Source organism: Daphnia pulex, chromosome 4 (genome assembly GCF_021134715.1).
Source record: "Daphnia pulex isolate KAP4 chromosome 4, ASM2113471v1".
Taxonomy (NCBI): Eukaryota; Metazoa; Arthropoda; class Branchiopoda; order Diplostraca; family Daphniidae; genus Daphnia; species Daphnia pulex.
Window position 1 is genome coordinate 3517819 of NC_060020.1, and position 243538 is coordinate 3761356.

Here is a 243538-nt window from a genome sequence, read left to right on the forward strand (position 1 = left end):
CTGTATATATAAGAAAAGAACCCTAATGGGCACTTGTTAAGGAAGGCTGATATGGACCGCCCGGGTATTATACGACGACTTATTGTCATTTGTCTAAGGGGCCCCGAATGGCATAGAGACGATCTGGCGTCTGGTAGTATAGCTCTGGGATATATATGTGCTTCAATCACGCGGGAAAGCGGCTGCAGGCGAACTATAGTAGTGTAGACTGCCGCCGTCATCAACAAGGAAATGATGGGCTCTCGACGTACAAACCAGCTGACCAGCAGCGCAAAAAAATATATAAGAAAAAAAAAAAGAATAATAATATATCTCTGGCGCTCGATAGTAAAAGGCTACGGGTTGCTGGCAGTAGAACATCCACCGAACTCCACCGACAATAGAACCCCAATATCTTAAATAATTTTTAAATCACCAAGAATTGTATGCGACAGTAGAACTCCAAAGACGTAAGAACTCCCTTTTTAAATATTATTAGAAATACCCGACAATAGAACTCCTGTGCCCGACAATAGAACTCGACTACGCGACAATAGAACCCCCCAAAAAATTGTAAATTCAGTGGTATTTTTAATAATATTTAAAAAAGGAGTTCTTCTGTCTTTGGAGTTCTACTGTCGCCATACCAAAGTTACGAGCAACTCTTGGAGAAAAAGGAAAAAATCATAAAAAGATTTTTTTTTATTTTTCTTTTCCCCTGCCGGAGGCACTTACACCAAATAACGGAAACCAGCACTCACGATAAATATTATTTCCGGTTTTATCGTCGACCGTCAAAAAAAATTGTCGACTAATTAATTTAGAAGAAAAGATATTTTTAAAAGTAATATTTTTTTTTTCAAAATTGGTTATTAATACTTTAAAGTGATGGTTATTGGTCGTCAAGTGAAATTTGTGGTCCACTTATGTATTTCTGCACTGCGCTGCGTGTTCTTTTCGAAATATTCGCCTTTCGGGATAGAATTATAGGCCATCTAGGTGCAATTCTGTTATTCTAACGAGGCGGCAGCCAGACATAAATAATAGCGGTGGGGGAAAAAAAATTTCATTAAGCTTTTCCATATAGAATACATATTTAATATCGATGCGGTCTCTCTTATTTTCGCCGGGAAAAAAAGGTCCGCTGTAGAGAAGAGACGGCCCTTTTTTTGTATTCCGTGCTGGCCGCGCGTTCTTTCTCTCCCATTCGGTTTTGTTTCCTTATTCAGTCACGCACGATCACGTTTCCCTTAAAGGAGAAATGAATATCATAGGATAGAGAGAGAGTCTATCCTATATAGTATGCTGTTGTACGGTCTATATAGCGCTGCTCCTCTCTATACAGAGTCTTAAAAAAAAAACTCCCAGCGTAAATATAGCAAAGTCTTTCTCTTTCTCTCTATGGATGAGAATTGAATCGATCTATTCCGTTCACGTCCTCCACATTATTGTCAACGCCCTGCTGGGGGGAAGGGGGAACCCTACACACACGCCGAGCACGTCTTGATATATTTCTTACCTTTCTTTGTTAAAAGGCTATTGTGTATCCTCTTATTTATTTTAGCCGCGCTGCCACCCTGTTGTTTTTTTTCAAAAAGAAAAATATGGATAAAAAACATAATATGTCGAGCTCGGGGACTTTTACGACTTTTTCTCTTGTTCGACTGGCCATTGGGTGCGGCTCTGCATTTCAATTGCTTTTTTTATTTACTGTTCTATCATCACTACTGTCCAGCTAATATTAATCCATCGTTAAATCACCGTGTAGCGTGATGCCCAGTCGGGCTAGGGTCGGATCATCAAAGTCCCATCATTTTCCCTTTTTCTCTTCAGGTTTTATTTGTTGTATGATGCAGACGGAAATAAAAACAACAACGACTAAAAGAAAGAAAGGAAAAGTAAGTTTAGACACAGCTGAGAGAGAGACCTGCTCACACAATAAGCCAATAGCTGGGGCCAACCCAACACAAAAGACACATCAGGAGTCACTTTGATTTACATGCTGCTGGTGGGCCGGCACACATGCACAAACTCTTTTGTCTACTCTCTACTCTGTAGATATATGTACAGGCCCCTCTTTTTCCATATTGATACCTCAGGTCGTCCCGTTTTTCCTTTTTTTTCCGTCTCGGCGGCCCAATCGATAACAAGAGGAGGAAACTCGTGAACAAAAGCCAGCAGAGAAGAGCTCTATATATAAATGTAGGCCTAGCTCCTTCTATATTTTTTAAAAAAGTGTTAAAATCCACAATAATAACGTGCCGCCGACGCTGGGTAGCTGCTCTTCTGTTGGTGAGATGTTCATCTCCAAAAGATCCTCCCAAGGAATTTTTTTATTTCATGATATTTCCGTACAAAAGGATGAGGATCTGGAGAAGAGAACGAGCTGTTGGACCACCCACCGACAGCTGCAAGAAATAAGAAAACTCTCCCGCGCTCCTTATTTCTCTCTTGTATCAATTTCAAAATGTTTTTTAAAAGGAAGGACCGACGAGAGATCTCGTTTAAAAAGGTTTTTCTTTTTTGAATGGAAAGTGCTGCTGGTGGTGCTACATGGCCAACCCGGAGTGTTGCAGGGCATACACATGCAGTACTTTTATTTATATTTTACTTGTCGTGTATAAATAGGAACAGTGTACATATACACACACACGGGCATCACAACATGGGAGGGCAACAGGACAGGAGCCATCAGCACCAGAAGAAGAAAAAGAAGAGAAATATGTGTGCAGCGTCATATCGAACCCATCAACAGTCGAGGGATGAACAACACCTACATGGGGTCGTCATCATATTCCGTTCCATCAAAAAATTTTCTTTTCCCATTTTTATTTTATTTTTATTTTAGGACTTTTCCTTATTATTATCTGGCCCTAGCTCTTTCTCTCTCTGTCAGTGCGCACTAAACATTTATGCGTGTATTTTACGATAGACTAGTAGAGAGCGATAGCCATCAAAGACATCTATACACACACATAACACATAGTCTAAGTTGTATATATATAAATAAAGCATAAGGGTTTGTGTCTGCCGATAAGCAAAAGTCAAGAAGAAGCCGGGCGTTAGAGAGAGAGAGAGAGATGTATAATAATAATATATGGCATAGAGACCATCGATCCTTTTCACGATTATTCCCGGCGCACGACCGTAAAAGCCTCCATCATCTTTCTTAGATATTTCTACCCCGACAGTCCGCCCACCGACAGCAGCCCAGGAGCAGCCCCCAGCACCGCCAAAACTCGCCCCGCTTTTCTCTTTCTCTTCATTTTCTCCTTTTTTCTTTTATTTCTAAATAGCTTAGACACACACACAACATTCTCCCAACTCGGACGGGGGTTTTTATTTTTTTTTCTAGACTGTCAAAACTTGTCCCCCCCAAACGTTCAAAATTCGCGGGCCACCGCGTTGCCCACGACGTCGAATAAGCCCCGCCGGAATAAAAGAAAAAACTTGGATGTCATCACGGACGAAACGCGCAATCGTCTGGCGGATTATCTTCCACCGAAAAGGGAACGCACACACAAGAGAGCCGACGGAATTATTCCTCCAGAGTTTGAGTGGTAGATGTATAGAACGGTCTTTTTTTTATATTTTCCTATTTCATTTCAGACTGGAAAAGCGGAGACGAAGAGGAAATCGAGCGTGCAGCCAAGCGTGTATAGGCCCCCTTTAAATTATTATTCCCTTTCAGCGACCAACACAGCGAGAAGAGCAGAGGTCCCGGCGACACGAAAAGTTACTTTCACGCGTCTTCCAAACTCGACACTCTGCTGAACTGGTGCTGAACTGGTGCTGGTTGTTATATCCTGCCGGCCGCCCGACGAGAGTTCCGCCACGTCCATCGTCATCTCCTATCGCTCGCGCACCACTTTCAATTCATCAATAACAAATAAAGAGCAAAGGGGCGGCAAAAGAAGTGCCAGGCGGTGGCAGCAGCCCCCAAACTCCACGACGTAATCATTTGCCATTCCGGTTTGAAAATGCAATGGGGAGGCGGGATAAAATGTATACGTAAATACCTTTTCAAAAGAAAACGAGAAAAGACGATCCGCTGAAAGCTGGAGGGGGGAACTTGTTATTGCAAACTTGTGCGATGTGTTCAACATGACGAAAACATTTTCTTTTCTTTTTCCAGACTCGCAACTTTCCGTAGAGGAACTCAGAGGACCCCCCTCTCTTTTGGGGTACTAAATAAGTAATGGAATTTCATTCGATGCCTTATTGAAAAGCTATTCAATTTTCTCATGCGGAATAAGAAAAAAAAATGGTTTGCGAGAGGCTCGAGGCAGCTTGCATGCAAGTTGTATTGATACCATATACACAATATATCGGGGAAGACGATAGAAATCGTAAAAAAAAAGGAAGAGGCCGTCATAACTTCGTCGTCCCATTTTGCATACACTTAAAAAAATTGGAGAAAAAAAATCGTAATAAAAGGGGGAGGAGTCAAATATTTTTTTTGGGGGGGTGGATGAAAATACACACAGACACACAAAGGAAAAAAACAAAAGCCAAAAGAAATCGTTCGGAGTTAAAAAGAAAAGAGTAAGAAAGAAAAAAAACAGGGTTTGTTTTTTTGTATTTCGAATATATAAAGAATTATCAGGAACATCGTTCGAGCGATGCATCAGGGGCCAAATTGGAAGACATGCCAGGCTGGTTAAGTGAGAGGACGATCATTATCTAGACAAAAAAGCAATTTTCTAAAATAATTATCCACCGATCAATCAACGACCGAGTATCAAATATCTTGGATAGGAATAATAATAATGAAAAAAAAAAAAACGAGTCAAAAAGTAGTTGAGCATGTGAAGCGGAAATTGTTTGAAGGACTGTCGTTGGCAAAAATAGAGCTGGAAAGACCTGGACAGAATGAAAAAAAGAAAAAAAAAATGTTAAGGGCCCAGGCATGTGAAGGAATGTTAAGCCATAGATTAACAAGTAAAAAAAATAGATGGTCTGCATGGAAAAGCAGATAAAAGAGGAAGGATGGCGTGTCACGCAAAGAGTCTTTTGTTTTCTCTGATGGCGTTACGATCAAACAATTTAACGTTAAACGGGGGGGGGGGAGGAGGGAGGATGGCTGTGCGATGGGGAGGATTTTGGTTATTCAACGCGTCCGAACGGCAGGAGAATTTGTATGAAAAAAATGTAAGAGAATTCGAAATGTTTTGTGCTCTTTTTGTTTTAATATGGCAATCAAAGAGTGGTTGAGCTTCGTTTTTTGTTTTCTTTCTTTTTCTTCAAAAGGGATATTAGTGTCAATATCATTGCTCGAGCAAAACAAAAGAAATATCAACAGATTAAATTTCGAGTCGATCGAATAAAGGGAGGAAGCAATTATGTGCGTGATGGCCAGCGCAACGAGAGGGATGCTTACAGCGAATTTGTGTTGCGTTTCTTTCTTTCTTTTTCTTTCTTTTACGGGCCGACGATGAACGTACAGTTTACAAAATGATATTTTCAGACTAAGTTTGTGGTATCCAAGACAAAATCAATAATAAAGAGAGAGAAAAATAAGAGGGGAGAGTTTAAGATTAAGAGAGAGAGCTGGGATGGGATGGTGTGCACTGGCATCCCAGAATCGAATTAGAAAAGACCGCAGTCTTTCAAATTGTTCTTAATCACAACATCCGTGACCGCATCAAAGACAAATTGGATGTTGCTGGTGTCGGTGGCGCACGTAAAGTGCGTGTAAATCTCTTTCTGGTCACGACGCTTGTTTAGACTCTCAAACTTCATTTGAATGTAGGCCGCTCCCTCCTCGTAAGTGTTGGATCCTTGAACGCAAACGTCACACAAATTAGTTTCTGAAGAAAATTAAAAAGGACTTAAGTCAATTAAACTTACCTGGGTATTCGGGAAAGCAGATGGTGAGAGATGATTTGGTAATTTTCTCCTCAAAGAGATCCTTCTTGTTGAGGAACAGGATGATTGAGGTCTCCACAAACCACTTGTTGTTGCATATCGAGTCAAACAGCTTCATTGACTCGATCATGCGATTCATCTCTTCATCTTCGGCTAACACCAGATCGTAACCTGGAGCAAAGTATCAACAATAAAGCTCACAGAAAAGGGGAAATTAAGCCTGAATCTTTTCGTACCTGATAACGCCACGCAAAAGATGATGGCTGTCACTCCTTCAAAACAGTGAATCCACTTTTTACGTTCTGATCGCTGTCCGCCGACGTCAAACATCCTGTAGATTCAAATGAATTCGATGAGTTTCTATGATTTTCGAATGATGGAAAACAAGTGAATGATTGTACTTGAAACGAAGTCCTTTGAATGAAAAATGCGTTTCGATGATTCCTGTGGTTTTCACTCTTGTTCTCAGGACATCTTGCTGCGTAGGTACGTAGTTGGGTGCTGAGATACGGTCTAAGGCGTTGAGATAATAGGCAGCTGAATCGTTCAACTGGTATTCCCGGGAGCGAGAGAAACAATGCTGCACCCCTCCGTCCATCCACAATCGTTTCATTACCTAACGAACAGAATATTAAAGTTAGGATTTTTCAATTTACAAGGAAAGATGGATCGTCTTACCTGAGCCAAGTCATATGTAAGCATTCCTTCATCAGCAGCGCTTGCTAGTGTGAAAAATAGCCTGGCATCATCCTATTAGAAAAGCACCAGTTAACGCCTGAGGGCTGTATTCAAATTGAAGGTGATAACTCACCACGGCTCTACTGGAGTCTGCAAAGTTGATTCTGAGTTGGCCCATGGCACGAATGATGGCCATCAGACTTTGTATTGTGTTGCTGTATACTACAGGTCGATACTGTTCACATTCTTCTTTGGAATATCCAGTTTCATGGATGATTTTCATCTGTTTGACAATTGTACTTTTGCCTGATTCACCAGCACCTGTGAACAGAATCAGCATTATTAATGAATGCCACAAAAACTATGAGCGAGAAATCAATCAAGTACTCACCAAGCAACAGGAGTTTGACTTCTCGTGCAGCACGTTCCCCATCAGCCCTTAAATCTTTGTCAATCTTCTTGGATCGCTCAACCGCTTCTTTGTCGGTTGTTGAGCTAACCGCACAGCCCATGGTGAAAACTGTTTTGAGCGAACCTGCAAATACAAAATGTGGAAATTGTTAATCAAACCCAAGCCTAGCAAAATGATTTTTAAAATGCTGTATAAACCACAAAAAGGAATAACTGTCACTAACACTAATTGTTTGTAAAGGTGAACTAAAATGGAAACAAATCCAAAAGAAAACCAAAAATTGTCGGTTAAACTTTGAGAGGTGTCTGATTGTAACGGAGCTTGGTTAAAACTTTCAAACGGCCACCGAGTCGTGTCAACAGTTCAATCCAAGTCACGAACTCGAGTGAATCTAAAATCGATGGTAATTCGAAAAGTGAGACAAGAGCGATCGGAACAACGATTTGATATTCGATGTCTCTTTTGTCAAAAGGAAAAGATTTCAAGTTTCAAAACGCAAGTTTTGACATTTTTGATTCTTTTCCAACAGTAAAAAAACTCAACTTACGCTGCACTGCAGTCAAAGGCGGGGCAAAACTCGAACGTTGCCGTCCGTTGCCATATTTATTTGCCGCTTTTGGCAACGCAGCTTCAACACTCAAAACCCGCCTCTCCTCTTCTTATTTTATTTTTTTTGCTCGACCCCAAATCACAGCAGAGAGAGAGAGCATTACAGCATAGTAGACTGAATAGAGTCTCTTATTCACTATTATGACGCCACGGTCGTGTGAATAGACGGTTGCCCGATAACCGTTACGAATTCGCCACACTCTTGGGGTTCAGCGCGTCGTTTCCATTTTTGATTTTCCCCCACTGCTCCCACTGCTGATTGATTATTCCCTGATCTTGGCCGCTTCCCTGCTGCGTTGCTTTGACAAATGGTATTCGTCCAGAAAATAAATTTAGAAAAAAAAAAATGAAATCAACGTCTTGAGACTGTAAATTCGCTCCTGTTTATTTGGCATATAATTACAGGACATTAAAAACCGGTTTCCTACAACGGTTGGCCTGACACGGCCAGCCTCCATTGTGTCGGTGATGAGCTGTACTCACAACTGGGGGGGTATATATGAAAAAGGGACGAAAGGAGCTTCTACAGCACACAAATCGACCGGAAATACTTCATCACAGGCACACGGTCTTTTATGGGTATGCGCTTTTTTTTACCCGGTTCAGTGTTCTGCCTGTTTTTCGTTGGGTTTTGGTGTGTTCAATGAGGAAACCGGAACCCTCGTTTCGTTTGTATATCTCTTGGAACTTTACACGACGAGGCCGCGCCCTGATTTCTTTTTCTCCATTTCCTCAGCAGCATGAATATATTCATGTTTCTGGGTCTTTTTTCTTTTTTTTTTTAAAACAGATGCGCGCTCTTCGAGCTGTCTCTCTTGTAAACAAACAGACGCGCCGACAACTTGTGTGAGACGTGATTCATATCGAAGTGAGGCTGCTAGACCACCCGCTACGATTTAACATTTTGTTGCAAATGGTTAAAAGGAAAAAAGAAGAAAACGATTAAAGCCATCCCACCAGCATGTAGCATGCGATGATCCCGTCGCAGTTGCTTCTTTTGGTACTTGTTTAACACTATGATGACGTCAAAGGAATATAAGGAGAGAGAGGGCGCTTTTATATACTATAGCGGCTAGTGATAATCGGAAAAATATCCTTTTTTCGAAATCTGAGATCCGCGTCGTCGCGTTTCCCCCCTTGGGATATGTCAGTCGTTCGTATGTACATTCGAAATTGAGGAAATTCTCATCCAGCGGCAGCAGTATAGCGCCCGTTGCCATCAGCTGGTTGGTTTTTCCCATCCATTATTTCTTTTATGTGACTGGTGTGTGGGTGCAAAGTCTTTTAGGTTAGTCACCACCACACTTCCGCATATTGGTTTTTAACTTTTTAATGAAGCCCTTCGTCCTCTATTCCTTTTTAATCGTCATCAATTTTTAAGAAATTCTCCCAATATTAAAACAAAAACCTAATAATATTTAAAAAAAAGTAATGTTTAAAAAAAACTTGAAAATATTAATAAAAAGTCTAGATTAAAAAAGGAATGACACATTGAAATGTTCAAGACGGCTTGACAACCATCCGATAACGAATGCCACACATTTTTGTGGCAGTATATGTGAAGTGTATGCGAATCATTTCCAGCATAAACTGCCAATCTCGTCCAATATCGAATTTGGAACGCCAAACAATAAATTAGGTTACTATACTACTGCATAGCTATATGTTTTTTTTGTTATATTGTCTAGCTGGGCATATTTCTGGTTTCTTTCAATGCTGTCTTATATAGCATCGTAATAACACGTTCCGGTTATTTTGCAAAGGATCCTCTCTTTTTTTTATATTATATTTGTTTTCAAGAAAACGGGTGAAAATGTAGGACGCCAGAGAAAGAGATAGAAAAAGACTGCGACGAAAGGATAAAATTTGAAACGACCATTCGCGGATAAAAGTTATGGGAGCTTAAATTTTTTTTTTTCAAGTCCACTTAAATAAGAATTTATAGCTTCTATATATATATGCTGTGAATACATTTCTTTTCTTTCTTATTTTTTGAAATAGAAAACATTCCAGCTGTGGGTAACAATCCATTTGCTGATGCCGTTTGACCAAGCAAGAAAAAAGGGGAATTTGTATACAGGCAGTTGCGGAATGCATTGTGTACTATATTTGTATGCATCGCTATATCCAGCAGTTTTGTTCACGGAGCGTAAATATCGCGCCCATAAAAACTGATGGAAACACATAAAGGACGTAAGACTGTGCGTTCCAGCTAAATGTAATGTACGTTAACCAAACGGTCGAGAAAAAAAAATTCACGGAAGCCCGGCGTTTGAGAAGAATTATCAATTCCTACTCAAATTTCCAGGAAGTCTACAACAGGACGAATTTTTCATTCTTCAACATCAACCAATTATCAAATAGGGTCCGAGGGTCTTCCGTCAAAACAGAGCTGGATCCGATTTCAAATATAGTTTACTGACCTTGCTCAGAACTATTACATAACAGAGACTAATATTATGAGTAGGTTGAATAAAAATAGACCATGTTTTTATATAGTGTCGTGATTCACCTTTATGTTTGAGTAAAATTTTGCTGAATAAGAATATCAGGTCCCTTTATGAAACTGTATTGCCCAAACAGCGCAAGTATATAATAATGGCTACAACACACGACTCGTCCTCTCTATAATAAGCTTTTATTCAATGTTGGATTATGAAATCATTGAAGAAAAGCATTTCGTAATAGGCCTGCCTATAATAACAGTCGATACTACCTCCACCAAAAGATGTGACACAAAATTATTCCCAATTCGTACAGGTTAATTTTTAAAAAATTGCAGCAATATAAATGCTAGAATCGATCATGGCACGATTTCAATGTAACGATCTTCAAAGGCTTGCGATTCTTTTATTCAGTGGGGTCGTCTTATATTTATATAGCACTGCCATTTCCCGCTATTTAGTTCAAAATCTGGATGGGGAACTGGAAGCACATGTTGAAGGGGGCGGCGGTCAATTTCCATCTCACATCGTAGCGGCGCTATAAAATTCATAAAATCACATGCAGGTCATTTATCAAGTAGCCCATAAATATCTTGGCGTGTTTTTAATATGTATATACATACCGTAGGGAATCCTCGGCTGACGGGAAGATTGTAGGTGTAGGTTTGGGCAACATTGGGTTGCAGGGGGCAATTCATGGTTGCGCAAGCGTTGGTATTCATGTTGGGCAGAGGAAGCTCCAGCATTCTGTTAGCCCAGAAAGCTCTTCCAGTGACTGCGGTCGCTGCGACAGCTATAAACGGGATGTGAACAAGAATTGAATTAGATAAATGTATCAGCGCAGAATGGAACTTCTCAAACCGGATAGTGAATTCGAGATAGCGATATACTATAAGGAAGCATTCACTCGTTTGAGATAAATAGTTGAACCTTGGAGTATCTATACTACACAAGCAGGAAACGGCAACATTGATTCGGCACAAATGCGAACCCGGTTGTTAGCTATACTTACTCGGTTCGAAATCAACTTCAATGGTGACATTGGTTCCCTTTTTCAAAATGCATGGGCGGCGTTGGGCAGCCTCGGGGCACGGAGTGATACGGACTTCCTTGATAGTTGCAGTTCCATAGTCTATATTTTGAAATCGCATCGGATTAGTTGCTTATGTATACTGCTGATATCATCGTCTGTCCGTTTCCATGTTACAAATAAGATAAGAATTTTACGCGAAATTTGGTGAACATGTTCAGTACTAGTACATTTTCCCATGAGTCTTATTCATTCCAAAAATTTGAAACAACCCATCGAAATTCGCCAAAAATCCATCTGGGTGTATGGAGCGTTATTTTGTTAAGATTTGAACATTTTAAATTGGTTAATTTGATGAAATTATTAATTGAAATGTGCTAATAATGCAAAAGAACACGATAAAGTAAAGGATGACAAATATTTAGGTAGACTTACTTCCTCCTCTCTGGCACGCAGCAACCGAAAGAAGTTTATCGGCGTAAATGACGCTGGGAAGGGCAATGAGAACGAAGAGCAGTAAATGGTTGGCCATTCTGAACGAGTTAAGGTCTTGGGAGCTACTGTTTACGAGCTACAGAAGTCAACTGCGATACAAACGCGAGCACGAGAAGAGATTGTGAACCGCAAGGCTCATCCAAGTTTAAATAGGCGGCTGGTGGGCTCTTCCCCCCTCCAATAGCAACCACTTGTCAATTATAGACACATGTGTATCCTACGTCAATGCTCGTTCGACTTTATGGGCGGGGTTTCTTGTGCCCACTATATTCTGACCAACGGCTACTGTCAATTTCAAATATCCCACATGACCCCAGCACCAATATACACAGTCGTGATCTACTTAAATTATTTTTTCCCGTACTCTTTGTAAAATATTTTTAATCGTGTTGTTTCGTAGTGAGTCACTTTTATCAACCCGTTCGTTTCCGATCCAATGACCCTGAAATATCAGTTCAAATCGGCCATAGCGTTACGCCAACATCGTAAACAGGAACTGTAGTCGGGTCTCATGGAAACTGATATAAATTTATAATAAGCTGCCAAGTGGCAACACGCTCGTCTACTACGAATGACAATACACGTCTGCCATGCACAATTAAAGACAGATAAACGTTGATATATTTCGCTTATTATCACTAACCAGACAGAGCGACACATTCTAGGTCAATGCTGAAGAGAACAATTTTCTTTTACAGCTTGGACTGCTTGGTTGACAATAAAACATATGTGTGAACAATTGTAGCATGAAAATGTTAATCTATAGCGGACCGGATAATACTACCCAACTGAGACTATAACAATAACGAAAGGACATTTTATTTTTCAAATTTAATGTGACTGTCTTTGGACTATCTTTTTTGGACGTGTGAGAAAAACAAGCGATGAAATTTGGGCATCTGTTCGTCTTGAGAAGAATCACGTGACTCCGAGTCACTGTCAGACATCAGCAAGCTGGTTGGAGAGGTCAGATTTCCGCAAAAATATGATGCTTTCAAGAAAATGAACTACGTACCGAGGGGTCCGCGAGTATTTAGGCTACACGCTACACATTGTGTGGGGAAAGTACACGGAGGATTTGTTTATTGATCTTAGTCATTTCCGCATCTATAGCGACATAAGCTTACACGGGAGGATGACAGTAGGAGTCTTAGCATGGTTTAGTTTTCTTGGTCCGAAGGTTAAACAAATTTTGCAAATCAAGCCTTTCTTTGATTTTGTTTTGTCCTAGTTAATAATGCGCTGAATTCAATCAGCTCATTCTGATTTTGAAATCCGGAATGCAGTAAGTGTGGATATGAATTTGTTTTAATTAGCTTGAATAGCGTGGTGGTTCTGTTATTATGATGACAACCGTACTTTACGGAAATCCAAATGACCAATGATTTTTTTGAAAAAACCATTCGGCTAATGATATGTATGTGTATGGTTAATCTATTGCGGTCACGTGAAAAATATGTCGTTGCCATAGTTAGGGTATATTCTTCGAACTTGTTGCCACGACAAGAGAGGACCTATCGGCTATTACAGAAATTGACAAATATTCTACCAACGTCCCGACAAATATTCCGACCGTCATCCGAAACCATTAAAGAGTGGAGACTTTGAATTGGTCGCATCAAAGTATAATTCATAAGGATTTAGTTAGAAGAGCTCATTAGATATTTCTCTATCTCATATAGAACATTTTCTTCGGGGCGGGTTTAGGGACGGGTCGAGGGGTTCGCGGGCCAACCCGAGATGTGACACCATCTAGTAGTCAGACAAGGTGTCTCGTAACTCACGCGCTGGGATATGGCTATATGAAAAAAACTAAGCGGCTCAAAAAGTCGAGTTAAATTGGAAAAAATCATCGTTAAAATGTTTTTAAATGCCCTTAACCAAATATTTGACTTAGGAAATAACCCGACCTGGGTAACGCATGGGTCAAGTGGGACGAATCCTTTTTTTAAAAGGTAAGTCGACTTTTAAAATATGGGGAAAATCATCGACAAATTTCAAGTGCCTTCAACCCGTTTTTTTTTACCCGTTACATAACGCTATAGCTAATGCTACATTCTCTCTAAAGATGGCTCTAAAGATGCTTCATTTAGAATTTAAAAAACATAATGCAAGTCGTTCCTTTTATATTTAGTAAAATTATTCTACATCTTGTATTTTAAATGAATATTTTTTTTAAACTGTACATTGAATTCAACAGTGGATACATGTACAGTATACAGTATATCATACGCTTAGTAATATTCCATATGGATTGATTTTTACTCAAAACAAAGGTTTGCATAGGAATTATTACGTTGACCCGATTATTGATGGGATTTTAGATTTTATTTGGCTTTGTTAACCAGCCACACCCACACTAACACCATTGACTCCATATCCAATACCGTATGTGCCGCTTCCTACGAGTCCTAAGCAAGAAATTTAGTCTTTTAATTTATGATACAGTTAATGTTATCCATATGAAATTAAAATCTAATGAACATTGGGCTCCTTACCGTATCCGTTATAGCCCGTACCATACCCAGGGTAACTACCATAGCCACCTAAAAAATGTAAAATGAAGTCGTGTTAAACTATTTAAGTAATGAAATCATGTATGATATTAAATACCGTAGCCGTTGTTGTATCCGTATCCATTTCCATACCCTAATAGAATTATACATAAATTAAGCAAATGAATATAACTTAGACGCAAAAGTTTGTGAAAGATTATTTTACGGACCATTGTTGACGGAAGGATAAGGCGCAAATCCGGAATATCCATATCCCGGATAACTTCCGCCGCCGCCGTAGCTTCCTCCGGGATATGTCGGGTACACTGGAGGAACATAGCTTCCTCCACCACCATAGCCTCCCCCATAGCCTCCCCCATAGCCTCCCCCATAGCCTCCCCCGTAGCCTCCACCATAACCATGTCCATTTCCGTAAAATGGGCTCGCTAAAGCCTATAAAATTACCGTTAAAATAAATCCAAGTCAATTTGAATTATTCGAATTTACGGTTTTCTTCGAGAATCTCGGGTCGACTGATAGAGATTGACTTTTCGCTTCTGGGTCATTTTCTGCGGTCGAAGTTGAAGCCGGCGCCGAAAAAGCCACAGCTGTTAAAGAAAGTAAGCCCAAAAGGACGGATGTGTTCTAAAATGAAAAACACAAAAGAGAAAAATTAAACTTTCAATCCCTAAACAGGATTTCTTTTCAAGTCGTGAAACGTTATCAGAACAAAAAAACATTCAGGTGAAACAACATACAATTACACGTATGCGATGTAATAACAGGCGTTTCCTGTGTCATAAAGCGGAACAGGAAAGTGTCTCTATCGATAGCGATCCATAGGATTATGTCAATATATTTTAAAAAACGTCATCCTCGAACAATTGAAATTTTTTAATTTGAACGAAACAGAATTAATGTAATGTAATTTATCGTCGGTAGGCATTAAACGGCGCCTTACTGACGGGTATTCAATTAGTTTTGTATTTAATAAAATGGTTTACTTTACAATTAGAAAATAAATTTGCGTAATGCTGGATGAATTTGTCGTTTGAAATCAAATTTCCAGCTGATTGTGACAGCGCAGTGTTAATTTCAATAAATGAACTGAATTGAACGCGGATAAGTGTTTTCTTTAAAATGAAAATGAGCTGCCAGCAACAGAACTATACCGACGTTACATGTCACGAAACAATCTAAAGTTAATTGAAAAAAAGATTTGTTGGGACTTACCAGCGGCCTCATGTTGATATCTCGAGATACTGATGGTCTGACAAGTACCGAACGTTATTGCGTACTACAACCTCATTAGTGGAGTACTGCCTATTTTATACTCCATCAAAGTGGGACGGCAAAGTTGACTTCCGGTCTCACCTCTGTCAGTAGGCTAAGTAAAAAACAAAACGGTTATTCGCTTTCCCTTTTGAGTGAACAAATAGCACACACATGGTTGGAAATCCACGCCTTATGTTAAAGACTTTTTTACGTCCTGTACGGTTTGTTCCTGATCAACTAATACGAGTACTCCTCCGTGTCAAAATACACAACAAATAAAAAGAAAGCAAGATAATGTATGGCTAAAGAGCCAATCGCATTCCGGCAACGAAACTCCAAGGTTATGTAATCAGACACTCCACCCGAAACTTAGTGCTGGTGTGTGATGACATTACCCTAGAATACAGCTAAGATAATAACTTTCGCTTTAGTCGGCTCTATAGTGCTGTTACTATAGTACTGCAAACTATTTTTCCGTTTCGCTTTCATCTTAGTAATTTAACCTTATCCCCGCCCGTTAAACAAAAACTGCACACGCATATAGTTTGAACACAGACATCACGAGCTCATTCCGGAGACCTGCTAGACTTGGACAATAGTTTTAGCTTTTGCCCCATTCCTGTAAATAAAGCAAAAGACTTGAGTGTGAAAATCAAAAAAATATTCTTGAAATTGCACCACATTTGATTAATCTTAGGTTAATTGCAAGCACAGTTATTCACAAATAATAATTAAATGAATATAGCTTTAAGCTTAATAAAATTCTCGGTGATGTCATTAGCAAATTTACCGGAGCGGTTCCTTTTGGAATTACGTATAGCTTTGGTTTCATCCCCTTTAGCATGTTAAACAAAACTACAGGTAAGTTTGAATATGGATGGGCATGGACATTGGACCGTTTTCGCGGTAGGAGGGAAAGTACCTGTGGAAATGACAATAGCTTGGCTAGCGGCCAGGTAATAGACACTTTTTGTCCTTGCGTTATTAATACAGGTTCGGCACGTAAAAACCTGCGTTTGCTGGAATGGTGCCATATCGTTGCACTTTTTTCAATGTCAATGCTACGCTGTTGTACGCGATGCGGGCATGAGATCACGCAGGACGAGATTCTGTGTTGTAGCCTTAAAAGAGGCGGGTGGTAGGTGTGTACGTGAAAAATCCTGGTGCGATTCTTTTATGGTCAGTCAGATTTCAATGTCGCCAAGGTCTCAATCGAAGAAACATCTTTGTAACCGGAATAAAACCAGTTATATCGTTGGTCATAAAAGAGCAGAGGGGAAAAATATCGCCAAAACAGTCTAATCGATTTCTAATCATAGTTTTCTCTTAGATGTAAGACTTAACTCAAATGTTATGTCAATTTTCTTTGAACAAGATTTCAGATTGTTTGCCAAGAGTATGGCCGGTATACATTCAAAGGGACGAGGGTTCAATCGAAACTGAACTAAGAGCAACAAAATAAAGTATTGCGTGGTATTTTACAGTTAGACATATGTGGTAACTCTACTGACAGTAGACCATGAAGCAAATAGTGATAGTATTTCTCGGACGATTTGAAAATTTCTTCAATAACCTACAGATGGGAAAAACCAAGGGAAAAAGGGGCCTCGTTTTGTAACTACAAATTTGTTGCCTTAGAGAGCTGCAAGCATGGGCCCCTTATCATCTTGTACATATACAATGAAATGCATTAAATCAGCCAGTGTCCGTATGGCGTGTTGACAAAAACAAACAAAAAAAAATCCTTCATAAAATCTACTATTCTACTACTCCAATCTGAACTATAAGTTCTTTCTACTCAACTGCTGTTGTTCTGCTCCGTGCCGTCGCCCGTCTAATGTGCCGACAATTCTTACGAAAAACCTTCACTCCGTTGGTGCACCGCGATAAGCTCGGCCATTGTCAAGGCTACGCGAACATCAGCACCACCAAGACGTACCTGAGAGGAATTGACAATTGCGTGAAAGAAAGGATGAACCGGACACACCTCCTATAGCTTCTTCTTCCCTCCTCTCGTCTCCAAAATGATTCTGGGAATCATTTGGTTTGGTAGGAGATGGGTTAGTTTGAGCGATAATAAATTGCATTTCGCAACTCTTGAACTTCGAATTCCCGCCAAAAAGAGACGCGTACTGGAACATCACAGCAGAGGTTTCAAAGAAATTCGGCGCTAATATAAAGAGGAGCCAAGCGACAACTCGGCATCAATACTCTCTCCGAGTCTCCGGATCGAATTTCACTTCAACCCAGAGATCCAGCACCAGTCGACGCGCCACATTCAAAATGAACCAACTTCTGGTAATGTTACTTTTTTTTTTTTTTAAATCTGTTTAGTTATACAATATGGCTTATAAGTTTTTGTGTTTTCGCTATTGAAACACGTACCTCGTACGTGTTGGTGGGCTGTCAACAGTTTTTCTTCGTGCTGATGATCGTTGCCTTGGCAGTCCTCGGTGATCCAGCAGTGTACAGCAATCCGTGGATGCTTCGTAGACCTTTCTACGGTGCGGAGTTCAGGAGACAGGAGATTCCTCGTGCTAGCGTCAGCCAAGGCCATCTAGGATTTGGTGGCATCATTTTTGGTTGATGGAGATATTGCTATTCAAAACCATAAATACAGTAATTTGATTAATTTGCTGTTGCAAAAAATGTTTTAGTTCCATCTATATGAAATGCAGCGCATTATTTAATATTTACACCAATATATTGAAACTGTTAACCATATCGCTTACAATAGTTGCACAATTCTTATTACTTCGATTTGTCTTATATTTACACTTTTCCCTTGTTGACAGTGAAATGTTATTTGAGAGATTTTTGTTTGATTGTCGCTGTGATTTAAAAGTAGCGATATCTCACTGAATGATGGAAAAATACATCTGGGAATGAATTAACGTAATGAAATTTTCGTTTCTATTTAATAATTTAATTTCATATTTTAAAAAAGTGAAATAATCAAAGATGTATAAAAGTTTACCATTCAGGTGAACAGATGGCGGAACGAAATAACAAAAAATTACATTTACGTTTAGTCAAATAAAATGGAAGTGAGAAACCCTTTCAATAAAAGTCTTTATATGGTCAAGGGGTCATCAGTCTATTGGTTATAATGATGCCGACCGTTGTTTGTTTTTCCTCAACGAAATTCACGGCGCCAATGTCAAGGCTGGTATTTAATCGATAAAATTAGGTATGCACTATGCAGGTAACACCAAGTGCGGCAAAAGAAACAGAGAGAAGAAACAATCGCGTATACATCACTGATTGTAGCAAGAAGACAACGATTATTTTTCTAGACTTCTAACACCTCTAGCGTCTTCCATAAACTATTTACCTGTATCAGCGAGTATATAAAGCCGAGCAGTAAACACCAAGAAATCAAACGAGTCTCAGCTTCGGTGAACAAAATGTCGCACTCCTGGGTAAATAATATTTACATATAGTTAATTAATTTGTTGTCAAAAGAATTGAACTTGATTTTAAATTTATTGCTCTTATAACCACTCAAATTGAATGTACGCAGTTGTATTTCTGCCTCGCCACTGTGATGGTCGTCTCTGTCGTCGACGGCACATTTTTCTATTTTATTCCCAACAGGAATCTTCCGCAACAATTTTATAACAAGGACATGGGGTTCATCAGAACGACATCGTATCAACCTGGAAGAACGGATGGGAGAAAAGACGAGGTTTCTTGGGTTTCATCCCACCGCAGTTACTACTACCCAGTTGGGCCGAGTGGTCCGATCCCGCCCTTTGAATCTTTGGAAAATTTCGAACGGCCCCCAGTGGACATCTACGATCAACAGTACGGCAATGCAGCAGCTCCCGGATTTGGTGGCATATTGTTCGGTTGATTTCTTTTGATTCCAACATATGTTTGTCAACAATTAATTAATTATTTTATTGTTGATTATGGCCTCAACAATATTCTATACTTACATGATTTTCCCCCCTATCTACATCAATATGTGATAGACTCACATGACATGTTTTAATAATACAAATAGTGGGCTTATCGATTTTATTATTCGCCTACCTACATCTAGCCAGACGTGAAATTCACGAAAGTGATAATATTTCATGCGCCTTATAATTTATTGCTTGCCGTTAACTACCCCAGTATTATTCCGTTAGACAATAAATTAATTGCGCTTCAAGACAACCTCTATCATTGATTCCCTTTTAAAAACTAGCTGAACTTTTTCCCACACATCATGGTGAGGGGAACAGGGTATTCACCGAGATTTCGCTTATGTCATCGTCATCTTGGAGCGAGTGTACCGCGGTATACCGGTAACAACACCCTGAAAGGCGTCGATCAAACACTTCAACCATTCGGAATTCGGAATTAAATTACGTATGGCAATAATAATAATTCAATCCCTTTTAAGTTAATATGTCTTTAGTCACGCAGTCGTGTTGATATAAAATTATAATGCCGATATGACGGTCAATAATTCAATTTAGCAATAACAGCAAACAAAGCCACAAGATTCCGATTTAGTTGTTTCCTCAAGTGGCTCCCTTTAACAAATTTATCAGAATAGTATAAAAGATATGGACTTACAATATCCTATATCAGAATCCTTACGGGAGCAGCTGTTGGAGTGGAAGTGGCAAATAATCGGCGACCCTATTATGCATCACTATTATCCGACTTCCGGTTACAGCAATGGTTGCACCTGCAACGGCTAATGGAAAAAAAAACATTTGAAACTGTTAAATACTGGACCGTCGTTATCGGGTCGTGGTTTTCTTAATCTTCTAAGGATTCAATTAGTTGAAGTGTTAACAGTTAACACAATTCTGAATCTCTTTTCCTTCTTTAATTCTTTTATTATTTCTGGAATATGTTTGCCCTCTATCAAATTTACCACCATAGTTTTCTTGTCAAATATACACATCGATGCAAGTCTTAAGCAATTTACCCTTGAATTCTTTGTCATTCATAAGTAAACATATTTGCCCATGTCAACACACCGTTCCTTGAGCAAAATCCGTAGTCCGCTCAGCCATCAGGAAGCAGACGCAACTCATAAAAAGACTAAAGTCATGCTGATCAACAATTCAATAAAGCTCGATGAAGCAATTGAATGAATCCTCAGAATCTTTTGTTTACTATAAGCGGCTAACAGGTTCGAGACCGGTGCTATATAATGCGGTATAAAAAGCAGGACAATGCACGAGTCTTGTCACCTGTGGCGCGCCAGTTGTCACGACGTTGAGCAGCAGCACCTTATAGTACTACTCTCCGAGCTCAATTATGAAGGCTTTCCGGGTAAATATTTTAATTGACTATTGTTAGATTTCTTAAATTCTTATTCGTATGATTGAAACGTTTTGTTTCCCCCCTTGAAACAGTTTGTTGTGATTCTTTTGGTTTGCTTCTCGGCACTTTTAAACGCGCCGGTAAATGCTAAACCAACGCCTGATGACGGAAGTTATACAGGATCAGCAAGCCTTGATGTTGAACCTTCACCTTTCATCGACGAAGAGAACGATTATTATTCTTCATTGCCCGAATTGACCCGTTCACGAAGAAACCGCGGACACGGCCATCACGGCCATCATCACGCCGGATTCGTCGCCGGAGCGGCCACCGGAGCTGTGATAGCGAATCATAACGAACCGAACTATTATGCACCAACCTATTACTATCCGACAACTTATTATCCATCGAATAGTTATTATGACGGGTACTATTACTACTAATTAGCCACTACTAAATATGCTGACAATCACTTTGTTATTTACAATTCTTATTTAATCTAGCTGATGATGTTTGAGTTGTCAAATGTCTTATGTAGAACGATATCTTTTCCAACTCATTAATACACATCAATACAGCCAAAAAAGTTTTACTTCTACCTCGTTAAACTCGGTTATGCTCACTCGGTACTGTCCGGTATTTTTTGTTTTCTAGATCTGTCTGAATTCGAGTATGTTCTAGCTGAGAAATAGGAGTTCATTTTGATCTGTTACGTCAGAATTAAACCGGCCCCTCTTGCATAAAAATTCACTCTGCATGAAGTGTTTCAAGATAAAACATTTTCGAATGATTGATTGTTTACCCACAGAAAAAGTTGTGGGGTACAAAACAAGCCTGATCTGCAGTCGTTCTACGAAATGATTAAAAAACCCTGACTGAGTAAACAAAAACGGCAAGTGAAAACAGTCCCAGTCAACCGCATAGCACAGGAAAATTCATACCCCATATCTAACGATTGATAACCAAAGCCACCAAATAGTAAAAAAAATAAGAAGAATAGAGAGAAATTTGCCCTACCTTTCTGCTTGCGAATACGGCCAGGCATTTGCAAGTGCTTCATTCGTAGAATAGTTGAATCCACCTAGCCTCACATGGGGTACACGAGGACAAGAAAGGGGACAAAGAGATCCGTAACTCGACCGAATCTGTAGTTTCTGTTTCTCCAATCTAATGGGGTGCTGTTTATCTAAATAAAAAATACAAAATGGGTTACAAACAATATTGACAACAACAACAAGTATAAGGAAAAGTTGAAAAATGAGACAGAGGGTAAACCCTATAATTGTTAATAAACAGGAGAATTTAAGGATTCCATGTATGCAAGTCATGCACCATCAAAATATATAGCAGCACAGGTTAATAAAAGTAGCAAAAATCATTAGCAAAGTGATGATACTGAGATTGTTGCTGATATAGGTTAATACCAGCACGATGAAAACTGGCATGACGGATGGCTCAGGCCTTAAATCTGCACAAAGGTAAAGGTTATACATAGAGCAAACAAACTGCCATGCATCGACAGAGTGCATGCATGATAAATGCTGGTCAAGAAAACAAGAACTAACACATTTCACTTTTGGAACAGATTTATCTTTTTTAAGGCTCCCATAATCATTCTACTATTTGAATTCTTAGTTTTATAGTTTTATTTACCTGCTAAACAGCATGCCATAGTATGTGTCTTAGCCATTCTTAAAGATACGGACCACAGTTTTTGTAACTTAATTTGTTGTGCTTTTGTTCATGCAGCACGTACGTTTCCAAAAAAGTGAATGTTTGTTTTTGTTTTTCTTTGTTTGATACAAGCAGTAGGTGCCGCCTTTTTTCTTTGTTATCTTTGACTCCCGTTTCTTTTCTGTTTTTTGAAACTTGTAAAAACATTTGAGCAGACGACATCAATCTTCTTCTTATTAAGATATCGATAGAATTTTAATCGACCCATTCCAATCCAACGATCAATAAAGCGGTTTTCTCACTCCTGCACTCCTTGACAGCTGAAATGGCCAGGATCGTGATTATTTTAGTTTTGGAAGTCAATAGAGAATAATAACATTGAAATAAAGAAAAGAAAAATAATTGTGCTTGCCAAAATCAGAAAGTTTATTGCTGGTGGTTTCTGTTGGTTTCAAATTTTGTTCCTTAAGAATAGATAACAAATGCAAAACAAGTAACAAAAACAGATTAACAGGGTAACAAATATTCGTGGCGAATACTCAATTCGGAGAAACCTGGAACAAGGTTGAAAGAGACGTCAACCTATTTGCGGCCGTAACCTGCGACAACAAATCAAATGTGTAATTACATGCAGAACGATAATTATAAGTTTATTGAATTAATTAATTTACCGTGATGATGGTGATGATGTCCGTGCCCGTGCCCACCGTAACCACCGTATCCCCCGTATCCCCCACCGTAGTTTCCGTAGCCTCCGTAGTTTCCGTAGCCACCGTATCCGCCATATCCGCCATATCCGCCATAACCTCCATATCCTAAATAAATAAGAATTAATATTTATAATAATTTAATAACTGAAATGAGGATGATTGAGAATCTACGTCTACATGACTAAGCATTAAATGTAGTCAGTAAATATTTACCCTGGCTATGATGTTCCGCAGTCGCCAAGTCGTCGACGCCTTGATCCTCGGCACTACTTTCAACTGCAACTATTTCATCTCCTGGAAAGGGCATGCTAAGAACGCAGTGAACCACCATAAGGCAGACTAAGAGTAACTAGAAAAAGACATAAGAGTGTTAATAAGTTATACATGATATAAGAAATAAAATATAACTTGAGCTGCAACTGAAAAAGTTTAGTGCAAATTTGTAATACCTTGTAGCTGAACATTTTCGCTGCTGTAGAAGAGTTGGATCGTTGTTTGCTTCTCGATTGAGAGTGTTTTAGTCAATGCTAGCACCTGGCTTATATACCATACCAGTCTGAAAGAACTGAAGGTATGCTCATTCTTTGTCTGTCACGCGTGCATTTGTTATTGTTACGGATTATTATTTTTTGCCATGGAGGAATGAACTTAGCTCTACTGGAAGCTTCGTTCCCTGTGTGAGTACGAGTACTTGCTCATGGTTTTCCCCCATAGAACCGGCCCAAACTAGTTTTATAATACCGGTTTAATGGCTGTTTGTGTGTGAAGGGACTTCCCTCACACCCGGCCTCGAGCAAGAACTGACATCAATTTAGATCGTCGTCCCGGAACCGCCCGCAACTTTTATTATAAATTCAGTTTTCTTTTTAATCTAACATTAAGTAGTTCACGCCATCAAAGCGCTTGAAATACGAGTGTCACGAAATTTTGTAGATATAACTCCCCCTCCCCCATTGACTTATATGAAATTGCAAAATATTTGTTTTGCTTTGTCACTATGTCAAGCTTGAGTGAGACGGAAAATCCGATTTTTATTTCGGAACAAAATTATTATATGGCAATGAACCAGCCATGGGCGCAATAGTTTCGTTCGTGCATCCAAGCTTCATGCTGTTTCGAGCGTTATTCAGTTAAAAATTGCCCTTGTTCGATAGCCAAGCCGAAATTGGACATCACAATTATTTACAGCGCCCTTCGTTTCATTCCGATGATCAGCGACGTTTTTTTGCTTTGCCGCCCCAAATGAAGTCACTGTTCTCGACACCGCAGAGTCATTTTCAAAGCAGTAAAAACCGAATCTGGCGAATTTTTGTGAATCGAAGTATTACGCAATGACCACAATGACAACTATAGCGAACTTAGATTCAAATAGCGAATGCTAGAAAATTTTATAGACGTTTTTGCATGACACAAGCAGATGCAATAAAGAAATTGTGAATTTTAAATTGACAATTGCTAATCTACCGCAGATATTTCTTTGTAATAATCGAGTTTTATTCATCTTAGTTTTATTATATTGGATTGCGGTATTATCAATTGAAACCTTTCTTGAATTTTTATTTGATTGAATTCTGACACAAGAGCTACGCTATAACTTCGATTTATTGTCAATAGATAAAGAGGAGATAACAAAATAACAATATAATGGTTGGAATAATTCATGGCGAGCTGTCGGTCAATTGTTGATCAAATAATAAAGAGTGGGAATGCTGCTTAGTAATCATAATAATCTGTACAAAAATAAATAAATTAGAAAAAATAATTAGAAATCAATAAATTATTATTTTATCGATCGACAATTTTTATTACCGATATGACCATTGTGATGATGATGGTGACCGTGATGATGGTGACCGTGCCCGTACCCACCATATCCCCCATATCCACCATATCCACCATATCCACCATATCCCCCATATCCTCCATATCCTCCATATCCTAAAAAACGTTGAATTAATTGATAATTTTAATTAGTGCTCATATGAGTTAAGATTTAAATCTTTTAGAATAAATTAACTCTGCCCTATCATGACGTTAATTTAAATTTTCACCATGGCTGTGATGTTCCGCAGCCACCAGATCATCGGTGCCTTGAGCATCAGAATAAACTTCCACCGGAATCAATTGTTCTCCGACGACGGTGGGCATGCTGAGAGCGCAGTGAACCAGCACCATAATGCAAACTAACAGCAACTGGAAGCATAATAATAAGACATTTAAATATGAGATGAGAAAATCGAGAAACAGTAGTGGCAATTGTATTACCTTGAAGCTGAACATTTTCTCGCCTTCTCTAGACAGAGCGTCTTGTTTTGTTAGCTTTCGAATTGAAACTGTATTTCCTACCACAAGGGGACTCGGTTCTATAGTAGATGCTTTAAGGGCATGGAATCCTCCTTTTTATAATACAGAATTTTTTAAAATGGTTTTCGGGCCATCGTTTAGCCACAGGGAAAACTAACTCGTCTCTAGTATCCAAGTGTTTTCGTTCCTTCAACATTTCTATTCAAGGTTTTATTCTCTGAAGGTTCGACACAACCATGCTGGGTATATATGCTGCTGGGTTTTTCCAAGTTCCATATATAGAAATGTAAGCGAGTGAAAGTTTTCTTCTACCGTTCCAAACAATTTAACCTCATAACCTCCTCACAACCGTTTCTGTTTGTACATAGCAGTAAATGGCACAGACGCTGTACGAATTTTGCGTATCTCTCTTATTTAGCAAAGAAGATAACAAAAAGAATAATGTTGAGCATTAAACACTCACACATTCCGAGGACTTAAAAGAAATTAACATCACTGAAAATAAAGGTCTTCTTTCGTTCAATGACTTCTCCGAAAGTCGGCCTTAGGCGATTTTATGTATTCTGGCCCATCATCCCGGAAAACTCTTAAAAATCCCGTTGAAAGAAAAATAATATAACGTACAATAGTTCACGCCGTCAGAATACTTGACTGCAAGTCGTGTGTCACGATTTTGCACGATAAGCAGTGGCATTATCACGCGCGAATAAATAATCGCTTGCGCAATAAAGTAACAGGAATTCACATGATCACGGTGTTAAACTTGAACTCGACAGTCGACGCAGACCATTCACCTTAGCTTAAATCGGATGCATTTATGAATACGGAGATGAATACCGACATGAGTCGACAAACGCTATCGGTGTAGAATGCAGATTGTCTAGTCACGTATCATTTTGTGCAAAGTTGGAAACTCAATCAATCATCTTGTTTCACAATTTTGTATATGCTGCATCATTATTGTAATGAATTATTTCCCCCCTGCAAGACCGACAACACAAAAAGGAAACTTATTTAAAGATTGGTTTCCTGGATGACCTGTTCAGCCGCCAGTCTTCCCGGAGTTCCCATCACGCCGCCACCGGGATGAGCTCCGCTTCCACAAATGTAAAGTCCTTTGATTGGTGTCCGAGGTAACGACGGGTAGTGATCCCGTTGGTTATGCGCTTTCCAAGAGGAGAAAGGTCGAGACAAGTAAAGCTGATCCAAACTAATGGCTCCGTGAAAGATATTCTAGAAATTTGACGGCACAAAGTAAAAATAAAACTTATCAAACAATATAGGAGAGATTTTATTTGTATACTCCTCCTGTTAGCCCAAAGATACGCTCAAGATCCGGGGGCGTAAGGACTTCGTAACCGACGATACTCTGCTGAAATCCAGGGGCATATTCGTCGATTTGTTGGAATATCTGATTAATCAATAATTTGTGAGATTAAAGATTGAGTTCACGTTACAGTACAAGCCAGCGTACCCTCTTCGCGTAAATTTCTTTCCAATGGTCGTCCCACTGAACTCCATTCTGCAATTCATAGGGCCTTTTTGGAAAAATAAATCCTCCCTTTTACTATATGTTTGTGGACGTAATAGAATTTCCCTACTTACGTATATCTAAAAAAGGAGATCAAAATTATAATAGCGTTCATAATCACATTAGAAATAATTAGGAGTTTTCATACTGTGTGAAGAGAAGAGCTACGTGACAGCCTTTGGGTGAGATTGTGGGGTCTAGCGAAGACGGAATCGTCATTTCAATCATCGGCCTGTAATGTCAAAAACATAATTATTATAATGCCAATATATGCTGCGTTTACGTAAGTGTGAAACCTGTCTGGGATTAACCCTTGCTGCCCTTGTTGGAATGCTTTATCGAGCATATGACTCTCTTCGCAATTCAAATGAATGGTGCAACGGTGGTGCGGAGCAGCTTTTCCGCTCCCTGGTGCATAAGGATCGGCAAGGAAATTAGGCAGTGCGTTCAGCGCAACTAAAATAATAATAATTAAAAACAAACGCATGTAAAAGGTCTAGGAAACAAAAGCGGAACGCATAAATTATCTCAGACCATTAATCTTTGTCACTGGCGATGTGTAATCAACCGATTTGACTTTATTGAGGTACGATTCCGGAAGCGTTCCGGAGGCAAGTAGATTAATGAACGTGACTTGAGGTGTACCATTGGAAAGGACAACCTTGGAAAGTATTTCCGTGCCGTCGGTCAAGCGAACACCTGCAACGCTTCCGCCATCGTCCACCATAATTTCTTTTACTGTCTAGAATAAAAATAAAGAATAAATAAATTTCGAGACAATTATTAAACTGAAATTTTACATGTCCGAATGAAATGAATCGTAAACAGGTGCTTCAACTTACTTGATCCGTGAAAATAGTGGCTCCTTTCTCAACCGCGGATTTCGCCATGGCACTAGACACGGCTCCCATACCTATAGATGGAGACATCATTTTAAAGAACATTTCAGGATATTTCTAATAAATAACTTAAGTGAAACTAAGTAAAAAAAAATAAAAAAAAGGGTTATACCTCCTTCTGGGTAAGCCCATGCTCCTTGCTTTCCCTCAACTCCTCCCATGACGTGATGCAAGAGGACGTAACCACTGCCGATTGAATGACTGTGCAAAAATATCAAACAAAATAATTATTGTACAATAAGATAGTGTTGAGTCAACTCGGAGAGGTAAATTACGGTCCCATCATTGCTCCGATCACTGCGTCGGTTGCAAGTGTTGCCTTGAGAGGCTCCGATTCGAAAAACTGATCAAGAAGTTTGCTGGCCGGAGCAGTCATCAAATCGTAAAAAGATCCGATGTCTTTCCTCAGCTTGTATGCACTTTTGGCCACGGTCATCAGACTCTTGATATTCGAATAAAAAGAACCAGGGAAGTTCAAATCGACGGCCTTTGAATCGATGAGCGGATCGATGGCAGCAACTAATCGCGATAGCCATTTCTCGTAGCTTTCGTACACCTGAATAAAGTAGAGAGGAAAAATGTAAAATTGCGTTCGAAAATTCTGCCATATGACTGCAAATTACTTCGGCGTCACGTTTTGAAAATTTGGAAATTTGTTTTCGATTGAAATCAAGGTCGCTAGAAAGTGTTAGCGAGCGTGGTCCATCTCCTTTCCAATAATCGCTGGATAGTGGAGTGTAAGAGCTCGGATCCCGCAAGTGCAGCTTCAATCCATGTTTCTGAATTCAAGTAAAAAAAAAAAAATGTAACAATTTCACTTCGATTATTGTAGGTTATAAAATTTTTTACCTTGAGTTCCAAGTCGTTGATGATGGACGGTCGCAATAAACTCAGCAAATATGACGCACGTGAGAAGTGGAATCCGGGGACGATTTCCTCAGTCACTTGTTAAAGAAAAGGGACCATTTATTTCCTCGATATTAAAATTCATTACATTAAATTCCAAATCCAATTTACCGGCAGCACCACCTTCAAGACAAAATCATTAAATTTGGAAATTTGGTCCATTTAAAAATAAATATTGTTACTGACCCACGACATGTCTTCGTTCAAGGACGCAAACTTTTTTAAAACCTGCTAGTTGTAGATAAGCAGCAGCCACCAAACCATTATGTCCTTAAAAAAATTAATTTTTTAAATCAATACGACGAAAAAAGATCAAATATGAAATACTGTCAACTAAATAAAAATCGTTTTACGACAGCACTTGAGATAACCAGAAATCACCTCCCCCGATTATTATTGCTTGGTATGAACTTGAGTGCTTCGGTTTTCCGGGGTAACTTAAACCTTTGGACGGTGAAGAATTCTTAGTTCCAGAAGTCACGAAACGAACAGAAACAGAAAGCATCGGCTTTTCCCATGCCAATAAACGACGAAAACGAAGCAAAGAAAGAAATGACATGTCAGGGAGAAACAAGATTACTAGGCAAGAGCTCTGAACACTCAAAACAAACTGAGTGTAACTTGTTGTTTTATAACACGGTTTAACAGTTTAGGCTAAATTGGGGCCATACAACTATTCATCTACTGATAATATTAATCACTTCTCACTTGTTATCCTCTTCAAAATAGTCAACAGACATAATTTAACATATGACCGTAATGATACAAAAACACACAGTACGAGATTAGATTGTTGGACTGTCTATGATTAACAGTAACGTGCCAAGCTCTAACTGAACAGTTAGTAGGGTGGTATCAAAGGTTCTGAATTCTGATATAAAAGTGGTAAAACGTCATTTGAACGGATACTGGAGCTGGCATACCTTAAAACTTTAGTAACGAGGGTGGTCAATATATTTCCCAATCAACGGCGCTCCTGAATTGATTTCAAAGGGAGAAAAAAGGGGAAAAAAATAAAGGCTTTACTTACGAAAAAAGGAACGTCTGCTATCTGCTAGCCCGCCCTTTTTATTATCAGCTGTCATGTGTGTGTTCGATACGATTCGAATCAACGAGCGAACATACAAAGCCGCTGCCCCTAGAAATGAAATTCCCCATGCAATAACGATGTGATTATTATTTTCATATTTTGAAGTACTAAAACACAAAATGGCCGAAATCATTGAAGACCTTCTAAAATCTAAATTATTTGGCTGATTATAGCTCCCTTCCCCTAACATTAAGGCGCGAACAGAATAATTGCATTGAACGCGAGATGCACTTTTGCCAGATTTATTTTATAACTCGCAGCGTGAGTCGACTTAAAAAGGAGCTAGCTAAATTTCCTCACAAAAAAGAAAAAAGTAAATTGCAAATACACAGCAAATAATAAAAAATAATAAACATCCCTTTCTTCTCGTGTCCTGTCTCACAGTTAAAGCGATTAAATTAAAGTAGTAGGATCACCCGTTGTTAAAACGATGCAAATATTTTTAACATCAACACTTAGAAAAAAGAGAAGTTTAGTTTAATGTCCAGTCCAAATTAGAAATTACTTCAACGAACATTAAAGCGAACTTACAAGTAATTGAAAATCATGTCCTATTTGAATAAATGTAGTGTAAGGCTTATTTAAATTTACACCCATTAAGAAGTTGTGTGGAATGAAGTTCAATTGTAAAATGAAACAGACACATATTGAATTCCGTGACTATTTAACCTTGACTCGTGTACACCAGATAAAGAATCTTATGAGAGTTCCAGGTGAGGATTTTGTGAAAGCATACAGTATAAACATAAGGAAATAAGTGTCTGGCAGGAAAAACGAAAAAGTTAAAAAAAAAAAACATTGGATCGCATTTTCTTACTGCAATCACCTCTTAATCTTCAACATTCCACTTGACATTCCAATGCTTCTCTTGAGCCATGGTTTTCATATGCTCAAGGTTCACATTTCCACAGTTTTTTAAAGAAATTTCGGACAATGGATTCGATTCGTTCAGGAAGAAATCGATGCCTTTCTGGCTCACATTAGAACAACCGTGAAACTTTAACTTGGTCAAATACTTGAAACTGTTTTTAGCGCAAGCTTCCTCAATGATCTGGTCATCAAGCGTAAAACAATTCCGTATCGAAACCATTGTAAGAGTAGGGGAAGACAAAAGCAATAGCAACAATTTGCGTGAAATAGCAAACGGAGGAAAATAGGAAGAAAAAATGATGCCTTCCAACATCCTTAACGGAATTACTCCCTTTGGGGAACAAAGAGAAGAGTGGACGCGGTCATCTACCACCGGTTCGGGAGTTTCCAGATCGGTACTTTTTATTAAAAGTAGCAAACGGCGAATGTTCGGGCAGCTCTCGATGATGAGATAGACTTCTTCACTCGTTACTTCCTCCGATAAAATTAAATGTTCAAGTGTAAGGCCAAGAGATTGTAGAAGAGGAATTACTCCGCCGCGAATAGAGATGATTGACGGTAGGAAGGATATCAAAATTTCGAAATGTTTTAGTTGTTTAAGTTTTCGAAAACCTGAAATAAAATTGCGTTTAGTTTTCCTACACATACGAATACCATCATTTCAGATTTTTCTCATCACCTAATAACTCCTCATCCGTAAATCCTTCGTCGTCTTCACGTATGCAAACACGAACAATCGACGGACACATGTCAACCATCAATGAAACGCTGCCTTTTTCATAGGAGACTTCGTCTTGCGGATTCCATATCCACTTGGTCAAAGAATATTTGTTTGATTCTCTGGCTTTACGAATTCTACGAAAAGCTTTGAGGATATCAGACTCATTGTCGCAATTTAATTCTTTCAGTTCTGGTAAATGTTCGATAGCAAATCGAATTCCGGAATCAGTCACTTCCGTTCCATAAACTGATAATTTCTGAAGGGAACTTTGACTGTTGCAAAACACTTTAACTACGGTATCGGTCACACCAGGGCAGTAATCAACTATCAACTCCCTAGGGGGGAAAATACGAAGTTATACAGTCAATTTACTTCATTAAAGTAGAGTACATCATACCTTATTTTTGGTTTACAAGTTGATCCAAGTTTGAGCATGCTTCTTGCACCATAAAATGTGAGAGATAAATCAAGAATTTGCAAGTGTTGAAAACGCTGCAAAATAGAAGCAAAAGTCTCTTCTAATTTGGAATTTCTTTTTTTTTTTAGATAAGCAACACTGCGGCCATCACGAATCTTCAGTGTAGTAAGTTGCTGTTATTGCAAAGAGATACACATAAATTTACTACAATAATAATGCTGAATTAATTATTACCAAACAATTGACCGCTGCCAAACGAAAGATGCGAAAATTTCTGTTGGCATCATATCCAGTGCCCAGATAATCTTTTGATAAATCCAGAACTTTCATGTGTGGGCTTTTAAAAAGTAACTCAAACGTTTCCTCTGTTATCGAGTAGTCTTTCAAGAGACATTCAGTCATGTACTCCAGACAATGTGAAGCTGTATGTAGTCAAAATGCCGTAATAAAATAATTGTAACAGTAACCAACAAATAAACAAGTATTCCATAGACACTCACGCAATAGACGAAAATGATAGAAAACATGCTCCAAACTACGTAATGCCGTCCATTTCTCCATGTTATCGACGATGTTGTCCATGCAAAGTGCCGAAAGAGATTTTCCGTACCATTTCGGTTGAGGCATATTAAGGAAAACAGTTAGTTATCTTAATCGACTAATCTGAAAGACCTCAAAAGTACAAAATGGCACCCAAAACAGTCAACGAAAACAATTTCTAAATATTATTTTTCTCTGTCGTGTCGCTCTTTGCCCTAAAATTGCTGGGCGCGAAAAATCGGTTGCATTATATTTACGAGATGCACTATTGCCAGATTAAAAAAATTGTCGAGCGCAAAAAAAAATGCGTTGGCAAAAAAAAGGCTGTTGGTGAGATTAACAAGTTGTCAATGCTGTTGAGTGTTGACTAGGCCAGAAGCAGACGAACCGTGATTGCAGTTTATGAGTTTTAGCTGGTTTGTTTTTCTTCTTGTTTTTTCAGTTTCTAAGATAATTTCAAATGGTGGCTTCTAGATCTTCTAGGATATTGTCCCCTATATGGAAACGAATCCTAAGTAACCAAGTTGTAAATAGTTTTAACAGGAGCTTTAAATAATATTGTGTTTGTAACAGGAAATGTTGTTGAGTCAACCATCGTTTCTTCTAGGAATATTTCAAGCTCACTTGTGCCACTTAAACAGCACCTAGACAAAAATTTTCTGGATTCAGCAACAACTAAATTTAGTAAGAGTTATCCACAGCCAGTTTTTGAGTCTCATCCTAACTTGCTGAAAAAAGGAGAGGTACAGAAACCTGATTGTATGAAATAATAACAATATTTATCTCAACAGACATATACATTTTTTTACAGATTACTCCGTTGATTCACAAAGATGAGTATAAAGAGAGGCGTTCAAAGCTAATGCAAAAAGTCTTCCAACAGAGTGATGGTTCAAAAGCCAATATTGTTGTAGTTCAATCATCTTCAAAACTTTACATGTCAGGCAAAATTCCCTATGTTTTTAGGCAGGATTCAGATTTCTTTTATCTCACTGGTTGTTTAGAACCTGATGTTGTTCTAGTTATGGTCTCATCACCATGTTCCGACAAATATGAGTCTATTCTATTTATACCCAAAACAGACCTAAATGTAAGTTGTTGAATCAATTTTAACTTATCTTTTACAAAACACTTCATAAGTTACTTTGTTTTTCTTTTAGACAGAAGTATGGGAAGGTCCTAAGCTTGATCTGGATTTTTGTGTCAACATTCTCGGAATTGAGCAAGCAAACTATGATTCACAGATTGCTCCATTTGTGTGCTCTTACATAAAACAGAATCATTTAAACGGTGTACAAATATGGCGAGATCATGGACGATCATTCCGCATCATCGACGACGTCATCACTCAGAAAGGTGGCTCAATAGCCACACTGGATTATGTTCCGTTAATTCACAACTTGCGAGTCATCAAATCAAAATCCGAACAGGAATTGATGAGAAGATCTTGTTCCATAATAGCTGAAGCCACCATCGAAACCATGAAGGTACGCACAAGAAAATCCCTACCGACGTCATTTTTTAAATAATTATTCTGTTTAGAAATCGAAGCCTTCGATTTGCGAGTCTCAGTTGTGGGCGTGTGTTGAATACCACAGCCGAATGAGTGGGGCCCAATATTTGGCGTATCCTCCCGTTGTTGCTGGCGGTCCTCGAGCCAATACCATCCACTACATCAATAATAATCAGTTAATCAATAACGGTGAAATGGTGCTCATGGATGCTGGTATATAATCACATTTATATAAAGTACTCTTCTTCTCTCCGTCTCTGCAAAGTGTTCTTAATTTAATTAGGGTGTCAATATCATGGGTATACGAGTGACATGACAAGATGTTGGCCTATAAATGGGAAATTCACCAGCCATCAAACCGAAGCATACGAAGCGTTGCTTGATGTGCAATTAGATTTGATTCAATTCTGCAATGAGCGCCCTCCTTTAGATATTCTTTTTCAAAGAATGTGTCGTCAGTTGGGGAAAAATTTGCAGCAAATTGGATTTGGAAAGGATGCTAGAAGTTGTGTTGAACGTGCTCAGGTACTTAAGTTTTTATTGCGTTATTACATAGAAATTTGTATTTTGTTCAATTTATTTTTTGAATTCTATTTCCTAACCGATTTATAATTGTTGCTTGTAGATGGCGTATTCAGTCTGCCCCCATCACGTTTCCCATTATTTAGGAATCGATGTTCATGATACCGGCAAAATTAATAGAAATATTCCCTTAGAGACCGGCATGGTAATCACGATCGAACCTGGTATGTATTTTAGTTTATTCAAACACTAAGTGATTTTTGTTGTAATTGAATTGCGTTTCTCTCTGCAGGACTGTACGTCGACCTGAATCGCTCAATAGCACCCAAAGAATTTCATGGGTTGGGATTGCGTATTGAAGATGACATTTTAATCACCGAAACTGGTGTCGAAGTTCTAACCCAATCCTGTCCGAAAACAGTAGCCGAAATTGAAAGTATAATGAGATAACAAATTTCAATTGCGATTACTTTGTAAAAAAAAAAATAATAAATTAGTTGGTTTGCTTTAAAGTAAACATAATTCTAAAGTCACTTTCTGGTAATTTTCGACATACATTTTTAAAGATAATTCGAAGATTAGATCTTTCTGAAGAAGACCTTGCGATGCTAACACGATTTAAGTAGCTTTATAATCTAATAACAACGTTAAAAAAAGATTTATCCTATACTGTAGATTACCTTGAGCAAAAAAGAGTATGAGACATTCGCACTAGCGAGTAGATTGAAGGATAGTGGTCTCGTGAGATGCGACGCAGTGGAGTGCAGGCGCTTGTTTATGTCCGAGTAAAAATACAGCTGTCCTTTACGTGATATCTTACGGATGTGGCCTACGTACATGCAGTGCGGGATTTCGGTTTTATGCGTCATAGAAAAGGTTCGTATATATACTCCACTGTCTCGTATATGTATGCTACGACATTGTACGGAAGAGAAAGCCATTTAGGACAACCGAAATGCACGAATGTTGTCGGCGCCGACCTTATTTCAGATGTTTCCGGAATCGGATCCCGAATCTCGACAGGGCCAATGTCCTGTGTGCCATAGACTATCGATTTACTGATGTCTATCCGAGCATACACATGAAATGCTAGGCGATATTTGTGTCAACAATTGGCAGTCTTCCCCTCATAATGATGTTGACGAACGCGGAATACATACAAGAAATCATCTCGCGACCCTAAAACCGTGGGGTCTAGTATAGTATCAAAATAGTCTTCTTGAATGTTCCCAACTTCTTTGATGTTCTGGAAATGATTTGCTCCAGTTATATCTTAGTGTATAAGATTGTTCGTGAAGTGTGCTGTTTCGAATTTTTGTATCCGACTGAAACTTGGTTCCCAGTGTTTTAATTAGCTTTTAAATGACACCCGGGGGAAACTGCTGGGAAGGCAAACAACTGAGACTGTCGACTACTGCTGCCGTGATTGCGCGGCAGTGCATAAAAATGATCGCCCCATATCCAGCAGCGACCAGCGCAAGGCCGTCCATAGAAAGATAACGAGAAAATGATGACAGTCTTTTTGTTTGTCGAGATACAGAACTACTCTGCTCTTATTTTTGAAAGCGATAAAGCACAGTTAAAGTGTTTAAAAAAGAGATGGCTGGAAAAAAAGAGCGAAATCGGCCCTCTCCGATCTTTTTTGATTTTTGAGCGCACGCGCGCAACTGTTGCGTCTAAGAAAAGAGGAGGGACCCAACTGCTGCTGGGCCGAGAGGAGATTGAGTCAAGCAACCACTTCCCGGAGGGTTGAAAAAGAGGAGGAATGGTAGCCGGAAAATCCTTGGCCACAAAACCGGAATCTGTCAGTCGGCGCCGTTGCGACAATAGAGTTACATCAACCACCAGCAGCAGCAGCTCAAATCATTTAGAATAGAATCACCGCCGGTGTCGAACAGTCGGTTCTTTATTTCCAAACAGCAAAAGACGATACCATCATTTTTTATTTGCCACCCGTATAGATTATTCTAATTTGTCTAAACTGAAAAAATGATGTCTCAGGTTCAAGCTATGAAGAAACAAGTGACTCAATTGCGCCAGGAGGCCAGTGTTCAAAGGATTCAAGTCTCTCAAGCCTGTGAAGAGTAAGTAGTGCACTCGCCACTTTTATTAATGGAATTCATTATAACAATAGAAGCTCTTTAATTAAACTAAACAATACGGTTGGCCATTTACGGTCGACCGGGTTCAACCAGACTAAAAAGGCTAAGAAATTTGATGGCGGATGTGCTCAATGAATGAACGGACGGATCCCTGACAGACGGATACACGATATTGTATGTTTAGTGGAGAGTCTAAAAAGTTCCTTCAAGTTTCCACTAGTTTTGATTGGACCCTTAGGGGTGAACCCGCACGCGTTATATAGCCGTCGAATAAACAAAGGCCTGGTTGTTACTGGGTCTCGTTACCATTGATCAGCAGAACAACAGCCCGGGCTCCACGTAATCCGATGCGACGACCGGAAAGGCGCTCACGTCAAAGCTGAGCTTTTAAAAACAAAAAAAAAGAAAGAAAGAAGAAAAAATTATACGACAGCAAAGTTCAGCCATATAGGATAACAGTTGCTATTACAGTTTACTGGCTGTGGGTTTTTGGTGGCGGTATTGTTCATCGAATGTGATTAGTTGGAAAGACTGGCACTTTATGATTATGGCGGGATTATTGAACGTGAGGAAGGAGAAGACAACTCCCCTTTACGGATGATGATCCGATTAGGTACTTTAAGCTGGACGCGATGTGATGGACGAATGGCGCTCAATCCATGGTCGATATTTCTCTCTTATGAATAACAAAAGCTGCTGCTGTCTAGTCTATATGGGATCGTGCGTTTGTTTACTTGGGTCGACTCTTTTTGAGATATGTTTTTACGTATAGGAGGATGATGACCAGCTGTAGCGCGTTGCGCAACAGTTAGAGCTGCTGAGTGAGCACCGGAGAGAGCTATACACGGTGGCAGCCGGACAAACATGTCAGGTCTAAATTTAATACGCAACACAACGCCTTATTTGTTTGGAAGAGAGGCTTTATTTTTACATTCGTGATTTCAGCCAGCACAGACAGACAACAGCAGCGCAATCTCATGCACGCGTATATGTTTGTTTCAAACTCATCTGCAGATTGATATACGTCAGGTCTTATTCTTCATCAGTTAAGTTATACTATACAATGGGGATTTGGCAAATTTCAGAGGGATTATTATTGCACGTTGACCGTTGGCCATGCATTGAAGAGATTATTGTTCATCGTTACATAGCAACTGAAATGACGATATAGTCGTCGCCGTGGTTTCAATTAGAGGATAATAATGAAGAAACAAGAGGATATGATAGACCGAACGTAGATATAGAATAAGGAAACTGATAGGAAGAATCGACAGGTAGACAGCATGAGAGGAATAATAATCAATTGCTCCAAGAATAACAGTGCTGGATACATATAGATATCTCTTTCCCCCCTTTTCTTTTAACATATTGCTTTGCTTAGCAACGGTTGTCATCATATTCGAGGATTTCACATTGAGTGCGCCATGAGATGTAATGGCTAGATGTAAAAGTATCCGGGCTCTGAAATAAAAGCTTAAAGCTTAATGCGGTCCGGGACCACTTTCATCGCTATCATTTTTAAATGCTACAGTTCATATTATCTGCATTTGAAAAAAAGAAAATTAATTTAATTGAACTTTACCTTTTATCTCTCATATCTTTTAATGAACAAAATAATTACGTGACAAATCAGATCAACCGTACAAACTTGAATGATTTTTCTCGGAAACCTTTCCACTGGTTGAGTGCAAAGTGATTGTTAGAGGTATATCTTAATACAGGATCGCAGCGGGAGTTTATATGAAATCAAGGCTTGAAGCGGGTCGCCATTGCGCCTTGTTTTGTATTGAGTGACAGTTTAATTAGCGTCTAGTTGAACGACGCTGTGCCTTTTGACAAAAATAAAAAACAACTTTTCTGTTCCTTCCCACTCATCATCGTGCCTGGGATATACATGGTAATGGCACTGATGGATTCGCAAACGAGTCAGGCCAGGCTCTCTTTTCCGTCATCAAGCATCGATTGCTTCATGGAATATATTAACAACAGGGTGGCGTATACACATATAAGAAAAAAAAAGGGTAGGCGCGTCATCTCAATGCGCTGGAACTTCCTTTCTAAATGGCGTGATTTATAGGGCCACCACCCGCGTCATCAACAGAAGACCTTCATATGTCACGCTCCCCTTGATTTTTTTTCTCCCTCTTTCCGCCAGCAGCACCTTTGCTTTGAGTCGGCATCAATACCACCCCAAAGTTATAGTCAACAAAGCGATTGGGAACTAACGATCCAGCAGCAAACCAAAGAACAGCAGCCCAGCAGCAGCGCTTCCGATCAGACAAAAGGGAAACAGACGTAATAAGAAGGCCGTCCCAATTACACGTCAATCACGTTGTTGTTTCGGTATAATATATACGCCGAAGAGGAAACCAATCAAGGCTATATAGATGATGAGAGACTTCCACGGGTGTCTATATATCGTCGCTGTTTGATGATGGTCGGTGCAACGGACACTAAGTAGCTACACATGGCTGCTGGAATCACATTATCCACATATTATATCTTTGTTATTTCATATGGGGGGAAATTATTGTTTGTTGTACCCCGAGCGACTGCTGCTGCTGGTGATGAAGCGCAGCTGTTATTGGTTGTTGTCCCTATATCTCACCTCCAGGAGAGTTTTTCGTTTGATGTTGCGTGACTTTATTGAAATGAAAATCGGCTTCAAAGGTGCTCTACCATCAAATCTCGCTCGCACCCCTTTTTTTTCTTTCTCCGTCTATTGCAGATATGTGCAGTATATGCCATACGGGAGGGATAGATGTTAAAGCAATAAGGGGATGCTAGAGCGCGTATATCCTAGACAGACGGGGAAAAAATACACAAGGGCTTTTAGGAGCAATCGACGAATCGATCGCTGACATTTGATATCATGGCTGAAAGTTATTTACCATCGTGAGCTTCCAATGGGCCTTGGTTGCTTCTGACGATGGATGAATGAACATAGCTTATGAATTCGAATTGCTTAGATGTTATTTTAATATGCATATGGGGATGGCTCATCTTACACCCAGATGCGAGTTATATACATATGCAATAAAACGATCGACTCAATCGAAATCGGCGCATTTTTTCTTTACTAACTTTTATGTCTTTTCTATGATTCTCTTTTTTCTGTTTGCAGGTTAATCAAATATTGTCAAGAACATCAGAAAACAGATGTACTCGTCACGGGCATTTCCCCTTCCGAAAATCCCTTCAAGGAGAACAAGACGTGCAACTTGCTTTAACGTTAGCTATATTATTCAGTTATGTTATGTTACATGTTTATGTCCTCAAATGAAATTGTGTTGTCGGTGAATTATCAAACCAAACTAAAAACATCTTTCGTTTCTTTTCTTCCATTTTCCACTTTTTGAGTTCACATTGATGTAAATGGTTGAATGTTGTTTGACCGCTCTGTATCCATTGTCGTTCGAATCGCTGCATCATCTGCCTCTAATCCTTTGAAAATCTTTTACAAAATCCTTTCGTTGTCAAAGTAGCGCAAGCTGAACACACATTTCACGATGAAGAAAAATTGCCATAAAAGCGACTGCCTTTTCTTCGCTGATGCTCCGCCTAGATTACACGTCACGGTGAACAATGCAGAAAAGCCAAGCGAAGACAGAATAAATGCTTCAATGAGCTTCCCAGTTCGGCTGAACTGAACGTCTGAATTGTCAGCCATCAACATCATTTATTGTTCAAACTCGACATGCCGATTTCCTCAAGTCGCAACTAGCGTGATCCCGTTTTTCTGTGTAATCCCTATCCGGAAGCCTTTGCACTCAGATGCTATTCTAGTTTCGACATCCAAACGGAGAACGCACACACTCACATCCCAATCGTCAATTTTGATTAAGTCACTCGAAATGACAGCCAAAATAAAATAAGCTCTGCTTAAGTCTTGCCACAATGTTTCCATTATTGTCATTGAGTTATCAAGATTTGGTGATTGACTAAATGTAGGGATTCGGTAATGATCTGCAGTCAACAAAACCTGTGATAACGCATCGTTTTCTTCTACAAATTGGAACAGTGACATCATTAGCAATGGCGAAGCAGCACAACGGATCCTAATTACAGTATGAGTAATGATGAGTAAACATGACAAGACAGGGAAGGGCTACAGAAAAAGAACCAAGCTTGAAAGCTTGAAGTGACATCGTTTATTTCGTGTTTACCAAAGGATGTCAAGTCGAGATAGGGGGGCCAAGATTCCCAGAGTACAAATTCAAACGAAAAACAGTAATCTTGATTGTTCTTTCACTATATGCCATGAAAGGCAACGATTCACCTAACCAGCGTGACGGTGAACAGTCGACCCCCCACTTCTTAATTTTGCTACACTGGACGAACAAATGTTTTCAGAACGACAAGCAATTTTTTTTTTTTTTTAAAGTCGAGGAAAATGTTTTTCAACTTAAGATAATTCAAGATTTGAAATTTGGTTATAAAGGAAAGGGAATCGCCGAATACGAAAAACAAGATCGACTTGTTTTCGCTTGTGAATCTACTGATGGGCGCACTGTACACCTGGTCCTGATGGACCTCCCTCTTCATCGTCAGAATCATATGCGTTGCTGGGTCCGCCAGCTCCGTCACGGCGTTCATTGGCGTCGTAATCGTGAAGGTCAACCTCCTCGACGTGCTCTCCTGAGGGTGGAATGACTGAGGGTCGTCCGGGTAAAAGTTTCTCGATCGCCTATCGAATTTCACAAATAACAAAATTGAACATTTTGTTATTTCATTAACTAATCCACTCCCAACTGGTTTTCAAGAATTAATGTACCATAATTGTTGATTCATCAGCAAAATGGCTAGAGGGGAACTCTACGTCAAATTTAATAAACAGCTCTCCTTTTTCGAAAGGACTACGGTAACGAGGCATTCCTTCGCCGGGCACCATCTTAGTGCTGCCGGGTTCGACTACGTTTCCTGGTGCTTGTCGGATCACCAAATCACGGCCGTCGAGATGCTATTGGCACCAAAATATAAAACGGTAGAATAAAAAAATCTGTCGAAAAGAAATCTTACAACAACTAACCTTCAACACATAGCAGAACCCACACAATGCTTCAGTCAGAGTTATAGTGTGCATCACGCAAAGATCGTCTCCTTGTCGCTTGAACTTTTCATGGGGTTTCTGTTGCAAAATTATCACTACGTCGCCAGCTTCAACTCCGGGCTATTGGAATATCACAGTTATAAGACACTGCAGATCAATGAATGTTTGTAGTGCAAAATACCTGTTGATCACCTTCACCGCGAAACAGAATTTTCTGTGAATCTTTCATGCCTTTGTCGACGTGAACTTCCAAAATTTTGGTTTCGTTCTGTACTTTCTTGCCTTTACAAGCCTTGCAGCGATCTCTCTCGTTGATCATCTCACCTGTAAGATTAATTCAACATTAGACAAGGAAAATTAAAATTTCCAATGGTTGTTTACCTTCTCCATTACAGGTTGAACATACTGACTGAATCTGTTGCATCATACCAGGTCCAAGTGGTCTCAGGGAAATTTTTATTCCACGACCTTGGCAGGTTGCACAAGTAACATTGGCTCCAGGTTTGCCACCTTGCCTGTAACAGAAAAAAAAATTTGTAAAATACTGGCCAAATCAAATGACATAAAAATACACATACCCACTGCAAAGAGCACAAATGACATTCTTGCTCAACTGGAGCTTGGATGTCTTTCCATTGTAGAGGTCTTCCAATGTCACTCTAAACATACAAAGACATGTTAAAACCTAGAAACTAAAGCTGCACACAGCACAAAGAGCCTTACTTGAGAGGGTGCACAGTATCTTCTCCTCTTTGACGAGTCTTTCGACGACCACCACCTCCCATACCTCCAAACAACCCACCACCAAAGAAATGGGACAGGATATCATCGGCGCCAAAACCACCATGTTCATGTACACCTTCTTGCAATCCTTTCAGTCCATGTCTGTCATAAACTTCTCTCTTCTTTGGATCAGACAAGACTTCATAGGCAAATGATATCTCCTTAAACTTCTCACCAGCCTCAGGGTTCTTGTCAGGGTGGAACTCTTTGGCTAGTTTTCTGTAGGCCTAAAACAGATAGAGAACATGTTAGCAGAAATCAGTTGTCATTACAAAACTGCTAGATAAGTAGCCATTGTTCCTAGACATGCCACGACATGACCCTGAAAAATCGATAGTTTGTTCTTGGAATTTAGAGTCGTATTTCGGATTTTAGAATATTTTTGCTTCACAAAATTAACACCGAACACATAACTACCTTTTTGAGTTCAGCATCGGTGGCTTTGGTTGGGACACCAAGGATTTCGTAAAGAGCATTGTCAGCCATCGCAGATTTTTTGACCAGCAAGATTGCAGAACTTCTAGTAAAATGGTAGGTCTAATTTGTCCCAAAGGCCGCACCACTCTCCTTCTGAGGGCAGTGAGGACAGCAAGTTGGTTCTTTTTGAGGCAACCATCATTAAGGAAACCAGCTAGAGTCACCCAGCGGCGACTTGTCCAATTTTAAGACGGAGGGAATTATTTGTTGGGAGATGAATTTTGTTCCTTTTATTATAATTGAAAACTAAAATTTTAGTGTCAAATTTTGTTGTACTATTTCATGAAAAAAGAATTAACGATGGGAAAACATCACCATCTTCGTTAATTGAGTTCTATTTGATTGATGAGTTCTTTTCCCTACCGCTATGTGGGCATAGATGGTTACTGAAAGATGATTGGCTCTTGTCCAAAGAAAGAATCGGCCTTGTACATCAAGTTATCGGTGAAAGCATCATTGCCATGTTTTTCTTTCTCATCCCGAGCTGCGCAATGGCCTCATTCTTTCGGATGGGAGAATGAATTTTCTGTTTTCGGTGGCAGAATACGAGAGAACACTCAACTCGGTACTCATTGAGGCTAGGTGGTTCTGCAACTTATTAATTACTAGCTCATATAAACATGGTTAAAATATCGACCACATGCCTAGAATGCCTGCCGAACCCACAAATTCCTGCTTTGCGCTCATAAAAAATTTTAATTCGGAGCCATTATTAGACTTCGAGGAAAGCCACGGCCCATGGCTTATCTCTTTTTTATTCAAGGTTATATCATATTTTGTTGCAGTTTGTATTCATCTGAGAAAAAATTTATGTCTCTGATCACTAACAATGGGGCGAAAGTCGAAGTTAATAGGTATAAAGTAAATTTTATATGCTGCACTGATTATAAGAGTGAGCTGTAATTTTAGAATTTACTAATTTGCTCGTGATAAGGGATGAGCATGTCAATGTCATACATAGAGGTTTTTCCTGTTATCTTCCAGACTCGAAAAACAAACAAAATTCGAAAATACGTTGTGCCAAGTTGGTGTTACGAATGTGCTTGATATTTAAATAAAGTTGATCCAATCGTAACAACCTCTAGTTATCGCATTGTTGTATTGGATTTCATAATCAGTTTTATACAGGTAACTGAAAAAATATTTGAAAAATGTTCATAGCCAATGCAATGCTCCTCGAATAATTTATCAAAGCAAATTAAACTTAGACTAGCCGAACCAAATTCCGTATGAACGGAGAAAAATAATTTGTTTTTGGCTCGGCGGTAGCGGCAGGGGAATAGTTGATAGTGCACATTCCTAGACGTTTTTGTCTAGGTCTCTGCCGAACAGCGTTCTTCCCATTTCCATTTGGCTTTAATAGTGCAGAGTATCTTCGTAAAATTGCTGTCAACCTACACTTAAGAACATGCCAATGAAAATTATTCGTTATGAATTCCGTCTTACTTCTTTATTTTTTTAAAATTCTATTTTGTCGTGTGAAGAAGAAATGCATCCATCTCCGCTGAATTAAGGAAATAATTACGGTGTAAAGCGCCAAAGATTAGAACTGATAGAGAGAACAAAGAGCTTTAATTTTCAAAGCACGAGCCATTTGGTACGAGGATTTCAGTTCATGTTTGGCGACTGGTACATTATTATTAGGAAAATATTCTGCGTTTTTCCCAGTTTATTACTGAGAACAACGACATCTGCTGTTCCGTAGGAGGAGGGCACTATTGGCTTCGAAATTGTCGAGTCTAACATTGAAGGAGGAATTCCTAGCTGGAATGCACCTTTAGCTTCGCTCGAATTGGTGTTTCGGCATAACTTGGAATTTTTGGACATTTAGAAGTGATTTTCACTCCTAAAAAGTGTTGGAAATAGTTCAACGATATCATCTTGTTGAGACACCGTGGTCAATTTCTGGGTTTTCCTGCAAATTCATGGTAATGCGAACTTAAAAACCGTTGGGGAAAATGTTGTGTTATGATAATGGGTCGCATTCCAATGACGTCACAAATAAAATGGCGCTGCTATCTACAAAATGAAACTCTCGACGTCCTGACTCAAGCTCAGAATTCTGCATCTAACATTCGACATTTCAGTGCAAAAACAGCGTCGAATATACCGTGAATGTGTTAGTGAATGATTTTTCTTCTGTTCTTTGTTGTACTTTTGTTGGAAATATTGCCATCGACATGTCCAAGCGTAATGGTGAGATCCCTTTGCCTCAAGGATGGGAGCTTGGTCGAGATTACGATGGCAAAGTGTACTTTATTGATCACAACAGCAAGAAAACAACTTGGGTTGATCCTCGAGACAGGTTTGTTAACATTTCAGATACTATTAATTTGAATTATTCTCTTTGGGCCCATCCTTCAAATGATGCTGAGACCTGTTGTCGATTGTGGAATGCTAACATGGCTGTCAAGTCCACACACAATAATTCCAATGAACTTTTGGATTATTTTTCTTCTATTTTGAAGTTGAGCCATAGCTTTTGGGAAATGCATGAAAAAAAATGAGAAATGTCCCCAAAACAAATGTTGAACTGAACTGCTATATCCTTGTTTTGGCTGCGCATACTTCCTATACGTCCATATTGTAAATTAAACATTCCAAGTATCTGTTGATTTAAAATTCAACTGAATCCTAATAGAAAAAATAGTGTTTTAAAATTAGTGTTAGATTCCAAAGAAATATGCAATTAAAATAATAGTTAATTATTTATAAAGTCTAGTGTTAATCAAGTATTGGATTTTTTTTGGTATTTATTTAGGTTAATAAAGCCGCAAACATTTGCAGACTGTGTTGGAAATGAATTACCTTTAGGTTGGGAAGAATCATATGACTCTCAGGTTGGACCTTTTTACACAAACCACATAACCCGTAAGTAAAAAAAAAAAGAAAAAAGAGTCAAGAGTTACATGACCTAGCAAACAAACAATTGTTTAAATTGCCTATTCAGAGACCAATCAGTTAGAAGACCCTCGGCTAGAATGGAGGTCTATACAAGAAGCCATGCTGAAAGAATATCTTCAAACTGCCAAAGAAGACCTTGAAGCCAAGAAAGAGATCTTGGATATTAAACAACAAAGATTAACTATTGCACAAGATGAGTTTCATCTACTTCGCCATGCCTACACAGGGCTTGATGCTTCGCGAACATCATGTAAGTGAAATTCTTCTTCGATAATGTAACGTCACAGGCGCTGGGATATTTCTTAGTTAGAACATCTCATTGCCACCCCACCCCCATCCTCTTTGTCTAACAAATATAATAAATATCCGGAATAATTTTTTTTTACAGTGAATTCCACAAGCAGTGGGTCAAGCACTAAATTTGATCCGGATTTGTTAAAAGCCGATGTGGCTTTAGCTAAAAATAGAGTTGCCCGGTTACGCCGGGATTTAGATGTTGCCAGAGCTGAATTCGCCTATCAGCAACGGGGTATCGACATGCTTTCACAGTAAGTTAGCTCTTTAAAGGAAGAATATCTTAATTGTCATAGAACCTATCTTAATCTTTTCATTTTCTTTACTTGACAGAGCTGAGACTAAATTGTCTTCTTTGCCTTGTGGTTACACATTGCAAGAAGCACAAGCCATGATGGCTGAATTGCGCAACATTCAACACTCGCTATCAAGCGGCGAGAAAGAAAAAGCAGAATTAATGGCTTCGTTGTCACGGTTGCGCGACGATTTAACCCGACTGAAGCCGCTGAACAACGACATGTCTCCAGATTTATCAACGTTATCCCTTCCACAAGAGAAATTTAGCACAGCCTCCCAAACAGATTTATCAGGTAGGATTAATTTAGGGGAGAAAAAAAAACAATAATGGAAATCATCAGTTTTACGCTAAATTTGTCATTTTTTCAGGCGAATCAGCTCCAATCGGAACACGCTTGGCTGAAATGGCCCGAACTCGTCTTCAGTACGACGAAGCAAGAAAACATTTGCAATACTTGCAACAGAAAATGGCAGAACTCGAGGATAGAATCGCTCCTGGTCAGAGTGAATCTGATAAAGACCGACTTCTGCTCATTCAGGAGAAAGAACAACTGCTGCGGGAACTGCGCAGCATCGCACCAAGGTCGCGCTCCAAAACCGAGATGGAAACGGTTCGAACCAAGATTCAACGGCTTGAGAAAGATCTTAGCCAAGCGTTAGAAGCTTCTAATCGAACTATAGCCGATCGACTTAAACTCCACGAAGAAAAACAAATTTTGTTGCAATCAATGAGATTAGCTTTGCGCAACGTAGCACTTTTAGAAGGGCAGCTCCGTTCACTATCTGCCAGCACATTAAGCATGTCAAGTAGTTCGAGTTTAGGATCTCTTTCGACTTCATCTAGGAGCCATGCATCGTCCAAGGTACTTATCTCATGAATTGATTTTGAATCTCATATAATTTATGGGTTTCTTTTTTGTTTCAAGGGCTCTTTATCATCTGTGTTATCGTTTACTGATATCTATGGACCACCACAATACTCTGCCATGGCTAATGCGGCCTTGCCTGGTCATGCCAATACACCTGGAGAAAGCGGATTATCTGGCTCACCAGTTGTAAACATGGCCGACTTACACCGTCGCGTAGAACGACTCCTTGCCAATCGAGAAAATAATAATATTAATTCCAACTCAGTTTCCATGCAAACGTCCGAACAAGAAGCTATCTATGCTAACTTGGTTGCACCACCTAATTTGCTTAGTTGCATCAATTTTGATCAAGCAGGCAAGTTTCCGAGATTCAACGTTGTTGGTTTTTACTTCTAATCGGTTTTTTTTTAACATTAAAGGAAGCACAGTCAGTTACGAACCCAATTCGTCTGATTTGCTGTTCAACGGTCCAGCTTTTAAACACCGATTACCTTCGGAACGGTCGAACGAATCAGGTGTTTTGAGTGGACTGTCGCCAATTCCGGAAGCTCAAGGACTTGTGAATATGACGTCTGGCAGTGAAGGTACTGACTGTGGTACAGTTTCAGCTTCGGCTAGTTGCGAGTCGGTGACGGGAGATAGTGGAGTTTTTGATGCATCGTCCAGACGAACTTCATCTTCGAATCTCTCTCATTTAGAAACCGCTCAAGTGAAAGTTGGCCTAAGGTAAGCTTAATCCAATAAATCTGTTAAATTTATTATTAATTTTTTTTCCCTTTTTAAATGTAGATATGCATTTGCTGATGAATTTCTCCATGTAACAATTGAAAGAGCTCGAAATTTAGTGGCTCTCCTGATTGAGAACGGCCACAAAGTGTAAGTTATTGTTCATTTATTAACGTAAATTGTCTTGCAATAACGATTTTATTTTCTTCGTTTAGTTGTATCAAAGTTACACTGCTCCCTAGCCCAGTAGAAGCAGCATCATCTTGTTGCACTAGGTCAATTACAGATCTGTCACAAGCTGTGTTTGACGAGAGCTTTCGTTTAGCTGTTGCTTCAACGAAACTCGACACCAAAACGCTACAGATTTCCGTATACTCACGACCAGCGACTTCGGATTCTCATGAAGATTGCTTGGTTAGTAAATAGTTATTTTAGCTGTAATTTAGATCAGAAACTTATATCTTGTTTTGTAGGGATGGGCCCAAGTATCACTGGCGGATTTTCGGCCCGACGCTAACTCTGTCAAGTGGTATAACATACTCGCGCTCAGGTGTCTTTCTTCGAGCAGCCATCCTCTGTCTGGTTCAGCTAGTGAAAATGGAACAGGGCTTAAAGAAGAAAGCAGTGACGAGTCAACAATCGTCTCGTCGCAACCGTCTACCTTAACTCGCAATCAACGTAATAAGATTTATATTATAAACAAATTTTGCAGCAATTTAATTGTTATCGTGCTTTGCAGGTGGTCCCATGTCAGAACTAGAAATAGTTGAGCAAGGGACTGACAGTGAAGACGAAAGTGAAAGTGAGGATGAAGAAAGTGAAACGGACGAAGAACCAACCGAAGGTGAGAAAAGCGTTAGCCAGGAAAACCTTGTTGACCAAGCGTTGGAGCAAGTTGTGCAAGACATTCAAGAAGAAGATGAAGAGGAGGAAGAAGAAGAACGAGTATACGCTGTAGAGCCTGTCCAGGTAATTTAAAAAAATTCACTCCTATGGATTGAAAGCTAAAATGTCATTCTTCTACTGTTGCAGGTGGCCAACAAAGGTACCAACACGGAGTGTGTATTTCAACCAGACCGAGGCGCTTTACGAAGACCGTTTGGGGTAGATGGATTTCATCATCGAGCCATTTTAGTCAAGCGCTCACAAACGTTTTCACCGAGCGCTGCTGCCAGCCGCGCCGAATACATTTGTCGATTGAATCGCAGCGACAGTGATAGCTCCATGCCACTGTATCGTCGTGGACCTTTTCAGCGAAACTCAGTCGAAAGGAGGTCTCTTCGTTGGCGAGCTAGCTCGTTGGCAGCCAGTGCAGCAGCGTTGAGTTCATTTGGGGAGGCCGGTCCCATGAGAGAAGTACCAGTAACACCCGATGCACCTGCCAAGACCTCTAGACATCGAAAATCCCGCGGACATCCTGCTACACTACCACCGAGGACATCTGTAGATCTGGAGTTGGATTTGCTAGCTCAGAACAAGCGTCTACAGGAGTTGCACGAAGAATTATCTAAATTGCGTGAATTAAAGCGTCGCATGGAAGATGCTCGGTATCTTGGCAATCAAGATCTCCCTGCATGGTTGTCGGAAGACGACCGCCTTCAAGCTTTATTGGAGCATGTAAGTTATTTTGCTCTTATAGCACTCTTGTGGTTCTGTTTCTTACTTACTTTTTTTTGTATTAGGCTGAAAAAAGAAAAGAAGAAAAGACTGTTGAAGAACGTAAACTAGAGAAGCTCGTTCGAAGAACCTCCAGAGAAATCTATAGACTTCGAAAGAGCAAGGCTGGCAAAGGTCAAATGGATGTTATATCTTTCAAGTATGTATTCAAAAGACGAGTAAATTGATTTACTTTTCAATCATTTTCTAACATTACGTTTTTGTCGCTCAGGGAAAAAATGGCTTTTTTCACCAAACCGAATTCGTCGTTTTCTTTCCTTACGCAACCGTTTGATGACGACGAAGAATCTTACGTGATTGCAGCTAAAAACCAAGAGGACCTGAAAGCTACCGGTGATTCGTTTTGCCATAAAAACGAATCTGTAGATGATGCGCAAAAACCTCGTCTAACTAGTGCTCAAATCGCCGAACAGAGATTGGCTCAACTAAGAAGCCACGAAGTCAGGAACTTGACACTCGCTGAACTTCAGCGATTGCAGCATTTAACGGGCGACGTTCATTCACGAAGACTCACTTTGGCTGAATTGCAAAAGCTTCAGCAACAGGCCCCCATTGTCGACAGTAGACATGCGGAACTACTGAAGCCCCGACTTGTGTCTTTTAAAGTCCAAACAGCTCAAGAATCCCGACCGATGCCCGAACCAGCAGCCGAGAACGTAACACGTAAAATCGAGTTTGATTACGACTTGGAGTTAGGGGTTGAGGTTTAAGTTGCTTAAATTAAATGTCTCGATTGAGCGGATTTAAATTCCGCCACATTTTTGGCCTGCACGTGAAAGGGGTTGTGACACTTTTTTCCATAGAGAATCTCTGCTGCTACAGAGTTAACAAAATTTTTAATCTCTGGACCATTTAAAAATTAATGGCAATCGAAACGGACTGCCGGACTTTATGATGTCCTTTTTGGAATCCGTTAAAGATATTTTTCCGATCGTGTTTATTTTTCCTTTTTTTTTTGTGAACAACGCGCCAAACATTGTTATGTGTTTCTGTCTTGCCCCTTTCCCTGAATCCTCATAGTAGTTTCAGTGTAATACTTCGTGCTCACCAAAATTTGTACATAAATTCGGAATTTTAGATTGTGGCCTGATGGTAATCAAACGCGATAAACGTGCCGTTATTTCAAGTGTCTTTCCTTTTTAAAAAATTACCAACCGACTCGTTTACACGCGGCTTTTATTATTCTCTCAGAGGAACTGCTTTGAATCCTAATGTTGATTTGTGTGTGTAACGCACGTGCCTTACAAACCCCCCCACCAAACCACGCCTCTTCCTCTACCGAAGCGGGGTTTCCTTTTGAAAAACGAAATGAGTTACAAAATATGACGTTGTTGCATTCTCCCATTCGTTTACATTTGTAACTTATGTTAATATTTAAATCTTTCTTTCGATGCAAAGAGTCTGTGCTGCTCATGTGTTGTCATCTTTGTACAGTATCGAAAAATAAAATACTACCGACCATGAACTTGGGTTACTGCTGATAGCCACCGTAAAATGAAATAACAAAAAATCAAATCACTAAATCAATAAATGTTTTGTATCTTCAATCTTCATATAAGGATTTTTATTTTATTTTACTTATTGCTTTTTTTTTTTAGTTTTGGTATTTTATTTTATTTTCGAAATCCATACGATCATTTATCGTATGGCACGCCGAAAGGCGAAAGGGTCACAAAAAAGAATGTTTTAATTTAAAAAAAGTTTCGCCGCAACGCTACCTAGCGGTCAAATATAGAACTGCATGCAAAACCTTTCTTGCCCCTAAACGCGAAATTGTCTTCGTCAGAACGTGAGAAGTTGTAACATAAATCATTTCATCTGATGAGTCAACAATCAACGTTAAGCTAGCTTCGAAAATTACCAATGATTCATAGGTAAACTCGAGTGATTTCGTCTGTAATAACTTGTCGGTGATGTGTTCTATTCCGTGTATATGTTGGATAACCTTAATGTTTTTCATCAACTCACAGTCAGAGTAAACGTGAAAGTCATGCAATCTATCGTCAACTATTTTGTTCAAACTCATTGTACTCTACTGAATGTGTCATCAAAATTATACAGGTAAAAACCAACACTAGATTTATTTCATGCTAAAACATATATTCTTCTCATGTTTTTATTAGGATTATTCTTAATTATCGGCTGTTTCTATTGAACTTGCTAGATCACCGACCCCAGCATGGAACAGTCTCTCATTCCATCTTATAGAGAATCTTGGATAACTGATTTGTGGTTTCATGTGTATAAAAGTTCACTTGTCATGTTACTGAACTTTATTAATTGCAGTCTAATATGTATTTTTGTTGTATTTTCAGGTTTCTAAATTGGCATGACTGACTATATGAGAAGTTATGTACCAAGAAAAGGTAGAAAACAAGATTCCTTGTTTGCTAACCGTTGGCTGCTACGTGCTACCCATGAATCTCCCTATTTTTCAACAACAAAAAAAGAGGTTAAATATTGTGATCATGCTATCATCATTGTAAGTTGTGTTTACATTGAATTTAGAGAAGTTTTAATACTAATAGCAATTTTAACGATTGTTTGGTTTCTTATTTAGATGTTGCCTATAAGACCATTAATGTGGGGCATCTGGTTATCCCTACAAAATAAGGCAATGACCAGCACACGTTCAACGCGGATCATTCGCTTTGTCATCGAACTTGACTCATTCCATCTTCTGGATTGCTTAGGAAAGCTGATTGGTGTTACCTGTGTAACTTCATTGTCATGTCACTGAATTTAAATTTTGTTTACATTTTGTTTCTTGATTTAGCCATTTAGGTAATGACCGAGAAGATGCGGCCTACATGAACATCATTTAGGCGGCCAGCATCATTCGACTACCCAACCGGCTTCTACTACCCTGCTCTCAACACAGCACGGAGTTTTACCCTTAGCTTTTTGGCTGTTCGCGATGTGTGATGGCGTTTCCTTGGACGAGATGATGATTTTGGCGAGAAAAATATTGCGTGAGTAATATACTTAAAACTGTTTAATTATTCTTTTACTTATTTAAAATATTTTTTTTTTTCATTTACAGGTTCTACCTTCAGGTTCCTAAATATGAAAAGTAATGTTCTTTCAAGAAAGTCAACGAGGTCCCTTACTCCCTTGTTTGCTAACCCAATGGCTGCTACCCTTGAATCTCCCTATTGAGCTCCTTACACAGTCCCCTCTTGATTTGAGGTATTGCTTTTTGTCGCTACAATCTTATTTAAAATTATTGTCATCCAATTATAATGTTCATTCTGCTTACAGGGTAATCCTTCGCTACTGATCATGGACTCCATTGGTGAAACTGAAAACCGACGAGAGAATGCTGTAGTCCAAGACTTATAAATTGTGTAGTTAGATTAAATTACAAGTGCATTTCTGGGCTCCCTTCTTTTCTGTGGCCCCGTTTCCCTAACTAACCACTAACCAACGCCCGCCGGTGGTCACTCACCCGCTGTGAAACCAGGAGGAGGGGAGGGCTCTGGTTGAACGGGGACTTGGAAGGCGCATGATCCGACGAAAACTTTTAGAGGGTCATGAGTCTAACCCGGAAGCCTATTATGACTAATCGCTCCCCAGTAAAACTTGCCTCGCACTCTTCTCTCTTCTTCCATTTCCAGGTAATCTCCCTGGATCTACGCCGACATTGCATGTGCGAGTTTTAGCAAGCAATCCGCCACCCAATTTGACAAAAAGTGACAGTTTGTTTTCACGGAAATTTCGTCAGACGGTTACAAAATTTCTAATTCAACAATCTCATGTAGAAATTTGCATCTAGTCTACTGGCGCAAATTGTGATTCTTTAAGCTTGATTAATTTAGGTGATGTGTTAAAAGCAATTGTGGGTAGCTAAACAATTGAACTAATCCACTTTTTCTGAATATTTTGTTTTAGACCACTTTGTTGTTTTTAGATTTTCTTGTGATCTATCTTCAAAATATTCTGAAAAAGCGAATTAGTTCAATTTGTTGGTTAATGACAAATCTTCTAGTTAATGAAAATCAATTACCCCTCCCCCCCCCCCCCCAATCTCCTCCTCGCTGTTTTCCCAATCGCGAAGGCATGTTTTTGACCATGCCAATGGTTATGGCTCGGACACTGAGGCCATCTGTGGCGGCCATATTTGTTTTCAATTTTGGGGCATAGGCAAGCCCTTTAGCCCCTACCTTCTTCTTGCTTCCCTGTCAGTTGAAGCGTGGGTTTTGAGAGTAAGGACGCCATTTAAATTCGTTGGTTTTTAAAGAGTCAACTAGTTTCATGTAAATTTGTGTTTGAACAATAGCTATCAGATAATGTTGCTCAATAATATTTGGGGTAACTATTTGTTCGTCTGCAGGGAGTGCAGGCCGTGTGCAATTGGACATTGGACTGATTGTCGGAGTGCAAAGTGCCAACCGCCTAGGTGTGATAATTAAAATGTTTTTTTTTTTTTTTTTCTAGTGAGATTATACTGAACTGAGCCTTTATTAAACAAGACTGCCGAATTGTTATTTTCCCAATCGAAATATCCAGTGTTATTCACGGGCATACCGTCCCCGTTGCACTTGCACGAGGTTGAAAGTCAAGCAGGATAGGCTACATTTGAAACAGCCCACATCACATCGGTGTGAATAGCAAATAGGAATTTAACTATTTATTTTTTCGCCCACATTTGACTCTCTACACCTCCATGTGGAAAGAAAGTTTCTTGTTACACATATCAGTAAGCCTAACACGATAACTTTATTGGCATTTCAAACAAATTTTTGACAACGAGATGTAGTACAGGTTCCCTCTTGAATTTACAGTTTACTTAGAGGTCATCTTCAACTTATCTTACTCAGAATTTAGAGAATTTTTAAAGTGAGTGTGTTTCAATTATTTCTGAAAATTTCTAATTCCAGATTTTGTCAGACTGAATGAAAATCTCCTTACAATTAAAATAACAACACGGTTAATGAGGATTTGTTGTTTGTAAATTGTTAGCTGCTGTCACCTCTGGTTTTAGTTCATTTGTGTTTCTTGATTTGAGGTATCAAATTAGTGTCACTGCAATGCTTGAAAATTGTTGGCATCTTACCAAATGTCCATTCTCCATTCAGGTTAATCCCTCAAAGCTGTGTTGTGGACTGGTTTCTTACAGCACTATTTGTTGCGTGCCTGAGATCGCAAGTAGGCCGCCTACGTCAATAATCTAAAACACAGTGTGTTTATTAAGTGGTCCTGGCACGGAGATCCTTGAGTCAATGCTGGCCTTTGTCCATGAGAGAAGAGTGACTTTACGCCCTGTAACTACCCAACAAGAAGTCGCTGGGCACTCGCAGTCAAGAGGAACTACGCAACCTTCCACGGCAGTTGCAGACCCCCCAAGATCAATCCTGGTCGTTCCTTGAGCCCGATGAAAAGCAAGTCCCTGACTATTATCAGATCTTCAAGGATTGCATGGTCTTTGGTTGAGACCCGGATTGCAGAGAGACGTTATCAATGACTTGTGAAGTTTATTATCCACATCGCCAAGATTACCCCTTTATTTAATATTGGGTAAGTGCAAACTTTAATTGTTATACAGCAATCGAAGAGTGGTAGCGCGTAAAGTGACACCTTAAAACTAAAATAGATATTGGTACTACTGCAGGACAAATATCATCCGCCGTCTGCTTTATTCTCTTTACTTTGTGGATGATGGAGAAAGAGTCGTACACTCGTACGTTAAACTGTTTAAAATTAAATTTAGGTATATTTTCAACATGTTCCAACTGATGCAGTGTTTGTTAATTATTTTTCAATTACCATTGTAGATTTCAACCTGCAGACGGACCGGCCAGTTAGCATGTCCTTCACGCTTGAAGGTCGAGGGAAACATTGTGTAAAACTGTCAACGCGGTGGTGTAGAGGTTGGGTGAGCTGGACGTGTTGCATCATTTTCAGCAGGTACAATAGCCGCAAGGCTCAGCCATTTGGTATTCATTTTGATTTTTGTAGACCCAACCCCAGCAACGTCAACCTAAAGAAGGAAAGGCCAGTTTGCATTTCCTTCACTTTAGAAGGCCACGGTGATCATTACGTAAAACTGTCAATGCGGTGGTGTAGAGGTTGGGTGAGGAGTGAGGACGACACGTGTAACATCATTATCAAGTAGGTAAAATAGCCGCAAGGTATAAGATGTGGGTCAGGGTGAGAAAAAGTCGTATAAAAGGAGAGAGAAAAGTCGACAAGGATCAGTCGAACGAGTATCTCCGACACGGTAACAACTTCAGCGCACTATTGGTCACCAGCTGCATTCTTCATCGTGTCATCAGTTCGCAATCATAAGTAAATATTCTGTTACTTGTTATTTAGTATCAATTTCTATTGTTTTTTAGTCAGTAATTTTTGAATATTAATGTTCAAATTAATTATTGTCTAGTAAACTATGGCGTTGTGCTACTGTTGGGCGTTGAATCGCTGACGGTTGTGTCGACCACTGGTGTACCGATGTCTCCTGGTCATATCGAAGCACAACATTGCTGTCTTAATACTCATCATCAACCAATGCTGCTCCAGCTTACACCACCAAGGCTTCAGAGTATTACAAGTTGCATTAAAGGAGAGAAAAGGTTTTTCCGACACGACAACAACTTCCGCGCACAATTTGTCACCAACTGCCTTCTTCATCGTATAAAGCGGTAAATTGCAATTTTCTACATGGAATTGTGTATCAACTCTCCTTTTTTTAAATAATGTCTGTTATTTTTGCATAATTATGTTTTTAATTTATTGTATAGTAAACTGTGGTGTCGTGCTGCTGTTGGTTGCTGTCCTGAAATACTACACCACCGAGGCTTCGGAGTATTATACTACAATTTATGCTGCCGCGAGATGCATCACTGAAGAGACCGAGTACTACATGGTGATTCCATTCGTATTAAGCCATAACCATTTGGTATTGATTTGATATTGTTTGTTGTAGACCCACCCCCAGCAACGTCCAATTTGCATGTCCTTCACGCTTGAAGGTCGCGGAGATCATTACGAAAATTTGTCAATGCGGTGGTGTAAGGTTGGGTGAGAACAGAAAGTGTTTGCTTTATTATCGAGCAGGTATAATAGTCGTAGGGCTTAAGAGAGGGGTCAGGGTGAGAAAAATTCGTATAAATGGCAAGAGAAAAGTCGATAGGGATCAGTCGAGTGAATACCTCCATCACGGCAACAACTGCAGCCCACTACTATTTGTCACCAACTGCCTTCTTCATTGTACAACCAGTTCGCAATCATAGGTAAAAATTCATCTTTATTTCGAGTCGTGAATCAATTTTGTCTTGTTTTCAGTTTATATTAGTAGTTATGGTTTATATTCGATAATGTTCAAATCGTTTATATTGTTTAGTTAACTCTGGCGCCGTGCTGCTGTTTGGTGTTGTATCGTTGAAGGTTGGGTCGACCACGGGTTTACTGATGTCTTCTGGTCATGGTGGAGACCAAGCAACAGCAGTGACAGAATACTACACCACGCCGTCGCCTTACTACGAAACGAAGTCAACATACGCAACATCTACTAACAACACCGAGGCCCCCCCCCCCCAAGTGCACACCACCAATGCTCAAGAGTTACGCTACAAATTACGCTGCCCCGAGTTACATCACCAAAGCGCCTGAGTACTACATCACCGAGGCACTGCAACTGAGGCGGCGAAGTACTACGTAGCCCAAGCTTACAACACTGCAGCTGCTCCTTCATACTACGTTGAACTGAAACTTCACCAAGGCTGCAGTTAACTACACCACAACCTACGCTACACCTAGCTACTATGACGAAGCCCCAAACTACTACACCGAAGAGGCCACATGTTACACATCAACGTACAGTGCCCCAGTTTACTACACCGAGGAACCCAAGTATTACTCTGCTCCAAGCTACTACCAAACTGAGGCTCCTGTTTGCTATACCAAGGCCACCGAGTATTACACTACAACCAAACGGTAAATATTGTTTCTACATGGAGTTTTGTCTCACTTTATTTTTTTTCTCTTTGGTTATATGACATTTCATATTGAAAATTGATGTTCAAATGTTTTACCGTCTAGTTAACTATGGGGTCGTACTGCTGTTGGTTGTATTATCCTTGATGGCTGGGTTGACCACTGGTGAACCGATGTCTCCTGGGTATGGCGGATACCAAACCGCAACGCCGGCGTCATACCACAAAACAACATACGCAGCAATCGGATACTACACCCCCAAAGCCCTAGAGTATTACACCATAAATTATTATGTCCCGAACTTCTACACCGAAGCTTCAAAGTTAAACTCAGCCCCGAGTTAAACCACCAAGGCAGCGGAGTACTACACCACCAAGGCAGCGGAGTACTACACCACCAAGGCAGCGGAGTACTACACCACCAAGGCAGCGGAGTACTACACCACCAAGGCAGCGGAGTACTACACCACCAAGGCAGCGGAGTACTACACCACCAAGGCAGCGGAGTACTACACCACCAAGGCAGCGGAGTACTACACCACCAAGGCAGCGGAGTACTACACCACCAAGGCAGCGGAGTACTACACCACCAAGGCAGCGGAGTACTACACCACCAAGGCAGCGGAGTACTACACCACCAAGGCAGCGGAGTACTACACCACCAAGGCAGCGGAGTACTACACCACCAAGGCAGCGGAGTACTACACCACTTCGTATGCTGCCCAGCCTCTTACACCGAGACTCTTAAGTACTACTCCGTTCCCAGCTACTATTCCGATGCTCCAGCTTATTACGCCACTAAAGCGGTCAAATGCTACACCGGAAATACTTCTCTGCCCAGAATTACTACACAGCGGCTGTTCCTTCGTACTACGTTGAGCAGAAACACTGCACTGAGGCTCAAGTTTACTACACTACAACTTACGCTACACCTAGGTACTACACCGAAGTCCCTAAGTACTACACCAAAGAGGCTGCATATTACACAACTCACGCTGCTCTCAGCTGCTACACTGAAGCTCTCAAGTACCACTCTACCAAGGGACCTGAGTATTATACCATTACTTACGCTGATCTGACCTGCTACACCGAAGATCCGAAGTATTCTACTGCCCGACTTACTACACCACTAAGGCACCTGGATATTACGTCACAACCTATGCTTCTCCAGTTTACTACAGGGAGGTTCTTAAATTCTAGAGCCGAAATTTATGTTTTGTTTAAATTTGTTCAGATTTCTCGGCTATGTCAAAATAGTAACTAGTCACTTGGAATGATGTTGATCACTTAAATGAGCGAATACATTTTTTAATGGTAAACATCTTGTACGAATTTTAAACACCTTCAAATCTTTGACATTTCGACGTGTTCTAATTTTTGTTGGATCTTTCTTACTTCTTATGTCGGAGGTGTTTGCATTCGGACACTCTATTGCTTGGACGAATTTCGTTTTCAGGGTAAGTTATGCAAGTTAATAACTCTGTATCTGCAACTTAATTGGCGTAACAAAGATGCTCATGGCAGATCGTTCGGTTCGTCATAAAAGTTTATTTGCAGAGTCTGAAGTTGATCAGGCACTTGCATAAATTTATGTAAAACTTCAAAGTTATATGAAATGTACGAGTGTTAAACATTATAAAAGACATAGCAAACAAAAACTTTAAAGGAATTGTTTTATTGTCCCACCTCCACCCACAATTCCACCACATTTTACAATCACACATACATAAATACATACATACATACACTTAAGTTAACCCGTTGGCTGCCACGCCATACAACCCGTAGGTTGTTCTTCTACTACTCTACGCGCCACGTCAGAAGGATCTATGACCAAGGAGGGACTTGCCATTGCTGACAAGTCCGGGCTGACACGGTGACAGGAGAAGATGGAATGCACGCCTCTAGAATCCATCACCGTATCGACAAGGGGGAAGTCCCTATGGTGCACTGCCTAACAGGCGCCTTGCGGCGAATCTTGGGCTGGTGCGACTGTCCGACCCCGCGGCATGTAAACCACGAGACCGAACAGCGCGGCCCGTGCTAAGGAGCTAGGGGAGAACAAAGGCGTGGCAGCCAACGGGTTAACAAACACAAACGAAAACATATTACCAACAACAAATGATGATCCGCGCTGACATTTTGGAGATACTGGCGACGTTTTGGTGTCCATCTTCTCCACGTCTCCTCTGCATTACCTGAATAAAGAGAAAACAATTCTTAATTAGTGACATGCCAATAAAAGTTACATAATACAGATAGAAACAATAGTCAGGTTTTTAAGCTCAAAGATTTAAAGATGCAATTTCTTGAACGTAAAATCAAGCTTGCAATAGTGAGAACTGCAAACAGAATAAAGCTCACTTGCTAGTTTTTTGAAAATTTTCCGGAAGTAGACCGGAAGTAACAACAGCGCCTCAACCATTGAGCTGTCATCAAATTAAACCACATTTTCGTGATCCCCATGAAATTTGGGGTCGATTAGGTGTGATTTAGATGAAATCCAAAATTTGGCCAAAATCGAGAATTTTCCTGAACTATAGTTCAGGTGTCGTGAACTATAGTTCAGGAAAATTTTCGAAACCGGAAGTACGCGTACGTAAAAAAGATAACATGAACTTTACCACAAATTTGACGAGGATCACGAATATGTGGTTCTTTTTTACGTCGAATGAATATTTACTGAACTACTGACTGAAATGTGAAAACCGGAAGTAGAAAAAAAAGCAATTATCGAAAATTTAACAAGTGAGCTTTGTTGCTGGAATAGTAATCGTCAGTTATCACTAAATATTTCAACAAAATAACTGCCAATAAATATAAAAAGAGATGTTCAAAGTAACTGAAACTGACTGTTTTGACAGCTGCAAATTATCAAAAAGCCATCTAGCGTTAGAAAAAAGAAACGTCCAAGTAAAACTTCGTTTGCGCGTAAAAGGGCCTGATTTTGGAAACTATTACACAGACAGAGACTAAAGCAACTAGATTTTTGGTAGATAACCTACGAAAATAAGTCAATTGTTGGGTACCTGGGCATAATCCCGTGGTGAGTGACTGCACAGCGGACGGAAGCGATCATGAAGTGGTCCAGAAACTCGCCAAGTCGCCAGTGAAGTAAAACAAATTGTGTTTAGAAGCAGTGAAGCTAGATGAGCGTGCGTCGCGAAGATAAGGATGGACGTTGCTGGAAGTCCCTCTTCCGTCATGGACAAAGGTCAGCATTGGCACAAGACTCTCCGTGCCAGGACCACACGATTCCATAAAGAAACTGCGTGCTCTGTAAAAAAAAGTGTTTTTCATGAATGAAAATATAAAAATGAATAAAGCATATCAATCATTTCTTTACCTTTTCTAAGAAGCACACTGAAATGCTCATGATAAAAAAACCGTAAAAATGGAATCCACAGCAGGTTATTCACATCACACTCTTCATGTCTCTGAAACTCTATGTGGAAAAGGGACAAGGAAATTCTCTACGTTATACACCATCAAAATTGTGAGATTCATAAAAGATCTATGTTTCATGAGCAAGAATACCTATGTTACATGAAAATCTGAATGGTATAATGGTCTGGTTGCAGTAATGGAGAAATACCTTATCTCAGCACATTTGTATTCCACTTAATGTTGACTTCAACCATGAGTTTTAGGCTTTTGACATCATGATAGGCCTAATGGATGGAAAGTGACTGAGCGCCAAGTCAACTTGTTGGAATTACTGACAGTCAGTATGCATCTAAATTGGAAGGATAAGTTGGTACAGTATAAAAATAAGGAAACCATGTTAATATTAACCTACATAAGTTATGAAGTTCAATTTGGTAAATGAAATCACAGGAATATAGGTATTAATTAGCTACAATTTGTTTCGCCCAATTAGCCTCGTTTATCGATGTAACAACAACATGGGCGACACTAGCGACATCTAGTAATGAGTTCCTAAAGTTGGTTGCACAGCCACAGCTCAAATTAAATTGGAGTTCTATTGTCGCGTAGTGGAGTTCTATTTTCGGATAATAAAAATATTGGGGTTCTATTGTCGGTGTCGGTGACAAACGACAATAGAACTCCAATAATTGGATCACATTTAGCTGTGATTGTGCAATCATCTAAGGATTAAAAACTCATTACTAGATGTCGCCAGTGTCGCCTTGTTGTTGTTACATCGTAAAACGAGGCAAAATGGGCGAAAGAATTGGTTGCTAATTTATACTTATATTCCTGTGATTTCAATTATCAAATTGAACTTCGTATCTTGTGTAGGTTTATCTTTACCTAGTTTCCTTACTTTTATATTGTATCATTTTATTTCTTCAAATTTTAGATGCAACTGTCAGTCATTTCAACAAGTTGACTTAGCGCTTAGTCACTTTCCATCCAATAGACTCATCATGCTGTCAAAAGCCTAAAATTAAAGTTTGAAGCCCACATATAGTGCAATACAAATCTGCTGAGATAAGGTAATTCCCCATTACTGCTACCAGACCATTACAATTCAGATTTTTCATGTAACATAGGTATTCTTTTTCATGAACCATAGGATCTTTTCTGAATTTCACAATTTTGGTGGTGTACCCTGCAACAGCATGTTTTTTGTTATGGCTGTTTCTACTTCTGTTTAGAAGGCAACCCAGATGAGGGATAGGTATAGTTTTATTTCTCGTAAATTTGTGTAAATTTGTAAATAACGTAGAGAATTTCCTTGTCCTATTTCCACATAGAGTTTCAGAGACATGAAGAGTGTGATGTGAATAACCTGCTGTGGATTCCATTTTTACGGTTTTTTTATCATGAGCATTTCAGTGTGCTTCTTAGAAAAGGTAAAGAAATGATTGATATGCTTTATTCATTTTTATATTTTCATTCATGAAAAACACTTTTTTTTACAGAGCACGCAGTTTCTTTATGGAATCGTGTGGTCCTGGCACGGAGAGTCTTGTGCCAATGCTGACCTTTGTCCATGACGGAAGAGGGACTTCCAGCAACGTCCATCCTTATCTTCGCGACGCACGCTCATCTAGCTTCACTGCTTCTAAACACAATTTGTTTTACTTCACTGGCGACTTGGCGAGTTTCTGGACCACTTCATGATCGCTTCCGTCCGCTGTGCAGTCACTCACCACGGGATTATGCCCAGGTACCCAACAATTGACTTATTTTCGTAGGTTATCTACCAAAAATCTAGTTGCTTTAGTCTCTGTCTGTGTAATAGTTTCCAAAATCAGGCCCTTTTACGCGCAAACGAAGTTTTACTTGGACGTTTCTTTTTTCTAACGCTAGATGGCTTTTTGATAATTTGCAGCTGTCAAAACAGTCAGTTTCAGTTACTTTGAACATCTCTTTTTATATTTATTGGCAGTTATTTTGTTGAAATATTTAGTGATAACTGACGATTACTATTCCAGCAACAAAGCTCACTTGTTAAATTTTCGATAATTGCTTTTTTTTTCTACTTCCGGTTTTCACATTTCAGTCAGTAGTTCAGTAAATATTCATTCGACGTAAAAAAGAACCACATATTCGTGATCCTCGTCAAATTTGTGGTAAAGTTCATGTTATCTTTTTTACGTACGCGTACTTCCGGTTTCGAAAATTTTCCTGAACTATAGTTCACGACACCTGAACTATAGTTCAGGAAAATTCTCGATTTTGGCCAAATTTTGGATTTCATCTAAATCACACCTAATCGACCCCAAATTTCATGGGGATCACGAAAATGTGGTTTAATTTGATGACAGCTCAATGGTTGAGGCGCTGTTGTTACTTCCGGTCTACTTCCGGAAAATTTTCAAAAAACTAGCAAGTGAGCTTTATTCTGTTTGCAGTTCTCACTATTGCAAGCTTGATTTTACGTTCAAGAAATTGCATCTTTAAATCTTTGAGCTTAAAAACCTGACTATTGTTTCTATCTGTATTATGTAACTTTTATTGGCATGTCACTAATTAAGAATTGTTTTCTCTTTATTCAGGTAATGCAGAGGAGACGTGGAGAAGATGGACACCAAAACGTCGCCAGTATCTCCAAAATGTCAGCGCGGATCATCATTTGTTGTTGGTAATATGTTTTCGTTTGTGTTTGTTAACCCGTTGGCTGCCACGCCTTTGTTCTCCCCTAGCTCCTTAGCACGGGCCGCGCTGTTCGGTCTCGTGGTTTACATGCCGCGGGGTCGGACAGTCGCACCAGCCCAAGATTCGCCGCAAGGCGCCTGTTAGGCAGTGCACCATAGGGACTTCCCCCTTGTCGATACGGTGATGGATTCTAGAGGCGTGCATTCCATCTTCTCCTGTCACCGTGTCAGCCCGGACTTGTCAGCAATGGCAAGTCCCTCCTTGGTCATAGATCCTTCTGACGTGGCGCGTAGAGTAGTAGAAGAACAACCTACGGGTTGTATGGCGTGGCAGCCAACGGGTTAACTTAAGTGTATGTATGTATGTATTTATGTATGTGTGATTGTAAAATGTGGTGGAATTGTGGGTGGAGGTGGGACAATAAAACAATTCCTTTAAAGTTTTTGTTTGCTATGTCTTTTATAATGTTTAACACTCGTACATTTCATATAACTTTGAAGTTTTACATAAATTTATGCAAGTGCCTGATCAACTTCAGACTCTGCAAATAAACTTTTATGACGAACCGAACGATCTGCCATGAGCATCTTTGTTACGCCAATTAAGTTGCAGATACAGAGTTATTAACTTGCATAACTTACCCTGAAAACGAAATTCGTCCAAGCAATAGAGTGTCCGAATGCAAACACCTCCGACATAAGAAGTAAGAAAGATCCAACAAAAATTAGAACACGTCGAAATGTCAAAGATTTGAAGGTGTTTAAAATTCGTACAAGATGTTTACCATTAAAAAATGTATTCGCTCATTTAAGTGATCAACATCATTCCAAGTGACTAGTTACTATTTTGACATAGCCGAGAAATCTGAACAAATTTAAACAAAACATAAATTTCGGCTCTAGAATTTAAGAACCTCCCTGTAGTAAACTGGAGAAGCATAGGTTGTGACGTAATATCCAGGTGCCTTAGTGGTGTAGTAAGTCGGGCAGTAGAATACTTCGGATCTTCGGTGTAGCAGGTCAGATCAGCGTAAGTAATGGTATAATACTCAGGTCCCTTGGTAGAGTGGTACTTGAGAGCTTCAGTGTAGCAGCTGAGAGCAGCGTGAGTTGTGTAATATGCAGCCTCTTTGGTGTAGTACTTAGGGACTTCGGTGTAGTACCTAGGTGTAGCGTAAGTTGTAGTGTAGTAAACTTGAGCCTCAGTGCAGTGTTTCTGCTCAACGTAGTACGAAGGAACAGCCGCTGTGTAGTAATTCTGGGCAGAGAAGTATTTCCGGTGTAGCATTTGACCGCTTTAGTGGCGTAATAAGCTGGAGCATCGGAATAGTAGCTGGGAACGGAGTAGTACTTAAGAGTCTCGGTGTAAGAGGCTGGGCAGCATACGAAGTGGTGTAGTACTCCGCTGCCTTGGTGGTGTAGTACTCCGCTGCCTTGGTGGTGTAGTACTCCGCTGCCTTGGTGGTGTAGTACTCCGCTGCCTTGGTGGTGTAGTACTCCGCTGCCTTGGTGGTGTAGTACTCCGCTGCCTTGGTGGTGTAGTACTCCGCTGCCTTGGTGGTGTAGTACTCCGCTGCCTTGGTGGTGTAGTACTCCGCTGCCTTGGTGGTGTAGTACTCCGCTGCCTTGGTGGTGTAGTACTCCGCTGCCTTGGTGGTGTAGTACTCCGCTGCCTTGGTGGTGTAGTACTCCGCTGCCTTGGTGGTTTAACTCGGGGCTGAGTTTAACTTTGAAGCTTCGGTGTAGAAGTTCGGGACATAATAATTTATGGTGTAATACTCTAGGGCTTTGGGGGTGTAGTATCCGATTGCTGCGTATGTTGTTTTGTGGTATGACGCCGGCGTTGCGGTTTGGTATCCGCCATACCCAGGAGACATCGGTTCACCAGTGGTCAACCCAGCCATCAAGGATAATACAACCAACAGCAGTACGACCCCATAGTTAACTAGACGGTAAAACATTTGAACATCAATTTTCAATATGAAATGTCATATAACCAAAGAGAAAAAAAATAAAGTGAGACAAAACTCCATGTAGAAACAATATTTACCGTTTGGTTGTAGTGTAATACTCGGTGGCCTTGGTATAGCAAACAGGAGCCTCAGTTTGGTAGTAGCTTGGAGCAGAGTAATACTTGGGTTCCTCGGTGTAGTAAACTGGGGCACTGTACGTTGATGTGTAACATGTGGCCTCTTCGGTGTAGTAGTTTGGGGCTTCGTCATAGTAGCTAGGTGTAGCGTAGGTTGTGGTGTAGTTAACTGCAGCCTTGGTGAAGTTTCAGTTCAACGTAGTATGAAGGAGCAGCTGCAGTGTTGTAAGCTTGGGCTACGTAGTACTTCGCCGCCTCAGTTGCAGTGCCTCGGTGATGTAGTACTCAGGCGCTTTGGTGATGTAACTCGGGGCAGCGTAATTTGTAGCGTAACTCTTGAGCATTGGTGGTGTGCACTTGGGGGGGGGGGGGCCTCGGTGTTGTTAGTAGATGTTGCGTATGTTGACTTCGTTTCGTAGTAAGGCGACGGCGTGGTGTAGTATTCTGTCACTGCTGTTGCTTGGTCTCCACCATGACCAGAAGACATCAGTAAACCCGTGGTCGACCCAACCTTCAACGATACAACACCAAACAGCAGCACGGCGCCAGAGTTAACTAAACAATATAAACGATTTGAACATTATCGAATATAAACCATAACTACTAATATAAACTGAAAACAAGACAAAATTGATTCACGACTCGAAATAAAGATGAATTTTTACCTATGATTGCGAACTGGTTGTACAATGAAGAAGGCAGTTGGTGACAAATAGTAGTGGGCTGCAGTTGTTGCCGTGATGGAGGTATTCACTCGACTGATCCCTATCGACTTTTCTCTTGCCATTTATACGAATTTTTCTCACCCTGACCCCTCTCTTAAGCCCTACGACTATTATACCTGCTCGATAATAAAGCAAACACTTTCTGTTCTCACCCAACCTTACACCACCGCATTGACAAATTTTCGTAATGATCTCCGCGACCTTCAAGCGTGAAGGACATGCAAATTGGACGTTGCTGGGGGTGGGTCTACAACAAACAATATCAAATCAATACCAAATGGTTATGGCTTAATACGAATGGAATCACCATGTAGTACTCGGTCTCTTCAGTGATGCATCTCGCGGCAGCATAAATTGTAGTATAATACTCCGAAGCCTCGGTGGTGTAGTATTTCAGGACAGCAACCAACAGCAGCACGACACCACAGTTTACTATACAATAAATTAAAAACATAATTATGCAAAAATAACAGACATTATTTAAAAAAAGGAGAGTTGATACACAATTCCATGTAGAAAATTGCAATTTACCGCTTTATACGATGAAGAAGGCAGTTGGTGACAAATTGTGCGCGGAAGTTGTTGTCGTGTCGGAAAAACCTTTTCTCTCCTTTAATGCAACTTGTAATACTCTGAAGCCTTGGTGGTGTAAGCTGGAGCAGCATTGGTTGATGATGAGTATTAAGACAGCAATGTTGTGCTTCGATATGACCAGGAGACATCGGTACACCAGTGGTCGACACAACCGTCAGCGATTCAACGCCCAACAGTAGCACAACGCCATAGTTTACTAGACAATAATTAATTTGAACATTAATATTCAAAAATTACTGACTAAAAAACAATAGAAATTGATACTAAATAACAAGTAACAGAATATTTACTTATGATTGCGAACTGATGACACGATGAAGAATGCAGCTGGTGACCAATAGTGCGCTGAAGTTGTTACCGTGTCGGAGATACTCGTTCGACTGATCCTTGTCGACTTTTCTCTCTCCTTTTATACGACTTTTTCTCACCCTGACCCACATCTTATACCTTGCGGCTATTTTACCTACTTGATAATGATGTTACACGTGTCGTCCTCACTCCTCACCCAACCTCTACACCACCGCATTGACAGTTTTACGTAATGATCACCGTGGCCTTCTAAAGTGAAGGAAATGCAAACTGGCCTTTCCTTCTTTAGGTTGACGTTGCTGGGGTTGGGTCTACAAAAATCAAAATGAATACCAAATGGCTGAGCCTTGCGGCTATTGTACCTGCTGAAAATGATGCAACACGTCCAGCTCACCCAACCTCTACACCACCGCGTTGACAGTTTTACACAATGTTTCCCTCGACCTTCAAGCGTGAAGGACATGCTAACTGGCCGGTCCGTCTGCAGGTTGAAATCTACAATGGTAATTGAAAAATAATTAACAAACACTGCATCAGTTGGAACATGTTGAAAATATACCTAAATTTAATTTTAAACAGTTTAACGTACGAGTGTACGACTCTTTCTCCATCATCCACAAAGTAAAGAGAATAAAGCAGACGGCGGATGATATTTGTCCTGCAGTAGTACCAATATCTATTTTAGTTTTAAGGTGTCACTTTACGCGCTACCACTCTTCGATTGCTGTATAACAATTAAAGTTTGCACTTACCCAATATTAAATAAAGGGGTAATCTTGGCGATGTGGATAATAAACTTCACAAGTCATTGATAACGTCTCTCTGCAATCCGGGTCTCAACCAAAGACCATGCAATCCTTGAAGATCTGATAATAGTCAGGGACTTGCTTTTCATCGGGCTCAAGGAACGACCAGGATTGATCTTGGGGGGTCTGCAACTGCCGTGGAAGGTTGCGTAGTTCCTCTTGACTGCGAGTGCCCAGCGACTTCTTGTTGGGTAGTTACAGGGCGTAAAGTCACTCTTCTCTCATGGACAAAGGCCAGCATTGACTCAAGGATCTCCGTGCCAGGACCACTTAATAAACACACTGTGTTTTAGATTATTGACGTAGGCGGCCTACTTGCGATCTCAGGCACGCAACAAATAGTGCTGTAAGAAACCAGTCCACAACACAGCTTTGAGGGATTAACCTGAATGGAGAATGGACATTTGGTAAGATGCCAACAATTTTCAAGCATTGCAGTGACACTAATTTGATACCTCAAATCAAGAAACACAAATGAACTAAAACCAGAGGTGACAGCAGCTAACAATTTACAAACAACAAATCCTCATTAACCGTGTTGTTATTTTAATTGTAAGGAGATTTTCATTCAGTCTGACAAAATCTGGAATTAGAAATTTTCAGAAATAATTGAAACACACTCACTTTAAAAATTCTCTAAATTCTGAGTAAGATAAGTTGAAGATGACCTCTAAGTAAACTGTAAATTCAAGAGGGAACCTGTACTACATCTCGTTGTCAAAAATTTGTTTGAAATGCCAATAAAGTTATCGTGTTAGGCTTACTGATATGTGTAACAAGAAACTTTCTTTCCACATGGAGGTGTAGAGAGTCAAATGTGGGCGAAAAAATAAATAGTTAAATTCCTATTTGCTATTCACACCGATGTGATGTGGGCTGTTTCAAATGTAGCCTATCCTGCTTGACTTTCAACCTCGTGCAAGTGCAACGGGGACGGTATGCCCGTGAATAACACTGGATATTTCGATTGGGAAAATAACAATTCGGCAGTCTTGTTTAATAAAGGCTCAGTTCAGTATAATCTCACTAGAAAAAAAAAAAAAAAAACATTTTAATTATCACACCTAGGCGGTTGGCACTTTGCACTCCGACAATCAGTCCAATGTCCAATTGCACACGGCCTGCACTCCCTGCAGACGAACAAATAGTTACCCCAAATATTATTGAGCAACATTATCTGATAGCTATTGTTCAAACACAAATTTACATGAAACTAGTTGACTCTTTAAAAACCAACGAATTTAAATGGCGTCCTTACTCTCAAAACCCACGCTTCAACTGACAGGGAAGCAAGAAGAAGGTAGGGGCTAAAGGGCTTGCCTATGCCCCAAAATTGAAAACAAATATGGCCGCCACAGATGGCCTCAGTGTCCGAGCCATAACCATTGGCATGGTCAAAAACATGCCTTCGCGATTGGGAAAACAGCGAGGAGGAGATTGGGGGGGGGGGGGGGAGGGGTAATTGATTTTCATTAACTAGAAGATTTGTCATTAACCAACAAATTGAACTAATTCGCTTTTTCAGAATATTTTGAAGATAGATCACAAGAAAATCTAAAAACAACAAAGTGGTCTAAAACAAAATATTCAGAAAAAGTGGATTAGTTCAATTGTTTAGCTACCCACAATTGCTTTTAACACATCACCTAAATTAATCAAGCTTAAAGAATCACAATTTGCGCCAGTAGACTAGATGCAAATTTCTACATGAGATTGTTGAATTAGAAATTTTGTAACCGTCTGACGAAATTTCCGTGAAAACAAACTGTCACTTTTTGTCAAATTGGGTGGCGGATTGCTTGCTAAAACTCGCACATGCAATGTCGGCGTAGATCCAGGGAGATTACCTGGAAATGGAAGAAGAGAGAAGAGTGCGAGGCAAGTTTTACTGGGGAGCGATTAGTCATAATAGGCTTCCGGGTTAGACTCATGACCCTCTAAAAGTTTTCGTCGGATCATGCGCCTTCCAAGTCCCCGTTCAACCAGAGCCCTCCCCTCCTCCTGGTTTCACAGCGGGTGAGTGACCACCGGCGGGCGTTGGTTAGTGGTTAGTTAGGGAAACGGGGCCACAGAAAAGAAGGGAGCCCAGAAATGCACTTGTAATTTAATCTAACTACACAATTTATAAGTCTTGGACTACAGCATTCTCTCGTCGGTTTTCAGTTTCACCAATGGAGTCCATGATCAGTAGCGAAGGATTACCCTGTAAGCAGAATGAACATTATAATTGGATGACAATAATTTTAAATAAGATTGTAGCGACAAAAAGCAATACCTCAAATCAAGAGGGGACTGTGTAAGGAGCTCAATAGGGAGATTCAAGGGTAGCAGCCATTGGGTTAGCAAACAAGGGAGTAAGGGACCTCGTTGACTTTCTTGAAAGAACATTACTTTTCATATTTAGGAACCTGAAGGTAGAACCTGTAAATGAAAAAAAAAAATATTTTAAATAAGTAAAAGAATAATTAAACAGTTTTAAGTATATTACTCACGCAATATTTTTCTCGCCAAAATCATCATCTCGTCCAAGGAAACGCCATCACACATCGCGAACAGCCAAAAAGCTAAGGGTAAAACTCCGTGCTGTGTTGAGAGCAGGGTAGTAGAAGCCGGTTGGGTAGTCGAATGATGCTGGCCGCCTAAATGATGTTCATGTAGGCCGCATCTTCTCGGTCATTACCTAAATGGCTAAATCAAGAAACAAAATGTAAACAAAATTTAAATTCAGTGACATGACAATGAAGTTACACAGGTAACACCAATCAGCTTTCCTAAGCAATCCAGAAGATGGAATGAGTCAAGTTCGATGACAAAGCGAATGATCCGCGTTGAACGTGTGCTGGTCATTGCCTTATTTTGTAGGGATAACCAGATGCCCCACATGAATGGTCTTATAGGCAACATCTAAATAAGAAACCAAACAATCGTTAAAATTGCTATTAGTATTAAAACTTCTCTAAATTCAATGTAAACACAACTTACAATGATGATAGCATGATCACAATATTTAACCTCTTTTTTTGTTGTTGAAAAATAGGGAGATTCATGGGTAGCAGCCAACGGTTAGCAAACAAGGAATCTTGTTTTCTACCTTTTCTTGGTACATAACTTCTCATATAGTCAGTCATGCCAATTTAGAAACCTGAAAATACAATAAAAATACATATTAGACTGCAATTAATAAAGTTCAGTAACATGACAAGTGAACTTTTATACACATGAAACCACAAATCAGTTATCCAAGATTCTCTATAAGATGGAATGAGAGACTGTTCCATGCTGGGGTCGGTGATCTAGCAAGTTCAATAGAAACAGCCGATAATTAAGAATAATCCTAATAAAAACATGAGAAGAATATATGTTTTAGCATGAAATAAATCTAGTGTTGGTTTTTACCTGTATAATTTTGATGACACATTCAGTAGAGTACAATGAGTTTGAACAAAATAGTTGACGATAGATTGCATGACTTTCACGTTTACTCTGACTGTGAGTTGATGAAAAACATTAAGGTTATCCAACATATACACGGAATAGAACACATCACCGACAAGTTATTACAGACGAAATCACTCGAGTTTACCTATGAATCATTGGTAATTTTCGAAGCTAGCTTAACGTTGATTGTTGACTCATCAGATGAAATGTGATTTACCTATGTTACAACTTACAACTTCTCACGTTCTGACGAAGAAAATTTCGCGTTTAGGGGAAAAAAAAAGGGAATTTTGCATGCAGTTCTATATTTGACCGCTAGGTAGCGTTGCGGCGAAACTTTTTTTAAATTAAAACATTATTTTTGTGGTTTCGGCGTGCCATACCATAATAATGCACTGTACTTACAACCTAAAGAATAGTGTTAAGTTTCTCGCTTAAACACAAGGATGAAAAATGGATGGAAATATTTACCCGATAGACGGGTATCTGCTAAACGCAGACGGGAAGGGTATAAGACAATAATAGGTTACATGCTAGAAAATTCATTGTGCGAAAAGGTTTAGTGTTTATTATTGAATAGACGTCTGCAATCACTAACGCAACGCAACATGGCTTTTATCAACATTATATTGTATCATAGCTGTAATTCGCTGGTGGGTTAAACACGCTCTCACCGGAGCAAACGGTTAAGTAAATACGGGAATGTGTCTGCGTTTATTGATTACAAGATGAGCTGCAATGACGTTGGCTGTAGACATTTTGAGCATATTGACTGCGCTGAACTGTTCAGACCAAACAACTGAACAAATTTAGTCTTAATCGACTAGTAGTGCTTTTGAGTTTCTCTTGATCAGACATTTGCGGCTGAAAAATGTTGCGATTCAGTCGCTGAAATATATTTTTTGGCGCAATGCATATACTAGTTTGTGTTGTTTCCAGTTCATAGACCTTATTTCCCATCCCATCAACTCACTAATCTAACGTCACGTTTTTCATTTTAGAAATGGTTATAGCGTCGGAAATGTCGTTTGCTTCCATTGCTTGAATAATAAGTTACCTAAGACGGGAGTGATTACATCACCCATACGTTGATATCAGGACAACGCGGATTCGAGATTGCTTCCGATCCAAGAGACTCTTACCGAATGCGCTGCTGGACCGCGTTTCTACTTTTGCAATCTCGTGCGGATATCGCAGAGGGAATGCATTATGACATATTTCATTATAAGTGAGATTTTCGCCTTTCTTCTCCTCGTTCGTCACCAGGATTCGTTTACGTCATTTTGCTTCCCCTGTGACGCAAACTTATAAGGAATACATAGAACGCTTTCTAGCATCAAAAGTTTGAGCTTTCGTGAAGTTCCTTGCGCTCTCTTACCACATCTTCGTTATGAGGTAATAGACGGCACCGTGAGTCTATTCTTAATTATAATCACAGTTTCAATTTGAATCAAAGTCAAAAGTGCTGTTCAACTATCGATTTTCATTATATATCCTCCCACGAGCTGACATAATAATATAATAAGGACACCGCCCTCCAAAATATCGACCGCGTTGTAGGAGGATTGTGCGCCGCCGCAGAATATTCTATACGGTACACATTGGGGGGTGCAATAGTTAGCGCTGCAAAGGGGGTAAGAAACGGTAGAATGTCTTCCAAATATTACGTTTCTCTCTGCTGACCGTCCCGTTCAAACAAACTTTGTTTGGTGATCTTCAACGAAAAATTTCAAATAACCCCGCGGATTTGTGATACTTGAGAAAGAAAGAAAGAATGGAGCACCGGTGGAACCAACTGACGGAGAAATTGATAGCATCGGTCAGTGTCAGAGAAAAATGGTGGAATCGGATTTGTCTCGCACTAACCGGAAAAGAAGGGCGGAGGCACTACTACAACCTGGAAAATTTGGAAAAACGATTCACGCTGTTTGAAACGATCTCTCATCGGCTTTGTAATCCGCAAGCTGTGGCTTTAGCGATGTTTCTTCAACAGTAAGTTTGTTTTCTTTAAATCTTTTTTAAAAAAGAAAAATAGTAGTGCCCTTTCCCCCTTCTTCGTACCCGCCAATAGGATTTGTTTGAATAACATATTACCAGTTTTTCATATTTTACCTCTGGGTTGAATGTTTCCCTACTTTTATTATATCAAAAAGGCAGTTGGATTTACATGTTTGTATGTTTTATTCTGTTTTTCATACAGTTTACACTACGATCCCCGTCTACCCGGCATTTCGGAGGAACTAACTTGGGCAACCCTCGAAGAATTCATTGCGGATGCAGAGCAAGCGGTAAGTTTTAACTTATCAAATTTGTAATAGAGCGAACAAAAGGCTAGTATTCACTAATTCACTGCATGTGCATTTATTTTTGTCATTAATTTTTTCTCTTACAGATTCCTGAATTAATCAGTGACTTGAGAGAATTAATCGAGGCAGCCCTTATCAATTCCACTCCTGTCCATTTAACACCCGACGCAGTTGGGTCTGGTGATGTGCACTACTTTCTTGACATAGACATGGCCGTGTTGGGCAGTTCATCCAGCGAATACGCCGAAACTTTAACTATGATGCGAGAAGAATACGGATTCACCTCTGACGTTGACTACTTCGAGTTGCGGCTCAAAGTCTGGAAATTAACGTTCTGATAAGAGAAATTTATCTGTACTAATGTGCTGTCATTTTTCACTACTAGGTGCTGAGATATTTTCTGCAGATACCCAACATTTACGCCACCGAAGACTTCCGGAATCGGTATAACGAAAAAGCTCGTGACAACATAATCAACGAGATATCAAACATTGAAGACCGTCTGAAAACGATTCGAGCTTCGCCGTGAAATCTAACTTATTAATAGCAGCAGGTGCTGGAGACTGAATTTTAAATGTCCTAACATGTGGAATATCGTCCAAGGAAATCATTGTTGGTTGGCTGAATTGTCCTGCGAAGAGCTCTGTGTGTCGAATAAGACGGAATCGAAATAAAAACAATAGTCAAGTTGCTTTTTTTGTGTGTTTGATAGATTGCCAGTCGCTTATATAATGATGTCAGTTGATACATTCATGGTTTCTTGTGCTCAATAGAATATGTAAGAAACTTTCTTACATAATCACAACTGGTGGACACCAGCTTATAACAACACAGTGTGAAAGGTATATTGGAGATGATAAAAAATATCTTATTATTATTGTAAAACGACACATGAGATAAGCGCTTTTCAAGACTGACTTTTCTTTTTTTTTAATTTATAGCCTTTTAATCGCGGTTATTGAATTATAATCGGCAAATGTTAGCCTATTTCATAGCCCAGAACAAGCGCTGTAAAAAAAAAATCCAACTCAATTCATAACACAACACTGTTATATAATTACATTTCCCAAAATAATTTGCGGGAATAAGATTGCGTAAAGCTTTGAAACGCAGCATACGGAATGAAGTATATAGAAAACGATTTGTGAATTGCTTGTGTAGCTTAGAGTACGTAAGCAAATATACTGAGTACGACACGGCAGCCCACTTTTAGTAAAAACCCGTTTCAGATGCGTTGCAGCAGGAAAACATTATTTGAAAATGTTTGGAAAATTCAAGTCCTTACATAATAATAAGGGGAGGCTCGAGAGACGAAAACGGGTGGTTAAATACTAGAATGGATGCAAAAAGGATCAGAAGAACGGCAAATCTAAATGGAATGAACAGAAGTCTCATGTCATAACGAGGAATTGGAAAGGGAAATCTTCGCACGGGGTGATGTAAAAATGAAGGAATTAATGCCTTAAACGATCATAGTTATATGCAGAGGCCAGAAATCCAACGGAAATTGCGGAAACTTTGGATTCGGTTATAGTGGAAATAGCACAGTAGGACTCGCAGCATGTAATAGAGAGACAAACCGAATATTATAGTGATGAACAGCTTTTCAGGATCAAGATTTTCACTTTTGTTAAAAGCATATTAAAAATTTTTACACGGGAAGAGTGACTTCTTCCTCGGAAGGTGAGGCGCTGCTGTGAACTTGTTGATGCGAAATGTTGGCGCGGATTCCAACTGATGATGTGTGCCATTCCTTGGTACGCTCTGCTGTGAAGACAGTGCACGTTTTCGGACAAGTGGCGTCATTGGGGCTCAACAACGAAGACGAAGCTATTCTCCTCGAGTCGCTAAATTATCAGACAAAAATCACGTGATCAGCATTCACCTCTGATAGGGCGACGGGGGAAGATGCAGAAACACACGATTTTTTGACACTAAACATGTATAGCCAGAATATAATATAGAGAGATCACATCCATAGGAATTAATATACACACACTTCAGCACAATCAATCCGTGCGCTATATTCCAATTAACTACGTAATAATATAATCACCGTTGATTGCATGCCATGAACACAATAACGTGCATTTGAGCAGGCGGATAGAGAATCCAAGCCAAACATTCCAATTACTGTCTATAGTAATTTAATCAAAAATCAAGAGGAGAAAGGTGGAAAATATAAGCCAACCGATGTTTGGATAATAAGCAAGACAAACTTAGTAATTTAACATCAAGTGTGTTTTTTAAATCAGCAGGATATGGTCTTCCTAGAAACCGGAGGGGCTAAAAAAAAAAGAAACCATGGACACCACAACCATGGCTACACTATATTTGATTACAAACAATCCCTTTTGATCATTCCGTTCTCTCATATATACGGGTTAATCGTAGAGATGTCTATCGACCCAATCATAATAATACAATCGCATCCACCAATGTAATACTGGAACGACATATTGCTTTAGTCAGCTTTAGTGTTTTTTTTTGAGGACACAGACTGTATAGAGAGACCAGGCACTTCTTTATCTATAATACTCAAGTTATATTAGTCAATCATGCCAACTATCACGAAAAACTCGATCCTGTATATCTAATGTAACTATAGAGTTTCAGACTACTACTGTATACGGGTAATATTTAATATCACGATGATGATGATGGCCTTTAATTACTTGGAAAAAATTGACGAACGAACGGAACGGTTGGAGACCCTTTTTTTTCTCCTAATCAATAGTCAGTTATTCGAGTCAGAATGATCACTTGAAGGAAGGTGCTTCACTGCCCGATAAAAATAGAGAGATATCACCGTGTGTGTGTTCAAGATTGCACCTTGAGAGATATGTGTTTGTTCGTCAGTGGTTATTAGAGATGAGTGGGATGCACTCGCGGAGCCTACGGCGTTGACGTCCCGAATTGGTTGATTGGTTCGGAGCGTAGGCGGACTGCTGCTGGCCTCGTCTGGGACTCGGTTTCGGAGAGAAATATTCAAGATCGTTGTCGTCGTTTGAAAATACCTCGACCGGGATTGAAGTCACGCTGAGGTTTGCGTTGCAACCGGATGAATCGCTGCTCAAAGAGGCCGGCAGATGAGACATTGAGGAGGAATCGGATTGAGAGGACAAGGAAGAAGTTGACGACGAAGATGAGGAGGAAGGTGCCGAAGAAATTGTTGAGGAAACGTGCGTCAAACTACCAGGATTTTCCTGGGCGGCAGCAGCCAAAGAACATTCGCCAAGTCGCGGTCTGCGCCATCAGATTATTTGTCGTCAATAAATCATTCAAGTATTTCAATCAAGCTCAATAATAACTGTCCAGCAAAACTTATTGATCATATGGGTGTTTAACCACTATTATAAGAGTCATGTAGAGGTTATTACACATATGAATACATAGGAAATGAGCCTATCAAGAATTCAAACTAATAAGTCTGCCAACGGCAGTTTGGGAATAGAAAATAAGTGGTGTTGTATAATAACCGAATTAATACCTCCCGAAATTAAAAAAAGGTATAAATGGGTTAAATAACGCAGGACACTCAAAAAAGGTGATTCTTGCATGAGTGGCAAAGGTTTGAATGAAATATATCCATAGAGCAAAATAACAGAGTAATGCATAGATATGTGTCTTATTAGAATTATAAACAAAATTTGCTTCTGCGCGCGCAATAAACCCTTTTCACTTCGAATAAGCTCTCGCCGTCAATTATTTGTACAGAAATCTGAGAAAAGTACACCATAAGCTATTTGTGGAGCTTGTGGTTATACTTTTGGAGTTTTACTCGTCGTATAAAAGTATATAATGCTATATAGCGCATCTTTCATTCATCCTGACAGATGTTCCTGAAGGGCGGCCAAATAAGAAAGCGAGCATGTCTATAATCTTCTGTTCCGAGTATTTTTAGAAGCAAATAATATACCTAGTAATACAGGCGGATTTCTGAAGTGAGTAGGGCTTGTGTTGAACTGTTTATGTACAGCAGTAACATGACAGTTATTTAAAGTAAAGCAGCATCGATCCGATTCCACAGAAAAAGAGAATAGAAATATAGTCTTGTGTATAACACTTAAAGATGTAAGACTGAAAGTGCTTTGATTATTTGCTATAGTGTAAATATAGAATTGCTGTAGTGTGTATAACAAGAATGACTGCTCGAGTCATTCGAGTGGTGTTTCGTTACAAAAAAAAAAAAAAAGAATTAAATCATTGTGGGAATCAGGTATATCACAGCCAGATTTGCCTGCCAAGTGCCACTCCAATCATGCCACTAGAATGAAATTTGCGTTCGCAACGATTGAGTTCAAAACGATGGCTTGTATAATATAATAGATATATAATAGATATGTCTTAATTTCGATCAATATATAATCTTCCCGGAACCGGGAAAGCTTCCAACCGCATAACCACACGTTGATCAAGCCAACAAGAATAAACAAAAGTATCAAAGAAATCAAATTCAATGAAGGAAAGTAAAAATTTCCCTTGTGGTGGTAATGAATCGATGAAAATGTTACCCCATTGATTTGGATATTCTCATTCCTCTACTGATGGGCGGTTGCGAGTTGCCTGCTGCTGCTGCTGCTGCTGTTGAATTTTTGGTTCCAGCCAAAAGGATGGCCGTCTCCTTGCTGGAGGCTTTGCCTCTCGCTATGCCAGCAGCCGGAGCAGCCGATAGAGTAGTAATGGCTCCGCCACTTTTAGCCCGCCGGATGATCCGCGTGCTATCGGGTGACGGGAACTGGTAGAGGAGTCCGTACTTTCCCCCGGTGTTGATCGGAGAGCTGATGGGCTGGCTGACCACCACACCTTCCACTTGGCTACCTTCTCCGTCAAAGTCCATGGACGGGCCTTTGGGAGTGGCGGCCGGCCCGTCGGACGACGGCTCGGCGTAGAGTTTGAAATAGGCATAGAAGAGATAGACGACGGAGATGACGAACAGGATGATGGGGATCGTAAGGCAGTAAATGAGTTCGGCCCGGACTTTAGCGATATTGAGCTGGGTGATGGCCAGGGTGGGATCAATCAGTGAGTAGTAGCAGGAGAAATTGGCGCCCAGGATGCCGTAGGCCGAAGCGAACGTGTTGTTGCATTCCACGTCGGGCGGATAGCCGCAGCCTTTGACGTTGGGCTGCAGCCGGGCCTCGTGGACGTGCAGCCCTTCGCCACCTTCATCCGCCAAGGCGTACGCCCCCTCTTTCTCGTCTTCTTCCGGCAGGACGGATTGAATCCGATCGTCGTAACTGCTGGCGGATGAAGAGGCGCCCATCCCGAATAACCCGTTGCTGGGCGACATGGGAAAGCTCTGCTGCTGCTGCTGCTGCTGGCCTTTGGTGTAGACGCTGCTCTTGACGCTTCTCTGCTCACTGAGCGGCGAATAGGCCATGGATGACTTGTGCTGGACGATGCGATCACGAACGGAGCGGGCATCGGCGTCGCCGACTGGCACCGGACTGCGATATCGCACCCGAATGTGCCAGCACTCGTAGACTTCCTTGGTGCAGCCTTCCCGGCACGAGCTCCACTGGCAGTTGGACAGGCCGCGATGGAAGCTGGCCTCGGTCGTTTCACAGATGACTGGCTCCGGATCAAACTCCATGTAAATGGTGGCCAGGGCCGGCTCGATGAAGAACGGCACCAGGAATAGGAAAATGAAAAGGCTGAAGACGGCCACCAAGCAGAAGAAGGCCGTCACATAGAAAAGGACATTCTCCCTTAATGAGGCCTTGTGCTCATCCATTTCAGAGGCCATTGTGCTGCTGCTGCTGCTGCTGCTGATGAGGACGACACTGCCAGACGGGGTAAACCCATCAGGTTTGTCCTTCAAGAAGCAAATCTAATTCACAACATTTCATTAATGGCATAATAACAAATCAAACGACAATCAACTCTTAATTTATCCTTATTCTATATACAGTTGTGAATTTTTCAGAAAAGATGTTGAACCAGTGTTGAACTTACCTATGAATAACCAAACGCGTTGCTGTCCTGATCTTCTTCTTCGAGTGACCAGGGACAAATTTACATACAGGACAACTCGAGCAAACAACCACTCCTCCAGAACAACACCTGATATCTACGAGTACCGCTATGGACGTTGCGATCGACGATCGATTTTACCCCCTCTTCTCTCTCGCGATCCTAATGGAAATGAGAGTCGAGTTTTGTGGATTGCGATGCAACAAAAAGGTGAGCCGACTCGACTAAACAAAGTGTTTTCGAAACATCACCAAAAAAAAACCCAATGATGGTGTCGTGCTGAAGTAATCTGAACGGTTGGGTTAGGCGTAACGTGAAGAAAAAACGGCCGTGGATAATGTCGCACTGCAGACTGTTTTAGAACGAGAAACCAACTTCATGTCTGGACGTCTAGAATACTACTCACCAAACCGTCAAGTGAAGAGCGGAGCGGTCCTATCCCTAGATGGCAACCAAAAACTCCCCCAAACGATCCAACATATTAGAACAAACCCTCGCACAACCCTCTACATACTCTGCTCCACATAAATTTGACGGATGTGAAATTCCTTTACGGGTTCAACTTTTACGCCATCGAGGATTATGTTTTTAATAATATGCGTTTTTTTTTTCTTTTAAGGTTATAACAAAAGAAGCGAATGTAAGAGTTAAGGTCATCCCAAAACGTAACGGAGGGTATATCGAAGGGCGGAGTCGAGAAGCTGGCGTGATTCCGTCGCGCTCCGGATATTGAACTGCGCACTGCGGGCGGCGCAATGGTCAACCGCGGCGGATGGAGCTCTGCATCATCCAGGCAGAGCAGAATACAAGTCGACTTGGTTTACAAAAAGCGAGACAGTGTATACAAGAAGCAAAAGATTCTCACTTGGTTTACATTTTTAGATTAGACTAGCCCCAAAACCCTCAGATAGATTTAGAAAACCAACCCAAATAATAAGTTGAATGGGAAATCTTTTTGAAACCGTTGATTTGTCTGCCACGGCAGTTTATTATTACACAGCAATCGTCCCTGTTTGAAACCTAGACAGTTGATTGCAGACTACTTCTGTGTGTGTGTGTGCGTGTGTGTGTCGATTATTTTATAGCCAAGCAGAAATGGCTAAGCGACCGGTTAAGAAACCCGAATATCCCGAGGAAAGCCGCATTTGCGGTTTGATTTTCATCTTTCAGTTGATTGCCGTTTTGAGTGCTGTGTCGATCGTTTACCTGACTGTGGCCACCTACGTGCCGTCCATCAAGGCCATCGCTTCCACCTACGAAGAAGCACCGGTATATTATCATTTGATTTTGAAAATTTTGAAAGGTTTCGTAATCAGCTTATATTTTCGATTTGACCGATTACGTTTACGTCATACCCGAAAAAAACCATCGCACACAGGTGATTTGCACGACAACTCTAGCCGACGATTCCGTGGAAAACTGCACATGGTTATCCTGTTTCGAATGGTGCTTGACAAAATCGTCTGGTCTCTGCATGCAGATTTGGGTTTCGGTCCGACAGAATGGCTCAGAGCTGGCATTCGATCAATGTCAAGATCGCGTTGAGAAATCGTGTACCACCGATGATTTGATTCCGACCCATCGACATCTGTGCAGAAAGGACCAGTGTGAAAATCTTCTAGGTATGTAATTACGTGTTTAGTCAACTTTTTTTTAAAAGTATCAGAATATTTGTGTTTAGATTCTTTTATTTTCTGTTTGATACGTCTAGATGTATTTGCACGGTATTGTTTAGGTCATATAGTCGTAGTTTATGACATATTCTTTCACTCGAAAAATGCAGGTCTGTTTAACTGCACCAAAGGAGTTTGCGTCAACGTGACGTCTGCCATGACATGCAATAAGTTCACTAATCTTGGCCATCAAATCAGTTTGAAACAGCGCATTAACTGCCAATCTTTGGACGGATTTTATACGTAAAACTTCATATATAGTTGAATTCACTTTCAAACTTTTAGAGTTGTTTCGCAAAAGTATTTTTGATTGTTGTATTATTTTAGTTGCACAGCCAGTTACTGCATGGAAATTCTGAAGCCTTACTCGTGCGATCGCCGCTGTAGTGATATGAGCGTTCACGATCCTCAGGGATCGCAGATACGCAACGTCATCGTCGTCAACAACGATCGCCTGGTAATGGCCGGATGCCAGGGCTCCGTGTCGGAGCGGCCCAGCGGCGAAGTCATTTGGAATCCGGTTTCCGATCCTGGCGAAATTCTTTTGATCAGCTGTACTAATATTAACAGTTCCCCGACTGGACAGCTTTCGGCCATGGATTGCGTCAACGCCTCGCTAGTCCCGGCTAACTATTTAAAGGACAATTTCAGTCTGCCCACTTTGATGTCTGTTTACCAAAATCAAACGGTCACCCGGCGGCTGCCAACGTCCTCGCATAGCGGCCGCCAAATTCCACTCGAGAGCGAACTAACCATTTATAATCGAAGCAAGCTGCTAGTCAATCTAGAGGTATAGTGTGCCATCAGACAATAATATAATAACCAACCCTATGTATAATAACTCTATATTTAATATTAACCAAACCATTTTATTCACTTATTATTGTATGGCTTTATAAAGTTTTGTGTCAATACGCTTCGCGACGAGTGTCGAGAATTTTTCGCCATTCACGGACGTGACGGCCGAGACCTGCGATCCCCGGCACGTTTCCCTTGCTACTACACGCCCGATAAAAACGACTCTGTCATTACTAAATTCAATCGAAACAAAGTCATCTTCGATTTTGCACTATCGGCGGCCGTCCCGGGTGTCCTTTTCGTCTTCTCTTGCTCCTGTCTCGTCCTTTGCACCAGGGTACAAGAAATTCACATATAAATTTCTCAAAAGCAATTTTGAATTATTTTTAGTGCGACCGTTTTATCTGCAGATCGTTGGAATAGGACCTGACGCTCACATGCAAATTATGGGATTCCGGCGTACGGCCGAGCTCAAGATGGAAGGTGCTAACGTGGAGGCCGAGTTGCTACCTGCGAATGACTCCAGCAATCGCAACGGGAAGACACATTCGAGCCAACAACGACCTGACGGCTAATAAAACCATTTACAACATGTATAGAAAGTAAGAAAAAAAAGTTTGATGCAGTGCAATAAGACTGGTCGCGTTTCTCAAAATATTTTGAATTTCTTTTTTTTTTTTTTCAGAAAAGCCTGGCGACAATTTAGTTAGTATACACAGTACAATTAGTTATACTCTTGGAAATGAGTACTACTCCTCTATACATTTGCTCGAAAATAAGCAAGCTTTAAATAATGCGGCAATCTTCTGAAATCCTTTTTATTCTTTTATCTTTTTGAAATCAGCTAAATATTCAATTCAAATACTGCACATAATCAACATGTTTCCATATATATCTTAATCCGGAAAACAGTGAGACTCCATTTGTGCGGGTTTCAATTTCATCAATCTGTTGACGGATGCAAATTGTGTTAAAAGGATTTGCGTCAGCAGTTAAAACTTAAAAGGCTTTGATTATTTTTCCTCCCCATTAAATTTTTAAAATATACAGCGAACTACAATTCCATGCACACGTTCCATCTCAAGAATACGCATAAAATAAAATAAACTTGCAAATTACAATTTCATCTCCATCATTATTTAACAAGAATATTTATAAAAATAACATTTTGAACATTTTGAAAACTATAAAAATAAAATCTTTTGATTTAATGGATTAAATAAACGAGTGTCATGACGAGAAGAGGAAACGAACGAAATGCTGACGAAAATGTTTCGACTCGTTTGTGCCCAAGCCGAGTAACGATGCAAATTTTCGCTTATAGAATTGAGCATCAAAACGAGCTCGATTCGAATTTTGGTTGACATTGGCAGATTCCTCTTGTCATGCAGATTCTTTAGATGCAAGTTTTTATTCGTTTCTGCAACGTTTTCGTAGGTAAAATTGTGAAAAAGAATCGAGTGGGAGAGACAATCGGGTGGAAGAAAACAAGATGGGCTCAGCGCGCGCTCGAAGAGCCAACGTCGTTTTGTGTTTCTTGTTCAACTTTATCGATTTTTACAGATTCGCCTACTGCTCGTAAAAATCTGCAACCAACAGATTCCGATAGAGAATTCTCTGCTGAATCGAGTGTTGGTATTTTGATAATGATTTACTTGAAAAATAACAGGTGGTGATAATTAATTGAAGAGCATTGCCAAAACGTGACGGGACCGACGAGCGAATCCAGCCACTTTGGATGGGACGAAATTTTTTTAAAGAATTAGATTTCATATATTCCGATAGAATAGAACGTGATCTTTTCAATGGCGTTTTTTTAAATTTGATGCGATGATTAGAAGTTGACGAAACAATTGGTAAAAGCCGAACGCAAAGCACAGTCCTACTGGCTGTCCACGGTTTTAGAGAAAAAGGGCCTCAGTTTTGGGCGTTCATTCTGGAACGTCCGCCACCCGACTACATATAGGCGACTCCCCCCTCCGCCTCCAGTCAGTCAGTCAGTCTCAAGTCTCAACTCTCAACTAATATGGCAAGTCCATCCAAAATCCAGTCCCAAATAGAAAGAAACGTCATCAAAACAATGGGTGGCTTTGCCAGTATGTTTCACGATCAACATCGGTGTGATGTCCAGTTTCACTTCAAAGATGGAAAATCCATTGGTGCCCACATCTTAATTCTGTCAATCAGCAGCCCAGTATTTTCTGCCATGTTCCAGTCGGGTCTCTTAGAGTCTCAAACGCGTGAAGTGAACATCATTGACACTGAATTGGACATATTCTGGCAACTTCTCGACTACCTGTACACTGGCAGCGCACCCAAACTCTCTGATGAAAACATCGCCAAACTACTCTTCGAGGCTGCGGATAAATACGCCGTCGAAAACCTTAAAAGTGAATGTCTCGAGGCTCTGCAGGAACGAGTGAGACTTGACAACGTCGTCAACTTAATGGTGTGGTCAGACTTCCGATCAATCAAATCGGTTTTTGATGTGGCATTGGAATTCACCGTTAACAATTTTCGCAAGCTCATTGTCCAAGCCGACTTCGAGGACTTTCTTAAGAGTTATCCGGATTTGTGTTTGATGGTCATGAAACGTGTCGCTCTCCTTATTCCGTGTCAATGCGACCCGAATCAACCCGAAGATGAGGAAAGCGGGGACGAAGAAGAAGAAGATAAGGAGGATGAAGAAGAAGATGAGGAGGATGAAGAAGAAGATGAGGATGATGAAGGTATTTTATTTTTAAATGCTTTATCCTTTTTAATTAATTAATTTTTGTTTGTTTGTCTTTAGCTGCCGATGATGATTTTGACGTTGTTTCTCTTGCTGCCGATGATGATTCTGACGAAAGCGACTAATGTAGATTCAGACATTATTCTGACCGAGTGAATAGAAAGGTTTTTCGTTTCCTTGTCTCATAAGTTTCTGTCATAAATTTCCCAGCTCTTTTTGTTTTGTCGCGGTTTTGCATTGTCGTCGACGAATTGTAAATTTACTGCGAAGATTGCATCTATAAGTATTCTCGAATTTCTTGTTTGTGGTTCTGCTGCTTCCACGTTCTGCACGTTCCATCTCAAGAATACGCATAAAATAAAATAAACTTGCAAATTACAATTTCATCTCCATCATTATTTCACGTGAACATTTATATAAAAATAACATCATTTTGAAATCTTGTATATTTCATCTCGGCCAAAATAATGGACATGAAAACTCTCTGGTTTGACCACGGTTTCAGTTTTTCCCATATCTGATATAGTTAAAAAAAGGAACTTAAAAAACATTGTGAAAGGGGGTCGGGGGGTGGGACAATTCATTTGAACACAAATAGTATTTACCAATCGAACACGCAGTGTATTGTCCAAGTGCAGACAGCAACGAGGAATGTGTCAGATTAATCTCAACGATTAACAACTGGGCAATTTTTTTTTTTTTAGTATTCCTCGCTCTTGGGGGCTGTAAGATTGAGCAATCAAACGGTTCCACTGCAACACGGAATAGTAAATATATGGTAACGAGAGAGAGAGAGAGAGAGAGAAAAAGTGCTTGTACATCGTGCCCAGCATCGAACGGAATGCGCGTGCACAGCAATCTTTTGCATAGACAGAAACATATGAACAGACTGTGGGCCCATTTTGTGGATGAGGAGAACACCACCACGAGCTAAATGAAGATAGTTCCTGGTATCTTGAAGTTGGTGCACAACATCATTTTGGCTATAACGGGCACATTGAAAACAGGGGGGAAAAAATAAGAACGGGAGTCTCAGAATTACACAGAATTTCATTACACACAGCGAGCTGGCAGTGCCATCTGAACACACGCAGGGTCTTTTCTCCCGGTTGAGGTACAAGACACGGGCTATATAGTATCAGGGAGGAAGGGGGGGCCATCCATGTTGGGAGATCTTTATTCAATTCGTTTCGGTAGACCTTATACAGGGCATTGAAATAGATTCGACTACACTGAACGGTAGCCATTCCATTTGTGTGTGACCTTATCTAGAAACGAAACTTCAATTGAAATACAAAAAAGAAAATGACGCGGAAGATGTCCGCAAACACGCGGCTCCCACTCGAACACTATTGATTCTCAACACACAAACACGCACACACATTTTCAATGGGGGTGGGGACGACAGACACAGAGGGGCAGTCATTCCAAATATTTTTTACAACTGATCAATTTAGGCCTCGGTAGAAATATAGTGTGGTAATAAGCATACAAATCCGGTTAAAAAAAGAGAAAAAACTGGATAAAAGACGAAAACTATCACAAAATAAAAGGAGGGGCAAATCAATTTTTTTCTTTTTTTTAAATTCTTCAGGATTGCGGCAGAGCCAATGAAAGAACGTGCTACCAAAATTCATTTAAGTCAGAAGAATATTTTAAAAAATAATAATAAAAAAAAGGGTCCCTGCTGTCGAGTGGCAGTGATTTCGACGCCCAAGTTATGAAACATATTTAAAACGATTAAAAATTACACATTTTAGTCTATATCGGTGATCTTTCCATATTTCAACACGATAACAAAGAAGTCGCAGATGTCGAGGGCACTGGCGTCGGCGGTTGCTGTATTTGTGGATTGAGCTGCGAATGGGAAAACGATTGAGAATAAAGACAAGAAATGACAAGACGTACAAGTTTGAACACTTACCGGATGCAACACGAATGCATCATAGGTTTCGATCAGGTCTTCAAGGTGATACTCTTCCAAACAGACGAACCCTTCCAAGTTGGGACTGTGCCTGCGCGAGCAGTGCAAACAATGGACCACGTGCTTCTTCTCTTGCTCTTTGATGAAGAGCATGTTGAAGACTTCGTCCTCGCATTGACCGCAATAGTGAGAGGCTTCGTTCTTGCCCCGGCCATGGAAACGGACCTGAACTCCTTTGGAGCGCACAAATTGAGTTATCAACTGGGTGTGACGTAGGGTCTTCATCAGGGTGTTCCTGTAATTTGAGAATGAGTCCGGGATTAGTCAAATGCGGCTCGCGACTGGCAGCTGTTGTTTCCCAACTGAAATTACCGAAGAAGTTCGAAAAGTTTCGAATCGGACACTTTAATGTTCCTCGCCAGGTTCCAAGATAAATGGATCATAGGCACGATACTTTTGAAGCTTTGCAGCTTATTCCACTCGTAACGATCAATAGCTAGCTGATACTGCCTGCCAGTAATTGGTCCTACGTTCCACGCTATGTTGTTGCACCAACCAATCGCTTGCACCCAATGAATGCAGCCTAAAAATAGCCAATAAGAAAATCATTTTTTTAAGAAAACGCTTCAAACGTCATCACTCAATGACTTTTTTTTTTTAATTATTATCTTACCGGAATTGACCCATACAACGTCGCCTGGTCGCTGCAGAAATTTATAGACTGGAATATTGGCTTCCAGCAAGTCTTCCATCATCGGCCACCAGGATCCATGACTGAAGCTGATGTTGTTCCTGCAAATACCAATGATGATTAGAAATCACCTTATACGGTTTCTTGGCATTAAGAGAGAAAAAAACAAACAAAAAACTGTTAATTACTTTTCGCAGAGATTGTGAATGGCTCCCCAATAGGCATCGGGCACTCCGAACCATTCGCAATCGCCCGGCCCAATGTTGATATTGATGGAGCAGAAATTGTTGTTCTCCTGGTGACCCGGCGTCCGACTCCCGGGCACCTTCATGTAAAGCTGGACAGTGTTCATGCCCAAAATAACGTGACCGACGTGCGTCAACATGTTACTGGCCGAGACGACGCGTGCAAAGGCCGGTAATTTCATGAGCTCCTGAAGCTGGGCCCGCCACTTTCTCTCGTCCGACAAATCGACGTTGGTTCCAAACTTGATGGTCTTGTAGCCGTGCTTGCCGCGGCCTTTCTTGAGACCTAGTCCGACACGGTTCGACGTTCCGATCGAGTCCTTGGAATCCGAGTCGGAATCTAGGCGGTGACCTCCAACCGGATGTCCTCCGCTGGTCATCTTATCGTGTTCCTCCTACACAGCAGCAGCAACAATAACAACAACATTAGTTGGACCGCAAATTTATTCAGTGCTCGACTATTATTACCTTGAGGCTCTCCTGGAAAGTGGAGGCTTGATATTGAGCGTACTTGGCAACCGTTGTGATGGATCGATGAGAAATACACGCCCACCCGCGGCGACTTAATGTCGGGTCCCAGTTCTCATCTGGAGGTTGTTGCAACTGCGTTCTCACCTCGACTGGATGGTCGGCATTGGCTTCCACCAAAGTTTTCGTTGAGAACAATCCCAAATCTATCCATCATCAAAACAAAATAAAAAAGTTTCAAAATTAAAGATTAGAACCGATCGACGCACGGCAAGCTGCAATGATCAAAAGACTGACCCATTTTTAAGGCCGACGCCATGCCCCGCACGACGGCGATGGGATGCTTGAGGCAAAATTCTTGCAGCTGGATGCTGAAGGCATCTTTTTTACTCTCCAAGTAGACGCTCGGCGTGGGAGGCAAGAGTTGCTCGCGGGTCAACCGAATGGCGGGAGGTTCCGCCGGCTGAGGCGGAGGCATGCTGACTGATAAAATGTGGAAATGGCGCAAACCCTGGAAACCGACGGCTCCTGTTCAAAAGTCGGGAAGGAACGTTAATCAACATATTCATGCGAACGCTAATTAATGCACGTGTGTTGTTCTTCTTTTTTTAAAAAATTTTTTTACCGCGACAAGAATCCAAAACTTCACGAGCCGACATGTTAATGTTGGCTTCTTTGAGTTGGCTGCTGCTGCTATTCGAGTCACTGCTGTTGCATTGGAATTTCTCCTCTTCCGTATCTGACGCATCTTCCATGATCTTGGAATAGCCACGACCTGGGAAGCGCAAAAAGTTTTCAGTCAAGTTGGGCCCCGTGAAATTATTAACCCAACAACAACAACAACAACATACCTTTGAGGCCGCCACGATTACGCGGCGAGGAGGAACGTCCCATGGGTCCACCGATGGCCAAGACGGGCGTCGGTTCTTTTGCGATGCGTATATTGGATGGTGGGTTGTGGACGAGGTTGGTAGTGGCCGGTTGAGTCGGTGGTAAAGTCGCAGATGGCCCAACGACCGGCTGTGGCTGCTCTAAATCCAGTTCGCCCTCTTGAGCGAATTGCTTCAAAAGATCTTCGGCCAAAGAAGCAGCGATGTCCTTTTGCGACAACAAAGCCTTAAATATAAACAAAGAAACGGTCGTCATTCATTATTTTTGCAAGCGCACAACAAGGAAAAAGTTCACGGTTTACCTGCAACTCTTGGTCGCTTACTCCGGATGGAGACGAGAGGGCTGGAGGGCAAGACATATTCGTGTAAGGCTGTTGTTGCTGCTGCTGCTGTTGTTGTTGAGGAATTTGAGCTGAAGACGTTTGAGGTACGGCCGCTCGCGGGAAATTTTGTTGTTGCTGTTGGGGTAAGGCTGTTCCGCCAATAGGAAAGGGTCCTTGAGGCCTAGGAGAGAATGGCTGCCCAGCTCGTATCATTTGCTGCTGTTGTTGCTGTTGTTGCTGTTGAAGTCGCAACTGCTGCTGATGTTGCTGCATCATTCGGTAATGATTCTGCAGCTGCAAAAGTAACTGCTGCTGCTGCGGCGTGAGACTGTTTTGATTCTGCTGAAGGTACTGCAGCATTTGGAGCTGTTGCGACGTCAAGTAGAACGAAGGCAACGGCGGCCGAGGTCCGGCGACACCACCTTCGACTGGCACCTCCACTTTGAAGCGTTTGGTTTGGGATGGCCCTTCGACGAATCCCGGCCCTCGAGGAAATACACCCTGACCGGCCGCTCCCCTCTGCTGCATCTGCTGCTGCCTCGAATTCATCTCGGCGGTGATGGGCAAGTTCCAGGCGTCTTCAATGGAAGGCAATAATCGAGGCCTGTAGACACACACGGAAAGAGCATCAAACCAAAAGAGAGAGAAAAAAGGTTAGGTTAGAGAGGCGTTGCCACACAAAGAGGACCTATTTTTGTATAGTATGTATGTCAGAAATGTAGAGAGAAACTGACTTGTTGAAAGACGTAGGGGTTGGAGCGCCCTCCAGCTGCTGCTGCAGGAACTTTGTCCTCTGCAGCAAATTGGGGTGCACGGCTTTACCGTGATTCTTGCTAGCACTCCCTCGAGCAGCGTTAACGTAGCACGCTAGACCGTCTCGCGGTTGATTACTAGTCTCGTATAAAATACCTAGTACGAGCACAAAGAGAAAACAAAACAAAAAAATGGTTGATTATTCCGTGTTATCTTTTTGCTTTTTAAAAGTTGGGTTCGGTTTTACCCGAACGTCCGTCTTACCTAAGTTGGTCCAAGCGGCAGAGTGATTTTTATCTAGTTGAACAGCGCATATGTAGGCTTGCAATGCGTCCATAGGCTGGTTCTGCTGCTGATAAAGAACTCTGAAAGTAGGGGGAGACCAAAAAATAATAATAATAATAAATGAAATATAGTACACAGACACACAACACAATAAAAACTTTTGTGACTACTCCAGAGGGACATTGTAAATGAAAGTGTAAATGAATCCGCAAGGAGAGCTATCATTTTTTTTTCTCCAAGAGAGAGGGGTGGGAGGGGGAAATGAAGAGGGTTCTAAAATTAATTTTTATGGCCAGAGACTCTTTGCATTGTAAAAATATAAAGGAAAAAAAAAAAACTGTTGCCAGGCGACCGAATAAAAAGCTCCGCCATGAAATTTACGGTTTTTCCGTCTTTTGACGAAATGATTCCGAGAATTAACCAACAAAAAAGTTGCAAGTCTTACCCGATCGAGCACCAAGTGTCGGCATTGCCTTCGGTTTTATCTACCGAGTTGCGATACGCCAGAAAGGCTTCGTGAACCTTGCCGATGGAGGCGTAGCAACGACCGAGCAAGTAAAGGCTCTGCCCGGATTTGTGATCCGCCTCGATGGCCTGCTGCAAATACTGGATGGCCTGCAATTCGCGTTGATTCCTTTCTCCTAGCGACTCGACACAATGGTGCATCCAGCCTGGCAGACAAGACAAAGAGGTCATTAGCAGTCGCTCACGAATTGGTCGGAGGTCATTAAAAGTCCCAACAAGAAGGAGAGAGACAAGCAATTCTCTCGGTTCTCGTCATTTTCGTCATCATCATCGTCGTTGTCGTCGTCAAAGAAGTGAAACGGAAACGAAACAATGCGTGCGGATAACTACGGCACGGCGCGGTGTATCGCTATTACCCAATTGTCGGTAGATGTCAGCTCGGACCAGCGGGGGCAGTTGTTTTTCCAGCAGCAGCTGTTCGTATTGTTCTTTCGCTGTTTTGATCCGGTTGGAGACCTCGTACAGGTGCGCGATGTGAAATCGGACTAGAGGGGGTGTGGAGAAACCGAACAAATTTCAAGAGAAAACATTTAATAAGTTTCTTTTTCTTCTACAGTAGTTGACGAAACTTTTCTCAAGAAAATTGAGACGAGTCCGTATAGTTTCTTTCGTTGTCTCGTTTTTCTTACTTTCGTGTTGGCTGAGCGAACACGGAGCCGAATCGATCAAGGTAAGTTGGAAATGCTTCAGCGAAGACTCCAACTCTCCGGTCACCTTGAAAATCAAGCCTAGCCGCAAGTGTACTTCATTGGCTCGGCAAAAGACCGGGTCAATGTACAGGAGTTGCTGGAACGCTTTGATAGCCCTGTTGATGAAATGACGACAAAAAAACAAGAAGAACAGCATAAATAATTTGATTAAAATCCATTTTGGTGGTGCGGAACACGGAATCCTCCCAAAATAATAGCACACATTTCTGTCCTGAGGTCGAGTTACCACAAACCGGTAGCCAAAGAAGAACAAAAAATAGAAAAAGGAGGTAACTATACAATGCAATCAAGATTGGGTCTTTTATTCTTCCTGCTTCTACCCCGCATAATAGAGAAGAAGAAGAAGAAAAAGTTGGGGGCGGGCGTGAAATTCGAGCCGGTTTTCTTTAGCCGTGAAAGACGACAACGACTCGAGGAAAGAAAATAACAACAGCGACAAGAGGAATTTTGGAGGTCGCAGATAGATCTATTCCGCTTCTTTTTTTTCTCTCTTATCCCGGGCCATGTGACTCTCATCACGGCGGAAGAAGAAGAAGAAGACGACGGCGCCCGTTAAAAAGGGAACGATCTGGAACGAGAACCGACAGGAAGCGAACGGAAGGGGGTGGCTAGCGCTGACATAGCCAGGGCCGGATGTTCTCGAATTCTCTCTGTCGCCGCAAAACATAGGCGGCTCGAAAAACACATACACAACCCACACACACACACAGAGGAGGAAGACAAAACTTTCTCCCGACAAGTTGAGGAGAAAAAACGAGTCACTCGACTCTCGTGAAATCGTCAAAACGGAGGTAATCCATTTGAAAAAAGAGAAATGGTTCAAGGAGCCAAGTTTGCTCGAGGGGGGGGGGGGATAAGGGTTGATTTATATCTGGGGGTTAGACATTTTCAGTCCGGGACTGCTAGATGGTGTTGGCGTGTTGGCAAGCACGCTGTCGTGCTGCTGCCCCGTCGTTGTTGTCTAGACCCGAATCACCGGGACTTGTGTACGGTCGTCCTATCGATTTTTTCCCTTTCAATCCCCAGTCATTTTCTCCCCCTCTATCACGACGGGTTAGAAAAAGCCATCGAGGGTCGACAGCACAGCTAGCTAGCTAGTTCCATGTTGTGTTTCTGTTGGTGGTGGGGGCCCCGAAAGCGTGGGATCGTCCGGCCCATCATGAACGAACGCCAACCAACTCTGGTGATCTATTGGCGAAAGGAATGAACACTGAGACTGGGGGGAGGAAGAATAAAAAGAGCCAGAAGGGGGGAGGTTGTAGTACAAGTATGGAAATAACTACTTAAAAAATAAAAAAGGAGAGAGCCGAAAATTCAATAGAAATGCTTCCCCCAATCGAAAACCGATGGAGGGTCGCCTCCTGCCCTACATAGAAACAACATAGAGAGGGGGTTCTCTCCGGCTATAGTCTTGGGTATTGATCGAAGCAACCATAGCCCCATAGGTTCAAGTGTGTGTGTGTGTGTGTGTTTTCAACGTAGAGAGAGAGAGGGGACGGGTCGACGAAGAAATAAGAAAAATCTAGAGCGGCATACCTGCCAACACTCTGGTTCTCAAACAAACACACGTCGATGAAAACAAAAAAGGAGAGAAAAGAAAAAAAAAGAAAAATTTGAAATTCTAGATGCGTATTATAAGCCGAGGGGACCGTCAATCGGTGGCATACGGTTGGCCTGCTGGATGGGGGAGACAGTTGTTGAATAGACAACACATCCATTCCACCCCATTCGGTTGTTTTGCTTCACTCTCCCCCCCCCCATCCCTATACCCATAGACACACACAAAGTTTTTTTTTCTCTCTTCGTCATTTTTCCATAGAGTAGACCGTAACGCCATTAAAAACATTACTGTGAAGAGAAGTTGGCCAGAAACTCTTTGTTGACAGATTCGACCCAAAACACGGGAGAACTCCCCCCCAATCGTCGAAAAAATAATGTTTTACAATCCTCCGTCTATTCTCCGACTGTTGAAGAAGAAAACCAAAACCAGACAAACGTTTCAGAAAAAAAAGGAAAAAATATTCGATATAGAACGGGTTGTAATAAAACTTGTTCCGGTCAAAAAGAACGCTTGGAACAATCCATTTATGGCGCAAAGGGTTCCCGTAACAGTTGGAATCGTGTTTTTAAAAGGGGGGATTTTTTTTTTACGACCATAACCTTTTTCTCTCTCTTCCACTGATCCTATAGGAGCCTGCTGCTAGACGGCAGAGGAGAACTTGTAATCGGCACGGCGACAGAGAAACTGGTCAACGCACAGCAATCAACACTTTGTGTTTTTTCCTTCAAATCGTCTCTATCCCCTTTTGACTTGTTCCCACGCAGGAACAACGTTCACTGATTTCTCTTCGGACGTGACGATCACGACTAAAAGACGACGACGACTACGTTTATGCTTTAAATACTCCGAAAATGCTTAATCTAATCAGTTTCTTTGTTTCTCTAACTATCTCCTGGAACCAGAGATTCGGTTCCCTCGTGTCGGAAGTTGCACAACGCGCCAGAACAGAAAAAAAGAAAAGAAACCGCAAACATTCCCGAGAAAAGGTGGGTGTACTAACGCCAGGGTGTACTTGCGTTATTTTTTTTTTTTCCCGTAGAGTTATCACGTAAAATGATACAAGCCGGCTTCTTGTGTAACACGGGGTCTTCCAAATCATTTCAGCTCTCTCACGCAAGAGGCGCCCACAAGAAGAAGAAGAATTCGAAGGAAAAGAAAAGAGGCCGCTGACTTCTTCGGGTTTTGGCTTAACAGAGGAAAATTCTTTCGTTCTAACCGTTGGTTGGGAGGCTTTTTTAAACACGCCGCCCGAGGGTCGGGATGAATTCGGTGGGAAACGCTGAATGAGATAAGAGACTAACACACACACACGCACTGACTGTCAGACCGTGAGGTCCAGCCCACCACCTCACGACCACGAGGTATCGGTCAAGTTGATTGAATGACGTCACAAAGACGACAGGAGAAAATAGAGACGCAGGAATGTTTCACGAACGGACGAGGCTCAAAGAAGAGAGAGGAAAAAAACAAAACAAAAGAATTATAAAGATTAGATAGTTAATACGACGAGGGGGGAAAAATGTTTAAACGGTCCTTTTCAACCCCCCTGTTTTGTCTATTGCTCCTTCCAGAGTTAACTAATTATACTTGGAAATATCGTGAGGCAGGTGAGCGATGGCCAGAAACCCCGTGAAGTTCAGCCCTCCTTGAATCTACCAGCCGAAAGATAAAGCGGAGGAAAGTTTCTTGGCTGTTGGCGAGGGGGGCAGTTTCTCGTGATAGTTGTATTTTTATTTTGAAAATTACTTTTTGTCCAGGGAACTTGCATACAAGATTTTTTTGTTCAGGGTAAAAAAAAAGGCCCAAGCCCGTAGGCGAACTGTGTGCGTAGGAGCAAAAGAGATGCCCATTGAACGCACCAAGTGGAAGAGAGAGAGAGAGGGGAGTCGAATGCCTTCAGCTCGGCCTGGAAATTGGGAATATGGGGCCTATGGGCTCTCTTTTTATTTCTTTCCCTCTATGTGTGTGTGTGTGTGTGTTAAGACGGGTCCGTTCGGGTTCGTTGTCCTGGCTGTCTTGCCTGCTGCTCCTCTCCTACTTCTACACACACACACACACGGAGAATAAGGGAGGAGACGCCCACAGTCAAAGTGGAACAAAAGCCAGAATTTTTTGTGTTTCCTTCCAAAGAAGGATAAGAAAAACAAAATAGACCGATTCAAGTTTTGTTTTCTAGCTCAAGAAGACAAGAAAAAAAAAACGTAAGGTTAATCGTATTCCACGGGTCATAAACAAACAAGGTTTACGCTTGGAATGAGTGAGAGAAAACAACAACCTTCACTTAGAGCCTAGGGGGAGAACTAAACTATAAATCCTGAGTGATGATGATGATGATGGTAAGTTGGGAATAGCTCAACTGACCTTCTATTTTTTCCGTTTTCACGTGGATCGCCAACGTCCCTCAATTCCGTCAAATGAAGGAAAAATAAACAAATAAAACAGCCTCACTCTGCCCAGCGTAGTAAAAAAAACACGCTCACGCAAATAACACATACAGTCACACTACTACGACTGGCGCGGGGCTAGGCCAGCTCGTTCACTCACTCACACATACACACACGCACCCTCCACAAAACCAGCAGAACCGCTCTCCAGCTCCGAACACTCGCTCAGACCAAGCACGACTCAGCCCAAGCCAACGGTATCTTGTAGCCTCATGGCCGATTCCCCCCTCCCATATACAGAGAGAGAGTGGAGGGGGGGGGGAGGTGGGTTCAAAACGCGCTAGAGAGAAAAATAAAGAGGCCTCAACCGTAGAATGGATTAAAAGGAAGGTACGGTGTACCCTGCAGTACACATCCGCCGAGGGAAAAAGAAACGCAGGAGCGAGAACAGCCGCTTTTAAACGACGTCGACGGCGCCTATAGTTTTGGATTGCCTCCCCCTCCTTCTTTTTTCAACCAGCAATTCAAAGAGGTGGTGGTGGAGGGGTGAGAAAGTAGGGTATAGGGTGGTGAGGGAGGGAAGGACGCCGCGGCTGCTGCTGCTGCTTTTTTTTTTTTTATCTTCAAGGGTCGAGGACAAAGAGGTTTTCTACCGAGCAGCCTCAGGCACAATATATTCTACCCCTACAATATCGTGACGGGCTAAAAATGAGCACTGCAGAACCATCTAGCGACGGCCGGAAGTGAGTAGACAACCTTGGTGTTAGGAACTATCACGACTACTCTTGGAACACGGTGCCACTCTCTGCAGGTGAAACATTGACCCACCCGCCAGCGCTGATAGTACCTATTCAAAACAGCCTTGAGGACATACAGATGAGCAAGGGGAGGGAGGAGGAGGCAAAATAAACAACTACAACGAGAGAAGTTTAAATAACTTTCGAGGAGGAGGTGGCTCCTCAATGATAGTCTCTAGATTGTTGATTCTTGTCACGTTCACGAAACCGCCACGCTTTCTGTGAGGCAGAATCGTAACTAATATCGGCGTGACCGCGTGAAACTGTTGAGGAGGGATAGGTACACTGCACCCAAGCACCCGTACAACTGTTTGAATATTTTACTAACTATGATGCTCTATACTCACCAATTGAAAGAATTAAAGTGGAAGTAAACGAGTCCTAGGCCATAAAGATAGTTGGTATCTCTCCAGTGGTCAGCTCTTAGAGAGCGGAATTTCTGGTAGGCTGACATTGCTGCATGGAAATGAAAAGTTGGCATACAGAGAATTACAATGCAGTAATTGAACAAAATAAACCTTTTGGGTAGTCTTCAATGAGAATGTTAAAATGGCCCAATTTGCAGTAGGTTTTTGGATCAATATTGATTCCCTTCTCTGGGCTATCTGATTCATTTTTTAGCTGTTGGTGAGCTTGACTCAGCATCCGTTCCAAATACTGAATTGCCTATAATTCATCATAGTTGAGATTTTTCAATTACAAAGAATATGAACTTAATCTTACAAACCTTCACTACTAAAACTTTCTTTGCAGCATGTTCAGGATTGTTGAGTTGCAGGAAACCATACTGACGGCTGAAACAAAGTAACGGTGTGAAAAAAACAACACAGATTTTTTTAATACAATGCAATATACCTATCAAGTTCTGATAAAATTTGAAGCTCCTGTGGAGTCAAGTTGATATCTACAGTATCTTTATCTTGTTGCGTTTGTGTCATCTTCATTGACAACCTCGAAATCGGGCAAGGGTAATTCAATCCAAATTTTCAAAACGAAACGCCTATCGTTAGCGTCGATCGGTGAGCAAATGAGCTACAACTTGAAGAAAAGTTCTTCGATTTTTATCCACAAAATATTAACTCCTTTCCATCAGATAAAAACTTTTGGCATCAATCTTGATTTAAAACACAAAAATATCATCATAGTTTTTATAAAAAGTTATTATTTTTTTTTGCAATGACAGCCAAAACAGACACAAGCCTAATGCAGGGTTGCCTCTGTATAAAGTGTAAAAGTGTAATTTCTAAAATTGAACATCCTTATTCATTTAGGATTTGTTTGGTGCATTCGTTCAAACTGGATAGTTAATTTTTTAAATGGAAGTACTATTTTTTTATTGGGTATAGGTTATATTTCTTGATAATTTAAGATGCTGTGGCACTTGTGGAGTTGTGGGTGGTTGTGGCCTTGTATGTATGCTGCATGATATGGGAATTTGAGATATTCTAATTTCTAATTTCCGACGGGTTATCGTTTCAAATGCCTTTTTGCTCGTGCGGCTTGATTATAAATCTAATTAAAAGTATAATTATCTTAGATGTACATGTATAATCTTGCCTAACTATAAGGTGTTGAGAAATGAGAAGTGATGGATATGTAGTTATGTATACTTGTTTTTTGTACCCTAGTTCGGGCGAGCTCCCGGCTCCGGGAATAAGTCTCATCCGGCCGTATGATCTTTCGTTGACCTTGCGAATATTAGAAATGCGAAATGCCTATTTTTAAGCAATAGAGACTGCTTTCTTATCGTCTTTAACATCTACCAGGGTTTTAATTTCAGATGTTTTGCAAGGAAACTTAGCAACATTTTGGAAGTCCATGGCCTTATTAACCTGGCCACAGATAAAGACCACGTCGTCTTTATCTATGACCTGGCCTTATGGGAGTTATGGCCATGGATGGACATTTTGTAAAATAAAAATAACACTAGAAATGGATCGGGGATTCGGGGTTATAGATGTATTTAAAATATTTATAAACTTATTCTGGTTATATTAGCACTATGTTAGCACTCTGGCTGGCATGCAGCTGAATGGAGCTGGTTAGCAACGCAGTTTGTAATCCATGTTTAATGTGGTTAGAAGTTGCTTCTAATTCAAATGGCGCGAGAAAACCCACCCCCCGCTTTATTTTCACCCGAGGCCGAGACAACAAAGTCAACAACTACGTGAACTGAATCACTGTTTGCTCTTTTAGAGTGTAAAAAGTAAAAACATTGTATTTTGTTGGGTTTTAATACTTATTTTTCTATAAGAAATTACTGAGCTTACAATGAGTCCAAGAAAAGCTGTTAAAACAGAAAAAAATTCTGATGGTGAAGAAACTGTGTCTGAAAAGACTCATCCTAGCACTCGTATGCTACGAAAACGCGAATGGGATTCTGCCAGGTATAAATGCTTGCTCATTAAATAAATTATCAGTTCCTGAAGAAACTAACCATATTTATTTTTTGTGGCTAAAGCATTATAAGTCCAGAGAGGGGTCCAGCTCAGAGGAAAGAAATCAAACGAGAAAACATGCAATTGAAGCGCTCTCTGACAACTTCTTATGCCCAAACAGAAAAGAAAAATTTGATTAAGACAGAAAAACAGTCATCTTCTGCTTTGGCGGAGTTAAAAACTGCAGTCAAAGATGAGAAAACTGAGGTTGAGGTTGAAGACACAAGTGACAGGAGCTCAACTATTTCCTCCAATGGTGAAGTTGAAGAAGATCCCCTAGTTCTGTCTCGAAGACAGAAACAAATTGATTATGGGAAGAATACCATTGCCTATGACAATTATCTCAAAACTGTACCCAAGTCAGTATTTTAAAGTTACATGTGCAAATCCAAACATTTCATACTAAACTTACAGAAATTTTCCATAGAAATAAAAGAACCAAGGAACACCCCCAAACCCCTAACAAGTACAAAAAGTACAGCCGAAGGGGCTGGGATGGATCCATTAAAGTGTGGAGGAAAATGTTGCATGTCTTTGACACATCTGATGCCAGTAACCCAAAGGAGAAAGAAAATGCAGCTGCTGCAGATAAAGATGTCGAAGACGTCCTTGATTACCTCCCTTTCGACCTAATCGACGACGACGTTGTTTTATAAACATGTTGTCTACACTCTTCATCATCGAATTTTATGTGAAATCTTGCGCCCGTTTATATTGCACTATTAAGAGTGACAAGCAGGTCTTAGTGTTAATTACTTTTGACAACTTCTTTTTTTTTTTTCTTAAGTTCGGCTGCCTAAAGAGCCTCTAATTCTTCGATAATTTTGTTCAACGATCTTCACCGTCTGTACCGTGAAATATGCACCTAATTAAACATGTTCGTCATATGCATTAGCATGTACCATTTATTTGTTACTTGTTTTCAGGTCTAATAGCATTGAGATCATTTTTGAATTGTCTTCCTCCATTCGTTTCTCTAGGCGGCCAAGTCGTTCCTCAATTCTGGCCATCATGCGTTCTTCCATCTCCTTAATTTTCTTGTCTATTATCATCTCGATACTGTCAACATTTTTCCCATCTTGATTGAATCCTTGCATTATTGAGGACAGCAAATGATTAGCGCCAGCAGATTGCCCCGAGAGAGATCGCATTGAAGGGGTAGCTTCCACCGTCACTGCAGAGATCCCATACACCCATACAGTTGTTGCTTCCTTTAGTTTGCAAAACTAAATAAGATGGGGGATATTTAAAATGGATTCAGACAACCTGGCAACCATAGTGTGAAATAGGAACAACCTTCAGAATTATTTCTGACTGCATCTTCTTCAGATCTATTCTGCATTCATACAAAGAAGTGCCTTCTACTTCTTCCAGAAGTTCCCCTCTCACTGTCATCAGATATTCTTCATACTGCCCATGTACTTCTATCATGGGAACCTTGAATTAATTAATTAATCAAAAGAATAATTTGGCAACAGATAAAAAGGAAGATAGATCTGGGCAATACCTCAGATAAAATTTGAAGGGCAGCAAATTTTCTGTTGTTTTTAAGAATAATTTTTAGTGTACAGGGGCCAGAGTCAGGATTCGATTGACTCATATTAAAGCAATTTTCAATACTAGTTTCCTCAGACAATTCAGACAATTGTTCCTTCCACAAAATTTTTGTTCGAACAGCATCAACATTTTCGATCTTCCAAGAGCAATCTATTGTCACTGCTTCGGGATTCATTTCGGCCTGACGTAGGTGTGGTCTGTGTGGAATTCTATGAAAACGTTCTAATACAGAGAAAAAAAACCTGTTATTACATAAATTAATATTTTTGTTACGAATTCCAACAAACTTTATTGAAAATTGAAGAAACCTTCAAAATTTGACGTCCAAAACTTGACGCGCGCGGTAAAGTCAATTGTTTTGCTGATAGATACCCCATCTGGGGAACACCCGACAAACTTGTTTTGTGGCTCGTTGAAGGTGACCCTGCCCTTCGTTCGTTCCCCACACCCGTTTCCTAGTTTATAACATCGGTCAATACCGGCATTGCTACCGTGACTTTGAAACTGAACGCTTGCATTCACTCCAATTTCAAGAAAATGGTTTACAAGATTGTAATGATTCGCCACGGCGAAAGTTCCTGGAACAAGGAAAATCGTTTTTGTGGTTGGTTCGACGCTGATCTCAGTGAAAAAGGTAAATAATCACGTGATTAGTTGATTACGTAAAATTAAAGTCTTAGAGCAGCATATAAAACGTCTAGGGTGGTGAAGGACAAGGTCACATCTACTTAATCTGTACTGTAACCCTTACATCAGTAGCCCTGATGATAAGATTAAACTGTTTAAATAATTGACAAGTAAAGCAGATTCTGAGATTTTTTCTCATAATTCAGATTTCATATCTTAAGATGGGTATTTGTTCTCAGCAATTTTAATAAATGATTACAATTTTCTTTAAGGGGTTCAAGAGGCTCATGCTGCTGGAAAAGCTTTGAAGGATGCTGGTTATCAATTTGATGCTGCTCACACATCGGTGTTGAAAAGAGCCCAAATCACTCTGCAAACTGTCCTGGGAGAATTAGGTCAATCTGATATTCCTATTAATAAAACTTGGAGGCTCAATGAGCGTCATTATGGTGGACTCACTGGTCTTGACAAAGCTGAAACTGCTGCTAAGCATGGAGAAGCTCAGGTATTGTATTTAATCAAATTTCCCAATAGTTTATTCGCTCAGCTGGTAGCTGTCAGCTGTATGTTCATTGTTGGTAAAATTGGCCAGTCATTTTCCAGTGTTAAAAAAAAAGTTTGAATTAAAATAAACTGTTTTTCTAGTGGATTTTTTTAGTGCATGTGATATAGAACATAAATTAATATAACTTTATTTTTTTAATTTGTAGGTTCAAATTTGGAGGAGAAGTTTCGATGTTCCTCCTCCTCCTCTCGAGGAGTCGAGCGAATTTTACAAAATCATCATGGATGATCCCCGTTACGCAAATGGGCCAACCAAGGAAGAGTTTCCCATGTTCGAGTCCTTGAAGCTGACCATTGAACGAACTTTGCCGTACTGGAACGACGTGATTGTCCCCCAAATCAAAGAGGGCAAGCGAATTCTAATTGCAGCTCATGGAAACTCTCTCAGGGGCATCGTAAAGCACTTAGACAGTAAGACTAGCTGCAAATACGTTATCAATAATAAAATTATACGACTTTGTTGCTTTTTCCCTCTGTAGATATGTCCGAGGATGCTATCATGGGTCTCAATTTACCCACCGGAATTCCGTTTGTTTACGAGCTGGACGAAAATATGAAACCTATCACATCCATGCAGTTTTTGGGCGACGAAGAAACCGTTCGTAAAGCTATGGAGGCCGTTGCCAATCAGGGAAAGGCTAAATAAATTCAAAATTCGCCCCTTTAAGCTATCCACCCTTTTTTGGGGGTTTGTTTGTTCTTGGTTGTTTTCCCCCTTCATCCATTGTATACAGATTTTATATTGCACTTTTTAACACCTTAGGCTCTTTCCCTCATTACTGAGTTTTTGTGCAACAAAAGCAAATGAAAAGAAAATGTCTCTAGTCGTAGTGTTTCTGGAGTCGGTGTTGTTCTGTAGTTATTATGAACCAAACACAATATACAGCTTTCTAGGATGGGAATACTAGAAATTCCTATCCAAGGAGATGTGGTCTCTTAAAAAATATTATTTATAAGCCACAATTACAGAAGGGCACAGGCTTAAAAAGGTATAGAAGTCTTTGTAGAGTATATGGAGTATCGACCTGCGGCAGGACATTCGATCTGACCATGGTCCACCGCTCTCTTTCACAGTTTCACTCTTCTCCCTGGAGGGGTACTGCATTCCAGCTGTGACGGGGCCTTGCTTAGAAAACTACCTGATTCTCGGTAGATGTGGATGAATAGGAAACAATTTTATGGCTCCTCGGTGTACTGTGTATTCTGTACTACGTGAACGCGCTATATGCAGCCACGGATACAATAGAGGGTTTGTGATAGCAGGGCGTCTAACGTAGCCCTGACATCAATACCTTTCGGCCAAATTCGATCAATTTATGAGTTTTGAAAACCAAAAAATGCATTTTTTAGAAAATTTCATCGGATTAAATTTAGAAGAGCCTACGTTAAGAATAACCCTGTTTCTCATGCGATAAAGTTTTGTTAAATAACCGATTTATCGTACTATCAAGTAAAATATCATTAAATCGGTATTAACTGGTCTCAAATCTGTTGGGATTATGTGAAGGGTGTCACTCTTGGCACCTAAATCTCGAAATAATTTCTCCAGAGATGTGTGATTGTTAACCGGATTTATTGAACTTGGTGGTATCAATAATATTAAATAAGTATTAAATACTTCAAAATCCTTTCGGATTAGGTGTGTTTGGGTGTCACTGTTAGCACTTGTAAACGTATCGAAATAATATTTTCTCATGAGAGCGTGTTGTTAACCAGATTTATAAAATTTATTTGGATCATTTTAAATGAGTATTAATTCAAATGGTCTAAAAATTGTTTGGATTATATTATAAAGCTAGGGTACTGCTGTTGGCACTTGACCGCTTTCCCTTTATCGTATCGCTTATCCCTTTTCATTAGAATTCATCGTAATCACGAAATATAACGTTTATTTGGACCCGTCCCGCATTTGTTTCACATTCCTGAATAACCGTCTTTATGCACATATTAAGCAATTGTCAACCGACTGAATTTCTAATGAGATTGCGATAAGAAGTTTGAAAAATTTTAAACCGACGTCCGGTAACACAACAGCAGATGGCGTTGGCTGATGATAATCCCGCTACGTGACGCTGCGATCGCAGTCGATGTGATGGCGGCAGTGTGAAACGAACGTGAATGGTGTCTCGTAAGAGTTTGTCGCCGTTTAATACTTGATCAAAGCTAGTTTTTTATCCCGTGAACTCTTAATATCATGCAGTATTAGTTCATTTGACCTATTTCATCCATTTGTCCACAATTTGATTCAAGCAAGTAAGTGTAATCTGTTATTTTCGACCATTTCCTGTTCCCCTCCTCAAATTTCCGTTGCCACAAAAACGTTGTGTTGCATGTAGCTAGTCTCCCTGGAGAGGTTTAGGGCATCCGTTGTTTCTCGTAAACAAACCGGTCGATTCATGGAATGTTTTTTCTTTCATTTTTCTACATTTGCTTCTAGTACTTCCATTTCTTCTAACTTCTTGTGGAGTACTGCTGTTTGGTACAACATGGAGAGTGAGAACAGCATTCAGATGTCTCGTCCCAAAACTCAGCGAAGATTGAACTTGGATTCCAGTCAAAAGTTACCTCACATCAACAACATCAGATCGAGTAGTTTTGATATGGCTTCAATGTCACCCATGACCAACTTGGTGCACAATCTGAGCGGGGCCAGCTTGGACTCAACTCCCAAAAGGAGATTCCTCTCTCATGGTAACTTAAGATTCCAACAGCTAAAAGGTTATATAACCACAGACAATGCATTTCCTGCCTGTGGAGTGATGGTGGATCCTTTTATTTTTCGTTCAACCCTCATGCCTACTTCCTGTTTTGGATTGACATGTGGGCTTATAATGCTGAAAAGTGCACAAACTATTGCTGATCCTCATGTTTATGTTTAGATAACTTGGACGTGGACGTGGAAACCATCGCAGGCTCCAAAGGGTATGTTTTGGCTTCTTTGTTTCTGTTTTGTGGTGGTGGGCAGTGTCTGGCCTGTAATAGAAAGGGTTTAAATGGTGATAATCCCTTCAAATGAAGCGACAGCCAGAGAAGGGAATGCGATTTCAATCGACCTCGTTCGACCTATTTTTTCCCTCTTCTTTTTTTTCCTACATTGAACAAAAAGAAAAGCTTCAGCTATCGAGCGGCAGCATCTTTCAACTTTTTGAGGTTGAAAGAGGAGGAGAGTGGAATAGAAAATAAAAAAAAAGTGACCGTTGGTGTTTGACTTTGGCCACACAAAGTGTCAGTGGGAAGTGGACGGTACAACGCGAAAAAAAGGGCCAGACGGGCTTGTGGAAGGGATAAAAAACCAGAAAGTTGGATGGCCGTCCTTGACTTTGTAGAGAGCCCTGTTGTCTTTGTCCGCTTTCCTTCTGGTCTGTTTTCTTCTCGCTCCAAACCACTGCCCATTTCCTTTTTTTTTCTTTTCCCCAACCGACCTGATGTTTTTCAAAGACCGTTGGGTCAATCAAGATTTTTTTGAATGGGGCACAAGTCTGCCACTGGAATTGGAGATCGAGTCAAAGTGGTTGGAGACGGAGAGATAAGGCGCGATAGCAATATTCAGTTACTGCACACAATGTACGCACACGTGCTCAGAGATACGTGAACCGATTTCAAACGTAATGATTTCTTATTATTACTATAGAGAGTAATAGTAATAGTACGAGAGAGGGTGGGCTGTGCTGATGAAAAAAAAAAAGCCAACAGCTGCTGAAATCCGGAACGAGCGGGGGGGTATTGAAGGCGAGTCTTGTGAAAGCCATCTGCCTTTCAACGGGCAAGAGCAGTTGGAATGCCTGGAGACGTTTCGGGAGAGAAGAAGAGAGATAGAGAGCAAGGTTTTCAGTTCGTACCCTAGGGCAAGACCGTTAACCTGTTCGGTTGGGCTGTTTAAATATCCCCGGCTTCGGGCCTCTCGATGCTCTTTCCTGTCTTTCGACGGGCTAGCTCTCTCTCTTCTTTCTTTTTTTTAAAGCTTGTGTTATATTTTGGGGTGAGAAATCGGAAACCCAGGGTAGATCTTTGTGGCCTCGTCAACCACCCCTCGAATATAGCCAAAGTCAGGCGGGAAAATTCAAAACCTTCCGTCCGTTGTGGCGTTTTTTTTACGACTGTGTGAACGAGTAGGGGGAATGGGATAGCAAGTCGGTTGTGTACTATGTCGGTCTTCAGCGGATGCAATATGGGACCAACAGCGGGCTTTGGGGTGGCCATATGTGGAATGCGTAGTATATATAGTGCTATCGTTCGCCCTTATAGTTATTTGCTCAATGCTTCCTCTTCGCTCACAGTTCATAGATTTCCCTCTTCCGCTCTGTATGTGCGTGTGCGCGATGACCCCCCTATGTTCCTCCCCTTCACTATAACGTCACCCTCCCAATGTCTTTGTTATGACTATAGGGTCTAGCACATGTCTACGTTGACGTACTACTACTACTACTACTCAGTCAGGATTGCATCCAGCCCGACGTTTCCCACAGAGCTAGAAACTGGCGACGTACCTATGAGATTCTGGGACTTGGGATTTATCGAGTCCATTTTTTCGCTTCGTTTTATGACTTCATTTGGCACGATTATGATGGAAGAAGACTAAGTCTCCAGGTCGCAATATACGTATGTACGTGCTATATACTTTGCCGCGCCGACCCGACCCAAGTTCTGCGTACGCAGTGCGAGACTTTCCAAGTTCTGGATGGAAAGACAAAGTAGAAGGGAAAGGGGATCCTCGGGGTAGTAGAGGGTGGAGCTTGAGGAAAGAATAGCCTGAAACTCTGAGGGGAGAGGTCGGGGAGGGACCCTCCGAAAGGAAATTAAGAAAGAAATCTTTTCTCTGGACTGTCAGTCGTTGATCCGTTGTCCCCTAGTTCGCATCTCCTCTCTGGTCTTGTCTATTTTTTTCCCCTTCAGTCTTTCAACGACTTTTAACTTGTGTTTGTCTTGGTGCCCCAAATGCATACCTGTGATCGCACCATGTCATATTGGAGCTGGAAACAGTTGTCTCTCACTGAAATCAGTTTAAGGTTGGCCAGCAGTTTCTTTCTCGCTTTGCCCCCACCGTGTTCTATACCCGCCGTCGAAAGTGCGTTCATCGAATTTTAATCTTGACATTTGTTGTTATGTATTTTTTAAAGATCTCTAGCTCTCAGCAGCGGCGAATTACTGAGCTCGCTGAGTGAAAAGGAAAACGGCTACACTTCAATTCGACCCTTCGCTGCCGCCGTTGGTTCGCCAGAAAAGACGAAAAGCTCGGAAGACTTCCTGAGCAGACGCAGTCCTCGCAGATTAGCTCTGTCCCGACTGGACGTCAACAGCCCGATCAAGAGCCGTGTCGACATCAGCAGTCCCATCAAGGTAGAACGTCTTGGTCTTGACTCCGAGAGACGATACAGATCCGTTAACTATCTTGATTTTGTCTTCAGACGAGCTTCGCTAAGCCTGCTCAGCCCGTGTCGTCTGCCATACCTTCGACACGCCTTCCTAGTATAGAAGATGTTGACTCTCAAGACAGTGGTTGCTTTCCAGAAGACTCCAAATACTTCAAGTAAAAGGCCCATCAACTTGTCATTAGTTTGGATCTTGACTGTTGGAGAAGGAAGAGACTAATTTTTCTTTCCCCTCTCTCTCGTCTTCTTTTGTTTTTCTTTTTTGTGTGGCGCGTTCCAGGTATCCTGAGCCCCTCTCCCACCGTCGGATGTCGGATCGCAACTCCAGCCCAGCTTCTTCCACACGTTCCAACAGTGGTTCTTTGAGTGCTGGTAGGTTTAACCCCTCCCCCAATAGCTTTTTCCGAGTTTTCATTACCAATGCTTAATGATTTCTTGTAATAGGTGGTTCCCAAAAGTACGACGGACCCGCAAAACTCGACTTCAGCTTCACGTCAAACGGTGACGATGAGGGAATCCCCGACGAGTTGTATGAGGTGATTATAAACCCTTCCTCTAACCCTTTAGTTTTCTAATACTCAACTGAAGCTAATGGATGATTGCCGTTGGTTCAGGAGGAAGACCAGGCTTTACCCACTTCGGCATCACTGAGTCAGCTGATTGCTACGCCACTTAGCGAGCGCGCCACCCTCCAGTTCAGCCATGAAGACAGCTCATCTCCACCGGCCTACACCATCACCAAGTCTCACATTGACGACTCTGCTGTTTACAATGACTTTCTCCGTGTCCCGAAAGAAGCTGCTTTGGCTGAAAAGTTCCCCCGACCATCCTTCCGGCGGTCGCAGTCCATGTTCGACCAAGCAACCCCCAACGCAAGGGTATGTTTATTTTAATGGCTGTGCATTTGTTGGTCGTGAACGGATGTCTCATGTTTCACACGTTTACCCATTTTATAGGCGCCCAATCTTTGCTATGATTCTCCCATGAATCAGTCCCCTGTAGCCCGTGGCTTGTTCGTCCACGATGAAGATACCGGATCGAGCCCCCTCGCCCCTCTAGGCCTACATGCCTTGAGATTGCGTATGAAACCATCACGAGTAATTCAGCCGGTAAGATCTCCTTCTTCTTTTTTACCCAAAAAATCTGAGAGCAAGCTTTAGAGTGGGGTAAAGTGACACCCCTCTCCATCCCCTGTACTTTTCCATTCCGGAACATATGGTTGTGATAATTGTGGTTATCTGATCGCTTTGCTTTGGGATATAGGTTGGAGGTCCCCCATTCAAGAGAAGTGAGCCCTCGTCCTCCGTGGACTCTGCTGTCCAACAGCAGGAAAACAAAAGGCGGAAGGACGACAATGACGACCGACCCGTGTTCACAAGTTTGGATCACAATGTCGGGAACAACAGCAAAACGGCGGCTGTTTCGAGACTACCCCATCGGATCCAGAGATGCCATTCCGAGACGGAAGCGACCATTATGCGCGCCCTTCAACGATGTAAGTTCCCTTTCCTAACTTCCCCCCTTGGCTCGGCCTTGCTCTTTTCTCAATCGGATTGCATTTAAGTGTCATGTGGCTTTTTCCGTTTCTCCGATGTAACCTAAGGACATCCCCGTCTTTTTCTTTTCTTTTTTGCCTTGCAGCAACGGAAGAGCCTGATCTCATCGGAGATTTCACCCGACCCTTTGCACTGCCGCTGACAGCCGGCAAACATCAAGATTTAAAGTGCATTACGCCGCAGACGTTGGTCGATCTGATTAGTGGCAAATTCCGGGATCACGTTGAGAAATATACCATCGTCGACTGCAGGTATTTTGATTGCATTTTGTCTCGACTGTTTTTATTGTTCAGCTGCTGACGACAACATGTTTGTTTTTCCAGATATCCTTACGAATACGAAAACGGTCATATCAACGATGCCGTCAATCTGTGGACCAAAGACTTGGTGTGGAGTGTCTTCATGGAGGGTAGAAAACAACAACCCCCCTCGACCACCCACGATCAGGAGAAGAAGAGGGACATCCTCATTTTTCACTGTGAATTCTCCTCAGAGAGAGGCCCAGCGCTGTAAGTTGCCCTTCAACCTCTTAACTCGGACTTCTTGGACCAAGACTTAACCTGAATATTTTGTTTGTCTCTCTTGTGTCCAGCTCTCGATTTTTGCGTAACAAGGACCGCGATGACAACAAGGACAATTACCCGGCCCTTCACTGGCCCGAGGTCTACCTGCTTCACGGTGGCTACAAGGCCTTCTACGAGCAGTTTGACCAACTGTGTGAACCCAGAAGCTACCTGCCCATGAACCAGCAGGGTCACGAAGAGGACCTGCGCAGGTGCCGAGCTAAAACCAAGTCTTGCAACGGCGAAGGCAAGTCGGGCCGACCGTTAACAAAATCTACCTCTCGACGATTAGCATTGCTTTAAATTGTTCATTTATTAGAAAAATGAAAAAAAAAATAGAAGAAAGTAACTAAAATTAATAAGTTAATTGTTTTTGCGTCTCTCGCGGGTTCCTTCGTGTGTGTATGAATTTGTTTTTTTAAACCTGCTTTCCTATACCCCCGAAATCCTATTCTCCGTGCTGATTCCCTCTCATCTATTCTTTCCTTTCTTTTATTTCCCTGTTTTTCCCCCCAATTCCATTGGATATGACATTGGTTCTCACCCCGCACCCCCCGTCTTTTTCCCCCCAATCCTCCCATCTTACACACAACACAAATGTGCAATGCAGAAGTCCCGATGGTCTCTCCCTTCTCCCCAACTTTTTTTCCTATGTTCGCATGAGTGGTCCTTTTAACGCGGTGGGAATTTCAATTCTTTCCTATTTCTCTCCCAACATTCAATTTTTTTTTTTTTTTTAGAAATTTGTCCACAAAAATATTTTAAAAAAAGTCTTATTTTCTGTTCGATTGACGTGAAATTTTGTACATTCGTAGTGGTAGTGCATTTTTTTCGGAGCGCGAGTAATACTATCGATTGTTGAAGAATACTGGGGGATGTCCCACATCTGTAATGATCGAATCGATCATATTCATTTGCTCACAGTTGATGTTGAACTCTTTCCATTTTACTACACCCAAACTCTAGCCATACCTTCTGTATGCGTGTGTACGTGTTCTTAGTGAGTATGATTTTTTCCCCCAAAATCTCATTTGGTATAAATATAACAAACAAACAAACAAAAAACAAACTCGTTTTACTCGTTTCTGAAGTAGATCAATTTCATGACAGGAGGAAAAGAAAGAAAAGAAAAAAGAGCCCTAGTGAATTGAATGTTGTACGGTGTGAGAACCGATGGAAAAAGTGTTTGGCGACACAAAAGGTAGTGTGCGTGTGTGTAGCTCATTGAATATTTCCGTTGCCAGTCGAACATTGTGTGACGACCGGCAATGTATGGGAGAGAGTAAAAATCGATCCCCTCCTTGCATCCTTCATCGTAGGATGTGGAGGGGTGAGTAGGGCGCCGAGCGTCCACGATGGCGCCGTTACAGCCCATCCTTTGTGAGCGCGATCTTTAATAACTGTTAGCGATGAGAGAGCCGACTTGGGGTATGCGCTGTGTGGTACGTCATATTACTATGGTACCTATGAGACCCAAGACTGTGTGAGAGCCAGTCTCACACACATTCGGGGCCCTGGAAAAAAGCTGAGAGAGATTTACCTTCACTGATGTGGGGCTCAGGGGGTCCCTCAGATGGTCAGAAAGAATTTCCATTCTTCCGTCCCCTTTTGGACACACACACAAGACTGGACATTGCGGAGGAGTTTTGAGGAAGCTGCGCGGTCGCCGGGTTGTTGTTTATCGCCAGCCGAAGGCTTCGAGTTCCAGTGCATAACAACTTGCCCATCCGCCACGGACAAATGATAGTCTCTTTGAGGCCGGGTTCAGTAAACACATGACATTCGTAAGGCCGAGATTCCGTAGACTACGACTACTACTACGGCTTCGCATTACATCGGCCGAATGAATCAGAAACTCATCCCTTTTGGCTCTCTTCTGAATCGCTGCATATTCATTCTGAGACAAGAGACGACCGAAAACGGCCGTGTCTTTGAAAGCGAAAGGCGTCGATAGAAAGTGAATAACAAACAGCAGCGGTTTCAAGTTCGATTCAGATCTTTGACAAATAACGATAGCCATCGCGTTTTAGAGCCAAAAGACCCCGCGACGTGCATGTTTCTTCTTCTTCTTTTTTCCTGGGCGGCCGTGATCAACAACCAAAGAGCTTTGCTGGCCTCTGAAGACAAGATGCGGTTCTAATAAAGACAATTTGTAAGTTTAGTATCTCATCTCCCAGGACCTTGGGAGATTTTTCAATAGCAATGTGTTGGGAACCGTTCGCTTTGTCGTCCTAGCTTGAACATTTTTCTCCTCTTTCGAAATCAATATTCACTTAAGTAAGCTTCAAGTCATTAAGAGCTAAAGGGAGAAAGAGTTTTCGAAACTCATTTGGCACCCGCACCCTATATATGCTAAACACATGCGGCTAATAAAACGACACGAGAGGCGGGATCTTTTCCGCTCATTAGCCCAATGGGGATATGCAGGAAGCGGCTATGGGGCACATAGACAACAAATCTTGGCGACCATATCCTTCGTCTTTTCAGGTCATGGGCTTTTTTGTTCTTTCTATACATCGGCCCCCGAAAAGAGATGAGTATTGAATGAAAGCAAGTAGTAGAACAGCAGCAGCTGAGCAGTATATAGTTGTCATCAAGTATAACTTGACTGTTTCTTTCGACCTTGGGGTTAAAAGGGTGGAAGACGGGCAAGGGCCATCTGCCCAGTGTATAGTTCCTGCAAGATGTACATATTAATCCTCGTCAGCTGCAAATTCATCAATACACTGCCGCACTAATATGTCCGAAGGTAGGAGTGCGTGTTATTATAGAATTGGAACAAGCGAAAAAATTGAAAAGATTGTGGAAGAGATGTAGAAGAAAATAAAGAAACTATAAATAATCCTCTTAGATTTCGTGGGCTGAATCAGGGCTAGATTGTTCCAAACATGGAGAACCCGCCTCCTTCCAGTATCTTTCTTCTTCTGTCACACACAAGCCTTTTTTCTCTCTATTGACGATTTTCTTCTCTACACCTTTTCTTTTCTTTATAGCTACATCCAGTTTATATTTTTAGACCGTTCGCAGCAAGGAATAAGCGTAGGTGGACGTTCTCTGGATATATCTCTTTTGTGTTCAACGGATGACAAGGTATTTTTTTTTCTGCTATCTCTCACTCGAATTGATCGTGTCTTTGTGCGCCACGAACAGGTGCGAAAAAAACACAACGGTAAATCGGACCGGTGGGGATTGCTCCTAGTGAATGGGGCAAAATAAAAAGCGATCACAATAGAGGAGGGACACGAAGTATACTACACCCTCTATTGAACTTGCTTATTCCAAAATGAATTATGCATACATTTAACTGAAACTTTTGCCAAGAGCGAATTTAATCTTTTTGATTATTATTTTGATTATTATTATCAGTTCCATTAAGAGAGAGTGTGTGAGAGAGACGAAAGAATTTCTTCCAAAATTGATCCCTTGAAATATGTCGCAACTTTAGCGAATCCGATCAGAAGGTGCAGGCCTATCATCAGGAAACCCTGTATATTGCATCACAACAGTAGCGGTATTTTTTTTTTCCTACCTGGAACTATTTAGTTTGGGCTTCATGATACATGTTCAAGCTGCGCTCTTTCATAAACAGACTTAACGCAATCCATGGATAATGCCGCGATTCTGGGCTACTAAATAGGGTGATCCCCGAGTATATAACGTCTTATGCAGTTCCATCATCATTTCCAATGTTTAATGGTGGGAAACTTTTGGGGAAAATCTGGAATTGCTACGGCAAGACATGAGTTTCCTTATATATTTTCTTATTTGAGGTAATCTCGATTTATATTTTGGTGGGAACCATATTATTTATCCAAATTCGATTGGAAATAATTGAGTTAAACATTTATTCTTCATTCGACATCGCCCTTTTACTAATAAACACCTTAAAGAATTACTGAAATTTCATTCTTTACATTCTTGTCACGATCCCATTAGAGAGTGTTGTCAGCTTTCACGATGTTGAATCACAATTTTTTTGTCTTTCTAGAATTTGAACTTTTGAGTTGATAACGTCCACGTCCATAACAGTACGGAGCGGCACCAGAATTTTTAAGAAAATTACTCGGAAAAATGTTGAAAAACAAGACGTTGCTGTCGCTACGCGGAATTTTTCCAAAAATATGTTTGATCACATGCTATTGAACTTGATCTGCATAGGCGAATAACATTGTCATTTTACTCTCGCGGAAGCGACGACCGAGTTGCGCATGGTTTACTTTCCTGTTTTTGTGTGGTGGATTCCGCTTATTTGAGATCGAGAATGTTTCTCATTCTCTCGCTCTCTCTTTCTTTCTTTTGAATAGGTTAGGTAAAGGACCCAGGCCTATCTAATGGCGACCATGGTCACTCCCTTTTACCTGTCATAGGCCAAGGTAAGACGAGCGAGACAGATCTGAAGAATGTCAACACGAGATGTTTGCCTCGCAACAGCCCAGGGCCCAAAGGTATCCAACACATTTGAGGTCCAACGGTCTAGTCTAGTTGCACGGGCAGGCATGCAAGCCACATTGGATTTGTTTTGACTGAAAGCTCTTACATAAAAGAGACGTTGCTTTACTCTCCTTTTTCTCGGTATAGCGTGTCTGTTTTTGGAGAATGTTGTGTAGTAGTAGTTTCTCTGGTTCAAAGTGGGTCACCAATTTAATTACTGATGGCTGCTTTGATGTTATCAATAATGAAATTCATTATCATTCTGGCGTAATAAACGTCTTTGACCGGTTCCGAATACTAAGTTGCGCGGCATTTAATTTCGGTTACTGGTAAGAGTTTTCACAAGAATTGGAGACTTTTTCTAAGAAATCAGAAATTAGAAATGCAATCGTTTCAGGATTTCTTTTTTTGGAAATATTTAGAAACCAATCAATTTCAACATCCTTATACAATCATGCGAAATTCATCATAAATTAACCGGTTAATATTTTCACGCTAAATTTCGAGTTATGTCAATTGGACTTTACATAGGTATGCATTACGTTTTCCAAGTTTTGAAATTAGAAACCAAATGACCGGTAAATTTGATCTGCATTAAGAAATGCGAATGCTTAATATTCTTTGCTATAGTAGGTTTTACCTAATCATTTATTCATCTCTGTAGTTTTAAGGTATTTGTGGACTAAAGTGACTAGGCTTTTTCTGTTTTTAGATTTTTATATTCAAAAAGCGATAACGGATTAAATTACGATTAGTTTTCAAAATTTTGTTTTGGCAACCTTGTTTACGGTTTACGTGAGCCGCCAGGTGTCGCTGTCATTCGTCTGCCAGGTTGTCCAAAGTCTCAACGCAAAGCCGGGAAAATGCAGTTCCTAGGCGTTTCAGTAATTTTCGTTTTATATTTATCTTGTGTATCTGGTCTATACTTTCACATTGCCGAAACGGAAAGAAAATGTTTCATCGAAGAAATTCCGGATGAGACTATGGTCATTGGTAAGTGGTTTCAACGTAATGTTTTTGTCGGCAGCTTGGGGCCGAACAAGGCCACGTCATCATTGTTATTTCTGACATCTGGCCCCGTTACCTGCATTCTGGCTATTTTTACAAATTATAGTGTTAATATTAATAAATGTTTTGTTTTCTTTTTTTCTGATTTTTCAAAATAGGAAATTATAAGGTTCAGTTGTATGATCCTCGTACTGGTGGTTTTATGCCCTCAAGCCCTGGAATTGGAATGCATGTCGAAGTTAAAGATCCAGATGACAAAGTCGTCTTATCCAGGGTAAACATCATCATATGTTTAGATACCATAGCAAAGATACTATTTTTTTTTTCAATTTTTAAAAAGGTGTACAGTTCTGAAGGAAGATTTACCTTCACATCACACACACCAGGAGAACATATCATTTGTTTGTACTCAAATAGCACCAAATGGTTTTCTGGTACACAGTTGGTATGTAGCCAGAAACCTCATTGGATGATTCAGGAATGATGACATTTCTATTTCCCAACAGAGAGTTCATTTGGATATTCATGTTGGAGAACAAACAATGGATTATGCTGGCATTGCACAAAAAGAAAAGTTGACCGAACTTCAACTACGTGTGCGCCAACTACTCGCCCAAGTTGACCAGATCAATAAAGAGCAAAACTACCAACGTGTAAGTTGCTTTTATCACTATGTTATCATTTTAGTTTGTTTATACAGACTACTGTGTTGGTTTTTTTTTGGCAAATAACGTCTTTCCCGTTCCGGAGATTTAATTATGTGTTGACGGTTGATTGCAGATTCGCGAGGAGCGGTTCCGACAGACAAGCGAGAGCACTAATCAACGAGTTCTCTGGTGGTCGTTGACTCAAACGGCCATTCTCCTGGTGATGGGTGCTTGGCAGATGAGACATCTCAAGAAATTTTTCGAAGCCAAGAAACTCGTCTAAAACGAGAAATCTGATTGTGCTGTCCGTCTATTTCGGTTTCTTATCTCGTCTATCTTTTTTTTTCATTTTTTTTCTACGACTGACTTTGTAATGGCTAAGAATATGATGATGGAATAAAAGTTGATACCACTGTTTTCTCTCACAGCTGTTTACAATTACTGTGTTTTCACAACAATTAAACTTGCCCGACTGCTTTTTGCTTTCGTGAGAGAGATATTTTTCCTCGTTCGGGTCGATGCCGATTATTTAATTAGTAAGTTTTCCCGATTGGTTGGTAGATGGCGCGGGGGTGCGTTTTCGACAACGTCAATGCGGAAATGCCCGACGGGAGATCAGCTGACTAAGAGTAGCGACTAGAGCTGCCGAGTCGTGAGTCGCCAACAGAGTGGTAAGGAACTCGGCGCAGTTTCGGCCCAAAAAAGTTATTTTGTCTCTGACTGAGACTCTTCCTTAATAAACGAACAAGAAGATCATCACAGGATTTCGGATTTGACTCCATTTCATCCGAAACTGGGTAGGTTTTGAGTCTTTTCACTGCTGTTGCTGTGTGGACCTTGGAAAAATTGCAAGTCGTGGTGTGTCGGCTTTGGGCTGTGTGATCCATCCAAAGGCGATTATTTTCTCTCTCTCTCTCTTGTCTGGTGTCCATCATACGTTTTGGGCTTTGCTACGTGAAGGGAGAAAAAAGCTAGCCATAGTTTCTATTTTCGGGAGTTGAGCGACCTCTCTCGAAACCGGATTGTGTACAGCTTCTGCATATTTCGTTCGTGAGTTGGGGCCTTTTTTCCCCCTTATTCTCGATAGTCTTGGGTCCTCTCGTTTTGTCGGAAGAATGTTTGAGTATTCCCACACGAAAATTCTCGGTCGCCATTTGTGTGTTTTCACTGAAATGTGAAAAAAAAGAACAAGCTCGGCCGTGATTTCCTCTACGGTTTTGTTCTTGAACTAAAAAAAGCTTTATTTTAAAAATTCAGAGTCGTTTTTTCCCAGCTTGCGGTTTCCTTGTGTACTGACTCTCACTTTCCATCAAATTGTGTGTGTGTGTGTGTGTGTGTAGGGTGTGATGGCCCTGTAGACGGGCCATTGGCTTATTGCGGTTTTGATTCGTAAGAGGAGATGGGAACGTCATGCATTTCTTGATGAATTGTCTTGTTCTTTTTTATCGGACACAGGAAGGAGACGCCAGTGCCCGCAAAACGAGCCAGAGAGAGAGAGCGGTCCTCCACCTTGGCCGACCTTCACACATCGTTTGGGACTCCCAAGGCCAGCAACCAGAAAAGCCGGCTTTTCTAGAGGGAAACAAAAAATAAGAGGACAAGAAACTACAGACCACCATTCTACCACCCAGCCAACCTGCCCCGCTGAAGCGAAGAGAATTTCCTTGTTTGGTCGGGAAAATATTACCAAGATAAAAAAACGAACGAGTTGGCCTAAATTCGTGACTACCAGAAGAAGAAGAAGTAGAAGTAAAAAAAAGGCTTCATCGTCAACGAATCAAGACGAGCCATGCAAGATGAAGCGCATCCAGCAGCAGCAGCGACATCGTCCGCAACTGCCACGACGTCGGGTAGTATCGTCGGAAAGAATGGCGTCGGATTGAACCTCGGCGTCAACATTTGTTCTTCGTCAGACCACTCGGTCGGGCTCTCATTGCCCATCTCGCCACTTTCAGTCAAAGCTGGAGGCTCGGATTCATCTTCATCGTCGTCCTCGTCATCGTCATCGTCGCTGTCGCCCCATCTCCACCCCAACATCTACAGCGGAAACCACAGCTTTTCGGGCAATGGTGGGAACCCGACGTCGTCGTCGTCCAATGGCGACGGAGCTGATCCGGAACTCTCGACACCAGACTCTGGAAGGTCCAGCTTGAGCCACAACGGGAGCAATACGGGGGAGCACGGTGGCCTCGGTGGTCACACTAGCCTCGTCGGTGGATTAATGAGTTCGTCGTTGCTCTCCAGCTTGAGCCCATCTCCTTCGGCTGGACTGTGGTCGTCGTCGACATCCAGCAGTTGTAGCAGTAGTGCCGAATCGGGCTACCATCCGCTGTCTCCGCATTCGCCGCCGAGTCCCAGCCAGCAGCGGCGACCCATCACGGGGTCCCATCATCTCAGTCCGAGTTTGACGACGTCTTCGACGACGCCTCGGTCAGGGCCGAGCTCGCCCTCGAATTTCCTCCTGCCGGGAGTCATCAATGCCAACAAATCGCCGGCGTCCTCGACCTTTTCTTCTCCCTGGTCGAGCGGAAGTGGTGGACCACCAAGTCCAACCCATTGCTCGTCCCACTTGAGCCCGTCTTCATCGGGACTGTGGAATCGCGGTCGTTCGGCGCCCAATTTGGCCGGTGGAAGCATCGGCGGAGGGGGTGGCGGCGGCGGCGGCGGTGGTGGTGGTGGTGGTGGTGGTGGTGGTGTTAGTAGTGGTGGTTGTGGCGGTGGAGTTGCCAGCAGTCCGTTCGGTCACGGACTCAACTCTGCCTTTGCTCCATTTTCCCAATCGGCCGGCTCTCCGTGGGCCAGTTTAGGTGCTTCGACTACTCCGGTGAGCCGCAAAAGCCTTAGTAATCACCACACTTATGGCATGGCTGGTTCGATGACCAATCCGGCCGCAGCGGCTGCGGCTGCTGCTGCTGCGAACGCGGCTGCAGCCAGTTACATGGCGAACGGCCAGAGCGGCTACGGCGGTGCAAGTCGCTTTCGTCGCAGCACATCCTACCCGGGAAAGAACAACGTCTTCGGTTCCACCCAGTTCCATATGGCCCCGCCCACTCTGGAAGTCACCAACATCGACGAGAACAGCGACTACATGTATCAGGTATGTCTGTACTAGACACACACACAGCTAGCCCAACATACGTTGAACTCGGTAATCATTGACATGCCTACGACCTCTTGATGACCTGTTGGCGGATGTGATGACTGATGAGTTTGGTATTTGTTTTCCACCAGGGCGTGACCTTTCTTCTTTGTAACCCATCAACTCGATTGATAAGTGCACTAAAGTTTGATATGTCAGCTCGATGCGACATCGATTGTGTTGTGCCAATGACACAAGTTTTTCGGTTCCAAGGTTTTCCCTTTTTTTTTGTTTTTTGTTTTTTTCAATATATTTCCACCGGTAATGGAATACGATGCCAACCCATCTGCAGCCGTAGCTGCTTTTTCCGCCCACTCCTTTTGCGCGTGCGAACCGTTTTCCAAAATGGCCGCCGAATCGCCCCATCTGCTATTATCAAATTATCCCGTTCATGACATTTGGTCATCATCAACTAAATAACAATATCTCTGCGTCGGTCGGTTACCGAGGCCATCAACTTTATTTCTTTTTTGTGGGGAGGTCCAATTCACCAATTGAATTCACGTTATTATTGTAGTAGCAGCCGTTGAGATGAAAGTCGTGGAAACTTCCCCGTTTGGAGTACAGTACAAGTTTAGACTTGGGCTCGACATCCGGTAGGACTCTGAATCGAAAAAAGAGTGGGATGATATTAGAATCGCTGCTTCCAAAATGCATAGCCTGCGTGTGCCTGTGTCTGTATAACGTTGCACATCTATCGAGAGGCTTATTTTATTATTATTTTTATTATTATTATTTTCTATTTTGCCATGTCTCGCACCCCCCTGGAGGTGTCATTGTGAGGCAGGTTGCCATGGCGACGCAGAGCTCTGACGTCAGAACACTCTGCAATGTCAAACAATCCACGAGAGAGCAAAAAAAAAAAAGGGGGGAAATAAAAAAAGGAAGAAGGAGCGAACGAAAAGAACCCGAAGTCTCTTTCTACGCACAAACTATTCCCCCGCTCCGCCACTATAATACTACCTACGCTCAATCCTGACGTGGCGGAGGCGGTGCCGCTCGATTAAGCCGCCCTGGACGACCTGTCAATTCAGCCGTCCAATTTTCTCCGTTGTTATTTTCAGTTTTTTCAACCAGTCCAGAAAGAAAAAAGATGAAAAATCTTTTCGGACCAACCATCGACTCCCATTTCCTCCTCAAATAACAAAGTACTAAACACGTTGAGGTTTTTTTTCCCCTCCGCCTATCCGTTTCAATTCGTTAGTAATGCGATCTTTCTTTTCGGGTTTCCATGTATACATTGTCAATTTATTTCAAAGTCTTTAGGGAGTGTGGGTGGTTTAGACGGGATTTTTTTTTTTCTGCGTGAAAGGCACGGGGGTGGGATGGCTGGAAAGGGAAATGCCAGGGAGGAACGCGCGCGTATTGATTCGAAATTGTTCCTCCTCGGTCCGCGTGTGTGTGTACATGTGTAGTACGAAGTAGGAAACAAAATCGCGCAAGTCTTCCTAATCGATAAGCTTACACTACTTTCCCATCCCGTGTCCTATCCCATCAATGTAGGCGCTCCTTGTAAATAGGAAAAAAGATGCGGGAGAAGTGAAGACACTGTCCGCATTCAAAATAGAATCAATGAACTGTGTACAGTTCTGGCGCTCGGAAATAGGTCACATCATTTTTTCTTTCTCTCTCTCTCGCCTTTTCTCTTAAAAATCTAACGGAAGGATGCGGTTCTTTTCGCCCCCCCCCCTCTCCGCCATGGGAAGTGGTGGTGGGCGATCCCACATACAAATTCCTTGTTTTTTTCTCGTTTTTTCTTTTTGTTTTTGTCCTGGCTGCAATAAATAACAAGTTGTAACCGGGTCGTTTGGAAAAAAAGTTCACGTGATCTCAGTCATCAAGATGGTGGGTGGATGCCTTGGTGACTACCTATACAAGAAAGTAAGAGAGAAAAAGAGAGAAAGAGAAGGTTATCACTTGTGTACGCGAACTCCGTGTCGGAGCTATCGATCGGTTTTCTTGGCAACCGAGAAGCCATTCTTTCCAATCATGCCCAAGTTGTTTCATATCACGTGTCATGACAATCGCTATTAGAAAATCCTTTGGGCTATCAAACGTGAATGCCAAACCACCCAGATATACATCCGGAATCTGGGTCTGGAGTGTTTAAGTCTTCTCAAACTGTGTTTTTTTTTTTGCCTTCTACTTCTTTTGACTGTGTGCGTGTGTGTTTTTAGAGACTTATTTTTTGTGTTGTAAATTTTTTTGCCCTTCTGTTTGGTTGTTGCCGTTCTATTTCGAGTATGTTGGCTGGAAAAAGAATGGGCGGAGCGAGCCAGCAAGCACCCAGTTGGCACTGGATGCTCTTTTTGAAGGGAAACCTTCTCGCCGACCATGTGAAACTAATCGAGATGATCCCTTTGTTTATATTTTGCAGGACCCTCACGGATCCATCACGCCTAGTCCCCTGGATAATATGCGCGGACTCGAGTACTACCTTCACGATATGATGCATAATAACGCAGGCAGCGACGGACAGGACCAGCAAGCCAAAGGTGGTGATGAACCCGATTGACGTGTTTGATGTTATTGATTAGCTCATTATAAAAGAGGAAAAATAAAAAAAAGGAACGCTGGACTGGTGCAGCTGCGGCGTGCGTGCGCGGATAGAACACACATAGACAGAGAGCTGGTGTGTGTGTGTGTGCCGGCCCGCCCACACTCCTGAGCCCGTCTCTATCACGTGGTACCTCCTCCTGAATCAATAAGCGGGACTCTGAGTGACGTCATGTGCAACTTTGTGTTATTCAATGGGCGAAGGAACTGAACCGACTAGGCGGCGTATGAAATAAAGCAATTAATAGCTGCAAACAAAATGTGCGCCAGCTCACGTCCAGCGTGATTACATGTCGGGGTGCAAACGACGAAAATGATTTTCACTGGATCGCGGGCAGTGGGAAACCCAGTACATGTCTACAAGTAGCGTTAGATTGATGGACTAAAATGATGGATTGCCTCGATCAAAAAACTCAATTTCGACTCTTCTTTTCTTTTCTTTCCGCGTTTGTTTTTCCTAGCAGGAAAGTACTACTCGGCATTGGATGGAACGGATATGAACTACGGAGGCGAGGACAACGGCATGGGACTGACCATGGGCCTCGGCGGAATGGCTGGATTGGGTAATTATGGCGATACCGCTGATCGAGGTCAATAGAATCCTTAGAAGTGTATTTACTGAGCGACGATGGTCGGCTTTTTATAGCAATGGAATCTCCATCAAGAAGGCCAAACAAGTTGCCATGGCTACGTTAGACGAGCTGCTATTGATTCCTTTTTTAGTGACTTAACATAACCCCCGGAACCTTTATTCCCTGTATGTTCCCTGCCTTAGCTACTATATCTGTATAGCGCACACATGTTTTGTTTCATTATTTTCTAGGGCCCGACAAAAGACGAGTCGATTCGATCGATCGGCAGAGTCGTTTTGGGCGAAAACTAACGATGTTTTCTCTTCTCTGATGTTTTCAATAGATTGCTTCGGGATGAATGGTGGTAACTACTTGCCGTCGTTGTCTATTCATTCGCAATCGCACTGTCTACCCTCCCCGTCGCGTATCTCGCCCAGGAGCCCCGTCTCGACCTCTGGATCCGAATCTGGAGAGCGCTATTCACGAAAAGTCTTTGTTGGAGGCCTTCCTCCCGACATTGATGAAGGTATCGTGTGTTTTAAGAGAGAGAGAGAGACTCGAATTTCGGGAGTCCTTTCTTCGAATTGAGAATCTCGTATTAACTACATCTCATCTTTGCTAACTCGTTGTATCTTTTTCTATTATTTTTGCAATTTCAACAGAGGAAATCAATGCCAGTTTTCGTCGTTTCGGATCGTTGGTGGTCGACTGGCCTCACAAGGCTGAAAGTAAATCTTACTTCCCACCCAAAGGCTATGCGTTTCTCTTGTTTCAAGTAAGTTGGTCGTGTGTGCGTGTGTGCGCATTCGGGCGTCATTATCACAAAAAAGTCATTCCCATCTGTTTTGCCCATTGTACAGGAGGAGAACTCTGTTCAGCAGTTGATCGAGACTTGTATGCAAGAGGAAGATAAATTGTATCTCTGCGTTTCGTCACCCACGATCAAGGTATTGCGTCGTCGAGATGTATATACTACGACGGAGCGAGGGAATTAACTTACGACATTTCCCCGTTCTTGATCCCGCAGGATAAGCCAGTACAAATAAGGCCATGGAAATTGTCTGATGCCGACTTCGTTCTAGACGCTTCTCTGCCGCTCGACCCTCGCAAAACAGTCTTTGTTGGCGGAGTACCCCGTCCTCTGAAAGCGGGTAGGCACCAAACGCATTTGAGACCGATCGATAAGTCGATCCTTGCGTAGGAAGACGATCATCTTCCCCTTTCATATTTTTTTCTTTCCCTTTCATTTTTATCGTTTGAACGTTTTCTCATTGTTGTCCATTTTTGTTTTCGCTTGCAGTCGAACTGGCCCTGATTATGGACAGACTCTACGGAGGCGTTTGCTATGCCGGAATCGACATTGACCCGGAATTGAAGTATCCTAAGGGAGCTGGACGTGTGGCGTTCAGTAATCAGCAATCGTACATAGCCGCAATTAGTGCAAGATTTGTGCAATTGCAGCACGGAGACATCGACAAACGAGTAGGGATAACTATAATGCCGGGCACGAGTGTTGATTACGTTGAGAAGTTGATTTAATCAAACTACTGATGCAGGTTGAAGTGAAACCGTACGTTCTGGACGATCAATTCTGCGATGAATGCCAAGGAAGTCGCTCGGCTGGAAGATTTGCCCCTTTCTTCTGCGCCAACGTGACATGTCTTCAGGTACATTAACTGTTATAACAATCATCTTCAGCCTGAGCGCCGTTCTATCCGAGTCGTTTGTTATGATTGCAGTACTATTGTGAGCATTGCTGGGCCATGGTTCATTCACGCCCAGGCAGGGAGTTTCACAAGCCGCTCGTCAAGGAAGGAGCTGATCGACCTCGAACCGTTCACTTTCGTTGGTGAAGCTTGGCTGAAAATCGATAGTTAAAGTCTGTTTCTCCTTCTTCCTTCCCACCCTCTCTCTCTCTCTACGTACACCTCTTTTTCTCTACTTCTTTCTCTTCCCCTTTGACTCTCTTTTTCCTTCCGATTTCTTACATCTTCGCCGTCGGTACCCAACATACAGATACTGCGCAGGTGGTGGGGGGGGGGTCTCTTACGTAGATGAATTCAAATGAGGATTATTATTTTTTTTCTGGATTCAAGGCATTCGTCTTGAGGAAGTAGGACAATTGATCATCATTTATTTCCATCGGCTTCAACAAAACCGTCTTATTTTTTCTTGAACTTTGGGAAAAGGTTAACTTGGACTTGGCTGGGGGCTTTACCAAGATAAATTGCGGTACAGATATCTTTTAGATTAGCTGTTCATTTTTCTCAAGTACTTTCTTTAGTCCAAAAGACTTTCTAAACCAAAGAATTTGTTTTGGGTTGTAAAATGAAGTATTATTATTTTGTTTATGTTTTTTTAATTGTTTTTTTTTTGTAGAGATTAATCAAATCTATTTTTCTCCTAATAGTTTCTTAAAAAAAAAGAAAAATCTGATTTTTTCTTTATTATTTGGTAATGAAAATAATGTTGCTTAGCGACTAAGTTAAAATTTAGTTTTTTTTTTTCATCAGATGTTGAACGTCGTAAGCCTGGTTAGTCTATATAACTAAATTGCAACACAAAAAAGAAAACAAAAAAAGATGGGTAGGAGGTTTTTATTGATCTTGAAAATAAAAGAATTATTTTTTCTTTGAAATTTTAATCAACACCTATATTTAACTGCTGGTAGTTGGCCTAATTCGTATTTTTATTTCTTTCCTTTCGCGTAAGAACATAAAAAAAAATTCACTAGGCGGACTAAAAAAAAATTGTTCAGTTTCCTTGTTGGACTATTAACTTTCTGTTGATTGTTTCTTATTTCCTGATAATGTCTTAACCTAGTCAGTTTTATATACCATCTTTTACCCCACAAACCCAAACCTTTTTAATTTTTTCTAATTTCAATTTTTTTTTGTTTTTAAAACAAAACCTTGAGTGTTCGATTTTTTTTTCTTAACCGGTTAAAGCTTTTTATATTTATACATATATTTTTTTGAAAATTTCTCCCTTTCCGTTACCACTAAAAGGAAGGAATATTGTTTCTTTTTTGTGGTATGTAGGTAATTGGGAATGATAGAAAAATGGGAATATCCGGGAGAGTTGAATTTTGTTTTCTATCACTCCGGAGGGATTCTTTGAAATAGAGGGAAGACCCAAAAGCAGGAAAAAAAAAGTTAAAAAAAAAGAAGAAAAAGAATGGACTAGTTTTGTATTTGTGTGATTGTCATTTAGTCGTCTTTCCCCTCCCCCCTCCAATAGCTTTATTGTTAAATTTTTTTACCTACTATACTAACCAATTGTTAAACGGTTAGGTAAGAGAGGGTGAAAACCAACCCAGGTTGTGGTGTTTGTTTCCTCGTCGTTTTTTTTTTTTTTTTTTTTTTTAACATTGCAATTTCAGGCGGGGTATGACGTCTTTTTCTGTGGCCGCAAGTTTCAATTTATTTTTCTGTCTCTATTTTTCTAATCGTCTTGGAAATCAACACTATTCTTCCTCCCGATTCTCCTGCGTGGGAATCTACACATATACACACCTCCTCCATGAGTTTTCTGGCTTGTCCGTTCTCCATGTGATAATCCTATTCAACCTGTTTTTCATCCACCAATCAAACTGGATAGGTAGTTAAAGCTTTCAGAAACTGGCTCCACCCTTGTAATCGAATGTAATTTCTAAAAACCGGGACTACGGTTCGCTTTGAAAAAAGCAAAATTTTGATTCGGTGAAGTAGACACGAAAAACTAAACAAAAAAACAAAAAGAAGAATCCGGAAATCCGTGGTTTCCAACCTGCCCCCCACCCCCCGTCTTTTTGCACCCGCTCTCCCTCCTTCGCTTTTGCAAGGAATTTTGATACAACAATTTTTTGGTGAACTCTTTTCAATCCTGGTGTTTGGCTTGCCTGTTTTTTTTTCCTTTTTGTAAAGACGTTCTTTTTGTATAACCGTTTATGTTTTTTGTAATTCGTGGAGATTTTTTCGGGAAATTAGGTCATCCCGCCTCTTTTTTTCTACCAAAATTAAATAAAAATTTTTCAAAAAGCAAAACAAAACAAATGAATGTTTGATTGTTATTTGAGTGCTGTTCTTGTTTCTCTTTTAAAAAACCCTGAAATTTAATGGACAAATTTTTACCCGTTCAAAGAAAGAAAAAGATTGATCTCGACGCTTGTTCATCGAAAACTTTCTTTTGTGCGTAACTCAGTACGTAAGCAGCTTGTAAAATGTAAAAAATTGAAAAAATATGAGCTTGAAAATGCTTTCAGAGCATTAAGGTTGCTCAAATTATTGGAGTTCTATTGTCGCGTAGTGGAGTTCTACTGTCGGGTATTTTTAATAATATTTTTTAATGGAGTTCTTATGTCTTTGGACTTCTACTGTCGTTGGAGTTCTACTGTCGCATACAAAGAAAATTTTTTTTTATTGTTATTTAAAATATTACACCGACAATAGAACCCCAATATTTTATTAAAAATACCCGACAATAGTACTCCAGTGCCCGACAGTAGAATTCCACTACGCGACAATAGAACTCCAATAATTTGAGCTGTGACTGTGCAACCAACTTAGGATTCAAAACTCATTACTAGATGTCGCTAGTGTCGCCCTTGTTGTTCTTATCGTGAATCGAGGCAAAATAGGCGAAGCAATTGGTTGCTAATTTCTACTTATATTCCTGTGATTTCATACACCAAATTGAACTTCGTAACCCATGTAGGATTATCTTCACCTAATTTCCTTATTTTTATACTGTACCAACTCATTTCTTCATATTTTAGATGCATACTGTCAGTCATTCCAACAAGTTGACTTAGCGCTATTCAGTCACTTTCCATTCAATAGACCCATCATGCTGTCAATAGCCTAAAACTAATGTTTGAAGCTCACATTTAGTGAAATACAAATCTTCCGAGTTAAGGTATTTTCCCATTACTTGTACCAGACCATTACAATTCAGATTTTCATGTAACATAGGTATTCTTGTTCATGAATTGTAGGATCTTTTCTGAATCTCCAAATTTTGGTGGTGTACACTGCAACACCATGTTTGTTGTTTTACTTTGGTTTAGAAGGCAACCCAGCTAAGAAATAGGTAGAGTTTTATTTTTTATAGGTAAATTTGTGTCAATTTGTAAATAATGTAGAGAATTTCCTTGTCCCATTCCCACATAGTGTTTCAGAGACGTGAAGAGTGTGAAGTGAATAACCTGCCATGTGTATGTACGTGTACCAGATGTGCTTGATGAAACATGAAAGTGAAATGCCTTACTAAATTCATCACCCGTATGATAAGGTAAGCATCAATACCACCTATCACCACACTACGGCAATACTTCATGTTCATGACACTTTCTTTAGCATCAGGAAATTTATCTCAACATATGGAGTAATGCTGTTGGTTGCTATGGATTCCATTTTTACAGTTTTTCATCATGGACATTTCAGTTTGCTTCTTAGAAAAGGTAAAGATTGATATGCTTTATTCATTTTTATATTTTCATTAATGTAAAACATTTTTTTTTACAGAGCACGCAGTTTCTTTATGGAATCGTGTGGTCCTGGCACGGAGAGTCTTGTGCCAATGCTGACCTTTGTCCATGACGGAAGAGGGACTTCCACCAACGTCCATCCTTATCTTCGCGACGCACGCTCATCTAGCTTCACTGCTTCTAATCACAATTTGTTTTACTTCACTGGCGACTTGGCGAGTTTCTGGACCACTTCATGATCGCTTCCGTCCGCTGTGCAGTCACTCACCACGGGATTATGCCCAGGTACCCAACAATTGACTTATTTTCGTAGGTTATCTACCAATAATGTAGTTGCTTTAGTCTCTGTCTCTGTAATAGTTTCCAAAATCAGGCCCTTTTACGCGCAAACGAAGTTTTACTTGGACGTTTCTTTTTTCTAACGCTAGATGGCTTTTTGATAATTTGCAGCTGTCAAAACAGTCAGTTTCAGTTACTTTGAACATCTCTTTAAACATTTATTGGCAGTTATTTTGTTGAAATATTTAGTGATAACTGACGATTACTATTCCAGCAACAAAGCTCACTTGTTAAATTTTCGATAATTGCTTTTTTTTTTCTACTTCCGGTTTTCACATTTCAGTCAGTAGTTCAGTAAATATTCATTCGACGTAAAAAAGAACCACATATTCGTGATCCTCGTCAAATTTGTGGTAAAGTTCATGTTATCTTTTTTACGTACGCGTACTTCCGGTTTCGAAAATTTTCCTGAACTATAGTTCAGGAAAATTCTCGATTTTGGCCAAATTTTGGATTTCATCTAAATCACACCTAATCGACCCCAAATTTCATGGGGATCACGAAAATGTGGTTTAATTTGATGACAGCTCAATGGTTGAGGCGCTGTTGTTACTTCCGGTATACTTCCGGAAAATTTTCAAAAAACTAGCAAGTGAGCTTTATTCTGTTTACAGTTCTCAATATTGCAAGCTTGATTTTACGTTCAAGAAATTGCATCTTTAAATCTTTGAGCTTAAAAACCTGACTATTGTTTCTATCTGTATTATGTAACTTTTATTGGCATGTCACTAATTAAGAATTGTTTTCTCTTTATTCAGGTAATGCAGAGGAGACGTGGAGAAGATGGACACCAAAACGTCGCCAGTATCTCCAAAATGTCAGCGCGGATCATCATTTGTTGTTGGTAATATGTTTTCGTTTGTGTTTGTTAACCCGTTGGCTGCCACGCCTTTGTTCTCCCTTAGCTCCTTAGCACGGGCCGCGCTGTTCGGTCTCGTGGTTTACATGCCGCGGGGTCGGACAGTCGCACCAGCCCAAGATTCGCCGCAAGGCGCCTGTTAGGCAGTGCACCATAGGGACTTCCCCCTTGTCGATACGGTGATGGATTCTAGAGGCGTGCATTCCATCTTCTCCTGTCACCGTGTCAGCCCGGACTTGTCAGCAATGGCAAGTCCCACCTTGGTCATGGATCCTTCAGACATGGCGCGTAGAGTAGTAGAAGAACAACCTACGGGTTGTATGGCGTGGCAGCCAACGGGTTAACTTAAGTGTATGTATGTATGTATTTATGTATGTGTGATTGTAAAATGTGGTGGAATTGTGGGTGGAGGTGGGACAATAAAACAATTCCTTTAAAGTTTTTGTTTGCTATGTCTTTTATAATGTTTAACACTCGTACATTTCATATAACTTTGAAGTTTTACATAAATTTATGTGCCTGATCAACTTCAGACTCTGCCAATAAACTTTTATGACGAACCGAACGATCTGCCATGAGCATCTTTGTTACGCCAATTAAGTTGCAGATACAGAGTTTTTAACTTGCATAACTTACCCTGAAAACGAAATTCGTCCAAGCAATAGAGTGTCCGAATGCAAACACCTCCGACATAAGAAGTAAGAAAGATCCAACAAAGATTAGAACACGTCGAAATGTCAAAGATTTGAAGGTGTTTAAAATTCGTACAAGATGTTTACCATTAAATAATGTATTTGCTCATTTAAGTGATCAACATAATTCCAAGTGACTAGTTACTATTTTGACATAGCCGAGAAATCTGAACAAATTGAAACAAAACATAAATTTCGGCTCTAGAATTTAAGAACCTCCCTGTAGTAAACTGGAGAAGCATAAGTTGTGACGTAATATCCAGGTGCCTTAGTGGTGTAGTAAGTCAGGCAGTAGAATACTTCGGATCTTCGGTGTAGCAGGTCAGATCAGCGTAAGTAATGGTATAATAAAAAGGTCCCTTGGTAGAGTGGTACTTGAGAGCTTCAGTGTAGCAGCTGAGAGCAGCGTGAGTTGTGTAATATGCAGCCTCTTTGGTGTAGTACTTAGGGACTTCGGTGTAGTACCTAGGTGTAGCGTAAGTTGTAGCGTAAGTTGTAGTGTAGTAAACTTGAGCCTCAGTGCAGTGTTTCTGCTCTACGTAGTACGAAGGAACAGCCGCTGTGTAGTAATTCTGGGTAGAGAAGTATTTCCGGTGTAGCATTTGACCGCTTTAGTGGCGTAATAAGCTGGAGCATCGGTATAGTAGCTGGGAACGGAGTAGTACTTAAAGAGTCTCGGTGTAAGAGGATGGGCAGCATACGAAGTGGTGTAGTACTCCGCTGCCTTGGTGGTGTAGTACTCCGCTGCCTTGGTGGTGTAGTACTCCGCTGCCTTGGTGGTGTAGTACTCCGCTGCCTTGGTGGTGTAGTACTCCGCTGCCTTGGTGGTGTAGTACTCCGCTGCCTTGGTGGTGTAGTACTCCGCTGCCTTGGTGGTGTAGTACTCCGCTGCCTTGGTGGTGTAGTACTCCGCTGCCTTGGTGGTGTAGTACTCCGCTGCCTTGGTGGTGTAGTACTCCGCTGCCTTGGTGGTGTAGTACTCCGCTGCCTTGGTGGTGTAGTACTCCGCTGCCTTGGTGGTGTAGTACTCCGCTGCCTTGGTGGTGTAGTACTCCGCTGCCTTGGTGGTGTAGTACTCCGCTGCCTTGGTGGTGTAGTACTCCGCTGCCTTGGTGGTGTAGTACTCCGCTGCCTTGGTGGTGTAGTACTCCGCTGCCTTGGTGGTGTAGTACTCCGCTGCCTTGGTGGTGTAGCTCGGGGCAGAGTAGTTCTTGTGGGCTTCGGTGTAATAAGCTGGGGCAGTATACTTGGTGTTGTAGTTGGGAGCTTCGGTGGTGTAGTGCTTAGGCGCTTTGATGATGTAAGTCGAGGCAGTGTAATCTGTCGCGAAACTCTTGAGCCTTGCTGGTGTAGTACTTAGGGGACTCGGCGTAGTAAGTAGAGTTTGCGTATGTTGACTTCGTTGTGTAGTAGGGCAGCAGCGTCGCGGTTTAGTATCCAACATTCTCAGAAGATATCGGTACACCTGCAGTCGGCCCAGTCATTAATGACACGACACCCAACAGCACTACGACCCATAGTTAACTGAACAGAAAATAATTCGAACATGGATATTCAATAACTGACATAGTAACAAATAAAGAAAAAAGTGTGTAAAAATAATACTTCGGGGATTCGGTGTAGTAGCTGTGGTGTAATTATCTGGACTCTTGGTGGTGTAATTACCAATTGTTAAGCATGGTTAATCTGTGCAGTAAGACAGCGGCGTTGCGGTTTGGTACCGGCCATGCGCATGAGACATCGGTAAACCAGTCGCCATCCCAGCCATCAACGACACAATAACCAAAACGGCACAGTTTACTAGAAAATATTCAATAATAACGGGTATGTGAACAACTAGAAAAAAAAAGTTGAAATTGATACACAAGTCATTGAACAGAATATTTACCTGTGATTGCCAACTGATAAGATGAAGAAGGCAGCTGGTGACAAATAGTGCGATACAGTTGTTGCCATGTTAGACGTTCACTCTACGGATTTCTATCGCCTTTTCTCTCTCCTTTGGTCGACATCGATGACAACACCCAACAGCAACACAACGCCATAGTTAACTATACAATAAACGAGTTGAAAATTAATTTTTGAATACAACTGGTCACTTCAACGACTAAAACAAGATAGAATTGATTCTAGACTCGAATTAAAAATAAATATGTACCCATAATTACTAGCAATACGATGAAGACGGCAGTTGGTGAAATGACAAATGATGCGCCTACAGTTGTTGCCGTGGCGGAGATGCTCACTCGACTAACTTTCCTTTGCCTTTTCTCTCTCCATTTATACGACTTTTTCTCACCCTTACCTCTCAACTCGAGCCTTGCGGATATTGTACCTACTTAATAATGGTGTAAATCGTCCCGTTCGCACCCAACCTCTACCCCGTCGCATGACACGTTTTACGAAATGATCTCCGTGACCTTCGAGCATGAAGAAAATGCAAACTGGCCTTTCCTTCTTTAGGTTGACGTTGCTGGGGATGGGTCTACAAAAACCAAAATCAAAATGAATACCAAATGGTTTTGTAACACCTCCCTTTCTTACTCAACCTCCACACCACCGCATTGACAGTTTTACGTAATGATTTCCGTGACCTTCGATTGTGAAATGCAAACTGGCGTTTTCTTCTGCAGGTGGACGTTACTGGGGATGGGTCTACAACAATATCAAAATTAATAACCAAATCCTTATGGCTTTAAACTCACTTTTTACCAATTGACATTTTCTTCTTCCATCATTTGACTCGTTTCTTCGGTGAATGAATGAATCTTACATTTCGAACCGTTCGAAGGACTTTTTTTGAAAATATTCCTCTGCAACCATATCTAAGCTTCAAACACATTACAATAATACTGCGCCACTGCTTATTGTCAACAACTATCAATAGATCGAGTTGCTATTAGCAACACGAATGAAGTTTTAAGTTTTTTATTTACCAGGTTTTCTTCATCTTGCGTGGTGCCGTGGTCGATCTGGGCGTCGTGACGTCAACGTGCCACCTACCTCCTACCTACCAACTGGTCGTCTAGGTTTTGTCAATTACTTTTATAAAATATAAGGTAGGTGAAGCTCCAAGTTTCAAAATCAGCAGTTGACGGAAACGAGACATTGAATAACGAATATAACAACATTACTCGTTTACATTTTTACAAGTGCACATCCCAGTTTAAAGATCAGGAGTTGGTGGACACGACAAACTAAATAACGCATGTGTAACATTTCAACAATATGCTCATGTTGTAGTTGTAATGTACCTTTACGTAAAATAAGCGTTAGCGTCGCAGTTTTTGGATGATGGTGAAAAATAGGAAGACAAAAAAAAAGGTTAATTAATCAACATGCATTAAGATAGTGAAAGCCGATGAGAAGAGAAGAACATTTGAATTTCTTCTTTTGGTTCAACCATACTGCTCTTGAACAAAAAGAGTAATAAATTAAATGTAAAAGTGCAGTAAATTTCTATGATTTTTGCACGACATGGTTCACTCCGTGTTCAAAACGTGTTATAATACTAGTTCTTAAAAAAATGAAATCTCGATTTAAAGTTTCTTAAACAGGAAACTAAAAGAGTCGGTTGTCTACCACTGACACACTCATTGATGAAGGCCACAAATAATAATTGATCCGCATTTAATTCAGACAATTCAAAATCACGTTTCGATCACCTTCCATTCTAAATCTTGTTACCTCATAGTCAATAGCAAAATGTTTTGACAAGAATGTAATAAAATAGTGTTTTTTAAAAAATTATGTGCATTTTTTCACTTAACCTTGTGAATTCAGGAACCCCTGTTAAACTCCGCAAACGTAAATTAAATAAAATTACTTGCGGTCACTGTTTCCAATTTTTTTTTACACTTGCTATTATCCCTAGTTGACAGAAGAATCCATCAAATAAATCCTGAAACCCTGAAATGCTGAAAAATTAAATGGCAATATAAAGTTATAACCAAAACAGTCTTACAACAGTTTTTAAAATGTAAAAATACCACCCAACCACATCTATTTAAAAATTTGTTTTTGTGTGGCATCACTATATAATGATAGAAGTTATAATGTAATGCATTATTACAGAGCCATAGAAAGCCAACCAAAAATAAGTAAGAACCCTCCGTATGGCGTGTACTTGCGAATCCAGCGTTCTTCAGTTAAGGCATAGTAGTAGCATGTGCCAGAAAAAATCAAGGTTCCTAGAATCAGGAGGGTACCAGTCTTGTGAAGCGAAAAAAGAAAAATAATTGGTGTGCTCAATTCAGTTACTTTTCCAAGAATATGAAAAACTTAACAAGATTATTTAACAAATAAATCTAATATCTTATTAAGAGAAAAAAACATATTATTACCAGTTGAGGTCTGCGGCAAAGTGGAACACCCAATAAAGCAATTGAATGTAGAAAATGATACTTGTTGGCAGTTTCGAAGACCTGCTTGAATTCATTGGTGACATCTTCCTTTTTCAAAAAAGCTATAAAAAACAGAGGATAATAATTGAAGTTGAAACATTGTACAACTTAAACTAAATGGAAGTCTTTATACCGTGTGCACCATATGCTCCCAATATTACTGCAGCTGCTCCTGAAAGACCAGCGAGTCTCAAAACAGGATGCCCGACTCTAGCCATTTTCTGCATTTCGTTAACTGCCAAATCAGCCTTTGATTTCGCCTGAAGAACAAGTTCCTGCTCGATTTTAGCAACTGGGTTACTGGTTGAAGCCTGCGAGAAGTTAAACAGAGAAAAGGGCTTGAAATCTTCCGTAATCGAAATTGTAGGATCTTTTTAAAATGTTGCCAAATATTACCGAACTACTGGAAAATATTCCAATCGCACTTTGAACGTAGGAGCCTACGAATTTCTTGGTAGCTTCAACAGCATCCATTTCATAACAACAACTGGTTAGCTATCTTGGACTGCGTTGTCAAATCGCAGAAATCGATCGAACAAACTCACCGAGGAATCGACGAGTACGACAAGCGAGCGATAAGGATTGCCGGACTTGTACGATGTCCGTATGGGCCGATTACGAATAGTCGGTAAAAAAAAAAAAATGGGACGTTAACCGGGTGGATCGCAATAGAATGCCCATTTATCTGTCAAAAAAGAACAAAAGCAATTTGCAACCTGTAAATCTTGAATAATAAAAAAGGGGTTGTTACAATCAGATTGTGATGGATGGCATATTTCTCTGACCCGCTTTTTACCCGATGGCTCGTGGGTCAGAAAACGATGACCCAAAACCCTTAGGAAAAAAAAAAAATTAAAACAAGAAAGCACCAGATTAACAAAATACCCGGCCCAGATCCCTAGTCATTCCGACAGTCCGACATATTTTGTATTTAGAAAGATTTGAACATGAAGACTGCGTCAAGTATCAAAAAAATGTGAATAATGGGGAACAATATCAATTCCATGTTCTTAAGCGATATTGTATTGTAATTACAAAACCAACAAGCCTGATCCATCCGCACGGGTTTTACAAACATGAATGACACATCCGTCTAAAACAATTCAGAAAAGTCGAGAAAAACACAGGTTCATAGAGAACACAGACCAAGATACAATCAAAACTGTCCACTTCGAGACCAAAGTATGTATAAATATCTACAATATTTACAACTGCCACGTTGAATTTTGGTGGGATCGAACTGGACAAAAAGAACAGGACGGGAAACGTTTTCCAATGTTGTTGAATTACATGTACCAAAAAAAAGGAGAGAAAAAGTCGATAAAGAAAAAGAAAAATCAAAAAGATAAGATATAGAAACACGTCCCACCGAACTTGAGATCAATGCTATTCTATTTCATTCTCCCAAGGCACACATACCTTCAACGTAACAAGATTGCACACTGTGCAGCCCATATCCCGTGTTAAGATCTCTTCCGATAGTTAGCCTCACTTTAATAACGGCTGTAAAATAGTAATAGCAGCCTATTTTTCTCTCCTTTCAAATCAATAAACTACATTGAATTTGGGCACGATGACAGTTTGGGACTAATTGTTCGAATCAGTGCCGGTGGCAAAGGATTCATAGATTTTCAAAAGCTCCGCGAATGTTACGTTCTTAGCGTGGGCTAGCGCCGCTATAGAATCCTTCATCGCGTGGTAGATGATGTTTTTAATCTGAAGCTTATCCTCGTGATTGGTATGGGAATCAGAGAGGTGACGGAACTCCTGGGTCAGCTGGAAACAGTGAGCCACCGTCTCGGGAGAGACGAAATCCTCCGCCACTTTAATACAACTGTGAAGGTTTCGCACCTAAAAGTAATCGACATAAGAATTAATGTTGTGTACGATAACACAATTCATTTCTCGGCATTCGTACCTGATGAGGCGCTCCCGCGGGGATGAAAACAGCGTCGCCCAAACACTGAAGAATAGCGTAGCCAGCCACTCCGTATTCCTTATACAATCGTTTTCTAAGTTCTCCGTCGAGGTACCAGCTCTGGTCGTGAATAGGATCGTGATGAGGCTCGAGCCGTTCTCCTCGTTCCAGAGCAACCTACGACACACAAAACAACGAAAATTGAATAAGAAACTGCCGTAATTCAGATTCAACTTTTTTCCCTTCGAAAAAAATACCTTGTTCAAGAAATCCCGAATGCGGTCTGCATCTCTGGCTTGATAAATGTGCCACAGGGCGCCGGGTATTTCCCCACCGGTTTCAACTCTCGTTCGAGTAAGGAAATCGCATCCCGACTCTTCGACTGCCTTAAAAGCCTCTGCAATGACAAGCAATGACAAGAGGAATGATGAAATGGTTTTTTCTCTTTTTTCAAAAGGAAAGAATGTAGGAGAGGATTTCAAAACCATTACCCTTGATATGCTCTTCGCTGTTGGCTTCCTTGGGTAATCCAACATAGACCATGACGTTGGCCGCGTCCGAGACGTCAAGGTGAAGATTGGTCGTCCCTTTGGAGCAGAGTAAAGCCGAGCCGTAAGCATTGTACATTTTGGGGCCGAGATCTGGCCGCACGAAGCATTCGGGCAATCGGCCAGCCAAATTCAAACGTCCGTTGCGATGGGTGTATTCGGCCAGTGGGAGGGCTTTCATCAAGTCACTGAATCGAGTTGGCAACAACTCGGCGAAATCATCACCAGGAGGCCAATCCTGCATATACGAAAAGGCAAATTAGCGATCAATAATCACACACTTTCTCTTCCCATGAATTAATAAGTACCTTTAATTTAAGGAGCATCGGTTGACCCTTCTCGTCTTTGAGTCTCTTTGTGAGACGCTCGAAACCTTCCCAAAACTTCCTCATGGGTTGATTGGGGACAGTGTTGCCTGTCATACAGTTAATGAGGTCGTTCTTGATGTCCCCAAAGTCTCTGAGAAAGGAATCCGGATGCCAGATGGATTGATCCATAAGCTGGGTCACTCCAGAAACTACGACAGGCTGCCCTCGTTTCCAAGAGTCCTATTATTATATAACGATTGAGAGATTAGCACTTGGAAACGAAGAGAAAAAACGGAACCCATCAAACCCACCTGGAAGAGTTTGTAATTGTTGGGATTTCCGGGGTCATGCAATCTGAGCAACTTCCCCGTACAGAGCCACGAATGTGGGATGTCTGGATAAGCTTTCAATGATTCCGAAAGAACCATGATGCGAGGTGGAAGCATTCCACGACTCAGTACCGTCTTGAATGCGTCTCCACGACGCTTAAAGTGCACTAATTCAACGTCAACTGCAACCTCTTCAGGCTCCCCATTAGAGTCTTTGCCTGGAGCGGCAGCAACGGCGGCAGTGGAAGCGTTGGGCGAAGACCCAGCGGCAGCATTTACGGAGGCGGAAGCCTCGGGACTGGGTTCACGATCGACTCCTCGTTCAATGACGCAAGAAATGACATCTTCAAGCGTTTCCATGCGTTGCCGTTTAGCGACAGGGCCCGTGTTTTGTTCAGAATTCTTGCCAGAGCTGGTCTTGGGTGCCGGGCGGATGAGCAGTTCTCTAAGCGTTGAAAAGTGTTCACCACCTTCCTCTTCGTCGCTGGGCAAATCGGATTCACCATCGGACCCAATTGCAGTTGCTGCTCCATCAACAGCCTCACCTTTTACAGCAGCACCACCGTACCCGTTCTTTGACTTGCCCGGCTTCTTTTCTTTGGTTAAAGCCACGTCAGCCAACACATTCAACAGTGACGAACCGGTTTGGTTGCCCCCATTCTTTGAGTCCGACTGAGCTGGATTTCCATTGACAGGTTTCACAGATTCAGAATCGACGCCACCTTTACCATCGGCGTCACCGTTTGACATTCCGTCGGTTTTAGAAGATCCGGCGTTCAAACTCTGCAAGGAAATTAATGAAAAATTAGTATGAAAGAACCTCACCATGAAAGACAATGACGGACAAACCTTGCAAATGCCATTGGATCCGTTGTTGACAGAGCCGTTTGACTCGGTGGTTTCGACAGATTTCTTGCCTTCGGGGCAATCACAAAACTCGGCTATATTCCACTGCTTCCGGTAGGAATGCACCAGTCGTTCCATACACTCTAGAGCCTTGCCAGCTATGATTTGGGTTGGCATCAACTTGTCTGGGTCGTGCCCCGATCGACTGGTACAAAACAACCACCCGTGAAGATCACGCTCTTTATCCTTTTCCTGGGGAAATGATGAAAGATTGTTTGGAATTTTGGCATCCTCATTGATATAAAGCAAGACTAGGAGAGAGAAAACAAGTAAAAATATCCCCTACCTCTTTTTCGTCATCCTTGTTGCCACTTCCGCTTCCATTGGATGGGGATTTGGCAGCCTTTCGCGTTTTGTAGCAATCGATGCACACTACATAGCCGCATTTTCCGCACGCCCAGTGGAAATTGAAGAGAGTCGTCTCACATACGTCGCACATTTCACGCACTCCCTGGACAACTCGTTTCCAGGCTATTTGTTGTTGAACTGTGTCACCATCCTCCGCCTCAGCTGCCAGCGCCTCGGCCTTTGCTTCTTTTTCCGTTTGAACCATCCAGCAAAACTGGTCGCCAACGTGGGTGAGGAGGAAGAGCGACATGTCAACATCCAACTCTTGGACAGACTTTTCCGGCTGAGGCAGCCATAGTCTCAAGTCATCTTCAGATGCATCCCTAGAAAAATAAGCCAAAGACATTGATTTATCGGAACGATTTGAAAAACAAAAGAAGAAAGAAAAACATACTTTAACGGATCGGAAAAGCCAGCGATGGCCAACTGGCCCGACTTGGTGTATCGTAGCCGCCGGAAAGCGTAGAAGCGGCAAAAGATGTTGGCATTGCTTTGCTGTTCGTTCCTGCGTCGTTGATGAGGAGTGAGACGGCATTCGCGGCACTTGGCCAAACGGGGCGCGACTTCCCAACAGGGAGCATCCTGTGAACGAACGAAAAAGAAATGCGAGATATGACGATAGTTATCATATCAAGACGGATGGACGGATGTAGTACGACTTACCTGAAGAAAACTTTCGCCGCTCTTTTTCAGCACGGGAACGGGGGGTTTGTTAAAAGGATTGCCCGACCCTGGCTTGGCGTTGGGCCCAGACGGCGATGAATTTCCTGGGGCGGCGGCGGCGCCGCCACCAGTCGATCCTGAAACTCCTCCTCCTGCCCGGCCTTTGCGGACTGGTTGGCCCTCTTTGCTGCTGCTGCTGCTATCACTGTTCCTCTGCCGTCCAGCCAAAGAGCCGCGACCGGCACCACCGGCACCAGACTTGCCGCAACTCTCCTTGAGTGCAGCCACGGCTCCGCCCTTTTTCGTGCGACCTCCTCCGCCGTTATTAACGTCGTTTTCCGATTCCGAGGCCTCCCCCTCTGAACTGCTACCTCCTGTCGATGAGGCTGGAGTGGCAGATACGGTGGCGGCCGCAGCGGCAGCCGCCGCCGCTGCTGCAACCGTTTTGGCTCGCTTATCTTTGGTAGCCGCAGCAGTTGCTCGTGGCTTCCGTTTGCCTGCTGCGGCTCCTCCTCTCAATCCCAGAGACTCGCTCTCATCTGTTGCGTTTTGCGGCGAACCGTAACCGTTGATCTCGCTCTTGACGGAAGCAGTTGCTTTCCGGGCCATTTTCATCGGGCCTGGGCTACTGCGGTCCATTGGCTCCGGTTTTATATCAACGCTGTTGAAAGTTGGTTTCACAACAACCTCGTCACCACCTAAGCATTATAAAAAAAACAAGTAAAATCATTTTATCAGTTGATGTTGTTTTTTTACGACACATACCAAAAACAAAAGAATAAAAAAAGATAACAAATCCCACACGCGACAGATAATAAAAAAAACATACCCGTGTGTCGTTGGATCCAAGCCTTCTTTAACTTGTGCACTGCTGGTTTGGCGCCGCTGCTACTGCTGCTGGACGTGGCATTACTACTACTTCCGGGGTTACTCCACGTGCTGTTATTGGATTGTGTTGTCGGAATTGGCTCTTGTTTGACTTTGACTTCTTCCTGTTTGACGACGACGACGACAGGTGCTGCAACCACTGGAGGGGATCGGCTTACGGCAGTGACTCGATCTTGTTCCACAGGTGGCGGGGTAACTTCAACACCGGGCTCGCTCTTTATAACCAATGGGCGACTGGAAATTTCCACCGGCCGATCGATTGGATTACAAGTTACAGGTACGGAAGACATCAGGAGGGGTGGTGTATCTGATGGATGGCGCGGAGTTGCCAAGCCCATTGAAAACCCACTGGCCGGATTACTGGGTGGTTTCACTTGAGCCGTGGCACTCGTAGAGTATCCAGCGTCAACTAATGCAGCCACGCTCATCAATGGCGCTACAGGGAAACCAACTGGCCCAAGATTGGGGTAAGCCGGCATGGAAATCTGCTGCGGAGGTTGTGCCTGCTGCTGCTGCTGATGATGGTGGTGTTGTTGCTGTTGTTGTTGCTGCTGCTGCTGTGGTTCCGGCCGTGTCTTCTTCGATTGGGCTTCACCAGTCGATAGGCGGGCAGAGGAAATCAGCGGAATTGGAGAGTCCTCTCTATAAGTTCCCAAATCGAGTGGTTGTTGCTGAGGCATGGGCGGTCCAGGGCCTGGACCACCTCGATTGCTTGCGCCAGTGTTTAATAGAGGTTGCGGGGGAGGAAGTTGATGAGCCAGTGGTGAAAAGGCGTTGTGCGGGTAAATCCGGACATCTCTTTCACGTTCTCGCATCTCTCTCTCACGATCTCGGTCCGTATTCCGGGCAGTGTGCGCCGGGGGAGGTGCCGATTCCGGTTGACTCGATTTGCTTGGAGTTATGAGTGAAAGAGGAATCGTTTGGTCTGGCCGGCACTGAACTGATGTTCCACTAGAGATTCCAGCCGATCCGACCACTTGGACTCCAGCAAGTCCTTGCCGACCATAAAGAGCTGCTGCACTTCCAGAGCCCATGTTCTGCTGCTGCTGAAGCGGTGACGGGCTGGTCTTCTTTTGATTGGCAGATGGAGAGGTGCAAGGTGCAGGTGCCGTTTGAGGAGCTGGGCTATACCTCATAGCTGGATAGGGAGGAACGTGAGCAGCCGCCGCAGCTGCTGCTGCCGCCGCTGCTGGAGACCGAGAAGGTGAAACGGAGGGTGGAGGCATGTAACTATTAGACGGGCCACTTCGAACAGCGCTGGTTGGATTTGGGCTGTACGGGTGTTGCGACGAGCCAGGACCCGGGCCAGCATAGTGAATGGGATAGGCGGAAGCAGCGGATGTTGGAGGCGTCATTTGCGGGTGCGGACTTCGACTGGTGCGGATATTAGGGTTGCTGCTATTGTTGCCTCCTCCGCTGTTGTTGCCGCCGCTATTGTTACTCCCAGGGACGAGTCGTGGCGTCTGCTCGTATGGTTTGTACGACAAGGTGGGCGGACGCTGGTCACGAGCTTCTAAACGTTGTTGTTGCTGTTGTTGCAATTCAAACGACCGTTGCAGCTGCTCACGATGGTCAGGGCGAATGGAATCACGGTCGATTCGTTCACTTGGGCCAACAATGACGCCACCACCACCACCGCCGCTGGCTTTTGAGTAATCAGCCGCCGAGAGATGATGCTGTTGTTGTTGCATCTGCTGTTGTTCTGACTTTCTCGGCAGAGGTTGTTGCTGTTGTTGTTGCTGATGTTGCTGCATCTGATTATTCGACGGACTAGGGGCCGTTTGATATCCCTGGACAGAGAAACTCAAATCAGCCCGAGGGAGTGCAGGATAAGGATTATTGGACGGTGGTCCACTGGAACCACTCTGTTGCTGGCCGCCACGAGCGAGCCGCTCGCGGTGATCGCGATCGATAGCCAAATTGTAGGCAGCCATGTATCGATCCCGATTGTCCTTGTCTTTGTCGCGCTCCTGACTGTTGATATGACTGGGTGGGGCTTGACTGCTGCTGCCTCCTCCTCCTCCGCTCATAGTCATTACTAACTGCTGCTGCTGTTGTTGTTGTTGTGACGTCTGACCTTTGACTGGCATAGTCGGTGGATTCCACGAAGCAGACGAAGGAACGCCTCCTCCGGATCCAGCCGCCGCCGCCGCCGATTTCAATTCGCCGATTTGTCTGTGGTAGCGCATTAATGACTCTTCGAAATGTTGATCAACAGCTTGTTTGTGCCGCTCTCGCTCCATTCGTTCCTTGTCCATCCTCTCACGCTCACGTTCTCTTTCACGTTGCTGCTGCTGTTGCTGTTGTTGCTCCTTGGCCTCCAGTTCTCTGCGCTCCCGTTCACGTTCCCTGTGAAACCAAATGGACACATTATCAGCATAGCTATACACGAATGCCATTCTCATTTGACCCTATGCTATCTTATCACGACAGCCGACATTTTATCTGCATAGATAATAATAATACGTGCCCCAGTGGAACATTTAATCGATAGGCACGGCCCAAACGACTCTAACAACCCCGCCTAAAAATAACGAAATTATTGTTTTTTTTTCTTACCTGGCCGCACGTTCCTGTCTTTCGCGTTCCCGTTCGTGAGCCATATATAATTCCTCGTGAGAAGGCTGTCCAGCAGCTGCCGCCTGGGCTGCTGCCGCCTGGGCTTGATTGTTGATGAGGTTGTGATGATGCATTTTCCAATACATCTCGGCGGCTGCGACTGAATGATGCGGTAAGCCTGAGAAACTGGCCATGCCTGGCGGTAGGCCGAACGGCAAGGTACTTGGATGAGGTATGCCAGCTGGCAAATAATGTCCGTACATGGTTCCAGGCGGTCCCACACTGGCCCCTCCACCAGAAGCCTGCGAGTAGGTCGGCTCTGGGGTTCTCTTGACAGCGGACATGGCCGTGGATCTGGCCGCAGCCGCAGACGATGGTGACGAGGCTGGCGATCTCTTTTGAGCTCCTTGTCCGCTGCCACCGCCACGACTGAGATTACTGACCCCACCACCGCCCGTTTCTCGGTCGCGTTGCTCACGCTGTTCCTCCTCGAACCGCTCCCGCTCACGTTCGCGCTCCATGGCGGAAGCTGGCGTATGGACGGCGGCGGCGGCAGCGGCGGCTGCAGCTGCTGCCGCAGCAGCAGCAGCGGTGTGGCTATTGGAAGCAGCCGAGATTACTGAATTGTAAGGCCTGTCGACATGCTGCTGCTGGCTAGGCGGAGGAACTGCGGCTCCAGGAGCTCCTGTCCGTGGTGGCACAGGGAAAATCACCAGTCCTCCACCACTACCACCAACACCACCACCACCACCACCGGCTAATCCGCCCGGATAAGACACGCTGGCGTCTTTGTTGAGGATGTTCTTGTCGCGGAGCCGCCCTCCTCTGTCGCTCTCCGTGACGGACACAACGGATGGTGGCGCCGAAGTCGCCACGCTGGCGCTGGCGGACGACGACGATAACAGTTCACTACTGCAAACGGCACTAACTGCACCGCTAATCGTCGTTTCACACAACGGTTTCGTTGCTGCTGCTGCTGCACTGACGACAGGGATTATCTCCACCGATGACGTCTTGACAGGGGGTAATCCAACAGATTCACAACTATTCGACACTGGGGGAGTGGCCTCCTCGGCTTCCGGTTTCGATTTGACCGATGGACCGCCTACTACTAGAGTATCGTCGTCTGATTCCAAGGCGCAGTTCGCCTTGCGTTTCCGTTCTCGGTAACTGTTACTGCTGTTGCTACTGTTGTTGACCTTGGACGGGCTGCTCCGGATCACCTTGCCTGAATGTTTCCAAACAACACACAGAAATAATAAGAAAAAAGAAAATCAGTCACCCAATTCAACCAAAAAGACACAAACGCAATTTTATGGTCTAATAAAAACAACACAATCCTAGTAACAAAAAGAAAAATGGACGCCCTCTTTGCAGGTCAATAACCTTCTAGCGACGCTTTCTCTTCATCATTTCAGTCAATGTTCAAGACCGGGCCAATGATCCACAAGCCGCAAACAACACAAACTATCTCACGAAAGAAAAAAAAAGAGTCGAGGGAAAAAAAAAGAAAAAAAAAAGTCCCGACATAGATTTTTCCACACACGCTCGCACGCTTACTGGTCGGGAGAGAGAGTTTAGAGGGGGCTTGCTGCAAAGCTAAAAGAGAAAGATGTTTAGCAAGCGAGCTGGAGCACGGAAATAGCCAGCCACGCACACTAGTACTATACCACCAGGTTGGCGGATGGAAAAAGTCTCAACACAATAATTTAACAACAAATAACTGTCTACAAGGAAAAAGAATGATTATGAATTCATTCCAGGTCATCCACTGTTTTATTCAAAGGTGTCTAGCCAGCAGCAGCAGCAGACCAAACTGGGGAAGAAGAAGAAAATAAAAAGAACTGTTGTCTCGGTCGCAAAGAAGAAAAAGGAGAGAGACACCTGGCTTACTTCTGGAAATTGAGCTAGAGGGCGTTTGGATTGGCCTCTTGGCAACTAGTGAGACGTCGTCGAATCGACCAACGATTTGGCGGAATGCTTTTTGGCTGATGACCTTCCGACCGTCAGAAGAAACAAAAAAGAGGGAGAAGATATACCCCTGTAGAGAGACAATCAGATAATAATCATCCACCCAAAATAGCCTGAAAGAATCTTCTCTCTCTTCTTTGCTATGTAATCAATAATGGCGGCGGGCAACAACAAGTTGTAGCAGCACATACACACACAGAGCAGCAGCAGCAGCCAAAAAGAATAGAAAACAAGAAGTGGGAGGAGGGAATAAATAGTGAAAAAACCGGAACGATGGATGAAGAGAGAAAGAAAGAAAATGTGCTGACTTGAGGGCAGAAGAGATCTATTGTTCCAGGAAAATAAAAAAAGAAAGAAAAGAAGTTTTAGATTCTCTCTCCGTCATGCCACCCTACACCCGTCTTGCATTATTGATCGCCCTTCTCTCTCCCATTTTAGGGAAGATACGTTTCCCCCCACTTTTCATCCATCTCCTCGCCTCTTCCCACCATTCGGCTGAACACGAAACGGCTGACAAAAACAAGGGTGATGGCCAAGATGGCGCAGAGAAACGAAACGAAGGGCCCGCGGGCCGGTCACGACGACGACGACACGAGATAGATACTACCTTGTATGGAATTGTGTGTGTGTGTTTCCGTATTTGACCCTTTTGCCAAAAAGAAGAAGAAGAGACTCTGCACAAATGATTGTCGTTTGAGGCCATCGGGATTTTTGGCTCAACGCACACACAAAACCCCGTTAGATTGATGGGGGTGGATATTTTTGACCTCTATTCGACCTTGCCGACTAGAAAAACCCCCAACCACACAAACTTTTAGACGTTTTTTCTGTTTTCTTAACGCCCCTCCGTGGGTCCATTTCGCCTCAGGAGTCTCATAACGAAATGGGTCACACAACTTAACACACACACAAAGGGCCCGGTCAAGGAACACATAATGGAAATAAAATAGAAAGACATGACCGAATGTCTTATGGCCAATAAATGGGGATAATTCGGTTCTGCAACAACGGATGTGTGTGTGTGTCCCCCCACGTTGCCAAATGGATGAAGGTCACCCAATATATATAGTTCGCCTTTCTCTATCCTCCCAACTAAATCAAAAAGTTGCAATTCTGCCACCCTCTTGTTTCAACTTGATTCCCGAAAAATAATGATTTAAAAAAATTAAAAAAAAAAACGGCTCGAGTGAGGAGTGGCGGACATGATAACCGGTTCTTTTTCTTTATCCCGACGACTGTTCCAAAGTTCACCTTGACCAGGCAATCAAAAAAGAACTTTTTGTAAGAGGAGTATAACGGGAGAGAGAGAGAAAATATTAAAAAAGTTCTTCTTTTTTCACAAGAAGACAAGAACCTGCGGACATGTTTCCCCCCCCCCTCTTCTTCTACTCAACCGAAATGCAAGAAGGAACTATCCGGCCCTCAAGGTATAAGGGAGGTATACTCTTTTGTCCCTTTCACCAAGTTGGTGTGGTGAATTACTGACAAAAAGAAAAAGAAACGGGAGAAAAACCCTCTGACGATCAAGATGCGTACGCCATCTGTTACATCCGGGCAACGTGTGTGTGTGTGTTTCAGGATCAAATTTAATTGACTACATCATCTTATATATATAAATGGAGAAATGGCGACTGACAAAGTTGGCAGCCACGCGGCCACGCCGGTAGCTCCCTCACACACACACACACACTAAACGGAATATACATGAACACACACACTGCAGCGAAATAAAGAAAAAAGAAAAGCTTTTTTCTTTTCCCAATACCGGAATTGCCACCACTGCACCACTGGTAGTAGGGACCAACAACTTGACATTCACTCGGGGGGGAATGTTTGCTCGTCTTGATGAAACAGCACAAACGTTTTCGGGTTTAAAAATTTTTGCAATCGAGTTAATCCGTAATGTCCTCTTGGCACTGTCACACACGAAAAACAACTACACTGTCGGGCAGAATGTGGTGGAAAAAACGAGAGAGAGAATTGGTGAACGTAGATGAGCACACACACAACATACACACACACGAGACGGCAATCACAGCTTGGTCTCCGCCATCTTGGCGCGACTGAACTGAACTGAACTACCCAGCTGGGGAAATGTGTGTGTGTGTGAGAGGGGGGGAGTCGGGTGGTGGTGGTGGGGGGGAGAGAATGCCAAGTCAGCCGAGGCTTTTTGGCCAACAACCAATCAGCAGTCGCGGCAAAGCCCCGTGACGTCAGGAGGCCCCCCCTCCCTTTTCTTTCTTTCTTTCTTTCTCTTTTTATTTGGCTCAGCCACGACATCGTTTTTTCCAATGGCGAAAAAATTCCACCCAAAAAAGAAAAAATACCAGTTTTCTTATTATTCGTTTTATTGCCTTTTTCTCTACTTTTTCTGGGCTAAAGAGGAGGAGGCCCTAATGACACAAGAAAAGTTTAGTTTTCTTGTTGTCATTATTCGTGATGGCGAAGAAGAGGAAAATGGCGGATAGATGGAGAAATCAAGGCCAACAACACACCAAACCAAAAAAAAAGAGTCGGTGGTGGTGGTGGCAGGTGTGCATACGGGGTCTGCGCAGCCCCCCGAAACGGGAGAGAAAGAGAGAGAGAAAAAAAAACGACGGGACGTGAACGAGATGATAAGATTGCCTCATTCCGTTCGACGCCAGCGGGTCCAAATGCCATCCCAAAAGAGAGGGGCTGATGAATACCAAGAGAATGAAAGAAAACCCTTTTTTCTTTCTTTTCGTTCGGATCAAATAAAAAGAAACTAGCGCGGAACCTATAACTACTTCTTCTTTCTTCTTTCTTTTTACCAGTTGGTTTGTTTTTTTAAAAGAATAAAAAATAAAGGGGTCGTTAAACTTGAATATGTACACCGGCCATACAATCGAGAGAGAGATAGAGCACACACACACACACACTCGTTTCTATGACAACAACACGGCGGCCGAGTCACCACCGGGAGCAATGACTCACGTTGCCCGCCAGGTGGAGAAAGTTTTCCTTCATTTTCAAAATAAAATAGATACAATAGCTTCTTTTCTTTCTTTTCCGATTGGCAAAAAAGGGATAAACTAAATTTTTCTTTTTTTTTGTTTCAGCGAAATATTACGAAAAGACTCACCGTCATGCTCGGCCCACAACAACCCAACACCACACAACAACCAACTTGTCTGTAGCGAGTCCGGTCGACTATTGAAGCCAAGTCGGTTTGGCGGCACCAGACTCCTCCCCCGGCCTCAAAATGAACAACACAAAACTTGTGTGTTGTTGTTGTTGTGTGCCAGTTTCTCAAAAAACCACCCAAAAAAATAAACAACAACCAGAAAACCCTGAGGGAGACGGTCGAATTATACAGGTCTGCCTATAATATCCAATTCTATCTGTCTTGTCTGTCTATCTATATCCCGCATTCATGTACGTACGACCTTTGACTTGGTTTCTATTGAACTTACTTTTTGGTGTGCTGTCGTTCCGGTCTCCAGACGGACGTACTGCTGTCACACGTTTCGTTGCTGGATGTGCTGGAAGACTGACCAACGATGAATGCACCACTTTCCCCGCCTAGAAATAACAAGAATTTTTAGTATTGGCGAATCGAAATAAGTAGAGCACCGGGGTGAACAACTCGTCATAATAAATAAAAACAAAAAATGTTACCTGAGACGAAGCCCTGGATCGTCTGGATGTGATGCCTACTGTTTCGCCCCTCAAGATGGATTCGACCACTGCAAAACAAAAGCGAATACAATCCCCACGAGTTTTGATCAAACGATCTTGTGCATTTGGAGTAGACAAAAAAGTAATAGCAAATAAAATGTCAAGACCTCCTTCGCCCAGCAATTTGATTTGAAGCAGTCGAGGATCCTCGTAGTGTTCCTCAAGTACCGTGTCGTCTGTCAAGGTCAGTTCCTGGTGACGTCAAAGATGCGCATTCGCCAGCCAAATAAAAAGAATAGAAAAATAGAAGATGGAAATAGTTGGGAGAAATGAACGTGACGGTGCGTGAATTGATGACATACCCCCGACTCTTCGTCGAGACCGACAATGACGGCCGTGTACCACTGGGTGGCTCCTTCAGACCGGTACACCTGACAACGGTAGCCGACAACGACTGAAGGTGTAGTGACCAGAATCCGCTGGCCGGCTTGGAGCTCCGCCCACTTCCGCACGGCTTCTCTCACTGCCTCCGAGGAAGATGTCGGATGCGATCGATTCTGATGCTCGGCGGCGGCGACGACGGCGGCAGGGCTCGACCAACCAAACGACTCCCAATCCTACACGAATTTAAAAAAAAAAATGTGATTAATTTAAGAGACAGAACCGGATTCCCAGCTTCTTCTTCTCCGTCTTCCAAAACTTCATTAAAAATGAAATCACACCCAAATAGGGAAAGAAAACATTTACAAAGAATTCCTTTCTGTCTGTCTCTCTGTTGTCGACATTAATGCAACCCGAGTTCAAACTAGTTTGCATCTCTACATCATTTATCTTGTCTCTCTCTTATTTCTTCACGTAGCGGGGAGAAACGAAACCAAATCAGGCCACTGTGATTATCAAAGACTGGAACTATTGATAAGGTGCGAATCAATCATTCTCTCTGATAACAACTCGGAGCAGTTGGCGCATTTCTCTCCGACGCTTCTCAAACGCAAAACACACTTTTTTTTTTGAATTGACGTAACGGTGTGAAGCCAATTTCGGCTCAAGGTCAATGCATACAAACGTCCTAAAATGCCAATATGTGTGTAGTAGTGGAAAATATATATATGGAAATGATGCAACGCCCCCGGAAAAAAGAAAAGAAAGGTTTTACATTTCAAGAAAATGTTTTCTTCTTCTTATTATTCTTTTCGTTTAAATAAAACAAAAAGAAAAAAATCCACCCAGACACAACTGACAGCACCTTGGGAGAGGAGGAGGAAGAAGAGTATCCAATTTTTCTTTTTGGCCACAAAACTTTGATATTCATAGCCTCCTTTGCGGGAGGGCGCGGGAGAAAAATAGAGCGGGGGTAGAGAGACAGTCACGTGCGCTGCTGGATGGGAAGTGAAAATAAGAGACAGACACACACACAGAAGAGAGCCTGAGCTATTTTTATGTTAGCCGGGGTCAACGAGCAAGTCGGCCAACGGATCGCGAGTTGTATACATGTACACACTATTTTGTGTGTGTTACCTGGAAAGGTTGCAGACGAGATGACGGGAGGAAGGAACGCTGCTGGTCCAACAGGAATTCGACGGCCACTAATGACAACAGCGCAGCTGATGCTTTTTTACTATTACTACCACAACCACTCAAAGAGTTGTTTTTCGTCTTTCGATCGGGATCGGCGGCGCACTGGTTGTTTCGTTTCTCACTGTCGTTTACAGGGGTGGCACTATGTTCACTGCTGCTGCCACCAGTTGTCGTCCTAGCAACGGCACTCGGATGCGACGATCCCGATTCGACGATCGTTGGCTCTTCTTCGTCGCCCGGACAAGAGGATCCCGGTAATTGAAACACCACACGACTGCGATTCACCAAACTGCTGAACGCCTTTTATTTTTCAGTGTAAAAAGGAGAGAAATTAATTCACAAGTCATATTGGCGAATTGAGCTTCTAATACAAGAAACATACCAATGCCGGACTAAGTTGTTGCGTCCCCGCCCACCAAAGGTCGTGCTCGACGAGGAAGACGTGAAATACTCCCGTTTGGTGGATATGGGTCCATTCACGCTGATCCCAGCTTTGGTCGTCGTATTCCAAAAGTAACTGCATAGCAAAGAAAATAAAATCGATAAATACAAAAAAAATGGGCCTGTCAATAGCAGCAGATGTGTGACGTCACACGGAAAAAGTTCAACAACAAAAACAACAACAACAATCTGAAAAAAGAAAATAAAATAGAGGCAAGAAGAAGACGAAGGGGTGGAGTTTTTCTCCTTTTTTTTTATTATTATTATATTTTCAATGCGACGCAGGAGAGTGCAACGGCCGGGATTCTTTTGTTTGTTGTGTGGCGTGTGTGTGAGCTAGTGGGGACGGGAGCGAAAAGCCAGTCAAGTGCTTCTCTTTTTCGTTCGTTCGTTCTTTTCTTTCTCAACCGAGAGAGAGACGCCCAGGGCATTGAAAATCAATAACTCGGGATCTCCTTTACTCACAAACGCTCCTGCAGCACACGGCGTACACACAGCAGAGGGCCGGATTCAACGCCGGAATGCTCGTCGACACGTTGGTTCAAAAAACTGGTGGATGGGAAAATTGGCCGAGTACAAAATCTGGCACAGTTGAGGATCGATATTATTTTTCGCCTTTCACCAAGTTGACCTGTAGAGTCACGAAGACGAGCAGCAGCAGCCTACCCCTTTTGTTTCAGAGGGTATTGAATCTAATCCCGTTTCCCGAGTGATATGATGAATCCCGGTGCTGCTGGCCACGTTTTTTCAGCCAGGAGGTCAACGTCCTCCTTTTTTTCTTTCTCTTTCCTTAATCTTCTTTTTTAGAAAGTTTCTCTCTTTTTTACCCTATCCTTGTTTCTCTCTGCTTTCATCAAACCCCTCTCTCACCCACCAGCATTCGCTGCATTATTATTCAACGTCTTTCCTTCTTGCTTCCCAAAAGGACCGTTGGAACCTGTCCAAACGGCTAAAAGACAAATAAATCATTCCCTCCTTTATTTCTTTTTTTTTAAAAGAAAAGAGAAGAAAATAAAAACCTTTTCGTACTGTATGTTTTATGGTAGTTGAAAGAAAGAAAAATTTTAAGACGTAGGGGGAGGTCTGATCAATCTGATGGCGACCCTTCAAAACAACACCCAACTTTTTTTAAAAAATAAAAAGAATCTGCAACTTTATCCGGCCTAAAAAAGTCTATGGGTATCATCACATAGGGACGACACGAAATTCTATTCACGTCGACGTTGTTAAAGAAGCATTAGAAATGCACACAATCCCCTTGTTTCGTGGATGCGGAAGCACTCAAATGAGTCGGGGGATAGGCTGGCGGAATTGTTTATCACCTAAAGTTACGACCAAGATTATATACCTACACACATGCACAGGTTTCGATAAATTCAACCCCTATACTAGGAAATTGCACTAATCAAAATTGGTTTTTCATCAAATTAAATTTTTTTTTCTGGTGTGTGTGTTAACTCTATCAACAAGTAATTGAGTTTTCTCCACTAAATATATTATGCAGAGTAGTAGTAGAGCTCGAGCTAGTTTTATTTCTCCCCCAATGGGAATTTGGAAATATCGCCTGGGGAATTTGTTTAAAGAAGAAAGAAAAAGAAAGAAAAGTTATTTCGGAACAAATCATACCTGCAGGTCGTGTTGGTCGATGTTGTGGTGTGTGGCGGCACGAATCACGCCCGCCCGCCAGGCCCAGCGAGCTGGTTCGTTCGGAGGTGTTGTACGTTGTTGTTGTTGTTGTTGTTGGTGGATCGCACTTTTGATTGGTGATGAAGATTGGCCCCCACCACCACCACCATTGATCGAATGGGACGAAACGCACAAGAACCTCTTGCCGACGATATCCTTACGACAACGGTTTTGCGCCATCGAACGACGACGTATGGCATCGCATTCACGACGAGAAACGACGCACCAGCAACGTCGTCCAACCAGTCAGTGGGAATATTCGTGTGTGTAGTGTGTGTGTCTACGTGAGTCGACGAGAGGGTTTCAGGGTTAACGTTCGTACAAAAAGGTCACACAGATTTTTAGAATTATTGTTCTTTAAACACACACACTGATGTTGATTGAGCCACACTCTCCTCACATTTTGCACTATTGGCAACAATTCAATGGGAAAAACATGATTACACACACTGGAGAATTGCTTTACACACAGTTTCGTTTTCGACGCTTCGCTCTCGACGGGCGGGAATGAGAAACTGAGAGCTGGGGGCTAGGCGAACGACAGCAGCGCCTCGGAGCGGAGATGTTAGATAACACACACGAGCCGGGGGAGGGTTGGGGAGGTGGAAAAGGGGGATGGACCATGTTTTTTTTTGTTTTTTTTTTTGTTGCTCAATATCCACACGTAGCGCGGGAACCAATAAAACTACTCGCCATCTACCAGTCCGTTGGGCAAACTCAATTTTTTAATTTTAATTAATTTAAGCTATTTGATGATAGAAAAAATCGTGATTAGAGCTTTACCTGAGATCCTAAACAGTCCTTTGTTAGGTTTTCTCAACTACAGGTTTAATAACCAATTTCTTAATTACTACACCATCTGACGGTCGTAGTTTGCATTCGTGACAAGAGGTAAGACATTTCTTCTTCACTTGAGATCTCCAACTGCACGCAATTGATTTCACACAATTTCATCAGTCACTATTCTCGGCAGTACAAAAAAAAACCTCAGAACTTCAATTTACCGCAGCACAGTGGTACAGTAGTTTCAGTGTGGTTCATAACGTGACTCTCATGGCTGACAACGTGGCGGAATCAATCGCAAATATGGAAATTCAACCCAAGGCATGAAAACATTCGATAATTGGAAATTACATTTTGTTTCATAAGAGAAGTATCTTGTTTATTTTGACCATGATTTCGCGAGGTGTATGGTCGCTTTCCCCCCATTTGAATCAGTTTCGTGCAAATATTAGCCTATTAGCGCCAATATTGCATCAGACATTTGGTGGGAGATGTTTTCCCGATGACTTCCGGTTCAGCAAGCCCAGGAGAACACTTAAAACCTCGGTGGGTTTGTTTAACCGGCAAAATGGAATATAGTAGTACAAAAGTTTCTCTGTAGCTTCCATTACTGGAATCCATTAGCATGTTAGCTTAGTTTTCTATTGATGATTTAAGCTTACAATTTGTTTTTACTACATAAAGAGTATGACGAATATTATTTAATGTATAGGAAACTGGTGAGGTGAAAGGCAAACCTGAAGGAAAACCAAAGGGTGAAGGAAAACCGAAAGAGGCCAAAGCTAAGGCAGAAGTCAAGACTTCGTTGAAGGAGCTGAACCCATGGCCCTCATACATCCAGGTTAGCCACAGATAACCAACACACTCATTTTTCATCTTGTGATACCAACTTATCAATTTCTGCAGGACCGTATTGCGCTTTGGGATAAACTAAAGGCTGAAGCTGATGCTGCTATTGCCGCCAAGGTTCCCAGCCCAATCCAAATTACTTTACCTGATGGAAAGATTGTAGAAGGAAACTCTTGGCGTACATCACCTTTCGATATTGCTAGTGGCATTAGTGCTGGTCTTGCAGAAAACACTGTCATTGCCAAAGTTAATGGCAAGCTCTGGGATCTTGACAGGCCATTGGAAGACAGTTGTACTTTGCAGCTCCTGAAATTTGATGATGAAGATGCACAGAAGGTGTTTTGGCACTCAACTGCTCACATTTTGGGAGAATCCATGGAGAGATGTTATGGAGGTTGCCTCTGCTATGGTCCTCCCATTGAAAACGGATTTTACTATGACATGTTCATCCAAGACCAACAGGTAATAATATTTCTCTTTGATTATTAAGTCAAGCTTTGTATTCAAATGTATTATATTTTGATAATCATGTATACATTTTTATTTCAGGTCTCTAATTTTGATTTTCCAGTGTTGGAAAATGTCATGAAAGCCGCGATAAAAGAGAAACAACCCTTTGAACGTCTTGAAATGAAAAAGGAAGATCTCTTGGAGATGTTCAAGTACAACGAGTTCAAAGTTCGAATTCTCAACGAAAAAGTAGATACACCAACCACCACTGCCTATCGTTGTGGTCCTTTGATCGATTTGTGTCTTGGACCTCATGTTAGGCATACAGGTAAAATTAAGGCCTTCCAAATTACCAAAAACAGTTCGACGTATTGGGAAGGAAAGGCAGATGCTGAATCACTTCAGCGAGTTTACGGTATGCACAATTTTCTAAATTTCATTTGAAGTCATACACCTTTACAATGAAAGCGAAAATTTAATTTGCCATAGGTATTTCATTCCCGGATAACAAGCAATTAAAAGAATGGCAGAGGATCCAAGAAGAAGCAGCTAAAAGAGATCACAGAAAACTGGGCAGGGAATATGAGCTTTTCTTTTTCCACGAACTCAGTCCCGGAGCCTGCTTCTTTACCCCCCATGGCGCGCACATTTACAATACGCTTGTTGAATTCCTCCGAAACGAGTACAAACAGCGTGGATTTCAAGAAGTCATCACTCCGAATGTGTACAACTCCAAGTTGTGGCTCACATCTGGCCATTGGCAGCACTACTCGGAGAATATGTTTTCTTTCGAGGTAAATATGTTATTTACTGACTTCAATTAAGAATTCCCCCGATTTGAAATTGTTCTTTTGTTAGGTTGAAAAAGAAACATATGCCATGAAGCCGATGAATTGCCCTGGTCATTGCCTGTTATTTGACCACCGGGTTCGTTCTTGGCGAGAATTGCCGTTGCGTCTTGCGGATTTCGGAGTACTTCACCGCAATGAGTTGTCAGGAGCTCTCTCCGGTCTAACTCGAGTACGTCGGTTCCAACAAGACGACGCTCATATCTTTTGTACTATGGGACAAATCAAGAGTGAAATCAATGGCGCCTTGGCTTTCCTGAGAGACGTATACAAGGTACCCGTTTTTGTTTATACATTCAAATCGTGATCAAGTATTTTATACATTTATATTGTTCCTCTTAGATCTTTGGATTTACTTTCCAACTGCGCCTCTCTACACGACCTGAAAAGTTTCTTGGAGAAATCGAGACCTGGAATCACGCTGAAAAGGAATTGACTGAAAGTTTGAACGAATTTGGAGAAACTTGGCAATTGAACCCTGGCGATGGTGCATTTTACGGTCCTAAAATCGACATTACTATCATGGATGCGTTGCGCCGGCCGCATCAATGCGCCACTATTCAACTGGACTTTCAGCTGCCGATTCGTTTCAATTTAAGTTTCATTAATGAAGCTGGAGAGAAGGAGAAGCCTGTCATTATTCATCGTGCAATCCTCGGCTCTGTCGAGCGTATGATTGCTATCTTAACTGAAAGCTATGCCGGAAAATGGCCTTTCTGGTTAAGTCCCCGGCAATGCGTCGTAGTTCCTGTCGGACCTGTTTTTGATGGCTACGCTCAACAGGTTTTGTGAAAAATCAAACATGTCGCGGATGTTAATTACTAAATTCAAAAATTTCTGATTAGGTGAGAGAGCAAATAGCAGCTGCTGGATTCCGTATTACGGCTGACATTGATGCCGGTGATACCATGAATAAAAAAATCAGAAACGGTCAACTTAGCCAGCACAACTTTATCCTTGTCGTTGGAGAGAAGGAACAGACTAATGGAACGGTCAATATCCGTACTCGTGACAACAAAGTTCACGGAGAGCATTCTATCGCCAAGGTTATCGAGCGTTTCACCCAATTATCGAAAGATAAAACCTTGAATAGCGAAGATTCGTTTTGAATCATAACGAGTGAGTAAGAAAGATCCCAAAACTCCAGTGCCGTGGGTGTGTGTTTTTCCTTTTTGTTTTGTTTGTTTTATTATTGAATTCTGCAATCGTGCAAGTGGTCTTATTTTCAATTAATTGGAAATTCAGGTTGAAACTTTTGTTTTGGAAATCAACAGAATATAGGAAATACAATATCACCCATGAATTCTTGTCATTTCAATTAACTGTCAGTACTTACTATGTGACATATCGTGTTATGTGATATGGGTTTACTCTTCGGAAGTATAAGTCGATTTCATATCAATCAATACTAATTTATCTAGATTATCGTAAGATTGATATCGGGTCCGATGAGCTTATAATTCAAAAGTCACATTAGCCAATAACATGTTGGTAGTGCATTTTTATTTTGTTTTAAAACACATCGGCGAAAGAAAGAACAAAGAATGATTAGTTTTTTAGACAGATATTTCAAAAAAAAATATAGAAAAGGGAAATCTGGCAACGCGCTTTGGGCCTCTTGTTTTTTTTACTAGCTGTGGTAGCTGCTTCCATTCAGAAACACCTTAGCCTTTGAATCGTTCGGATCTTTTACAGTTTGCAAGTTGCAATTCCTAGCAGATTTTAACGTGCTTTTTGAATGCACATGTAAACTCGTCTTCGTTTCATGTAAACGCTTTTGCACACAAGTTCATCAAAGAGACCATCGCTTCAATCTTGGACAATGGTTTCGGGATTGGTATCCAGACTCGTCATGTGAGTGATTTACATTTATTACTTGTAATTGCGTCTTTGTTTAGGCATGCAGACGAATTCGTACTAGTTTTCATGGTTATCTTATAATTTTCTAATATGGAAGTTACGTCATTCTGTGGGCGTTGGGGAGTGCTGGTCATGCTGGTTTTTCTTTTTCAAAATGTTATCACGTTGTTTATTTCACACGTTTCCTTTGGTGAATAATTTTCCCGGGAAGTTCTGAACGGCCCAGGGCTGTTTGACCGTAAATGGAAACGTTCTATCAACGCGACTAGAGGTCTCAAGTACAACCTTGGTTTACAAGTTCTCCATCCTTGACACAAACTGTTTTGACTGTTAGTCTTTCACTTGCACTTATACCACACAGAATCTTTGAAAAAATCTGCCAAATAACCCTGACACGATCTGTTTGAATAAAAACCCTTTGGCGAGTGAGACCAGATCACCAGACAACGAGCGAGCGTGAACATTTTTATTTCTTCCCTTTTTAAAATGTAATGGTTGAATTAAATAGAAAAGAAAAAAAGGAGAGACCCCTGGTGTGTTGTCAAATACGTGACTGTGCTGTGTAGTGCTCGTTGCCAACGAAAATAGCACGGCAGCCCTTGGTTAGTTACCGTCTTTGTTTGTGAACCAAAGGCTCTAGTGTGTTGGGGGTGTTGTTGGCCATCAGTCGCGCTGTCGTGCAAGTGGACGGCAGTGCAGATGGATTTTTAGTTTTTATTGTTTTTCGACTTGTTTTGACTAAACAAAATGGTGCGAGTTGCATGGCAATCCGAGACCGACGTTTCGTCTTCGTTAATTCCCATCAATCCCAGCAGCGATCTTAGTCCAACAGAAAGTGTTGAGTTGTTATTCAATACTTGGGAGTTGACTGCTGTGACACTCCCGGGCTATTTGGTCTGCTTGGTTTTTCCATCTAGTGCCTATTTAATCGTCTCTTTCTACAGACTCTTTTTGGGCACACTTTATCCGGCGTACTCCAGCTACAAAGCCATCCGGAACAAAGATGTCGATGAATACGTAATTACCCTTTCCCTTTTTTTTTTAATTTACTTATTATTCAAATTTTTATTGGCACAGTGTTCAGAAAAAACAAATTATTTTCTTGACAGGTCAAATGGATGATGTACTGGGTGGTTTTTGCATTATTCACGACTGCCGAAACGATCACGGACGTTTTCTTGGGTTTCTGGTGAGTTTTTGCTGTTGTTTCTCTTTCCAAATCAAGTCATCAATTAATTCTATCCGCGTATTGAATAGGTTTCCTTTTTACTACGAAATAAAGATCATCGTGGTTTTATGGCTCCTATCTCCGGCAACTGAAGGTTCCAGTATCCTGTACCGCAAGTTCGTCCACCCCGTCCTAGTCAAGAGGGAAAAGGTTTATTTTCAAACGTGCCCTTCGCATGGAAGGGAGTCTAAGGAAGAATTCTTTTCACTCAGCCTTTTTTGTTTGTCTGGTTACAAAAATAGGAAATCGACGAATACCTTCTCCGAGCCAAAGAGGAAAGCTACAAAACGGTTTTAGAGCTGGGAACCAAAGGCGTTCAGTATGCCTCTCGAGTCATAATGCAGACGGCCATCAATGGAGGCGGAGGATTGATGAATACGCTCCGCAGAAGCTACAGCGTCGGCGATGTTTCCAACGACATCAATATAGTCAATCGGCGTCGAGTTGGAGGAGGAGCTGTTTTACAAGAACTAGATGAAACTGATCGAGCTAGAACTAAAAATCATCTCCAGTCGCAAGCCGACCCTGTACCCAGTCTAGATGACTCGGATACCGAGGAATTCGACGACTTGTGCGACGAAATGATGGAAATCGCAGAAGAGCAACAAGGTACAAAATAATACACGTTGTTTCCAGTAATTGATAAATGTCATCGTCTTTTGTTTCGGGGTTTTTAGACATTGCTATGAGGCCGCCGGTTCAGAGAGCACCCCGTTCCCGTGTAACACGAGAGGTCTACTTCACTGAAATCGATAGCGGTAGTAGTGTACCTCGTCGCGGTGGTGATGAAGCCGAGCGTTATATTGGGTAAGAATCGTCATGCCACACAATAGTCATCGCAGATGGATCGTCTTACTTGCCCACATCCTTCTTATTATCTCATTTTTTCGCTCCGTTTGTATTACAGAGAGATACGCTCGGTGGAGGATGTCAGCTCGGGTTATTCGAGTACAGAATTCTTGCCCACTGATACGGTTTCTGGCACCATAGAAGCCGTCATCCGTCGAGCTGGATCTGTCCGTAGCAGCTCTCGATCGAGACCTGTCACCATGGTAGATACCCACACCAAAACAACCCGAAGCGGTCGCGGGAGTGGATCTGATGTAAGTAATCGCTGTTCGATGGGATCGCGGTTAATCAAGATGATTGATTTTTTTGAAGATGGGGGCAGTCGCCGTCAAAAGCGACAGGCCGAGGGTTGTCACTAAAAGAAGAGCTCCTCCTCCACCTGTGCTCTTCGTTCAATCTGGGGAAGGTAGCTCATCTGCATGGCGAGTCTATCCTCTATGCTTGTCAAAAGAAAGAAAAGAGCATGGTTTACAACTAACATTTCTCTACTGCTAATCTGGTTATGGACTCTACCTCACCTAACTTGATCGAACGGGTTTTTCTGCTTGTTGGCCTTTTTCCTTTTAAAGCCATAAAACGTAGCCGTTGTGGTTTGTGGTTTCCTCTTACTAAAGCATTTCCTGTTGTCTTTTTGCAGGTTCCTTCATACGCTACTCTTCCTCGCTCAGTGAAGAAAACAACAGTCAAACCAAAGTGAACGCACTCAACATGATCCCGCGCTTCTAACTGAATCAAGTACACAGCGACAAGCACTAGTGTCACTTTAACAGAATAGCTCTCTCTTTATCTCTCTCTCTTTCTTTCGCATCTTATTTTAAGTAGATTTCTTTTGAATTTGTAACTCGAATTTATTTAAACTCCTGCACACAATTTAGTTGAGTTGAAGATGGATCTCTCGCTAAAACACTAACTCATCGGGTATTATTTTTTTCAAATATTTTCAAAGTCTTCCTCGGTATATTTTTTAAGGCGAAATATTTTTTCTTGTTTTGTTTTTGATGAAGAAATGCTCTTAAAACTCTGTGATGGGAAAAAAATCTTACTAGGTAAAGAAAGGGAATGTTGTGCCGACACTTTCTGCCATAAGCTTACGTGTTTTCTCCTTTCTAGCGTCGCACAAGTCGCCGCCTCTTTTGTGTCGAAACTTCAATGTTTTAAAATACAGTCTTATTATTATTACATTTCGCATGATGATTATTATTATAATTATTAAAATATGCTACAACAACAAACTTACAAAGAAAATAGGGAAATCCTAAGGCGGAACAAGCAATGTGGAAACTTTCGATGAATAATAATCAACGATAATAGATGGCCAACAGTGAAGTGAAGACTCCCATCACAATGCCGGTGGCGGCTGCGTGATGGAGTTTCCCAGAGCCACAGGTGGTTTGTTCCATCATTCGCACGAAATCGTGGCCCAGTCCTTGTATGTAATCGACCGGTCCTAGATCGCCAAGCCTCTCGGCGAAATCCTATACGGGTATAATATTTGAAAAGTGATGAAGGTTTTTTCTACATCTGCTGTGAAATCATCAATAAAGAATGCCAAAAAGGAATTACCGTGAAAAGAAGGTTGGGAACTCCCTCGTAAGGCCCGAATAGACGAAAGATGACCTGACCTCCAAAAGACGGGCTAAAGAGGTCAGACAATCTTAACAAGACAGCCCGGATGTCCTGCGTTCGCTCGGCAGACTTCCAACCATCCGTCATTACCTTGACAATCACAAAAAAGGAAACAAATATTTTTTTATATTTATCTAACGAAAAAGAAAGCGGAATTCCGCCCCTCCGAGCACACGAGCACGGAAAAACTCACTTTGGGCGCGGGCACTTTGCCCAAATTGCAGGTTTGGTATTCCTGCACGGGTCGAACACCCCCGTCGAGACACAACAACCGGAAGTTGTTGGAACTCAATCCCACCGCCCAGTTTTCCAAATTGTTTCCATCTGTGTGGTGTTTCGATTGAATACGCGTTAACGAATAATTGTCAACAAAATCTCCATAACAAATAATTCCCACCGGTGTTTTCAAAAGGCGTTGTGTGTCTGACAAAGGCCACATCTCCTCCGCCTTCCACCAAACAATGGAATGCTCCTCGAAATCCAGCAAAAAGCTCCTCGGTTGGCTCGGAGGAACAACGACCAGCTCCACCTTAACAAAAAAAAAGAAAATTTGGTTATAAAATAACCTGAAAGGGCTAGAGATGAAAGTAATAAATACCTAAAGCTTGATTGCCGACGCACATGCTACACAGCGACAGAGGATTGTCTCTAAAGATGTCGTTGACAAAGTCTTTGGCGCCGGGGACACACGATTGGCTGAAAAATTGGCTGACTGCCCGTCCGAATCGGCATCGCTGTGGATAAATTAGTTGCCGTTGTGACAGCGCAAAAACAGGAATGTTCCATCCTTTTGAAAAGTAAGAAAAAGAGTTTAATCATTACGTCGTAATTTTTCAAAAACTGTTTTGTAAACATTTACCCGCAGTCCGACCAAATCCTGTGTGGCATGACCGCTTTTCACGCAAGTCTTCCAGTCGATTGATCCCGGAATTGGACTTGACCACCGCCACTGCAAATGAGGCCGATTCTTGTGTGTTGGGGTAAATTTCAGTCACGATGGGCTTCAAGTTATATGATCTTATAACATAGAAATAAATCACGAACTTTAATTATTAGTTTATCAAATGAATAAAAAAAAGCACTACCTGCCAGCTCGGAATGCATCATTGCTGTCAAATGTCCTCATATCAGCCTCTCCTCGCCTTATGCGATCCATGCAATCCATCGTCGTCGATCCACGAATGCATGATATTTCCGGTAGGACACGCCTGGAAAGGGCGGCCATTCTCAAATCTTGACATTTCCGTTGCTCTTTTTCCGAAACGACACAGAAACGAAGAATTCGTCCACGGCAACCGCGTCCTTCGATCGACAGTGTAAAGTTGCCTGTAAAAAGAGATTTTGTTTGTTTTTTAAAACTGTCGCCGCTATAACAAATTTTTATAAAAAACTTACTTCTGGCAAGGTATTCGGCAGACGTGAATACAGACAGTTCATCCATAGGTACGGCTACGGCGTCCGGTTCGAAACCCAGGACCCGTGTGAGCCAATCGGCCGATCGCACATTACCGGCGGTCCGGGCGAGTTCAACAGCCCGAACTATACGTGCTTGCATGTCTCTTAACACGGCTCTAGAATCAAAACAAGTAGGTTATTTTAATAAGATACCGTTTTGTCATTGATTCAGGCTATAAAGGTTCCCTTAACATCCGTTAGATATAAAATTTAACCTACACTGCAGTAACTTTCCGGGTCAGATAAGCATTCCAGGGTTTAGCTGACCAGACACAGGGAAACGGCGATGTCAATGGCCGGCGGCCACCCTCTGGACACAGGAAACTAAAGTTGACAATTTCACTGCTCGGGGTGACTGTATCCATCTGAAATGACATCATCATCACAGTATGAATTTAACTAATTTTCCGTTTGCCTTTTGTTTTTACACAACGAAAAGACTCACGCCAAACACCCGCCTAACGGTGGTATAACTGGTCCAGGCTACTTGGCCCAATCCTTGCGTGACGCATCGTAACGTTCCCTCGAATCCGGAATATTCATCTCCATCGGAGCAGCGGTAAGGATCATTACACGCCGAGCATAAGTTGGGATACTTCCGTTCTGCCAATTAAAATGTCTTACTTTCAGAAAGAAATAGAAAATACTCATTCATCAAGTCGAATGAAAGAATCAGTCACTCACTGAATAATTGGTCTGTGGCTTCATCAGGCGACCATTTTCCGGGCACGCAAGCGCGTGAAAAAAAATCCGACACGGCAGCCAATTCGTGTTCGTTAACTGGATTTAACCCTGTACAATCTGGCTTGATCAATTTTTCCGTCATCAGCTAGAAAGAAAATTAATTAATTAATTAAAAAACGGGGAATTTTAGATATAACGGCACACGAGGCAGTCTTGAGTGATGCACTCACCCGAGGTATTGGCATGTGCCAACCTGCCGTTCTTCCATATCTGCGTCCAATTAAATTATAACAGAAAAAAGAAATTAATTTCCAAGTGGGATCGAGCAATGAAGCTGTCATCTCATTACCCAGTGTGACAGGAAACCTTTCCACGCAAATCAGCAGGATAATTGATGTTGGCGTCATTGCGTACCACGGCGACGCTCAAAAATCGAAAGACATCTACGCTCCAAAACGAATAGTTCTACATCACTTTTACAACATTAATGACCGACGTAGTCCGTGCTCCATGAATACCTAACTGAGTGATGGCGTTACGCATTTCAAGGAAAATGGCCAAAGAGTCGTCCATGAACTTGGCTGCAATGTACATATCTTCTGGCTCGAATGGAGCGAAATCCGCCAGTCCATTTTGGATCAGTTTCAAACATTCCAATCTAATAAAAATAAAATCGGTCAATACAAAAGAAGCAATAGAAATGGTATACAAGAAAACAGTTGCAATATAAACATCGAGGTCAGCAAGATATGGGATTAATCATATGATCTCAGCAAAGTGCACGGGCGGAATCAAATTTTTCCTGAATTGGGCAAGCTTCCTTTCCCGTGTTTGTTTTTCTTTTTTTTACCTTAGAACTAACAGGGAAGTATACTACACCTACCGAATTTTCTTACACCCGTTTCCTCCTTATCATTATCTGAGATTTAACGACTTTGTCGTAATCCGATAAAGCTAGATTTCTTAGCGGAAAGATCGATCACATATACTATTCAAAGCCCAAACTAAAAATGGAAGATGTGGGACACCGTTGGCATGGTGACCAACTCAAATCCAACTAGTACTCTTCGTACATCGTCGTTGTTTAGTTATTCAAGGGCAGCGAAACCATGTCACTGTTGTCATTGCGGAATTTGCTATGGGAAAGCGGGGCAAACAAAAGTAGCCGAACAAAAACGCGATCGATACCTGTCTCGAGCGCGGACGCATTCGTATTCCAGCGTAAGGGCGTTCGTGTCAGCTACCATATTCAAGCAGGAGGCCAGAGCTTCGTCCACCACACAAATGCGATCTGTTTGTTCCCGAACATTACCAAGCAACACAAAAGAGAATTAATTCATTTCAATCGACGGCGACACTACAGGATTTGGCAAATATCACGAATGAAAACAAAACAGGGTTTTCTTCCACTTACAAGACTGGACACATTGCAAGCAAATAAGCAGCGAGAACGAGAGAAACAGTCGTCGGATCAGCATGGCGTGTGTCGACTTGCGCGCAAAACGACGGAAATAAATGAGCAGTTAGCACACTCAGTTTGGTCAGCTATATAAGCGTTCCAGCCGGAAAAAAATAGCCAAACTTCATTTGCATAAACAAAGCCGTCTCATTTAGACCGGAAACGGGAGAAACAAGGGAACTAGGTGGAAAAATCCCTTCCATTAACCACTAATACAAAATTAATAAGGGAACAGGTAGCGCCAGAGTTGAATTCCCGTTATATATAAGCGGATTGATTCCAACTTAGTGTAATACATTTGCAGAAATAGAATCGAACTTGTAAATTTATGGAACTTTAGCTGCAAATATCGCGACTGTGGTCGTTTAAATAATTCTACTACGAAATTAAGTCTACTACGCAACAGACGATTAAAGCTTGAATCAAGTGTGAAGGGAAAAACCCATTCAGGGTCGCAGTGACTAGCGATGAAGAAAACAAGGAAAAATAAGAGAAAACTTTTTTTTTAAACATACCGGTCATGGACGAAGCGGTAAATCACTGGTTTCCTCGTGCTGGTAAATTTTTCTATCATGAGTCTCAATGGTTTCAAGAAATGTGAACATTTCCAAGCAAAAACATTGTTTCAGACATGAATTTCACTTTTTGCCTTCCCGGTAACCATCTGGATTAAACCAGATGCGGATGGAAAAGTTTGTGGTTATGTGAATCTATGTCAATCTACATAGAATGTTAGTTACAAAGAGGGCTTTGTGGTCCTTCGTTCCACGGCAAGAAGAAGCGAGGGCCAGTTCTGTGGAAATAAAAATCGAAATGAATAAATAAAAATTCGTCATCAGTTCTGAACTTTACCTTAAGTGTGTTGACAGCTGTTGTGGATTGTCAACATGAGCAGGCCTTCATTTTAGACATCATTATTTGGCCTGGCAAGTGGGTTCATCAGTGCTATCTAGAAGATTCTCCAGATACCTGAATATGTGCGCCTTTGTTAATCGATCGTTGAACAATCGCTGGGTGGACTTCAATTCCTTTTCGATTTCCCCCATGCCCACTAAAATATTGAAAGCACCTCCGATGAGGAGAGGGACTGCTGGAAGGACAAAATCCAGTTTCCTCATGTGAGAATAGGGTCAGGTGTAGTCAATCGAATGTCCTTGTGATTCGATTCAAACAGACTCGATGGTTGCCGAGGGCGACGTGATTACTTATGAAGAAGAGTGAGCCAGAAACAGAATCCTCTATTCAGGTCTGATGTTTTCGGACTCTCGGCATTCAATTTCGTGTTGTCCATCATGTCGTGCTATTTCTCTCTTGTTTCACTATCCCGAATCTTTCGCGATCTGTGTAAGCGTTGCCTAGCAACGAAAAGCGTCTATAAACGTTTCTTTGAATAATTGGGCACGAAGACTCAAACTCCCATAACGACAGCGCATTTTACACGTGGAGATCTGGAAGCTTCAGTCGCTCCATTTCATTACACTGCCAAAAATAAGAAAGAATAAAAATAAACTGAAATAGAACTGATGATTACATAATTTTCAAATAAGTACAACTTACGCCAAATTTGTAAGAGAAAAACCCAGCCGCAACTGCAACTTCAGATAGACCGGAAGGATTGAAAAATTTCAATAGAAAATATGTAAATTCAGTCACTCCGAGATTCCATAAATTACTTGTGCAAAGTTTGTTGTACCTTTACGCGATAGTGACGTCGATGATGTCTTGGAAACCAGCCTTAAATAATAATCGCAGAAGAGAGGGAGGGGAGGCCAGGGCGGAACAGTGCATCGATGATGACTTAGCAGGAGAACGGTGGGTTTATTCGTCGCGATCGAACAAGTACGTGGCAGTAATTCGGAGGATCGTGGACATCCCACACCGCTTTTCGGAAGTGCCAAGGCCAAACAGAAGAGTCGCGACGACTAAGAAGAAGAGATGCGTTCGCTTCAGCTGCTCCTAGTGCTGGGATTGGCTTTCGCCGTCCAATCCGCCGATCCTATCCGTGTTCGTAAGTAATTTCCTTTAATGGAATTTCTACCGCCAATTACATTCTTTCCTCTGCCTTGAAGTTTTGGTTTATGAAACAAATAATGTGGATGCCGACCGTGCCTTTACCGCTGTACAAAGTTACCTGGAACGAACCAAAGTTCAGGGACTTAGCCTCGGAAATGTGACGCGCGTTACTCTCGATTCAACCCAAAAGTACCTGACAGTTGACGATGGTAAGATCAGACATTTCTTTCACGTTACTTACAGTTGAGTTTAAATGCGTGCCATAGTTTGCAGCGTTTATGATAAGTCGATTGACGCGGGTACTCCTCCCCACATCGTATTGGATCTCACCTGGTCCGGGTTGTCTTCAGAGGTGATGAAGGCCCTGACGAGAAACCTCGGACTACCCACAATCAGCGGTTCCTATGGTGGCGTTGGAGATCTAAAGTAAAAACAATTTATAATTGAAACAAATTGAAACTTTTGAAATAATTTGAAATGACGAAAAATATACAGACACTGGAGTAATATTGACGGTAATCAAACCAAGTACCTGGTTCAGGTAATGCCACCGAGCGATATTATCCCGCAATTGGTAGCTCTCATCACTTCGATGCAGAACATGACCAACGCCGCCATCCTCTACGATGATAGTTTCGGTACAATAGAGAAAGAACCAAGTTAAAATTACCAAATCGAGTATTTTCAATGTTTTCATAGATATGCTCAACAAATACAAGTCGTTACTGAAAAACCGTCCCATTCGTCACATGTTCTCCAAGATCGAGACCAACATTAACAGTCAAATAAGACGATTGGAGGACATGGACATTGTCAATTTTTTCGTTCTAGGCAAAATAGATCGAATCAACCAGGTTCTAATGTCAGCAGCTCAAGAAAACTACTTTGGCAAGAAATATTCTTGGACTGCCATTTCTAAGGTATTGATCTATTTTTTGTTGAAATAAAACAATTAATAAATTGGGTGCCTTGATTCAAAGGATGGATCTGCAGAACCATTTGTCAGAACTGACAATGGTTCAATTTTGTTTGCTGTGCCAACAGTTAACCCTGATGTTGCTAACGGCATACTGTTCAAAACATCTGGGCTTAATACTGGGTACAGTGTTGACACTGGATTCTACTTTGACTTGATTCTACGAGCCATTACTACTGTCAAGTAAGTTGATAGTTCTGACAATTTGGAGCAGTCGTATCACTGATCTTACTTTTATTTACAGAAACATGTTGGATGGAAACACATGGCCAGTCGACATGAGTTACTCAAAATGCAGCATGACAAACATAACTGCTGTGACGAGAAACAATTTTGATTTGAGGAAGGCCTTTGCTGATGTAATGACACATAATAAACAAAGTAAAACCATGCTAGAAACTATAAACTAACGAAAAGAAATTGTGTTTACCAGACGAATGTAGGATCAACATTCGCCAACATGATTTTGAATGGCAATGGCAAATCTTACCCACAAGTGGAAATGACCATCAATCAGATGAATTTCAAAAACAGTCGCTTGGAATCGAAAAACGCTCTCGGTATCTGGAAAGCTGGAATGCCCGGTGAAATATCTTTTTCGCCAGGGCAATCATTACGTCCTTTTCAAGTCATCAGCGTTTTCAAAATCGCCGTGGTGGTGGTAAGTAAAACACGTGGTATCAAGTACATTATTCCAACGCTAGATGGCCACGACTTTTCAATTTAAAGCAAGCGCCGTTCATCATGAAACGGAAAGCCAACGGAACGGTGACATTCTACGGTTATTGCGTCGATCTCATCAAAGACATTCAGGCCATTATGGGATTTGAATATGAGCTGTACGAAGTACCTGACGGCAAATACGGCAACATGGATAGCAAAATGAACTGGAACGGCATGATTAAAGAGCTAATGGAGAAGGTATTTGACTCGTCCCAATCTCGGTTATTGGCCAAAAATCAAATGCAACTCTTTTTATATCCACACAGAGGGCCGATATAGGATTAGGAGCTCTAGCCGTGATGGCCGAACGTGAGAACGTGATTGATTTCACGGTGCCTTACTACGATTTGGTGGGCATCAGCATTTTGATGGCCAAGCCGCAAGTCTCCACGTCCTTGTTCAAATTTCTCACTGTGCTCGAGAACGACGTCTGGGGATGCATTTTAGCCGCTTATTTCTTTACCAGGTTGAAATCTTCTTCATCGTTTAAATTCATTTCTTTTTTCATTACATATTGCAACTGCTCGTTTTATTAGCATTTTGCTGTGGATTTTCGATCGCTGGTCGCCTTATTCCTATCAAAACAACAAGGAAAAATACGCCGACGATCCTGAAGAAGAGAAACGTGAATTCTCCTTGAAAGAATCTCTCTGGTTCTGCATGACATCCCTGACACCTCAGGTGAGTTGAATCAACAATTCAATCAAATCTAATTTAATTATTTTATGGATGAAATTAAAATTAGGGCGGTGGAGAATCTCCCAAGCATTTGTCGGGACGTTTGATTGCTGCCACTTGGTGGCTCTTTGGTTTCATCATCATCGCTTCGTACACGGCCAAGTAATTGTTTAACCAATCGCAACCAAAAATAAGAAATCGTTTTTTTAAACAATTTCATATTTCCCTTTTTAATCTTTTCCAAGCCAATTTAACTTTTGAATTTTTAAAAAAATCAAGCTTGGCTGCCTTCTTGACCGTTTCCCGTCTCGACTCGCCCGTCAACTCGCTGGACGACTTGTCCACCCAGTACAAGGTCCAGTACGCCCCGCAAAACGGCACCGACGTCGCCACCTATTTTGAACGCATGGCCTACATCGAAAAGCGATTCTACGAGTAGGACTATACACATAATTATTCATTCAAATTTTTACAATTTCTTCTGACTCGTTGTTTCATTTCGTAAGGATTTGGAAGGACATGAGCTTGAACGATTCGATGAACGAAGTGGAGCGTTCAAAATTGGCCGTTTGGGATTACCCGGTCAGTGACAAGTACACCAAGATTTGGCAATCTATGCAGGTAATATTAAACAGCTCACAAATAAAAAAAAGATTCAATTCAAATTTTTAAAAAAATTATTGGCGTGTAGGACGCCGGTTTGCCGCACACTTTTGACGAGGCCCTAACTCGCGTAAGGGCGTCCAATGCTGAAAATAATGACGGATTCGCTTTCCTCGGTGAATTGAGTAGAATTCAAATTAAAACACCTATTTCAATCTATTAATTCATTTGATTGAAATAGGTGACGCAACAGACATCCGTTACCAAGTGCTAGTCAATTGTGACCTGCAGATGGTGGGCGAGGAATTCTCCCGCAAGCCGTACGCCGTGGCCGTTCAGGAAGGTTCGCCGCTGAGGGACTTGCTCAACGACGCCATTCTGCGCTTGCTCAACCAGCGACGCCTGGAGACGCTCAAAGAGCGATGGTGGACCGATAACCCGGAGAAGCAAGAATGCGGCGACACCAACGACCAATCGGACGGCATTTCCATTCAAAACATCGGTACCGTTGATTTATTTCCTATTTTTTCACCACCTTCGATCAAATATGTTCAACGTCTTTTTTGGATATTGATAGGTGGTGTTTTTATCGTCATTTTCGTCGGCATCTTTTTGGCCTGCGTGACTTTGGCAATCGAATATTGCTACTTCAAAGTGCGACGTAATCCCGAAGGCGACGAAGTCGTTTCCACTCCCGAAAGCCGCAGCAATGCCGCCGGCAATCGCAATAAATTGGTAGGCACATGAGAAAACGAGAGCCTCTTCTGCTGGCTGTGCTCACACGTGTAACATCAAATATTTATACATCATCGAGATATTATTATTATTATTATGACTATTGTGCGATAAATCATATCGGATGGGGACACACTATATATCTATTGTCCCTTTTGTTTTATTGATTTAAAACGATAAAAAAGGACGATGCCTACGTCAAGAATTCCCAGAAGCCTTACGTCCTGGACGACAACTCGAAAGATCCGTATGCGGGAGACTACGGCTATTACGGAGCCAAGAAAGAATTGGAACTCGAGTACGTGGCCTCTTTTCTAATCTTTTCTTTTTCTTATTTTCTTTGCAACTACTTTCGCTTTCACGGGAATCACAAAGTGAAATAGATGTGACCAAAATTTTTTCCTTTTATATTTTACTAAATAAAATATTTTATTTTTTTTTAAATCCAGGGGTGACGGACCTCGCCCACGCAAAGCCTGGTAAAAGCTAATAACCTTGATGGCGCCCTGGATGTATACACACAACGACCGGATGAAAAATCAAAACGGACAATCTAAAAAAAAAAAAAATTATTTAATCAATCGAGAATAAGGAATTTGTAGACTTGTAGACGAGATCCATCCCATTATCTAATCACAATGAAATCTTCAATCGTTAGTTTTTAATCATTTCGCACATTGATATACTCTATGTTATAACCGTTTGTAGACTTTAATAATAATGATAATATACAATTATAATTATCAATCTTTGATATGCACACGTAAGTTATGAGCTGGGATCGAGAGCTGTTATTAGTTCATTTTTGTCAAAATGTAACGATGACGTATAATACGCACATATAGGCTAAAAAATATTGTTGGATTGACGAATATGAAAATAAACACTTTGATCTCCGACCTTCGACACTGAGCAATTTTCAGCTATATTTGGCATTGAAGCGAATTAACAAATTTCTCTTTAAACTGCTGCCATCCATTTTCTTTGCATTTTGAAATGCGTCAACATGTTTTGTTTCATGAAAACGCAAGGTTGAAACTCTTAAATTTCCCACTATAAAACGGCCGAGTTGCAACGGAGAAATCATCCAGTCTTCTCTGCTTCATCCGACAGCAATCATCCAAGACTCTTCTCTCCTCTTTTTCTCAAAAGAAAAATGGCATCCAAAATGTTGATGGTAAGTTTGAAAAAACAATTTCAAAAATTTGTCTTTTGTTAAAATTGATTGTGTAATTATTCCATTTTATTGTTATTAGTTGTTGGCTGTGTTGGTCGCTCTGCTGGTGGTCACCGAAGCTCGTCCAGGAGGCAAGAAAGGTATTCCAGGTGGACTTCCAGGTGGATTTCCAGGTGGACTTCCAACACGTACGATAAATATGCCGATCATGCCAGCCGGAACCTTCGGACCCATGCCTCCATCTCCAGGCGCTGGATTTCCGTTAGACGATGAACCAGACTCACTGGAATCTTTGGCCAGCGATCCTTTTGGCTCCGTGGGCAAACTTCTCGGCGGTGGCGGTGGCGGTGGCGGCGGAATGAAGAAACTGCTCATCATCGGATAGAAAAACCAACAAACTCAACTGAAAAAATTGGCGCTGCTGGTCCGCATCGATTTCTAATTTTTCATCTCATGTCTTTTTTATAACAAATACACATTTAAATCAAACAAATCATCAATTCTTCATTATTATTCGAGAATTCAATAAGATATAGCGGCTCCTTAATTAACATTAGACCACCACCACCACCAGAGGCCTGAAATGGAAATGATCCATCATCCAGTCTGAGATATCCATCTACAACATCGAGTATCAAATGTATCACCTAAATATATAGTGGCTACTTTCGTCTATATCGAGCCTCTCTCTCTCTCTCTTTGGCTCATAAATAAATAACGAGAAGCGTCGGGGGTGGTGGGTTGCGGATGGATGGATGGATAGAAAAATGCGTAAGAGCAGAGAGGATGAAAGGTTTTTTTATTTTCTTTCTTTTTGGTGCGGTTGAGTCGTCGTCGTCGGTCGGCGTCGAATTCACCGAGAGTAGCATACGTACGTATATATCTACTAGCCTACACACATAGTCGGCGTTGACGTGGAGGGGGGGCCGCCCTGGCCGCCCAGTCGCCGGAAACGTGAGAAGTCCCTTTGAGAGGATTAGCGGATAGCGTTGCAGATTCCCTTTCTCTGCTGGGCTATATACTACAGCTAGTTACGTATTCTCTCTCTCTACGCCCAGATATAGAACATTCACTTTGATCCACTCAACTTGGATTTGGATACAAAAGGAGAAAAAAAAAGGGGCCTGGCCAGGACTGGGCGAAATATTTTTTCCCTGTGATGACCTCCTGCCATTCACAATTTTACACAAGACGACCTGAATAATCCAGCGGGCCGGATAGAGTCTCTTGGGCTTGTAATGTTATATTCCGCCAACAGTTTCGCTCTTGTCTATTTTAAAAAAGGAAAGAAAAAAGATTTTATTTATTTTTTCTATTTTTTAAGGAACGTTTTGATTGGCCTGGGTCGTGATTTCACGTTCAATTTTCTACAGACGGGTTCTTCTTTTATTTTTTTTTTTGGGGGGGGGGGAAATTTAATTTTCTTTCTATCCGAATCTTATCATTAATTCAATGCGGCAACCGAGAGAGGGCCCACGAGACCCAATTAAATTCTTGATTGCGTCGCCCATGTCTGGAGACGACGCCCGATCCTTGGTCTTATATTCCTGGGCCTGGGCTGCTGCTGAAAATGCCGTCGGCTCTCTTGGAATATGCTAATGTCTCTTCGATATGTACACTAACCATTTTTGTTTTGTTCAAGCGATCAGTAGTTCTTATTCTTATTTCGTCTGATGCAGCAGCGTGTGTGTGTAACTTTAGATATATTACATCTATACAGATGGCCAGGGATCATCGTGTCATGTCACATAAAATTGCATCACAATCGGATCAAATGGGCGAGGCCCTCATCATCTCGCCCCTCTTTTATTCACCCCCTCCGCATTAATAGCTGTGCAGCCCTCGAATAATATTATAGTACATCCTCCCGAAAATCCAGTTGAAATTGATGGGGGAGAAGTCCTACTAGACTACTACCAGTAGTTATATATACATATTGAAATCAGCTCTGGTGGTCCCATGCAGACGAGTCCCGATATTACACATCATATAGAATAACCAACACTCGAAAAAAGAGTTGCGCAAAAGATAAAAATGTGTTTCATCATATACAAAAGAAAATTTTTATTTTAGAAAAGATAAAAATTGATCACGAGGGGGGTAAACGTAGAGGGGTTTGGAGGGTGGACCTAGCTATATTTTTGAAAAATATAAGAGAGAGAGGTGTGTGTGCTATTAAAATGAAAAGTACCCCGCCCCATATGTGTCATCCCGGCGACTGCCTGTGGAACCCATTCATCCATCAGCTCTTCTCCGTCCCGACGTCGACGACGCCATATTTTTCCTTTTTTTTCTTTTTTCTATCCATGTGTGCGGGATATTTATTTGTTTGCCAACTCCCCAACGTACTTCACATGACGTCCCGCTCTCTCACAGGAAAGGCAAAACAAACAAACAACATTTTTCACGCGATAATCATTTGCATTTTTCTCTAATTTTGTTTCTTTTATTTTTCACTTTTCTTATTTTTGTCTAAACAACTCGGCGAATGCAAATGTGCGATCCTCCTGATACCGGGAATCATGCTAATAACAACATCAGCGTCTTAGTTATATACAGCAGCCAGAGAACGTCGTGTATTAGAATAATATTTCACCGGCCCATCAGAGTACACACAGCAGCAGTTCCAACTTTTCTGATCAATATGATAATCAGATTTACCTTGGCAATTCACTCGTGCAGTAGAGCCTTGTTTATTTACTAACTTTTGACTTGAAGGCCTTGTGGAGACACTTTTGTTAGATTATATAATTCTCTGTGCGAATTATATACATCGCAGACTTAACACGTAAATCCGAAAAAAGGTAGTACGTAGTTGCGTAGAAATCAAAGTGAAATGGCCAACCAAATTTCCTTATTCCAGAGTTTAAGCCCAAAAAAAGAGAATAGTACACACCAAAGTTCATCTTTTTTCGGCCAAATGGAAGTGCCTATAGTCGCTTCCCACCCAAGTAAAAAAGCTCCTGACTTTTCTTCTATATAATTCCCGGAGGAGTTTCACGGATCGCCCGGAAGAAAAAGAAGAAAGAGAAGAGTGTTTTTGTTCCCCTTTGCTACTTCATCTCTTTTCTTTTTTGTGTGTGGGGCTGCTGCTGCTATATAGCCTGTATATGTACAGAGAGAAAAAAAAGGGTGGTGGGGATATATAGATGTGGAAGAAAATAATAATAAGAAGAAATCTAACAGCGCCACTATATATAAATATAAACTCCGCTGGGATATAGCATAGACATATCTTTTCTCGAACGGGGGAAAAAACTTTCGTCTCTCTTTTCTCTCGTATAGCAGCAGCTATAGACTTGCCTTTTTTCGCCAGCGCGACTGCATTTATATTTATGGGTACTACTACTACTACGACTACTACTGCTCCGTAAGTGTTGCCATCCTCTTTTTCATATAGAGTGTTGCGTAAGACATTATATGCGCATATAATGCGGCGAGATCTTTCCTATGTGCTGCTGCCGTGTACAACCGCGCCCCGTCATCGAATTCAAATTGACGCGCCGAATTGGACAACAAGGTTTCTCGCTTCTTTTGCTTATGCAATAATATACATCCTACTGATGTGTACATCGAATTGAAATTTGCATTTCAACTTGCGTAATAGTTATGTACATAGTATAGGCCTACATTTTTGATTGGGATCACGTGTTATATACAATCGGGCATAACTAAAAAAAGAAGCAAAAGGTCATGCCCGTAATAATAAAAGAAAATGACCCGGAAAATTGAGTTTCCGTTCCAATAGGCCACCGCCCCATCGACCCCATCACACAGCCTCACAGACCGCGCTGATCGTTTTTTTTTCCTTTTCCCCAGCTCTCCTATCACATTCACACAATCAGGAAGATGAGCTTCTACAGAGGACCGAAAAATGAAGAAATTGGGTGCGCGAGTATAGAAACAAAAAGAGAAATGTCTATTTTGTTATTATATAAGAGAGAGAGAGAGAAAAAGGTTTGTGTAGGAGCCATACATATAGCCCAGGAGCTATATAGTTTTCTTTTTTTCTGTGTTACTTGCTGCTGATGGTGTATATGCTTTCTGTGTGTGTGTGTGTGTGGTGCTGTATGGTCTCCGGAGAGCCATGCCGGAGCAACTCGCTCGCGCTCGGGGGTTCTATGCAATTATCGCCTGGGCAAATAAAGTTAGTTTCTTTTCCCTTTTTTTCTCTTTCTTTCCTTTCTCTTATATATAGATAGATAGATAGAGAGATATATTCTTATGTGCCAACCGGAATAATGTATATAAGAGTTAGATAGATATAAAACGTGTCTAGATCTATATACATGGGGGTGGTCTATTATTATACGACGGATAGAAGAGCAGAGAGCAGAGCTGTCCGGATAAGAGAGATGGCCACGTATTGTGTTACGATGATGAGGAATAATCCCGTTTTCTCTCTTCTTCTTCTTTAGAAAACATAATGGATTCTCCTTCTTCTTCTTTTTTGGCGGGTTATTTTAAAAATGTAGTGACGACATTTGAGTGTAGAACTATGACGTCATTGGAGAAATCTAGACACGACAGCATCAGAAACTTTGTTTTCTCTCTGAAAAAAAAAAAAACCCAAATGTAACAAAAGCGCCGAAAATGTCAACTGTGTATATAGTGATGGCATAGGGGCTCTTTTTTCTTCCTTATTCGGCTGATGAAATCGACTCTTTGGGCTGTGGGGGGGGGGGGACCATCGGCTGCTGAGGTCGTGTCAACCAAATGTCAAATGCTCAACCCCAAACCCCCCACCTAACTGCCTGCCGTTCTTTTTTCTTGTTATTGTTGAGAGCAGAAAAGACACATTTAATCTATTCACACAGCCTACACACATATCTAAATGTATACTTAGGCCTATTTTCTAAAAAAAAAAAAAGTTTGAGAGCTGTTTTGATAGATAAATAATCTAATATTTCAGAGTGGGATTAATTCCACTACGGAGACGTTTGACACTCGCCAATATCGATTTTTCTTTCTTGTGTACAAGAGTTAGCTCCGACCCTAGTATAATACTTAAACCCTGTCTTGATATATATCGTTTGGCTGTGAAAACTCTCAAGGAGCCAAACGAAATATCATCAGCTCGATAGACATAATAGGAGTCAAGAGTCTGATGACAAAACAATCTAAACAATGGCTCCTGTATATAAGTGTCAAAGGGAACAATGTAGAGAGAGAGAGAGACTCGCCAGCTTTGTTATTGTTTGGCAGGAGCAGCTAGAGAAATCTATATATTATGCAGATTGCAGTAGCAAGGAGCCGCGAGGAGTGTCTATAGGGGGGGGGGCGGACACTAGACTCTATACGTCGACTTGTCGTCGTCGCTTGTAATAGTCTACGTATCGAAAAGGAGGGGGAGAGAGAGAGATGTATCTGTCCAACTATATAAGGAGGGGGGGGGGAATCAGGAGCCGACGACTGTCACTGTTGCTCCTTATTCCGTATATATAGAGCTATACTGGTTGCTGCTCCTGTATATAAAAAGGGAAAGCGTGTTCCATTGTACACACACAGCACCACCACCATCCAGCTTCTCTCTCCTTTTTTTTTGCCGTCATACAAGGAGCCTTGATGGCTCCTATACACGGAGAAAATGGAACATATGTGTCTATTTTTTTTTGTTGTGTGTTCGGGGGGCAGCTCCTATATCTACACCTGCTACCCCACACACACAAACAACAAACAAACAAAACGAGAAGAGAGAAAAACTCGATTCAATGGTTCATTGCGCACCGAGTGGATGGTGGTGTAACTTTGTCACAGCGCAGGAGATCAGTTGATGCTCTTTTGTGTGCCACCCACTCCCACCATCTGCGATATATTCCTGAACGCCAAAGTTTTTCATATTTTTCCTCCTGAGAAATCAATAGAAACAAATCAAATGTCTAATCATATTTTCGAGAAATTCATCGATTGATGCAAAAGGAAAATAAATTTTTTATTTTGGGTCTCTGTTGCCTGGTGCTGGCTGCTGGAATGCGGCTGTGGGGGGGATGCGACGGAACTTTTCCAACGGGTGGCAACGCCGAGAGAGTGGTAGGAAATCAATGAGGGAAAAAGAGTCGGCGGGAGTGTGCAGCAGCAGTGGATTTCGATGTGTAGAGAGAGCGGGCGCGGTCGTGGTGAAAAGGACGCGCGGGTTTTAACGATCTGCGGTACTACTACGACTGGCTCCTATCTGGGGGAAAAGGAGCTGGTGCGGGAAATGCGGCAGGTGTTGCCATGGCAACCGCCCCTTTTCTCGAATGAGAGCCGCGCTCCGACGGAACCAACGAACGACAACAACAGGAGAAAATACCAAGGCTGCGGGAGTTGCTGCTGAGCCCAGTTGGCCCAGTTCTATAGGGAGATGTATAACCCCCATGCAGGCTCCTAAACGGCTATACATTCCGCCCGCAGACCTATGCCAATATTACGCAATTACATGGCCTGGCCACCGCAGCCTAGACAACCGTTTCCAATTTGTATTTTTGTGTTTTCTTAAACGACAATTCATTTATGAACGCGTGAATATTGATAGCCTGGGAACTGCGTAGAAGATCCATCCATTCGATTTAATCCAACATGTATAATTATTATGCATAGAGGGACTATACTACTCCGCATAAATACAGGTGTACCCAAGGTTTATATAGATTAGAGAGTCATACATCAACTGGATAATGTAGGCCTGAATTGATGCATATAATATTTGATTCCCTTTCGTCTTTTGATTTATTAACGATTTTCTTTTTTGTTTGGGGGGAGAGCAGACGAGCTAATAGTATTATGTGTCTATATGGAGAGAAAGCGAAACGCAGTACATAGTCTAAAAAAGAAAAAAAAGAGTTTATAGAGTCCTTATGTATATAATATAAGGTGATGGAGTCGCCCATAAATATAACATATTGGATATCAAACTTCAATTTCATTTCTTTCTCTCTTTTTTAATGCTCCGGTATATATAATCTTTTATCAATTCTATTCTTTTTCAATCAGAGTTTCCCTTTTTTTTAGCGTGTGTAATTAGCCGGGGGGCATTATTTCCCAGCAATCGATTTAAAAGAAAATATAAAATCCGATTCGACCCCCTTCCCCACCGAAAAACTAAAACTTGTATAAATAAAACATGCGGTATTACATCACAGAATGGCTTATAGAATATGTATATGTATACGACAAGACTGTCGTTGTCTGAATATATACAGTCAACTCTCCTTTGTATAAAAAGAGAAAAAAATTCTGCGTATTTTTTTCTTTTTTAAGACTCGACACAAAGTAGAGAAAGCGGCGAAAAGAAAAGAGGAGCGCAGGAGGCGAAGCTAGCGGCAGGTTATTTGCTGCTCTTTGATTGGTCTGAATCTCTAGAGACCGCGTGAGCAGCACAGAAGAAGAGTCCCGGCCGCCGATGTGCTGCACACTCCCCTCTTCTTTTCTTTTCTTTTCTTTCGTTGGAGAAGGGATATAAAAAAAGAAAAAGAAAAACGGAGAGAGAGAGAGAGAACTGTATATAACTCTTCAAATTGGAGCTCGGCACGGAAAGAAAAAAGCGCCGAGTTTGCGCAATACGCAACTCGGATATATGTAATATAAAAAGATCTAGACAACTGGCCAGCTAGTAGTAGTAGTAGTAGTATACGATTGTATCCATTTGATATTTAGATTATTCAATATTTTCATGGCTTTGGCTTTAGTGTGTGTGTCTATAGAATGAATGGATAGAACGCAATCCGAATGATCAAAAAATTCTTACGTCACTGGTTAAAAAGAAAGAGCTCGGGACTTGTGTAATAATTTTATAGAATGCGTAACATTTATAATCCCGGATGATTACCGAGGATGAGGTCAGTTTCCTTGGAAATCCTTTGAAATCATCCGGATCTAAACAAATAACATTTGCTATAGTGATAACCTTTTGTTTAAAAAAATCAATTTTGTCTCTGATTTCTTATGATAATTACATAAGACACAATCATTTCGATATCAGAAAAAGCTATAAAGAAAATCCTTTTCTTTCTTCCGGAATCATATAATATTCGAATGGATGAATTATTGTAGTACTGGGCAGTTGATGGATGGCCGGATTACTATTCCAACAGCTCCCAAAGAAAAAAGAGTCGAATGAAATTAAGATGGAGTCAAGTAAGGTCCTCTAGATCGGATGGGCGGGTCCTCCATACGTATAAAATAAATATACACAGCACACACATATATATATTTATTTATATCAATGGCACACATTTCTTCTTGTGTGTGTGTGTATGTGTTGCGTCAAAAGACTCGAGAGAGAGAGAGGGAGTCTATATAACAGTAGGCGTCGTGGGCTTTTCGAGTGCGGATTAGATGGATATCAAGAGACTATAGTGATCGACGACGACACCCTGGAGAGAGAAGATGAGACGCGCTCCTATAGGAGACCAGCAGCCACAGTCTCGACTAGGAGCCCACACAGTCTATAGGTAGGGTCCCTCCTTTTTTCTCTTGGTGATGTATAGCCATTGCTTCTTTCTCTCTTTCTCTGTCTGGCGCATAACATTTAAGTTTGATTCTCTTGGCTTTTTTCTAAATTTGTTTCGTCCTATTTTCACGCGGGATGTTTGTTTTGATATCAACGAGTGCCGATGGCAAGTTGATTGCCACCAACTGAGAGACGTCGGTTAAACTCTCTGAGTAAACACTTTTGCTTTTCCCCAAAAACGTGCAACACACGGGAAGAGAAAACTTATATTTATACCTACATATATTTATACACTAGAAAAACTAAACTCCCTCCCCCCTTCCTTTCCCTAGCTGTCTGTATAATACCGCGCTGAAGAGATGGGGAGGAGCCAAGTCTCTTGGGAGGAACTTTGTTGCAAAGGGGGGGGGGATCCCGAAGCTGTCAGAAGGGAGAGCCAACAAAATAACACGCAGTACAGTTCTTCTTCCCAGTACAAAAACACATACAAATGGAAAAAAGAGAAAAAGAGAAAAAAAACGATAATGGAAGTTGTGCTTGGTACGTTAGAGTTAAGTTGGGAGATTAGCCGCCATGTAATCCCGGTAGCTCTTATCTGTCGTCCGAAACTGTCCATCACAAAAGTCAAACTCTTGTTGTTATATAGAACCAGCAACCTCCCAGCCATCCACCCACCGTATAGGGAGGGGGGAGATATTAAATTAATTGGTCACGGCGGGAATGCCATGCAAATGAGGGAGTCACGAAGAAGGGAATCTCTCTGTGTTTGTGTACTCGTGAAAATTACCATATATACAAACATCAGATAAAAGTTGAGTCTGCCATTCTAGTTTCGGGATTGCAAGTTGATTGGCCTCACGTACACACACACAACTAATAACAATATGGCCAAGGTTTTTAATTCCATCACGCTCGTGCAGACTCTCTTTTTTTTCTCATCATTGAAGATGATGAAATAAAAGAAAAAGAAACATTTATTTATTCAGATGAAAAAGAACACACACGAGAGAATTGGGTGGCGGAAAACTCATTTCGTTTCCACAGTCACGATCTACTTTCATTTTCTCCCAGATATTTTTCTAGGAATATCTAGAATAGTCTAGAATTTTAAGCATTCAAACTTTATTGTAATTTTCGAAGAAAAACATTTTTTCGAAACAGAGGGGGGGAGGGGGTAGGAATGTGTCACCAAGGTCGGTAGAAAAAAAGTTCTTTTCTTAGTTTCGTTAATTACGGCAGAAAAATATTTTTCCAACCCTCGAAGAAAAACGTTTTAGGCCTAACCTTCGCTAGGGTAGGGTGGTGGTTCCAAGGCTGTGCGAAAATTACGTGTCTCCAAGGGGCCCAGGAAAAAACCGTGGGGGGAAAACAAAATGGCTGCTTTCTTTTTCTCGGAGCTAAGAATTATAAAGGTTTTCTTTTTCCGACGAAAAAAAAAGGTAAGAATGAAAACAATATGGAAGAATGGGACACAATACTTTGACTAAAAAGTTCCGGCCGTTTTGACACCTGGCCACTCTAGAGAGACGAAAAACTAAAATGGCCTCGTAACTTTTTTCGGTTCATCATTCGCCGAGAAATAACACACGTGAAAAATGTGTAGGCCGCGCCATTTAAAAATCTGAATTCGAATGTTTAAAAAAAAATAGAAAACGTGGCTCGATCGATTTTCTGTTTTTAGGCGGGAAAGGCAATCGTGAGTTGTGTGTGTGTGTGTTTGGGGGTATTTTATGGGTTTTCTTCAATAGACAATTTGATATATATTCACGTTCGAGGGCGCATACAAGAAGGCTGGGGTGTGTACCCACCACACACACAAGTCCTCCTCCCCCCGGCGAGAGTTCTCGCGTTCATTGGCCCTTGGGATTGGCCAAATCCCCCCTTTCTCCTTTCCCGCGAGGGAGGAGCCAACACACACACGCCATTGGGGAAAAGGCAGCAGCAGCACTGTGGAGCGCCCATCGAGACCACCCCCACTTTTTATGGGGTGGGTTACGAAAAAGAAGCCCAAGACTACTCTACTGACCTATGACCCCATCCCCCTCTCTTGCGTGGCTGGCTGGCTGGTGGGTGTGCACACCCCACCCCACCCCACCCAACCTCCCTCCGGTAGAGACGCCAAAAGGGAAAAAATCTCCCCAAGACCAAGTCTCCGGAGAGTCTCGCTCGGTCGCTCCAGCACAGCAGTACTACTCACTCCGGTCAAGTCGACACATCCCCCTTGGTCATCTCCTCAGAGTACTCTTTCTAGTTTCCATTTTTCTTTCTCTGATTATATCCCAACTTATATCATCGTCAGTCACATTCGAAACAATTATTTTAGAAAAATTTCGCGTTTGTGACAAACAGGCGATTTTCTAGTTTTTATACTGACCATCTTGTTGGTGCGATTCTCTCCACGTTTTATTAACGATTCGACGTTGTCGTGTGTGTTTTGCGAGTTTATTCATTTTCTCCAACGAGTTCGAAAGTGGTGTGAGCCATTTTTCACAATTGTTATATGCCTCTTCTTCCCGCCAACGTTCACGAGATTCATCACAGCATGCAGCAAATTGATCGCAAAGTTGACTTTACGGCCAACATGGGCTTGCCGTTACACACTCACGCTAGAGGATGGATGCCTGCAGCTATGGTCGACCAAACTGCGTAAGTTTTTTTTATTCATTTGCTCATTCGTTATGTGTTAAACTATACGTGTTTCCATTTCGGCCAAGTCCCGACATGTTTCCCTTGAGAGTTGCAATTCTACGAAAGGTGGGGGCCATCTACATTTATGGCAAAGAAAAACAGTAGGATTAGGTCGATAAAGGGTAGAGCTGGTCACAAACATTCGGTGGAAATATGGCCCCCCCCCTCTTGTTCCAAGTAAAAACCTTTCCAAGAAAATGTTGTTTTAGGCGACGGTAAGGAAACGTTTTGACCTTGTTGCAGATGTTTCATGACCCTGACAATTCGTCGAATGCAATTTACCCTCCCCGAATTTTTATAAAACCCCAAGGTTAAAAGTTGGGTTTTTACCTCGCCCCTCAGGACGTAATATAGTTAACTCTAAACAAAGATTGATTTTATGTGAATTTCTTTGAAAACAGATTGGGTGTAGGTCGTGCACATTTCGAGAAGCAGCCGCCTAGCAACTTACGCAAATCGAATTTCTTTCACTTTGTCATCGCCCTTTACGACCGTACGGGACAACCAGTTGAAATTGAACGATCGGCTTTTATCGGATTCATCGAAAAAGATCAGGTTTGTCCTATTTTATTCTCTCTTGGTCCTTTCTATTTTAAATTAATTATGTTTCCCGTGATGAAATTAGGAACCCGACGGCCAGAAGACCAATAATGGCATTCATTACCGATTGCAGCTACTCTACGCCGGTGGTAAGTGATGGGAAATCAATCGAATCATATTTGACGCGCCTATATGAACTCAAAATTCATGCTTGGTTAATTCTCAATGACCTTCCGAGAACGTGCTTTAATTCTCTTTTTTTCCCTTTCGTGTTTAATGGATTAGGTTACCGACAAGAACAGGATATTTACGTTCGGTTGATCGACTCTGTTTCTAAACAGGTAACGAATTTATTCAAATCCTTCCTAGTAGTCCCGGGTCGTGTCTTTTCTGGGAATTCTTCATAATTCTCGATATTAATGTTCAGTAGTAGCATTTGATGTATTTGCACTAGAAGATTACAGCCATTAATGGCACGCGCTGCAAAGATAAACGGGAGTCTACTAGTGTGCACGCATGAATGTCTGTACCACGTCTAAGAGCTTATGCTAATCAAGTCGAGGGAGGAGGAGGGTAGATGGGGGAATGATAGGGTTATCTCTCAGGCACTTGGGGTTGCCTTGATGTAATGGATGCTGCTGCTGCTCTGCTTCTACGCTATGGGAAATGGAATTAAGTTGATTTTTCCATCCTTTTTTTTCCTTTAGGCCATCGTCTACGAGGGCCAGGATAAAAACCCCGAAATGTGCAGGGTTCTCTTAACGCACGAAGTCATGTGCAGGTATGTGTAGCTATCGTTTATTTTCGTTGGCATCATTTTAAATTTATTCGATTTATTGGTTTAGCCGCTGCTGTGACAAGAAAAGCTGCGGCAATCGCAACGAGACGCCGTCGGATCCGGTCATCATCGATAGGCAAGTTCACCTACCATCTCTTTTATGTGATTAAGTTTTGAAGGAAATGGAATTGGATAGAAGGGTTTTATTATTATTTCATCCTTGACGTTAATCGAATTGATTTGGGGTAGTAGAAGAATCAATTTGTCATTTATTGGGTCCAGTTGGACAGATCAAATCTATCAAAATTTTATTTCTTTGGATTGTTACGGCTCTCGCGAGATTGTTTATATTGGAAATGTAGTATAAAGTTTATTCGTTTTCAAATGGAACCCTGGGGGTATTCAAACTATCCATTAAATGCTTAGATTTGACTGCAGCAGCAGCAGTTGTGCTTTTCTTCTAGGCCGTAGGGATTCTTCTTTTAACTATCCCAAGTATTGAAAATTGAAACTCATTTTAGGCTCAAGAATGCCTAAACCTTTCGTCATGGGCCGGAACTCTTTATTTTATTATTATCGTATTATTTCCCACTTCGTCAAGTTTTTAAACTGTGCGGTCTAGGACTTCCTGCCGAGTCCTGCAGCAGCTAGTCGGGTGCTGACACATTAGGCAACCCTTTTTGTAGCTAAAACTTTTGGGAAAAAAAAAACTTTTTTCTTCCGATCCTGGGGCGCACAGGGTCCTGAAAAAGAAATGATCTGGTGAAAGTAAGAAAGGCGTCGACGCACATCTTGAAAGTGCCAACTTGGCTCTTTTAAAATAAGGGGGGAAGAAGCGAGAAGTCGTCTTGAATTAAAATGTTTGTCCATCGAGGTGATTGACGCTGTTGGGTGGGGGAGAGGCAGGCAACACACCAGTGGTGGCGGCGGTTTTTGCGGTGATGACTGTTAATTAGAGCCAGCCAGTCGGCGGCTAGTCGTTTCAGCTGTTGTTTTTGGTCTATGCTTTTTTGCTGGTCCTTTCGTTATTCCGCCGGAAGAGGTTGAGGCCACAGCTTCCCCTTTTTTTACGAGTAAAGGGCTTTTTGCGTGTTGTGATGATGCGTCGAGAGGCGCATGATTGAATTAAAAGGCTCTCAAGTGTTGGGTAAAAGTAGTTGCAAGTGGAGGATAAGCTAATCAAGTTATCCCGCCCCTTCCTTTATCGATGATGACCGCAATAGAAGGAAATTCTTTTAGCAGTCGACGGATTATAGCGAGTCGATGGAGTGAAAGACGCACTCTAGCGGATGATGTGTTTGTCAAAAGACTTGAGATGGAACGAAAGTTTTATGTACATCTTTCGTGAATTTTGTAAGTTTGTCTACTCGCATCAGTCTGATTAGTTGTATGGAGGCTGGTGCGTGCGTCACGTGACTGAAAATGGCCTTGTGATAAAAGGGAGTAGCCCTCCCCCATCCATATGTCGTCGGTTCAGACTAGCGTTATATAGTCGTGGTGGATCGTGGCTTCTCTTGTTTCACCTAATCTGATTGCTGCCCAGGACTACTACTGCTGCTGCTGCTGCCCTTTTTTCGGCTCGTAAAAGTTGATCTGAATATAATTTAAGAAGATTGGACAGAGGGAGGGCTGGTGCTTGATAATGTCTTATTTTCCGGGGGGATGGAGCACAGTGCATTATGGCTTGTTGAAAGGGAGAAAAAAGATAGAAGAACCTGTTGGAAAATATATGACGGGGAAAAAGCTACAATCGAATGGTCGAGGGGAGTGGATCTAGGGTGGGGGGGTTGAGGTCGTTACCACATATGGCACAGTGTAGCAGTACAAAAGAGGGCCATCACACACACTGGGCTTTTTGCTTGTCTAGGGCACGCGTGTAACACAATAGTTAGCCGATCTGTGACGGAATAATTTTCAACAGAAGGGTAGGAAGAGGGGCGCGATAGTGATATATCTTTCCCGTATGCGTGTGTATGTGGATGTAGAAATAATATGGCCCAACGAAAACCATATGTCCTATCTTGAAAAAGTTCAGAGCTGTCGCAAGAAATCGTTTTTCTCTCTCTCGTGTTACCCCCAGAATAGAGAAATCTTTGTCAGTGTTAATTTATTTTTACCGTTGAAGAGTTTGGTTTAGTAGCGAAGAAGTGTGTGTGTGTGTTTGGTCTGTGTAGAATGTTTGCGTAAGGGGCCTAAAAGCCGGACATCTGGTATTTGACATTACGGTTGTAAAGAGGAAGAAATAAAAGGTTGGTAGCAGAAGGGGATCAAATGGGGGGAAGAGTTTTATACGAAGGGGGGGATGTGTGTCACGAAATCGACGACCACTCCCATCTCGTCGGACGATTATTATGTCAATTTTGCTTGTTTCGATTTGCATGTGTTTGTATAGTGTCGTAAAACATATTCCATGTCGTTCAATGGTTCCCTTAACGAGCGACCGATGATGATTGAATTTTGCTCCTTTTGAATGACCCGCTTGATGATGTCAATGGTTAACGATTCTATTCTTGTATTTTTCTATACCTTTTGCAGATTTTTCCTCAAGTTCTTCCTGAAATGCAATCAGAACTGTTTGAAGAATGCCGGAAACCCGAGGGACATGCGCCGCTTTCAGGTACAGCATCCTACACAAATGTTACACAGTAACTTCTAAATGATTTGTGCGGATGTGATTTAATTTTAAATAAAAAAGGAAGAGCTAGGCGATAATGACTCTGAAAGAACTCCCCTCCACACGTCATTTGTTTTCTGTGGAAAAAAGAGGCGAAAAGTTTAGTTGCGCGATACTTTAGTGTCTCGTATTACGTAGTCGACACCCTCCGGAGACAACTTCCCTTCGACCTGTCTCCTGTTTCCTTCCTCCCCTAAATAAATAAGTGACGTCAGAGAGTAGAGAGAGAGAGAGAATAAGAAGTTGTAACTCTTTTTTCTCTTTGCTCTCTAACACGCTTTGTTGAAAGCTAATGACTCCGCACGACTTCCGCACACAATCTTTCTTTCTTTTTCCTTTGAATAATTGTTTTGTGACATTTCAGTCGTAATTTTTAAAATTCTTTGTTTTGTTCAGGTTGTCGTCGCTTCGCAGGTCAGCGTGGATGGTCCTTTGTTGGCCGTTTCGGACAATATGTTTGTTCACAATAATTCAAAACACGGGCGTCGGGCTAAGCGTCTGGAGCCGACCGATGGTAGATTGAGATCCTTAGAAACTATTAAAACATCAATTATTCAGAGGTGTACAGAAGAGTCTAATGGCTATGTTTTGATTGTGGAACAGGTGTGTATCCAGCGCTTCCGGCTACCCCCAGCATCAAGGTTATTAGTCCGGCAGAGGGATGGACAGCAGGAGGTTCTACTGTCGTTATCGTTGGTGACAACTTTTTTGATGGTCTGCAAGTTGTATTTGGCACGATGCTTGTTTGGAGTGAGGTAAGGACGTAATTTATTTTTTGAAAATGTCTAGCAGCTAATGAAATATTTAGTGACCGTTTTGCAGCGTTCATTCATTCTCAAAATAACCCGACTTTCTTTTTCCTTCTTAGTTGATATCGTCGCACGCCATTCGCGTCCAGACTCCACCCAGACACATTCCGGGTGTTGTTGAGGTGACATTGTCATTCAAGTCCAAACAATTTTGCAAAGGTTCACCAGGCAGATTCGTCTATGTTTGTAAGTTGTTTTTACTTATTCAGTCGACAAAACTTGTTTTTTAATGTTAGCGTTTCACTATTAAACAGCGCTCAGCGAACCAACGATCGACTACGGCTTCCATCGTCTCAGCAAGCTTGTTCCTAGGCATCCAGGAGATCCTGAGAAGTTGGGCAAGGTAGATTGTGAATTATCTAAGTTGTATTTGAATGTTTTATTCATTTCTTGTTTAAATTAGGAAATCATTTTGAAACGGGCAGCTGATTTGGCCGAGGCGGTTTACGCCAACGCCATGCCACGCAATAACAGTTTAAATCAGCTGAGTCTGCAGCAGAATGGATCCGTTTCTAGTGTTTCCATGGCGCCCTTCAACTCGTACACGTCTCAGTTGGGCGTGTCTGTTCCAGGTGATTCGACAAATTCCCAAGGATGGCCAGAAGGAAGTGGTGGTGAGTCTTGTGCCAAGAAATTTATCCGTTCATCAGTTGTTTTAGTGCGCCATTTAAACGACATTTTTATTGCTCTTTTAGGATTTTACTTTTGACGTGATTAATTTCAAATTTACGCACCCCATCACAGCAGCCACATCAAAAATCTGAACGCGAGAAAATATTGACGGGTTTGAAAAACAAATTATTTTGTGCCAAAGAAGCCATGCGGATGGTATCGATTGACATTGAGAGAAACTATGTAGACATTTCCTGCAGGATCGTAACCTTATTGATTTAATTACTTCATGGCGAGAGATAAGAGCTTCAAAGAGAAACATTTAACTGAATAGAAATCCGAGTGCTGGAGTTTTTAAATAACAATTTTTACTTGTCATGTGAGCGTGATCTTGTAATACCTTGACGATCTCTGTTATAAGCAAATGTCGCCGACTTTGTTTTTGTTTTTTTCCCCTTCTACTCTGTACTCCTAATTGAGCTAACAGTTGTCACTCTCCCTCTTTATAATTTTCTTTTTAGTGCTCCCCCCCCCCCCAAACATAACCATATCTTTTCCCTTTTACATTTTTGGAATGGTAACAGTTTTTCGTGTTCCTCAAAGGGCCGGGTTTAGGTTCCTCGTGTGTCTCTCTTCTCTACCCTTCTTTTTAGTTCCCCAAAAAACTTGAAAAAAGGGAAGAGAACAAAAAAACGTATACTAAATATTGATGCAATATCTTCTTGTAAACAAAACTCACACAAAAGAAAAAAAAATTGTTTCTTCTTTTTAAAAAAATCTTATAAGAATGATCTAGTTATAAGCAACCGTTTATCGTTTTTTATTAGGGGAGCCGTGTTAAGTATTGTGTAATTAATCAAACGTAAACAAAGATTTTGTGTAGCATGTGTGTCGACGAATGTTGAGGGTGCAGTGATTGGATTGCTGTGTGTGTGTGTGTGTTTTCACCCTCCTTGTTCCCAAACAAAATAACAAACCACCTCTAACCTTTAAAACCGTCATCCACTCTTTTTCCTATAAAAGTGTGTGCTGATTCGGACGAAAGCTTCTAATCGATTGTTCCTCCCCGTTTTTCTTTTTCTCCTTTATAAAACAAAAATATGCGATTTAATGAAAAATAACAACACCGATGGTTTTCTCTCATTTTGTGTGTATTTGTGTTGTGACTGGGTTTTTGTTCCGATACATCTTTTCCTCCCATTGTAAAAATAATGTCTTTTATTTGAAAACTTTTTATTTTATTATTAACTAGCACTACTACTACTACTTATCCTTACTGGTAATATCACTTAGAAAAAAAACCAAACAAACTTGCGTGTGTACATATAAAACAACTTTTACCTATTTACTTTTAAGTTACTCTTTCCCCTCTTTTATCTTCTCTTCAGTCAATAAAAAGTCATCTTGAATGTTATCTGAAAGAACAATGCGAGCGGATTATTTCGGGTTGGGATTGCCTAGCTCCTATCTTGTGGCAAGGGGTTTAGTAGAAGTTGTTACCTCCTTGTTTGGTTGTCTCTTAAGGTGGGAAAGTGGGCAAACAAAAGCGAACGACGTTCGATTTCGGCAGTCACGTGACACGGCACGTTTTCACTCAGCGTATATACCGACCACCGCCTACGTCCTTGTGTGTGTGTTTGTTGTGTCTACTATCTTTGCTCTATTGTTTGGATTAAAACCCTCACTGTTGGTGGGGTTGTGCCGTGTGTGTACCATGTCACAAAAGGAAGGGACAGGATTTAAGTAGACAGGGGGGGGGGGAATATCAGGACCCCAGGATCTAACACACACACAAAAAAAAAGGATGGAATCTCTGTGTGTAAAAAACGATGTCAGTTTGACGAGGAAGCAATCTAGGATTTATTGGTGCGCGGATGTAAAGTGTAATTCGATCTCTGTGGCATCCGCCCTGAAAGTATAAAAATCGATTGGCACAGGGGAAAAATAATCTAATGGAAATATGTGCGTTGAGTAGTACGACACACTCACATACGAAAGAGCTTATAAAAGAGAGCTAGCCAAAAAGATAATGGTAGAAAGGTCATCATATTTATTTGAGCGTGAGCCGGATCCGGTCGAGTGCGCTGTGACATCATCTCGGTGACTTGTGCTGATTAGGAACTGGATGAAAAATCATTCGAATCAGAGAGGTAGACAACGAAAAAAAGTCACGTGAAAAGGGGAACCCATTTTCAGAAAACATTAAGCCAATATTTTGTTATTTTAAAACAGTTAAACTTACCTAAAAATTCTAATCTCAATTTGTTTTGATATTTTAAAGTAACTTATGATGTGTCTCGTCTCGTCTCTCAGTGTAACTTAGGGGCAGACGAAGCTGTCACATTCCGAGCTGTTCTTTTGGTACTGGTTCTTTACTGACCGCTAGATGCCACTGACTTCAATTGATTTTGTCATTGAGTACAGACTGCATCATAAAACATGGCGAAACAAATTGTTGCTATTTTATACTTATTTTTCTGTGATTCCAAATACCGAATTGAACTTCGTTTGTGTAGGGTTATATTGACCTAGTTTCCCTATTTTGATACGTATATTACATCCATTTCTTCAAATCATAGAAAGTCTGTCAGTCATTCCAACAAGTTGACTTAGTGCTCAGTCGCTTTCCATCCATTGGATCCTTATGCTGTCAAAAGCCTGAAACTCACATTTGAAGCCCACATACAGTGCAACTAGACAAATGTGCCAAGATAAGGTATTTTCCCATTACTACTACCACACCAGAAAAATGAAGCATTAATTCATATTTTCATATAACATAGGTATTCTTTCTCATGGACCATAGGATCTTTTCCGAATCTTGTGATTTTGATAGTGTAACCTGTGACTGCATATTTGTTATTACGACCGCTTCTACATCCATTTAGAAGGCAACCCAGCTGAGAGATAGGTAGAGGTTTCATAGATAAATTTGTGTAAAATTTGTAAATAATGTAGATAATTTTCTTTATCCCATTCCTACTTAAGAGTTCCAGTTTCAGTGACATGAAGAGTGTGAAGTGAATAGTCTGCCATGCACTTGTACATTTACCAGATCTGCTTGATGAAAGTGAAATGCCTTACTAAATTCATCACCCGTATGATAAGGTAAGCATCAATACCACCTATCACCACACTACGGCAATACTTCATGTTCATGACACTTTCTTTAGCATCAGGAAATTTATCTCAACATATGGATTATTGCTGTTGGTTGCTATGGATTCCAATTTTACGGTTTTTTCATCATGAACATTTCAGTGTGCTTCTTAGAAAAAGTAAAGATTGATATGCTTTATTCATTTTTATATTTTCATTAATGTAAAACATTTTTTTTTACAGAGCTCGCGCAGTTTCTTTATGGTATCGAGTGGTCCTGGCACGGAAATTCTTGTGCCAATACTGACCTTTGTCCATGACGGAAGAGGGACTTCCACCAACGTCCATCCTTATCTTCGCGACGAACGCTCATCTAGCTTCACTGCTTCTAAACACAATTTGTTTTACGTCACTGGCGACTTGGCGAGTTTCTGGACCACTTCATGATCGCTTCCGTCCGCTGTTACACACCTGTAATCATTCACCACGGGATTATTCCCAGGTACCCAACAATTGACTTATTTTCGTAGGTTATCTTCCAATACTCTAGTTGCGTTAGACTCCGTCTGTGTAATAGTTTCCAAAATCAGGCCCTTCTTACGCTCAAACGAACTTTTACTTGGACGTTTCTTTTTTCTAACGCTAGATGGATTTTTGATAATTTGCAGCTGTCAAAGTCAGTTTCAGTTACTTTGCACATCTCTTTAAACATTTATTGGCAGTTATTTTGTTAAAATATTTAGTGATAACTGACGATTACTATTCCTGCAACAAAGCTCATTTGTTAAATTTTCGATAATTGCTTTTTTTTCTACTTCCGGTTTACTCATTTCAGTCATTAGTTCAGTAAATATTCATTCGACGTAAAAAAAAACCACATAATCGTGATCCTCGTTAAATTTGTGGTAAAGTTCATGTTACCTTTTTTACGTACGCGTACTTCCGGTTTCGAAAATTTTCCTGGACTATAGTTCAGGAAAATTCTCGATTTTGGCCAAATTTTGGATTTCGTTAAAATCACACTTATTCGACCCCAAATTTTATGGAGATCACGAATATGTGGTTTAATTTGATGACAGCTCAATGGTTGAGGCGCTGTGGTTACTTCCGGTATACTTCCGGAAAATTTTCAAAAAACTAGCAAGTGAGCTTTATTCTGTTTACAGTTCTCAATATTGCAAGCTTGATTTTACGTTCAAGAAATCGCATCTTTAAATCTTTGAGCTTAAAAACCTGACTATTGTTTATATCTGTATTATGTAACTTTTTTATTGGCATGTCACTAATTAAGAATTGTTTTCTCTTTATTCAGGTAATGCAGAGGAGACGTCGAGAAGATGGACACCAAAACGTCGCCAGTATCTCCAAAATGTCAGCGCGGATCATCATTTGTTGTTGGTAATATGTTTTCGTTTGTGTTTGTTAACCCGTTGGCTGCCACGCCTTTGTTCTCCCCTAGCTCCTTAGCACGGGCCGCGCTGTTCGGTCTCGTGGTTTACATGCCGCGGGGTCGGACAGTCGCACCAGCCCAAGATTCGCCGCAAGGCGCCTGTTAGGCAGTGCACCATAGGGACTTCCCCCTTGTCGATACGGTGATGGATTCTAGAGGCGTGCATTCCATCTTCTCCTGTCACCGTGTCAGCCCGGACTTGTCAGCAATGGCAAGTCCCACCTTGGTCATAGATCCTTCAGACATGGCGCGTAGAGTAGTAGAAGAACAACCTACGGGTTGTATGGCGTGGCAGCCAACGGGTTAACTTAAGTGTATGTATGTATGTATTTATGTATGTGTGATTGTAAAATGTGGTGGAATTGTGGGTGGAGGTGGGACAATAAAGCAATTCCTTTAAAGTTTTTGTTTGCTGTGTCTTATAACTTATAATGTTTAACACTTGTACATATCTAACAACTTTGAAGTTTTACATAAAATTAAGGCAAGTGCCGGAACATTTCCACTCTTCCAATAAACTTCTATGAGAAACCGAACGTTCTGCCATTTTCCATGAACATCTTGGTTAAGCCAATTTATGTTGCAGATACAGAGTTATTAATTTGCATAACTTTCCCTGAAAATGAAATTCAGTTCCGAAGCATCAGAATATATCCGAATGTAAAGCGAACACCTCCGACATAAGAAATAAGAAAGATCCAACAACAATTAGAACATGTCGCAATGTCAATATGACATGTGGAAGTGTTAAGAATTTGTAGAAGATGGTTACCATTAAAAAAATGTAAGTGATCAACAATAATTCCAAGTGACAAGTTACTATTTTGACATACCCGAGAAATTTAAACAAAACAGAAATTTCGGCTCTAGTATTCAGGAACCTCCCTGTAGTGAACTGGAGAAGCGAAGGTTGTTATGTAATATCCAGGTGCCTTAGTGGTGTAGTAAATTGGGGCAGTAGAATACTTCGGATCTTCGGTGTATCAGGTCGGATCAGGGTAAGTCATGGTATAATACTCAGGTGCCTTGGTAGAGTAGTAATTGGGAGCTTCAGTGTAGCAGCTGAGGGCAGCGTAAGTCGTGAAATATGCTGCCTCGGTGGTGTAGTGTAACATCAGGATTTTGGTGAAAAATTTCCGGCAACTTATGCGGCTGCGGCGGCATATTTCGTATTTCGATTTCGTACTTTCAAATGTGCTAGATGATACTCGAGAAGGACTTTGGCATTGGCTATGGAGTCCACTGTACCCACGAACACAAACGGAACCAATCCATCTTCGCGAGGATGAGCCGGATTAGGTTCGTCGTCTCCTTCAATTTTAACCCAGACAACATTACTCTCGTCGACAATCTCTTGAATGACACGCCCGTTCTTTCTTATGACTTTTCTGACCAAAAACCGAGGCACCTGAATGGATTCTTCGCCATATTCCAGCATTCCACGAGCTTTTCTTACTGAATCTTCAATCTGAAATTCGAAACCACCAATTACAACAAAACCACATGAAATAAAATAAGGCGGCATATGAAATACTTCTCCGTGTATACGAAAGGTACAGGAATTCTCCAATAGCTCAATGTTGGTTATGCCATCAATCTTTCGAGCTTGTTGAATGTTGGCTCCATGCGCACCAATAGCCAATCCCATCAAATCCAACCTCACCGTGAACTCCTCCGTAAAGCTTCAGAAATAAGATAACTTAAGTAAGAAATGCAAAAAACTGTTGACGCTATTCACTCACCCTCCGCTAGAATGTGTTCTTGTACATTCGAGCTGTTTAGCAGCTTCTTCAGTTCTTTTGAGCAGCACCACTTTTTGCGTCAGGTTACGAAAATGCATATCCTGCAACAGACCAGCTCGCTTTCGACTGGATTCGTGTCGTGACTGAACAATCAAAAACATTAATACATTAATACCAGATCATTAAATAAAGAAAAACAAAACTTACCATAACACTAAGCATTCCTTTATCGGGTACATATCGACAGACGGCTGCTTCAATCGCTTTTTGAAATTCCTTGTGTACTCCATCCCTCTTAGCACTGAAATAGATAGTGGTGCAATTACAATTTGGTTTAGAAAAGTATACACCAAAAGAATATTGTTTTTCTAATTTCATTTGGATAATTAATACTGTTTTGGGTTTTGATAAGCTAACAAGTGCAAGTAAAACTCACTATTCTCGTAGTTCTTCAGGCACCTCAATTTCAAATTTGAAAAAGTTGGCTTTTGTTAAAGGTGAATTGGTGTTTGATGGACGAATTCTCTCACCAGGTACTATTTCCGAATATGACATTTCCCAGCAAACATATTCCACGACATAAAACTCTCCATCAGAGCTGATCATCTAAGAACACAATAAATACCAATGCATTTCAATGTATTAATTCTAGATCATCTTTCAGAAATATTTTCTTGTTTCCTTTAAAACTGAATTAATCAAGAAAATTACCTTAATAACAGCTTTCCACCAACCAAATGCTTCCTGTTCATTTGCTTTTGAGTAAACTTCAATTTCTTGGTTTTCTACAAATGTAAATGGACCTTTGCTGTCCTTGAGAGGTAAGCGGGACCTTGAAAATAGAAACTTTGTTTCTGGCTGCCAACTAATAAAAAAGGGTAATTATTAGTTTGGTAAATTCTAACTTATTTAATATACATACTCATTCTCAAATGCAACAGAAATCTTATCTTCATGAACATCAGTGACAAATGCCTGTAGAAGATGGCATAAAATTCAAATAGTTATAACACAAAATAAGACAAACTAAACACAGCTATGAAAATTTAAAAAAAAGGACGAAGAAATTTGCATCAAAACAGTCGGTAAATCCTTAATACTAACAAACTTTACAAGCCAAGCCATATTATCAAAAAGGGCAGGGCCCGTTCATTCGCTACCGATTCCAGCCTAACATTTTCGGACTTAAAAGACTATAAACAATATTATCGTTATACATGATGAATCCAGAAGAAATAATTCAAATTTATACAGAATTTACATTGCTACAGAAATTAATAAATATGTATTTTATTATTCACCTTATACCAAGCCCCATTTTCACCCCGGACTTCAACGGCAAGATCCTCCATTTTCCTCGGGGAGCTCGAACACCGTTGCCAAATTGCTCAATTCCAAATTGCAATGCCTATGACTCGTTTCCCCTTGCCAGATTTATTCTAATGATCAACGTTTTCTCAGAGTTGGTTTTCTATTCAGCCTGGTGACCTGGTCTCGGGGGGTGTACGGAGAATGTTTTATTACGGGTTCGAAATTCGAAATAAACCATTCTCCGTACCACCCTATGTCATGGGTATAGGGTATGGAGAGACTCCTGATATGCAAACTGGCCTTTCCTTCTGCAGTTTGACGTGGCTGGGGATCGGAATGGGTCTAAAAACTACAAAAACCAATATCAAAATGAATACCCAATGGTTATCGCTAAAAACTCACTTGCTACACTCACTCATTGCTACACGCGTTAGCAAGATACCCGTTGAAGGGCTATTTGCAAGGCTATTTGACTGTGCTTTCTGTTTCGTCAAATAAAAATGAAAAATTTACGATCAATGACTCGATAATGGCCGTATTATCACTTTTGATGGATGTTTAATGCAAGCTGTCAATGGTGATGCTGAATAATGAGATTGTGATAAAGGTGTACTTCAATTAGAGTAAGCTTCTGCTGGTTCCTGTCATTGCTATTGTATCATGGACCCGTTGAGATTTTTATAAAATATCATAAATGAGGGGTGAAATATTGTAATTGCATGTATTCATCCTATGTAAATAATAAATGAAAAATAACAATTTTTTGATATACTATAATAAACATGTTTATGTATATCTTAATTTTTTTTCATACATACTATTGATACGCAATTATGAAATGTTCAGTTTAAAATGATTTTCGATTTAGTTTGTACTTGCGAAATCTAGCCAATCAAGACAGGGTGAAAGTGATGCAGCAATGAATCATTGCGACTGTTTAAAATGTTGCTTCAAAATCACCCTAATTTTCTGAGAGTAAGACAAATCCAAGGCGTCGTCTACTTCATCAAGAAAATAAATAGGCGCTGGTTTGAATAACAGCATAGCCAAAATCAATGACATAGCCACTAGAAGGATCTCTGACCCACCACTCAATTCCGATAAACTTTTCCATACACCCTAAAGGCAACTTTGACTTCGATACCATCTACCACAGTTTGCCCGTCTGGTGGCTGCAGCTTTGCTTTCGTTCCGGGTAACAGGGTAGAGAAAATAGCACCAAAGTCTTTTGTCACTTGTTCCCAAGCCACCGGAAGAGTTTCTTTCTTCTTTTCGCCCAGCAGCTTCAGAACTGCGTTTTCAATTTTTGCCTTATCTTCTTCCACAATCCACTTCTTCCGCATCAACATAATCAACACTGTAAACTTTACTGTTCAAAATCAAATGGGACTAGAATGTCATGTCAACACCATTTCAAAATATTGATTGAAAATTTAAACTTAACAGGTTACGTTCTTTTCGGCATCGATATGCCGTGTAATTAATTTAATTTAAACTTACCAATTAGGCAATTAATATTATAAAAATTAAACGTTGGTGATGTCGCCAATCAACTTCACCAGTTGATTGGCGAGCCTCTTTCTGGGCTCTCCTCCCAGAGCCTGGAGGGAACCTGTGGCGACGCGAGGCAGTAGCACAATATAAAAATCGATTGGCACACGGGAAAATAATCTAATAGAAATATGTGCATAGAGTAGTATGACACACTCACATACGAAAGAGCTTAGCTAGCTAGCCAAAAAGATAATGGTAGAAAGGTCATCATATTTATTTGAGCGTGAGCCGGATCCGGTCGAGTGCGCCGTGACATCATCTCGGTGACTTGCGCTGATTAGGAATTGAATGAAAAATCATTCGGATATGAGAGGTAGACAAAGGGGGGAAAAAAAGCCACGGGAAAAGGGGTGGAGTCGCTAGTTTTGTTTGGGGCGTGTTCAATGTACATCATAAATAAAAAGCGAGTTGTTGGCGACACGAAGACGAGACACACTATCCCGATCGGAGCAGGTGATAGTGAGCGTTCAAACGGCATCAATCAAAAATAGGCAAATCGTGCCTTATTTTATTTTCTTTCCTTTCTGCGCCGTGAGTCTCGGTCAATATTAGTCCAAGAATTAACTGGTTTACACGCTGCTCTAGTCCGTCTAATCACGAAAAGACAATAAAAACAACATCAACGCAAACAAGTTAAAAAGATGATCCTGCCGTTCGGATGAGATGATGTACACTTGATGCCCACGTGACGGCGACACACATAATCCCTCCCGAAAAATAGAATCGAATCACGAAAAACAGAAGAGAAAAGAACGTTGATTTTTGAATTTTCTTTTCTTATCTTGGAGAGGGGTGGGAGAGCGGCTCGTGTAGTCCCTACCCGTCGATGACCTAACCGGCCGACTTGATATCATTTTAGTAATAAAACCAAAAACCCCACAAACGCACGCTCTTACAGATCCGCTTCCCCCCACCACCACCAGCCGAACCCCCTAGCGAACTTACACCACCACCGAACGAACGAACCCCCTTAAAGTTGGACACCAAAAATAAGAAACAGCACGAAGGAGAGAAGAGAGAGAGAAAACCAAAAAAGTCAGCACAAGAGTCGGTTCGTTTCTTTTCTTTTTTAGTATCGTCACCGGTTACATCGAGTGCTGAAGTTTGTGCGTGCGTGAGAGTGGTTAACATTGCGGAGATGAGCGTGGGCAGCGAGCAGAACACAACCGAAGCGTATTATTAACCATTCGGGAAATTTTCTTTCGAAAAGGAGCGCCACACGCTTCTCGTGAAAAATACACACGACGACCTCACTGTGTGTGTGTATGAGAGAGAGAAGGTAATGTTATTACTATACTACGAAGAGAGAGGTCTAACTAAGGTGTGCCATGAGAGCACAGGGCGCCCCTTCTCTCTCTCTCTCTTCTCTTTCGAGTTTTTAACGTCTTCCGTGAATGGACCGGCCATTCATTCAACAGTTGAGGTGTGTGAGGAGTTGCGCAGATCTGGTCTGGGACTCGTTCCATCAAAAGCCTCGTCCCGGCGTCGTCCCAGCGTCGTTGTGTTTTTTTTTCCCCTCCGACAGTGTTGGAGGGAGACAAATTTAATTTCGGGAATTTGAATCGTTTGTGGTTGTGAGTGCGTGTAACGTTGATGAACTACAATGATTTGAAAATGTGTTCTCGTTGTGGAATCTCCAATGGAACGGAAAATGGATTAAAGTCGTCGACACGCTCCGAAATCAACGGTAAGTTCTCGAACTATCTTTATTGTTGACAAGAGTTCTTAGTGTGCGCTATTTTGAGCGGGTTTATCGTTGACTTTGGATAGAACCAAATTAGCCGTTGGGTTTTCATTGTCACTGACCAAGTGGTTTGAGATTGTGCCATCGCATTTGCGTGTGCGGTTATTTTTTTTTTTTTACATATGGGATACCTTTTTTGCCTACTTTCGAATTTTCATGACATCAGCTCTATTTTGAGCGTTGAGGCGGTTGGGAGATACCGCACCTTCTACCCATTCAGTCGCTATTCACGCTGCTAGATGGCGAAAGAAAGTTTCGAAAATCTTTTTCAACAGATGGCGTCATTCTGTTTACTTATTCGACCGCTAGATGGAAATAGCTCTCAGTGTCACTTTCAAAAACTTCGGGTAATTTCCAAAAATCCCGAACGAAAAAGTCGAAAAAATAAAAACAAAAGAAAAGAAAAAGTGGTGGCCAGGAAGACGGGCACCTGTTTCCGTATCATCGAAATGGTCCATAAATCAATTTAAATCCCATAAAGGAGAGAGGACGAGATCTTAAGGAGGACAGCACACACAAAATGAACGCAAGACGTTTGTCACGATAAGTCGGATGATGCGATGCGTTATCGTTCAACGTTGGCCGCAGCAGCAGCAGCAGTTCAGCCAAATAACAAACATGGAGGAGAAAAAATAAAAAATATAAGAGAGGGGCCTAAATAGACTAAAAGAGAGAGAGAGAGAGGAGAGAGATAGAGATAAGTCGGCCTAGTAGAAAATAATCATAAAACAGTTCGTCCCCTCCGAACGTTCAAACAAGGAGCGAAGCTGCAGCAGCAGCAGGAGCAGCAGCAGAGCGGCGGCTAAGATACGTTTGAAATGCGGCAGCTCTCTCCCGGCGCCCCACAGCACAATTATTGACTTGTCACCGAAATCGTTTGCGCTGCGCGACCTTTTACCCACGAGTTTGGTTGCCCAGCTGTTTGTTGCCTGAAATGTATAAGCTCTAATATAGCGCCCACCTCCGACAAAGAAAAGGAAAAAAGAAAAAAAACTAGAATATTATATTAAGTATGCTAATCAGCGATGACTTTATATGTACGTCGCTAAAAGGCTCGAAAGGAAAAATTACAAGGGATTTTTTGTGTGGAATTTATGACCTATCTTCGGTGGGATATTTCTTTTGCCACAATATTGATTGATAAGGAAATGTGTATAATACCATTGGCTATGTGATTAGGCAAATCCTATTTAGTCTTGTGGAGTCTATAGGAAAGCCTGGGCAACGGTCGAGAAGGACTGTGGACTGTAGTGCGGCTTGTTACCAACCGCCTTTATTCTCTTATATTCACTTTTGAGCTAAAAGTCAAAATTCCCCATCTATTTGAGTATTTTCTTTGGCTTCGTTGAAAAATTCCTCCTTTCAATTTGAGTCGATGCCACCCGCCAATTTCGCTGAAAAAAAAAAAACGAATTGAAATGATTACAACTTTACCAGGGCACTCTGTTTAACGATCCTGGAAAAGGAAACGAATGGCAATTGTTCAAATTCTTTTTCGTCTGGGAAAATTCACGACCAAATATGGAAATGCCAATTATTAGCTCACGGAGACGGAACGAATGAAAACCACGAACAAATTTTAAACATAAAAGTAGATTTAGAATCTTTTTTTGTTTTGTTTTTTTGTTCAAAGAAACTCAATTTGGGTCGGGGTCGTTCACGTTTCCTTACACTCTGGTCGGGATTATTTTTTCTTTAATTTCGATTTCATGTTTTTTTTTTCTTCTTCAAATTAATCTTGGCGGTTGTTGTTGTCGTCGCTCGGTCGAAGGGCGTTGCAACCCAATTTCTTTTTACAACTCAACACGTGGTCGGCGCCAATTTGACTGCTGCTCGTTTTTTTTCCCGATTTGATATTCGTCAAAAATGAAACGCACTAGCTAGCCGCTTTTCAAATTGATTTCATTTTTCCGATTTCTCGCATTTACGGTCGCCAAGGAAACGGAACATTACACCACCACCGCAACTTCCTTACATGCTTTCTTCTTCTTCTTCTTCTTCCCCGAACAAAAAATTAAAAATTAAAAGTAAAATCGTCTATTTCCTTTTCTGTACTTTCTATTTCTTAGTTTTGGTGTCATCAGCTGATCAAACAAACAAGGCGAGCCGAAATTTTTCTCGTTTGGGTTCTACCCTCTTATTTAAGGTTATCGCTGTGTCTCCCTCCCGATGGCGACCGAATCTCGTTTATGTAGTAGATTTTTCTTTTCCTTTTTTTTCTTCCCCTTTTCAACATTTGACTTGAAATGGACGAGTCAACAGCTCCGTGAAAAAGGGCAGGGTTACAACCTAGCAAATAGCCGCCGCCCCTTATAACAACCCGCCAAATTCTTATTGAAATAAAATTCCCCTTTTCCGTTTTCTCTTCACCACGAATTTGTCCCGTCAGACTCACGAAAAATCCGACGAAGGCCGACTAGACTGAATAAATAAAAAGGGCAGAAGAAGAAGATGAAGGAGAAGGAGAAATGCATTTTCTAACTGTTTTCCATCATGCGATCGTATCCAATCAATCTGGCCCGATAAAAACCACCCGTCGAGTCTATTATCTCACCTGTCGAGTTCATACTCAAGAATGTGTCCGAGATCTTTAAAGAAACAAAGATATCTTATAGACTCTCTGCTTTTTCTGTGTAGCCTCAAAAAACAAAAAAACAAAAGAGAGTCGAAAATATGTTTCAAACGCGCTTAGGTGAGGTTATATATATACACACACACAGGCACACACACAGAGACAAACATAGCAGCGTAAAAGAGCGTCAGGGCCGAGTGGAGAGAGCTAAGAGATAAACGGTTATTATACCTTCTTTTTTCTTTCCTCCTCTGCCTCCCCCCGTTGCCATAAAAACCAGTTGAGGGATGGAGTCGACAACACGACCACTCCATTAGCAGATGTTTATATATATGTGTATATTATACACTATATTATATACCCCTCTCTCTCTCTCTCTCGCTGTCCTTAGAGAAGAAATTCTTCGCTGGGCTGTCGTCTGTGTGTGTGTGCTGTGTCGCTGCTGTGGCCGGCCAAGATCTTGACCGTTTCAAATATTGGGACACCACACATTTCAAGGTTTGTGTGTTTTATTGGCTTCTTTGGAGAGAGGATATAAGCCCGGCTGCTGCAGTGGCCGGCGATAGGCTGCGCCTGCAGAATCAAGCGGCAAGTTCAAATCTTTCCCAATAGTTGCGTCGTTCGGGTGGAAAATAAAAATGAAGGCCCGCGTTTAACATTCGGCAATTCCTCAGAGGCGATTAGATTTTGTGTTAGATTATTTCACATTACGCTCTGGTGATGGCGGCCATCAGCGCAATTTAACGATTTGATCGCTTGCGGTATTTTGCCAAATCCTACCAATAAAAAAACGTGGGGAATTTCCCGGTGACATAATCGCAGAGGATAGGGAAACACCGGACGTAAAAATCGATAAAATGAAATACGATAAAGTCGTTTTTATTGGCAGCACTCGAGTGCCGTGTGGCGTAGATTTGGTTCTTCTTTGAAAAGAAAAAAAAAAAAAAAATTAAGGACACACATAAAACGTCAAACATTAGACTGAGAGCGTAGAGAGAAAAGACCCCAAACGTGATTTGAGAGAGCGTGACTGGAAACTTTCTTCTGGTCACCTCACTTATGTCAACAACACACACGACGAAAAAAAATTTAAAAAAAAAAAAAAAATTACATAATATTTTCTTTTTCAAGAATTCCAGAAATGATGAAGCTCCGGTGCTAAATCTCAGTGTCAATAATCTTTTAAGTTATGACAGCGGGAATATAACAATCCGATACACGATACTATACTGGAAAAAAGTATGACGTATATAAAAGAATAGCCCCGGAACGTTACACTAGTTATAAATAATATCACACGTAAATTATGATGATTAGATTTCCCGTTTGTCTTCCTGGGAAACGCGAGGTTCTCTCTCTCCTTTCAGAATCTTCCTGCCGGGAGAAAACGAGTAAATTTTTTTCCCCCACTTTAACTTGACGGTCGTTGGCGAGCGAGTGATTGAGTGAGGACCTCCTCGCTCAATCAAGGGAAAGGAGTGTCATCGCTCGAGTCGTCGTAAAACGTTCGCCACGATAAATTCAGCTTTTATTCCTCCCCCGTTTTGTTCGCTTTATGCACGATCGAACCTAATCGCAGTTGTATGCAAATGACCGCCTCGTCTATCTCTTATTTCTTCTCAGGGGCTCGATAATCCCAACCCTGAAAAGAAAAGAAAAACAAAAAACCAAACAAGACAATATTGATTGGTTTTCTTTTCTTTCCCTTTCAAAAACATTTGATGTCCAAAATATACTTAAAAAAAAAACAAGTGGAGGGAAATACGAGACGATCGTATATTTATATTCACTTATAACCAAACTTGGATCGCAGCAGCGACTCTTCTTCTTCTTTTCTTACCGAGCGAGAAGAAGGAGGAAGATATCGATATGGATGTGGCACATTCCGCGCCATCCATCATTGAGGGTATACCAATGAGTCGAACCTCTCTACAACAGGACAATACTGTATAGTGTATATACATATACATACATGGTTCCCGGAAGTTTTATACGGTCACAACTGAGAGGGTTAGTCGACCAAAAGGTCGCCCATCCAAAAAACAGTTTCCTAACGACCACGGTGTTTAAATTGAAGATTTTTCGTTAGACGAAGTTTAGATCGGTTATATGACATTGTGAGTTTCCGTACAGTTTCCGTATTCAATTTGGCGAGACTCTGATAAGACAAAATTGGAATTTGACGCGTCCTAAAAATAGGCGAAAACTCTGTTATCTAAATAGGAATGAGAAGCATTTTCATTCAAATTTAGACACATGACACGTCCATTGTCCCTGGCGCGCTATCTAACCTCCGTGTCAGCTATAAACGCGGCGATGATTTCATTTGACGCGCAAGAGAGAAATCTCCCGTATAATCTACGGTGATCGCTGGAAGCGGAAAAATCCGATTCCGAAAACTTTTGTATTTGCCTCTCCATCCGTACTTCTCTCAAATCGTACCGTACACTATACACAACTTGTCTAGATCTCTCTAAGCTGCTTTCTACAGAATAACGAGATCTAACACATGTCCCTTTTGCGATAGGAAGAAATGTTTCTTAGCTTACCCATTTTTTTTACACCGTACAACCTTTCGTCCCTGCTCCGGTCTACTACACATCCGTACCTATATAATCTAAAGTGTGTCTCTCTGTTTGTGTGTGTGTGTGCGCTATTGTCGCCGAGAGAAAAACAGTTTTCGGATCTTTTAAAATGAACTTTCAATAGGAAGATAATGAAGCTGAAGGATGGAGGAGAAGATGTCAGCAAAGAGATAGGCCCACACAAGACTCGGTTCCTGGTGCCTCTCTTTCTTGGTTGCCTTCCTGATGGAAATCTCAGCATCCCAATCTCGTTTTTGCCAGAGTAAAAAGAAGAAGAAGAACATGTTCTCTTTCTTTTTTTGGTGAGTTCATCATGTTGGGGAACACAGCAAGTGAAGAGAGGACTTCTTCTTCTTCGTCTCCCCCTTCTAATGTGTTGCAGAGCATGCCACCGCGAGCATAAATCCTCTCTCTATCCCTCAGCTCCATCCATGTAGAAAAAAATGTTGGCTGCGAGTTCTTTCTTTTTTAACGGCCGGAATGACAGCAGAAGGAGTCTCTCTCTCTCTTAAGCTAGGACCAATTAGTGGTCAAATCCATTTAAAAGAAGAAGAAGAAGAAAAAAAGAGTAGACCTTTGGCGTATACGTACGTCCCTCTTTCTCCGCCCTCGCCCGCCTTCGCCTCGTTTAAATTTCCCCTTGGCTGCTGCTGGCTGCTGTTGTATTGCTCATGTCGGGCCCTGTATCTCTCATACGCTATAACCTGGTCGTGGTGTATATATATATAGCCCAAGCGTAGAAGAAGGAGAGTGTGTGTGTGTGGTGGTACACATCCGTAAAACTCAATTAGGTTTTTTTTTCTTCTTTCTTTCTTCCATTTTTTGGAGGTTTTTTTTTAACGTGCCTATAAAAACCGTAAGAGCGGAACGGTGCGGAATCGATCGACTTTGGCCCTCCCTTCTTTTTGGGTTTTCCTCCTCCCTCCGCACGCGATGATTTCATTACATTACAAATCCATCGTCGTGGAATCGATGGATCGCCAATGCCGCCCCCGCGCCGCTCATCGATGGCTGGCGTGTCCGATTCAATTGCGTTGGGACGGACGAAATTGTTCTCCTTTTTTTTAACCCCCCGAAAAAGCCCAGGCCTTTTGCGCTATTTTCATCTTCTTCTTTCCATCGAATGCAATCTATTTATTATTTTCCTCCGGTTCTTATTCTGAAATAACCTAAATGGTGGGGGGAGTTCTTCCGCTTCGGCGGGTCGCCGCCGCTGCTGCCGCCCACACAGAACAGCCCACACAACCCCCGTCACTTACTACCGTCTTCTTCTTCTCTCTCTCTTTGTGTTACGAGCGTTTTTCTTTTGTGTCAGGTGTAGAGAGAGAGATGTCAAGAAGGAAAGAGAAAAAAATCAAGTAGCCAAAAACCAGTTGGAAAAAAGTTTTTTTTTTTTCATCTGTCTTCGTATGGAATTCAAAAGACCCGCAAAAAAAGGTGTCACAAAAAGATTTTTTTTTCTTTCCTTTATTTGTCCAACCAGGTGTGTCCTTCGCGAGGCTCATCAATAGGTGTCGATGTTATTTTTTTGTGTGTGTGTGTGGGTATTCGTATGTGTCAATTTGTCAAACCACCTCCGACCGGTTCTTGGAAGGAAAGAAAAAAAAAAGGTTCATTCATTCATTCTGCAGACTTCCGCCGGTATCGGATACGATAATACATTCTACACGGTCTTCTAACACGTGTATACATGTCTACCCACTCAACGACCCCGAAAAATGAAGACGTTATTTATATTGGCGCGGTAAAATGATTGAAGTTTGAAATTGGGAGGAATAAAAAAAGAAAGAATTCCAATAAGTTTTGACGTCCATTTTTCTCCCACCAATTTTACGTTGCGTATATACGTCCGAACCGATTACAGCTTTGGGGAAGAAGAAAATGTAAAAAGGGAAAAAGAAAAACAAAGTTTTGCTGAAATACTGTTATTATTAGATTATAGACCCCTACAGGATAATAACAAGTAAACCCCCAGTACTTATTACTTATTCTTTTCGCTTTTTTTTAGAGCCGACTGATTTCTTTTTTCAAGCGAGGAATATGTGTGCGTGGGGGTCCACTGCATACAGCTGTAGTCTTCCAGGTGTATGTTTTAGATAAATGAAGTAATTTGGCTCTCCGCGGTGCACACAGGCCGGAGCGCTAAACACCTATTCCTTCTCCCCTCTCATTTTTGGAAATATTTTTCAGACCATCACCACGGCTCAACTCATTGACTGTCTCTAACCTCGCTTTGGCGGTGAACGAAAGATACAAATACAATTCGATCGGTTTTTTTTTTCTCTTACCCCGGTGAGTTAACACTTCCGCCGCATATAGCGAAAGGGCTATGCCTTGTGTGTCAGCATTATTCGAGGAATTTCATCTTTTCTTATTCTTTTCCCCCCTTTTTCTGAAGAATCGATTCCGGCCGCCAGACTGACAGAGAGCCAATCAGTTTTCTACTTTTTCTCCAAGTCTCTCAAGTCAACTTTGCGTGTGCTGCTTTTTATTTTATTGTATTTCTTTCGAGAGTGAGTGAGAGTGGTATATAGTAGTCGTATAAAAGTGTAAGCCCAGCCCAGCAGAGAGTCTCTGTTGTGTCTGGCGAGTGGACAATGAAAAGGGAAAAGAAGAAGAAAACCAGTCAAGTTTCTTTTTCTTTTTTTTTTTTACTCGAAAACCTTTGGCTATTTATCTCTTTTTATGGACGAAGAAGGTTATATAGTCCTATTTTATTTTTTATTGAGTTTCAATGGACAGGAAATTGCGGTTCAGCTAGCTCGCAGGGCCGCATCATCAACCAGTTGCTTAGCGGAGTTGCACGCCAACCGGCTATATAATATAAAAGTCTCACTACACTTTATAGTATATTTCCAGTCGTGTGTAACTAAGTCTTCAACTGTCAGGTAGACGAGTGAAAATATGATCAAATAAAAACAAAAGAAAAATGAAAAGCCATTTGAGATAATAATTAGACGGTCGTTATCCGCACCCTAAAGTATTTCCGGGTTTGATACGCCATCGATTATTATAAATGTAATTTTGATTTTCTGAATTGTGGAAAACTCATTCCCCAAAAGCGTAATGAAAAAGAGGCGGCGACCTGTCCGAGGCTCCGGACTTTACTAACGACCTTTTCAATCAAATGAGAGTAAAAAACAAAACTAAAACAGCCCACCAAAAAATATGAAAAGAGCGGGCGGCGCGGCGGTTATTTTTCTATATATCCTATTTATCTTGTGGAAGTACAACAATTTGTTTCCAACTGTTTTCTCTTCTCCTTTTCGGTTCGTAATACAAAGACACAAACGTATATAAGCTATACAGTGAAGAGCGGTTTTGGAGGAGAACAAAAATTTTTTTCTGACAAATGGAAAAACTGTTGGAACATCTGCAACACGGGCGGCAGATGATCTTTCGTATTTCCCAATCCAAATAGACTCTCGAATAAATAAACTTATTCAACAAAAAGAGAAGCCGCGCGCTCTTCTTTTCCCCAACACACACACAAACACTTCAGCCGTTGTGTGTTTGTGTGTGTGTTTAACCGATCGGAAAAGGAAACAATCAATCACCATCGGTCAGTGTGATCACCCACACACGCAGACAAATACACACACACACACGCATCCAGGTGCAAAACCTGGCAATCCAGTCGTGTTATTTGGGGTCGGTTGTTTTCCCCCCTAAAGCTATCTATTACACACGGGCAGTGATTATTCATTATTCACTTTATTTCGTGCCAGTAATTATAGCGAAAGGATATATCGTATTAAATGAAAAACAAGTCATAACGAGGAGGTGCCGGTGTGGCGGCAGGTCTCTCTCTTGGTCCAAAAATGTTTTAGTTGCACTTTGCTTGAAGTGTTTCAAGTTAAAATATTTTTGAATTTGATTGTTTACCCACAAAGAAAGTTGTGAGGTACAAAAACAGGCCTGATCTGCAGTCGTTCCACAAATGAGTTATTTAAAAGACCCTGACTGAGTAAAAAAAAAAACAGCAAGAGAAAACAGTCCCAGTCAACCTCATAGCACAGGAATAGTCGTACTCCGTTACTATCTAACGATTTATAACCAACGCCATCAAATAGTCGAAGAAGAATAGAGAGAAATTTGTCCTACCTTTATGCCTGGGAAATACGGCCAGACATCCACATGTCCTCCATCCATTCGCTGAAAAGTTGAATCCACTAGGCGAGAAAAGGACGTCCTCTTGAATACCCCCACACTCTCATGGGTGTACACGAGGACAGAAGAGATTTGAAGAAAGAGGAAGAAGATATCCGTAGCTTGAACGACATCGGTAGTTTCTTCAATGAAACGGGATGCTGTTTATCTAATAAAAAAGTAAAAATTGCTTACGAAAAATATTGACAGAAACAACAAGTAGGGAAAAGTTGAAAATGAGAAAGTGGGAGTACCCTGATTGTTAATAAACAGGAGAATTTAAGAATTTGGTGAAATACACTGCAAGTCTTGCATAATTAAATAATTTAGCAGGTCACAGGTTTGTAAAAGTAACGAAAATAAATTACCCAAGCGATGAGGCTCAGATTGTTGTTGATGACAGGTAATACCAACACAAGCAATGAAACTTGCAGATCTTGTAGTTACAATGGCTGGTTCAGGCCTCAAATCTGCAAAAAAGAAACGGTTATGTAGTGAAAACAAATTGTCATGCATTGGCAGGGTTTTTCCATGATAAATGCTCCTCAGAGACTAAGATTTCACAAATAATTTGTGGGACAGGAAATCTCTACTATTTAAACTCTTGCAATCATTCTATTTTTACTCTTAGTTTTATTTACCTGTAAACAGCATGGAGTGTGTGTTAAACGATTCTTTATATAGAATCGCGACACCAAAAGCCAAAAGTTCCAACACGGCAACCAAATTTTTGCAACATTATTTGTTATGTGCTATTTTTCGTGCAGGGCAGGGGTTTCCTATTAAGTTATCGTTGTTCCATTTTCTTGTTTGTAATCTAATCTTCGTCTCTTTTTTCTAAACTTTGAAACAAAGTGAAAGCAGACGACACTAATCTTCTAATTAGCGATAAGATATCGATACGAAACTATTAAATCGACCTCCCTAAATCCAAGCCGCTCAAAGGGAATCAGATCGCGATTTTATCTTATATTTCGTCTCATCAAGTTACATTGAGCCCCCTTTCCACAGAGGAAACAAAAAAAATCGCAGGAAACCCGCAGATAATTACTTACTTACAAGACCGAAACAAATAAGACCCTTCAGGACTCTCTTGGCTTCCAAGAGAGAATAATAACACTTTTAGTAGTTGATGTTTTTTGTTTCTTTCTTTTTCAGAACATGTCGTAACGTATATTGTTGTGTGACACGATACAGCAATCATACAATTTCGGGAAACAACAAGTGGGGGAAATACAATAACACTCGAACGCGACGAGAGGAAATTGAAGAAAAAAGAGAAAACAAACAAAACACGTACAAAAAAGTTGGGGATGATGTTTTGTGGTGGCGATTCTGAGGATTTTATTTTTTTTATTTTTAGAGGGTTACAGGGCGAAACTGATTATTCAATGTGTGTTGAAAATAACCATCAGCCATCAAAATTAATTTGTTATTTTATTATTTGAACGTTATCCAAGAATTTCTAATTTCATCGTCGTGGTTATAAAATTTCGAAAAAGGTTAATTCTTTTCTTTCTTTTATCTTGTCGTTAAGCAAAAAAAAAATTGTGTTTTGTCTATGAAGAAATCACGGAAGAGATTGAAAAGATAAAAATTGAAAATTAAAAAAATACCGAGTGTGTTTTATGTGTGTGTAATGTCTTGGTTTCAGTGTGTCGAGAGAAATGGCGATATACGGATTACGCATTATTACTTTGATAGCGTCCAAGAATTCAAACACACACACACAGAAAATAGATTTTCGTTTTATTCGTGGTGAAAAAATAAAAATAAAATAATGATGGGCATTGGAGATGTGTAGGTGAGTGGCAGGGCTGTACAGACAACATTGCGCAATTTTTCTGCAGAGAAGAAGACAAGAGAGAATGGGAATTTTTAGGAAAAAACAACATAACTATGAAACAATGTACAAATGTAAATAATAATTCAAAAAGAAGGGAAAGCAGATCTGGCACCGATGATCGGAATAATAAGAGAGAGAGATAGAGAGAGAGCAACATTTTTTGTTAATTGTTGTTGTCGTTTCATTAATTTTTTTGCGGTTTTTTTTCAGGGAATTTTTTCCGTTTTTTGTTTCTTTTTTTTTTGTTTTTGTTGAAGACGTGACTCGACCCGGCGGCGGTATATAGTATGGCAATATCAACACACACAAACATTAATTAAAAAGGGAAAGAGAGAGAGAGATGGAGGGAGACACAAATTCAAATAAAAAAATAAAATAAAGAGGGAAATGACATTGGCACGAACGTTCACATACACAAATATATATTATAGCATCATGGAGAGAGGTTAGTAGTGTGTGGGTCTGGATTTAAAAAAAAAATAAGAGTCGAGAGAGATGTAGAGATAGAGAGACAATCTCGGCGTGTCAAAAAAAGGGTTGAGCGGCGGATGTGTGAGGATGTTGTTCAAGTATCGAAAAACGGTTTCGTTCACGTAGAGTGGGGGGGGTGGGGAATGTACAAAAATGTGTGTGGGAGAGAGAGAGAGAAAAACGGGAGGACGACGACATAAAAAGTTACAAACATTTTCTCGAATTTTTTTTTCCGTTTCAAAAAAAGGAGAGAAATAATAAGGGACTTTGGCGGCGGATTATTATTATATGTAAACATTCCGAGGGGGGAAAGAAAACGCGGACATTTATAATTATTTTTTTAAAATGTGTACACGAGTGCGGGAACGAGTCGAATTTACTTAAAAAATCAGCAGCAGGAGAACCAGCAACGGATGATGAAATTTGTCTAATTTTGTTGTTGTTTGTTGTTTTTCTTCCATTGAACTTGTATTTTCTTGTTGTTAACTATTATTTACTCTTCTCCGTTTTTCCATTTCATTTGTGTTTGCCACTGATCATTCTTGACCGAATCGTCTTTTGGGTGCAGGATCGGCGCTGTTGGAGTCGAGTCGCCCGACTTGCTGTAAACCACTTCCTCCCATCCGCCCGAGTCGAGATGGATGAAGGCGGATCGCTGAGCAGGAGAAGATGTGGACGACGTCGAGGAGGAGAACGCCGCGACGGCGGGTGCGCCAGTCGCACTGGCGGAAGAGTCTTCAGAATGGCCAATCACCCGCTCCGGATGGGCCAGCAGTTGTTCCGTTTCGGCCAGGTAAGAGTCAAAGTCGACGTTGGCGGAGGCCGGAGCGAGAGCGGCCGTTTCACGGTCATTGTACTTGTCTGTGTCGTCGACCGTCCAAAACTCGACGGGCGCCATCAGTTCCGTCTCTTTCGTCGCTTTGGCTTTCTCACTTTTGGGCTTCCGCGCTCGGACTTGTTCCTCACTCAAAACACCTTCCCGATTCCGGCCACCACTGCTAGTAGCCGACGAGTGCTGCTGGCTGATCTTGTGATTGTTCCGCTTGTTGCTACTAGCAGCCGCCCCACTATTACTACCCGGAGATTTCCAGCTGTTGCTCGGAGGAGCTGCACCGTTTTTATGATTGACGGGCGCCGTCCGTCCCGAACTGTTTTTATTGACACTACCACCACTACCACCGTTCACTTTGTTCTTGGCTTGGCTCTTGCCGTGAGGATTTTTGTTGTTGTTGTTTTTACTCGGCGTCGCCGGACTATTGTTGCTGGCCGGCAGTTTTCGCGATTTGCCGGAGCCCGTCTCGGCCGCACGTTCGGGCACACTATTTTCACTTTGAAAGATGATCTCCATTTGGTTGTCGCCGACGGGCGACGGCCGGACGCCGGAGCTGTGGACGTGGTCGACGTGCTCGACCAGGTCGAAGCAGGATCGGTAAATGGAATTGCGCCAAGCCGAGCCTTTGAGCGGCTTGCCCGACAGGTCGAATCCGACGTGCCAGTCGTCCGGATGGTCTTGATTGTCCAATTGGAAAGCAGGTGCCACCGGCGACAAGGGACTGCCGTCTTTCCAGCTGCTTCGATCCGGAGAGCCTGGAAGCGGGACCGGCCAAGGTACAACCGGCTGCTGCTGCTGCTGCTGATGGCGTCGGTAGACGCTGACGAAGCGCCTGTTGCCCCGCCATAACGTCTCGTAGAATTGGCAAAGTGTCTTATCCCCTCCAAGTCGTTTCTACATTTTAACATGGGAGAGAGAGAGAGAAAAAAAAAGAAAGAGAAAAGAATAAATAACAAGATCCCATTACACGTTAGCCCAAAGTCAGGTCGTAGCTCGATTTTTATTACTCTCGAGGTCGTTTTGACAACAATTCGACGCAATAGTTGCCGTGTCCCCGTTTGAAAACAAACAAAACAAAAACAAATCCCGTGAAAAATAACCAACAGAGACATTCTTTTGACGTTTTTCTAACCCCCAGAAAAGAAATTTACGATCACGTCCGAAATTTGACATATCTTGATGGTCATTTGCATACTCTGCTGGAGGGCCGACATTATTAAAATGCGCTTGGGAAAGAGAATATTGGTGGAAAGATGATTTCGTGTGCTTACCTTGGTGACGAGTTGGCCCTTTTTGTTGAAGCAGAGGTAATGTTTTCGGGTCTTTGAGATGATGTAGACTTTGCCTTCGGAGCCGACTGAAGACAATTCGATATCGGCTGCAATCGGAAACGGAATCAAACGAGAAAGAAAAAAATTTAAATATTGTCAATATTGCGCCTTTCTTTGCGTGTTATCTTTGACTGGCTTTATTGTCAACAGTCACGCCACATTCTCTTGCGTTTAACACACTACACATTATACTGAGCATAGACAAACACACAAGCTTCTCCTTGCCAACAACATTCTCCAACGCTTTTTAAACGGTGAATCTACTAACGTCACAGATCAGATAACGACAAAATTCGAGCCTGGGAGGAGATTATAACCGAAAATCGAAAAGCGTCGTCCAAATGGAAAGTATGCTGCTGCTGCTCGATACTGACGAGGGGATTTGCGTTGTCACACACACGCGTCACATCGTATAGATGCGCAAACAATTTTTCTGGGTTAATGCTCGATCCCGTTTTTTTTTTCAATCTCCTGGATCTGAAAAGGATCAGTCGTTTGTTGATTCAATTCCCTGGGCGTTTTGGAATTCAGAAATCAAATAGAAAATGTAGTCAAACTGCGTCGCACTTTGATGGCGACCAAAGGCAAAGTTAAATCGGCGACATTTCTAAAAAGTTCACCGAGTACATCGCTATCATCATCATCATCAGTTTCTAATTTGATTTCTGGCTCGTAAATTTGTCAACTTTGATGCGTGACAATCCCCAAACACATCAGCCGGCCATGGACCTTTTCGGGGAAATACAAAACCTACTAACAGGTTTCCTATTCCTATAAAGGGAAAATAAGAAACGCCCTTTCAGTGTCTCTTCTTCTCCTTCGGGATTGTTTCTTAGCGCGCGAGAGAGAGAGGCCATTCAAAATTCCAAATTGAATGGGCGCCGGACTGTCGCCTATCCATTCAAAAAAAAATACCGTCGTATGAGCGGGAAATATTCGTTTTTTCTTTTTCTTTTCTTTAAAGTCAACTAATAACTGCCGTGTTTGTTATGTTGACATAGATGACGCGGAATTGCTGCGGTGAAGTTGACGCTAGTTGTGTTTCTCGGCTGGGCGCAGCGAGAGAGTCGCGCGCGGGAATATTGAAACGAACTTTTTTTTTTACACAACAAACGGTGAGCGGACAGAAGTGGGGGCCACTGTGTCAATATTCGCCCACTTCTTCTTTCTCTTTTTTTAACAAGAACTTGCAGCAGACCACTTGTTCGCCTGGCCCCTCTTTCATCATTTACCCAGTAATAGTCGGTTCAAGATCTGCATAAGGTCGTTGTCTCTCCTACACACCCAAAAGAGAAGGGCCTTTTGTGGCGAATGGACAGTAGCAGCAGCGCAGCTCAAAAAGTTGTTGTGTCGCAATTGACAGACGTCAACTGGCTTCTTTTCGTAATGTCCTCCGTCTGAATGCTGTTTGTTGTTTCTTGTTGTTGCGAGCATGTTCAATCAAAGTGTAAACAAATACGCGAGGAGATGACACGGAGGAAAAGCCAAAAAGAAACCACAAGAAGAAGAAGACGAAGAAGAAGACGAAGGCAAACTCACTGTCTGGGTCAGTGGAACCGCCGCGAGCGTCGACGCCTTTGAGCAGAAAGCGCAACAGGCCGCCACCGGGCCGGACCGACGAGCAGCCCGTGCTCCATCTGTAGACTCTGCGGAATCCGGCGATTTCGTTGGGCGGATGATCTTTCAGGCTGAGGCTGAGCGAGGCCGGCTCTTTTCTCTTGTGTCCGCTTTTGATGATATTACTGCTGCTGCTACTCACGACGGACGGCAGGTATGATGAGGCTGGATTTCCGGGCACTCGGCCGGCGTCCTCCCGCGGCCTGCTTGGTGCGCAATTCGCCACCTACATCACGGACGGGCAAACAATTCAAACAAAATAAAAAAATATTAAAGACGGAAAACCAAAATGATGCCAAGGTTCTTCTTCTTCTGTTTTATGATTAACACCATCGCATATGTCTCTGTGTGTGTTCAAATTAAATTCTTTTATCTTTTTTTAAATCTTTCTAGCGACTCATTGTTTGATCATCTATCCCACATGACGAATCGATATGCAAATTTGATCACTCCCTTATTCAGCGCCAAATCCGGATCCCACCCTTGAATGTTAATTCTCGGTTTTTATCACGAAGCCAAATCTACTCAAATGAATTTAATGGAAGAAGAAGAAAAAAACCAAATCTCAATTGATTTACACCCAACAACCTTTCGACGAGCCGCAAATTTATGCGTTCCGTTGTTGTTGTTTGATTTTGGCAATTTCTTTTTTTTTTCTTCTCTTTTCCACACACACATGACATCATCACATGGCATCCGAGTTCTAGTTTCTTTTTTTCTTCTTCCATGTGAGAGAGAGTGAAAGATACTGGATGATGTCTGGTGTGGATGAAGTGCGTTCGCGTTTCACTTGTGTTGACCGAGCCCTCGATTGGACACAAGCGCGTCGTTCAAACACGCACACTAGACGAGTCCATAGACGAGTCATTGCATGTGCGCAGGATTGCGCACGAAAGTACACACACACACACACAGAGACAGAGATGCGATAGTTTTAATTTTGAAAAAGTTTTAAAAGAAAAAAATAAATAAATGTTTGTGTGACTCACCATCAGGAAAAGTAATAATTCCGCTAGGACGGCAGTTCTCAGTTTCCTGTTCATTCAAATCAAGACAAAACGATCACATTTAATTGAATTGAATCGAAAAATCGGTGCACAGTCGACGGTGTTCCAATCGAAACAGATAGAGTTGTCGCTTCGACGATACGAATTATATAGCGGCAGCACACACCGAATGGGAATAATGAAAGCTCGGGGAAGGAAAGACTGAAAAGAGGAATTGACGTGGGCTCGGCGTCGACTGCAGATTTCTTATCAATGGCAGGTGTAAGGTATCAGAAGAAGGTAAGGGGAATTTACCCAATCCCGACGTTACTTATTGTATTTTGCACTGGTTGTATAGTAATTCTATTTTGGTGAAAAGATAAGACCCAACAAACAAAAAAGTAAAAAAGTAAAAAAAAACGCACAAATAAGGGGGAAACCCTTTTACCGGACATCCATTTTTTAAAAAATAGTCGACACCATAAAGTCAGTCATTTTCTCCCGGATTTCGGCGCTCTCTAATGAATTAAAGTGACTTTGCTACTTATATTTTGGCACTTCCAAAAGGAATTTCGGTACTTGGTGACGTACAGTGGCGGCGGCGGGGGAGATCTCGGCACAGTTGGTTCACGCACGAATTTACACGCGATAGGAAGTCAGACGTCCTTGCCACCGATTGCGTAACAACGTGTAATAATGGACAAACACGAGCCCACACGGCCCCGTAATCTGACTGAAAAAGGGTATCCGTTCGGTTCCACAATCGGCCGAGCGATTTATTTCGATAAAGAAAAATGAAAAAGGCCTTGAGCAATGTATGCGCTCCCGCTCGGTGCTGTCGGTGCCGTAGTCTCGGCCGGAATTTCACGAGAAAACGCCAATGTTGTGAAGGGGGAAAAAAAACTCACGCAATGATTGCATCGCTTTTTACCTGTGAAATGTCGACAAGCGGCCGTGACGGCGGAGGTGACACAACATAATAATCCGGCGGATGGCATGGCCGCAGCAGCTCACCACCACGACACAACGCCACAAGACACTTGGCAAGAGCTCAGACAGTGGCGGCCGTTGGGGACCGTATGATGGACGAGCGCTGGCGCGTCCATGGCCAAAAGGCCGGGCACAGCTCGGCCCGACTCTTATCGGCTGTTGTTGTTGAATGATGAAACTTGAATCGAAAATCTCTCGACCAAATTTCTCAAATCGGACAGAACTAAATAATAATCGAACCGCGACCAACGACAAACAAACTCGAATTTGGATTCGGGGGTCCGAGGCCGATCGAAAGTGGAATCTCGATCAAAAAACACGACCGAACGCTCCAGCCTCCCGCGACTAAATGCTGGACCCACACAAACTTTTTTATCTAGCTGGCCTTTCTTCCCGTCTTCTTATATACGTTTTGTATCTTTTTTTTATTTTTTTTCTTTTTCTCGTTTTGGTTGTTTCCCTTTGACGATGGAGGAGTTGGAGAAGAGAGAAAAGAGAGCGCGGGCGCTAGAGCGTGATTCACGCTAGACCCACTGAAAAAAGCAGATGACTCGCGCGCTACTAGCGGACCGGGGGCGCCCGCCGTCGCGGCTCCTATAGATGAGCGCGTCCCGCGATGACGTGTGTGTGTGTGCCTACTACTACATCCCAAACGTCGTGACGTCCAAGACTCGAAAAGATCCGGTTTAGGAGTTTGCGGCAGACTGCGGTTCACCAACGGCCACCAATGGGGGGAGGGGGGGAAGAAAAGGCGAAAGATCAAAAGCGAACGAAAGGCAAAGAAAAGAAGGAGAAAAAATTCTTTTGGAACGCTTCTTGAATTCATTACACGTCCATTGGACTTGACGCCTTCTTTCTCTGAGACTCTCTCTCTCTCTCCGTATGATTGAGCAATCCACTTGAGCGCGGGGAGACGGCCGTAGTGGCGGTTCCCTTTTGACACGTAACCGCCAGAAATTCTTCTCTTCTTTTTTTGGGTTTTTTCCAAAGAGAAAAAAACATACATTGACCCCCCGAAAAAAATTCCCTTTTACATTTTTTACCCCTCGCTATTGAGTCGGTCAACTCGGAATATCCCAACAAAGAGAAAATGTCTCATAAATAAGAGGCGAGCAACAAACAAATAACACACCCCGGACACACGCACACACACAAAAAAAAATGACTAAATAACCGAAACAACAAACAAACAAACCGGCCTGAAATTGAAGGGTGAAACCGCCGCGCGCTTAGAGTCGCAATAAAATCCCTACAGGATCGCTAAATTATACGAGCGTCGCCATGTGAACAGCGATCAACCCGCGGGTGAATCAAATAGCGCGCGAAACGATCCCGTTCCAAAAGGTTTTTTTTTTTAAACGTCGTCATTTGTTCTCTCTACATGTTTAAACACGGCCACAAAAGAGCGGCGGCGACAAATATTTGAAAACGGGAAAAAAACAAAACAAAAAAACAAAAATCCTGTAAATGGGATGTCGTAAAGGAGGATCGTGAAAATCCGGTAGTCGCCGGCCAAGAAAAGAAAAAGTCAAAAAAGGGGAGCGCTAACTTTCAAATATAATAAGAAGGGAAGAGAGAGAGAAAAAAAAAACCTCCCTCTCAATTCGACCGACAAACACTCTTGACTTTATACCGATTACACGCGATAGCCGACAGCAGTGAATGTTGTTGTTGTTGTGCTTTATTAGTATGGCTCCGTTTGAGTGTGGAGAGCTCAGAGAGAGAGAGAGATCCAGTCGCCAGATAATCCCAGTCTATATTGGCCCGGGCCACTCTTTGTTCACGAACGAAATAAGTCACACACATGGTGGTGTGTTCCAGTCACCATAGTAAATCCATGTCGGCGTGATGAATACGTTTATTTTACTTCTTTTTTTGGGTGAACGGACGGACCGAACAGCGAGCAAGAGGGGGGGAGGGGAGAAACAATTTTTGTTTTTATCTGAATGCTGCCCAGCAAACACACACATATGCGTGTAATAAAGAATATACATAACAACGTGGCTGTGCACAGCTGGCCTGGCGGCGGTGTTATTGTACAACACGCCATACGGTTCGGTCAACGTGTCGACTCATAAAAATCTTTCGTCGCCCGAAACCAGGAAAAAAATAGAGAAAGAACGGAAAAAAGTGAAAAATTCCATTGAAGAATTTGAAGCTTTTGACTTCCCCTGGGTAATTCCAAAACGACGACAATCACGGGAGGAGATATCAGGCACAAATAAGAAAACTGATTTGAAACGCGCACAGAGATTGCTGTTCGTAATAACCTCCCCACCCACCCTACTCTCACCTGCGCCAGGAGCGAAAAGAGTCCCATAGGAAACTGATAAAAAACAAGAAGAAACAAAAAGAATGTGTTGACTAGCGAGAGTTAAGGAATGCAAAAGGGCAATTAAAAAAGCTTGGACTTTTGTGCTGAATTGTTTACCGGAGCAATAGAGTCGCGCGCCCATCACTAGATGCGATCAACGTGATTGACTCTGCCCTTTATACTTTCCCAGGTCCTGCACACAGTGCACACAGTCCGGATTCCGATCGATAGTCGGTGCGCAATATGAGCGCGTTGGACGATCAAAACAACTTTGAAACAAAAAAAAAAATAAAAAATCTATTTCGGATATGACGATGAGATAAATATTTCAAAATGATAATTTCGTGTTTGAAGTGGAGAAGGAAGACGAAAAAAAAAATCCGGTTGCTGAACGAAAATAAAATCAAACGCCAACACGGAATCAAGTCCAGTCCAGACATTTGACGGGTCGAGGATACAGGGCGGTCGGCCCGGGGTGGCGTTAAAAAGGCGGCGAATTTGTTTCATTGTTGGTTAAGAGTTATTTACTCCGGCCGAGATAAGAAGCGGACACAAACGATTTGATTCTCTTTCTTTTTTTTCTTTTTTTTTCCCTCCCATTGAGATTCCACCAGTGTCGCATTCGTAATGAGCCAGGAGATTAGGAATGGAATGCAAATTGATCAAGACATTCTTTTCTTGTTTTCCGAAAAATTCCAAAGTCCAAACACAAGTTTACACAAAAAGAAAAAAAAAACCGAGTTGTCATCATTTATCGGTAATTCATTTGTAAAGGGGGGAAAAAAGTCGATGACATTTATGTCGTTGTTCGAACGTAAACCCCCCCTGGTTGACACGGAAACATTTGGCGCTGTTATTATTGTACCGATACGGTTTTTACCTTGTGTGCACGTAGCACATATTTATCCCGTCTCGGATTTCCCCCCTCCTGGTTAAAACAAACTTCTTTTCAAATATTTTTATTTTTTCTGATATTTTTGAGGAAGGGGGGGTTACAATGAAGCAAGAAGAAGAGGAATAACATTGTATTACCACCCACGGGAAACAACTTTTAAGAAGTCTGGCTGGCCCAGCACTCTACAGGAAAAAAAGGAAAAATAGGAGAGAGAGATGGGGTCATTCATTAAACACCCCCAAAAGAAGCCATCAGCCAAACTTTGCTGGCCTCTCTCTCGCTTGAAGTAAATGGACAGGTAAAGCCAAGAGGAGACGACCTGTGGCTCGTTTATTATGTCACTAAAATGTGTTCGTTTGCAGCATGCGCTTTTTGTGTGTGTGTGTGTGTCTTCTTTACCTTGTCGAGGAGATCTTAGACACACGTACATGTAGACGCGTATATACAGATGCTGGGCCGAAAAAACTGAAAACATTTCGGACACCGTTGTGTGTGCTCTACGGGCCTGTGGAGAGGCCAGAAGAAAGAGAAGAGGATGGAGAGAGAGAGAGACAGGGGGGAGGAGGAATAGATAGAGAGGTCGTTTACACACACAACAACAACACAGGACTCTTTTTTAAAAGAGAGACAGATAGTTATATATATTGTTGCTGGTCAGCTGCGCTATGTGTCTTTATAATATCTCTATACTATTTCTTTTTCTTTTTTTCTGACCAGCAGTTCATTGTCGAAAAGGAACCCCAAAAGATGAAGTTGAGCAAGTTCATCAGTCGATTGGTTCCGTTTTAATTTTTTTTTTCTCTTTTTTCGGGGGGTTCCAGCCAGCCAGCGCCAGCCCAGTGTGTCCGTTTTCTCTTTATCAGTTTGGACACATCTTTCCGGCCCATTTGAAGAAGAAACAACGTCTTCTCTGTTCAAGAGAGAGAGAGAAGAAAACCTTGGAATGACTTCATTACAGTATCGGTACCGACCATCCAATAAAATAAAAAAGAGAAGTCCAGAACCGAAAGAAAAAAGTCAGATAAGACAAAACTACACAAGGGGAGAAATACAACTTGAAAAGGCCGCTCTTCTTGCGATGGCGATCATATAGTGACCCACTAAGACTAGCTTTGATGGGGGGCGAGGGAAAATGGCAAAACGATTCATTTTTGAAAATAAGTGCGCGCGCGCTCTTTCGGCCCCCCCCTCTCTCCAATATAATATAATTCCACCTTAAATGAATGGACATAACTGTTTGAGGTGAAAAAGAGATATTGCCGTGAAGTGTTGTTATTAGGTCGATGTGCCGATACATTTTGTATTTCTTTTTTTTATAGGTTATTCCCTAATTGTTTTTTGTTTTTCCCTGATATTATTTCTTATCTCGATCCTTTTTGTTCCTAAACCGTTGGCTCGTTGGCGCTGGAAAATGAAATCAAAAATTACAGAAGAAGAAGAAGAAAAAGTGTTGTTTTTCTTCTTCTTTTTTCTGGGTAAATAATTGCGTCTAATGAGTTCTCCCTCGCCTTGTCGACTGGAAAGGGAAGCCGCCATCAACACTCTTCTTCGTCTTCTTCTCTCTCTGGCTGGATGCAACGCTGAGCGCGCATCGGCTACTTATGCAAATGTCTTGGATACTTATGATGATTAACGCGTCTCGTTAATCACGACCGGCAAAGCCAAGGGGGAGGACACACAGAACCACAAAAAAATAAGAAGAAAAGAAAAAAAAAAAAAGGTGGAGAAGGGAGGGAACCAGGGTGGAGGGCGCAAGAAAGAAACAAAAACACGAAAAGTTCCAAAAGAAAAAAAAAAAAAAAAAGAAACGTGGAATAATATTCCGCCCCGGAGTCGTGACACGCCCTTCTTCTTCTCCTGCGCTGCATCCCATACGAATATTTTATTATATACTACCTACTAGTATACAACTAATAACTTAGCAACTAACAAATGCGGCCCTCGTCGAGATTTTTTTGTATTTTTATCAAACACGGCGGCGGCTGCGGCGGCGGCTGTAAAATATTTATTTTCCACTCGGCTTGTTCACGATTTGATGGATTTCACGTTTAAGGTAAATTACATCAGTCCTGTTATTATTGAAGAAATATTATGCATAACACGATCCACACAGTGCCTAGAGAAAAAGCCCTCCCTCATTTTTCATTTTCAAATTTCCCTCCAAAAAAAACAAAAAAAACAACAAAAGTCTCGGGCTCGGGGCGAAAAAACAAAACCAAAATGAAACATAGAGCCCCCGATTACACACCTCGTTTGTCCGCTTGTGATACGGTACATCTATCGCAGGTCGTAAGAGTGAGTTTGGATTTGCCGCGGCTGTGAATCGTTTTAGAACCGTGTGGATGACATCCATCAGGTAAGTAACGGTGTTAAATTATAAGAGTCGGTGCTCAACTGCTCATAGAGATGTCCCAGTCATAATGCCATTGACAAGAACAACAAATCCATTTCGTCTTCCAAAAGCAATGGCATCTATTAGAGGGAGGGAAAGCTGTTGCCAGGAATAAGAAATGTGTTGTTTATCCTCTTTTCTTTTCTTTCTTTTTGAAGTAGTCAAGAAATATAGCGCTTCACCTCCCTTTCGTGTGTGTATATGAGTTATATACACACACATTCCAATGCACCTTTTTTATTTTATTTTATTTTTTTTTGCTTGGGTGTTTTTTTTTTCTTCTTTTCCTTTGGGTCTCCAAAAGTGGCCGGGGTTGTAACACGGCTCTAATTGAACGGTGTGTGGGGACGACTGTGGGTAGAGCCTTTTTACAGCCTCTTCCGCCGACATTGCCCCTGTCGTAAATGGTTCCACCCTCGTCGCCTTTTTTTTTCTCCATCGAAAGTCAACTTCTAGCTGTTAGTTTGACCGTACTTTCTTTATAATACACCCACAATTTTTCTGATGGTAAAAAAAAAATAAAATGAAAAAGCCAAAAATGTCGATTTTGGTCTTCATTTGAATCGTGCGCGGAATTTGATTCGATAATAAATAAGCAACGACGACGACGACGAGCCTCCGGTAATTGCTACTACTACGTAATAATAACGAGAGATAAAAGAATGAATATATAGACGTGAAATAAAAAATTGGAGAGCCGAAACGGAGAGAGAGAAACCGAATAACCTTGCGATAGTCGACGACGGCGGCGGTGGTGTGTCGTGGGCGAAGCGACTGACTTGAGCGTTGATTAGCGAAGCCACGCTACTATATACTACACATTATCCTACACACTCTACGATTCGGTCTGTCATTAAAAGAAATAAAAACACCGGTGGAAAAAAAATAATAAATCCAATGATAATGATAATCATAAAAAAACAGCCATCCGAAATTTTTAAAAATAAAAAAGAGGCGTTAGAATGTACAATACATATTATGCGTGTGGGTGGTGCCGTATGGGGAAAAAATCAGAAAACAGATTTTTTTTTTCAACTACTATCTATCTTATTCTTTTTTTTTTTCATTTTCTTATCCGATCATTGGGAATAGCATTCCACGATGTAATGAAAGCTTTGATGGAAATCAATCCCAGCCGCCATCAGTCTAGACCCCGCCGAAAAAGAATACGTAATCTCTCTCTCTCTCTCCTATTCTTTTCTTTCTCTTTTTCTTTCTTCCCTTCTCAACGTGAACAGAAAAATGTACTCACGTGAACCACAGAGGAACAGAGAGGGATATATATTACGTATGTAGGTTCTACCACTATACACACTGCCGCGCTGCAGTCAAGCTTTGAAGAAAGAAAATATAAAAGAGAAGTCCAATCACTCAAGTCATTTCTGACGCGGAGAAGGTGATCGAATAAGAGAGGGGAGAGAGAGACGATTCACCTCAAGAGAATCTCACAAAAGAACTAAAAAAGTGAAGACTTCCATGTGTATACACACACACACACACACACACACACACATACAGAAGCGTGTGGAACGGTAAAACACCGGCCAGGACACACACACCAAAAGGGAAACCGCCGTTGTCCGTCTAGTCGACTCCGCCGACTCCGGGCGACCTCCGGCGACCTCAGCCGGCGAAATAACAAATCTATAAGATATTATAACCGTTCGTTCCATCTCTCTTTGTAGTGGTACCTCTAACCATTTTTCTTTTTTTCTTTTGTAGGAGAAGAAGAAAAAGGTGAAGACCTTCCATTCTTCTCTCGTCGGCGGATGATTTATATGCAGATTGCTACTCACTCTTGGCCGAGAGGAGGCAAGATGGATGGACAAACATATTACATCTAGGCCTGTACACGGTACATTAGAAAGGCGCAAACCGACATCTTTTGATGATTTTGATTTCTCTCGATCGTTTGTTTCTTTTTGAGGACGCGCTTATTTTTTTCTTTTTCTCCCCACAAAAGAGACGAATGAATCGAATGAAGACAACAAGACAAAAGCTCTTAGGGCTTTCTCTCTCTCTATCGCCGTTTTTTTTTTCGGTTCAAAAAGATTCCAGCCCCCCCACCAAAGACTTGCTCTCAGCTCAGCTCTCTCGTCTTTTAGCCCTACCACACGTAGTCTAAACAACCACTGCATTAGAAACATATCGGGGGTCGTGATATATACCCGCACGCACACGCCATTGTCTGTTGTGTGGACGAGAGCGTTGCGATAACATTGAAAGGCATCGGACCCTTTTTCTTTTTCTCTCCCCCTTCATCTCACACACAGTCGCGTTTCAATCAATTCTTTTTTTTTTTTCCCACTGGACCTTTTTCTTGTTGTTGTTTTCTTCTTCGGTCCCGCGGTGCCCCCACGAAATGATATTGAAAGTTTATTATCAATAAATGATGGTGATACTGGGCAGCCAAGAATTTTCTTTTCCATGCCCATAAATGAAGAAAAAAAAGGAAGGAGATGGGGGAAGGAAAGAAAGAAAAAACTAAACTAAACGGCCGTAATGTTTTCGTATGAAATCGATTTTGGAAATCAAAAAGAAGAAGGAAAAAAAGGGTGGAAACACGCAACGCGGCAGCGGCGCTGAGATGACCGTCTGTGTTGTCTATGCATTATTCAAAAAATAATATGTTTTTCTTTTTCTTTATATTTTTTTTGGTCAGAAGAAAAGCTGTTGTGTGTGGTTTGACGAGTCGAAAAAAAAAACCGAACCAACTCCTCCCGAAAAAAATAAGAAGCTGATGGCGGACGCCGCCTCGTCATCCGCGTCTACCGATCCCGCAACCCGCGCGTCCCAGGACTTTCCGTCCCAATTTGAGAATTAAACAAAACAAATTTTCTCAGAAAAGTGACGTCGGGAGATTTGGTGATGTTGATCAAATAAAAGAAGAAGAAGAAGAAAAAAAAGGAACCACCTCTTTCAATTAACCTTGTTAGCGCGCGTGTGTGATTTATATTCATTGTCGGGACAGTTGGGCATTGTTGGGGCGGACCCAAAGTTCCTACCGCTCGCGGAGAAATAAAAAAACGAAAAATTTTATTTTATTTATTTTTTTAAATTGACTAAACGAGCTGTAATCTCGATTCAATCACAGTTTCATCCCTCCTCACTTCGCGGAATCCAGCCCGCTGCGCGCTTGGGCTGTTTGATTCCGGCGCTCCTGTGTCCTGCGCTCATCAGTTGGGCTCCTGTCCGTATCGTCGATCAGAACCCAAGAGAAAGAAAACAAAAGAGGAGGAGGAATGTTGATGTTCCCTGCTTTTCGTCATCACCAAAACGCATTTTCTCATTTGTAACTCTGCGTTCGACTCTTTTCCCGATGTATTAGCCTCCTCCCTCCCTTTTCCCTTTCGAAAATCTCATCTTTCACAATCGGGAGAAGAAGAAGAAAAAAAGGGGGCCGCTGGTTTATCATTTATAATACCTCGCCACCCATCTTCCTTTTGATTTTTCCCAAAATAAAAATAAAAATAAAAACAAAACAAAACAAAACAAAAAATGTTTTTAAAGACGTCATAAACATTCCTTCACTGGGACGAGGGTGATCACGAAAGCAATGTCGAAGACATCACTGTGGATTCTCTGTTTCGGATTTCTTGGGGTTTTTGATTTTCCCACAGCAGCAAGTGAGTTGCAAGAGGGGGGGGGCCCAATCCATCAATTACTTGTAGGAGCCAGCGGACAGATCGTGACGTGGTGGGCATCGTCGACTACACAATTCACCGTGTGGAACTGTGTTTTTCCACAGCGCAGGCTGCTGGGGCTGAGAAACGAGAGATTCGATCGATACAATCAGAAAGGCTACAGCACACCATCACAATCATATACAAGATGTTAATGACGAACCCCCTGATTCCTCCGGTATATAGTAACTTATATGACTTATATTCCGGTGATGATGTGTGTGGCATAGGTTGAGTCTGTCAGGGATATGAATACGAGTTGGAAGCCCACGAAGGCCGCTTCTTCCTTGATGATTATTTGGCACGGGCACGTGTTCCAACCGATTGGAAGCGTTTCACGGTCGACATGGCACACACACACAGCACGTCATCACGAAGCGAACAAGATGATGCGACACGACATACACACACACACACATCAAAAGAAGAAATCAAACACATAAAAACCAGCTGCTGCTGCTGCTGTGGTTCTCTGCATTGGACGTATGACAAGCGATGGAATAACAATCATCACTCATTCTTTCTTTCTCTCTCTCTCTCCTATTCCGTAAGATTCTTCCGTCTATGGCAGCACAGCACACCCCCACCATCCAGCAGATTACAATCAGGGAGAAAGAAAAGCGTGTGGCAATTGGCAGCGCTTCTAAATCTACACGGTGGTGGTGGGGTGGAGGGGAGGGAGCAGGACAGCTGCTAATGAGGCGTGTAACGATTGAGCCCCCAACAGCAAATGCAGAGCAATAAGGAGGCCAGAAAGGCCCCCCCCCCCGCTCTACGAGGAGGTTAAACGAGCGTGACAAATACGGACCCTCTTTTCTATTTGGCGAATGTGTATGTACACACTAGATTCTATTTGGGACCCAAACTAGACTGTAATATTCCGAGGGTACAGAATATTGGGCTGGACGGAGCTGATAAGGTCGAAAGAAACAAAAACATTTGAGAGCTCCTGGACAATGAAGTGGATGGGTGGACTGCTGCTCAAGATTTTTCAGTTGGATTGGCTATCAAATTGTCCGGACATTTTTCATAGGCGTTAAAACATGTTAACAACGAAGGAGAATAACGGCAAATGTCACTAATGTTGAAAGATGGATGGAGCTGAAACGAAGCTGCTACAATTTGGGCGTGTACAGCCCAGAACGAACACCCGACAAAGTTTTGATTTGATTTTTCTTCCCTTCAATTTTGGTGTTTTGATTTCAAGTTGTGTGTACTGTGTAGGCCCTCGTCTTTGGACCATTTGACACCCTCGTCTACACCTATTTTCATATTATAAATCTCTTTCTCTGTCTCCTTTTGAACCCAGGCGGAAAAAAAAAGCATTTTGTCCGCGTTCTCCTTTTATTAGACAGCAAACAACATATCTCTTTTGATAAGTTTGATCAAGAAAAGAGACGAGGACTCAACAAAATCTTTTTATAGTCTCCTTTTTTTTTCTTCTTCTTTCCTTCTCTCTCTGTGTGTGTCTGCTGTGTCTGACTTTATCTGTCGCCTTAAACTCTCTCTCTCCTTGCTCGCACATTTGTTTGTATTGACGAAGTGCTAAGTCACTGGGGCTGATCAATGTGTACAGACGTCGTGACTGAGCCCTTTTTTTTTCTCTCTCTCTTCGTTCCTTCCATCTTTTTTTTATTTTTACGAGGCTCCTTAAAGCTCACGGCGGGGACTGCCACCTTCCATCGCAAGGTCCGTCCACCACCACCAGAGGAAAAGAGAGCCAAGTATTTTATTTTTTAAATTTCTTTTTGGAGATCTATGAAGGTGGAATGTGTGCACAGCAGCCGCGATGATGACAGTTGTGGGACCGGTCAAGTCGTGCGTGTTTTTGTGTCGTCTTTTTCGTTCTGTTCCTCATCATTTTCTTTTTTTAAATAATAATAAAAAAAAGCGACGACCTTTTTTTCTAGATTCTTTTTGTACATGTCCATCTCTGGCTGTCATCGGGAGAGGACTCGGCCCTCTGACCGTCCTTGATGGATCGCATTCTCTGCTCAACAGAGCTCCATTGGAAGGAGAGAGAAAAAGAAAAACCATTTTTATGGTTGAAACACTCCGAAGCAACACGATCGGCGTGATCGATTCCGTTGCCTTATTTAGGCCTAGTCACGGCCGGCGCGATCAAGTGGGCTCAAATGCTAGAAGGGGGCCGATGTTATAAGAGAGAGAGAGAGAAAAAAGTGAGTGAGAGGCTATATAGCGGTCCCGGGGTGTTGTTGGCATCTTGCTTTCCTTGATCCCCCCGCCTAGATAAAAAAGAAAAAAAAAAAAGAAGGCAAGAAGAAAACAACACGCCGGGCCTCTGAAACTGATAACACGACACCTTTCCCCACCTCACGGGTTAGCTACTATACTACTACGACTACTACTACTACAAAACAACTACCATTCCCCACTCTGTGTACTACGACTACTATACTACTGCACACACACGTAGTGATGTGTGTGATGGAACCATCAAATATTCAAATCAATTTCCACCATAAAAATGGAAACTTTTTTTCCTTTTCTTTTTCCTTTTATAATCCGAAAATGATTTTTTCATGGTTTATTTTTTTTTTTTTCCTCTTTGGGGTTATGCCTTGTGATCGTAAGTTTATTTTGGGATCGTGTGGATGGCCGTATCCCTACATCATCCTAAACTTCTCCGCCTTCGTCTCTCTCTCTCTCTCTCTCCCTCTCTATAAATATATTCGATTTTGACGAAATAAATAAGGACTGGCCGTTATTTGATTGGGCGGCGGTTGGCGCGCGGGCGATGTGGTAAAAAAGAAAATAAGGAAAGAAAAAAACAAAAATTCACTAAAAGGGAGGAAGAAAGTTCGGCTAGCGATTTAGGCACCAAACATAATCAAATGGAGATTTCAGAGTGACCTAATTCGATTGCGAGAGCGCCGAGTTCAAAACAGAAAAAAAGAGACGACAGATGAACACGTCAAAAATAAAATAAAAGCGCTGTCTTCTTATCACGATTTACCAAAATGAAACAAAAAGTAAAAAATTCCACAATCCATTTTATCCACAGTCTTGATAAGGTAACACATACGCACTAGGTTTTTTAGTTTTGAACCGACCCGCGGTCCGGCCGCACTTTTTAATTTCGGCGATGACAGGACACGGAAAGAATTGTGGAAAAAGAAAAAAAAAAGTAGATCGTCACCTGCCATTTTCTATCCCTCTTTTGTTTTTAACCGCTTGAAATATCCCCCGGGAAATGTGTCAGGTGAGATCTTCAGCACTAAAAGACACATTTATTTTTCACCAAAAAAAAACAAAAAATTTGCCCAACTTAAAAGAAGAAACTTGAAAAAAACCTAAATGATCTGTGTGGGCAAAATGTTTGCGACTGGAGCGGCGGTGGCGGGATCCTTGTAAGTGGGAGGTCCCCTTGAACAGTATTATATTTGTGCGCTATGTCTGAGTGAAATTTACCAGAGTACAGACTATAGCGAAAAAAAAAAGGGAAAAAGACAAAAGGGCCAAACTGGGTAAAATGAATGGATTTTTAAGCTGCCCCAAGAGTGGCTCGAAAAAATGCATAGAAGAGGAGGGCACCTCCGGAGAGGGTAGAAAAAGAGGCTTCCGTGCTCTTCTTTACTTTTTGGTCCATCCAGACAAGAGCGGAAGAAAACAAAAGGTGTTCCAAAATGAATCAATGTCCATTTGACCCTATACATACACACACACATGAGTGTATATAAATATATACTGGACATTGTGTGTTGTAGACGATCGACCCAAAAGTTTGACGGGTCAAAGATCGCTCAACATGCGAGAAAAATGAAAAAGAAAAAAAGAAGAAGACACAAAAACCATCGAAAAACTGAATAGCTCCCCAGGAGGTTTTGTCGTCTTCTTCCACCTCTGGCTGGAATGTGAGCGCGGCCCACATTTGCGATGATTGAAATCAACCGTGAGAGAATAGGTCGAAATATACAAACGGGACGACAAAGATAATGATGAACGAAATGGACGACCAAGAAAAAGAATAAAACGGAAATCTAAATCCCCACCGACTCGACTGATTAAATACAAAAATCTAAAGAGAGTCTCTCGTGATTTCACCACCTGGCGAGACGACGCGTCTCCATCGCAATCGGACGACGACAGTGGGTGGTGGACATTCACGCATTGCGACTCATTGATCTCGACACAAAAACAAACACACACATTCCAATTGCGATGCTGCCCTTGTCGCCCGTCGCCCGTCTCCCGGTGCCACCGTTTTTCTTTCAAAGATACGTCGAAGGTTACGATCGTAACTCGACACGCGCCAACGTGTACACAGACCCTTTGCTCCGAGGTTTTTCCCGCTAGGCTCCAATAGATACTCTACAGCAACGCTATGTGCTGCAGTCACAACATACCCTAACGTCCGTCACGAACGAAAATGCGACTCAAAGGTGAATAAAGAAATAATAACGCACAGAGAGAAAAACAGTTTCCAATGTCAGGGACGCGCGGCTGGGCCATCTCGGATAACAATTGTCGATCACTCTCAATCGATTACTAGACATCATTACCCTACACCTCGTATGCGTCCGCAGGACCAGGGCAGAATCACGTGGCCGAGCCATGACGAGGCGACCAAGGGATCAAACTGTAATTCGGAGGGAGGTCGATGAAATAACCTTTAATCGTTTAAGATTCAACGGAAGTTTTCTCTGCTCCGAGATAGAGCACGCGGTATGAATAGCGGGCACACACTCTGTATCGCTAACTAGGTGAAACGATTAAGGAGAGTCGTAAAAATTAAATCCTGAAATCTCGAAAAAAGAAAGAAAGAAGAAAAGGGGAATTTTCAAAAAAAGATTCGACTGCTGCAATCTCATCAACGATTTCGTTTCTTCTTCCTTTTTTTTTCTCCCAATTGTCCACAGTCATCCAATAAACGCAATCACCATGGCAACACCTTTGGAATGCGCCGATCCAGTTCCAGCCAGCTCGTCAGCTCTCGCTAAGACCCCGCGTGTGTGTTCTTATTAAACGTCGAACATTGGACTGATAATTCACACTGCGAGCAGCGAGCTACATGTCACAGGGCACATACAAGCGCCACGGGAGCGTCACGGGCGGACGTTGCGCAACGGCGCTGGAATCTGCGTCCAGTTCTCGGGTGTTACAGAGAGAAAGGAGAGTCGACGCCGAGTTTTCCGTCAGGAATAAAATTAAAATAAAAAGGGCAGAGAGTGTTGGGAAATGACTGACCTCTGAATGAACATGTGGCGCTATCCAGTCGGCATGAGGATTCCAGGCCGATACCTTGGTGTCGATGTGGAAACGGTGCCGAACGGTGACGGTGTAGATTCTCTGTGGGCGATGCTCCGGCCGACGGAGCGGAACAAGTCGACGAAGAAGAAGAAGACGACGAGTCGAAATTGGAAGGAAGACGAGAACAGGGGCAACAACAATGAACACAAGTGCACGTATGAATCCACATGGGCGGCGGCGGCGGTGAGGAGGGCGGCGGCGGCGGAAGCAGCGGCGCGATCGACAACGACGACGACGACGCCAGCAGCAAGTTCATCCGTCGTCCAACAACCGGGATCATGACCGCTCATCCAGTTCACGCCAAACCGTCCAAGCTCATCCAAGTCATCTCGTCGGAAAAAATCGAATCTTTTTCCTCCGTTTTTCTTTTTTCTTTTTTTCCGTTAACGATGGATTGCGCTGCACTGATGGACGAGGGTTCGTTTTTTTGTTTTGTTTCTTCTTAATCCAAAAAGAAAAGTCGAGCACTTTTGACGCGAGTCGGATAACTTGGTGGGGCCGAATAGACGGTGGAGAGTAGACGAGGGCTGAAACAAACCAGAAAAGTTTTGCGTTTTTGAGTCGACGTCCGTCTTGAACGCTGTTTCAACTAGGACTGAGCTGAAGGTACGATCCGACCAAGGTAGTATATGTATATACTACCTACCTACCTCTCTCTCGCTGTATGGGATGGCGATTGGGGGCGGGCGGCTGGGAGGACGAGGGGGGGGGGATAGGGGCCGCATTGGCTATCATATTCTTCTCTCTTTCTCTCATTCCCTTTTATTTGTCTCTTCTTTCTCTTTCGTTTCCGAAAACGACCGAAAAGAATAAACCAAATGTCGAAAAAAAAGCGAAAAAATAAAATAAAATAAAAATAAATAAAAAATAAAAATGTTGGAAGGTAATATACCTTCTCCACCCTCGCCCTCCCAAGCCTAAAACAAGTCCTCCTTCTCCTTCTCCTTCTTCTTCTTTTTCTTTTTCGCCTCTTTTTCAACAGCAACAACCGTCCACAGAGGGAGTAGCTATTTCTTCTTCCTAGTCCCTTATTCTTTTTCAAAAATGCGCCAGGTAAACGAGCGCACGCGCAACGTCTCTCCGGCTGGAAAAAGAGTATCTGGCTGGGCCAAATAATAATTTTTTTTCCGACTAAAAAAAAGAGCCAAAGAATTCGATCAAGATAACAAAAAAAAAGAGACAAAAAAACTAAAATAATTCTCTCATTACGAACAAACATGAGCGCGTCTTCTTTACAAAGAGATAAAAAAAAACAAAAATGTGATTTCATAGCCCCGTAGGAACCGTGCGTCGGAGCATTCCCCAGTTCCCGGCCTTGTTTATACAGCGATTATCTAATATTTAAACATTCAATTTCTTTTTCTCTCTTTCTCTCTCTGTGGGCTATATAGAGAGGCGTAGTTGTTGTCTTATGATTCGGTGTGGTGTTTTCAATCGACAAGACGAGAAAATGAACGGCGGCGGCGCGATATCAACATGCATCGAATTTCCATCTTTTTCTTTGCATTTTTTCTCTTACCCTTTCATCGTTGATTTATAAAAATAATACAATTTTTCTTTTTCTTTTTTTTTTCTCCCGTCATGAATATCATATGAAAATGACTGCACGCGAAGAAGAAAAGAAGAAGAAAATTAAAGAGCAGGAAAAAAAAATTTCCTCTGGGCTTTATTTAAAAAAAAAAAAAGATACACACACACACACAATAGACGGAGTGTGTGTAAAAGATTCCGGAATCGAATTATCTCGGCAAAGAAATAAACAACAATAAGGTAAGAGAAAAAAAAAAGAAGAAGAAATGAGCCGGGAATTATGCTGATGAAGTAGAATCCATTATATCACGTCCAAACAGTTGACAGCTGTTTGTGAGTGCGCGTGCGCGCTCACCTTTCACCATCACACACACATACACACACTGGGTTTTTTTGTTTTTTTTTGTTTCATTTTATTTATTTTTTTCTGTTGTTTTTATCATCAAACAGATCCAACAACAACAACAACAACAAAAAATGAAAAATGTTTGATTTCCCGTCCTGTTGTTTTTGTTGTGCGGATCGACTCCGCGGGATTTCTGCCGTTGACCGATTGTTACGGCCGCTGATGGCTGAGAAAAAAAAACCGAGTTGATAGAGTGATGAGTGATTGACCATTGAATCAAATAATCCCCAGCAACAACAAACAAACAACAACAACAACAAAAAACGGAAATTTTCCCAAACATCAAAATTTGGTAAAAAGATAAAAGATGTTGCAATCAAACGCTTTCCGAATTTGATACAAGTTGCTTACGATTATCCTGCCTACTACGTCGTACTACTCCGCAACATGTACTACGCCTCTGTACACGATTGCGGATGCGCTGGCATTGGACTGGATGGGCGACGGAGATCATAGATCACATTCGCAGGGCGCCATCCGGATGGCTGCCAACAGTTTACCATGGCTGACCCGGTCTCGGCCGGCGGCCTCGTATTCAATCGATTCCTGGAACGTGGACAACTTGTTGCGACAGCCAAAAACTTCCCGCGTGCACAATCTAGCCAGCCTACCTACGACTACTACCTGAAACGACCCCGCCGGCCAACGAGGCTTTAGCGCCGCTTTAGCGTCTTGCCGGACCAAATAAGGGCAAAATGAAATTACACGCTATAAAAGTCTGTCTGGTCTCTTGTCTGCTGCTGCTCCTGCTCCTGGCCGTTACCAACTTGAATAGACAAATAATATCCAGAGCCAAAAAATGATTCTTCTAAAAAAGAAGTTTTCCGTCCGGCTTTGGCTCAATGTACTTTTTCACTTTTTCAAACTGAGCGGCGCTAGATGTACATTCGATCGGCCGGAGTAATAATCAACTCACGACGCGAATCGAATTGTTTTCGACATTTGCAATGACAACCTTATGTTTTAAAGAAAACAGGAGAAACAAAAATCAAAAGCCCGGCCGTCTGTTGGACTGCTGGCGGGACTGATTACACACCACACAGAGCCCCCCTTACAGAAGCCGAATAACTGTCCATCTATAGATAGATAGATAGATAGATAGATAGATAGATAGGGCGAGAGAGACGATCGGGAACGCTGAGGGCGGGCAAGGTCGTTCGTGACTTTTCGAAACACAAACACCTTCTTCTTCTTCTTCTTCTTCTTTTACTCGACTCCTACTTTTTCGTGAGTTGTGTATAAGCTCTTAGCTTGTTATGGTCTTTTGTTTTGCTTGTCGTTTCAAATTTAACCGATTCGATCGACGCCTCTCTTCGTCATATTCGTGATTTATCGATCGATTACGTCTTCCACCCGTCTTCCCTTTTCATTATTTTTTTCTCTCCAGCGCATTTATTGGTTGTTAAGTTGTTATTCACTTTTTTTTAATGGGAGGTCGATCGTATCTACGTGGGTACGAATTGCATCCGACTAATATTTTTGAGCTCAATTTACACCGGCCTGATGATAGCGCAACGAGCGGGGCAAATGAGGACGAGATAAATGGACGATAAAAAGAAAGTTTCTTACATCATTTTTCACAAATGAATACATTTGGCGATTTTTGGTGGGTCTTAAAATTTTTCTGGCACCGAATTTCCCTTTGACTTTGCTGCTGGCCTTGCAACAGGTGGGAAACCGAAACCGTCCATCGCGGTCCCTCTGTCCCTCACACTTTCTCCCCTGTGATTAAGCAAAGAAGACAATTGCAGTCGGGGCCCATATGATGACGATAATGGCGACGACGGACGAGATCTTCATGTTGGGGGGTCAACGGTTCAACTTAAAAAAAAAAGAAAACAAGGGGATCCACTAATCAAAGTGCAGAGTGTCGAGTACACACATTATTCAAATTGCGGAGGGGCTTCGAAACAAGGTCCAGCCAACAATGGAAGAAAAAAAGTCGATATCCGCTCGTCTTTAAGACAATTAAGTGTTTGCTGCAAGCGTATTTCATTCGAACCTTTTCCTCTGTCCCTCTTGACCCCCCCCCCCCACTCGCCACCTTCACGTCTAATTACAATCATCTCAGCCGCAAGAAGGGGAAAAAGAAAAGAGAGTTGAGAAAAAGAAGCGAAAGAGGTACAGGTGGGAAATGGATCCCTTGTCATCACGACCGAACGGTGCATATAGCCAAGACAAGTGTAGTAAGTATATACAGGTCCTCAGAGTGGAAAAGATCTAATACCTGTGTTTGTTTTTGTTTTTATTTTCAAACACCCCGCCGAAATCTTAACGGCCCCTCACCCGACATCGAAATTTGGCAGACTAAGAAATTCGAATTCCCCGCGCTCTTTATTATATAGCCTCTTGCTCGTTGGAGTACCTCAAACAATTCCTCTTCAAAATATAATACCGTTGCTGTTGTTTCGCCCGATTTCGGCGATTCGAATCTGAAATGACGGCCGTGACTCGACGTTTCGTGAAAATGTTGACTATAAAAAAGAAACGAACGAGAGAGAACTCGACCAATCGACGTGTGTTGTTGAAGGAAACCCAAAAATGATGGCCTTTTGGAGAGGGCGCGGATCGAACGGAGCTCCTCACTATTACGATACTACTACAGACAGTCGCCCTTGGGAAGTGAAAATAAAATAAAAAAAACTGAAACGCTTTACGATAATGGCTCAAACGTCATACAGAAATGGAAGAGAGACTCACTCCTGTGCTGCTGGACGGAGGGATAAGAATTTTCTTTTCTTGTTTTTTTCTCTCACGGAGAAACGTTTGAACCCGACTCGACTCTATCAGCACCCCAGCGGTCAGCTCGGTTTCCTCCATAAGTTGGTCGGGAAACATTTTTATGATTTTTAGTTTTTTTTTTTTTTCTTCGCCCGTCTGGAATGTGCGTGCCCATCTTGGTCATCAGTCCCGAAGTGATGAGGGCGACTGCGTATGACTCCCGCCGGACTTTGTTGACGCCTGCGGATTCTAATATTGAAAAACAAAAATTCACACATCTTTTTCCCCCCGCCAATCCGTCGTAAAGAAGTGAGTCAATGTTTTGGCACAAGTTTCCTCGTCAGTTTTGACGGGGCCACGCGCGCGAGCGTGGGCCGCCCATTCTCTGTCGATGCGTAAACGCGTCCGGTTATAACGGTGATGCCATGGTGTACAGCTAAACAGTTTCTCTCTCGGCCCGGGCCAGGTGTCAACAGATGATCTCACTGTTATTTGCCCAGATCAATCAAAATGAGACTCGGCCGTGGATGAAAGTCTGGAAACGGGTATGACGCGTCTGACGCAAATCCTATCCATCGGCCAATGTAAAACAACGCCACTACACCGCGCAGCGTCCGTCTGTCTGTTTGTCTGCCTGTCTTCTTCTCCCGTGTTTGATTATGTTAATCAATGAACGGAATGGCCACGTGCGAACCGGATGAAGTCGAAAGGTGCTAAGCTAGGCGAAGAAGAAACCTGTTGTGGGTGTCGTCATCCGCGAACGTCCTTGTCCGGCCTTGATGGGGGGCGTGAATAATAAATAACACGACTTTTCTCTCTCTCTTCTCTCTCTCTTTATTATTCTCCGGTCGTCCCGGGTTATTCTTTCCTTTTCTTTTTCTCGTCTTCACTGCGGGAGTGAATCGCTGCAGTTGTCTGTACTGCAATATCATCGCCGAGCTGCCCGTTTAGTCACAGCTCATTCGAAAATTTTGACGACCGGCCCGTCGCGACGGCCAGGCGTCGGGGCACCAGCGTCGGACTTGTTGTGGAATTCGTTTTTTTTTTTTTTTGGGCCCATTCCGGTTGGCTGCGTCATTTGAACGATCGCGATCACGGCGTAGAGGCATTATCGTACGACCTTCAGCCTTCTGGACCTGTAAATATTTTTTTTTTCTATTTTCGTCCTTTGCAGTTGCGATAGTAGAGTTACACAGTTTCACATTTGATAATGGGGGAAATGTTGAAACAGTGACGGGAAAACCCGAAAACAAAAAACCCGATAGTTTCGGATAGTCGTCGCCCATTGAACGAGAAAGTACCAGATACTTTGTCTCGGTGGCCCAGCAGTTGTTCGCCCCACTGATGCCCAGTCTGTACAGGCGTGAATAACAGTAAATCCCTTTCCAAACATTTGAACCAGTGGCAGATTAAATTTTTCACTTTGGAATTGAGTAAACTTTGCACAAGAGCTCAGACAATCGAAAGGGACTCTAGAAAAACCCCAGGAATTCCATAGGAAAGTTTATTTTGACTGCGTCGTCAAACTGGACAAGTAGTGCGGTACTATATCGTGTTATTCAACACAGACAACTCTTCCCGAAGACGTGGCGCCCAGTCCAGCAAGTCACACAATGCTCGGATTGCTACACTATTTTGGCTGGACTTTATCACCTAGTCGAGGGGAAACAAAAAAGGGGAATTTTGCATTTAGAATTTTGACAGCAGATTAACGAACAACAGTTTTTTTTTATTTTATGAACACGTAGCTGCCTCCTCTCTTGATTCCCCCCCCTCCCCTCTTGATTATCTATGCGTTACGTGCAGTTGATCAGCAGCATTGGCAACTATCAGAAAGTAAAAAATAAAAAAAATAAAAAGAATTTCGGAGCGCCCGCCGTGATGGATCGGTTTAACACGCACACACAAGGGGGAAGATCGGTTGGCGTTATACGAGCCGCTAGATCCTTTTGAGTGGGATTTTTACGATTTCGCGGAAAAAGATTTCCGCGAAAGCGCATCGAGAAAACATTCCACGCCATGGCACCCCGTGCCAAGAAAAGAAAAAAACAAATCAACAAAAAAGGCGATAGAAACAAACAAATCCCAGCTAGTCAAAATGTACCGAAAATAAATTACATGCGTCTTTTGATGGGCGAATATTACATCTCTAATTATACACGCCGTGTGCTATTAAATGCGAGCCCGGCTATAAATACTACACAAAAAGTGCGACATCAAAATGCCTCATTAATTCCAATTTCAACTGAAATCATCAAAAAAGAAAAAAAAGAAACAAATGAGACGACGAGATGATAAAAAGGCAAACAAACAAAATAAAAATACGATTTCAAAAGGTTTCCTTATATAACCGAAAGGAAAAAGAAAAAAAAAAATACAACACGCACTAAAAAAGAAAAAAGAAAGAAGAAAGAAAAAAAAAGGCGGCGGTGGACGCGTGACGATCCGTCTCGCGTATTTGACGTTTCACATCAACGCGCTACACACGGAATATATATCCCCCCCCCATCATTTGATTTGATTATTTCGTTGTTGTTGTGTGTGTGTGTGTGTTTCGGTGTTGGGTTGTTTTTTATTTTTTCGTTTCTCTTTTTCATTTGTTGATCGAAGAAGAAGAAGAGCCACTTTTTCCCGTTGTGAAAACGGACGGAGAGAAAAGAAGCCGCGTCGTTTATTTCCCCCCCGAAAACCCAAAAATGGAAAGAAGAAAAAAAAGGAATAAATAGCCCGTGCATGTATAAGAGCCCTGCGAGTGTATGTGTGTGTGTCTACAAAATGACTGAGGAATTCATTAGCATACAAGGAAATGGTGAATACATCATCACCGATACAACACACACACACAGACGGACACTGTGCCGGTGTAGACGCCGTCCTTTCTCTTTTTCCTCTCGATGAGAGCGCGCGTCCAGCAGCAAATCAAAGAAGAAGCGATTTTCGCCCATCGCTCGGCCAGCCAGAGAGCTACTTTGTGTTTCTATTCCCGGCCTCACGAAAGTTCAAAATTAAAAGGAAAAAAAGAAAAAGAAGGAAAAAAGAAGAAAAATCCCCGCCGTGATCCGAAACCATTATTGGATTATTTATTTGACGGCTCGTCGCTTTATTGGATTATATATATATAGAAATATATATCTATGTATACTGCATGTGTTATGTGTATATATATATAGATGTATATTTAGCTACACGGGGACGACGACGACGACTAGCCGGCGAGAGAGAAAAAAAAATAACGTACTTCATAAGAAGTCTCGGTCGTTCCCGAAAGAAAAAAAAAGGAAGGAGAGAAACTTTCGGACAGTCGAACTGAAAGAAGAAAAACTCGGGGCCTCTTTTCGGACTGTACAGCTTTTTCTGATTGCCTCTCATCACGCGGCACTTTGGTATTTTTGAAGCCCCGAGACTATCGGGGCTCGACGACGACGCAATCGATATCGCCTCTTTTCGCTGGGCTGACCTTCCAAAACTTCTATAAATACATGCGCGCATCCATTTAGATAGTTTAGTTTAACAGTAACATACAACTCTTCTCTCTCTCTCTCTTTTCATTCGGTTGCTGAGTTGTTGTTGTTGTTATATACGTCTGAAATGTTAGATATGATTTTTTTTTCTTGTTTTGGGATCTGAGAAAACGTTTGCCAAATGTCGACCGCTGTGAGAGAGATGAGAGAACGACTGTTAAAAGAGAAACAACCGCGGGAACGTACCGGTACCGGCGACGACGACTCTGCGAATCAAACAAAACAAAAAAAAAAAATATGCGAAACATTCCAAGCCAATTTTCAGCGCAGACATAGTAACCCCGCCGCACGATTATTAGCGGCGCCTGCCATTTTTCTCCCAAAATTTGATTGCCAACAGATATTTCCTTTATTTCTGGTTGTTGTTGAATGTCTAAACACACGGCGAATTATTCACGGAACGAAAGCGATTTGTCACTATGCGTGTGCAGATGAATTTTTTATAAAATAAAACCGAACGGTGTTGTCTGTTGCGTCCCGACATGATATTACGTAAACTAAACAAAACAAAACAACAAAATTTTGTTAAGGTGGAACGACGAGACAACGTGAAAAACGCGTGCGGAAATCTGGGGACCGAGAGATGATGATAATCTATTCACTCACTTCTTATCGCCAAAAAAGTTTACGTCTCTTTGCTGCAGTTCAATAAAAATCTTCCGACGCCATCCAGCCGTTCCACGAAAGATGAAGGAATATGACTAGCGAGTCGTAACAATCTTGGCGCCCACTTCCAAGACAATTCAACTGAATTTTGTTTTTTTTTTTATTTTTATGGAACATTGAAAACAATTAGCATAAAAAAAAACAACAACATCAAGCTGCTCTCTCTCTCTCTTGGTGTCTGTCAGCAGCTGAGAGAAGAAACATCATCTCATCTAGCACCGTTTGCCAATTATTCGTTCGTTTCTTTCTTTGATTCTTTTCAAAAATGGACCCGAGACGCAGAGTTTTGTTTCGTTTTCTGCGTGAATTATTCAACACTCCACGTGATGACGCTCATGTCTACCATAAGGCACCAGCACACACAGTCACAGGTAGTGTGTGTAGACCCTGCCTACACGCGTTCAACTTCTCCTTCCACCTTGTTGCCGACGTCCGACGCCGCCGTCTGTACAGTTTCCCTATTTGTTATTTTCCTTTTTTTTTCTCTTTTATTTTCTTGGGGGCAAAGATTTTTCGTCTTCTTTTTGGTTGTTTGTTATTTGACTTGGAAATGAACCGAAAAATGAAGAAAAAAAATGGTTAGCGGCCAGCCGTGAAACTTGAAGCCTCGTCGCGGGTAACGAGACATACACACACGGTCCAGGCGAGGCGGTGTTGCGACCGAGGGGAGAAAGAAGAAGAAGAAGAAGAATCTTTTTCTTATTTCTTTTTCTGCTTACTTGTAACATCGTTTGGCGGCGGCAATAGTGCGGGAACCACATCGCATCTCACACACTCCCGCCGTTTCATCACAAATAGACACACCGAGAAAAAACGAAGAAGATTTTCTGGTCGGGGGAGGAAAAGTTTTCTCCGATCTTATTTGAATTGTACGTGTGCACCTCAGATCAACGTGACACGCCGGGAATAGATAGATAGATATGTATATACACTTTTTGAACGGAGACTCTCTCTCTCTCTCTATAATGTAGAGTCTCTCTCTCTTTCTCTCTCTCGGTTGGCCTCTGGCGGCCATAGAATTCGGCGTCAATAGATTCGACAAACAGTTGAAGAGGAGAACCGGAGAAGGAGGCCGCCGAAGCCAGACACACGGCAGATTTCTTCTCACGGCCGCCACTGCTGCCGACAACGGCAACTTTACATAAAACGATGGAAAACACAAGCGAAGAAAGACAAAACAAAAAGGGAGAAACAAGAGAGAAATGAAGAAGAAGAACTCGACCGCCAGCTGAGAGAAATATTCAAAGCAACCAATTGACTATTAGTCACGAAAAGGGGCACAGCCAGTCCCAACGAAAGAATTTAGCCCCTCGATTTCTTAATAGAGTAACAAAATCGTAGGCAGATAAGTTCATCATTTAATAAAATGACGAGGTGCCGGTGTGGCGGCAGGGCCCTCTTGGCCATCAAATTTTCCAGTTGCACTTTGATCGAAGTGTTTCAAGTTAAAATATTTTCCGAATTTACCAACAGAAGTTGTGAGGTACAAAACAAGCCTGATCTGCAGTCGTTCTATAAACGAGTTAAATAACATCCTGGTAAAATAACATCCTGACTGAGCAAACAAAAACAGTCTCAGTCAACCCCATAGCACAGGAATAATCGTACTCCGTTACTATTTAACTATTTATAACCAACGCCATCAAATAGTCGAAGAAGAATAGAGAGAAATGTGTCCTACCTTTATGCCTGGGAAATACGGCCAGACATCCACAAGTCCTCCATCCATCCGCTGAGAAGTTGAATCCACTAGGCGGAATTAGAGAAAAGGGTGTCCTCGTGAATACCCCCACACTCTCATGGGTGTACACGAGGACAGAGAAGATTTGAGGAAAGAGGAAGAAGATATCCGTAGCTTGAACGACATCGGTTGTTTCTCCAATGAAACGGGATGCTGTTTATCTAATAAAAAAATAAAAGATGGGTTACGAAAAACATTGGCAGAAACAACAAGTGAAAAAGGGAAAGTTGAAAATGAGACAGTGGGTGTATCCTAATTGTTAATAAACGGGAGAATTTAAGGTGTACATGCAATTGACTGTATGTATGCAAGCATCATCAAAATATCTAACAAGTCACAGGTTTATAAAAGTAGTAACGAAAATCATATTACCCAAGCGATGATGAAATGAGTTGCTGCTGATGACAGGTGACCACCAGGATGATGACAGACCAGCACAAGCAAAATTTGCACATGTGGTTGTTACGATGGCTGGCTCAGGACTCAAATCAGCACATAGGAAAGGGTTACCTAGTGAAAACAAACTGCCATCAATAGGGGGCTTGTTACATGGCAAATGCTAGTCAGAAACCAACATTACACACATTTAGAACATGTTTAACTCTTTTATTTGAGCTCCCCAAATTATTCTATTGTATTCCTAATTTTATTTACCCGCCAAAAACAGCGTGAAGTGGAGAGCGTTGAGAGTCGCGACATCAGTAACACGACACGACCACCACATTTTTGTAATTTTATTAGTTATACTATTCCACGCTTTTTTTCGTGCAGTCACACACGTTTCCCAAAAAGTTATCGTTCCGTTTTCTTTGTAAATTACAACATTGAACGTCGTCCCTTTCTCCGAAACTTTGAAACAAACAAAACGAGAGCTGAGAGCAGACGACACTAATCTTTTAATTGGTTACAGTTAAGATATCGATCGATAGAAATTATTAATCGACCCCAAGCAGATAATTACTGCAGATAATGATAACAATGTTCAGATAACTTGACTTGAAGACCGAAACACAATTGAAAACCAAGAGGGAATAAAAATAAATGTGATATGGGTTTGATAATGGGAGCGATCCTCTGTGCTACGCATTCAAACAGCTACCGGCTGCGTTTATTTTTAAAACTTACGGGGAAATAAAAGGATTCGAAGCCGGCGACGATGCCTGTTATACTTGTACGACTACCTACTACACACCACACACTCTTTAATCATCTTTATCTCTCTCTCTGATGGGCTCTTACGTATGATATACAATGCAACTTGTGTCTGAACCCTGGGCCGGCGTGTTGATGGGGTCGCCTTTGCTCCTCAGCGTAGCTCATTTCCCAATCTCTTAAAAAAAGGAAATTATTATTATTATTATTATTACGAAGCGCAGATGGAATGTTTTGTGTGCCTTTGGTTGCCTCTTTGATTCTTTATATGCTCGTTTTTCCCCTCTAGGATTCCGACATTGATTACCCCCAAAAGCTGTCGGGTAGCAACACCTGCACAACGATTAATCAACGCGCTGCTGGTCGTCGCGTCCTCTTCTTCTTCTTCTCGGCCCTTTCGACCGCGGTTATGTTGATGTTGAATTCGAAAAAAAAGGGCCGAGACAAGACAAAAAAAAAATACAAAAATACAAAGTGGAGATACATTTCTCCACTGTTGGGGTATTAGAAATTCCCCCCTTTCTATAAGGGTTTGACCCCCCCATTTTCTCGTCGGTCCCATTTACAATCAGCGGTTATGGCTTTGCTAATGTTGGGCCAATGACACGCGCAACTTTTTCCATTTCTTTTTCTCTTCTCCCCGGTTTGTTGTTTCCATACATGCAGCAGCGGTGGGAATCTCATGAACAATGAAAAGCGAGAGCGATATATTTATAAAAAGAATCGTATTTAGAAAGAACGGAATGTCCCATCACACATGTTTTCATGAAGTTTCGAAAACCCCCCGCCCACACACCCAACAAAACATGCAATCAAAAAGAGCGGGGGGTTTGAAATAACACGCTTAATTTTCAACCTGGAAATATTTTGATTGCCCAGCAAGTTTCCCCCTCCCTATTTCTGTTATATATGTTTTACATATTCTCTGCCGTGTTTTTATTGTTGCACATCACCACATTTTCCGTGTGTGTCATGGCCGCGGTTCGTTTGTAAATAGATATACACAGCATAGAGCCGGCAGCCATAAATATATCATGATCATGTACACATTGACGTATTCAAACGTAAATAATAATAATATACAGACTAATATTCTCCTCTCAAGGTAATAGTTGTAGTAGTAGGCTAGTGTAAGTGTTTGATCGTTCAACAGACGAGCTCCAGAGATACGATTTGTTTTTATTTCGACTCATCTCCATCAAATGCGTGTAATATATAACTCCCGGACTACTGCTTCTTCTTCTTCTTCTTCTCGATCCTCCTACTCGTATTTTTATCTCTTTTCTTCCCCCCTTTTTAAATAATGGGTCTATTGACTTTGTAATGGGGTTATTACATGTATATAAAAAAGACTTATGACTCGACTCCGACTGGCGCATTCCACTGCGGCTGTGATCCGGCGAACGCTCGACAGCAGCAGCCGCACGTGAAACAGGTCGACGTCTCGAGGGCGATGAATAATCATGTGGCTGTTGTAGTGCTAGACGTGAAAAAAAAGAAGAAGAGAGAGTGTAACACCACGTAGACTATGTCTATTCCTTTTTTTTTTATTTATTTATTTATTTTTGGTTCTTTTTTACGGCGTAAATATATTATCATAAAACGCATTAAAAACCGGAGGGAAATCAGGGGAAATGAGAGAAACACAAAAAAGAAAAACCAATCATTACATCACGCTAGAATTTGTTTTGATTTCAAGCTCCATGACCGGTCGCCGGTTCTCCAAGTCTCACGGGCGATCGACCGTGTTCGTGTGCTACCAGATTTAAACAGCAGTGCTGTTCATATACATATCTCTCTAGTCCTAAATACCACACATGTTATACAAATCCGTCCGTGTCCGTCCGTTCGGAAGAAGAAGAAAGAACAGCTAATATAATAGCGTTAGATATACTACAGAGCACTACCGGTTGTACACGTTTGAGAGTAAAAAAGCCGAATCCATTTTGCGAGGGCTTGGGCTTCTCTCTCAGCCCGGCCCGGCCCGGCCCGTTATATATAACCGTGAGAAGATCAAACTTGTTCAACGGGAAAAAGAAAAATAACCGGTGATCCTTATTGACTCGAAAAAGGGATATACAAGGCACAGCACACGTTATAGAAACATTCCAACAGCGGCGACATGGCAGGGTCTTCCGGGAAAGTGCAACGGGTAGACTCGCAGTGAACCATAATCTATATCTCTTAATGTGGGCCGGACACAGCACTGCTGGTGGAACAGATGTTGTTGCTGCACTCAATTAAATTACCCACGGCTGTCGTCGGGTATGTCTCTGAGCCCAGCAGCGCAAACGAGGCTCGATAATCAACCGGAACGTCACACATCGGACACAATTTAAAAGAAAAAAAGAACCTAGAAACAAATTAAATTCAGGTCGAAAATGATTTTCTTTTTCGACCCAAGAAATTTGAGATTCTATATAGTGCCATGTAT

At 41.8% G+C, this 243538-nt stretch overlaps 34 protein-coding genes and 10 long non-coding RNA genes across 87 annotated transcripts; 24 read left to right on the forward strand and 20 right to left on the reverse strand.

Annotated features, from left to right (window-relative positions):
• Positions 1-4265: 4265 nt before the first annotated feature.
• Positions 4266-7607, reverse strand: LOC124193255 (guanine nucleotide-binding protein G(i) subunit alpha). Of its 2 annotated transcripts, none has more exons than XM_046586987.1 (8): positions 7485-7607; positions 6917-7060; positions 6659-6846; positions 6526-6597; positions 6249-6463; positions 6084-6178; positions 5830-6018; positions 4266-5759 (listed from the first exon to the last, which is right to left on the reverse strand). In XM_046586987.1, exons 2-8 carry the CDS (start codon positions 7035-7037, stop codon positions 5569-5571), a joined length of 1071 nt encoding a protein of 356 aa, XP_046442943.1. In that variant the 5' UTR covers positions 7038-7060; positions 7485-7607; the 3' UTR covers positions 4266-5568. The 2 variants fall into 2 exon arrangements, with proteins under 2 accessions (XP_046442943.1, XP_046442942.1); XM_046586986.1 differs by having other exon boundaries at positions 7161-7504.
• A 2492-nt stretch (positions 7608-10099) lies between these two features.
• Positions 10100-11803, reverse strand: LOC124193256 (ecdysteroid-regulated 16 kDa protein-like). Its single transcript, XM_046586989.1, has 4 exons — positions 11456-11803; positions 11003-11122; positions 10614-10783; positions 10100-10528 (listed from the first exon to the last, which is right to left on the reverse strand). Exons 1-4 carry the CDS (start codon positions 11550-11552, stop codon positions 10448-10450), a joined length of 468 nt encoding a protein of 155 aa, XP_046442945.1. The 5' UTR covers positions 11553-11803; the 3' UTR covers positions 10100-10447.
• A 1851-nt stretch (positions 11804-13654) lies between these two features.
• LOC124192237 (keratin-associated protein 19-2-like) lies at positions 13655-15397 on the reverse strand. Of its 2 annotated transcripts, none has more exons than XM_046585440.1 (6): positions 15244-15397; positions 14518-14655; positions 14241-14463; positions 14129-14164; positions 14014-14061; positions 13655-13917 (listed from the first exon to the last, which is right to left on the reverse strand). In XM_046585440.1, exons 1-6 carry the CDS (start codon positions 15253-15255, stop codon positions 13856-13858), a joined length of 519 nt encoding a protein of 172 aa, XP_046441396.1. In that variant the 5' UTR covers positions 15256-15397; the 3' UTR covers positions 13655-13855. The 2 variants fall into 2 exon arrangements, with proteins under 2 accessions (XP_046441396.1, XP_046441394.1); XM_046585438.1 differs by having other exon boundaries at positions 13655-13926.
• Positions 15398-17170: 1773 nt separating this feature from the next.
• LOC124192238 lies at positions 17171-18179 on the forward strand. Its single transcript, XR_006873621.1, has 2 exons — positions 17171-17583; positions 17699-18179. It is a non-coding gene; the product is annotated as an uncharacterized LOC124192238 (long non-coding RNA).
• Positions 18180-18652: 473 nt separating this feature from the next.
• LOC124193287 lies at positions 18653-19444 on the forward strand. The gene is made up of 2 exons (XM_046587049.1): positions 18653-18707; positions 18809-19444. Exons 1-2 carry the CDS (start codon positions 18693-18695, stop codon positions 19139-19141), a joined length of 348 nt encoding a protein of 115 aa, XP_046443005.1. The 5' UTR covers positions 18653-18692; the 3' UTR covers positions 19142-19444.
• A 1011-nt stretch (positions 19445-20455) lies between these two features.
• LOC124193272 lies at positions 20456-21160 on the forward strand. Its single transcript, XM_046587031.1, has 2 exons — positions 20456-20565; positions 20649-21160. The coding sequence occupies exons 1-2, from the start codon at positions 20551-20553 to the stop codon at positions 20997-20999; spliced, it is 366 nt and encodes a 121-aa protein (XP_046442987.1). The 5' UTR covers positions 20456-20550; the 3' UTR covers positions 21000-21160.
• A 1472-nt stretch (positions 21161-22632) lies between these two features.
• LOC124191949 (keratin-associated protein 19-2-like) lies at positions 22633-23508 on the reverse strand. Its single transcript, XM_046585006.1, has 4 exons — positions 23390-23508; positions 23154-23289; positions 22902-23045; positions 22633-22829 (listed from the first exon to the last, which is right to left on the reverse strand). Exons 1-4 carry the CDS (start codon positions 23402-23404, stop codon positions 22813-22815), a joined length of 312 nt encoding a protein of 103 aa, XP_046440962.1. The 5' UTR covers positions 23405-23508; the 3' UTR covers positions 22633-22812.
• A 1016-nt stretch (positions 23509-24524) lies between these two features.
• On the reverse strand, positions 24525-29771 carry LOC124191945 (pyridine nucleotide-disulfide oxidoreductase domain-containing protein 2-like). Of its 4 annotated transcripts, none has more exons than XM_046585001.1 (18): positions 29611-29768; positions 28767-28850; positions 28692-28703; positions 28524-28618; positions 28298-28453; positions 27950-28230; positions 27787-27875; positions 27618-27688; positions 27310-27517; positions 27072-27231; positions 26924-27007; positions 26850-26855; positions 26719-26782; positions 26548-26655; positions 25206-26477; positions 24992-25133; positions 24750-24869; positions 24525-24670 (listed from the first exon to the last, which is right to left on the reverse strand). In XM_046585001.1, the coding sequence occupies exons 1-15, from the start codon at positions 29663-29665 to the stop codon at positions 26259-26261; spliced, it is 1692 nt and encodes a 563-aa protein (XP_046440957.1). In that variant the 5' UTR covers positions 29666-29768; the 3' UTR covers positions 24525-24670; positions 24750-24869; positions 24992-25133; positions 25206-26258. The 4 variants fall into 4 exon arrangements, with proteins under 4 accessions (XP_046440957.1, XP_046440955.1, XP_046440958.1 ...); XM_046584999.1 differs by having other exon boundaries at positions 24750-24878; XM_046585002.1 differs by lacking the exon at positions 29611-29768 and adding an exon at positions 28962-29268 and having other exon boundaries at positions 24750-24878.
• On the reverse strand, positions 24654-25220 carry LOC124192528 (spore coat protein YeeK-like). The gene is made up of 4 exons (XM_046585888.1): positions 25206-25220; positions 24992-25133; positions 24750-24878; positions 24654-24670 (listed from the first exon to the last, which is right to left on the reverse strand). Exons 1-4 carry the CDS (start codon positions 25218-25220, stop codon positions 24654-24656), a joined length of 303 nt encoding a protein of 100 aa, XP_046441844.1.
• Positions 29772-30313: 542 nt separating the features above from the next.
• Positions 30314-32491, reverse strand: LOC124191946. Its single transcript, XM_046585003.1, has 5 exons — positions 32180-32491; positions 31914-32101; positions 31659-31852; positions 31220-31596; positions 30314-31152 (listed from the first exon to the last, which is right to left on the reverse strand). Exons 1-5 carry the CDS (start codon positions 32304-32306, stop codon positions 30500-30502), a joined length of 1539 nt encoding a protein of 512 aa, XP_046440959.1. The 5' UTR covers positions 32307-32491; the 3' UTR covers positions 30314-30499.
• Positions 32492-32576: 85 nt separating this feature from the next.
• On the forward strand, positions 32577-34771 carry LOC124191947 (xaa-Pro aminopeptidase 3-like). Its single transcript, XM_046585004.1, has 8 exons — positions 32577-32734; positions 32793-32962; positions 33031-33309; positions 33380-33706; positions 33762-33945; positions 34016-34257; positions 34358-34478; positions 34547-34771. Exons 1-8 carry the CDS (start codon positions 32680-32682, stop codon positions 34702-34704), a joined length of 1536 nt encoding a protein of 511 aa, XP_046440960.1. The 5' UTR covers positions 32577-32679; the 3' UTR covers positions 34705-34771.
• A 5721-nt stretch (positions 34772-40492) lies between these two features.
• On the reverse strand, positions 40493-42774 carry LOC124192008 (dnaJ homolog subfamily A member 2-like). The gene is made up of 8 exons (XM_046585133.1): positions 42607-42774; positions 42130-42416; positions 41985-42065; positions 41788-41921; positions 41588-41730; positions 41386-41526; positions 41131-41316; positions 40493-41043 (listed from the first exon to the last, which is right to left on the reverse strand). The coding sequence occupies exons 1-8, from the start codon at positions 42673-42675 to the stop codon at positions 40852-40854; spliced, it is 1233 nt and encodes a 410-aa protein (XP_046441089.1). The 5' UTR covers positions 42676-42774; the 3' UTR covers positions 40493-40851.
• A 1600-nt stretch (positions 42775-44374) lies between these two features.
• On the forward strand, positions 44375-50898 carry LOC124192263 (protein kibra-like). 2 transcript variants are annotated; one of them, XM_046585479.1, is made up of 15 exons: positions 44375-44971; positions 45428-45537; positions 45617-45820; positions 45959-46118; positions 46198-46454; positions 46531-47024; positions 47088-47385; positions 47450-47756; positions 47820-47906; positions 47972-48170; positions 48230-48434; positions 48496-48725; positions 48789-49373; positions 49439-49572; positions 49645-50898. In XM_046585479.1, the coding sequence occupies exons 1-15, from the start codon at positions 44847-44849 to the stop codon at positions 50141-50143; spliced, it is 3894 nt and encodes a 1297-aa protein (XP_046441435.1). In that variant the 5' UTR covers positions 44375-44846; the 3' UTR covers positions 50144-50898. The 2 variants fall into 2 exon arrangements, with proteins under 2 accessions (XP_046441435.1, XP_046441436.1); XM_046585480.1 differs by having other exon boundaries at positions 44652-44971; positions 47088-47361.
• Positions 50899-51184: 286 nt separating this feature from the next.
• Positions 51185-51617, forward strand: LOC124192272. The gene is made up of 3 exons (XR_006873646.1): positions 51185-51307; positions 51404-51494; positions 51557-51617. It is a non-coding gene; the product is annotated as an uncharacterized LOC124192272 (long non-coding RNA).
• Positions 51618-54808: 3191 nt separating this feature from the next.
• LOC124192269 lies at positions 54809-55449 on the forward strand. 2 transcript variants are annotated; one of them, XR_006873642.1, is made up of 4 exons: positions 54809-54950; positions 55045-55143; positions 55208-55308; positions 55392-55449. It is a non-coding gene; the product is annotated as an uncharacterized LOC124192269 (long non-coding RNA). The 2 variants fall into 2 exon arrangements; XR_006873641.1 differs by having other exon boundaries at positions 55208-55340; positions 55392-55446.
• A 5933-nt stretch (positions 55450-61382) lies between these two features.
• LOC124192270 lies at positions 61383-61963 on the forward strand. The gene is made up of 3 exons (XR_006873643.1): positions 61383-61626; positions 61692-61827; positions 61908-61963. It is a non-coding gene; the product is annotated as an uncharacterized LOC124192270 (long non-coding RNA).
• A 2252-nt stretch (positions 61964-64215) lies between these two features.
• On the reverse strand, positions 64216-69536 carry LOC124192268. 8 transcript variants are annotated; one of them, XR_006873638.1, is made up of 12 exons: positions 69166-69536; positions 68723-69088; positions 68414-68541; positions 67905-68343; positions 67712-67810; positions 67515-67647; positions 67134-67463; positions 66781-67039; positions 66557-66681; positions 66190-66496; positions 65486-66079; positions 64216-65380 (listed from the first exon to the last, which is right to left on the reverse strand). It is a non-coding gene; the product is annotated as an uncharacterized LOC124192268 (long non-coding RNA). The 8 variants fall into 8 exon arrangements; XR_006873633.1 differs by having other exon boundaries at positions 69023-69088; positions 69166-69390; XR_006873634.1 differs by having other exon boundaries at positions 67134-67249; positions 67311-67463; positions 69023-69388.
• A 1296-nt stretch (positions 69537-70832) lies between these two features.
• Positions 70833-71633, reverse strand: LOC124192271. 2 transcript variants are annotated; one of them, XR_006873645.1, is made up of 4 exons: positions 71355-71633; positions 71175-71251; positions 70941-71100; positions 70833-70862 (listed from the first exon to the last, which is right to left on the reverse strand). It is a non-coding gene; the product is annotated as an uncharacterized LOC124192271 (long non-coding RNA). The 2 variants fall into 2 exon arrangements; XR_006873644.1 differs by lacking the exons at positions 70833-70862; positions 70941-71100 and having other exon boundaries at positions 71232-71292; positions 71355-71445; positions 71542-71633.
• A 625-nt stretch (positions 71634-72258) lies between these two features.
• Positions 72259-74392, forward strand: LOC124192267. Of its 2 annotated transcripts, XM_046585485.1 has the most exons (5): positions 72362-72791; positions 72853-73388; positions 73597-73684; positions 73789-74019; positions 74088-74392. In XM_046585485.1, the coding sequence occupies exons 2-5, from the start codon at positions 73171-73173 to the stop codon at positions 74229-74231; spliced, it is 681 nt and encodes a 226-aa protein (XP_046441441.1). In that variant the 5' UTR covers positions 72362-72791; positions 72853-73170; the 3' UTR covers positions 74232-74392. The 2 variants fall into 2 exon arrangements, with proteins under 2 accessions (XP_046441439.1, XP_046441441.1); XM_046585483.1 differs by having other exon boundaries at positions 72259-73388.
• Positions 74393-74625: 233 nt separating this feature from the next.
• Positions 74626-80211, reverse strand: LOC124192265 (protein tipE-like). 2 transcript variants are annotated; one of them, XR_006873632.1, is made up of 4 exons: positions 79661-80210; positions 78217-79535; positions 76378-76948; positions 75410-75549 (listed from the first exon to the last, which is right to left on the reverse strand). XR_006873632.1 is itself a non-coding variant. In XM_046585481.1 (3 exons), the coding sequence occupies exons 2-3, from the start codon at positions 79449-79451 to the stop codon at positions 75354-75356; spliced, it is 1431 nt and encodes a 476-aa protein (XP_046441437.1). In that variant the 5' UTR covers positions 79452-79535; positions 79661-80211; the 3' UTR covers positions 74626-75353. The 2 variants fall into 2 exon arrangements, 1 of the variants encoding a protein (XP_046441437.1); XM_046585481.1 differs by lacking the exon at positions 76378-76948 and having other exon boundaries at positions 74626-75549; positions 79661-80211.
• A 218-nt stretch (positions 80212-80429) lies between these two features.
• LOC124192266 lies at positions 80430-83270 on the forward strand. The gene is made up of 7 exons (XM_046585482.1): positions 80430-80947; positions 81057-81300; positions 81462-81594; positions 81679-82141; positions 82253-82486; positions 82560-82751; positions 82837-83270. Exons 1-6 carry the CDS (start codon positions 80774-80776, stop codon positions 82722-82724), a joined length of 1413 nt encoding a protein of 470 aa, XP_046441438.1. The 5' UTR covers positions 80430-80773; the 3' UTR covers positions 82725-82751; positions 82837-83270.
• An 872-nt stretch (positions 83271-84142) lies between these two features.
• Positions 84143-85261, forward strand: LOC124192275 (speckle-type POZ protein-like B). Its single transcript, XM_046585489.1, has 2 exons — positions 84143-84878; positions 84941-85261. Exons 1-2 carry the CDS (start codon positions 84176-84178, stop codon positions 85003-85005), a joined length of 768 nt encoding a protein of 255 aa, XP_046441445.1. The 5' UTR covers positions 84143-84175; the 3' UTR covers positions 85006-85261.
• A 219-nt stretch (positions 85262-85480) lies between these two features.
• LOC124192274 (lysine-specific demethylase 6A-like) lies at positions 85481-97755 on the reverse strand. Of its 3 annotated transcripts, XM_046585486.1 has the most exons (19): positions 97292-97755; positions 97164-97230; positions 96955-97102; positions 96784-96892; positions 91614-91789; positions 91341-91469; positions 90905-91130; positions 90439-90539; positions 90156-90330; positions 89401-90025; positions 89060-89324; positions 88834-88983; positions 88506-88736; positions 88209-88414; positions 87684-88135; positions 87478-87596; positions 87177-87387; positions 86805-87099; positions 85481-86737 (listed from the first exon to the last, which is right to left on the reverse strand). In XM_046585486.1, the coding sequence occupies exons 1-19, from the start codon at positions 97378-97380 to the stop codon at positions 86666-86668; spliced, it is 3846 nt and encodes a 1281-aa protein (XP_046441442.1). In that variant the 5' UTR covers positions 97381-97755; the 3' UTR covers positions 85481-86665. The 3 variants fall into 3 exon arrangements, with proteins under 3 accessions (XP_046441442.1, XP_046441443.1, XP_046441444.1); XM_046585487.1 differs by lacking the exons at positions 96784-96892; positions 96955-97102; positions 97164-97230; positions 97292-97755 and adding an exon at positions 95617-95937; XM_046585488.1 differs by lacking the exons at positions 96784-96892; positions 96955-97102; positions 97164-97230; positions 97292-97755 and adding an exon at positions 93855-95531.
• A 115-nt stretch (positions 97756-97870) lies between these two features.
• Positions 97871-99765, forward strand: LOC124192278 (histone RNA hairpin-binding protein-like). The gene is made up of 3 exons (XM_046585495.1): positions 97871-98823; positions 98898-99233; positions 99302-99765. The coding sequence occupies exons 1-3, from the start codon at positions 98708-98710 to the stop codon at positions 99528-99530; spliced, it is 681 nt and encodes a 226-aa protein (XP_046441451.1). The 5' UTR covers positions 97871-98707; the 3' UTR covers positions 99531-99765.
• Positions 99762-100867, reverse strand: LOC124192277. 3 transcript variants are annotated; one of them, XM_046585493.1, is made up of 4 exons: positions 100740-100867; positions 100382-100653; positions 100171-100311; positions 99762-100100 (listed from the first exon to the last, which is right to left on the reverse strand). In XM_046585493.1, the coding sequence occupies exons 2-4, from the start codon at positions 100604-100606 to the stop codon at positions 99780-99782; spliced, it is 687 nt and encodes a 228-aa protein (XP_046441449.1). In that variant the 5' UTR covers positions 100607-100653; positions 100740-100867; the 3' UTR covers positions 99762-99779. The 3 variants fall into 3 exon arrangements, with proteins under 3 accessions (XP_046441449.1, XP_046441448.1, XP_046441450.1); XM_046585492.1 differs by having other exon boundaries at positions 100719-100848; XM_046585494.1 differs by having other exon boundaries at positions 100382-100640; positions 100719-100810.
• Positions 100868-100930: 63 nt separating this feature from the next.
• LOC124192276 (phosphoglycerate mutase 1-like) lies at positions 100931-102549 on the forward strand. The gene is made up of 4 exons (XM_046585491.1): positions 100931-101065; positions 101331-101563; positions 101769-102033; positions 102102-102549. Exons 1-4 carry the CDS (start codon positions 100969-100971, stop codon positions 102266-102268), a joined length of 762 nt encoding a protein of 253 aa, XP_046441447.1. The 5' UTR covers positions 100931-100968; the 3' UTR covers positions 102269-102549.
• A 1142-nt stretch (positions 102550-103691) lies between these two features.
• Positions 103692-110168, forward strand: LOC124192055 (M-phase inducer phosphatase 2-like). Of its 2 annotated transcripts, XM_046585199.1 has the most exons (13): positions 103692-103875; positions 104060-104313; positions 104502-104544; positions 106740-106959; positions 107028-107149; positions 107272-107363; positions 107436-107527; positions 107606-107869; positions 107948-108100; positions 108255-108486; positions 108633-108798; positions 108871-109056; positions 109140-110168. In XM_046585199.1, the coding sequence occupies exons 2-13, from the start codon at positions 104109-104111 to the stop codon at positions 109411-109413; spliced, it is 2049 nt and encodes a 682-aa protein (XP_046441155.1). In that variant the 5' UTR covers positions 103692-103875; positions 104060-104108; the 3' UTR covers positions 109414-110168. The 2 variants fall into 2 exon arrangements, with proteins under 2 accessions (XP_046441155.1, XP_046441156.1); XM_046585200.1 differs by lacking the exons at positions 103692-103875; positions 104060-104313; positions 104502-104544 and adding an exon at positions 104608-106628.
• A 4151-nt stretch (positions 110169-114319) lies between these two features.
• Positions 114320-115621, forward strand: LOC124193216 (transmembrane emp24 domain-containing protein eca-like). Its single transcript, XM_046586933.1, has 5 exons — positions 114320-114534; positions 114708-114823; positions 114890-114994; positions 115056-115202; positions 115330-115621. Exons 1-5 carry the CDS (start codon positions 114405-114407, stop codon positions 115477-115479), a joined length of 648 nt encoding a protein of 215 aa, XP_046442889.1. The 5' UTR covers positions 114320-114404; the 3' UTR covers positions 115480-115621.
• Positions 115622-115818: 197 nt separating this feature from the next.
• Positions 115819-124834, forward strand: LOC124193215 (translational regulator orb2-like). 2 transcript variants are annotated; one of them, XM_046586931.1, is made up of 11 exons: positions 115819-115993; positions 116652-118293; positions 120713-120830; positions 121353-121454; positions 121807-121989; positions 122126-122238; positions 122324-122410; positions 122491-122614; positions 122764-122945; positions 123020-123130; positions 123203-124834. In XM_046586931.1, exons 2-11 carry the CDS (start codon positions 116986-116988, stop codon positions 123314-123316), a joined length of 2442 nt encoding a protein of 813 aa, XP_046442887.1. In that variant the 5' UTR covers positions 115819-115993; positions 116652-116985; the 3' UTR covers positions 123317-124834. The 2 variants fall into 2 exon arrangements, with proteins under 2 accessions (XP_046442887.1, XP_046442888.1); XM_046586932.1 differs by having other exon boundaries at positions 115820-115993; positions 121356-121454.
• Positions 124835-125995: 1161 nt separating this feature from the next.
• Positions 125996-126493, forward strand: LOC124192224. The gene is made up of 3 exons (XR_006873619.1): positions 125996-126154; positions 126220-126359; positions 126439-126493. It is a non-coding gene; the product is annotated as an uncharacterized LOC124192224 (long non-coding RNA).
• Positions 126494-128902: 2409 nt separating this feature from the next.
• LOC124192255 lies at positions 128903-132579 on the reverse strand. Of its 4 annotated transcripts, none has more exons than XM_046585473.1 (6): positions 131757-132579; positions 131533-131645; positions 130979-131475; positions 130709-130871; positions 130426-130620; positions 128903-130344 (listed from the first exon to the last, which is right to left on the reverse strand). In XM_046585473.1, exon 6 carries the CDS (start codon positions 130262-130264, stop codon positions 129356-129358), a length of 909 nt encoding a protein of 302 aa, XP_046441429.1. In that variant the 5' UTR covers positions 130265-130344; positions 130426-130620; positions 130709-130871; positions 130979-131475; positions 131533-131645; positions 131757-132579; the 3' UTR covers positions 128903-129355. The 4 variants fall into 4 exon arrangements, with proteins under 4 accessions (XP_046441429.1, XP_046441427.1, XP_046441428.1 ...); XM_046585471.1 differs by having other exon boundaries at positions 131533-131650; XM_046585472.1 differs by having other exon boundaries at positions 131533-131697.
• A 166-nt stretch (positions 132580-132745) lies between these two features.
• LOC124192257 (transmembrane protein 256 homolog) lies at positions 132746-133841 on the reverse strand. The gene is made up of 4 exons (XM_046585474.1): positions 133620-133841; positions 133357-133534; positions 133164-133285; positions 132746-133032 (listed from the first exon to the last, which is right to left on the reverse strand). Exons 1-4 carry the CDS (start codon positions 133695-133697, stop codon positions 132889-132891), a joined length of 522 nt encoding a protein of 173 aa, XP_046441430.1. The 5' UTR covers positions 133698-133841; the 3' UTR covers positions 132746-132888.
• A 382-nt stretch (positions 133842-134223) lies between these two features.
• Positions 134224-151185, reverse strand: LOC124192248 (lysine-specific demethylase 3B-like). Of its 2 annotated transcripts, XM_046585455.1 has the most exons (19): positions 150946-151185; positions 149261-149395; positions 148819-149178; positions 147663-147917; positions 147468-147552; positions 147301-147368; positions 147096-147204; positions 141691-142918; positions 139073-141480; positions 138244-138941; positions 137975-138162; positions 137519-137903; positions 137176-137424; positions 136309-137109; positions 135998-136237; positions 135633-135927; positions 135399-135538; positions 135142-135318; positions 134224-135074 (listed from the first exon to the last, which is right to left on the reverse strand). In XM_046585455.1, exons 1-19 carry the CDS (start codon positions 151183-151185, stop codon positions 134811-134813), a joined length of 8325 nt encoding a protein of 2774 aa, XP_046441411.1. In that variant the 3' UTR covers positions 134224-134810. The 2 variants fall into 2 exon arrangements, with proteins under 2 accessions (XP_046441411.1, XP_046441412.1); XM_046585456.1 differs by lacking the exons at positions 147096-147204; positions 147301-147368; positions 147468-147552; ... (2 more) ...; positions 149261-149395; positions 150946-151185 and adding an exon at positions 146765-146875.
• A 422-nt stretch (positions 151186-151607) lies between these two features.
• On the forward strand, positions 151608-155238 carry LOC124192250 (threonine--tRNA ligase 1, cytoplasmic-like). 3 transcript variants are annotated; one of them, XM_046585460.1, is made up of 9 exons: positions 151608-151896; positions 151963-152109; positions 152501-152629; positions 152695-153099; positions 153187-153502; positions 153577-153881; positions 153946-154209; positions 154278-154718; positions 154781-155238. In XM_046585460.1, exons 2-9 carry the CDS (start codon positions 152059-152061, stop codon positions 155042-155044), a joined length of 2175 nt encoding a protein of 724 aa, XP_046441416.1. In that variant the 5' UTR covers positions 151608-151896; positions 151963-152058; the 3' UTR covers positions 155045-155238. The 3 variants fall into 3 exon arrangements, with proteins under 3 accessions (XP_046441416.1, XP_046441415.1, XP_046441414.1); XM_046585459.1 differs by lacking the exon at positions 151608-151896 and having other exon boundaries at positions 151916-152109; XM_046585458.1 differs by lacking the exon at positions 151608-151896 and having other exon boundaries at positions 151924-152334.
• Positions 155239-155551: 313 nt separating this feature from the next.
• LOC124192254 (uncharacterized protein T19C3.4-like) lies at positions 155552-159051 on the forward strand. Of its 4 annotated transcripts, XM_046585468.1 has the most exons (9): positions 155561-155789; positions 156740-156812; positions 156905-156984; positions 157053-157173; positions 157266-157632; positions 157701-157830; positions 157931-158126; positions 158185-158278; positions 158510-159051. In XM_046585468.1, the coding sequence occupies exons 1-9, from the start codon at positions 155758-155760 to the stop codon at positions 158596-158598; spliced, it is 1182 nt and encodes a 393-aa protein (XP_046441424.1). In that variant the 5' UTR covers positions 155561-155757; the 3' UTR covers positions 158599-159051. The 4 variants fall into 4 exon arrangements, with proteins under 4 accessions (XP_046441425.1, XP_046441424.1, XP_046441422.1 ...); XM_046585469.1 differs by lacking the exon at positions 158185-158278 and having other exon boundaries at positions 155552-155789; XM_046585466.1 differs by having other exon boundaries at positions 155566-156812.
• LOC124192253 (transferrin-like) lies at positions 158696-164924 on the reverse strand. Of its 4 annotated transcripts, XM_046585464.1 has the most exons (21): positions 164790-164924; positions 164654-164691; positions 163949-164575; positions 163837-163889; positions 163612-163760; positions 162826-162928; positions 162156-162295; positions 161987-162080; positions 161868-161907; positions 161638-161782; positions 161399-161556; positions 161173-161318; positions 160894-161069; positions 160584-160824; positions 160358-160515; positions 160097-160285; positions 159896-160027; positions 159692-159822; positions 159436-159588; positions 159110-159347; positions 158696-159016 (listed from the first exon to the last, which is right to left on the reverse strand). In XM_046585464.1, the coding sequence occupies exons 5-20, from the start codon at positions 163616-163618 to the stop codon at positions 159171-159173; spliced, it is 2190 nt and encodes a 729-aa protein (XP_046441420.1). In that variant the 5' UTR covers positions 163619-163760; positions 163837-163889; positions 163949-164575; positions 164654-164691; positions 164790-164924; the 3' UTR covers positions 158696-159016; positions 159110-159170. The 4 variants fall into 4 exon arrangements, with proteins under 4 accessions (XP_046441420.1, XP_046441418.1, XP_046441417.1 ...); XM_046585462.1 differs by lacking the exons at positions 163837-163889; positions 163949-164575; positions 164654-164691; positions 164790-164924 and adding an exon at positions 163052-163127 and having other exon boundaries at positions 163612-163629; XM_046585461.1 differs by lacking the exons at positions 163612-163760; positions 163837-163889; positions 163949-164575; positions 164654-164691; positions 164790-164924 and adding an exon at positions 163052-163517.
• Positions 164925-164965: 41 nt separating this feature from the next.
• Positions 164966-169357, forward strand: LOC124192249 (ionotropic receptor 25a-like). The gene is made up of 19 exons (XM_046585457.1): positions 164966-165104; positions 165166-165318; positions 165376-165535; positions 165605-165747; positions 165809-166029; positions 166090-166268; positions 166330-166444; positions 166519-166746; positions 166815-167006; positions 167075-167274; positions 167345-167489; positions 167554-167648; positions 167766-167921; positions 167993-168107; positions 168178-168265; positions 168331-168591; positions 168667-168824; positions 169010-169122; positions 169274-169357. The coding sequence occupies exons 1-19, from the start codon at positions 165032-165034 to the stop codon at positions 169305-169307; spliced, it is 2829 nt and encodes a 942-aa protein (XP_046441413.1). The 5' UTR covers positions 164966-165031; the 3' UTR covers positions 169308-169357.
• A 486-nt stretch (positions 169358-169843) lies between these two features.
• Positions 169844-170485, forward strand: LOC124192258 (58 kDa phosphoprotein-like). Its single transcript, XM_046585475.1, has 2 exons — positions 169844-170001; positions 170081-170485. Exons 1-2 carry the CDS (start codon positions 169981-169983, stop codon positions 170384-170386), a joined length of 327 nt encoding a protein of 108 aa, XP_046441431.1. The 5' UTR covers positions 169844-169980; the 3' UTR covers positions 170387-170485.
• Positions 170486-180567: 10082 nt separating this feature from the next.
• LOC124192068 (transcription factor collier-like) lies at positions 180568-187064 on the forward strand. Of its 2 annotated transcripts, none has more exons than XM_046585215.1 (13): positions 180568-181078; positions 181522-181675; positions 181746-181809; positions 181946-182001; positions 182368-182441; positions 182506-182574; positions 184974-185055; positions 185509-185626; positions 185704-185867; positions 185981-186107; positions 186176-186264; positions 186325-186535; positions 186617-187064. In XM_046585215.1, exons 1-13 carry the CDS (start codon positions 180933-180935, stop codon positions 186628-186630), a joined length of 1368 nt encoding a protein of 455 aa, XP_046441171.1. In that variant the 5' UTR covers positions 180568-180932; the 3' UTR covers positions 186631-187064. The 2 variants fall into 2 exon arrangements, with proteins under 2 accessions (XP_046441171.1, XP_046441172.1); XM_046585216.1 differs by having other exon boundaries at positions 185716-185867.
• LOC124192070 lies at positions 186988-188878 on the reverse strand. Its single transcript, XR_006873568.1, has 2 exons — positions 188776-188878; positions 186988-188654 (listed from the first exon to the last, which is right to left on the reverse strand). It is a non-coding gene; the product is annotated as an uncharacterized LOC124192070 (long non-coding RNA).
• On the forward strand, positions 188876-189918 carry LOC124192069. 2 transcript variants are annotated; one of them, XR_006873567.1, is made up of 6 exons: positions 188876-189045; positions 189113-189249; positions 189317-189444; positions 189522-189641; positions 189707-189811; positions 189876-189918. It is a non-coding gene; the product is annotated as an uncharacterized LOC124192069 (long non-coding RNA). The 2 variants fall into 2 exon arrangements; XR_006873566.1 differs by having other exon boundaries at positions 188876-189249.
• A 1932-nt stretch (positions 189919-191850) lies between these two features.
• Positions 191851-194290, reverse strand: LOC124192218 (fragile X mental retardation syndrome-related protein 1 homolog). 2 transcript variants are annotated; one of them, XM_046585418.1, is made up of 8 exons: positions 194126-194290; positions 193747-193799; positions 193536-193689; positions 193261-193430; positions 193032-193125; positions 192825-192967; positions 192617-192764; positions 191851-192550 (listed from the first exon to the last, which is right to left on the reverse strand). In XM_046585418.1, the coding sequence occupies exons 1-8, from the start codon at positions 194174-194176 to the stop codon at positions 192227-192229; spliced, it is 1137 nt and encodes a 378-aa protein (XP_046441374.1). In that variant the 5' UTR covers positions 194177-194290; the 3' UTR covers positions 191851-192226. The 2 variants fall into 2 exon arrangements, with proteins under 2 accessions (XP_046441374.1, XP_046441375.1); XM_046585419.1 differs by lacking the exon at positions 193747-193799 and having other exon boundaries at positions 194126-194284.
• Positions 194291-196592: 2302 nt separating this feature from the next.
• On the forward strand, positions 196593-223307 carry LOC124192342. 4 transcript variants are annotated; one of them, XR_006873696.1, is made up of 4 exons: positions 196593-197376; positions 209625-209849; positions 222136-222268; positions 223076-223307. It is a non-coding gene; the product is annotated as an uncharacterized LOC124192342 (long non-coding RNA). The 4 variants fall into 4 exon arrangements; XR_006873695.1 differs by having other exon boundaries at positions 222142-222268; XR_006873697.1 differs by having other exon boundaries at positions 222142-222268; positions 223079-223307.
• On the reverse strand, positions 208096-240828 carry LOC124192334 (putative uncharacterized protein DDB_G0289963). Of its 3 annotated transcripts, XM_046585550.1 has the most exons (7): positions 240607-240828; positions 240325-240462; positions 239893-240113; positions 213826-213871; positions 212759-213062; positions 211160-211266; positions 208096-210782 (listed from the first exon to the last, which is right to left on the reverse strand). In XM_046585550.1, exons 4-7 carry the CDS (start codon positions 213826-213828, stop codon positions 209550-209552), a joined length of 1647 nt encoding a protein of 548 aa, XP_046441506.1. In that variant the 5' UTR covers positions 213829-213871; positions 239893-240113; positions 240325-240462; positions 240607-240828; the 3' UTR covers positions 208096-209549. The 3 variants fall into 3 exon arrangements, with proteins under 3 accessions (XP_046441506.1, XP_046441505.1, XP_046441504.1); XM_046585549.1 differs by lacking the exons at positions 239893-240113; positions 240325-240462; positions 240607-240828 and adding an exon at positions 229305-230027; XM_046585548.1 differs by lacking the exons at positions 239893-240113; positions 240325-240462; positions 240607-240828 and adding an exon at positions 214754-217069.
• Between the last annotated feature and the right edge of the window lie 2710 nt (positions 240829-243538).

Coding starts and splice junctions, on each gene's coding strand:
- LOC124192258 (XM_046585475.1), top strand. CDS start 169,981: ATGGCATCCAAAATGTTGATG. Junction 170,002..170,080: donor TGGCATCCAAAATGTTGATG/GTAAGTTTGAAA, acceptor TATTGTTATTAG/TTGTTGGCTGTGTTGGTCGC.
- LOC124192255 (XM_046585473.1), bottom strand. CDS start 130,264: ATGTTGGATACTAAACCGCGACGCTGCTGCCCTACTACACAACGAAGT.
- LOC124192218 (XM_046585418.1), bottom strand. CDS start 194,176: ATGGAGGATCTTGCCGTTGAAGTCCGGGGTGAAAATGGGGCTTGGTAT. Junction 193,431..193,535: donor GGTGGAAAGCTGTTATTAAG/GTAATTTTCTTG, acceptor TTGTGTTCTTAG/ATGATCAGCTCTGATGGAGA. Junction 192,765..192,824: donor AGAACACATTCTAGCGGAGG/GTGAGTGAATAG, acceptor TTATTTCTGAAG/CTTTACGGAGGAGTTCACGG.
- LOC124192334 (XM_046585548.1), bottom strand. CDS start 214,800: ATGTTGTGTCACCTCCGCCGTCACGGCCGCTTGTCGACATTTCACAG. Junction 213,063..213,825: donor AATTATTACTTTTCCTGATG/GTGAGTCACACA, acceptor TCCGTGATGTAG/GTGGCGAATTGCGCACCAAG. Junction 211,267..212,758: donor CGGTTCCACTGACCCAGACA/GTGAGTTTGCCT, acceptor TTCCGATTGCAG/CCGATATCGAATTGTCTTCA.
- LOC124192278 (XM_046585495.1), top strand. CDS start 98,708: ATGAGTCCAAGAAAAGCTGTTAAAACAGAAAAAAATTCTGATGGTGAA. Junction 98,824..98,897: donor CGCGAATGGGATTCTGCCAG/GTATAAATGCTT, acceptor TTGTGGCTAAAG/CATTATAAGTCCAGAGAGGG. Junction 99,234..99,301: donor TATCTCAAAACTGTACCCAA/GTCAGTATTTTA, acceptor AATTTTCCATAG/AAATAAAAGAACCAAGGAAC.
- LOC124192253 (XM_046585462.1), bottom strand. CDS start 163,115: ATGCTGATCCGACGACTGTTTCTCTCGTTCTCGCTGCTTATTTGCTTG. Junction 162,929..163,051: donor CTTGCAATGTGTCCAGTCTT/GTAAGTGGAAGA, acceptor GGGAACAAACAG/ATCGCATTTGTGTGGTGGAC. Junction 160,286..160,357: donor AGGATTTGGTCGGACTGCGG/GTAAATGTTTAC, acceptor ACTTTTCAAAAG/GATGGAACATTCCTGTTTTT.
- LOC124192249 (XM_046585457.1), top strand. CDS start 165,032: ATGCGTTCGCTTCAGCTGCTCCTAGTGCTGGGATTGGCTTTCGCCGTC. Junction 165,105..165,165: donor CGCCGATCCTATCCGTGTTC/GTAAGTAATTTC, acceptor TCTGCCTTGAAG/TTTTGGTTTATGAAACAAAT. Junction 165,319..165,375: donor GTACCTGACAGTTGACGATG/GTAAGATCAGAC, acceptor TGCGTGCCATAG/TTTGCAGCGTTTATGATAAG.
- LOC124193216 (XM_046586933.1), top strand. CDS start 114,405: ATGCAGTTCCTAGGCGTTTCAGTAATTTTCGTTTTATATTTATCTTGT. Junction 114,824..114,889: donor ACAAAGTCGTCTTATCCAGG/GTAAACATCATC, acceptor ATTTTTAAAAAG/GTGTACAGTTCTGAAGGAAG. Junction 114,995..115,055: donor GGTTTTCTGGTACACAGTTG/GTATGTAGCCAG, acceptor ATTTCCCAACAG/AGAGTTCATTTGGATATTCA.
- LOC124192275 (XM_046585489.1), top strand. CDS start 84,176: ATGGCAAGTCCATCCAAAATCCAGTCCCAAATAGAAAGAAACGTCATC. Junction 84,879..84,940: donor AGAAGATGAGGATGATGAAG/GTATTTTATTTT, acceptor GTTTGTCTTTAG/CTGCCGATGATGATTTTGAC.
- LOC124192068 (XM_046585215.1), top strand. CDS start 180,933: ATGCCTCTTCTTCCCGCCAACGTTCACGAGATTCATCACAGCATGCAG. Junction 181,810..181,945: donor GCAGCTACTCTACGCCGGTG/GTAAGTGATGGG, acceptor TTAATGGATTAG/GTTACCGACAAGAACAGGAT. Junction 185,868..185,980: donor CGATGCTTGTTTGGAGTGAG/GTAAGGACGTAA, acceptor TTTCCTTCTTAG/TTGATATCGTCGCACGCCAT.
- LOC124192257 (XM_046585474.1), bottom strand. CDS start 133,697: ATGGATGCTGTTGAAGCTACCAAGAAATTCGTAGGCTCCTACGTTCAA. Junction 133,535..133,619: donor GAATATTTTCCAGTAGTTCG/GTAATATTTGGC, acceptor AACTTCTCGCAG/GCTTCAACCAGTAACCCAGT. Junction 133,286..133,356: donor GGGAGCATATGGTGCACACG/GTATAAAGACTT, acceptor TGTTTTTTATAG/CTTTTTTGAAAAAGGAAGAT.
- LOC124192237 (XM_046585438.1), bottom strand. Junction 14,165..14,240: donor TTATCCTTCCGTCAACAATG/GTCCGTAAAATA, acceptor TAATTCTATTAG/GGTATGGAAATGGATACGGA. Junction 13,927..14,013: donor TACGGGCTATAACGGATACG/GTAAGGAGCCCA, acceptor TTTCTTGCTTAG/GACTCGTAGGAAGCGGCACA.
- LOC124191945 (XM_046585002.1), bottom strand. CDS start 29,139: ATGTCATTTCTTTCTTTGCTTCGTTTTCGTCGTTTATTGGCATGGGAA. Junction 28,454..28,523: donor TCAACGACTTGGAACTCAAG/GTAAAAAATTTT, acceptor ACTTGAATTCAG/AAACATGGATTGAAGCTGCA. Junction 27,232..27,309: donor GCCAGTGACAAAGATTAATG/GTCTGAGATAAT, acceptor TTATTATTTTAG/TTGCGCTGAACGCACTGCCT.
- LOC124192263 (XM_046585479.1), top strand. CDS start 44,847: ATGTCCAAGCGTAATGGTGAGATCCCTTTGCCTCAAGGATGGGAGCTT. Junction 47,757..47,819: donor CAAGTGAAAGTTGGCCTAAG/GTAAGCTTAATC, acceptor TTTTAAATGTAG/ATATGCATTTGCTGATGAAT. Junction 48,726..48,788: donor ACGCTGTAGAGCCTGTCCAG/GTAATTTAAAAA, acceptor CTACTGTTGCAG/GTGGCCAACAAAGGTACCAA.
- LOC124192266 (XM_046585482.1), top strand. CDS start 80,774: ATGGCTAAGCGACCGGTTAAGAAACCCGAATATCCCGAGGAAAGCCGC. Junction 80,948..81,056: donor CCACCTACGAAGAAGCACCG/GTATATTATCAT, acceptor CATCGCACACAG/GTGATTTGCACGACAACTCT. Junction 82,142..82,252: donor AGCTGCTAGTCAATCTAGAG/GTATAGTGTGCC, acceptor GGCTTTATAAAG/TTTTGTGTCAATACGCTTCG.
- LOC124192267 (XM_046585483.1), top strand. CDS start 73,171: ATGGAGCACCGGTGGAACCAACTGACGGAGAAATTGATAGCATCGGTC. Junction 73,389..73,596: donor TTAGCGATGTTTCTTCAACA/GTAAGTTTGTTT, acceptor TTTTTCATACAG/TTTACACTACGATCCCCGTC. Junction 74,020..74,087: donor ACTTCGAGTTGCGGCTCAAA/GTCTGGAAATTA, acceptor TTTCACTACTAG/GTGCTGAGATATTTTCTGCA.
- LOC124192276 (XM_046585491.1), top strand. CDS start 100,969: ATGGTTTACAAGATTGTAATGATTCGCCACGGCGAAAGTTCCTGGAAC. Junction 101,066..101,330: donor CGCTGATCTCAGTGAAAAAG/GTAAATAATCAC, acceptor ATTTTCTTTAAG/GGGTTCAAGAGGCTCATGCT. Junction 101,564..101,768: donor CTAAGCATGGAGAAGCTCAG/GTATTGTATTTA, acceptor TTTAATTTGTAG/GTTCAAATTTGGAGGAGAAG.
- LOC124192254 (XM_046585466.1), top strand. CDS start 156,543: ATGGTGCGAGTTGCATGGCAATCCGAGACCGACGTTTCGTCTTCGTTA. Junction 157,831..157,930: donor GAAGCCGAGCGTTATATTGG/GTAAGAATCGTC, acceptor TTTGTATTACAG/AGAGATACGCTCGGTGGAGG. Junction 158,279..158,509: donor CTTCGTTCAATCTGGGGAAG/GTAGCTCATCTG, acceptor GTCTTTTTGCAG/GTTCCTTCATACGCTACTCT.
- LOC124191949 (XM_046585006.1), bottom strand. Junction 23,046..23,153: donor TGCGGAACATCATAGCCAGG/GTAAATATTTAC, acceptor TTATTTATTTAG/GATATGGAGGTTATGGCGGA.
- LOC124192274 (XM_046585486.1), bottom strand. CDS start 97,380: ATGAAGATGACACAAACGCAACAAGATAAAGATACTGTAGATATCAAC. Junction 90,331..90,438: donor TGCCGCTTGGACCAACTTAG/GTAAGACGGACG, acceptor TGCTCGTACTAG/GTATTTTATACGAGACTAGT. Junction 87,388..87,477: donor CGTTGTATGGGTCAATTCCG/GTAAGATAATAA, acceptor GGCTATTTTTAG/GCTGCATTCATTGGGTGCAA.
- LOC124192265 (XM_046585481.1), bottom strand. CDS start 79,451: ATGGCCTCTGAAATGGATGAGCACAAGGCCTCATTAAGGGAGAATGTC. Junction 75,550..78,216: donor AGAATATCCAAATCAATGGG/GTAACATTTTCA, acceptor CTGATAATTTAG/CGACTCGAGGAGAATAGCTT.
- LOC124193215 (XM_046586931.1), top strand. CDS start 116,986: ATGCAAGATGAAGCGCATCCAGCAGCAGCAGCGACATCGTCCGCAACT. Junction 120,831..121,352: donor ACAGGACCAGCAAGCCAAAG/GTGGTGATGAAC, acceptor TGTTTTTCCTAG/CAGGAAAGTACTACTCGGCA. Junction 122,411..122,490: donor TTTCGTCACCCACGATCAAG/GTATTGCGTCGT, acceptor TTGATCCCGCAG/GATAAGCCAGTACAAATAAG.
- LOC124192008 (XM_046585133.1), bottom strand. CDS start 42,675: ATGGCTGACAATGCTCTTTACGAAATCCTTGGTGTCCCAACCAAAGCC. Junction 41,527..41,587: donor GCGGTGAAGGTGATCAACAG/GTATTTTGCACT, acceptor ATATTCCAATAG/CCCGGAGTTGAAGCTGGCGA. Junction 41,044..41,130: donor CTGATGAATCAACAATTATG/GTACATTAATTC, acceptor GAAATTCGATAG/GCGATCGAGAAACTTTTACC.
- LOC124192055 (XM_046585199.1), top strand. CDS start 104,109: ATGGAGAGTGAGAACAGCATTCAGATGTCTCGTCCCAAAACTCAGCGA. Junction 104,545..106,739: donor ACCATCGCAGGCTCCAAAGG/GTATGTTTTGGC, acceptor TATTTTTTAAAG/ATCTCTAGCTCTCAGCAGCG. Junction 106,960..107,027: donor ACATCAGCAGTCCCATCAAG/GTAGAACGTCTT, acceptor TTTTGTCTTCAG/ACGAGCTTCGCTAAGCCTGC.
- LOC124193255 (XM_046586987.1), bottom strand. CDS start 7,037: ATGGGCTGTGCGGTTAGCTCAACAACCGACAAAGAAGCGGTTGAGCGA. Junction 6,847..6,916: donor AGTCAAACTCCTGTTGCTTG/GTGAGTACTTGA, acceptor TTCTGTTCACAG/GTGCTGGTGAATCAGGCAAA. Junction 6,598..6,658: donor CAGACTCCAGTAGAGCCGTG/GTGAGTTATCAC, acceptor CTTTTCTAATAG/GATGATGCCAGGCTATTTTT.
- LOC124192528 (XM_046585888.1), bottom strand. Junction 24,879..24,991: donor TGCGGAACATCACAGCCATG/GTGAAAATTTAA, acceptor AACGTTTTTTAG/GATATGGAGGATATGGAGGA.
- LOC124191946 (XM_046585003.1), bottom strand. CDS start 32,306: ATGCCTCAACCGAAATGGTACGGAAAATCTCTTTCGGCACTTTGCATG. Junction 31,853..31,913: donor TGGCAGCGGTCAATTGTTTG/GTAATAATTAAT, acceptor TTGCAATAACAG/CAACTTACTACACTGAAGAT. Junction 31,597..31,658: donor ACTTGTAAACCAAAAATAAG/GTATGATGTACT, acceptor TTTCCCCCCTAG/GGAGTTGATAGTTGATTACT.
- LOC124192248 (XM_046585455.1), bottom strand. CDS start 151,185: ATGGCGCAAAACCGTTGTCGTAAGGATATCGTCGGCAAGAGGTTCTTG. Junction 149,179..149,260: donor AACAACTTAGTCCGGCATTG/GTATGTTTCTTG, acceptor GAAAAATAAAAG/GCGTTCAGCAGTTTGGTGAA. Junction 135,075..135,141: donor CCGCGGGAGCGCCTCATCAG/GTACGAATGCCG, acceptor GATTACTTTTAG/GTGCGAAACCTTCACAGTTG.
- LOC124192277 (XM_046585493.1), bottom strand. CDS start 100,606: ATGAATCCCGAAGCAGTGACAATAGATTGCTCTTGGAAGATCGAAAAT. Junction 100,312..100,381: donor CCCTTCAAATTTTATCTGAG/GTATTGCCCAGA, acceptor AATTAATTCAAG/GTTCCCATGATAGAAGTACA. Junction 100,101..100,170: donor AGTCAGAAATAATTCTGAAG/GTTGTTCCTATT, acceptor CATCTTATTTAG/TTTTGCAAACTAAAGGAAGC.
- LOC124191947 (XM_046585004.1), top strand. CDS start 32,680: ATGGTGGCTTCTAGATCTTCTAGGATATTGTCCCCTATATGGAAACGA. Junction 33,310..33,379: donor TACCCAAAACAGACCTAAAT/GTAAGTTGTTGA, acceptor TTTTTCTTTTAG/ACAGAAGTATGGGAAGGTCC. Junction 33,707..33,761: donor CCACCATCGAAACCATGAAG/GTACGCACAAGA, acceptor TATTCTGTTTAG/AAATCGAAGCCTTCGATTTG.
- LOC124192250 (XM_046585458.1), top strand. CDS start 152,179: ATGATTTCGCGAGGTGTATGGTCGCTTTCCCCCCATTTGAATCAGTTT. Junction 152,335..152,500: donor GGAGAACACTTAAAACCTCG/GTGGGTTTGTTT, acceptor TTTAATGTATAG/GAAACTGGTGAGGTGAAAGG. Junction 153,503..153,576: donor ATCACTTCAGCGAGTTTACG/GTATGCACAATT, acceptor AATTTGCCATAG/GTATTTCATTCCCGGATAAC.
- LOC124193256 (XM_046586989.1), bottom strand. CDS start 11,552: ATGGCCAACCATTTACTGCTCTTCGTTCTCATTGCCCTTCCCAGCGTC. Junction 11,123..11,455: donor TGCGTGCCAGAGAGGAGGAA/GTAAGTCTACCT, acceptor TTCAAAATATAG/ACTATGGAACTGCAACTATC. Junction 10,529..10,613: donor TCAGCCGAGGATTCCCTACG/GTATGTATATAC, acceptor TGAATTTTATAG/CGCCGCTACGATGTGAGATG.